Source organism: Amblyomma americanum, chromosome 2 (genome assembly GCF_052857255.1).
Source record: "Amblyomma americanum isolate KBUSLIRL-KWMA chromosome 2, ASM5285725v1, whole genome shotgun sequence".
NCBI classification, from domain to species: domain Eukaryota; kingdom Metazoa; phylum Arthropoda; class Arachnida; order Ixodida; family Ixodidae; genus Amblyomma; species Amblyomma americanum.
The window spans coordinates 215470659-215759016 of NC_135498.1; the positions used below are offsets into that span (position 1 = coordinate 215470659).

General features: G+C 43.8%; 5 protein-coding genes and 1 long non-coding RNA gene across 11 annotated transcripts; 3 read left to right on the forward strand and 3 right to left on the reverse strand.

Annotated features, from left to right (window-relative positions):
• The first annotated feature begins 4247 nt into the window (after positions 1 to 4247).
• On the forward strand, positions 4248 to 14122 carry mRpL18 (mitochondrial ribosomal protein L18). Its single transcript, XM_077655707.1, has 3 exons — positions 4248 to 5319; positions 11254 to 11488; positions 11701 to 14122. The coding sequence occupies exons 1-3, from the start codon at positions 5072 to 5074 to the stop codon at positions 11788 to 11790; spliced, it is 573 nt and encodes a 190-aa protein (XP_077511833.1). The 5' UTR covers positions 4248 to 5071; the 3' UTR covers positions 11791 to 14122.
• Positions 14123 to 18519: 4397 nt separating this feature from the next.
• On the reverse strand, positions 18520 to 159457 carry Exn (Ephexin). Of its 5 annotated transcripts, none has more exons than XM_077655702.1 (16): positions 159208 to 159457; positions 148231 to 148437; positions 128428 to 128757; positions 128303 to 128360; positions 105114 to 105174; positions 103937 to 104017; positions 93767 to 93838; positions 90589 to 90700; positions 84978 to 85091; positions 80448 to 80490; positions 69883 to 70027; positions 52027 to 52593; positions 49985 to 50418; positions 44443 to 44522; positions 21049 to 21153; positions 18520 to 19064 (listed from the first exon to the last, which is right to left on the reverse strand). In XM_077655702.1, exons 2-16 carry the CDS (start codon positions 148424 to 148426, stop codon positions 18673 to 18675), a joined length of 2790 nt encoding a protein of 929 aa, XP_077511828.1. In that variant the 5' UTR covers positions 148427 to 148437; positions 159208 to 159457; the 3' UTR covers positions 18520 to 18672. The 5 variants fall into 5 exon arrangements, with proteins under 5 accessions (XP_077511828.1, XP_077511829.1, XP_077511830.1 ...); XM_077655703.1 differs by lacking the exon at positions 159208 to 159457 and adding an exon at positions 159138 to 159183; XM_077655704.1 differs by lacking the exon at positions 84978 to 85091.
• Positions 159458 to 171688: 12231 nt separating this feature from the next.
• Positions 171689 to 172453, reverse strand: LOC144120361 (uncharacterized). Its single transcript, XM_077652724.1, has one exon. The coding sequence runs from the start codon at positions 172451 to 172453 to the stop codon at positions 171689 to 171691; it is 765 nt and encodes a 254-aa protein (XP_077508850.1).
• Positions 172454 to 177096: 4643 nt separating this feature from the next.
• LOC144120362 (uncharacterized) lies at positions 177097 to 177861 on the forward strand. The gene has a single exon (XM_077652725.1). The coding sequence runs from the start codon at positions 177097 to 177099 to the stop codon at positions 177859 to 177861; it is 765 nt and encodes a 254-aa protein (XP_077508851.1).
• A 1631-nt stretch (positions 177862 to 179492) lies between these two features.
• Positions 179493 to 199349, forward strand: LOC144120363 (uncharacterized). Its single transcript, XM_077652726.1, has 3 exons — positions 179493 to 179864; positions 180010 to 180879; positions 198966 to 199349. Exons 1-3 carry the CDS (start codon positions 179493 to 179495, stop codon positions 199347 to 199349), a joined length of 1626 nt encoding a protein of 541 aa, XP_077508852.1.
• A 4683-nt stretch (positions 199350 to 204032) lies between these two features.
• LOC144119455 (uncharacterized) lies at positions 204033 to 207738 on the reverse strand. 2 transcript variants are annotated; one of them, XR_013312373.1, is made up of 3 exons: positions 207598 to 207738; positions 207237 to 207360; positions 204033 to 206077 (listed from the first exon to the last, which is right to left on the reverse strand). It is a non-coding gene; the product is annotated as an uncharacterized LOC144119455 (long non-coding RNA). The 2 variants fall into 2 exon arrangements; XR_013312372.1 differs by lacking the exon at positions 204033 to 206077 and having other exon boundaries at positions 207143 to 207360.
• Between the last annotated feature and the right edge of the window lie 80620 nt (positions 207739 to 288358).

The following is a 288358-nucleotide window of genomic DNA, read 5'->3' on the forward strand; positions in this document are numbered from 1 at the left end:
CAGTTTGGACGGACCGAGCAGAAAAACCTGTGCAAAGCAGAACAACGAAGCGTAAGGCAACATGCCTATGTGCGGTCCGCTGTGCCCACTGAAGTTGAAGCCTGGCTGTCGGTCTTTTAAACGAAGGTCCGGGCAGGTCACATGGAACGGGGGCGGTGCTTGAAGAAGGTAATCATTCCGCCAGGAAATGAAATCTCCCGCATCTGTTGTCAAATAATCTTGAAGGCACGTGTCGACTGTAGCGGTATCCTGATGAAGAAGCAGTTTGGACGGACCGAGCAGAAAAACCTGTGCAAAGCAGAACAACGAAGCGTAAGGCAACATGCCTATGTGCGGTCCGCTGTGCCCACTGAAGTTGAAGCCTGGCTGTCGGTCTTTTAAACGAAGGTCCGGGCAGGTCACATGGAACGGGGGCGGTGCTTGAAGAAGGTAATCATTCCGCCAGGAAATGAAATCTCCCGCATCTGTTGTCAAATAATCTTGAAGGCACGTGTCGACTGTAGCGTATCCTGATGAAGAAGCAGTTTGGACGGACCGAGCAGAAAAACCTGTGCAAAGCAGAACAACGAAGCGTAAGGCAACATGCCTATGTGCGGTCCGCTGTGCCCACTGAAGTTGAAGCCTGGCTGTCGGTCTTTTAAACGAAGGTCCGGGCAGGTCACATGGAACGGGGGCGGTGCTTGAAGAAGGTAATCATTCCGCCAGGAAATGAAATCTCCCGCATCTGTTGTCAAATAATCTTGAAGGCACGTGTCGACTGTAGCGGTATCCTGATGAAGAAGCAGTTTGGACGGACCGAGCAGAAAAACCTGTGCAAAGCAGAACAACGAAGCGTAAGGCAACATGCCTATGTGCGGTCCGCTGTGCCCACTTCGCATTCTAGCGGTTCCTAGTTCGAATCCGCGTCAACGAGAATTTTTTTTCGTTATTATTTTAGCCTTAAATAATCTCTCCCGTCCTGTTTAGCCGCGAGCGACTGGATTTTTTTTTTTTCGAGCCATGACTTTCTGACCCAGAAATAAGTGCCGCTCAGTACTGGGCTGCCCTCAGCCTAGGTTCATAATCACGATTGTTAAAGAGTGTTTTACTGGTGGGATTTATTTAAAAGAGTTAAAAATGAAGCGTCCCGGCCCATGAATTTCGCATAGCAGGAAATGACAAAAGAGTGAGAACGAGAAAGGGTCAAGTCGGCGGGAGGTCTCGCACGCTGTCTCGCTAGTGTGACATGGGAGTTGGCGGACCATCGGCCAACTGCCGTCTTGTGGGAGACATGGCGCCGACGCCGACAGTCGGCCGACTGTTATAGTCGGCGCAGTGTGACATAGAGCCAGACATGACGACGACATGGTTTTGGCAGACCAAGTCGGCCGACTGTTGGCCTAGTGTGACAGGCCCTGAAGCAGTCTACATGTCCATGTATTGGAATGGATGGATGGATGGATGGATACGGCTGAACCCTTTACATCGGGCGGTGGCTCAAGCCACCTAGCCATGTCTTGTGAAATTTTACTCCTGTCTTGCTTTTAGCCACCAATCAGATAACCTTCGCTTGGTTACTTCTAACCTCTTAAAATCCACTTTCCCTTCACTATCCCTAAACCCCAATGCCTTGGGTAAGTCAGCCCCGCTGCCTTCCACTGTAGGGTGAAGCCCTTTACAGAAAAGTATCAAGTGTTCAGCCGTTTCCTCCTCCTCTCCGCACGCAATGCACAAAGTGTCTATCTCCTGGTACCTGACTCTATACGTCTTAGTCCGCAAAACTCCAGTCCTGGCCTCAAACAGCAAAGAACTTCCCCTACAATTATCATAGATATTTTCTTTGACAATTTCCTGTTTAAAGGTCCGGTATGTTTCCAGTGCCGATTTCGTCAGCATCGCTGTTTTCCACAACGCTCTCTCTGTTCCCTTAACCTTTTTCTTAACCGATAAATGCTGATTTGCCCCCTTACTGCTGTCCAGATATTTGCTTGTCAATTTTCTAGTTCGCTTTCTCCATTTCGTGTCAACATTCTTTATATACAGGTATCTGAAAACTTTCCTAGCCCACCGCTTTTCCTCCATCCTTCTCAATCGTTCCTCAAATGCTATCTTACTGCTAGCATCTCTGCTCTCGAAAGACGCCCATCCCATATCCCCCTGTACCCCCTGATTTGGTGTATTGCCATGTGCTCCCAAAGCTAACCTCCTTACTCCCCGTTGCCTAATTTCCAGCCTTGCTTGAACATCTGGCCTCATACACAGGACCGCATTCCCGAAGGTCAGGCTAGGGACCATCACCCCTTTCCAGATCCCTCTTACCACCTCATACCTATTGTAATTCCACAGTGCCCTATTTTTCATGACAGCTGCATTCCTACTAGCTTTATTCATTACATATTTTTCATGCTCTGTCAGATACTCAACACTGTTATTTATCCACACCCCAAGATACTTGTACTCATTCACTACTTTTAGCACGAACTCCTGTATTCTATGCTCGCCGCCCTCTTCATTAAATATCATGACTGCAGATTTTTCCTTACTATACTTGAAGCCTAATCTGTCTCCCTCTGTACTGCATATGTCTAACAACTTCTGCAGGTCTTCCTTGTTGTCAGCCATTATCACTATATCGTCCGCGTATGTTAGTCCCGGTAATGTCTGTTTAATCAATTCCCCTTGCTTGAAAAAAGATAGGTTGAAGCCTAGTCCACTCCCCTCTAGCTTGGCTTCCAAACCTTGCAGGTACAACATGAACAACAAAGGGGACAGAGGACATCCTTGTCTAAGCCCCCGCTGTATCTCTACAGGCCCTGATAATTTTTTTCCCATTTTATGAGCACTCTGTTACCTCTATATATATATATATATATATATATATATATATATATATATATATATATATATCTTTTAAAAGATTAATTACTCCATTTTCCACATCCAATGTGCCCAATATGTCCCACAAATGCTCCTGAGTAACGTTGTCATAGGCTCCCCTAATATCCAGAAATGCTAGCAATAAGGGCCTATGTTCCTTTTCCGCAATTTCTATACACTGTGTCAATGAAAATAGATTGTCCTCCAACCTCCTTTGTTTCCGGAACCCATTCTGTAGTTCCCCTAACACCCCCTCGTTCTCCACCCAAGCCTGCAGTCTATCCTTTATAATTTGCATCACCACCCTGTAAACCACAGATGTCACTGTTATGGGGCGATAGTTACTTACGTCTGCTTTGTCCCCCTTTCCCTTATATATCATGTTCATTCTACTTAATCGCCATTCATCGGGGACTTTCTCATCCACTATCATTTTGTTCACTACCTGTATTAATGTTTGCTTGGATTTTGGTCCTAACTTCTTTATCAGCATAATCGGGATACCATCTGGTCCTGTTGATGTGCCACTAGGAACCTTCTTCTCTGCCCTTTCCCACTCTCCTTGCTCAAGTGAAGCTATTGCTGTAACCGGTCTATCCTCCTTCGATAAACTATGTACCACGTGCTTTGCTGAAAATTTTTCCGTCATCCTTGTTCCTATGTGTTTTATTGCTTCACCCCCTTCTAGTCAAATACCCTCATCTGTAACAATAAACCTTTGTTCTAGCCTAGTTTTATTACTCATTGCATTTAGATGTTTCCAGAATTTTTGGGCTGCTTTTCTATCCTTTTTATCTACTGCTCACGCCGCCTCGCGGCATAATAATGTAACTAAAGCTTATGAACAGTTGTACTACTATTTTTCACAAACTGAGCAATAACGATAATTAAAAACGTGTTTTCAACAAGTTTACACATTTCTTCTGCAATGACTTTGCGCGTAAACCGGACTGGTGGATGTGCCTATCGGCAAGGGTGTGACATTCCCGTAGAGCCAATGGGGACGATTTTGAAATGCGACGGTGGCGGTGCCTGGGAGTTGGCGGTAAAAACATAAATTGCTCAAAACTTTGCTCGCTATGCTTGCGCCGGTCGCTGTCGTCTGCTGCCACTGCGCTGCAGCGTTGCCCGCGGCGGCACTGGCGGCGCAGACGCGTTGTGTCATTGACTCCAGCCGCGTTTGCTGCCAGATACCAGGATCGCTGCAATCGTTCCGACCGTGGCGACACTTATGGCGCGGACGCGCAACTTGCAACATGCCACAGCACTGCTATCGGTCAGTCTACTTGTAGCAGACGGGGCCGCTCTCAGAAGACGACGCTAAAGAGATATGCGATTATTCTTTTATTATTGATGCTAAACTGTACATGCTCCTCGAACGTGCTCGTCCAGACGGTCCTGTAAACATAAGAAAGAATACGAAAGACTGTAATCAATATGCGCGAAATGCCATACGGCTAATATACACTGCAACAGGAAAACACATACGTGACATTAAACCTGCTGTCTGCCGTACGTGGCACTCGGAGACAGCGAGAGACCTAAATACAGCAGCGATCTTTAATCCTGCAAAGACTAATATCAATTCGCAACATGCCGGTGTATTTGTTCTGAGAGTAAAGAAAAAAAAGAATGCACGCGAAAGAGTTGGTGCAACTAATACAGCAACAGAAGAACACATTTTTTAACCGTCACGCCAGCCGTCCTAACGCCCGGCGAGGAAACCAACGACAGCGACGAGTATTCTCTAAAATCAAGGTGCTAATTAAGATCCGGCATCGTCAGATGCCGGATCACGTAAACAGACCTACAGCGTCCGCTGCTGTAGCAAAGCTCTCAACTGCACGATTTTCTCCTGCGTGATTCACTGCTAGGAATCGCACGTCCACGAAGATTAATTAGCCACTAGTTTGCGTACCAAATAACATAATGGAATGACTCACATTTTTCCTTTCCTATACTCCGTGTACAGTCCGACGCCCGCAAGAGCACGACTCGCTCATCCGCGTACATCAGCTCCGCCATCTTTAGACAGCAAGTTAGCCTGCATCGATGTGGACTTCGGCGATGAGACTGCTCCCAAGATGGCGGCTGTCCGGCTAGACGTCTACTAGCCGTAGCCGTCTACTTGGGACTATTGGAACGCAGCCCCGGTTGTAGCAGTCACTGCCAATATTTAGAAACTCCCGTAGATCAATCCGCAGCCGCAGCAAGGATGATGGCGGCAACCATGGCGGCGACGACGCTGGGCAGCGTGCGCGTTGCGTTAGTTTCGTGCACGTTGGGACGCAGCGGCGGCGCCGTCGCAGCGGGCAGGCGCCTGCACGGCGGGCCGCTCAGTGAGAACGATGTGGTATCGAGTGAGTTCACGAACCGCAACCCGCGTAACCTGGAGCAGATGCTGCTGGCACACAAGCATGGGGGCTTCGAGCTGGACAAGCCCAGCCGCAACTACTGGCACAAGTGAGTGCTGCCGCTGTGAAAGGAGGGCGCGTACACTCTTCCTGTAGCGGAGGAGGAGTGAACCAGGGGAGCACGTAAGATGGTTGGTTATTGAGGGTCCTTTCGATTGTTGTCGGCCGCTAGTATTGCCTCAAGGGCGCCGCCTGTTTAAAAACGGCTACATATAAAGCGTTCAAGGGCTGAACGGCAAGGACCTCACAACGAAGAGCTTGTAGCAACGAAAATAAGCATGCATGCGACATTGAATTGAACAGAGTATTTTGTTTACATTTGCTTATTTGCACGCTTTGTGTCTGTAGCCTCCATAGATCGATCTGTGTGACATTTACCTTAAGATATTGAAAGCGACATGGAGTTGAAGCAATGCCAATTGCTGCTTGTTGTGGTATCTTTTGTTACAGCATATGTAGAGTTTCCTCGTAATTTCGTCCTGTAATTTCACATCATGTTTGTTATTTAAGTTAGCTGCTCGCAGTGCGCAACAACGCCGTGAAGGCCAGAGGCAGGCAATTGCAGCTGGAGACATGATTGCTTTGATGATGGTAACCGCTGGTTGGAAGTAGCGTGCTTCGTTATTAAGCTTGAGTGGACGTCTTGAACCAGTGTGGGGCAAACCGGCGGGTAAGCAAGCACTCAGCGATAAACCAATTACCCAGAGAGCTCTTTGAAGATACCATGCATATGCTTTTGTTTAACAATCCAACGTGCAACCGGCCACCGAGAGGCACTCTAGAATCTTACCTGCTATGACACAGCCACGTGCCACCTCTCTGTGCTGCGTTTATGTCGTGCCTACGATTGGCTTGACATTAAAAAGTAGTCTCTGACCACTCACTGCACAACCTAACACCCACTGCAAGTGTGTTTGCAAAACCATATGCGATTAAAGTTTACTGTATAAATGTGATAGAGGAAGTTGAACGCCTACACTGTAGCAGGCCAACCTTTGTATTATTGCTTAATGACCAGTTATCCCTTTTCTGGATTTCATCATCATCAGCCTGACTACACCCACTGCAGGCTAAGGCCTTTCCCATGTCTCTCCGATTATCCCTGTCCTGGATTTAGCAACGAGCAATGCCTTTCATTGACGGAAAAGCAGATTAATTCTCGTTGTGTCTTGTGCTGAATCGTATTTAGTCCCTTCAAAGCTGTGTGCGAACACAAGGCAAAGAGTAAAAAGTTGCCACCAGGAAAGCACGCATAGCCGCAATTCACATCCACCGTCAGCACATTCATTGTAATCACAGCCTCACCGTCGTTGTGCTTGGCCGTGCACCCTCACTCCACGCACTGCTACTGCCGCTACCTCCCCACACCACATGACTGGTTACTATGCTGGCTTATTCTAACATTTTAAGTAAAGCGCATGCTTTAGCCGTACTAGTGCGCTAATGTGAGTATATCTGCACGAACATGCCGCAGATGCTCATTCCTCCATCGAATCACTAGACGCTCAGACAGGCAAAAGCAGTTCTCGCCAACTCAGCCATTACTGAAAGTCGCATGTACAGAAGGGTAAACATGGTAAACGTGTAGCGATGGCGTAGAGGTAGAGCGTCCGCCTCGCGTGCGAGAGGTCCGGGGTTCGAATCCTGGTGCCGCGCAATTCTCCACCGGCTAAAAAAAAAAATCCGCGTGTCGATGGAATTGCACAACCAGGCTCGGGGTGCGGCCTGATCTCAGTGACTAGAACCGAAAACGCACTCCCTCACCAGAACAGGATTTGGCCACCCTGGTGTAGCACTTGGCCACCCTGGTGTAGCACTTGGCCACAACCTTATATGAACAAACCAATTAACCGTCGGCCCTCAGTCCCCAGCGGCTGAGGAGCAACTGACCAAGGCAGTGGTCAGACCTGCGACGCAGCGGAGGGTGCTAAGAATCTCTGGCTCTGGACGGGCCGCCATTGGAATCTGAAACTGGCAACGTTTAACGCTAGAACCTTATCTAGTGAAGCTAGCCTAGCAGTGCTGCTTGAGGAACTAGAGGGCATTAAATGGTATGTCATAGGGCTTAGTGAAGTTAGGAGGACAGGTGAGGCGTATACAGCACTAAAGCACGGGCACATACTGTGCTATCGCGGATAGGCGAGAACTAGGTGTGGGATTCCTCATTAATCAGGATATAGCTGGAAATGTAGAGGAGCTCTATAGTATTAATGAGAGGGTAGCAGCTATTGTGATTAGGCTCAATAGGAGGTACAAGCTGAAGGTGGTGCAGGCCTACGCGCCTACATCCAGCCATGATGACCAGACTGTTGAAAGTTTTTATGAAGATGTGGAATCAGCAATGAATAAAGTAAAATCGTAGTACACTGTACTGATGGGCGACTTCAGCGCGAAGGTTGGCAAGAAGCAGGCTGGCAATCGCGTGGTAGGCGACTATGGGAAAGGCTCTAGGAAAAGCAGGGGAAAGCTATTAGTCGAATTCGCAGATGGGGGGGGGGGGGGGGGGGGGGGGGGGAATAATTTATGGATCATGAATACTTTCTTCCACAAACGAGAGAACAGGAAGTGGACCTGGAAGAGCCCCAATGGTGAGACTAAAAATGAAATCGACTTCATACTATGCGCTCAACCCGGCATCGTTCAGGATGTGGACGTCTTCGGAAAGGTGCGCTGTAGCGACCACAGAATGGTAAGGTCTCGAATTAGCTTAGATTTGAAGAGGGAATGGAAGAAGCTAGTGAAGAAGTCCATTAACGAGTTAGCGGTAAGAGGGAAAATACAGGAATTCAGGATATCGCTGCAGAACAGATATTCGGCTTTAACTGAGGAAGACGATCTTGATGCTCATACAATGAACGATGATCTTACAGCTATCATTACAAAATGCGCAGTAGAAGTAGGTGGTAGGATGGTTCGACAGGATGCCGGCGAGCTATCTGAGGAGACAAAAGATCTGATTTAGAAATGCAAAAGCATGAGGGCGTCTAACCCTACCGACAGAATAGAACTAGCAGAGCTATCGAAGTTAATAAATAAGCCTAAGGTTGCTGACATAAGGAAGTTTAATATGGAGAGAATCGAGCATGCTCTTCAGAACGGAAGTAGCCTAAACGCGGTGAAGAGGAAACTAGGCATAGGTAAAAACCAGATATATGTGTTAAGAGACAAAGAGGGCAATGCCATTAGCAATATGGATAAGATAGTTAAAGTAGCCGAAGAGTTCTACAGAAATTTATACAGTAGCTAATGTAATCAGAACGTTAATGAGAGAGAAACGAGCGCACAGCAATGCGTCATCCCTCCAGTAATGAAAGAGGAAGTAAAGAAAGCCTTAGGAGCAATGGAAAGGGGAAAAGTAGCTGGTGAGGATCAGGTAACAGCAGATCTGTTGAAGGACGGAGGGGAGATTGTGCTATAAAAACTAGCCTCCCTGTATACGCAATGCCTTACATGACCTCGACCGTACCAGAAGCTTGGAAGAACGCAAACATTATCTTAATCCATAAGAAAGGAGGCGCCAAGGACTTGAAAAATTACAGACCGATCAGCTTACTATCCGTTGCCTACTAGGTATTTGTTAAGGTAATCGCTAATAGAATCAAGGCATTCTTAGACTTTAATCAACCAGATGATCAGGCAGGCTTTCGTAAAGGATATTCCACAATAGATCATATTCACACTCTCAATCAAGTGATAGAGAAATATGCAGAATATAACCAACCCCTATATATAGCCTTCATTGATTACGAGAAAGCATTCGACTCAGTAGTCATATAGGCATTGCGCAATCAGGGTGTAGAAGAGCCTTAAGTCAAATACTGGAAGATATATATAGCAACTGCACAGCTACCATAGTCCTCCGTAACGCCAGCAATAAAATTCCAATAAGGAAGGGCGTCAGGTAAGGAGACAAGATCTCAACAAATCTATTCACCGCCTGTTTACAGGAGGTATTCTGAGGCCTAAATGGCCAGCAGTTGGGAATAAGAGTAAATAGAAAATACCTGAATAATCTGCGATTCGCTGATGACATTGCCTTGCTTGAGTCACTCAGGAGGTGAACTGCAAATCACGATCGAGTTAGATAGGCAGAGCAGAACGCTGGGTCTAAAAATTAACATGCAGAAAACCAAAGTAATGTTCAACAGTCTAGCAAGAGAACAGCAGTTCACAATTGGCAGTGAGGGGCTGGAAGTGGTAAAGGAATACTTAGGACAGGTAGTGACAGCTGCATAGTGGTGGTTCAACAGCGCAAACACACGCGGACCAAGTAAGGGACGAGACACACAAACCAGCGCTGAACCACCACTATGCCACTATGAACCACCACTATGCATCAATACCAACTAGCCCAATCTGCAGTTCTTCTATAGTGACAGCTGATCCGGATCATGAGAGGGAAATAACTAGAAGGGTAAGAATGGGGTGGAGCGCATATGGCAGGTTCTCCCAGATCATGAATGGCAGTTTACCAATATCCCTCAAGAGAAAAATTGCTGATGGCCTAGCTCTGTTAGGCCAAGATATACGTAGTGAAAGTGCGGCGATTTCTGGATCGGAAGCGTTGATTTTTGAAACCTGTGCATTCACTAGATGTGTTTTTATTCATGATTAAACCTTGAACCGTCGTGGCACAGTGGTAGCGTCTCCGCCTCAAATGCCAAAGGCCCTCGTTAGATTCCCAGCGTCGACGTTTTTTCTTGAGGTCTGTCTCTGCCTCCTCGGAGCACCGCCACAGTGAAATTGCAAGTTCGTGGCCAGTGTTGCTTTCGCCACGAAAGTGTACTACAGCTGTATCTTATCAGTACTCACCTACGGGGCAGAAACATGGAAGCTAACGAAAAAGGTTCAGCTTAAGTTCAGGACGACGCAGCGAGCCATGGAAAGCAAAATGATAGGTGTAACGTTAAGAGACCGGAAGTGGGCAGAGTGGGTGAGGGAACAAACGCGGACCGCTGGTCCTTAAGGGTAACAGAGTGGATTCCAAGAAAAAGTAAGTGTAGCAGGGGGCGGCAGAAGGTTAGGTGGGCGGATGAGATTAAGAAGTTTGAAGGCATAGGGTGGATGCGGCTGGCAAAGAACCGGGTTAATTGGAGAGACATGGGAGAGGCCTTTGCCCTGCAGTGGGTGTAGTCAGGCTGCTGCTGACGATGATGGTGAAACACGTAAACGTCCGGCAAAGTTTCCCATGGTCTTGACAGGAAGCAGTCTTTTCTTGCCTGAGTCTTCTCTACGATTGTGGCAGTCTGTTGTGTAGCAGTGCTGGCGCTTCTTCTTCTGCATCGTATCTGCGGCAGTTGAAGTGTCACTGGGGCCCAAAGGGACCAGTTAAGGTGAGGAAGTTCTGTCTGATTTGAGGCAAATGCTCATTTTCTAAGCAAAACGGAGGCAGCAACTAAAAGTACGAACACTTGGCTGACTCGGCATTGACAGGTGTAACGTTAAGAGACAAGGAAGCGGGCATATTGGATGAGGGAACAAGCGCGTGTTAATGACATCAGTCGAAATCAAGACGAAAAAATGGGCTTGGACAGGGCATGTAGTGTGAAGGCAAGATAGCTGCTTGTCTTTAAGGGTAGCGGAGTGGATTCCAAGAGAATGCAAGCGTTAGGTAATGCAAAGTTAGGTAGGCGGATGAGATTAAGAAGTTTGCGGGGATATGGTGGCTGCAGCTGGCACAGGACAGTAAATTGAGATATAGGAGAGGCTTTTGCTCTGCAGTGGGCATAGTCAAGCTGTTGGTGATGATGATGATCTTACCTCGGGGTTGATTAACCTTTAATGAACAGCCTTTGCCTAAAGCAGAACTCAAGGGGTTTGCTTTCAAGTCATGCAGCATGGCTCAAAGTGACACTGGCAAGAGTGTGGCAGTTCGGACCTATTTTTCTCTTTTCTGTTGGTATTCCTTCATTATTTTATCGTGTTGTGGTTGGATAGGTTCAGTGTGTGTGTGTGCCCAGCATTAAAAGAGAGGTGGTTGCAGGTTGGTGTTTGAGGCCGGGCGGCAGCACCTGGGCGGTTCGGTGGTGCATGCTGATGGCCACGTGGTGGTGCGAGCATCAAGCAGCGAGTGGGGCGTGCGGCAGCAGTTAGTGAGCGCCACAGACCGCAGTGCGGCTGCAGCCGTGGCCTGCGTGCTGGCCAAGCGCTGCCTTGAGGCGGGCCTGCTGTGCGTGCAGGCGCCACCGAACACAGGTGGTGGAACCTCCTCCCTGCGGGTGAGTCCTTCCCTCTTTGGAATGGCTCGAGTCTGGCTTTGTTTCAGAGAAATGCTGGCATGTGACAAACTCTGCGGGCACCCTCAGCTGCCATTGCGCTTCGCTGGCCTTCCTGCTTCTTGATCTCATTCATTGTCTTTTTTTGAAATAGCTGCTGTTTCATGCTGCTAGCTTTGTAAGTGCTGTTTGTTTCTCACGGCTAAATGTTGCAGCTACAAGCCTTCTTGGATGGCATGAAGGAAGGTGGTGTCCTGCTCTCAGAATCCTGGAGTCCTCACGACGACAGCGCAAGGCTGTCATAGCAACTTGGAGTTGCACGGCACAGCTGCTTTGTACTAGCTTGTGGGTAGATTTGATGAACCCTGTCACTACAAACAGTACTCGTTGAATGAGAAGGCACTCTGTCACAAAGCAAGACATCAATTCAGTTGAAGACTTTGTTGCAAACTGTTTGCAAGATCCCCTGGACTAGTGATTACAACAGTCTCTGCTGAGGCAAGCACCAAGTCTGCAGTGCTTAATTTTCGAGCTGGATGGCCAAAGTATCAAAGCTGCTTCTCATGGAGGCAACGCCTGTGTTAAGCTGCGCCGTATAGCAGCAGAAGAGAAAGATGTATCGGCTCAACAACTATGTGACTAGAGCTGTGCTTAGAACTGATAGCAATCGCATTGTTCTAGTGTGTTTGCCTATGTTGTAATAAAGCAGGCGTTGTACACTGTTTTCATAATCCAGCCTGCATGGTCATGTTCTTCAGCTTAGTATAAATGGGGGATGTGGTTTCAGCGAAAGATTTAAAATTTCGTGATCAGTTTGAACAAACATTTTTGAGCTTGTTAGAAATAGCATTTTGACTTTTCTTATAGAATTTCATTGTTATAACATTTTTTTCTAGTGTATTTCTCTCCATTTTTGTGAAAAGCCTGCAAAGTTAAAATGTGGCAGAATGCTGTTTTAACATTAGTTGAATTTCTACTGGCATGCTACCGCTCAAGACATGTTTAGATTTTTCTCTGTGAAACAAAATTTTCAGTTCTGAATTTTTGCAGTGCAGCTGCCGTAGACATGTCTAGACTTGAGAAAAAAATTTCGAGAAAAAATTGTGTATTTCATAAAATTGGAAAATTAGGAATGTCTTGACCTGCAGTGTGGTCAGTTCTAAGAGTACAACTAAATAAACATGGTCAAAGTAAATGAAACAGTCTCAGAGAAATTGGCTTCACAAAATTAGTTACAAGCAATTCACTGAAAAGTTACAAGCAATTCACTGAAAAACTAATTTGTCCCCCAGAGGATGGAGCCCTTAGTTCAGGGTAATTTGTTTACCTGGTCAATCAGGTCTGTGCTGGTGAGAGTGGCTTCCCATTGGGAGGGGTTGGGTATGGGAGGCTGAGTAGGGGGCATCCCCACGTGGAATGATGGAGTTTTGGGTGTCCTCCACCGGAGGCGCATCTCTGGGTAAGGCAGAAGCGTGAGGCTGTAGAAGGTGTTAGTTTGAAGATGGTGGCTTCTTCACAGGTTAGTTTCGCGTGTGGTGGGAGGAATGTTCCACGGGACAGCCTTGTCTATGTACGTCAGTGGGATCCTTTCTGCCCAATTTGTATTGAGTTGGCCTTGCGCTGGCGACCAGAGGGTTTGGTCTCGGGCTGTCGCATGGACACTCTCATTACCAGGGAGATAGCATGCCCAGGTGTCCAGACAAGGTAGACTGGCGGGATGTATTGGTTTCTGCATGAAATTTCATGTGCAATCGGGGAAACACATCCTTGCATGTAGTTTCTTGTAAATCTGATATTGTTATTTGGTCACCAAATTGGGGGCGAGTGCCGATGGCTAGGGCTGTGCGCACTCTTCCACTTCCATGCTGTTGTCGGTGCACTTCGCCCCTCCATGGCTATTAGTACCTTAGCCGTTCTGCAGCATCCGTATAGAGGGTGTTGTGGTCATTGTCGTGCGTTCTGTGCAAGCGTGCAGGGCTTTGCCTTACACCTACTGATGTGGTGTTTGGGGTGCATATTTCACTGTATGGGTGCAGGTTCTCATTTTTGGTTTTATCGGTTTAGGTTAGCATGCGGAAAATTCTGACATTGGGCATCCTAGTTGCCCGAGGACAAGCCTCCGTGCAGGGGTGTGTTTGAGTTTTTGGGCTTCGATTAGTTCAGTCGCCGTGTTATGTAGGCATAACTGTAATAGTCAGGTCGTTGAGGCATAGATATAGAGACGCCTGTTGCCATTTTTACGGCTGTGCAAAGTAGGGTGTCTAGCTGCGTTGTTTCTGCCTATGTGAGGCTGTGATATAGTGTATGTGATGCAGCTTATGATTAGAGCCTGTACGGTGCAGAGAGCGTCGGTAGTGTGCCCTCCTGCCACTGGTAGTTAAAGAAGTCAGCAGTGGATGCTGTCCGCCTCTGTTGTGGTGTTACAGTGCGATGGAGCTGTGCTCAGATTTCCTGCTCTTTTATGCCTGCCTAGGTTCGTTATTTCTACAAGTGGATATTCTTTGATCTTTGTAGGTGCCTATGTGTACACCGTATTTACACGAATGTAAGTCGAACCCCCACATCACATCTCTGAAAAAAGAAAACTTGGAGGTCGTTTACCCTTGGCTTTTAATAATAAAACGCAATAGCACTATACTGTGGCCTCTGCTTATTGCCAGCCACTATCGGCTGCCACGCGCGGGCGCGCCCGTGGGCACATTCCAAAACAAAAATGTATTCATTCATTCATTTCCTCAAAGGTCTCTGAGATATTACATGAGGGAGTGGGTGGTTTTGGCAAACAAAGATTATAAATTATGATGGGGTTTTCGATGAGCTGCTTGAATGCTTGTGGGTTGATGATAGTGGCAACTTCGGTGGGCAGGTCATTCGTAGGAAAAATGATTGCTGAAAAGTCACAGTATGGGCTTGTGGGGGATACATTTTATTTTGATGGCAAAAGCGGGCGATGCGATGGGCTCTTTTTATGTAGAGGTTATCAAAATGCAAGGAATGGAAAAATTTTATTACAAAGGTTAAGACGTGCTATTCTGCGGAGTGCAGCTAGGGGGGTAGCTTTATTTGCGGTTTTAGTGCGGAGATGCTAGCAATGTGGAATAATTAGAATGAAGCGTGCTGTGCGATTCTGAACCGATTCGAGGGCGTTAGTAAGATTATTGACGGGTCAAAGGTAGCATTAGCATACTCCAGCTTGGGTTGCATAAAAGTCTGAAAAGCAAGCTGTTTAATAGGAGGCGGGGCAAGCAAAAGGTTACGACGTGAATAGCCGAACGCACGAGTAGTCACTGGACTACTCGCCCACACTTGCGCCATCGTCCAACTTGTGCTGCCGTTGTGATCGCTGCTGTGGTCCCACAGCTTGTCGTTCTAACATCGTCGTGCAGCGAAATCCTGCACTTCGCAAAGAGCCACATCACGACATCACGTGGAACAGCTGAAAACTTTGCCTCACTGCAGCTGCCACACCTGTATCACCTGTTGCGAACGCCGAACTTGCGGCCTGGCGTGCAGTTGTTCGTTTCTTGGGCGTAAAGAATGACAGCCATCTCGAGTGCAGCCATGAATGAGCGCTGGTCGCATACTTTACCCGGAGCACAAGTGATGGAGCACTACATTAAAAAACTTGTAAAACGCGGCCGGTAGTAGTCAAATGCATCAGAGCCAAAGAGAAACTTCGCGTGAGCAGTATCGGCTCTTCCGTCGGCTACCGACACTCCCCGGCGCTGCTGCGGTTCCAAGTGGATCGTGGAACAACGGCCCTTCTATCAACTATCGATGCTCCCTTGAGCACGGAGTGCGTGGTTGAAAGTAAACAAAAAAAACTTGGATGACGCCTATTAAGTGTAGAACGCGAATGCATTATCAGGCAGGGGCTGCTTATCAGCAGAGCAATCTGCCACCACGTGTTGGGGAGTGGGCTAGTGCCGGTTTGCTGCTTACCAACAGCCACCATCGGCCGCTGTGCGTGGGGTGGGGATGCCGGTTCTGTGCGTTGACATAGCAGCTGCTCAAGGCCGGCACCAAGAGCGATGGGGTGGAAGCCCCGCAGCAAAAACGCAACCACGCTGTGGCATGCCTGATATCTTGTTTGTCTCACCAGTATTTATGGTGCCATGCTTTGGTTTTGATTTTAAGTTGACCCCCCCCCCCCCCCCCCCCCCCCCCCCCACTCCAGATCTTCAAAATTCGGAAAGATAGGTCGACATAAATCGTGTAGATACGGTAGTTGCTTTTAACTCTTCGATTGTGGCTGCTTCATCCCCAGGTATCTATCTTGGGATCTTTTGAGAAATTTTGTTGCTCTTGCAATGCTCAGGACCCTTATTGACCCCAGTCAAGCAGGCGAGAAAAACAAATTGAGAAAAGGGCATTCAGAGTTGACATTTACTTCTCCTGAAGGCACCATGGTTGTAGTCCTTGGCATCCTTTTCAAATAGAGTGTTTCTTGGCTGCCCCTTTCTGCGCATGGCATGCTTTTCAGCTGGTTGTAATCAGCTGTTGCGTGCGTGTTGCTGAAATTTTGTTGACCAAATTTAGTATCAACCTCGTAGTTGCGGTTTCCATTTCAGGACTCCATTGGTCGAAGCTGCTGTGGTGGCCCTGAGCTATTTCTGGCCTCCGCGATTGAGCAGGGCGGCCTCCGACTAGTTAGGGGTTGGGGAAGAGATGGGGGATGTGGCATTTTTTTGGCAGGCCTGTAGCACGTGGTAAAGATCCGAAATTTCCCCACAGTGCCGACATTCTGGATGATGAAGTTCTGGGTACCAGGTATGTAGTGATTTGAGGATGTGAAAGGTGTTGGCTTGTATCCTCTTGATGTTATTTTTATATTCTTTGTCCTTGCTTAATTCTTTCGAGGCTTGGGAAATTCTGATCTTTCTAGCCTGTAGTTCCATAGCATTTCAGCAAAGGTGCAGGTGTGGCACATCATAGTTATGGTCGGATATGTTGTGTGCTAGCACAGTGCTCGAAGTACTTGGCTGCACATCCACAGCATCCAGTGAGCAATCCACTTTCTACACGCGCTACCAGTGGAGCCTGAAGAGCTAGGATGTGCGTTCATGATGTCCGACACAATAAATTCACTCGCAGCAGCGTGCAGAAAAGTCTTCCTACCATTCTTGGCCGTTGGAAACTTTCGCTTCCAGCTGCCGTAACAGTGGGCCGTTTTGTATTTTTTAAAGGAGCGTCTGTCTGTGATGGCTGAAGCCCGAACCTAAAACCAGCACCTCTGTTTTATGGCGCTCCCCAGCGATTGAGCACGCATGTTCAACTGATTGCAAGGGTAGATGCTGCTTCATAGGCTCCATTGTAGAGTCAGCCGGTTGCTAGGGGCAACAGTGGAGGAGACCAGTGCCAATGCATGGTATTCACATGGCAAGGCCTTGAAACACTGCGCTCTTTGTATAGTTGCTTCTGGAGGTAGTGTTGAGCTGGGCGCACATTTGAAGGTGATGAAACAAGCTTTGCGCAGAGCCCAAGACAGCATAGCCTATTCATTTGGTTGATTGTAGTCTTTGAAAGATTGTTTCGAATTTATTGGCATTGACCTTTGAAACCACCACGTAAGCACAGGACAGTAGTCAGTTTTATACACAATCTTTTTTAATGAACTAACATGGTGTTGGCTGTCTTTCATGCTTCCAGTGCAATTTACGCTAAAAGGTGTTGCATACAGGGTGGCAAATTACTCCACCACCCTTCAACTGATCTGCATGTACTCGAGTATCGCTGGTTTGACCCTTTCACTTTTGGGCTTCCCCTACTCCTTCCTTCGTTACTGCTGGAATTACCGTAAAAACTGGACTATAGGTCGGACCGGAATATAGGTCGACCCCCTAACTAACCAATTCTAAAAATGAAAAAGATCTTTTTCAGTGGGAAAAGTACCGAAAGACATCCTTACTTTGAAACAAATGCGACTCGAGAGGTTGCACAATGGTGACAGTATTTAATTTCATTTAAATGCTGCTTGTATGTACACCCGGCAATTTTTTTAACAATATCGCGCACCAATCGGCCCGCGTGTTTGTTTCTGGCACAGGCAAGTACGGCGCCGTAGAGCACTCCTCTTCATGAATCGCCGCAACCAGGATGGCGAGCCTTTGAATTGCGCCCTCGCGAGTCTAGAGGCACGCGCGATCTCTGCCGCTTTCACGCGGATGCATTCGGCAGTCACAGGCAGCGATCTTGCTCGCAGAGCAACGTTTCCTTCCTATTCTCGATACACTACGGTCTGCCCACGAAATGTTTTCTTATGGTTGCTGCAAGTTGTAATACGCAGCTTCTGCCTCTGCCAGTACTGAATGCTCTTTTCGGATACTCCAAATTCGCGCTGTGCCGCCAGGTTCCCGTGAGCTTCCTCGTACTCAATCGTGTTTTTCTTGAAGGCGACGGTAAATTGCCGTCAGCATCTACTTTGCATCTACTGAAACGCTGGTGGCTGTTGACTTCAGCCACCCATTGTTGCAAGACTTCCGTATTTTTTCCGCCAATGACCGGTATACAAGACGAGGGTCGACTTTTCACCATGTTTTTTTGAAAAAAAGTTCGACCTATATTCCGGTTTTTACGGTAATATCACAATTACTATGGCTACCATACAAATTCGTATGGAATTTCTCAGCCACCATTGTACCCATCTTTCACTTGGACACTCAAATGAGCCCGAGCTGCTTATGCGCCACTGAACCCAACACAAAAAAAAAGCACTCAAATGAGATGCACTGAGAGTACTTATTTCGGTGCTTTTTTGGCATACGCAGCCTTGTTGGAGCAGTGTTTGATGAACACAGCTTAATAGAAGCGTTGATTTTTATAAGCTGGTAAAGGTTAGCAGAAGCTACAGCATCACATATAAGAGAAGAGGTGCTCAGAACGAAAGCCTCACACACCAGGCGTGCCAAGCTGAATTTTTCCATTTTGCTCCAGCTTTGTTCAGTGGAAAAATCACCAAGTAGCCTATTCCAGACGAATGTGACAGTGTTAGATGAGTCATTGTGAATAAACGAGAGAAAGTGCTCAAGATACAATTTCTGTGGCAGAAGAATGGCAGCTTTATTGGGAATGCATTCATAATTCTAGTTAAGCATACGCTGGCAGTTGGACAGATCATGCCTCTTAGATCTGTCTTTCAGACCACAAATACATAGATCTCTGCAGTGTAAATTGCTATAAAGTGGCCACTAACAGCCGCAACCATTGACGTACCCTGCAGTAGCGGTGTGGGGGGTGCAGCTAAGGCTTGTTTCATCCCACCTTCTGAGCACAACAGGGTCCATGTGAACGGTGTGTTCCACACAGGGCTGTGCCAGCGGACGCCTGTATATATTATATGGCCATGTACAAAGGCACTTTTGCTGTCCACGAATGTCTCTTCTCTCAGAGCGGTGGCGTTGCACTGTGGCTCCCCTGCCCAGTTGCTGCTGTTTCTCGAGCAGAGTCTGGGAGGCCATGAGGAGGCGGTAGCGGAGGCGCAGGTTGCGCGAGCGCACGTGCAGGTTGACCAACTCCACTGTGTGAGAAGCCGGGAACCAGCCCCGTGCCCCGTCTCGCAGCCGCTCCCCCTCGTACCAGCCTGGAACACATACGCTTCCTTGAAGTGCCTTAGTTGCAATGCATGAAACGCATTATACAGTACGTCTGTGTATCACATGTGGACACCGCTCCTGGATATCAATGAATAACCATACACCATGCCTAATAACAATACAATAATAACCATGCCTTTAACCATACACTGCACACCACAACAGACAGGCTATTCATGGCACAAATACACGAGACGGTAGCCCCAATGCAACGTGTGGGAGCTCACTGGAGGTGGACAACAAAATGGCTGTGCGCAGCACACGCGGCAGCGTAGGTAATAGCATTGCTTATCCTTATTGTCGGGGTGAGCTTGGAAGAAGCAGCGATAGCTACATTGTGTGCATTGATCTGTGCAGTGCACATTAGTGCACGCATTACTGACTGCACGGAACGGTGATTTAATTCACACACAGTTTTCATGACCTTCAAAAGTTCATATACTGTAGGTGCACCATGGAATGCAGTTACAAATGCCTGGTGAGGCATGCTGCCCTGTGTGCATCTGGGATTGTTCTGCCTGAACAGCCTCTCATCAGAGCACGCTGCCATTGGGTTCAATGTGACAAAATAGCTGCAAAATAATTCCGTGCATGCATGAAATGAGAGTGGCTCAACTGTGTCTTGAAAATGTAATTCACCCTGTCAGTAACTAAAAATACAAGAGTGCATTAAGCCTGTGCCACGAGGAGGCTGTAGCGTAGGCGCAGGTTGCGCTCCTCTTCATACCAGCCTGGATCAGTCTACACATTCGCTTCCTTAAAGTGCCACGCAATAGTAGAACAAAGAACATGCCCTGACATCAGAATTTTTGAAGCTGGACATGGGGGGCTCCGCCATGCCACTCTGCCGTATCAAGTGCGTATGCGCCGCAAAGGAAGAGCAGACAATCTTGCTTTGCACCAGACTGCCGGCAGCTGTCGCGTGCTTGCGGAGCAAAACTTTGACATCCATTACAAACGAAGGCATTGCAATGCCCAGCTGTTGTGTGCCTGGGTGCTGGTCGCGCGCACAAAGAAAAGAGCGAAGTGCCACTTTCCGCACATATGTATACTTTGGCTGTTTTACATATTGCACGGCCACAACATTCGCAAGGTATCCATCCTACCCTGGTCTTCCTTCATGGTCCTTTATCTGGGCGCCGTGATTATAAACTTATTTTCACTGATGTGCTATTTTAAAACAGCTTTGCAGTGCTGATGGTAATGACCGCACAACGCAATAAGCACACCAAAAGCAAATTGCAGAGCTGCAGCGCCAAGCCTGATTGTCAAAAGCAGTCGCAGGCTTTTGAAACAATGCTGTAAACGCGGCATGACTAGACACGTAACATTGATAACTGTGATGGAAGGCTTCCCAAAATTTGTAGCACCTGCGAAATACAACGGTTATGTAAGACAGCAAATTAAACCTGAGCACAGCTCTCGACATATGCGATGCAGGCACCATTTCCATGACGATGCTTTGTTGTGCCCATGAATCCTATGCTAACATTCACAGCACAAGACGAACACGGACACGAGGGGAGACACCACAAACGGCGCTTTGTGGTGTCTCCCCTCGTGTCCGTGTTCGTCTTGCGCTGTGAATGTTAGCATGAAGTACCAACTCGCCCAGCAATTGATTTTAAGCATGAATCCTATGCTTCCTTGCTCAAAACCACGAGACTTCCGGCAAACTTTTTGAAAATGTAGCTTGTAGAGCTGGGGACTATTCTGTCTGTTCCTCCATAGTATGTGCCCTAACAATAGCATCCGGTGGCCAGTTCTCTGCACTGTTATTTCATGCTGGTTGTGGTCATACTAGGACCTGCGTACTGCAGTTGAAAGCTGCCCTGCATCATTCACCCAGAGGACAGCCATGCAGCTATACAGAAAGGCTGTGCAGCTTCTTCAGCTGTGAAGATTTTGAATGGTGCTCTCACACTCCAGTGGAGACACGAGCCTGCAATGATGACATGACAGCGGACTAACCGTCGGACATCTTGCGGAACACGTTGACCACGTCTGCCTCCTCCAGGGCCAGCTCGTCGGGCTGCTGAGGTGTGTATGCGTAGCGGCACTGAACCTGCGGGCAGTCTGCACAAACACACACACAACAGGCACTCAGGTGCATGCGAACACACACACATACTGGGGATGTACGAATATCTGAAAATTTTGATTACTGAATTGAACATCTCGTATTCGATTATTTGAATGAATTAAATAGCGTATGTTCAGAACTATTCGAAACAAATTGAATACGTTCTCAACCTTTTAAATACTTTTCAAATAAAGGGCATCAGGCTCGAATCAGGCCTGCTAGTGTTTTAAGAACGTTAACTCCTGCTAGTATTCCAACGTTTCATGTCCGTCCGAGATTTCAAGATGGCAGCCGGAAATCTCGGGTCAGCAAAATGTGACCTCCCAACACGTGACCACGTGCGCGCAGTCGTCGGGCTGGCACGGTGGTTGGTTTACCCCCTATGCTGGCATTCCGCTATATATGCACCGTCTGAGCGAGTGCCGAGACTAGTGCCACTTGGGGTCACCATTGGTGACAAAATTGTGGCCCACCCGTTTGGCACAGAGGGTTCGGAGTAGCGGCAAGCAAATCGGCACGATTCAGCGCACAAATTTGTTAGTCGATTTGAAGCCTGGTTTGTGTGAGGGATTTGTACCGACGAGCCTTGGTCCTAGAAACCGTAATCGGGGGCGACCTTCGGAGGGCTCTTGGCGGGGGAACCAGTGGTCGCAGAGGGATGCGGGTGGCCCCAACCAAATCGTCGTTTCCTGATGTACACGTTGGTACCTGAATTTGTCGAAAGCATAAGTGAAAACAACTTAGCTAACGCTCTTCTTTTGATTTTGCATTCGCGAATCATTTTTAAATTTTTTCATCGCCAACTGTTTAAAGAAACGGCACACATCAACGCCGCATACTATCCTCCTGCGATCAGTATGCACGGAATGAAGGGTTCAGTGCTGCAACGTCGTCAATTTGTGTGGCAACGTTCATAATCCATAACTGAATGGCGTTAGAAGGGCTCGGGCAAGTTTAGCAAACCATGCCTTGATAACTAGTTCATTAACGCATTTCATTTAATGCTCCGTGGTGTGTGTATCCTTTTCTTGTATACCAAAAGGTAAAAACAGCGCTGCATTTAACAAGAATAACACAGAAAGATGGACAGGACAGGCGCTGAATAAACACCGCCCACCCTGTCTGTCTTTCTGTGTGGCTTGTATTAAATTTAGTGCTGCTTTTACCTTTTGTTAGACAATGCTCCACCAACTAGCCCAGCAAGATGTACTGTTAAACCAACATCCTTGTATGCAGCCCCAAAATGTAAGGATGATACACCAACTAGACCCAGTAGTAGCTCTTCTAGCATTGGAAGGGTCAGTGCAACTAGAAATGGCAAGCGCGGCCTGTCAGTAGTCAGTGGCCCTGCCCACTGGGCTACGCAGGAACTTGGCGTATTACTGTGGATATAACGAACCTTAATTAGTATGCCACCTTGGATATTATGACATTTCGTGTGTTAACCTCAGGCATTTCGAACTTTTCTGTGTTGCCTCGGATATAGCGAATCTAAGTATGCCACCTCAGATATAATGAACTTTCATGTCTGGACCTCGGATGTAACGAACTTAGTGTGTTGATCCAGAAAGGAAAACAGTAGCGCTGAAAAACACCGAATATTATTATTATTAGTGATTCTTTATTAATAAAAAAAACAATGTAAGGAGAAAATGTTGCTAGCAGCAGTATCTGTCATCGAAACCTGAAGCAGCTGGCGTGAGTAAAAGGACAGGGAGAGGGAAAGAAAGGAGGGGAGCAGTAGTTTTTAGTGCAAAAGCACTCATACGGTCGTCAGAGTAAAGCAGAAATCTTGCTTGTGCATCGCTTATTGCCATAGCAACTGTGACACTAAGCAGCAAGAATTTGGCCCGGGCCACCTCCAAAATATGACCTTGGCCAATTTGGGCCAAAACCGATGTCCAAAGACAAGATGGTGACCTCCAAATTTGGCCCCACCCAGCCCCGAAATCTTACTTAGGCCATTTGGACCTAAATCGATGTCCAACCATAATTTACCCTGCCTGACACGATGGAGGCTTCCAAATTTGGCCTGGATCATTGCCAAAATTTGACATTGGCCGATTTGGATCAAAATCGATGTCCAACCATAACTGACCATGCCCGGCACGATGGCGACCTCCAAATTTGACCCGGATCATTTCTAAAAATATTGCAACGGATATTCTGGTGAAGACGAGGTGAACGAAGTGTCTCGGAGGTGGGCATGCTCCGGGCTTGGGTGCTCTGTGCTGTGCTCTGTGTGGGCCCTGTGCTCTTCACCTGTCTGCTGTGCCCAGGGCGTTCTTGCGTCGTTCCCGTCTTGGACCATGTAACATCTTTGGTGGAGGTGCAGATTTTACGCTGAGCACACCACGCAGCTTCGTAGTGGTCGTCAGGCCGGGACTACCACCATGGCTCCACCCGGCGAGTCAAGGAGCCCCACTAAACCCACTACCGCACCTTTTGTGATCATGGCTCCTCGTGACCACGGCACCTTTTCCGGCACTGATGCCACGGATGTCGAAGACTGGATTAACCTCTACGAACGTGTCAGCACCTATAACAGGTGGGACCCTACGTTAATGTTCGCAAATGTCATCTTTTACCTCAATGGCACGGCACGAGTGTGGTACCGAGACCCACGAGGAAGACCTAACAAGCTGGGACACCTTTAAGAAGTTGAGGACGCTATTCGTTAGGCGTGACGGCCACCAGCTCGCCACCAAGAAACAGCTTGCATCTCGAGCACAATCTCTGACAGAAAGCTATGTGGCCTACATTCAGGACATCTTGGCACAAGGTCGACGCTGCCATGAGTGAGACCGATAAGGTGGGCCACGTGCTCAAAGGCATTGCAGACGATGCTTTCAACTTGCTTGTTTATAAAGACTGTGCCACAATTGACTCCATCATTAGAGCGCCGTAGATTTGAGCAAGTGAAAGGCCGCTGCATTCCGCAATCGTTTTCTCGCCTTCCTAACACGGCCGCGACATCTTCCTGTGAGGACCAGCAATCGCCATCCCACGCGCCCTCGGACGCCCCTGTCGTCACCGATTCAGTCACCCGGATCGTCCGACGTGAACTGGAGGCCCTCGCACCTGTCATATCCCCACCATCCGTCCCTGATACTACCCTGCCCGTCGTGGTGCTTATTCAGGCTGTCGTCAAGCAAGAACTGGCAAACCTGGATCTTTGCCCCAGGTGTGTTCCATTGGCCGCCCACCCGTCCGCCAGCCTCCTTCCCCTGCTTTCCGCCCCACCTACTTCTCCATGTCCCGTTACCGCAATCCGGCGCAATGGCGCACGGCTGACGACCGACCCATCTGCTTTCTCTGCTCCCGCGTTGGACATATCTCTCGACATTGCCGCAGCCCTTGGTCGTTGCCTCCCCACGGTGGCTTCTCGAACTACCGACTTGACCCTCAGCACCGCTTCTCGCCCCCCTCCCAGCCCGATCAGTCTGCTCCCCTCCTTTCGGAATTCGCGCTCACCGCAGTTGCCCCGTCTTTTGGCCACTGCCCCCTACGTCTGCTCCACTCTGGAAAACTAGCTGATGCAGCTCCCGGAGGTGACGCTGCATCAATGACCCAGACCGGAAATCCTCTACTGACCACCCGACCGAACTTACTGTACGTCAAAGTTGACGGTTTTCCTGTGCGAGCCCTCACTGACACCGGTGCACATGTATCTGTGATGAGTTCTGCCCTTCGCCATCGCCTCCGCAAAGTGCTCACTTCTTCAACGTCCCTCGCGCGTGTGGCGGATGGAGGCACCCCTGCTGTGGACGGACACCGGGATTTCTCTCCTATCCGTCGTCGACCGTACCGAGTCTTCCACGCTGAGCGTCAGGTCATTAATGCCGAGGTTACGAAGATGCTTGATAAGAACATTATCAAACCCTCCTACAGCCCCTGGGCCTCGCCAGTAGTCCTTGTGAAGAAAAAGGATGGCTCATGGCATTTTTGTGTTGATTATCGCCACCTGAACAAGATAACCAAAAAGGACGTGTACCCCCCCCGCACATCGACGACGCCCTTGATTGCCTATGGGCCGTTGTACGATCGTTTCGGAGCGCCTTCCGCCTCGTCCGCTTCGCGAGCGGGCCTGGCGGATCCGCCTCGTTCGGCGAACGGATGGAAAGTTGGTCAACTTCAACTTTCTGGCGGACGAGCGCATCCGACCGGGGACCGGATTGCAGCTATTGGCTGCTTTTCCCGTGACGTCAGTGACGTCTCGAGCCCCTCCGCCCTCCTCCTCGGTTCTGCCCTGCCAGGGCAAGATGGCCATCCGTCAACTGAACTGGGGAGCGCGGCCTGGGCAGTGGCAGCGATGTCGCGAAGCATATTATATTGTACACATCTTGATATTACCAGTGTTCAGAGCGACTGCAAACTTCGCCGCGGTCAGCAGTGGCGAGCGATAGTTCCACTAGTTGAATTCTGTAATCATCTACGCTGACGGAGTTGACAGAGCGCCGCTTCAAACCGATGCAAGGCCTGTGCAGTGGCGGTGTCACGAAGTGTTTATTTCGAGCTGTTTGTGGTTGTTGTAAGCGTTTGTAATTCCTGCGAGGATCATCACGGACAGCGGCGAGTCACGGTGAATTTCTTGTGCGTGCATGAGCTGCATAGCACAATGACAAGTGTCCGCGTAGTGAACGTGATTGCGATCGGAGCGAGTGCTTTTACGTCAAGGCAGAGAAATGTGTGCCTGCGAAAGCTCACGACGGACGCTGTGCTTTTCGAATGCTGAAATGATCGTGGCGTTGCGCAGCTAGTCGCATTCGTTGCGATGGTTGCAGTGATCGTTACCACACTACGTTATTTCTGCTACGTATCCATTACCATTTTGATCGCGATTCGTGCGGGCGCTGTGCTCGAGTACTGCCGTGTGTGCGACGTGACACGATCTTTGCTGCACGGCCGTCGGACTGTTTTCCGCGGCGACAAAAGCACCGCTGCCATCCTTTTGCGTCTTGGCGCTCCATTCAATACGTTTTGTGATTATGGGTGCTCGGGTTACGAGTGGCCGGCGGCACTGTGTGACTTGTGCGAAAACATTGGTGTGCAGTGCAGATGTACCTTCGGGGGCGTCATTTCTTTTTATTTCCTGCCGGCTGTGCAGATATTTGTCTGCAATAAATATTTGCGCGATGAATGGGTGACTGAACACTTCCTCTAGCCATTTCGGTTTAGGTTGTGACATGGTATTACGCGATTACGAACAAGAATCATTGCCGCATTTAAATCACGGCTAGTTCACAGTGTAGAATCTCTCATATGTGTTAACTCATGAGTCTACTTTTCAATGAGCATTCTACTCTGTTATGCAAAAAAAAAAAAAATAACTGGCAGCAACTTATGGGGTAAAAATTGTCCTCAGAACAAGTTGTGCATAACAAGTCTTGAAAAAAAAAATATATATATTAAGAAAATATTTCCCCATTGCTTTTTTTTTACCTTTTTGCTTTGACAATTTCTTGGCAATGTGAAGTTGAAGTGGGATCTTGGTTTCCACTGTAATCAGAAAAATTCGGTGACCTTGAAGCGCCTCATGAACCGTGACACTGTTTGTTGTTGATTTTACTCACGGTCCCTTTCGATCAGGAGATCAGCGGTACGAAAGTGGATGTGTGCACAATGCTATTGTTGCAGAGCAGCTCGTGAACTCTGCTTTGCTGGTGTTAAGTGGTTATTCACCAGCACTCCCTGGGACAGCCGCACCAGTTTGTTTAACAACACAGTTTCGAAGCCTTGAGAAGGTGATGTCAGAATGCACATGCACCTTGCTACCTTCATTTGCCTGTGACTGCGTGCTACGGACATGATTACTTGTCTGCAGAGTGACGGCGATGGCGAGCACAATCAGCTGTGTATCGACAGTGTAGAATGCTTCCAAGATTTCCTTAATCCTCCTTACATTTTACACTAACAAAAGTTTATTTGCTGACATATAGACGCATATTTGCACCTTCCCCAGTGATCGGCTGGGTTGTCTGGCCCACTTATCCTTTCACATTTGTGTGGTCACGACAGTACCATTCCTGCACAGCTTCAAAGCGACAATAACAAAGCTTATTTCAGTTCTTTGAAATGTGCTAAGCATTGTTGCATGGTGGTTGGTTCTGCAATACCGATGTTGCCCTGTTTCTGAGAGTCCTGTAGTATCAATGGAACCACTGACCTGCCAAGGCAAAGACCACATTTAATTTGAACCCATTCCTTTACTTGAATGAAATAGCTGTTGCTGCTTGCATTAGCAGATTCCCTGCTTTGCACCGGTGCCTAGTTCTGTTTTTGCCCGCTGCGCATGCCTGAATCAGGAGTGTTGCATTTTTCTTTTCTTCTGCGGTGTACTCAGTATAAAAAGTGCTAACCTAGAATTGCGGGCTGCGGGTAGGCATACGTGAGATTATAATATAAGCAAGCGATTCTGTTGTTTTAATTTTAAGCAGGTTATTTCATTTTGTGCAATGAGGAATCCAAGCCAGGATGTGATTCGCCGAGTCCTGACAGTGATTTTTACACTAGAAAGAGAAGCTCTTTGGCAACCAGAAAGTGTGTGAGCTGGTTAAAAGTCAGTGTGCCTGGCAGTCCACGGGTTAGCATAACAGTCTGTGCAGACAGTGGGGCAAGCATTGTGATGGCAATTCCAGTGTGCAAGATAGGTATATGATTCAGGCAGCGTTCAATTTATCTGCTCAAATCCAAAATTTTAAGTCTTTCCCCTCTGCACATTAATGGGACAAGAACATATGCAACAATGGGCCGTACGCATTTTCACTCTGTCCACTATGATCAGCAAGTTTCTATGTTAGCAAAGCGTAAGTGCACTGAAAAAAGTTTTTTCCCCAGAAACACTGCTAATAGTATGAGTCCATATTAACGAGGACTGCACTAATGAGGAATGGCTGTATATGTGAAAGCATGGTTAATTTTTTTAGTTCTGATGATGACACAAGCAATTAATCTGTGTTATTTTGAATATGAGACTAAAGAAGTACATTTATCTTGCAACTTATGAAGATGATTAGAAGGATGTGTTGTATGGCACAGCAGTTTGTTGGTTGAAGAATAGCGATTGGCTTTACCTGACACCACTTAAAACAGCAGACTGCAAAATGAGCCTTGTAGAGATGGTAAAGGTATGTTAGGAACAAAGTCGACGGAAAACAGCACCACTACACATAGTAACAATTCTTGCTCTGTTGTCCTCCTCCCTTAGCGCAGTTTCAATATGCAAACTTACTGCCGGTTCACCCGACAGTACACCCGTACCAAGTTTTGTGAAATTTGTAGCAAACATCAACGGGACAGGAAGCATGGTGTACGCATATCTAGTGCATACTGTGCAGATAGCTTCCTGCCTCATCATAGCTTGGCCCCTCTATGTTTCTTACCCATCATTACCCAGCACCTATGGCCCTATTTATGCCATTGTCATGTGCTGCAAATCACCAAACACATTTTGTACTCTTGCCCTGCTAGATTGTTTTGGCCCATTAAGTTGTTTCATCCAAATTGGCAAGCTTTTAGAAAACATTCCTGCAATAGCCAACTTGCTCTTGTTCTTCATGACATGCACTTTGACTGCAATATCCCCTTCGATGCTTTTCTTCTTGGCTTTGAAAAAGCATGTGATTCCCTTATTTATGTATGGCTTTTTTTGTCGTGCTTTAACCTGTATCCAATAGCTCTAAACTAGATCCAAGCCAGCCGTCGGCAGATTTCCCTTGCCAATTCTTAAGCATCCTGCCTTTTCCTGCAGTCTTGGATATCCTCCAAGGCATTGCCCTTGAGCCTCAGCTGCCTACATTATGGCTTTCCCTTCAGTGTTTTGTTACATGCCTTCACTGATGGCTATATGAAGGGGTCTGCCATCTTGCAATAAATGCCCATGTTTTAGTTCTCCAAAACAACATTTTGCATGCTCTGGAATGGCCTGTTTGCTAATGTTACTAAGAATGTGCTCACGTCTTTTTTTATTGTCAGCAAAACTACATTTTGCCTACTTATAAGGGCTTACCGAGAAAGGTATTTTCACTGGATACTGGTTGAAATACTCAGCCGTTCACATGGCTCGCAATGTAGCATGGTCTCACCTCATAATGCTTGTACGCCCTCCCACAGCCTAGGATATTTACACCATAACATGTACTTAGCATCGCCGTCTTCCAAGTTACTTGCGTTCAGATCCCCTGTGTGGCACCATCTGGCACATGGCACAAACCGAACTTAACTAAAATCCTAGAATGAGTTCAGACCTGAGCCTTTGTTTTATTTGCACAGACTATTGTTGAAGCTCCAGTTTCACAGCACCAAAGGTGTATCTTCAAATTTCTTCATGTCGGGCAGAAACTGCAGGTTTTTTTTTAACTCTTTACCATCACATAACCAACTAATCTGTTCTGACTCATCTTTCCTTCTGCACTAGCCGCACAAGTACTGTTGTGCCTCAGTTAGCTCATGCCACTGCATTTCAAGATTGATTTTTGTTTTTGCCTCTAAAGGCTGGAATGGCCTTCCACCTCACAAGGCTTACTAGCCTCTTGTCCTTTGAGCTGGTCACTGCAGAAATCCACCCAGCAAATGATGATGTCCATCCACTGATCAAAGTGATTTCCCCAAGGCAGAGAATATTTGCAATAGGGGAGTAAATATTCATTAACGTCCACCAAAGTTCAGCCATAAGGCCACAAAGAAGAGCTACAAAGCTTTCTTTTGTAGCCGTATGGCTGTGCTTGGATTCTAATGGTTGATTACTTCTACACAAAGCTGACCACTCAAGTATTGTCATTTAGTACTATTTAGGTATAATAAATGTTAAAATAAATTGTTCTAATGAAGTGCTTAGTCGCTTGCTCAGCTCGGCAAGCCAATGCAATGTTCTCTTACGCGTAAGAACTTTCCTCACAATCTATTTCAAGTAATATTGGGGCACATTTACACAATACTTTTGTTGGACGGCATACAGTTGCATTTGCGCTTACTTGCACACTGTTCAAAAGCTAGGTCTAGCCAACTGAACGTGTGCATTCAAAAGCTAAGCATGCATTATTGTGCCTGTCTAGGTCAGATTTTTCTTGGTTTCTCTCTTATAGTCACTTCAGCTAAGCAACACACCGCCTTCATAACATGGCTCAGTGAGAATGCTACGAATGCATGTTTATGCATGTGACTTTTATATATTCAGGATAGTGTTAACAGGGCTGTTGGTTCATCTTGAACACAAAAGCCGTCAACTTCAATTTGCAGCAAAGAGACACCAGTAAAGAAAAAGTCATCACTGCTTTTCTGTTTTTTTTTCGGCTTTCTTCGGCCTAACTTCAAATTGGTCTTTTCCAAGTTTCTGATGCCTATCGATGCCTCAATTAATTTCTTTCTTTGAAAACCAGACTTGCAGTGAAATAGATATATTTTGCTGAAAATGTTGACAGTCAGCAACTAATCGCGCACTCTTTTTAAAATTCAACACATGTTGAGTGGTATAAACATCAGTTAACAGTGAGCAATGCTCACTTTTGCTAGCTAGATTGTGAACTGATCACCTTTACATTCAATCAGTCTACATTTTACTAATGAGTGAAAATAACTCTTAAACATTGCTTAAAAGTTGTATCAGAGAACATACGCATATATGCCTGTCACATACTTAAATGGCTCAATTTTTATTTCATTTTATTGTGCAACATCATAGACCTCATCCTGGAAATCCAAGTTTACAAATTCTTCTTGAGAAGTTGGTGTTTGCGCGAGATAAGCAGATTATAGGGTCATTGTATCCTGTTTCCCTGACTGTACAAAGTATTCTTTCCCAGCCTAAGCCAGGAGCCATTGCAATGTAAGCCCTCCAAATTGGTTCTTGCATTTCCTCTACCTGTAATCCACTTTACTGGCTCCCACATCTCATTATGTTTATAGTAATAGAAAGACATGTGTAGACTTTTATGCAATACAAAGGCACCCATATTGTTTTCCACTCACAGCGACATTTGAGAATGCTTTGGAGATTGTTTTCCACTCACAGCGACATTTGAGAATGCTTTGGAGTTGAACAAAGTATATGCCAGCTTATTTTGTACATGGCAACAATGACATGGCCTTCAGCAGAACTTCCCATACTTGTTTTCAATTCTGTAGTCTGACTTGTGCAACGGCAATATCAGCTCATGAAGATGTGCTAAAGGACTACCTGATGGCCCGCTGTCTCTGTGGAGAACAAAGCGCCTTGCACTACAACCAAGTGATGCATGTCTAAGCCCCTTTGCAGCCACACAGTGCTATTTCTATTTTGGCTTTAATAATGGACTGAAAAACAACAAAAATAAGTCACTATTGTTACATTGTCACTGTTCTGTAAAATGTAGAACTGCTTTAATTAGAACTGATTTTACCTGTTCCAAACAACTGGAAAAGTCATAATTTCTTATGTGCATTTGTGTTTGACTGCAGTGTGCTAAAATGTGAATTTTTAATGCATACACAATTCAGACACACACAACTTATATATTGAATAGATAAGCATGTCTTTTGCATTAGCAGTGAGCTGGCTGTATACGTAGTTGGGGGTGGGGGGGTTTGTTTACACATTAAAATGACAACTGTGCAAAAGACAGGCCAACAGCCGGCCGATTCGGTCTGCCAAAACCATGCCGTCGTGATGTCTGGCTCTATGTCACACTGCGCCGACGAAAACAGTCGGCCGACTGTCGGCGCCGGCGCCAGGTCTCCCACAGGACGGCAGTTGGCCGATGGTCCGCCAACTCCCATGTCACACTAGCGAGACAGCATGCGAGACCTCCCGCCGACTTGGCCCTTTCTCGTTCTCACTTTTTCTTTTGTCATTTCCTGCTATGCGAAATTCATGGGCCTGGACGCTTCATTTTTAACTGTTTTAAATAAATCTCACCATAGTAAAACAAACTCTTAACACTCGTGATTATATGAACCTATATTGAGTGCAGCCCAGTACTGAGCGGCACTTATTGCTGGGTCAGAAAGGCATGGCTCGAAAAATAAATCCAGTCGCTTGCGGGTAAACAAGACAGGAGAGATTATTTAAAACTAAAATAATAAAAAGAAGAAAAAATTCCCGACCAAGCGGATTCGAACTAGGAACCTCTGGAATGCGAAACTACTGCTATACCCACGACACCATGGAGAACAGAGCAATCCGCGGTTTTCAGAGGTGCTGATAAGAAACACTCAGCAGTGTGACGATAGAACTAAAAAGCAGGCGACCCATGTGCGAAAACTCGGCCGGCGCGATGCACCGGTCGCTGCTTGCGCATTGCAGCCCCACTGCAAGCAGGGACACACGGAGCAGCAAGCATCGCTGCGCCGCTCGACTCAAGCACTCGAGCTCAAAGCGTACGCTTTGCCACTCGCAGCGGTCTGATTACTGCTTGGCTTGGTGTTGAAGTTCGCACCATAAAAGACAAAATAGAAATATTATCAGAAAGACCGCCTGCTATACACGAGCAGCGACAAAGCATGCTTGCGCTAGTAGCGAGATTTCGGCAACGGCACCGCCTGCGGTCGCGCCAGGCGACGAACTGCGCTGCTGCCTGGCGCAGCACACGCCGCTTTGCGAGTAGCCTGCGCTATAATATCTCTTAATACCGCTTTCCTGTTAGCAGTATAATCTTACCATAAACTAAAGTTATGGTCAATTTCCGTGACACCTTCGGCTGCGGAGCCAGCGGACCGCTGCGGGCGAAAGGCAAGCCGGACCGCAACGGCGGGCCAGCGGCAGCTTGCGAGGCGATTCTGGCGAGAAATTTTGCTCCTATCAGAGTTGTTGCTTTTACCAGCAACTCGGTGTTGATCAACGATCCTCAGGAATGATACATTTGGCACATTTCTCTGTCTGAGCGTTTATTGCTTACGTCAAAAACAATCTTAAGCTGATTTTTATTACGGCGGCGTACGGTATCCAGGCTGGCCTGCCGGCGAGCAGGCTCGGTTTACTTCACGTTCGCACCAAAAAAGACAAAACAGCCATGCTATCAGAAAGGCCGCCTGCTATATTCGAGCAACGACAGCATGCCTGCAAAACAGCCGCGCTTTCGTCAACGACGCCGCCTGCGGCAGCTCCAGTGCGACGAACTGCGCTGCTTCCCGGCTGCCGTGCTCGTCGCTAAGCCTAGCTGGTTTCGCATCGATGCCGCAGCTCAGGGCGCTTTGGAACTAGCCAGCGCCGTAATAAAGAAACTTCTCTAGTCACCCCTTTACTGCCAACCTGTCCCATAATAAAAAAAGTTATGCTCGATTTCCGCGACGCCTTCAGCAGCGGATCTAGCACACGTCAGGCGAGCCACACGAAGCAGCAGCAGCAGCTGGCGGCTGAAATTTGCTTGTATCGTAGTTATCACATCAACCAGCACCTTCGCATTGGCCAACGATCCTCAGTAATGATACTTTTTGAACATTCATCTATCCCAGAGCTTGTTATGAACAGAGCGGAATCGTGTTCGTGTCTGGTGAACGTTTTAGCTCGGCGACCGATCTCGCGTCGACACGGTCGGCAGTCCGGGTTTGTCGGCGTCGCGGGCGTCAAAGCACGTCACACTACGAAGACATCTGGTCGTCGGACGCGTTGGTGTCGTTGTCGGCCTAGTGTGACAGGTTGGTCTGCCACAGACACGGTGTGCCGACCCGGTCGGCCGATCATCGTTGTCGTGTCTGCATCGGCGTCGTGTCGAACTAGTGTGACAGGCCCCTTAGGAAAGGCTGCAAGTGCCATTATTTTTTTCTCTGTCAGCAGTGCATTAACACTGCAGTGTGCAATTTTGAATAACTGACTAAAATATTAAGTATGTAATCTGAACTATTTGAAAAACGTGATTATCCCGGTTATAATTACGGTCGGTTGATAGCAGCCTGTACTGTGGCCTGACCATATATATGGAGAATTCGCAATAAGAATTGCGTCGTTGTTCTGAAATCCTGAGGGTTGCCTAGCTTTCAGAGGGGGCAGCCTTCTGTTATTTTCGCAAATCGTCCACCGTTGTGAAAACATCGCGATCAAACGAGGAAGAGTTCGCGATCACGATATTTTTTGGTGGCTTGGATATAAATGGTCTACATGTCGTTTCCCACACATATCACAGCCGACCACGATTGTACGTTCGACGAAAATCCTGCGGCAAAAAAAAAAAGCGTTGACGGAACGGATGTCTCGATTACGCCGCGGGCTATCCCTGCGTGTTTTTCTACAAGCATGCATGCCTGTACCGCCGCACGTGATTAGACGACAGGCACTGCCGGGCGCGCCAATCGGAAAGTTGGGACCATCCGCCTCGCTCGCAAGCGCCAAAGTGATCGTACAACATGGATGGATGGATGGATGGATACGGCTGAACCCTTTACATCGTGCGGTGGCTCAAGCCACCTAGCCATGTCTTGTGAAATTTTACTCCTGTCTTGCTTTTAGCCACCAATCAGATAACCTTCGCTTGGTTACTTCTAACCTTTTAAAATCCACTTTCCCTTCACTATCCCTAAACCCCAATGCCTTCGGTAAGTCAGCCCCGCTGCCTTCCACTGTAGGGTGAAGCCCTTTACAGAAAAGTATCAAGTGTTCAGCTGTTTCCTCCTCCTCTCCGCACGCAATGCACAAAGTATCTATCTCCTGGTACCTGACTCTATACGTCTTAGTCCGCAAAACTCCAGTCCTGGCCTCAAACAACAAAGAACTTCCCCTACAATTATCATAGATATTTTCTTTGACAATTTCCTGTTTAAAGGTCCGGTATGTTTCTAGTGCCGATTTCGTCAGCATCTCTGTTTTCCACAAAGCTCTCTCTGTTCCTTTAACCTTTTTCTTAACCGATAATTGCTGATTTGTCCCCTTACTGCTGTCCAGATATTTGCTTGTCAATTTTCTAGTTCGCTTTCTCCATTTCGTGTCAACATTCTTTATATACAGGTATCTGAAAACTTTCCTAGCCCACCGCTTTTCCTCCATCCTTCTCAATCGTTCCTCAAATGCTATCTTACTGCTAGCCTCTCTGCTCTCGAAAGACGCCCATCCCATATCACCCTGTACCCCCTGATTTGGTGTATTGCCACCTTTCCGCCTCACGTCCGCCTGGCGGCCGAAAACTGGCGGACCGCTCGCGAAGCGGACGAGGCGGAAGGCGCTCCGAAACGATCGTACAACGGCCCTATACGGTGCCAAATTCTTCTCCGCCATAGACCTTTGCTCCGGCTATTGGCAGATAGCAGTGGATGACCAGGACCGTGAGAAGACTGCGTCTGTGACACCTGATGGGCTGTATCAGTTCAAAGTTATGCCTTTTGGCTTATGCAACGTGCCGGCCACCTTCGAGCGTATGATGGGCGGATGCCGTTCTGCACGGATTGAAATGGTCCACGTGCCTCTGCTATTTCGATGACGTCATTATCGCCTCCCCCAGCTTTTCATCTCACCTCGATGACCTTTCCAAGATTCTTTCCCTGTTCCGTCATGCCGGCCTGCAGCTCAACTCCTCCAAATGCCGTTTCGCGCGTCGCCAGATCATAATCTTGAACCATGTCGTCGATGCCACGGGTGTTCACCCTGACACAGCTAAGATCCGAGCTGTGAAAGACTTCCCGGTGCCGCGTTCCTGCAACGACATATGGAGCTTCTTGGTGCTGTGCTCTTACTTCCGCCGATTCATGCCCCGCTTTGCTGACATCGCCTGCCCCCTCAGTGATCTATTAAAAAAGGATATGACTTTCAACTGGGGACCCCTACAAGAAAACGCCTTTGCCGCTCTAATCTCGAAGCTGACCACCTCGCCCGTCTTAGCCCACTTCGATGTGGCCGCTCCCACTGAAGTCCGCGCTGACGCCAGCGGTCACGGAATCGGCCATGGTGTGGGCCGTTGGAAAATTTCGCTCGTATTTGTACGGCCGCCCTTTTACGGTTGTCACCGACCACTATGCGCTCTGCTGGCTCTCCTCACTGAAAGATACTACTGACCGGCTAGGTTGCTGGGCTTTACGCCTACAAGACTACGACCACACCGTGGTCTATAAGTCCAGTCAGCTACACACCAATGCTGATTGCCTCTCCCGATATCCCGTTGACTCTTCTGACCATTCTGGCAGTGACTGCACCGCTGACCTGCTCTCGCTCTCTGCTATTACTCACTTTGGCAATGAGCAGCGACGGGATATCGAGCTCCGCTCTATTATTGACCGCCTCAACTCCTCCCCATCTGACCCTGCTCTGCACCAGTTTGTGCTGCATCATGGCACTCTATACCGCAGAGGCCTGAACCCCGCCGGCCCTGACTTCCTGCTCGTTGTGCCAAAGCACCTGCGCACCGATGTCCTCCACGAGCTCCATGACCTCCCCACTGCTGGACATCTGGGTGTCTCGTGTACTTACGCCCGTGTGCATTGTCGCTTCTTTTGGCCTTGCCTCTGCCAGTATGTACGCCGCTATGTTCATGCCTGCGACCAGTGCCAGCGCCGGAAATGTCCTGCCACTCTCTCAGCGGGTATGCTCCAACCTGCTGATGTGCCTTCTGAACCTTTCTATCTTGTTGGCTGGGATCTTTTGGGTCCGTTTCCTGAGTCCACCTCTGGAAACAAATGGATTGACGTCGCCACCGATTATGCCACTCGCTATGCAATCACGCAGGCCCTCCCCACCAGTACTGCTACTGACGTTGCCGACTTTCTCCTGTACGACCTCATCCTCCGTCATGGTGCACCCCGCCAACTTCTCACTGACCGCGGCCGTTGCTTTCTCTCTAAAGTTGTCGACGACATTCTCCGTTCCTGCACAACTAAACATAAGTTGACCACCGCCTATCATCCCCAAACCAACGGCCTCACAGAGCGCCTCAACCGCACTCTCACGGATATGCTCGCAATGTACGTTTCCCCGGACCATCGGGACTGGGACATTGCCCTTCCATATGTGACTTTCGCCTACAATTCTTCCCATCATGACACTGCCAGTTACTCACCGTTCTATCTTTTGTACGGCTGTGAGCCCCAATTACCATTGGACACGCTGCTTCCGACTTCTCCTTCACCGCCTTCTGAATATGGACACGACGCAATTGCCCGGGCCGACCACGCCCGCCAGCTGGCTAGATCGCAGGCCTCACAGCAGGACTACTATGACTGCCGCTATCGCATGGTAACTTTCTACCCTGGAGCCCTCGTCTTGCTTTGGTCGCCATCACGCCGCGTTGGGCTTTGCGAAAAACTTCTGTCCCGGTATGCTGGCCCTTACCATGTGCTCCGCCAGGTCACTGCTGTCACCTACGAGACCACCCCCTGTGCACCTCAGCGTGACGTTCACGTCTCTCGCCTCAAGCCCTACCTCTCGCCATCCGTTGCCACGCCCTAATCTACACCGAGACGGTGTTTTTGCGACCGGGGGCCGTGCAACGGATATTCTGGTGAAGACGAGGTGAACGAAGTGTCTCGGAGGTGCGCGTGCTCCGGGCTTGGGTGCTCTGTGCTGTGCTCTGTGCGGGCCCTGTGCTCTTGACCTGTCTGCTGTGCCCGGGGCGTTCTTGCGTTGTTCCCGCCTTGGACCACGTAACAATATGGTCCAGGCCACCCCCGAAAAAGTAGTTTTACAGCTTTGAGGTTTGTGCCATCTCGTTGCTATGGTGTTGCTTGTGGCATCACCATCTACTTCACAGTACTTTCGCACGTCACACATCGGTTTAAGAGGAGTTAAACCCCGACCAATTTTTTTTGCTTTTATCATCAACAGCAAAAGGTATTTTTCCTATACAAATAACTTGATGGTCATAGAGTTAATATACTGAATTCGTGTTGCGACGCTTAAGTGTAGATTAGTGTTGCGTCTTCTGCAATTACTATTTCGCACAAATGGACAAACAGTTTCGCACAAAACTGTTCCGTACTAATGTCGAACATTAGTACGACAAATACGATTTATATTTGATTCAGTTTCGAAAAAGTACCGTTCACACAGCCCGAACACATAAACGCTCAGCCTACTATTCGCTGGTATGTCTACCTCACTGATAGCAAAACCTCGCTGATATGTTTTTCAAAAAATGCGGAGGAAAAATGCATTATCCGGGAAAATGTACCATCCAAATTGCCTGACTCTGAAAATGGTAACTGGTGAGTGAGTTGCACCTTTGAATGGACACAATAAAAATTCTAATTAGCATTTCTCGGCACAAGGCCTCAGCAGCTCTTATTCTAGTGCTCACAGAGTTCAGTCCACCTTAGTGCTGCCTTTAGCATTATAGGGGCGCGAGATGCATCACTATAAACCTCCTTCACCCCACGACGTCACGAAGATGCGGTGGCGCTGATGTCAGCAGCGACTTTTGCATGGTAGGCAAAACAGGTTCTGCCTACCTGTGCCTACTGCAGCTGCCGCAGCTACCGGCGGCTGCACCATGCCTGCGCACTGCAGAAGCAGCATGTATTGACCAGCTGCGTCACTGTTGGATCCGTCTATAGTAGCATAAAAGGAAATTTAAATTAGCCCCAATAGGTTTCTCGCAGATAAATACCGCATCAGGAAACTGGCTAGCAGGGAATGGGCAGCGGTAGTAAAGCGCGAAGTCTGGGAGTCGATCGGAACTGCCACTCAATGTACTTAAAGTAGCATGCAAGTTACTGCGTCCATTCACCTGCAAATCAGCATAGTACGCTTATAACTGCGCAAGGAAAAAAAAAAAGCACATGTGTAGCTGCACATGTATTTATCACCTTGAGCTGGTGTGCACGGGAAGCGCTGGCAGGTTCACTCGCCCCCAAGGAATGCGCTCTTTTGTTAACAGCACAGCATGTTCTAATGATGCGTTTTATGGCATTTAATATTTAATTGGAACTGTTTCTTAATATGACCGACGTAATTATTCGATTCGAGTAGAAAGAAGTCTGTTAAGTTGTGTCAATCCTGCGCGGTCACGTTGGCGTGCTTATAATAGCGTACCTTAAGTGTGCTAAAAGCCGCATGCTTTTTCATTGCATCATGAGGTTGTACATGATAGTGAAGCTTGTTTGGAAAGAAGCAGCCGCAGGCCTGCTACTAACAGACACGTGGCAAGTTTGACAGGGGACGCGGTAATGATTGGTTTGGTTTATGGGGTTTAACGTCCCAAAGCGACTCAGGCTATGAGGGACGCCGTAGTGAAGGGCTCCGGAAATTTCGACCAACTGGGGTTCTTTTACGTGCACTGACATCGCACAGCACACGAGCCTCTAGAATTTCGCCTCCATCGAAATTCGACTGCCGCGGCCGGGATCGGACGCGGCAATGAAAAGTTTTCGTTATTTATGCATGCAATATGTAACTAAATTTAGTGCAAATATGAATTGCTACGCTAGTTTCAGTAATGCCTTTTATTTTTGGCTATACCTGGTGCAGTTCTTGGGTAATTATAATTAACACCCTCGTCATGCCACCCCAAGGTCTTAAATAATTGAGTAGAAAGTGCAAATTTGAAAGTGTGCAACACACGAGTCGGCCATGTACGCAGGTTTCATACGGTCGATTGCAACCACGTTATCACAGCCGTTTACAGACACAGTGAAGGTCTTTTCGACGCGCTGTAGCACCTCGAACAAGCCGTCGTATGGTGCAGTGAGGGTGGGCAGGTTGCCTTCGCGGTGCACGAAAGCATGAGTCTAGGAGGGTAAGTCCTTGCTCATGAAAACGTTGAGGCTGTCGACTTGGAGTAGGTAGCAAGCACTCAGAGAGCAAGCGAAGTTGCTCAACATAGGCAGGAGGCGTGAGGTTGGGGGCTGCAGGTGGGGCGAAGAATTCTCCGGGTAGGCGTAGAGTTGTCCCGTAGACCATTTCAGCAGTAGTGCACCATAGGTCCTCTTTTATTGCCGAACGAATACCCAACAGGACTAGGGGAAGTTCGTTGACCCATGAAGTTCGAGCGCCGCAAGCTATGAGGGTGGCCTTCAAGTGACGGTGAAGCCTTTCAACCGTTCCATTCGGTGACGGATGGTATGCAGTTGTGTGTATGTGGCGGATGCCGAGGATGCTTGTTAGCGCTTTGAACAGATCACTTTCAAATTGTTGTCCGCGATCGATTGTTACCACACTGGGACAGCCGAAACGAGTGATCCAACCGACAACGAAAACGGATGCCACGGTGGGCGCCGTTTACCGGGAATGCCTACAGTATACCGGGAACGCCTCAGGCCTCAGAATCGTATACAGGGAACGCCTCAGGCCAGTGCGTGTAGCGGTCAACGCAGGTGAGGATGTAGTGTTTACCACGTGATGAAGGTAACGGGCCGACAATGTCAATGTGTACATGGTCAAAGCGTGACTCGGGCAGGCGGAAGGGCTGGAGTGGCGACTTGGTGTGGCGGGTCGTCTTTGCATGTTGGCAGCACTGAGCCCAGCGGCGGACATCAGCGTTGATGCCGAGCCATACAAAGCGGGAAGCGATGAGGCACTGAGTTGCACAAACGCCGGGATGGCTCGAGTCGTGGAGCTTGTCAAAGACTTGACGACGGTGCGAGGACGGCACAAACGGTTGACATGTCGCAGACGATCGTGTCAGAGGAGAATGGCAGTGGCACGTCAGGAAACGATAGAGATGTGGACCCTGCATGCAGGTCATGAAGCTCGCTGTCGTTATGCTGTGCCTCTGCGATTACCTTGAAGTCCACAGCACGAGCAGAAAGCGCATCGACACGTGATAGTGCATCGGCGGCCGCATTGGCGGGTCCTTCGATGTACCATAGGTCAGCGATGAATTCGGAGGTAAAATGCAGATGCCGAACTTGCCAAGGATTGTGCGTGCTGTGGTTGCAATGGAAAGTGAATGTCAGTGGCTTGTCATCCGTAAGCACGTGGAACATGGTGCCTTCGAGAAGATGGCGGAAGTGACGAATGCCAAGGTAGACAGCCAGGAGTTCATGGTCGAATGTGCTGTACCCAGTTTCTGCCGGCTTCAACTTCTGCAAACCGAGTGGGCACCACGCATTTTGCTGGAATTGTTGCAGAACTGTGCCAATGGCATGAGAGGAGGTGTCAGTGATCACTGCATGGGTGTGTCGGTTAGAGGGTGCACAAGGAGGGTGGTGTGCGCCAGGGCATTCTTGGCCTCTTGGAAGGCGGAGTCTGCTTCGGGTGTCCAGTCCGAGGATGCAGATGAGGTCTTTAGAGACTTCAGCATGTCAGTCCGAGGAAGAATAATGCAGGCTATATTAGGCAGGAAGCGACGGTGAAAGTTCAGGAGCCCGAGAAATTCACGGAGCTTGCGAAGTGATGTGGGGAGCGGAAAATCGCGCAAGGCTTGAACTTTCCTGTCTAGTGGTTGGATTCCCTCAGAGGTGACAAGGTGCCCAAGAAATTCGACGCTGGCAACAACAGACACACCTTGCTGTGTTGATGGCCAAGCCATGCTCCTGGAGTCATAAATACACCAACCGCAGATGATCATCGTGCTGCTCGGGTGAACTGGCTACTATCAGGTCATCAAGATAGGCAATAGCGAAGTGTAGTACACGGGTGACTTCATTTATAAAGCGCTAAAAAGTTTGGCCAGCATTCCGTAAGCTAAAAGGCATGCGGACGTACTCGAAAAGGCTGAAAGAGGTGGTGATAGCAGTGTTCGGTATGTCCGTTGGTTCAACAGGAATTTGATGATATGCTTTGACTAGAACAATCATGCTAAAAATGGTACTTCCAGCAAGAGTGGCAGCAAAGTCGCGAATGTGGGGAAGCAGGTACCGGTCGGCGACTGTGCGGGCGTTCAACGTACGGTAGTCTCTACAAGGGCGCCAGTCTCCAGGGTCACGCTTGGGCACCATGTGCAGTGCAGATGACCAGCTGCTTGACGAAGGGTGGATGATGCCTAACTGCAGCATGTGGTCAAATTCCCTGCGAGCTGTGGCGAGGCAGTCTTCAGCAAGGCGTCATGGCTTACAGGACGCAGGAGATCCCGTGGTGACGATGTGGTGTGTCACAGTGTGTCGCACTGGGAGTTCCAGATTGCTGGGTTTCTTAAGTTCCGGAAATTCAGAGAGGATCCAGGCAAACGCTGATGTTGGCGAATACAGAGCTGCTTGCGTTGGGCCGGACACAGGTGCGACAATACCTTGTACATACAGGTTGGTCGCACAGTCCACAAGTTGACACGAGCAGAGATTCACGTTCAAACCAAAGCTGGTAAGAAAGTCCGCACCTAGTATGGCGAAGCGCACGTCAGCGACGACAAAAATCCACCGAAATGTGCGGCGCAGGCCTAAGTCAATGGTGAGAGAGCGCTGGCCAAAAGTTGCGATTGTGGATGTAGTCACAGCCTGCAAAGGCGCAGTTCTCGGGCAATGTTGTCGGTTGAGGCAGGAGGCAGACGATGTCCACTAGAAAGCAATGTCCTGCGATCCTGTCTGTGATGTAGAAGAGGTCGCTTACCGTAGCTGTTGAGCCGCGCGCCGCCATTAGTGACTTCGTGTTTCCCTGCCAGCGACAGGGCTGCCGACATTTCGCAGCGTTGTCACCAAACTTGGTGTGAGACCAGCAGTAGCCATCCGAGCTGGGTCTTGAGCGGGAATGGGATCGTGAGCTTGAGCCACTGCGACCTGGTCGAGAGTTGTGAAGCGTGGAAGTCTGCATTGCTGCCATGGAGTCGATCAGTCGGTCAATTTTCTCCTCGAGCAGAGACTGCCGGGGCTCGAGTTCCGATGTCAGCGTAGCCGAAGACGCCATGGAGCTTGCGCTGGAGTAGTCGTTAACGCGGTCCGTGAGCTCTGCCAGTTTGTCGCGAGGCATATCGTCCGCAGCGGCCAAAACCACGACAAATGTCTGAGGCAAGCATTGCAGAAATAGCTCACGCAGCAGTGGGCTCTCCGCGTCTTGAGTATGGGTGCCGAGTAGCTGTCGCATCTGATGTAATAGCTGCGACGGATGGCGATCGCCAAGTTCCCCCGCATTAAGGAGTTGCTGCAGGCGGCTTCTCTCCGACACTGTTTTTTACTGTTTTGCACGTCAGCACCGTGGCCTTGAAATGGCCGGGTGTGGAGCTCTCATGACGTCGTCGAATTCATCGGCTACCTCCGAAGAAAGTGCTGAGACAACGTGGAGGTACATCGCGCGTTGCGATGTGATGCGTCGCAGATCGAAGAGGGTTTCGACCTGCGTAAACCACACGGTGAGGTTCTTCGGCCACAATGGCGGCAGCCGCACCTGGACGTTCGAAATGGCTGCACTGGGGGCTGGAACTTTGGCTGTGATGGTTGGCTGAGGCTGTGGAGCCGGGGAGTCATTGCTGGACGCTGCAATGTTCACTTCGTCTTCCATCGCGTATTTTTTAACGTCCGGGTCACCAAGCTATAGGGGCACGAGATGCGTCACTATAGACAGACACGCATAAATGCCAAGAGCGAAGCATTACGGCCACCGCCGAGAAGCGTAGCAGCGGTGAAACTGATCCTTCATTTCATGTGCCTGCCGCACCAAGGAGGCCGGCACTACAATCATAAAAATCCGGTGGCTGCGGTGAGGAGAGGTTCACAGCGGCGCCGGAATCGGATCCTCTACAAGCATGGAAGAAACTTTGCAATGCATCCGATCCGTAGGCGCCAGTGGCGAAAGTAGCTGGGATCTCATCCATGTTTTCAGATGCTTTGCCTCCTTTCATTCATGCACTGCCAGGAAATCACCTTGGCGGCCAATTGTCGCAGCACCATTGCTCAGATCCTGTTCACTCGTATGCAAGCACATCATTGTAGTTCTTGGATGCTTTGCCGCCTTGCCGTTAGGCACTGCGAAGAGGTCGCTGCGTTTCTCCTCTTCATGTCGCGTCCCTTTCATTTGTTTTCAGATGCCTTCCCCTTTTTGCACTTGTGTAATGCAGAGAAACCACCACAGCTGATCCTAGCTCTTTTGTATCGTGTGCACCCAGATTCGGCCTACTTGTGTATGTTTACACATGCGTGTTTTGTTGCTGTACTTAAATGACCAGCATTTGCCAGAATTCTGAACTTAGTGGCCGGGAAATTGAGTTATCCAGGAACGCATTAACCGGAGGAAAAATTGTGTAGCTCTATGGGACATTTTTATTTCCTGCAAATTTGAGCGTATGAACCGAGAAAGTATCGGTAAGGTTCTGCTATTCATTGGTGTTGTGTGATAAATAAAAATTAACTTTGAGAAAACAGTTTTTATGAGAATTACAAAAAAAAAAAAAAGCACATGGCACCAGTGCAAGGCTCTGGCTAAGTTCAGCTGCATGTCACCGTCTGACATGGCATGAGGACAGCACTGCTGCTACAAGCGTCTAGCCTGGAAGAGCCAGTGTGCACAAGCCAGGGTGTTTCCCACTTACCCCATTCTTCGTAGATGCGTTCATCGGGGTCACTGGACACCATGGGTGTCAGCACGTCCATCCACCGGGCCTTGTCACTCCTGCCAACACAGCAAGAAGGAGCCCCCCTCAAACTCTGCTTTACAAGAGTGGTCCTCATGCACAGCGCTCGAGAGGGCTGACTGCTGCTCTCTTGCAGCCTGTGTATCTATCAAGCTACCCAGCTGAACTATGCCACAATCTCTACACGTCGCTCTGGCATGCAGGCAGGTGGTGGCACAACACGATTGTTCTTCCACAAAGCACTGCAGCCTCCAAGTCAGTTGCACAAATAAGAGGACCATCAAAAGAAGTCCCTAACAAGACACTGTACAAAACGACGCTCCTGCCCCGTCACACAAGCAGACTTGCAGACGTGAGCACAGCAGTGCATGCAATGAATGACAAGGCACCGCACGGGAGAGTGATATTCGCGGACCAAGAAAACACCAGTGGAAACCCCTTCTTGATGCTGTGACCAGGTAATGGCACACAAAGGCACCGGCAGCAAACGAGGTCCGAGTGCATTACATGCTGGAAGAGCACACAGTGCAAAAACAGAGACAAGGGAGCTACACACCACACAAGCACTGAATTCCAACTGAGAGACTCTTTTTAAAAGGTGTAACATACAGTACCTCCCCTTACATCAACAACGAAACCTAGTTTTTCTACAAAGTGTTTAAAGGCAACTGCAACGAAATTTTTTGCCCTGTAAAAAGATATTTTTCTACTAGTATGTCAGGAGAGAGTCACAAACACAAGAGAAGCCAGTCGTGAAAGAAGTGAGTGCGTCATTTTTTTTAAAGCGGAACTTGAAGAACAACCAGTACCAAGTGCCAGAAATGATGTAGAAATGGGAATACTCAGAGCCACAAACTGTGCAGTTTTGGCGATTCGCTGCTGCCCATAAAAACCACAGTGAATGGGTACACATTTCAAGCATGTGCTGTGAGTGACGTGAATGCCAGCTGCATGAACTGATGGCACTGCGGTCGAATGCCTGCTAACAGGAGCCAATTCTTGTTGCGCTGCATCGGTTTTCATCCTTTGGCCACTGCTGAGAGATTGAGCTGGTAATGCAGCTTTTACAAAAACTTTGCTTTAGTGCACTGGCACTCAGTGGGTCACTGGCGAAAAAGCTATTATGTGTTGTGGCGTAGTTTCAAGTAAGACCAATTATTAAATTAACTGCCACTTGCCATGGTTGTGATGAAGTCACAAAGTCATGTGACCTAGGTGGCAGATGGGCTAGCTGCTTTTCCTACGTACACTCTTCACCATGTGTCTGCATGTAACGCAAGTGGAAAATCACAACTGCCAAGAATAAGATAAATAAAGTTAAATAATGTAAGTAAAATCAAGACAAAGGTAAGCAAGAATAAACAAAGAAAAACAAAGAGCTAAACAAGGGCAAATGTGCTAGCAACCTAGGCCGCATTTCTCTGAACTGGGTAAATCAGGGGCCAATTTGTTTTGGCTGGAATCGCCCCAGATGGTGTGGGCTCTCAACTAACTCTGACCAAGCCAGACAAGGGCCCCGCCAGAATGGCACACAAAGGAAAATGAATCTACAATACTCTCAACAATGCACACTGTTTGCCATATTTTGGAAAAACGCTTGTGGTGTGTATATCTGTGTGTGTCATGTGCGCTGAGCCCCCGAAGGCTACACAGCATTCTGGTAACCGGGCCTGAAATTTCGAAAAACTTTACCACACTCACTTCATGCCATCCATATTAAGTCCACTCCTCATGTGCCCGGCTTGCAGCGGGCTCTCTGTTTACCATAGCTACATCGTGCCCGGTGAGTTGCCCGACTACAGCTGTGGTTCACTGCATTGCCTGCACCAGTTCATGGTGCGCTGCACTGAACTCAAAGCGCCCCCTGCACTGCCACCGTCGATTGAGCAGCAAGTGCAGTTATGGTGCCACCGTGACACACTGTGATGCACGGAACCCCGAAACTAGCTAGCAAGGAGGTGCAAAGTTGTGCACATGCAGACGGCACTGCTGATGCGTTGCACCTGCACCACAAAACTGGGTCTGCACCGTGCTTGCACCAGCAGTAAATCGTATGCAGCTTATGTGGTATGCCACTGGGTGCATGCACTGTCTGCTACAGAGCTTTATAAATACTTTTAACAACAGCAATAGTTAGTTAACAAGCTTGGAACTTTGTCACAATTAGTTTTATGACATACCCCGCAAAAGTCCCGACAAAGATAAGCCCTTTAGTCAAAATGTTGGCTAGCGGACAGAGGCTTCATCTTGTTCACTTTGTTTTGTGTTGCAATTTTAGCCAAAGTAAAATTTTGATGCAGTAGGCCTTTAACAAAGCTTTTACGTGTGTGCAAGGATATTTATATTTAAACACATGTCTGTTTTTGAGATGAAAAAAAAAATCTCGTTTCTTTAAAAGAATCATTGGTTGCTTAGAAGCTTTGCTGTTTTCAAAAATATAAAAGTACACGAAGAGACAACAAGTACATTTTCTTCAAAAAGCAAGCTAGGGTGGAAAGTAGGGGTGTGCAGGTATTTAAAGGAGTAGAGACATCAAATTTCTGGATGCACATCTTTTTTCTTTGGAGTGATGCGCTGGACAATGGTGTACACAGGTCGCGTAGAATTCACCTACAGCAGCTGAATAATATGTAACTGAATTTTTTTCTCGTGTGATTTCAGTTTCAAAACCCAACGGTGGCTGCGATGTACATGACATGTGCAGATCACGTGAGGCATGGAAAAGCTGCACGATAATCGCTGCTTGTAGATTATTTGGTACTCCCCAACTTTTGAGCAGGTTTGCGTTAAGAGTTGATGTGAATTGAAACGAAGAAAGCAGCAACTTTACTGAAGTTTTTGAATGCCTTGTGTGGCCTGAATGCGTCTTGTATGTCAAAGCAGTTGTTTGGCTGTCAAAACCGAAACCAAAGCAGCGCGAGAGAAAAGAATTCAATTATAAATTATTTACCGCTCGTTGGCAAAGACCACGTGGCTTCCTATGTTTTCAAATGCGTTGTGCATCATTCTGAAGGAGGAAACACACCTAAAATTTGCTGTCTCTCCTCCTTTAGATTTTCAAATATGATATGAAGGAAAAATGCCTCCGAATATCGAAATGAATGTCGAATATCTGTTCAGTATTAAAGAAATTTCAGAAAAAGATACAGTAGACCCCCCCTGTTACGTTCCTCACTGCTGCATTTTCCCGGCTGTTACGTCGTTTTCGTCCGGTCCTGGCATAGCTCCCATAGGATCCAATGTATTGGGTTACCCCGCTGTTACGTTGTAGCTGTGAAAACGTTCCCGCATGATACGTCGCAACCTGGCACCCCGAACCCGGCCGGGCAACGCGCGCCAACCGCCATTTTGACGAGTCTTGGCCAGGCTTGGCTACGGAATTGGCTACAACACCATGGCCTCCGAGATCACCCCCTTGCACGCGCGTGGGTAATCTCGGAGGCCATAAAAAGCCGCAGGCGAGTTGGAGAGATTGCCACTAGATGGCCACTGCCTCGTCAGCCGAAGCGAGTAAAACCCGCGGGCCCGCAGCAATCCAGTCTTTGTTTGTGCGGTTCAACCCATCCGCGTCGTCCGTGTCCTTCCGTCAACAGCTACGCTGCCCACGCCTCGTCAGGCCTCGCTAATCCAGTCTTATTTGTTTGTGCGGTTCAACCCATCCGAGTCGTCCGTGTCCTCCCGTCAACACCTACGCTGCCTACGCCTCGTCGGGCCTCGCTAACACCGCGAGCGATTTGTCGTCCTTTGATGGCGTCGCGCAAGCGCAAGGCGCTTTCCTTTGAGGAAAAGCTGGATGTTCTCAACGCAGTCAACAGGCAGCCAGCGCGGAAAAGAGTCGACATCGCCAAGGATCTTGGTCTGCCACCCTCGACGCTTAACAGCATCGTCTCGAAGCGTGCCGAGATACAAGGGAATGCCGCTTCAGCGTGGACTGCAGTGAGCGCGTCAACTGCACAGCACTGCTTCGCGCGGTGTGGCTTTCGCATGGACGGCGGAGAGGAAACTGCCACGGAAGCTGAAGAGACGGAAGCAGCCTCTCATGATCAAGAGCTGAGTGAAGCTTTGAATGCGCTGGGTGCCACGGGAGTCACGTATGACGGCTACGTCGCCGTGGATGCTGCTGTCGTGACGTCCGAGTGTCAGAGTATCGCCGAGATCGTTGCAGACTCGGTTGTGAGTGGAGCCTCAGACTGTGATGACGACGAGGAGCACGAGCCGCATGATTCCGGGGAGTTGGCGGACCCGAGCTTTGGAGAAGCCGTCGCGGCTCTGGACCTCCTCCGCAGGTACGTCACACCTCAAAGAGACGCTGAGAGCAATGCGGCTTTCCAGGCCATCGAGAAACGTGTGGTGTTTTCCAGCGAGCGGAAAAAACGGCAATCTACCATTCTCGATTTTTTTAAGGCCTAAGCTCACTTGATGTCGAAATAAATTGTTTCAAGGCAAAGCTGCACTGTTTTCATTAATTTTCGGACCTTTCCTCACTGTTGCGTTTTTTTTTCGTGGTCCGGTGAAAAACGTATTAACGGGGTTCCACTGTATATGGTCCAATAGGGTAGCAATTTGGGCCTGTTGGTAGGCCATGATGAAGTGTTGGTAGCGCGAAGACACAAGGACGCAGCAGAGAAGTGGACGGGACGAGCGCGCGAAGACACAAGGACGCAGCAGTGAAGTGGACGGGACGAGCGCTCGTCCACTTCACTGCTGTGTCCTTATGTCTTCGTGTTACCAACACTTCATCAGAAAAAGATATTTGGCAAATGCTGGCATCTTTTTTTTTTATATAGAGCATGGTATTTGCAGCTGAAATTAAACAAAACTAGACCGACACAGTACCATAAAAAAATAATTTAGGGACTGATGAGGAGGAAATGTGACATTATTTTTCTTTCACTTGCCAATCTATTTCAATTCCTATTTTTTTCTTCTTGCATTTCCAGCAGATATGGCTTCTTTTATTCATTTCTGCTGGGTCATCCTTAGTCTGGTTTCCTCTTCCTTACAAGTGGAGAGGGGGATTTCCCTCTCCACCTACCAGGGTTGGCAGGTGGAGGCTTCACAAGGACAGGGGCTGGCACTGGACAGTTTTTGCCTTCATGACCCTCCCAATTCTGTCGCATTAAAACAAATGACATGCACAAAAATGCATGCTTCTCGACTGCACTGAATAACAGTGTGCAACCTGCAGTGTGGTGGTGCAAAACGAAGAGCAAAATGAAATCCATAAACCAAGGTGACTGGCAACTAAAAATCACATGACTGGTAATAAGACCTCATTAATTTGGATTTCAAGGGACTGGAAGAAATGCCCGAACCATCCAAAGGTCAAGTTATTAAATGCCTTCCGCGCACTGTTTCAGAAAAATATGCAAAAATATGGTGAAGTCTTCTAAAGAGGCTTCATTACACAAACAGCAAAAAGCCCATGACGAGTGCGTCCTGTCAGAAAACACTGCACAATGCACATTCCCCTCGCTTTATATCCACCCAGCACACTCACTCAGATTCGGCCGCGAGCAGCATCTCGATGGTGCGGCCTGCGCTGTTCTGCAGCAAGGTCAGCTGGAACAGGTGGTGACAGCAGTCAGGCAGACGCGGCGGCAACGCAGGTGGCTCCGCGCATGCCTGCACCATGTTGCGGGGGCAGTGGTCGAGCACCACGTAGTAGTCGTCTCCTTTGCGGCGCGTCACCAGCAGCAAGTCCGTGAAGAGGAACAAGTGCAGCGAGTGGCGCGCACAGCGCACCAGGCGGCCCCAGGTTCGCCGGCGGCTGTCCAGCGACACCCGAACCAGGGGGCCCCGCTTGACCAGCCAGCGGCTGGATGAGATGAGGGGCACGGCCCGGCACTCACGGAACTCAAGCGCACGGGACAGGTGCAGCATCTCCTCCATGCGAGCCATCTTGCGTGCACCCTCATTGCAGTCGGCTACCACCTGCAAGGGAAAGCTTTGTCACTACGAGGGCACTGTGCTGCAGAAAAAGGTGCAAAGCTCTGCAAAGCCGTGCGTGTAAAAACACTGTCTGTGACAACGCAGGTTGTACAAGATTACATCAGTGCAAGTGACACAGGGCAGAGGCGAGAACTCCACAGTCAAAAAGACGCATGGATGCTAGCAGAGATAACAACGCAACACAGTCCATTCCTGGAGTATTCCGATACCAACTGCACTACAAGCACTAATCAAGGCGCAGGCATGCCTGTAGAAGACTTCATGGTCAACTGCACAGAGTTATAGCTGCAAACTGACACAACTGTCATGGAGCATATTGACAAGGTGAGCTCTTCGTCTCTGTGCTGTTCTCGAGCACGCATCTCCTCGAGGCGAGGGAGCTGAAATAAACGGCTGAGCAGCCAACATTCAGTCGTTTGCCTCACCGAGCTGTGTGGTTCTGCTTCGTGTGGGTCTTCTGGTCCTTCCGTGACAATATCAAAACGTCTCACTCGCTTCTAGCTCGGCCAACACTGACACAAGTGACCAGAGAATCCATTATTATCAGAATTGCTGCACAACCAACACCTGGCAAGTAGCCATTCAAAATTTATTTAACGTGAAGCGTCCAGTTATTTGAGAGAAGTGAACTCGCGTTATTTTTAACTCGCTTAGTGCAGTGCAGCACACTGTTGGCAAAACACAACAAAGCAGCTTAGAATTAAAACAGCCCAAGAGCTGTGGAGCCTAGCCTTGACCCAGTGTTCATGATGAAACGTGGCCAGCCATTAGCTCACATGTATCAGTTTCTGGTGGATGTAGTGTTCACCTGAATATCATCCAAAGAGTTGTATTTTTTACTGTGCCAGCACTAGCGCTTCCACTCTGCCAAAAAGCTGTTTTCTGTTTGTCTTTTAATTAATGATTTGTTGCGAGAGTTTCTTTGGGAAGAACAACCTAGGTCTCACTAGCCCTACCAACGGCAGCACCTGCGATTACAGGGCAGTGGCGCATCATGTAATTGCTGCACCACTGCACCAGGAGTGGTACGAGGACTCCCAGGGATCTCTGAATGTAGATATTGGCCAATTCTATGGCAGTACAAGTCTAAAATGATGCAATACCACACAAACTTACATCACACGATATATTAACCAAGGTAAGCCAGTTCAAATTAAGCGAAACCATAGAGGGTCAAGCTGAGCCATTCAAAACCAGGCCCAACTGTGCTAGCACACGATAATTCGTGATTAGCCCCAAGCTAAACTATTCGTTGTTGTTTTTTTTCGAAGAAAATAACTCGCAACACAAACACAAATCTGGGGACACTTTTCGAGAGAAAACTTGGGGGGGGGGTCCTGGTATGGATGTCTGAAGCCCAAGTGGAGCTGTGCCACAGATATGGCTTACCTTCAAAAATATAGCGCAACTCAAGATGAGGACAGCAGATGAAGACAGAGCACAGAATTGCCAACTTTCAGTAATTAATTTGCAGGATTAAAGAGATGCAGGTGACAGATAAAGGTGGGAGCTGATGGATAACACGTGCATGTCAAAGACTTGAATGCCCCCTCTGTCCTAAAGAGCTCCAATATTTTCTTGCAACTGCACCTGGTTGAGTGCGCCGAGGGCGTCTCTTGCAGCAGCGCTGTTGGGCACGTGCCGTAGCAGGGCGTCCACCAGCAGGGGCAGCCTGGTGACACGCTGCATGGGCAGCAGCAGGAATGAGTGCAGCCGCAGGCCCTGGCACTGCAAGGCAGCCTCGAGCTCGCGCAGCTGCGTTGCCACGTCGGGCCGCGACACGCTCAGCTCCTGGAGTAGCTTCTCCTGGTGGCCCTGGTGTGAGCAGTAGCGCACATAGGCTGCGCCATGCCGCGACACGTGCTCGCGCAGCACGCTGCACACCCTCAGCTCGCTCAGCAGCGGGACCTCATTGTCCCAGGCCCCCTCGAGGCGCGCCAGGAGGCCCTCACTGGCCTCCCGCAGTGGGGGGAGCCCTCCAAACAGAGCGTCCCACTCGCGTGGCACAAGCACGCCACGCAGCCCCGGGGCAAAGTGGTCGCACAGGAGGCGCAGGCTGCGCTGGTATGACGCCTCAGAGGTGAGCACCTCGTAAAGGGCTTCTTGGTGGCGCTGCTCAGCATCCGTTAGCCGCTCCAGCACGCCGCTCTCTCGGACCTGCATGGGGGAGACCACATCATTTGCACCGACAACAAAAGGGGTGCTACCTTGCCACCCCTTGGGGCTGCAAGTTGGGTTCCAATGCTGGACCCCCTGCACAACAGCCACAGTCCTTGCACAACCAGTTTCCAAAAAAGTAGCACATGCATCAGCCTTTGAAAATCAATGAAAATTGATATTCACACGAATTTTTGCAGCTGCCACAACAAAACTGCCTGCTTATGACAAATGGCTCTCGTTTCTCATTGGCTGCTATGCCCCACTGACTGCCTTCACTAAACAAGCTTGCATTCCCACCGAGTTCGCACATAGCTCAGGTTACCTTACAGTTGTCACCATTGACGTTTCTCATTTCCTGCTTACCTACTGGTGACATGCTGCGACAGTAAGCTTCAAGTCTGCGCTCCATATCCGGATCATTGTCTTGCTTCTATTGTGTACAGCAGGCTGGCATTTACCAACAACCAGTGTCAGGGCAATTAGTGCCCCTTAATTGCACGCAGCTCAGCTTCTGTCACATTGGAACACAAGGGTGTAGTGGTTGATGCAGACAGGCTTCAAATGCGTCCACACAGGCATATTTTCACCACCTCCACATCACACACATGCTCTGGTGTCGCTTAGCTCTGTTTTTCTCCTGAATTTTTGTCCCAGTTGACCCAAAAGACGCAGGTTTGACGCCGGGCAGTCCCTGCCGCAGCGGTCACATTTGCATGGAGGCAAAATGCTGGCGTATGTACTATGCGATGTCAGTGCATGTGGTTAAAATTTCCAGAGCTCTCCACTATGGCGTCCCTTTAGGACGTTAAACCAACTACCCCCCCCCCCCCCCCCCCAACCTAAAATTTCCCTCTCCTATTCGATCCTTGCCTACCCCAAAATAGTCACATGGTGCAAAATCAGCTTATATTTGTTGCAAGTGTGCAAAATAACTGTCAAATGCCTTCCCTGGTTAACCTAGAAAGGTGTCTTATGCTCCTGTAATCGCAAGTTTACACACCCTGTTCGGCTAGTGTACAGTAGTGGTGCAAAACAATGTGATCAAGCTGCCTGCTCATTAATGCTGACTGTACTGTTCACACCGGTTACTCTCCTGAGCTACTTGTGCACAGTGAGAAACACTATAACACCACTTGTGTGGTCCGAGTACCATTTTTAGACGGAAGGACTCAAGTGCCTGGCAGTGCAGTTGCCAAACTAATTTTTTAATTCAGTGGAGGGAACTGCCACCCATGAAAAATTGTGCCGAAAAAAAAAAATACTGACTTTGTTTGTCTAACTCCTAATAGCTCATGATCCTAAAGGCCACAGCAGGTTTTTGTACATCCTGCCACTTGTGTGCAAACGAATCACTCTGAACCTCCACATGTGCTGTGCCATCATCAAACAAGGTCAGTGCTTTTGTGAGCCCAGCATTGGATAGGTGCCAGAGATGGGCAAATCTGAAAGAAAGCATGCTGCACGCATGTTGACAAACGACAATATGCCTCGAGAACAAAGTGAGCGAGGTGTACACACATTGCAAGTGCCGAGAATACGTGTGAAATCAGTAAGGAAAAACACGACCAAGAAAGAGACCTGATGGCAAAAAGCCATCTCTCTGGTGACAAAGGCATGGATGGCACTAAATGCTGGCTTTTGACTGATACTTGTACAGTGAAGGCTGGCTGCATGGCCCACACTCTTGGAGTTGCATGTTCAGCGTCTGGATACAAAACCACAGCTCCCCCTAGCAACCACTCAGGAAGGATGACGGCACACTGCATAGTGCTGTTTGTTTGGTCATGCTCAAAACCACCAGCACACGGCTCTGTCATTTTGTTTGTGACGTAAGACGTGACCAGATTTATCTCAAATGATCACAGCTGCGTGCAACTGAGTTGCTTCCACATTGTGATTGTTGTAGTTGCTTGTGGCACGCTAACTCAAATGTTCCTTGCCAGCTTTAAACTTAGCGTGGTTGATAGTGGCAGGGATTCTGTCCTTGGACAAATGCCAGCTTTAAACTCAGCGTGGTTGATAGTGGCGGGGATTCTGTCCTTGGACGACTGCTGAGCACGCTTGTTGCCATCGCCGGGTTGTTGTCTGAGTGCAAGCAAGTGCAATAAAGTTCATTTCAGTGCTACATCAGTCTACTCATCTGTTATTCGTTGCTGTCACTGTCATGTGACAACAGCACCAGTTGAACCACTGTCGCTGCTGGATGCAGACGGAAGAGTCAGAGTAGAAGGAACCAAAGAACAGATGCTAAGACATGTGGCACAGTCACTATACATGTGGAAGCAATGACTGACTGCATCCTCCTTTCCCCAACCCTTCTCTCTGGAAGCACTCAATGCATCTCACGTGCCATTTAAGTGAGGTGTGACGGCACTCCCATTTGAACGTTAGTGCACAATGTTCTCCTTTCCCAGCCACAAGTTTCCCGTGGCAATCTGGCAACAGCTATGCCCCTTTCAAATCCCGGCCGCGGCAGTCGAATTTTGATGGAGGCGAAATTCTAGAGGCCCATGTACTATGCAATGTCAGTGCACGCTGTAAAGAATCCCAGGCAGTCGAAATTTCCGGAGCCCTTCACTTCCCTCATAGCCTGAGTTGCTTTGGGACGTTAAACCCTCATAAGCCAAACCAAACCCTCCAAATCTGGCAGTCTCATTGTGGATATGAGGCACACATTTCTAGAGGCTGCAGGGTGGAGGGAAATGGTGCAGGAGTGCAGTCCACATGAGAGCTTCTTTTGTTCTCCCTCACAAGGGAGGTTCCACACCTGTTGCCAAAGTGGGCCAACAGAGTTCCCAGAGCAACTGCTGCAGGTCATCCCACGTATCAACTAGGGGGCCTTTAGACAGAACACAATGCTTCCATCAAGACCAAGCTCTCCAAGGACATCGTGAGCTACCGAAATAGCAGAGACCAGCTTAGTTTGGGGGAAAGCCAAAAACCATAAACAACAACACTTTAGTTGGAAAAGTGCAGTGCACCCCTAAAAAGAAGGGTGGCGCAAGGAACCAGACAGGTTAATTCTGCACAAGATGCATTGTACTGATGAGACAATAAATGTAAGGGGTGGCTGCAGAAGGTAATACGGCCTAAAATGCCCTGCACACCACAGGAATGCACCAACACACGGAAGGCCAAGGAAAAAAATGCTTTTGCAAACACCCACGAAGGTAAAGCACTGCACTACTCAGGATGAGCCAGCACTGCCTAACATAAAAAGCCTCCAGCACACTTGTTCCCTCGTGACCACCCAGCTTGATGTTTCAGCCGCCTCCACACAAACACTTGTACAACCACTCGTTTAGGCTTGTGTGCTCAAGCTGTCATAGCTCGCGCTTTGGAGCTCCAGCTCTCTTGATTTCTCCACCGTGCAGTGTACCTGTGGCAATGCAGACTACAGCATAGGGCTCAGTGGCACAACAAATGGGATCTCATTTACGGAGCAATGACAAAGCCAGGAGCACATGCTGTTGAAGCTTGACGAGTTAAAACCACTGATAGAAGAAAGCCTGCCTCAACTTGTTGTATAGTCATTATACTTCTCCCGACCTGGTATCCAACCTGAAAACTTGATCGCCAGATTCTATACGAGCCTCACGTTATAAGCATAGCTTTAGCCTTAAACCTATTTTTGCACGCACCAATATGAGTAGTTTTCATTTTTTCCAAGGACAGTTTCCGAATGAACCACTCTACCTAACCATTCTCGCTTTTCTCATCCTCCTCGATGGATGCGTTGTTAGCTCGGCAGCTGTTTGCTGTAGTCTCACTGCATTCTTCAATCTTATTATTGTAGTACGAATCTGTCATACTACTCTACTGTCCAATGCCATGACCAGTGGCATTCCCCTACGCATTTTCGCTCTCCTGCCTTGACAGACAACACTCCTGCAGTATCTCATAAATAAATAAAAATAAATCAGCCTTCCGATTCCAGTGAAGCAGTTTAGAGAGGCAGCCCCTGTGTTCCCTGTCGGGTAGCCAGAAGCTGAGAACTTGAAAATGCAGGGGGAACAAAAGATCCCACTACCACGACAGGAAAGTTGCACTGCTTTTGGACTGCTACAGATTGGGCAGTGTGTGCTCCACTGTGCACAGGTGTTGAGAAAAAAAGGACATTAATAATTATAAATAAATCAGGCACTCAGCACGTCATTAGATTTATTCCACGAGTGACACAAGCTGCGCATTTACTGCCACTGCCATGCAAGCTCGTACATGTTGGGCAGACAGGACAATGAGTAAACACATGGCTGAAAGAAAACGAGTTCAGTGTGTTCCGTGAACATTGGTCCGGGTTGTAAAAAGTTTTCAAGCTCAAACTACTGGCCTGTAGTGCTTAAACACTGACCTTGAGGTAGCTTATGAGGAAAAATTGAAACTTGGTTTTTGAGGAAAGGAAATGGTGCAGTATCTGTCTCGCATATCTCAAGGACACCTGAACCCCACTACAAGCACAGCAGCACTCAGCACCACCATAAGGGAATGGATAAAGAAGGGACTGAGAGAAGAAAGGAAGAAATAGGTGCCATAGTGGAGGGCTCCTGAATAATTGCGACCACCTGGGGATCTTTAAAGTGCACTGACATTGCACAGCACACACTTTCGCCTCCACGCGGCCGCCGTGGCTTGGTTCAAACCTGGGAACTCCGGCTCACTAGCTGAGTGCCCTAACCACTCTGTCTCCACAGTGGGTAGGTTATGAGGGTCTATGTTTTTTTTAAATAATTTATCATTGGCACTTGTCTAGATTGTTCAGAATCAACAAAAAACTGCGTTTGGCTGCAGCAGAATTTTCGTTGAGGTGAGTAATGCAGTCGATTTGAGAGGCTGCGCCATCTGGGAAACTGCAAGACGTACCCCCACTCAGAACAGGGACACCGATTGCCTTGCAGTTCGCCAGATGATGCAGCCTCCCAAATCGACTGGATTGCTCGCCTGAATAAAAATTCTGCTGCAGATGACAGCAGTTCACCGCAAATACTGGACAGTCCAGACAAGTTTTGATGTTAAATTACTTATAAAGAAACATGGACCTCATAGGCTACCTTGAGGTTGGTGCTGAAGCCGAAATTGGCCTGTGGTTTGATTTAGGACGGTAAATTTTTTAAAAACTGGACCGGTATATGCAGAGCACACTCTACTCCCTCAAGAGCCTCCTGCAATCGCAACTAGATATACTCTGCATTGACTGTGGGTGTGCTGTACACCGGAAAGGATCGTCTGTGCTGTCTGGTCTAAGCATGACGACCTCAAGCAGCAGATGCTTCCATGGTACAGGAGAGAAAGGCATTGCAGGGGAACAGCGCAACAGTGGTGGGACGTCGACAGGACAAGCGCCTGCCACTGCTACACTGTTCCTCTACAATGAATGCATACCATTTTGCCCAAATTTCAGCTTTATTCAAGGTGTCAGCCAGCCTTCTCTTACAGAGCAGAATTAGACAGCTGAAGCCACTGTAGGCAAGCTTTCTTTTGTTGTTTTCTTCCATTGTCATTTCACTGAGTCCACAGGTGTACATGTGCCAAGCACTGATGCATGTGCATGGCTGCATTCAGGTGAAAACAGTCACAGCAGCCCCATGGCCATTTTGGTTTCCAATTATACTTTTATAAGTGATAGGCAAATGTTTCAACGCAAAAGAATGAACCTCAGTTTAGCAAGAAGCCTTACAGTTTTGTGGAAACTTCAATTGATATCTCACAAGAGGTCACAAATGTCCATTTTGCATTTGTGCAAAGTTGCAAGGTTAAAGCTGTTCGGAACATGTCAACTTTCCTTAAACATCTAGTAAACACATGCAAACTTTTCCATCTGGTTTGGCAGAAACCATTTTTTTTGTGCCTGTGAGGAAATAATTGCGAGCATTGCTGGAAAATCTACGGTGGAGTGATATGGTTACAGCTCTCTGGGGCACAGCGGCCATGGCCGGTGCATGACAGGGATACTTGCAGGAATCAACTGGGATGCTATTGCCACTCTCGAAGCATCACTGCAAAGCACAGTCTTCCACAAGTTCCTCTACACAAGACTGATGCTGACGGAACAAATAACAGTACGTCTAAGTCTTCAATCATACATTGCGAATAACACACTTGCTTTGTCTATGACTGCATTGCTCGCACATGAGCAAGTATATGTGTTTGCCACATGTGCTTGGTTTTACGATGCCACCATGCCCCGTGTGCAAATGTCAGGACAGTATCATTTTATGCATCTTTTTTGCATCAGACGCCCATATAAGTCTATGGCATCAGGCCATCACTATTTCGGATGCTACGGGTATCGCAATGGTCAATTTGAACGGGCTCCCGAACCAAGGCCATGTGCAGGTATGCAGACTACGGGAAGCGATCGTGAAAAGAGTCCTCATGAATCCAGAAGTACAGCTGCAGAGTACTGCACACCTCTGGTGTGCACATAGCTACAGGCGTGATAAAAAACTGGTGACCCCATTTCCAAGAACAGTCTGATCATATAATGATATAATTTCAGTATGCCACCATACTTTCTGTTTCGCTTTTCTGAGCTTCGCGCCTGCCCACACTGACGGCTGCGGTAGCTGCAGCTATGGGCCGCGCATCAGTTAGCCAACCGAGCACAACTGCACGTGGTTTGGACGCCGACTCGCGCCGCTGCATGGTCCCCTCACTTCCGTGCACGTGATTCTTCGATGTAAGTGCTAGCGCCAAAACTGCACATTTGTCGCGTGCCGTCCGTCCACCGTTTGTGCAGTGAAGTCGACTCATACGCGACGCGTGCTTGTCGGAGGGCTCCACCGCTACCGCGTCGTACTGTGAAGGGTGCCATGGGGGCCCTATCGTTTTGGAGCTGTTCGGCTTCGACGCTCCCGGCAGTATGCACGCAATAAAGCACTGATGTAAATGTGGAAAACAGCCACTGTCGCGCTGGGCCCATCTCAATAGCAGATGACCACTGTGCAGTCTTTCATCAAAAAAAATTTATCACAATGAAAGCGGTTTTTGTCAGTTTTTCTGGGGTCTTTCAATAATTCGAACTTCGGATAATTTGAACTTTTTTTCCAGTCCCTTGAAGTTTGAATTAACGAGCTTTTACTTTATAATGACATGAAAAGATCAAAGCAGGCCACACTATAATAATTTAAAATGTTGGTACCATTATGTACTTAAAGGAGTATAGACGCCTAATTTTGGTGGCATGTTTTCTTCTCTACAATGATGCGGAAGACACTACTACATAGGAATCACCATGTGACATTTGACTACGACTACTAAATAATTTATAATCTAATTTTTTCTGTCATGCTGTTTCGGTTTCAACAGCCGAACAATGGCTGTGACGTCAAAGTGTGCTTTTGTGCCATGTGAGTCATGGAAAAACGTCCATATAATCGCTGCTTCACTGTTTTAATTTACTGCAGTGCAGAAGGCAGCCTTCCTCAAGAACCGGAATGACAACGAATGTGGAAGCAGTGATTATATTGCAGTTTTTTCATGTTTCATGTGACCTGTAAGCACACGTTGACGTCACAGTCCTCAGTCGACTGTTGAAACCGAAACAGCACGACAAAGAAATGTTATTATAAATTATTTAGCGGTCGTAAGAGAATGCCAGGTGGTAATCCATGTATACTAATGCCTTACGCATCATTACAAGCAAGAAAAAACGCACCCAAAAGTTAGATGTCTATACTCCTTTAAGGCACTGCTTCCCGTAGCCTGATGCCGATGTCAGTACTAACTAGTCCTCAAAGTGTCTTGTGATGTTATTTGGAGCTTTCGCAGTGACCAACTAAAAGCCCGTGCAATACCTTTCATGGCACTCGTCAGCGGAAGCAGGCACAAGATATGCTGTGTCCTTTATGTGTGAGCACTGGCTGTTGAACAACTAGCTCTCATAAAGCACGGATAATGCCCCACATGTTGCAAGCCAATCCTGCTTCATTGGCACTCTTAAGGCAAGCCAAGTGAATGTGCCTACTTTTTCAAGGATCACTATACTCCATCTCACAAGCTGTTTGCAGCACTGTGAAAGGTAGAGCTCTCTTGTCCAATCAGGGCCAAGGAAGACAACAAATAGTCCCCCAAATATTTGAGCAGTGCTGCAACTATTTTTCAAACAATTATTGCAGTAATTGAAAAGGTAGTTCAGGATGATATGAAAGTGAAGGCAGTATTTCATTCACTGCTTAAATTAGCACAGAAAGTCCGAATGACACAGCAGTGTGGAGGCCTGCTGCAAAGTGGTGCATTGCCATTCATAAACATGGCATCTTTCGAGTCGGCCAAATCTCCTGCACGCATGAGCTGGAGATGGTGCTTCTTCCTTCCAAAGGATGGAGCCACCAGTCGCAGGGTGAGGGGCATGGTGGAACACATTTTGCAGTGCATGCTGTTCTGACTGATTCACATTACCGCAGCACTGCAAATGACTTGTGAGATGGATTATAAGTTATTCATAACTTATTCCAATACACAAAACAGGAAACAAGACTGCTGTTACTAACCAGACCCGTCTCCATCACCTGTGCGGCGTATAAAGTCCTCGAACACATCATCCTAAAACACATAACAGTGTTTCTTGAAAATGAAAGCATATTATCCCCATTTCAGCATGGCTTCTGCCAAGGCCCTTCTACAGTATAGCACTTATTAGAATTAGTCAACAACTTATCATCCCACAGCATAGACACACAAAAACAAACCCATTTAACACTAGTAGATTTTTCGAAGGCATTTGACCGTGTTACGCACATTAAACTAATTAATAAACTAGAATCGACTCTACGTCATGGCTGCATAGTTAATTATATTAGCAACTACTTATCAGAGAGAACACAATTGTTGAAGTTAATTATCAAACCTCTCATATAGTAAATGTTGTGCCAGGTGTACTCCAGGGTTGCGGCGTGGCGCCTGTTCTTTTCCTAATTTTGATAAATGATCTAGCGACTAATATGAACATTAATATACAACTGTTTGCAGGTGACTGCATAATTTATCGAGAAATTAATACAACAGAGGATCATGAAGCCCAGAACAATGCACTAAAAACTAACAAAATGGTGCACCGAATGGCAGATGACACTTAATGCTACTAAATCTGCTATGACAGTTTTTAGGAAGAAGCATAACTCCTACTTTCAGTACTCTATAAATGACGCACCACTTACTGCAGTAACTGAACATAATAGGTATCTTGGCGTACTAATAGCCCATGACCTCAGGTGGAGTGGTCATATGGATGGAATCGCCTCAACAGCTCCAAAACGACTCTTTTTTTACTAGGCAACGTGTCGGATTAGCCCCTTTTCAAACTAAACTATTAGCCTACAATGCTTTAGTTAGATCTCTGCTTGAATATGTTAATGTCGTTTCGTTTCCTTATACAAATCAAGATATAACCAAACTTGAAGCAGTTCAGAGAAAAGTAGTCAGATTAATATTTAACAAATACAAAATAACTGATTCGCCTACTGAAATAATGAGAGCAGTACGAATCAACTCATTGCAGACTGGTGCTAAACTCGTGCGGCTTAAACTTATGTTTCAACTAATTAATCCACATCTAGAACTGGACACTACTAAATACTTATCCCTGTCCGAAGAAATATCAACACATCATAAACATGCATTAACACATCACAAACATGTTATATAATTAAGTGAGTACCATTTTCATACCGACTGCTTCAAATACTCATTTTTCTCACTAGCAATTAGAGAATGGAACAGCCTTAATCCATCCATTACTAACAGCTCATCACTGAAAAAATTTAGTACTGCTGTTGACACCATGTGGCAGTATTAACATCCTATTGCTTCTGTTCTGTTGTTATACCCATGGTTACATAGTTTTTTTTTCTTATGTTGAAACTTCTTATTTCACCTATGCAGTGTTACAAAAACAACTACATATACTATGTCAACGCCTTTGCAGTGTACGTTCATAATATTTCTTGTTTACTTCTTGTCTGTATACTCTAAAAGGTCTAAAAGCTAAACAAAAACGCTAACATCGCATGGGAAATGTAGCTAATAAGTGGCAACACTCGTCAATGTTTGTTGCTACAAACAGAGAAGAAAGCAGAACACAATATGAAACCGCAGAAAACACACAACAATATAACTGGAAACTTGCAAATTAAAGGAGTTAGTTAGAAGAAAGAAACTTCTATGTGTTATAACGCAAGCATAGGTTTTTCTTGAATACTTCGATATTGTTTGTAAGCACTAGCGTGGCAGGCAGACGATTCCACTCTGTTGCTGTTTTAGAAATGAATGAATATTGATAGGATGTAGTGCAGAAGTGGGGGATGCCTACTTTGCATGGATTATCGATGCGCAACGATACATATGTGGGTGATGTGATCAGTGCAATTCTTAGAATTGGATTGGTGCGGTAAATTTTAAAGAAAAGGCACAAACGGGAAATTTTTCTGTGCAGCGACAAGGGTGCAATGGATAAAGTTTCTTTCATGAGTGTTACGCTTTGTAAACAACCACAGTCACCAAGAACATAACGTGCGGAGCGATTTTGGACTGCTTTAAGGGCATTGGTTAACCCATCGGTATGTGGGTCCCATACTGATGAGGCGTATTTGAGTTCAGAGCGAACAAGTGTTTTATAAAGAATTAGTTTCACAGATGATGGTGCCATAGAAAAATTGCGTTTAATATAGCCTAGCATGCGGTTAGCGTTTGCAATAATAGAAATAATGTGTTCATTCCAGGTCCGGTTTGATGTCAGAATAACGCCGAGGTACTTATATGATCTTACTGATGTTAGTGGAGCATGATTAAGGCAGTAAGAGGGAGGGCATATAATTTCGCGGTGCAAAAAACACATTAGTTTACATTTTGTCATGTTAAGTGCCATATTCCACGTCAAGCACCAATCGGAAATAACATTAAGATCACCTTGAAGTACAGCTATATCGTTAGTAGTCCTTATTGCCCGGTTGATGACACAATCATCTGCAAAAAGTCTGACTGAAGATTGTTTGGTAGATCGTTGATGTAGATGAGAAATAAAGGAGGGCCGAGCACGGACCCCTGTGGGACACCTGAGGTTACAGACGTGATGACGACATATAACCATTAGTGCGCACGAACTGGGAGCGGTTAGTTAAAAAATATTCAATCCAGGCTAGTACACTCTGGTAAATATTTAGTTTACTCAATTTATAAAGAAGTCTGTGGGACACTTTATTAAAAGCTCGCCGAAAATCCAAATATATGCAATCAATTTTGAACCCCTCATCAAGTAAATAATGAATCTTGGTTGTAAATGCAACTAATCGAGTTACGCAAGAGAAATGTTGTCTAAAACCTTGCTGAGAGGAAGAAAAAAATGACTGATTCTAGAAAGCTTGCTAAGTGAGAGCAGATGACGTGTTCCATGATTTTGCATGATATAGAAGTTAAAGATATTGGTCGATAGTTGCCATGTGTTTATCACCGGATTTATGGAGTGGAACAATGCTCCCAATCTTCCAGTCATCAGGCAACATCCCAAGCAGAAGTGACTGTTCAAATATCTTGGATAATGCACTTTGCTACTGATATTGTCTGGGCCACAGGAAGAAGAAAATTTTAAGCGGTCTATTACATTCAACAAACCATCAGAGTCAAATATTATTGCAACCATCAGAAATTTAGAAGCACTGTTGTTGTAGATGGGAAAAGGGGAACTAGGGTCATAAGAAAAGGCTTCGGCGAAGGTCTCATTTAGAATGTTGGCGCACTCATTGGTAGACACAGTTTTGGACTGTGAGTCGAGGAGTGACATTGCCGTGTTGTGTGGTTCCTTGATAATGCTCCAGAATAATTTTTTTGGGATTGTTTGACAGAGTCGATGGCAGTGTTACGTTAAATAATTTTTGTTTTGCCTCCTTCAGTGCTTTCTTATAAGTACAGGTGGCTGTCTTTAGAGCCGACCAGAGCTCCTGCCTTTTGGAATATTTTGCTTTTGAGAAGAGTCTTCTCTTTCTGTTTGCGAGACGTTTCAATGTCTGGTTGTACCATGGGGCGTGCCGGTTAGTCACTATAGTTCTACGAGGAATGTGTAGGTTTACTAGCTCAAGAAGCTTATTTTTTAACATCATCCAGTTCTCATAAATCGATCGCTCTTCAAATTTGTCAATAAAAGGGCCAAGAAAAACTTTGAGAGCATGGTTAATTGCAGAAAAATTAGCCTAGAATAATTGTAGATTGTCTTCTTTTTGTTTCGCGATGTAGCTGCTGGGAGGTTTAAAGGGACACTGAGGAGAAATTGAAGTTGGCTTGTATCGATAGAATACCAGCTCCTGATCACAAAACGCCGCTCTTACTGAAAACAAAGCTCTTGTAAGGTAGAAAATAGCAAGAACCAAAATACAGGTATCGCCGCCACAGGTCAAACTCGCAAGTACAAGCGTGGTGACGTCGTAGGACAAGAGACGCCACCTTGGAGGAATTTTCCTTCCTACATGTGGCGGGAATCTCTGAGGCTGACAAAGGAAGATTGCGCGGTTCAATATTGAAGTAAATTTTGTTTTAAAACCGATAGTGCACTTTTATCACATAAAGAAGGCAGACAAAAGGCAACCTGAATGTTGGAAGCAAAGAAAACCGATGCTTGGCGGCACCACAGGCGGCCAGTAGAGTTTTGTTTTGTTGAAGCGCTTCGCGTATATAAGCTTTGCGTGCCCCGTGGTTTTGTTTTTGACGCTCCTCGATTTACAAGCGCCGAACAACAAGAGGAACTCGAAGTGCCGGTTCAAGTGCTAGTTAACCTTTGAAGGAGCCTGTTAAGGCTTGTCAGATGATCGCCATGGTCGATGAAAAACTATGATGGCACGATGGTCGGTAATCGTACAAGGCAGCACTTGTGTCATCGCATGCTCGCCAGGCGAAACATTCCCGGCTGTGCCGGTCAACTTCAAACTACTTAACGGAAATCGTTTATTAGGGACGGGAGACAAGGTACAAGGCAGTTCAGAAAAATTGCTGATGGCCTAGCTCTGTTAGGCCAGGATATACGTAGCGAAAGCACGGAGATTTCTGCATAAGAGTGCATTCACTAGATGCGCCTTTATTGTTAATTGCTGCTTGAGCCGTTGTGGCGGAGTGGTAGCGTATCCGCCTCAAACATCACAGGCCCTGGTTCGATTCCAAACCTCGGCATAGGATTTTTTTTTTATTTAGTGTGTGGGCGGGGGGGGGGGGGTTTCAGTGGCTCCCATAGATGCCGCCACTGAATACGTTGGTTAGCGGTTAAGCGCAGGCTCTGTTAAGGCGCGTTTATGCTCCGGCGTAACACGCGCGCTGCACGGCGCCGTCACGTCGGCCAAAGCGCGACCCTACACTGCGCTTGACCGCCGACGCGTTCGGCAGCTTCGGCGCACTCTGACCGCACTGGCAGGGATACTTTGAGCATGTCTATATTTCGCGCTGAGTGCGCCAGCCGCCGCCGGCCCGGCCAGACTGATTCGGCTCCGTGGCGAGGTGCGTGTTGTGACGTAATTCAATAACTTCGGCAGTTGGGCGGAACTGTTCTTTTCGAGCTCTCGGCTAATTTGATCCATTCACGGTACACATCTGAAGGTACATGCAAGTGGGCGAGAGAGGCCGATCCAGTGGACCCGTTGGATCTAGCGGAAGCCGTTGAAGCGTCGTGCGTCGGCTTTAGTTTCAAGACGCTCACTTTAAACGCGACCGCCCTTGAGCACCTATCCGTTTTTTGTGGCAATAAAATAATTAAATAACTTGGCCCTTGCAACCGTGGGCCTCGACGCCGCCTGCTGCCCCGTGCAACCGCGCCGTTCAAGGAATCCCAATCCGTTGGCCCCAAAGCCCCGGCCAGCCTCCGATGGGCGCAACGCGCCGACCTTGTCCCGGCGCCTCGCGACTCCCCGCACTGGGATTATGATATTTAGTTTGCAACGGCTGCTCACTGAGGAAGGGGGAAACGACCCGCCGGCGCCTAACCTAGCCATGCTCCCTCAAAAGCATCGCACGCTCTGTGGGGCTGAGGTCGCTGAAATGCAGTCCGGAGATTTTGCGAGAACTACGTCGTCGGGTTCGAGAACGGGATCCATCGCAACGCTGGCAAGACGCCGGTGCAAACGTAAACAGAGCGACGGTAGCGACCCCCGATAGATGCCTTCAACGTGCGGCGGCGGTAGCTTTCATTTCGGCAGCTGCTAGACCGCACCGCTAGCCGCCAGAAATCATGGAGTCTCCGTTTACGTCACGTTTCACATCACTCCATCCTGTGACGTCATAAGAGTTCTCCGTGTCGTCATAAGAGTTGTCGAGTTTGAATCGGAGCGGCGGGAAAAACTTTTGCAACTTCGAATCCAAATTTCTTTGAAATAAATGCATCTTTCGCTGCCGGACAAGCGGCAACAAAGCCACGAAATGCCGAACTATCAGATTTTGCTAACGAAAAAAATTTGATAGGGTTCTCCTCAGTTTCCCTTTAATGTAACGTGCAACAACATATGGTCACTTATTCCAGGCATATACCTTATACTAGAAACTAGACCGGGAGCAGTGGTTAGCAACAGATCCAATATGTTGGAGCTGGAGCATGTCACCCTGGTTGATTCTGTAACTACTTGGACCAATGAAAAATTTGAACAAAGCATTGCAAAATTTGATGACTCGGATGACCCATTACTTTCAGTACTAGAACAGGACCTGTCAATATCAGAAAAATTGAAATCACCAAATACAAAAATTGGTAGATTAGGAAACGCGGTATAAATAGCATGTAAAATGTCATGAAGATCGTGGCAGAATCAAATGGGTGTATAGGGTGCGTGGTAGCAGGCGCAGATTATAAACTTTTGATGGTTGATTGATATCTGCATGCAAACAAATTCTAAAGAGGTGGCAACATTCACGTGAAAAGATTCTATGCATTCAGACACTGCTGGCTTCAGACACAGATACGCCACCACCACGACCTGAAGCGCGATCACAGCGAAATATCATGTGGTTTTTCTGTGGTGAAAAGAGCTCGTTGTCGTGTACAGAACTGTGCAGCCAATTTTCCGTCAGCACGATTATATCAGATTATGTAGTGTCAGATACACAAGACAAAGAAACACAATGTTAGTAAAAAGAATTGAGATATCTTTGGGCATTCGGTCAGCTATGCGGAAAGGCTAAATTGGGAACTGTTGATGACAACACATGCTCTATCTCCCGGACACAATCAGTGGTCGAGCAGTACACATAGCACTTACTGTTCAAAATAAGTTTATTATATCCTTTAGCTGATCCTTTAGCAAACTTGATAAGCTCCTTATGCGCATGCCTGGTAGATGGACAGAAATTTTCAGTAACTGAGATCTCTACCGAAATTCATTCAATTTTGACCCAGCATTGAAAACATATTCTTTCGTTTTATAACTTTCATATTATTTTCTTTTTGTTTTATTCTGAAGGTCAATACTTAAAGTTGGGCTAGTTGGTTAAGATCCATGCTAGCAGTGCACTAAGGACAAGGCACAAGAACAAGAGTCATGACAGGAACTTCTTGTTCTTGTGCCTCGTCCATAGCGCGCTGCTAGCATGGGTATTCTAAAGGTGTTGTTTCGATTGTTACAAATAAGAAGCGTCCACTGATTTTTGGCTACTGGATCCACAGATGGAAACCAACTCCTTCATATTTCTGAATGCAAGTATCTAGGTCTTCACAAACCTATCTGCGTTGGGACTATCATATTACCCACACTGCTAATAATGGCATGAAAAAATTACATTATTTGAAGCGATGTCTTCGTAACTCATTAAAGGATGTTAAGCTTATAGCATACAAGTCTCTCGTTTCGCCTCTTCTAGAATATGGTAACAAAATATGGGGTCCATTCACTTCTGTCAACATCAAGTGGAAAGGGTGCAAAAAAAAGTAAAGAATGATTCGCGAATGCGAAATCAAATGAAGAGCGTTAGCTAAGTTGTTTTCACCTACGCTTTCAACTATGCTTTACATAATTATTAACGATGATTATTAATGTGCACCTTCGTTATAGCCGAGGCTCAAATTCGTTACAACTGAATTTCACTCCCAGGTCCCAAATTCGAATACCAACGTGTACATCACGAAACGAGGATTTCTTTGCTACCACCCGCATCTCTCCGCACCACTGGTTCGCCCGCCACAGCCCTCCAAAGGCCACCCCCATTACGGTTTCGAGAAGCAAAGGTTGTCGGTACGAATCCTTTACACACACCAAGCTTCAACTCGACTAACAGCTTTGTGCGCCGAATCCAGCCGATTCGTTTGCCACCGCTCTGAACCCTCTGCACCAAACGGGTGGGCCACAATTTTATCATCACCAATGACAACTCAAAACGGCACCAGGCTCGGCACCTGCTCAGACAGTATATATAGCGGAATGGCAGCATTGGGGTTAAGCTGGCTGCCGTGCTGGCCCGACAAATGCGGACGCGGTCATGTGATGGGTCCATGATGCTGCAGCAATCTGATCACATGACCGGCCGCCATCTTGAAATCTCGGACGGAAAAGAAAAACTCCACTGCGAGTAGTAAGAGCTAATGCTTTTAGAAAGCCGTCAGGTTTATCTTTAATCAATATGGCATTATGTCAGTTACTAAACCCAGGAACACAGCAGGCTTGAAGTGAGATTGCACGCTTGCATTTCCTCTTTAAAGTTGTGAAAGGTAAACTAAAAAGCAACACTCATGAATATGTCAGTTTCTTCTGGCTATGCTACGAGATGCAGAAATCCTTTTATTTTGCTGCCTTTTCAACAAAAAAATGTTTTCAAATACTCGTTCTTTCCACGCTCGATAGTCGAGTGGAATGACCTGGACAGTATGTGGGTTGAAGTGGATGACATGGATAAATTTCAGGTGTTGATCGAACTTAGTATGTGAAGTCTGTTTCTTATCGTTTAATGTGTTTGAATGCTTTGTACTTCTACTGCTTAATATTTCATGTATAGTATCTTTTAAAATGTTGTAGTGTTTTTTTTTTTTCTCAACTGTGCACTATCTCGGTGTTTACTATGTTCACTAAGGTGGCAGACTGAGCATGTTGGTGATTCATAATGGAAATGTACAGCGCAAATACAGACGAGGACACAAGAAAGAATGACATGGAATACACGAGCGCTGTGTGTTCCATGTCATTCTTTCTTGTGTCCTTGTCTGTATTTGCGCTGTACATTTCCGTTTACTGATGTATTTCCCATCCTGCCACTGTGGTCCCTCCTTGGGACTACCAGTATTGGAAATAGATAAATAAATAAATAAGCAGCCACTCTCTCTCTCTCTCTTGTGCCCACCTGTGGCAGGTCCCGCCAGAGGGTGCGCAGTCCACTGGGCTCCTCCTCCCTGCCCTCTGCTGAGCCCCACTGACAAGACCGCTGCACCACAGCACGCTGGTAGAACTGGTACAGGGGCTCCTCCTCCAGCAGTCGCTCGCCCTCACTGCAAGCGGGGGATCCCCTCCCATGCAGGGTTCCTTTCTTTTTATTCAATGCCCTCTCAAAAGACTTGAAAGAAGAGAGGGAGCCCAGAACAGCACAGCTGTGCCAGGACAAATAAAAGTTGGCCGTATCAACAATGCGACGCGTTACGATCACAGAGAGACTGCTTGCACTGAAAACGGAGCTTTTATAAGAACTTAAAAGAACGTCTTCTTGGGCGAGTTGGTCACAATTCATCTTTGGTACAAGGCGCGAACTTCCTTGTGTTCTGTGTTCGCGCCTTGTACCAAAGATGTTTTATAAGAACAATAAACAAAATATGGGTGTCGCCATCAGTGGCCGATTTCGTACATAAAACGCCAGCATTAATACCGATTTTTAGGCAGATACCGCAGAGGCTACGGTACACTGCCATTACTTCTAAATGCTGGCAACCCACCCTTTTCGGTAAGCATGTGAGGAGCTTGAACTGACTGCTAGTTTAAAACCCTATTTTCTCGGTGATAAGTGGGTCTTTTGCTGCTAGACAAACGCCAACATAGCCACAAAAGGCCAACGAATAAATTTTTACCGACAACAACGATTGAATAGAATTGTCCGCCGTGCCAATTCAAGATAAAAGAAAAGGAGCCAAGTGCTAAAAAAAAATTGCTTCCCCTGGAATGTACTCTTGCCCAAACAGACCACTAGCTGCGTGTCCTTTATGACACGTCCTAAATAAGAATCAGCCATAATACCTTGTTTCTTGCATGTCAAAACTTTCCACTGGTTTCTCTGTGTCCACTGCAGGGGAAAGAAAGGCTCCTCCACTGACGGCTGTATGCCGGGTCAGCTGCTGTCACCCTGTGCACATTAGTCTCCAAACCTAACTCGCGCTCAGCCGCCCACTCCCTACATACCCCTTCTGTTGAAATCCACTTTGCTGCCCTAAGGCACCATCATTTACCTGTTACAAACATCATGCACCGTGCCCAAGTATACTTCATGCTTCAGCTTTGTTCCAGCCTGCTGCACTTTCCTCGCTTGAGTGCCAAACCCTTTCATCAGCCTCCAAGTTCTCACCACTTAGGTGAGTGGTGACCAGATACAAACATAATAATGAGTACCTGCATAGAAAGCTAGCGGACTCAAAGCTTAAGAAAGCCCAAACAATGGCAACATCAAACAGTCTGTGGGGCCACATGCTGCATTTCCTCCACAAGCCAACAAGTGTCACAGTGCCGCACAGGAACAATGGCAACCACTTGGGGGGGGGGGCACAAATACAATCCCTCTGGAAACCAAACTGATTGCCAAAGGGTAATTATGTGAGGGAATAAGTAAGAAACTTGTACAGGAAAACATCCTCTCGCATCCTTAGACTAACTCAGCCCCAGCACAGTTAGCACACTCAACTACCGAGCTGGAGGAGCTAGGCTCAATGTCGGCCAAGGTGACCACGCATTTTGATGGAGGCAAAGCACAAAAGTTGCCCATGTGTTGGCAAGGTCAGCGCATGTTTAAGAACCCCAGGTGGTCTAAATTAATCCACAGCCCCCCACTGTGGCATTGCCCATAGCCATGCGTTGCACTGGGATGTTAGAACCCACAATTTACAATTACAATTACCACTTACCTTTGTTCACCAGCCCGTGCCTGGACTCATCCAATCACTGAGGCATGGCAAGCTTCCTGTCGATATCCATAACCGGACTGAATAACAACTGGCAACTGAAGCTGTGTGCATACTCTTAATCTCGCCCATTCAACCACTGCGGTGGGACGATGAACAACCGCCTGGTCAATGCTGCCATGATACTGCCGCGAATATTTGCAGTGTTTGTTCGTTTTTCAAATCTGCCTCCACACCACCTTATCGCTTTCTTTGCGACGCAAGACGCGACTAGATTTATCTCGATTGATCGCAGCCAGGCAGAGCTGATTCTACGTTGTTCCGGAATGTTCTAGTAACTTTGCACGCTTTATCTCGAAAGTTTGCTATCAGCTTTAAATTGAGCACGGCCGACAGCGGCGGGCATTCTGTTCGACGACCGCCGAGCACGCTTGTCGCTTCGCCGCCGCCGAGTGATTGAGTCCATTTTGGGTGCAAGTCAGCCCAATAAACAGTTTTCTTTTAGAAGACCCTTTCGTCCGTCTTCATCGCTGCTTCGACTGCCGTCACCACGTGACATCTGGTGGAGGTGCGGGGTAGCCTTCCAGCCTTCGCTGCACAGACGCCGCACACAATGAGAACCTCGACGCAAACTGCCTTGAAAAAGACGCCGCCACCCAGAAGAGCTTCGACCACACGCCCCACCCGCGACTCGCTTACGCGACGAAGCCGTGACCCGACGCCGAGAGCGACATGCAATGCAAGAGCCAGGACCTCCGATTTAGAAGTGACTATCCACGGCCGGAAAGTTACCGCTCTAGTCGACACAGGAGCCGATTACTCAGTGATGAATGGAACATTCGCTGCGCAGCTGAGAAAAGTTACAACGGCTTGGGACGGCCCACAAATTCGCACTGCAGGGGGCCACCTCATTACGCCATCAGGACGATGCACAGCGCGAGTGACTGTCAAAGGACATACCTATCCTGCGACCTTTGTTGTGCTACCGCAATGCTCCAGCGAAGTGATCTTGGGTATGAATTTCCTTAATGAGCATAAGGTGGTCATCGACCTCCGATCCAATCAGATCACGCTTTCGACGGACAAAGCCATCGCTTCGATGAAAACAGGGGAAAATCACGTTGCCCTGAGTGTCCAGGAGGAAGAAGTGAGCGTCCCACCCCGATCAAGCGTTGTCGTGACCGTAGGCGCCACGAAAGCCATTAACGCTGAAGCCATCATTGAGGAGAACATGCAGTTGCTTCTAGACCGAGGAATCAGCATCGCAAGAGGCATCGCACATTTCCGCAATGGCCATGCCGAAGTACTGCTGACTAACTTCAGTGAAGAATACCGGCACATTAACAGAGGAACGACGATTGCTTTTTTCGACGAAATATCTGACGTATGAGACTCCTTCGCCCTCTCCCGACCCCTCCGCAGAAGATTCGCCTGACCAAGAGAACTCGCCCACTTTCGACATCAACCCAGCCCTGCACCGGAACAGACAAGACCAGATCCGCAATCTGCTTCAAAGCTACAGTGAGTGTTTTTCGACATCCCCGAAGGTGCGACAGACGCGAATTGCCAAACATCGCATTATAACGGATCAACACGTCCAACCTCTCTGTCAAAGCCCCTACCGTGTGTCACCGCGAGAACGACAAGCCATCCGGGACCAAGTCGAAGAAATACTTCGCGACGACGTCATCCAGCCTTCAAACAGCCCATGGGCGGCACCGGTTGTTCTAGTGAGAAAGAAAGACAGCGCACTTCGATTTTGCGTGGATTACCGCCGCTTGAACAACATAACAAAGAAGGACGTCTACCCCCTCCCCCGCATCGACGACACACTGGACCGCCTCTGCAACGCTAAATATTTCTCATCGATGGACCTCAAGAGCGGCTACTGGCAAATTGAGGTCGACGAAAGAGATCGCGAGAAGACAGCATTCATCACTCCAGATGGGCTGTTTGAGTTCAAGGTGATGCCATTTGGTCTCTGTTCCGCACCAGCGACGTTTCAGCGAGTAATGGATACAGTGCTCGCAGGCCTGAAGTGGCAAATTTGTCTGGTATATTTAGATGACGTCGTTGTCTTCGCCTCGAACTTTGAAAGAGCACCTCAAAGGACTTCGAACAGTACTAGACGCAATCAAGTCGTCTGGCCTAACCTTGAAAGCAGAGAAATGCCACTTTGCCTACGAAGAGCTGCTGTTTCTAGGCCACATCGTTAGCAAGGAAGGAGTACGCCCAGACCCGCAGTAAACAGTTGCTATTGAACAGTTTCCACCGCCGGCCGATAAGAAAGCAGTGCGCAGATTTCTCGGACTGTGCGCACATTACCGACGATTTGTGAAAAACTTTTCGCGCATCGCCTGACCTAACTGACGAAGGCAGACGTGCCGCTTAAATGGGAAGCGCTGCAAGCAGAAGCCTTCAAGGAACTTCAGCGTCGTTTACAGTCCCCACCGATCCTTGCGCACTTTGATGAAAACGCCGATACTGAAGTTCATACCGACGCAAGCAGCGTGGGACTAGGCGCCGTCCTCGTTCAAAAAAGTGACAGGCTGGAAAAAGTCATCGCATACGCTAGCCGTTCCCTTTCCAAGGACGAGGCTAACTATTCGACAACTGAGAAGGAGTGCCTTGCCATCATCTAGGCTACGTCGAAATTCCGCCCCTACCTTTACGGACGACCGTTCAAGGTGGTCAGTTACCACCACGCGCTCTGCTTGCTTGCCAATTTGAAGGCCCCTCTGGCCGACTCGCTCGATGGAGTCTGCGTCTCCAGGAGTTTGACGTCACCGTCGTTTACAAGTCTGGACGCAAGCACTCTGATGCCGATTGCCTCTCACGAGCCCCTGTAGATGCACCGCCGCCAGACGACGATGAGGACGCCTTCCTGGGACCCATCATCCCCAGCTCTTTTGCTCAGCAGCAACGCTCGGACCCCGACCTAAAAGGCCTCATCGAGTACCTGGAAGGCAAGGTTTCCTCACCCCCCGCCTCATTCAAGCGAGGACTGTCTTCCTTCTGTGTGCAGAATGAGGTCCTTGTGAAGAAGAACTTTACAGCGAACAAAACAGCCTACCTCCTAGTTGTACCTACTTGTCTCCGCGAAGAAGTTCTACAGGCTTCACACGACGAGCCGAAAGCTGGACATCTCGGGTTTACTCGCACGCTCCGCCGCATTCAAGACAAGTATTACTGGCCCCGACTGTCTGCCGATGTCTCACACTATGTGAAAACCTGCCGAGATATTCAGCGACGAAAGTCTCCTCCCACACGACCAGCAGGATTTCTGAACCCCATTGAACCTCCCCCAAGGCCCTTTCAGCAGATCGGCATGGACTTGCTTGGCCCTTTTCCAACGTCAACATCTGGAAATAAGTGGATCATCATAGCGACCGACTACCTGACCCGCTACGCCGAGGCAAAAGCCCTATTGAACGGAACAGCAGCAGAAGTCGCCAAATTTTTCGTGGAGTGCATTCTTCTTCGACACAGCGCCCCCGATGTGCTCATCATGGACAGAGGAACAGCATTCACTGCGGAACTAACGCAAGCCATCTTACACTACAGCCAAACCAGCCACCGGAAGACAACTGCATACCATCCGCAGACCAACGGACTGACCGAGCGCCTGAACAAAACCATCGCTGATATGCTCGCCATGTATGTAGATGCCGAACACAAAACCTGGGATGTCATCCTGCCTTACGTTGTCTTCGCCTACAACACCTCAGTGCAGGAGACCACCCTGATGACGCCTTTTAGGCTCGTCCATGGCAGGGAGGCCACGACCACGCTAGACGCCATGCTTTCCAACGTTACAGAAGAAGAGAACGTCGACGTTGCCGCCTACCTTCAACGCGCAGAAGATGCTCGAAGGCTTGCCCGAATACGGGTCAAAGATCAGCAGCGGTCCGTCGCCAGACGCTACAACCTACGAAGACGCAACGCGGAATACAAGCCAGGAGACCAAGTCTGGGTGTGGACGCCCATTCGCCGCCGTGGATTGAGTGAAAAGCTTTTGCGCCGTTATTTCGGCCCGTACAAGGTTCTTCGTCGGCTAGGTGAACTGGATTATGAAGTCATCCCTGACGCAATGACTGCATCCCAGCGACGTCGCGTACGACCAGAAGTTGTCCATGTAGTCCGTCTAATCAAGGACCACAGTGGCCGGAAGGATGGTGATGATACGAGCATGCGCATGGAGCGCATTGTGCCAGCTACAGTGTCGTCTGCTCGGCTCTTCCCGCTCAAGTGACACAACCCCTGCTGCCTATCCATTCGCAAGCAGGCAGCCCTCTCTTTGTCCTATCAGAAAATGTTTTGTGTGGTTCCCCGGGAAAAGGCCGTACCAACTACTGCCGTTCAAGAAGGTTTGAAGGAGGCTTCTTAGAAGGCAAGGCTTCCCACATCACTGACAATAGTTTTCTCACGTCCTTCCCCATTTCTAGCCCCGTTCACCTTGCTCTGTATTGGCTGACTCCCGAACAATGGAATTTGAGAAAACAGGTCGACCCATATGCGAGTGAATATGGTAATGACTGCAGCTCATAAACAAAATCAAGAAACATTACGGCCTCTGTTCAAGGCCGCTCTTTTAGCCAACTACGGCCTGTTCTGCAATTTAACACATGCCATAGAATGCTCTTCACAGCTAAACCGGTTAATTGTTCGAGCTCAAATTTCGCGCTGAAATGGCATTTGGTCGGCAGAATTGTTTTCACCACATTTCTTTAGGGTACTTGCCTGAATCAATAAGAAGTCTCATGTTCGCATCGTCTGTGACGTCGATGAAACGAAACGGGCCCCGCTCTCAGCGGTTGCACCAGTGGTGCCATCTCGTTAGTAGACCGTCGAGATTATGCGAAGGACAGAGGTCTTTTGTGGGAGGCTTGAAGACTTTTCAGCAACTGCTTTATCAGTGATCACAAAAAGCTTAGTTTGGCCAAAACTGTACCAGTTTGAAGACTTTCACGGTAGGGCATTGTCAAACCTCCTGCAAAACACTACCCAACCTCCTTTGCTGAATCTTCACGGCCAACAAACGAGATGGCGCCACTGGTGCAATCGCTGAGAAAGTGGCTCATTTCGTTTCATTGTCGTCGCTGCAGACAATGTGAATATCTGACTTTTCTTTATTGATTCAGGCAAGTACCCCAAACAAGTTGGGTATAAAACAATTCTGCAAACCAAATGCCATTTCTGTGCAAAATTTGAGCTTGAACAATTCACTGGTTCAGCTGTGAGGTGCACTCTATGGTGTGCATTTAAATGCGGAACACGCTATACATTGGTTCCATGAGGCACCCAATATGCACTCAGATTGTTCAGGCGAGAGTAGTCTCGAAGGTCATGGAACAAGCGGCTAACATGTCATGTCCCATGATCAGCAAAGCTTTAGCGCAGCTGCCCCATAATCTGAAAATGGGGCGTTGCAGAGTTCTCAAAAGCTTTCCAAGGTTACAAGCTATAATCACCAGCATGAGAGCCATTGTGACAGTAAGTGCAGTGAACGGAGCAAGCCTTCATTGCACGCTGCACACACAAAGGCGCCGTCTGCACCATGGAAATTGGGCAGCATCCTTGTGTATGCTGCAAACACAGCTTTAAAGCACATCCCAAGATGGAAACAGAACTACCGAGTCTATCAACAGCACCCCACAAGGTTGAGGAAGCACGAAGAAAGTGTTTCAAAGCAGCACTACAGGTGCACACTTCAGTTTGGAAATTCACTCATTTAGGTGAACACAGAGAGAATATAAATATTTTCGAAAGAATTTTGAAGTCATCCATTCCTTTTTAAAGAAAAAAATTTCTGGCTTCTCCGTCACAAAATTCCCTGATTGGCTGAGAGAGGTCACATGACCTTGTAACGCCATCACAACCTGCCCACTGCATTAGGTGGCAGTTAAATTAATGACTGGCTGTGAGAGGTAGAACAGCCTTGGACTCACAAGCACACCGGTGGCTGTGTTTGAAACAGCCACATGCCATGGCAGTGGCGCAGCTCTTAATTGCCGCACCACTGCACCAGGAGGGGTACGAGGCCTCCCTGCGATCTATAATTTTGGCTGAGAGGGTTGTGACGTCATCAACACCACGTGACCACCAGCAGATCAATGATAGGACACTGCCAAAGTTGAAAATCTGAGGAAGTTGGTCCATCTCAGAAAATGGATTAACGTGGATTAGTGGGTCGGATTATTATAATCCTATATGACAATCCCATAGAAGGTGCTCGAACATTCAAGAAGGTCATTACTTATGCATATGATATAAAGGCAATGGAACCAGAACCAGTTCCAACTGAAGTTTTGGCTGGAAAATCACAAGAACAATATCAGACACTCACAGTGAACACCATAGCAGACAACCTAAATGCTGTCACATTTTCTTCTTTAAGAATGTGGTTAGGAAGGCCCCCATGTTTTTTCTTCTTTCACGCGTTTTGCTGTGCAATGTGTGACTGGTGAATGCGTGCAAAGGCCAGCCTGACGTCTGCACCTCTGCTGCTCCTTCTTGTTGTGTCGCACAAACAGGCTGTTCTCTCTGCAATACTCACATTTGAGATGGAACCGCGCAAAATGCCGGGACAAGAGACAAGCGCTGTCTATTGCCCTGTTCCATCACAAATGAGTAACAAACATGCCCAAGCTGCTGTCCTGGCAATATTCACAGTTTGCTCAGTAAAATGGGTGTCGTGTGCAAACTCTCGAGCCAGCACAGCCCATCTTTTTCGTTGTGAGTGAACTGACTACGAACCAAACTGGCAGGCTTCTCTTCTCTTCTGCTGCAAACACAGTGTTGCCATCATTGTGACAGAGAATACTGCCAGCTGCACGAGGTGGGCACGCGGGGAGCATCATCAGCAGCCTGACTACACCCACTGCAGGGCAAAGGCCTCTCCCGTGTGTCTCCAATTGACCCCGCCCATCCAACCTTCTGCCGCCCCCTGCTACGCTCGCCTTCTCTTGGAATCCACTCCGTTACCCTTAAGGACCAGCAGTTATCTTACCTTTGCAGTGCATGCTCTGCCCAAGCCCATTTCTTCCTCTTGATTTCGACTAGGATGTCATTAAGACGTGTTTGTTCCCTCACCCACTCTGCCCGCTTCCGGTCTCTTAACGTTACACCGATAATTTCCCTTTCCATGGCTCGCTGTGTTTTTCTTAACTTAAGCTGAACCCTTTTCGTTAGTCTCCATGTTTCTGCCCCGTAGGTGAGTACCGGTAGGATACAGCTGTTTTACACTTTTCCCTTGAGAGATATAAGTAACCTGCTATTCATGATCTGAGAGAACCTGCAATATGTGCTCCACCCCATTCTTATCCTTCTAGTTATCTCCCTCTCATGGTCCGGATCAGCTGTCACTACCTGCCTTAAGTAGACGTATTCCTTCACAACTTCCAGGCTCTCGCTGCCAATTGTGAACTGTTGTTCCCTTGCTAGGCTGTTGAACATTACCTTGGTTTTCTGCATGTTAATTTGTAGACCCATCGATCTGCTCTGCCTGTCTAACTCATTGATCATGATTTCCAGTTCATCTCCTGAGTGACTCAGCAAGGCAATGTCATCAGTGAATCGCAGATTATTTATGTATTCTCCATTTGCTCTTATTCCCAACAGTTCCCAATTCAGGCCTCGGAATACCTCCTGTAAACAGGCGGTGAATAGCATTGGCGAGATCGTGTCTCCTTGCCTGACGCCCTTCCTGATTGGAATTTTATTGCTGACTTTATGGAGGACTATGGTAGCTATGCAGTTGCTATAGTACATATCTTCCAGTATTTTGACATAAGGTTCTTCTACACCCTTATTTACGCAATACCTGTATGACTGCTGAGGTTTCTACTGAGTCGAATGCTTTCTCGTAATCAATGAAGGCTATATATAGGGGTTGGTTATATTGTTTGCATTTCTCTATCACTTGACTGATAGTGTGAATATGATCTACTGAGGAATATCCTTTACGAAAGCCTGCTTGATCATTTGGTTGATTAAAGTCTAAGGTTGCCCTTGCTCTATTAGCGATTACCTTTGTAAATACCTTGTAGGCAACGGAGGTGAGAGGAGCACCTCGTGCCATATTGACATCATGTACCACTGCGGTGTGCCGCTGACCTACGATGTAACATCTTAATAATGGGTTATTAGCAGAGGGCTTCGGATAAATTTTGACCACCTGGGATTCCTAACCATGCAACAAAATTTCAAAAGACAACTTCTACCACTGTGCCCTATCAACACGGGGCTGCACAGCTGGGTTTGAACCCATGATGTGATCACTACATAACTAGCACAGTCACTGAGCCAGTGCAGCAGGTCCGTGTGCTGGTTAGACTACTCTCCAATGCTGGCCAGCATCCGAGAGCATGCAACTCTAGCCATTGCAGTCTTTGTCAAAGATACGCAGTCTATTTTGTCACTGGCCCGCACAGGCCGACCACTAAGGAGAGCTCTGTTTTTTTTTCTGCTCACCGAAAGAGGCATTGCGGTGGTCTTAGAGCAAGATGTGGGCACTGCATGGGCCAGCTACAACGTGGGCTGCACATCTTTGCCAAAATACGGCCACGGCTATGACAGGCAATACAGGGCACTGGAAAAGAATCATCTACTCTGCTGGACGACAACAAGGACCAAGGGTGACAGCAGAGCATTCCAGAATAGAAGTGTGGCAAAGAAGCCTACTCCTTCACCCTTGCCATTTCAGGCACACATTTTCCAAGCCATCAGTGGACAGCTGCGTCCTCCTCTCCTGAGGAAACATTATTGCATGCAGGGGAGAGGGAGCCAGGTGTACTCTGGCAACACGCACCTGGGCTCGGGAGGACAGGGGGTCTCTGGTGGGGGGGAGGAGCCTGCAAGGCACCACACTTGGCTGTCACACTTGTGCCCAGACAATCACGGCACAAAAGGTGCCTCCATACTGCCCCTTTCACGAGAGCACCACACAAGTACATCTTGCGCCAAACCTTTACAGCCCAGCTGGGGCAGGAATAGCAAAAAACAGCAGAGGCAAGTCGTTCCGATACCCCGAGACAGTCAAAGCTATTCGTTAGCACCGAAATCTGGCTGCACAGCCGTACAGCCCAATACAGCAGCCCTGCGCCTAACTTCGTGCCAAGTGTAGTTGCAAGTAGACGCATGGCTCACGCCTATATTGCAAGGTGCAAAACTTCACAGTGTAATGACAAACCATATATAACTTGCCCAGGTTTTCGTTTTACTGATGCACGCCTTTTCCTCACAAATGCAAAAACAAAGGGTGTGCAAATATTCAAAATTTGGTATAGTCTGTCAACAGCATTGGCTATTCGAACCTCCTTAACATTCAGAAATTACGAAACGCATACCCATTTTAAATTGCGGCAAAACAACACTGTGTTTCTAAACGGCACTCACTAGTTTCAGCATCTCGCTCTTGTCATGTCAATTAACTTGCCTTGTAGAATAGGCTACCAGCAAGTGGCAAAAGTGCATGCATGGCAATGCTTGATGTTCATTTAAACTAATGTGCTGAAGGCCACTGAAATCTGCTGCATGCTTGTTGATCGCAAAGCACATACTAAGTGGTATGTCAAGACATTGCACAAGGACTGGTCATTAGAGGTGTGTGAACATCAAATTTTTAATTGCAAAGTGAACATGGATAATAAAAATTGAGTGCAAATAAAATATTTTCAAATAATTTTCATGCGACACACAACTCATTGGATTTACTAACGACATATTTTCCGCAGTAGACGCTGGCTTACAGGTTGACGCAGTATTTTTAGACTATTCTAAAGCTTTTGATCGCGTTCCCCATCACAGGCTCCTAACCAAATTGACAAACTTAAATCTCCATCCCAGCGTTATTTCATGGATAAAACAATTCCTCGATAACAGAAAACAATTCACCTCTGTCAACGGCTTTAACTCGTCTTCTGTCCCCGTAACATCTGGAGTCCCCCAGGGAAGTGTACTTGGCCCTCTGCTCTTTTTAATTTTTATTAACGATCTACCCAAGTGTGTATCGTCTCAAATTAGGTTATTCGCGGATGATTGTGTAATATATCGTAATATTACTAATGAAACCGACCGCCAATCACTTCAAACTGATCTTGACGCTGTAACGGCTTGGTGTTCTTCCTGGCTAATGTCTCTAAATGCATCTAAAACAAAGTTAATGTCGTTTACTAACCGTTCCACTCGAATTGCTACAACATACTTCCTCAATAACGATAAAGTTGAACTTACAACAACTTACAAGTACCTAGGAGTTCACTTTCAGTCTGACCTAACTTGGCATTACCATATTAACACAATCTTAGCATCAGCAAATCGCGCACTCGGCCTTCTTAGGCGTAATCTCAAACACGCGCCTTCACACTTAAAAAAACTTGCTTACATCACGCTAATCCGCCCGAAAGTTGAGTATGCGTCTGCCATATGGGACCCTCATCAAGCTTACATCATAAACAACCTTGAATCCCTGCAAAACCGTGCTGTTCGCTTCATCTTTTCAGATTATTCACGCTTCACCAGTGTCACAGCATTAAAACAACGTGCCGAGTTGGAACCACTATCATGTTGACGCCATTTCGCTCGCCTAACCTTGCTTCACAAACTGTATCACCATCCCACCCTCCACGACGACTTCTTTTTGCCACACCCTGCAGTCTTTCCTCGCCGCGACCACGTTAACAAAATAAAACGCGTCACATGCCGTTCTTTGCTCTACTCGAAATCATTCATTCCTCGCACTATAATAGATTGGAATAACTTGCCATCACACATAGCTACTGAGGTTAACCCACAATCGTTTCAGCATTCGTTAAAACAAACCATGGACTAACAGATTTGGTATTTTTGTTGTATTATGTGCATTTACTGAGTATTTTCTTCTGCGTTGTTTGTTGTTGTTATTTGTGTACATTACTAGTTTTTAATTAATTATTACGTGTATTTTGTTTCTAATGCCTGTGCCATATTTTTATGCTTGTATCGCCCCCCCCCCTATGTAATACCCTCGCACGAGGGCCCTTAGGGGTATTGTAAATAAAAAAAAAAATCAGCACAGCCACTAGACAACACTACAGATAAACATTTTTCCACAAAACACTGCTAAACAAAGATATTGCAAGGAAATTTTGTTTTTGCCTAATCATGAACATGCCTTTAAAACCATGGAGACAAAAATGGAGACAAAATTCTGCATTTCTAGCTGGAGTGGCTGGAAATTGCATTTTCATTTCCAGTTTTCATTTCTAGCTGGAGCTAGCTGGAAGAAGAAATTTTCCAGCTGGAAGCAAGCAACATTTCAGGTGAATGAGATTCCCTGTTCCATAAGCCAGCTGGAGACAGCAACATTTTCATCTGGCCACCAGGCATTAAATAAGGGAGGGTAAGCCATGCAGTAGTAGCAATAAACTTCATTGTGTATACTAATACCATGTTTACAATTCTTGGGATAAATGCAATGAAAAAAAGTCTAATGAAAACAGTTTGACGTAATGCTCATATGACAAAGAAACCTCCTAAATGCTGTCCTGAAAGTCTAAGTCTAAGAGAGGCCAGGAAAATGAGTACCTCAACACAAAGCCAACAAGGTTGGTTAGGTTTATGGGGTTTAATGTCCCAAAGCGACTCAGGCTATGAGGGACAGTGTAGTGAAGGGCTTCAGAAATTTCGACCACCTGGACGTGCACTGACATCGACAAAGTCAACAAGGGTTGAGGGGGGAGCCGCAGGGTGCTTAACCAACTTTTCAACATAGTCTTCATCTCTGGTTTTAAACGGGGCCTTCACTCTTGCCCTCGAACCTGCCAATGACGAACGCTTTGCACAGACAAAGACAAGCTGAAAAGTTGGCTAAAACACCCCGAGGCTCCCTCCTCCCTCGTTCACCTTGCTTGTGTTATGAGGCATTGTGAGGTCGCCAGATACTTCCTTACTGGAGAAACGACTTCAGCGATCGATTATCAGAGGGGCACGTGGCACTGCTGGCAAAACACTTTAAGACAGAAATATCCCGGACAGCATGCTGCTTCTCGTGGCATAGTTCCATTTAGGCAGATTCACACACGGACCGAACTGCACATCACATGCCTTGAAGTCACGGATTCAGTCTGACCAACTCATATCCGTAGGCTTTAGAAAAAGGAGGGTGCCTTGGGATCTGCTGTTTTCATCATTTTCACTATGCGGACGCTGCACTGAGTTGACATGATGTCACAGACTCGTTTGTGACCTCATCTGTCATGTGAACATCTGTCTGGTGGCACCATTTCAGACTATCGCAGGGCTCACAGTGCGATGAAAGCGATAAGCGAGGGCTCGTCAAGAACATTGCGTTTGCTGCGTCATTTCACAACCAGCGCCATGTACTCTGGCATCATGAGGGAGCACGTACGAGATGGTCCTGGCAACACTGTAGCTAAAGTTAGCTGTCTCGGTCCATTTCATGAGCTATTTTCTTGTGTGCTCCGCCATGTAAGCCATGCACCGCATCGTGTTCCCCTCAACCTCTGAGGACACTTTATCGAATATCTGGCCACAACATTTAGCACTTTCGTTTGGGTGAGTTGGTTCAATTTGCATAAAGCAAGAAAGCAACATTAAGCAAAACTGTCACATTGACTTTTTCAGTGAGCACAATTAGTTACTTAGATTTAACAAAATAAAGTTTACTGCATTTACGGAACAGTTTGTTTTCAATTCAGTTATGCTACCTCTATTCATATTTGCAGCTACTCCAAATCAGTTTGAACCAGACCTTACTATCAGTCTTCGCTTTGCAGCCAAGAATTTGATGTGTGCACACCCCTAGCAAATACATAACTACTGTGCACCTCACAGAGAACAGAGCTGCCACCAGCAGACAGGGCACAAAAAGAGCAGAGTGGAGGGAAAACACGTGGTTTTCTGCCAGAACAAACAGCGTGCAGACAGCCAGACCTCCCAGGCTTACACCTTAGCACACATCACAATGCATGCCACAACATGCCATAAGCTGTGAATGACTTCTGGTGGCCACACTTTTTGCTGGGACCCCTTGGCTCCTGTGCCTCCAAGGCTTCACACAAGCTTACTGCTACTATAAAGGCGGGCTCTGAAAGACCACATATGATAGACAGTTCAATGTGGCTCTCCCGGCTGCCCCAAAGAATTTGGAGGCACATTTAAGGCTGGCCTTTATGAGCCAATCTGTGCGAGACCCAACACCGATGCTTGTGAAAGGGGCTGTCTAGCAATGTGGAGTACTAGACAATGGTAGTCAGCCACGTAGGCACTCTCTTGACAGATTTTGTGCAGGCAAGCTTGATGCACCTTTGTCGCTGCTGGTGAGTCACAGGCTACGCACCTGTGGGCCGGGTGGATGCCGCCACCGGTGGCAGTGGTGGGGGCGACTGGGGGCGCCTGGGCACGGCCGACGTGCGGTGCAGGCGCCGTCGTCGTTGCCGTTGCGGCCGAGGCCCTGCGGGCGATCGCGACAATCGTACTGAGGCCTGCCAGGCGTGGGCTGCTTGTGCGTTAAGGGAAGGCAGAAACTCCACTTGGCCAGAACTCGTGCCTCGTAAAAAGCAGTACTAAGGTCTACGGAAGTATGCAGAGTCCAAATCAAGCCAAGCACTTCAAGGGGAAGTGGGAAGGTGCAGGAATTGCATCATTATAGGCGTAGTCAATATCAGGAAGAAATGGGCTTCGGCAGGGCAAGTAATGCAAAGGCAAGATAACCGACGGTCGTTAAGGGTAACAGACTGGATTCCAAGAGAAGGCAGGTGTAGCAGGGGTGGCAGAAAGTTAGGAGGGCGGATGAGATTAAAAAGTTCACAAGGATGATGTGGCTGCAGCTGGCACAGCACAGAATTAATTGGAGAGATATGGGAGCAGCCTTTGCCCTGCATTGGGCGTATTCAGGCTGATGACAACAACGTGTATACAGCTAAACGTTGGTGTAACAGTTTCAGAGGTGGCCGTTGCTTCATTATGGCTGTCGACAACCCCGGCCGCACCTTTCGCACATCACTGGGTTTCCTATCGATCGAGAACAATATAAGTGGTCTGAAGTGTGCCACTGATCTGTGTTGAGGGAGCCTTCAACATGCACACTGACTGCCCCGACACGGCTGTATATTGGCACACCAACCGAGTCTGCCAGCCGAGGCAACATGCGAAATTTTTTTTTAAAGCCAGTTTTACATGCTCTGAATTTTGCATGCTGACGCTGTGATTTCTGTCGGTCTGCAACAAGAGAGAGAGAGCGTAGATCTAGCCGAGGCAGCTTGTGACGGGTTTCCATCTGGATGGAATGCAATCACAGCGTCGATGTGCTCGATATGTACTCGCTCAGCAACAGACCAATGCGGAGCGCCGTTGCATTGTGTGTCGTGCGGTCACATGGAATTTCTGCGGCGGAAGGAAAACTATTTGTTCTAATGAAAACAAATGACATATTGCCTTTCATCCAAAAGTAAGCTGATTATAACAACATCAACACATTCCGTGTTGCGCCACTGCAGCAGCTGCCTATGCAAACATCAAGCAACACTGTGTGTCATTCCAACCCAGTTCACTGAGTACACATTGCATGTGAATGCACAGACCGAAAACTGCACTGCGGCATCAACGACTTGTCAAATATTTTCGTTCCAGTCGCAGCCTGTGAAACATGACAAAAGAGCCCTTCATGGCAGATTCAGAATGTAGACCATCAACATGCGGCCATGTGATGTGATCGTTGAGGTAGACCAGATTTCCCCCAAGTCTGTAGGTCTCAGACTTCACTGCAGATCTTAGGAATTAGCAAAAGACATGCAGCAGCATGGCTGAGCACAAGAACTAAGCAATTTTTGTTATCCACAGTGCCTCAAAAACGAGTCTTGGAGAAATAATGCTAGATAGGACAGCGCTGAAGCCGATACCAACCATGGTGAAAGAGGACATGCGATGGCGATTCCGTAGTAAATATCCATTTCGGTTTGCTTCCCCGCACGATGCATAAGCACACTGACTACATGACCTCACCGCATGACACCGGTGTTCTGTGGACAATGAGTATGCCAGACGGGAGGCTTGGTGACTTGATAAGGGTTCCTTCAATTGCTTCGATTCCAGCTTCTTTCTTGTTCCTTTCATATTGCAATTGATGGCTTTAATAGTTCCTTCTGTTGCCGAAGAGTCAGACAGCGTGCTTTAAGTTTCTTTGCTACCTGACTCTTCTTTGCACCCCATGCAAACGCAGTGATAACAGTTTTCTTGGGGTCAGTGGAGCTGCCTTGCTCATTCGTTTTTAACCGCTGTCACTAATCTTGGCCTTATGAAACCAGAGGCATGTCGGCACCATCAGGTACACCGAACATCCACGCAGGCAAGCCACACCGCCAAAACCAAAACTAAACACCACCTGTGATGCAGAGATGGCCCACAGCTTGCAGCAAGGAGGTACCTAAATTAAGCTGAGTTCTGGAAAAGACTGGCACACCAGTGTCAAAACTTGGTCACGTCGAGGCAGGTAAAGTTTTGCGCACGTTTTGTGTGGAGCTCGACATGATGATCCATGTCGTCCTTCTACTTGTCCGCTGTATTTTTCCACTGGTTCATCAAATATCATGACGAAGCAAGGAAGGCAGCGGCCATGTTTATTCAACCATTGTGCTTCTCTTGCCTTCACCTGGCAAGAACAGCCAAGTGCATGGCATCAGTGTGCGTTGCGAGCTGGGCTCGAGCACCCGTTTTTGTCGTTGATGTTGTGATGCCACGGTTTTGCTGCTGTAGGGTTATGCACGGTAACATCAGTATGCCACATCGAATTGAAACTGGCATGCTGGGCACCGTGACAATTAAAATGATATACTCAATGCGAAATTGCCAGTGGGGTTAATTTCCTGGTTGGTTAAGCAGAATGCAGTCTGATGGCATGGCTTCGAGGTGCACAGCAGTGTCACTCCTCAAGTATATATGATAGATGGTCAACAAGAGATCCTCAGCTAGTGGTCAGCCAAGAGAACAAAGACACATGAGAAAAGCTCTCGTGCACTTTTTATATGTCTCGAAAGCACAATGCCTGTGCATTGTGAGACAGCGTCTGCTGGGCAGAAGCCAGTTTGCATGCCTTTTGCCTCCACCAAGCCATGAGGATATGGTAGAAAACAATTGTGATGGCAGTGGTCTGGAAGGCCCCGGTCATAATTGTCCCAGGGGTGCCTGTATATAATGAGACTGACCAGCTGCAGCCATCAGCTTGAGGCCCAGCCGACCAGTGCGTGCTGGGAGACTGTGCAAAGGAAACACGGACAGCATAAGAGCAGCTAGGCAGGCCGCAGTACAAAAAAATGCACACACAAAAGCACTGCATTTCAAATTACTATTTCACGAACAAACACACATAAGTATAGATGCAAAAATCAATAAAAAAAAGACAGGACGAAGGACCAACACATGTAGCACACAAAAAAGCACATATGTAGATATTGTTTAGAAATTCGCGCTGAAGAACATTAGCACAAGCAACCCCTATAAGCAGGAGCACTTTCTCTTTCAGTCAGCATGATCAATGCATGGCCAGTACACCCACACCCCCTTTTTGCAAAGTGACCAACTCCCTGGTAAGCTTATCCTGATGCCTAAACACAACACCTGTTTCCTTAAACCTTGCTGGGAAATGCCGGGTGCTGCAGTGCAAGGCCATGAACGACCACAGTAGCACTTTTTAAAGGATGATTGGTGATCGCAGATCCAAAGATTAATACACCTCCCCATATGCCCTTACCGCAGGAAAGTAGTATGCTGCAGACCACCTCCTCTTTTCCACGGTATAACCTTCATGGCATCCTTGGTGCTACAACCATTTCCTTTGCCCCCATCTTTGGTGAACATAATCTGTGAGCAGAAGGACAGCTGCCCCTTAGCTTCCTGGGAGCAGAACGCAGGTCTTCTTTACCACAACGCCTGCCCAGGTTTTTTTAGCCCATGTGAAAAACTGTGTAGATGGGTACCACTGTGCGGCCAGCAACTAGACCCATTTGTTCAGGCTCACACACACCTGCACAATATGAGGATCACCAAATGGCCAGCTATTTTAAGGTTAAGAATCTGGTCTGAAAGGCTTGCTCCAATTGCTCTGACAACGCTAATTGCAAGCATGACACTGCAGTAACACGCCTGATATCTTAGAGTGGCCAAACTTATAGTTCAATAGCTTCTTGTCCGACCTTGGACAATTCAACAAGCAAATATGACTGGCCTTAAAATGTAGATGTAAATCCACAAACTGTAGTCTTGTCTTTCTGTAGCGCTTCAAAGGTTAACTTCAGGTCATGACCGCCTTCTCTGAATACTTTTAAGGATTCTACCAGGATTCTACCAGGGTTCTGCACTAACAGAAACCAAATTGTCGTTCATGTGTCTAAATATTTTCTCAGCTATTCCTTCTGGATTATGAAGTAGCATATAGTCAATTGAACTAAGGGAACTACAGCAGAATAGTTACAGGACAAACTCGGTTGGGACGAATTCGTGGATAAGATGAACAATGTGAGTGCATTTGGTTGGTTTCCCAAAGCATTCAATGTAAAAAAAAACCTGCTAAAGACGAACTTTTGGAGTGACCACAAAACACGACGACCTCATGCAATGGTACTCACGAGGCATCCATGCGGCTGTGTTGAGGAAAGAGAAACTACAAAATGCTTCTACACACAAAAAAAGCAAATCCCGACAAGATAGCTTCTGTGCACTTTCACGCAAATGTGCAGGGAAGCTGACTTTTGTAGGAGTGCACTTTTTTGCCGGTGCGGAAAGAGCAGGGAACCTTCGTGCTGGCCTGCCAGATCTCTGTACTGCACGCATGTTAGGTGTGTGCCAAGTGTTGCCCCTAGCGGAATAAAAGGCAAATATGCAAGGAGGAGTGCACCCGCTCTTGACTGGGGCTTAAAATTTGGGCTCCGAATTTTCAAATGACATGATGCCACGGTGCGCATTATAGCAGTGCATAAATTCCAGATGGCGGCGCCGCGTCAGCATTACTGGTGAACCGGCTCATGGAGATGGTAACAGCCGTGCTGTGGAAGCTAAACTGGGCACTAGGGGAAAACAACAATCAGAAGAAAAAAAAAAACGAATATTGGCTGCTAGGCAAGAGTGAGAGAACGAAATAAGCAACAAAAAATAAACTTCCTAGGATGATGCCATTTTCAAGCAGGACAAGGTGAGGTTGTTTCATGCTCTCTCTTCATGCACAGTGCAATTAATGCTCTATTTGCAACTGTTCTCTTGCGGAGAGGTCATTTTATTCACTGTTTCCATGCAGCTTATATTTCAGCACACCTAGCACGCCAAGCATTTGAGGGGAGGGAAGAGCGGCATTTTTGTTAAAATGAATGTCTGATAAGACGAGCACATTTTCATGATCTTAAAGGGAGTCTACTGCATCACTGGAGCCACCTGCAAACACCCAAACTTTTTTTCCAATAAAAGCTTTCCCTCCTCTCTCTCTCTCCACAAACACTTCAATATTCCGAATAACAAACACTGATCGAAGGACAACAGTTAGAGAACGCTTTCCACCGATGGTACCCTATACCAGCTAGTCAATCAAGACTGTTTCATCAATGTTTCCCGTTATGCAGTCTTTACACACATCAAGCTGCAGAGAATAAAAAAGATCTTCTGCATCAACACTTAATGGCCCAGGGTATCCACTGCCCTTTGGTTTCAGGTAATCAACCACAGATACTAAATTGGTAACCGAAAAGGGGGTACCCACCCAACATTACCGAGGCCAAGTACTTTCTACCACATCCTGACACAACCTGTTACCAGATTTCCTTTTCTGACATTACTGCCTGGAAAAGCAGCTCCGGCTTACGAGTCTTGACTCCTTGCTCTTTTTGCAGCAGAAGACAGTTTCAACAACTCCTGCGCTTTGCTTCAGTCTTTACACAGAGGCTAAACCAGACCAGTTCCTAACGTACCTGTGCTGCCAGGTGCTGCACTGGTCCCATCGAGTGACAGCTTCACGTAGAAAGTGGCCAGGGGCCTCCGCCGGCTACCATCACTTGCCGCCTTCTCTGAGGAGGGTGCCTCCTGCACTGACCACCAGCACCCATCATCCACATGACAACTGTGCTCAACTGCAAGCCTTGCTATAGCCAAGCCAAGTCAAGGGGCTTCAACTAGGCTTGTGCGAGAATACCATGATTCTGAAAATATTCAGTCAAATAGTGAAGTATTCGATATGATCTAAATGTTTCATATTCGAAATCTCTAAGCACCTGTCTCAAGTGCATCAAGTTTCTGAAATGCTTGCTTGGTGCAGTTTCATTTTTGAGTACCCTAAATTCACAAGTATAAGCAGACTCCGTAAGCCGATTCCCCCCCCCCCCTTCCCAATTGCAGCCCTTGCTGGCCAGGAAAAACAAAAATTGGATCCTCCAAATATGAACTGATGCACCCTGCATATCTGGCTAGTGTATGCCTCCTCTTTGATAAGCGGTTGTTTGCAACTACACACTTGCCCACTGCCCCTTTGTTGACTTCTTGCACACTACTCCTAGTGCACCAGGGCAATGCGTTTTCCTGGAGGATGGCACCGTGCCTTCCACTCGTGCGCAGCCAGCTGGCCAAGCAGCGAACTGAACTCATCCTGTGGTTCCCGGCACAACACACACTCCGGAAGTTAGTAGAAATCATCACGATGATGGTGCTGACTTTCGTGCTACCTACTGCTGGTCCAGGAAAGAGATTGCCAAAGCAAGCAAGCATGGCGTGCAGAAACAATTTTTGTTAGTGGAAATGATTTGTATATGAACTGATGATTTTTTTTTTTAAGCACAAAGCTCCATGCATCAGGGCAGGAATAGACACCGGCACGAGGCACATAACATCCAAGGCTTGGCCAAATGTAGCTTAAACTCTGCAAATAGGTTGGCTCCACATCAACAATATGCCATCATGCTTTTGCTGCAATGCTTTCATGAGGCAGGCCATACCAGCAAGCAGTCTTGTGTTAGTGAACCATTTCCTCAAAGTGTTTCTATAAAACAAACATTAAACTGTTTCTTGCTAACAATTCCTGGTTAGTTCCAGCAAGGAATCACACCTCTAACCCACTAATGCAGATTTGAGGTGCAGCAGTCAGTGCACTGTCCCGTTAACCCACATACGCCTAGTATCCTACATGTAGGACACTACTTTTTTTGCACAGTAACTAAAACTATTTATTGTGTAAAAGCTTGAGGCCACTAGTGTAGGTTCAAGAGGGTGTAAACTTTCCCTGCACAAGTGTTGTGGTATATGCGTTCATTTCTGTGCACTGTGCGCATTCAAAAAAGATCGGCCAGCCTTCCCTGGATACTATTTACAGATTCGACACGGTTGACCACACGTTGGCAACAAAGCCAATAAATGTTGCGCACTGTCACAAGAAAACCAGTGTGTGATAGAAAATGTGATAATGAAATTGATGTGAAATGTCTGAAGCTTTGCCGTACATAACAAGTAGCAAAAAGATGACTCGAAAGTTGCTGTTGAAAAATATTTTCACCCATAAAAAGATTATTCTGAAGTGAAATAAACAATTTTATTCAGAAAATATTTCAGTCTTGCCAAATTTCTGAAGTTTCGGCACACATGGGTTGAAGGCGCCAGAAGAGTCACCTCTGACCTGATGAGCGGCCCAGACACACTGCCAATACATTTGCTACCTCATTTAATTGTCGTATGGTTCTATAAATTCATGCTGTTGCACCACAGTCGCTGCCTGGAACTTCAACCATGATTATTCGTGAACAGCACAATGCTCAGGTCAACGCACTCCTCCTCGTCTTCACTGACAGATGCAAAGCCCTGTTGAGCCAACACTGGCAGGTTAATGGAATACCAACCACAACTGCATTTGAGCATGTTTCTGCCAGCATCCGTTTTTCTTGCTTCAATAACACTCAATGCGTGCACAGCAAAGCTGGGCAAACTTGAGAAGAGCAGAAAATGCAATGGGTATGCCATGCATTCTCACAACCTCTACTGCATGTTGGTGGCCTTGTACATATTATATGGAAATACTTGATCACCATCATCATCAGCCTGACTGCGCCCAGTGCCCCATGCCTTCCCATATATTTGGTCCTGGCTTTTTGAACCAGGGCTTCAGTGCCTGATGTGAGAACTACACAGGACAACTGTTCAACTTGCCCATTAAAACATACGGGTGAGGTACGGTGGCACCCCTTCATGAGAGCTGACTGAAGGCTGTTTCAACCATTTCCAAGTGAGAGAGCACTTCCTTCTGTGCCTGTGGTGAATAGTGTCAGCAGACATGGCCGCCTTCAATTAGCTGGCGCTTCTCTGTGCTTTCCTTTTTTTTTTTGTGCATTTGTATGCCAATGCGCTTTTACTATTTCTTCACCGACTAGCTTCCAAAGCTATCAGACTGATGGCCATGGGAAGGAAGCAGGCCCATATTACCAAGCCTGTTGAAACGAATACCTATCGTTGTTAATTCAGCCATCCCAAGATCATATGCTACGAGAAATTGTGGGATGGATGTTGGATACCTTTCTGACAGATAGCAGCAGGGGTTCCACTCTTTTCGAATGCTCTTGCTTCATTCCTTGATATTTTATTTTGCTCCTCTCTGGCGTACCAGACAGCCTTTGCAAAGTGCAAATGTGGGAGGCCTTTCTAACGAAAACTAGCAGATACTCTAACAGTTATGACAACATTAACCGCAGCACTGAAAATGACTTTTCATGACATTCTTCAAATTACGTAAGCGACAGCTGCAACGAGAATGACAGCGGTGATGTAGAGGCACCAAAAATCAGCTTGTCACAAGCACTAGTGCAACACAGCATTGACCAAATTTGAGGATATTGCTTTCAGAGAGTAAATAAACATCTTTTGTCCCTCACCATCAACAGCTTCTTTCCTATACGCCTATTAGAGCAAGACAAGCATTCACCGAGCACCCACGCTGAGGGCAGGAAATTAAATGAGTACGAAAGCCCAACAGGACTGAAAGGAGTTCCAAGTAAACAAGCTAAACCACATGTGTTGCCCCAAGCCACTTTTGACGCCCCACCTTCCTTCCTATCAAGGCGAGTGCAGCATGTGCAGTGTGGTGCCCAGCATGTACCACGACAGAGCACCCACCTTGGGGAGGCCAGTCGTGCAGTGTGAGGAGATCTCCACCCGTATGTCCCCACCACGCTCCTCGGGGTTGCCCTGAAGATGTAACAAGCAATGATTCACTTTCGTTTTCCTCCAAACCATTTTATTAAAACTTCTCTTAAGCGAAATGGTGCATATTGATCTTGTAAAAAAATGTAGCACAAACAGACAAAGGCCACGAGAAATCACCCATGTCTGTGTCAACTTTCTCGTGGTCTATGTCTGTTTGTGCTAGAACTTTTTACAAAAAAACATTTCAGCAGCTGCTGCTACGACAACAGCTTGCACTGGCTCACCATCACTGCTGGCTGCCAGAATCACGGTTCTGCTAATCTCAAAACCTAAATAGCATGTATGTGCACTTCTGCTCATGCTCAAAGCTTGCCATAAAGCTCGCACCATAGTGGTGCAGTTTGCAGTTCTGGCCATGGTGCTACATTTCAGCTGGGCACGCCTTCATGCAGAGAAATCAAAGCTTTCCACTGAACACAGCACACTAAGCGAGAGACAAGGAACAGTTTGCGACCAGTCCTTCACTCCAAGGCCACAACTTATAGCAACACAAACCAGCAAACACAAAAAGCTGCACAATCATACACTATGCTTGGCGCATGCACCCCCGGTTGGTCACTGGCTTGCAGGAAACACAGTCAAACCCACTTATAACAATATTGAAGTGCCATGGAAATACAACTGTTATAACCGATAATTGTTATAAATGGGTTGAGTCAAAAAAAGAAAACATGACAAATTTTACAGCATTTAATGACAGGAAAGACCACCCGGAGAGGCTCGTTAATGCCTGCAAAAGCTTATTAATTCGAACTTCATGGGACCACAAAAAATGTTCAAATCAATGAATGATCGCAAAAACTAAGAACCACTTGCATCATGGTCTATTTATTTGATGAAAGATAGGAAAATGGTTGCTTGCTTTTGAGATTAGAATGGCACGACAATGGCTATTTCTCCCTTTAGTAAAAGAAGCTTTTGGGCAAGTTCGTTGCTTAGCTTCGCCACAACTGCAGCGCAAAAAAAAAAAACGACAATCACAAGAGAAGAAAACACTTAAGACAAGGACAAACACTGCACTCACAACTGATTTATTTTACCAATGCATGGGAAATATAATGCTTCGCTGCACATGCGCACAGAATACAGAAGGAAGCAAAAAAAGGAAAGACACGTGCCAACGACAACTTTGTGAGGTGCACACCAAATCATCGATTTTTGAGTGTGATGTGTCGATAGTGGAGCGCTGCGCGTGCCAGCTCAGCGCTGCACGTGTGCGCATGCGAATAGTTTGGGCGAGGCGACGACGACGAAGAGCGTGGCGAGCACGAGGAGCGGGAAGCTGACATGTCAGAAAACTGAGGCGCTTGAATGACCCGATCTCCGCTGCGCTGTCTCCAAAGGGAGACAGCGCAGCGGAGATCGGGTCATTCAAGCGTGGAGATTGCAGCCGTCGGACATTGGGTCCGTGCTGGCCTTGGATCACTGACACAAGCCTCCTGCCTTCCTTTCAAGTTTGGAGGTGGCGGCCGATGGATTTAGGGTCCGTGCTGCCGAGAGGCTCCCTTGGATAGCCTGCATTAAGCCTACGGCGCTTCGGGACACTGCCGATGGGACCCGGCTATGCTATTCCTGCTGCTGCTGCCAAGTTCTTGGGGCGGCTGACTGGAGTCCATCGGAGTCTTCCCGAGTTCCTCCCCGCTCCTACTACCACCTGGCTCCCTTCCCCCGCTTCCTTCGACGAAGCATCCCACTACAACCACTCGCGTTCGCCCTGTCTGCAAGGGATCCCCACTTCACCTGGGACCTCAGTACCTGGTGAACTCTTTCCTTTATTCTGCAGTGTTCTACGCGAGTTGAGTGTGTTTTTCTTGTTTTCGTTTTGTATTGGCTCTTTTCCTTTAAATTATGAATACGGCTTCATTTTGTTTTGTCTGGTCTGCTTGTTGTCTTGTTCGAACCTGGACGTGAGTAGGGGACTTGTTACGAATTTGCGACAAACTTACACTTTTACATCATGTGACACATCTTATCTTTTGGCGTTTGTCCGTGTCTTAAGTGTTTTCTTCCCTTGAGTTGTTTTTTTGCGCTCCGGTTATGTTCAAGGTTAGTTTTCACATTCTCATAAATGCTTTATTGCATGCACACTGTCGGGAGATTCAAAACAGAGCTGCTGAGAAGTGGTAAGGGTCTACCCGGCAACCCTCATGGTGTGACGCGGTAGCACTAGAGCTCCACCGCTACTGTGTCCCACCCCTCATAAGCGGCAGCATCGCATGTAAGGAGGCTTCACTGCACAAACAGCGAATGGCAAGTCATGAGCACGCAGTTTCTACGCACTGGAAGTACCGAAGAGAAAGAACCACACAGACGAAACCACTCGCGCCAATCAGTGCCCGAAATGATGCGCAGCTGGGCGCAGTTATCTAGTTGATACGAGTTTACGCGAAGCTCAGCAAAATGAAACCGAAACTCTGCAGTCTAACTGATTTCGTGATGGGGTCGCACGTTTGTCGTCATGCCTGCCGCTGCACGCACATTTGAGGTGCATGGATGACTTCGCAGCATGGAACTCAGGTTTGAGCAGGGCTATTTGGACGATTGCTTGCGCCACACCCGTCATATAGTACGCAGCCTCCCTTTAGGAACCCATTCGAACTAACTGGCGCGAGACCCGTAGTATCTGAATTAGTGAGTGTACAATGTCAGACTTGAATTGGCATTGCCCATGACGGTGCTGGCAGCTCAAATTATCAGGATTTCCGAATTAATGTAGGTCGAATTAATTATCTTTTACTATATACCACAACTTGCATAGGTTCCTCTTAATTGCTGTCCACACCAGTGACAGCTAGCTGCCATGATCGCCTCGTCGGTGAGGTCTTCATTTGTCATGATTGCATTGTCAGCATGCAAGAATTCTTCGGCTCTAAATGCCGCAATCCTCAGCGTTCACCGATGACCAAAGCACAACCATTACGTACTGCACCGGCAGGAGCTTCTGAGCTCACTGGCATCAAGCCCTTTATTTTTGGTTTTTGAGGAAAGGAAATGGTGCAAATTGTCTGGGTGGACACCGGAACCGCACCATTAGGGAAGGGAGGAAGGCGGGAATGAAAGAGAAAAAGAGGTACCGTAGTGGAGGACAATAGAATAATTTTGACCACCTGGGGCTCTTTTAACATGCACTGGCATTAGGCAGCACACGGGCACCTTTGCACATTGCCTCTATGGAAAGGTGGCTACTGCGGCCGTGTTTGAACCTGGGGACTCCACGACTCAGTAGCCGTGCGCCCTAGCCACTGAGCCACTGCGGTGGGTGATGCCCCGCTTTCTGGAAGCAATTCTTGATGGGAAATCCAAGAACTTTGCAGAACCAAGGAAACAGTGATAGCTGCCAAGAGAAAAACTACACTGGCAATGCGTGTGGTCGGTGCAACATAGCAGCTCGACTGACGCGGTAATGCCTGCCCTCAGGACAAGTGCAATCCGCAAAGCTGGGCACGTGGCAAAGTTAGCGAAGAACAGGGGAAGATGGGTCAATGCACGTGGTCTCACTGCCAGCCGTCGCGCAGAATGAAAAAAAAAAAAAGAAAGCGTTTTCAGCAAGCGACGCCCCCTTAGAAGCGCTAATAATGGACTGCTCCACCAAGGCTCCCTACTTGCTTCTCTGCCTGGGCACAGGGGAACGCATCCATTGTTTCTCCTCCCTGCGTCGCTGCACCAAGAAAGGATCCTCGGCGTGCCCGGTCTCCGAGTGCATTACACACATGGAGGAAAGAAAGAACTGTTGTCACAGATTCTTTCACTTCGCTGCTTTGCTGTGCTGGCTCGGTCCATCAATTGGCTCCACACGTGCGCGCTTTTGTGCAGTAACCGTGGTTTGGCTGGTGCGGTTGTAGTGTTTCCATGTTCTTTTTCTTTTAATGCTGGCTCTCACTGACTAGATATGATAGTTATAATCGACAATGTGCTAAGACAGCACTGCTAAAGTGGTTTATTTAACCATAAAACACGTGGTAAAGCTGATGGTGCCGTGACTGACCATTGTTATATCCAACACATTGTTATAACCGGTATTGTTATAAGTGGGTTTGACTGTACACGGTATGGTGACATTCTCAGTGACAACTTGCAGTGCCAGTGGCAGCCATCTCAAGCAAGGTCACCTCGCAGCTATTGCTATAAAGCTAAAATTGCTCACGAGCAACACGCATTGGTAGAAAGGAAACGAATAGCGTTCGCTGCATAAGCAACAAAACCAGTTTTTTTCTATCCCATGGAGACGAGCTCCTCCAATGCCTTCTAGCTTCACCACCATGTCTGTGACCCTAACCTTTTCATTTTTGCCCACTGGCATTATTGGTGTGTGTGTTCAATCTGCTCTGCATACTCAACTTGTTGAAATGTGAGTGTGATTGCGGGTGCTACACCTGTGGCCCTATCCAATCCTCCGAATTCAACGACACACTCTGCCCTGCAAAGGTGTCTGTATGGCATTGCCCTCCCCTAGTAGCCCATTCGCGGCTGAAGGTATGGGAGGTTTTCATTTATTTAAACAGGGTCACAACACTACACACCCACATACGACGAACACCAGCTTTTCTTCAAGATGTGGCTTTTAACACTGACACATTAAAAAAATACACCTGGCTTCATCTGAATGTTCCCTATCCCGAAAAATCGTATGTTGCATACTTTAATTGCATGAGTACCAAGAAATTATCATGCCACATTTCTAGAGAACATGCCTTTTTCGATGAATCAGAAAGCGATTCTTTATGTGGACATGGCAGATTAGAGCAGTACAGTAGTGGTCATAATCATACAGAGCAGAATTCATCTAATGCCTAACCTAGTGAAAATTAGGTGAGATAGACTACCTGTGCTGGTATACGTCAGTGGTGTGCTTGTGCCTAACACCTGCAGATTTCCCCTATGGAAGACAAGAGAAAAGTTCAAACATGAAGTGCGAGTGCTGTATTATTGTGGCTGCACCTGTATTTGTCTCCAGCAAGAGAATTCGGAAGAGTGATGTACAGATTTGAATCTTGCTGATGAGCAGTATTTGCCAGCAGGTGATTCGTTTGTCACTTTCCCATACGTATTCAGTGAAAGGAGAAATAGACAGAATTTCAAAATATTGGTACGTGGCGGCCAGCCAAAGAAAGAGACGCGATGACTGATGGAAATGAAGTGATTTAATGGCCGCTGGCCTAGCGTGAGCGCTCCTGCCCGTGCCACTGCACAGTTGGTCGTTGTCTTTGTTACAATATTACCTAGAGAAAAAGCTGGCGCCACCATCAATGCAAGTTTCTTAAAGGGCTCTTCACCCACTGTGGGAATGCCAGCAAGACAGCGTATCGTGCATGGCTTGGCCCTAAAACATAACTACAACTGCAGAAATACCAATTTTTGCAGACTATATGTTGCAAGGAAGCATTGCTTTACAATCGATATGTCTTGTAATAAAATAAGCTTACTGTACATTGCAGCAAATGAGCAGAAAAGGAGATAGGCGTAAACGAGCACAGATTTGCCCATGGAAAGAAAGGACTTTCTCTCTATGCCACCAAATATAGCTAATAGGAAAATAATTTTTTCCACGTGACAGACACACTATTCAGAGCTAATATTCCTTTAAAAAAATTGTTAACACTTAAAATAACACACTATAGAAGCTGTAATTTTCGCATTGTGAGAAACAGAAATATTCTACTCGTACAGTCTGCTATTGCAGGTGGGCGCCCTATGTCCGTACATAGGCTATGGTTTGTGCCATGAGAAACTTGCCCGATCCCCCCCTTTTCTACGAGAAACTAGTTTGCATGCACAAAGTGTCGGCTGTCATCATATCCTGGCTCTGCACTGAGACTTTGCTCAGAAAAACATGAATTAGGAAGCGCAAACCTCTCCTCCCACACGCAAGTGTCGGCCGTGTACATGCTGACAAGTGCAACGTGCGGGCATTTGCGAGAATTCATTCATGAAGTGGAAGTCACTCCTACTGCATGCAATGCACGGCCACTGCCAGCCCTTGTAATGAAGCAAGCGCAATCCTCGGCGAGTGCGGTTAGCGCAAGTTGTACTTGTCGAAGGGCTTCCCGCTTTTAAAAGATGAGTGTCTCCTACGAGAACGTGCAGAGTGGTCACAGCAGCACACGGCTGAGTTCTCAGTTCACAAAAAGCTTTATTCCCTTCTTTCACCTTTTAATGCATAGGTAGTGCAGGCTTCTGCTGGAAAATGCCAGCTTGCTGCGTAAACGGCTCCAAGCGATGGGGCAAATGGGCTGGAGGCCTAGCTTGCACCAGACACTGTGCTTAGCTCACTTCGAGCGCCTTCGGGTGCTTTGCATCTCAAATGAACTGTGTGCATATAGCTGGATAACTACACCACCGCAAAGCGCACAAAACATCAGTGAAAGCTACAGTGGTGAAAGCAAAACTGAAAAACCAAAAAAATCCAATCCGCAGCACGGTCAACAAGCCCCCAGATGTCAATCCAAAACCGCTGTTTTCCCAGCATGCCGCAGGTGTCCACGGTGGATGAAGTGCAGAGCCGCCAGCTTTCCCTCTAGTGAACAGCAAGAAACTCAATGCTTCAACACTTTCAAGCGCCATTTTAGCTCTCCATTAAAACAATTTTTTTTCACCTAACTAGTATATTCAGACCAGAGTAAAGGCAATTTGTTAGATTTCCAGCGCAAAATACCAACAGTAAATTTTTTATAGAGGTCAACAAAATTGCATACAAAGTGGTTAGAAAGAGAAACATCGAAATGCCATGATTCTTCAGGTAAACACCTCAGGGACCGTGGAATCACTGTGTGTTTTCAAGATGCGCACTGATGCCAAAATTGAGCAAAAGTAACTAATTTTGTTACTGATGGCAAAGTATGTGCGCACAAAATTGGCGGATGACGTGCAAGGCTGCTCACTGTTTTGCAAAGTACTATTTACTGCATTCACTATATGGCATAAAAAAAAACCAACCTTCTGCAACATGAGCGATGCCCAATTCATCGAAAACAAAGAGATCCCTGCTAGGGAAGCCCATTCTGATAAAAAAGCTCAGAGTTATATGTATACGCAATTGTCTAAAAGGCAGCTTGAAGGGTTAACAACCAGCTGTGTGAAGATTAGATGTTGCAATGAAAAATTGTGCATGAGTGTTATCAAGTGTACAGATAGCATTTTTTTGCATATATTTCATATTGGAAGATTAATAGCTTTAGCACAAAACAACTAAGAAAGGATGAGGACAAAACACAAGACAGGAAAGAGCACTTAACTAATTGTTAATGGCAGAAGAAACAGTAATTTTATACATTGATTCCATGCACACAAACTGCACATGCCAAAGACTGCGTACAAGCGCAATGCCAGGGAGGCTGTTGATAACACCCTCGTCAGATAAGACGAGTACAGCTTCACCGAAGGGCTACTGACACAATCAGACCCCTTCTTCCGGATGTGGAATGCCTCAATCAACACCCGCGTTAACTAGTCATTGCCTCTTCCGATTACCAGTGTGTGTTTTAGTAACGGAACGCATGTCCCCGGCTGATCACAAAACCTACAATGAACAACCAAGTTCGTTCCAGTCCCCTCCTCAAGGCATCTTTCATGTTCCCATAAGCGCTTATTTAAACAACGTCCAGATTGCCCTACCTCGTCCTTGTCCTCATCCTTTCTTAGTTGTTTTGCGCTAAAAGTACTCCTTTTCCACGATGAACCAACTCACCCAACAGAACGTGTTATTGAACTTCACATCCCATACTGCTGATTGTATATCCACTGCACATCGGATTCAAGGCTGTCCCTAGCAGCCCCTAGCTTCGTAGCCGTGTTCTTTACAATGAGCACATGCTGCTTGTTTGATGCACATTTGGCGCAAGCACTCTGGGCCAACGACAGCAGTACAAGATAAAAGGTGGCGCAACTGTGAGAACCATGTCAGGCCAATGTTTTCCTTAAAAAAGCCGCCACCCAGGAAATGCTCAAAACAACCTGAGCTCCTCTTTGTTGGGCCAAACAGAGCTGTGGCTGGCCACACAAGCCAGCATGACAGTCATGCCCAGGCCAGTAACCAGATGGAACTACTTCTCCAACAAAAGGCACCCTTGAAAATATGCTGCATAAAGGGTAGGGACAAATCCTTACGTCCACCCACCCACACTCAACACTGCTTGCCTTATGTATCACCCGCTTGAGGTTTCTGAGCACATGCCTTCACCGCCTCTTCTTTATAACCCGTCTCATGCATAGCATGCAACATTGCCAACACTACAGCACCTCTGGCAAGCATCTCTGGCTCTGAAAAAGTACCATGACTGGCAGCGTCCTGTACTTTGCTTTACCTCTCACCACTATTTCATCCTGCCAATCACTTTAGACCTCGATAACCACTGCGCCGGTCTAGACACCGGAAGTGCTTTGTCAGGCGGCACCCCTACAGAGTGGCACGGATTGTAACTTGGATGGGGGGCGCTGTTAGTCTTGCCCACGATGGTACTTATCGGTCACCTTTGTCACCTGTTACAGCGACGGCCGGCAATGCCATGTCCAGGTTATGTGGAATCAGCGCTGTTACATAAAGAAGTTCACGGAGGAAAGAGGACAGGGAGAGAGACAACAAGTGCAGCGCACCATGCTGACTGGTTCTCCCCACTGCTTGTATCTCTGACTATATATGCATCATGCCCGATTTCTACTCAACATGGACGTATGAGCAACGAAGCATGGCAGTGCGAGACAAGCGGTTGCATGCGGGTGCACAGCCATACGTCGCACATGCCTACCCCTCACACAACAACCCCCTTACTCAGAGTTAGTGAACACTCTGAATAAGCCTACCATCTCTCGCATTACCACTAGGGTAAACAGCTGATTTACGCTCCTTCATCCCATACAGAGCAACCACCAGTTCGAGCTCTGAGATACCACGAACTGCATTCAGCTGCAACACAAGTGGGATTTTATTCTGCGGAATGATGTCATTGGAAAGGTGTGGTCTGGCACACCGCCCCCATTACTCCTGCTCCCTGAACATTTGCAGTTGCAGCAACGTGATGCAGGCCAGAACAGAGGCCAGAACAAAGTGCAGTGCCCATATCTGTGTTTGCATGCCTGAGGCAAAGTGAAGCAGCATCCTGCCACACCACTTGAATCCAGCATGGACCGCTGCCAAGGTGCAAAAACTCTGCGGCATTCCTGACCACAGTTTTTCAAAGAAGAAAATGTAATAGCATTAAGTTTCTCTCCTATGGTGTCACAATGAGTGTTTAATGTTGTTCTTGTAATTTTCCCACCAAAACTCTGGTTGGAATCAGTTCCATTGACCTTATATGGTATGCATGAGTCACTACCTTCTGAATGTTCAAGTACCTTCCATTTCATTATCATACAAGATTATACGAGCCATGGAAAGAAAAACGATAGGTGTAACGTTAAGAGATCGGAAGCGGGCAGAGTGGGTGAGGGAACAAACACGGGTTAATGACATCCTAGTCGAAATCAAGAGAAAGAAATGGGCTTGGGCAGGGCATGTAATGCGAAGGCAAGATAACCGCTGGTCTTTAAGGGTAACGGAGTGGGTTCCAAGAGAAAGTAAGCGTAGCAGGGGGCGGTAGAAGGTTAGATGGGCGGATGAGATTAAGAAGTTTGCAGGCAAAGGGTGGATGCAGCTGGCAAAGGATAGGGTTAATTGGAGAGACATGGGAGAGGCCTTTGCCCTGCAGTGGGTGTAGTAAGGCTGATGATGATTATACTAGTTCACCCGTCAATCCCCACTAATCCACCTTAATTCATTTTCTGGGGCAGGTCTACTTTCAAAATTTTGGGGTCCTTTGGAATTTTTGGAGCCCTAAGATTTTCAAATTTGGCGGTCCCCTATGATTTTTCCACTAGTGGTCACATGGTGTTGATGACAACCTAAATGCTATATCAATAAAACATAATGAAATCAAACCTCAAAATCAGGCAAGCAGCCACAAGGAACCATTCATTTATTTCCATTTCCATGGCAGCTTTATAAGAGCCACTGGGTAAAAAGCTCTGTGCTCTCAACGTCTTGGGACAAGTGGTCAGCTGGCTGAGCACACCACAACCATGCATGCTTTAACGAGAGGTGCACCTCACCTGGAGTGGGTGGTCAATTACGTCGTATATGGGCTCGTACAGGTGCTCGTACGTGGTGGACGATGAACTGCTGTCATCCACCTGCAGCAGTGGTCACTCTTTATGTCCCCACCCTCCCTCTCAGACAGAGACAGGCATTTTCCCCAAGGCTCGGCCACAAACCCCAATGGCAACAAGGCAGTAAGCGTCGCTGATTGGTGTCAGTTGTAATAACAAAGAAAAGGCAGTGACCAATATACATGCAAAGGGGAGCTTAACACCATTAGCCCACCTATATTCAATCTCAGTAATACCTTGCAGCACTACCAAGGCTGCGATGAGTTCAGAAACGACGCTCTGACACTGCGGAATGTAGTGCGAGTATAAAATGGGCATATGGGATAACGAGCTTTAAAGTGCACATGCACCGAGCGCTATTTCAAATTGGGCCATAACGTACACTCGCGTTACATACCCTATTTCCTGACTTTAGTGCACACAACTCTCGCGTATGATAAAGCAGCTTTTCCATCATGGCAGGGTGCTTCAAAGCAGGACCTCTCTCTCTTAGGAGAGAATTCGTCACTGTTACTTGGTTTTTTCAGTATGTTCACTGGCCATAAATACAGCATCAGGCTTTCATATGTCTCATCTCACCTACAGCAAAATACATGAGCGATAAATTTGGTTTACTTTTTATTTTGAGCTCCAATTCTGCCCCTCCTAGGCCCACAGAGGAGCGGCAGTTTGTTGACAAAAATGGTTTCCGTTCTAAAATATGATGGCGCCACCAGGCTGAAGTTATCGTATCTCTTGTTGTACATGTGACAAACATCCCACATACACCTGCGTTAAGCATACATAAGCGTGCATAAATTGCTATCCTAAAACTGCATAGTGTTCCTTCAGTGTTCGATACAGGGGCAGCATCTATTTATATTCTTTTTCAACCACATCTTCAAATGCTGTGAGTAGGCGACAAGGTAGGTACGAAGGAACACGTTTAATGCATTCTACTGATTGGCTCAAGAGGTCTCTAGCCTCCATAGTGCTGCAAGAGACTTATGAGATGGAGCATAGGTGCACTTGACAGGTTTTATAAAGCCCAGCACACAATGTTGCTTTTTTTCCTACAGCTAACCACAAGCCACAGAGGACCTGATGTGCCAAGGCCAGAAACAAGAATTGAGCGACTGACCATCTCCCAGGTGATGTCCTCGTAGGGCTTCTCACCCGCTGCCAAGCTCCACTGCAGGTCACTGCAAAAAGGTGAGACAGAATGCAAGTATGCCTCCCTTCATGGCTCATTCGCAATACACACATGCTTTCCCTCTTTGGGGGAGATGCAGGTGTTGAAATGGCCAAAATTGTGAAAATTTCAATTTTTCAAAAATGGCATTCAATATACTCTATAGTACCTACAAAGTATCAAGGTCTAATTCAACCTCCAACTAGTAAAAAAAATCGATATATTTAACGCCTCCAAAGCACCAAAATGTGGCAGCCCTTCGTGCCCATGACTTCCCGCAACCGTGTCCTGGATGGCTCCCATCTTGGTCTTGTTCGAAAGCTGGTGCTCATCCCTATATGCTGGAATTACTTACTATTGTGAAATCCTCTTGGAACATTGACATGCTATCCTTTTCTGATGCCTCGACAATGACTTCAGAATGGCTGGCGTGTACACTTCACACGCAATGTTCTCCATCCGCGTTTTTTGCCAACATGACTAGCCTTGCGGAAGTTTTCGCGATGTTTTTATGGTGCAATTCAAATTAATTATATACTGTTGAATTAAGAAAGAACTAAAATATAGAGCTATGCTATTTTTTTTATGGGTGGACCAAACCTATTAAATTTTGTGAACAATAATGTCACCTAATTATATTTCATAATTATGCCACTTCAACATAACTGAATATTTTTATATAAAATCTATACCTCAATAACAATATAAATAGCATAGCTCCCCATGGCAGGTCTTTGGTTACAGCTCCACTTTAATTGGAATAAAAAAATATTGAGGGAAGCTGTTTTAACAGCCCGTAAAGAATTACCTCTTTATGCTTGAATTATTTTTCGATAATATGAACACTAATTGAAATATACTGATACTAATTACGTTTTTGAATAGAGGAAGAAGAAATACACATCTAAATTCACTATGTGACTCTAATAATAAAAATTTTAATTTTTAAAAACCATTCTTCTCGTAACCACTGAGCAGATCCATCTCCTGCATCGAATGCTGCCACACTCCAGCAGTGGTGCCCAAAGTGCCGAGCCGTTACGCCTCTGTTATACAAAACAAATCAAAGCATGGTGTCACCAGTGGTCATGCCGCATCAAAACAACAGAACTTGCCAGCCGAAACACGAAGGACCCTTCCAACACCACGTCCCTGTAAACATCTTGATCTCATCAGCCCACATATCTTTCTGCCGCCCCCTTCTCTTGGAATTCAGTCTGTTACCCTTGATGACCACTGTATGTAAAAATACTAGAAGATATCTAAAGCGGCTGCATAGCCATCATAGTCCTCCGTAAAGTCAGCAATAAAATTCCAATAAGGAAGGGCGTCAGGCAGGAAGACATGGATCTCGCTATTGCTATTCACCGCCTGTTTACAGGAGGCATTCCGAGGCCTGAATGGGCAGCAGTTGGGAATAAGAGTAAATGGAGAATACCTAAATAATTTGCAATTCGCTGATGACATTGCCTTGCTGAGTCACTCAGGAGATGAACTGAAAAGCATGGTCGATGAGTAGACAGGCAGAGCAGACCGGTCGGTCTAAAAATTAACATGCAGAAAACCAAAGTAATGTTCCACAGTATAGCAAGGGAACAGCAAATCACAACTGGCAGCGAGGTACTGGAAGTGGTAAAGGAATCCGTCTACTTTGGGCAGGTAGTGACAGCTGATCTGGATCACGAGAGGGAAGTAACTAGAAGGATAAGAATGGCGTGGAGCGCATATGGCATGTTCTCTCAGATCATGAATGGTAGTTTACCAATATCCCTCAAGAGAAAAGTATATAAAAGCTGTATCTTACCGGTTAGAAAGCTTAGTCGGGATGGTTGGTGCATGTTGATGAAAACGACTGAGCAGCACTGACAGACAGGATGGAAGAGAAAAAAGAGAAAAACAGACACATGCGCTGGCTAGCAACGAAATATTTCATTGCAACAGGGAAGCAATATAAAGGAGGCATGGCAAGCAAAACATCTAACATATCAGGGAACATCCACAATAAGGTACTATCAAATGGTGTCACTGACTAAGATAAGCAAGCTCTTTTATCAGAGTCTGGGATTTATATTTGGCAATGTAATGGTCTTATTAACAGTCTTTGCAGGCTGTAAGCTGTATGACCATGTTATTTTTGCATGACTGGTTTTCTATATCCCTTGCATGCTGACATAGATGGTCATTGATACAGTGGCCTATCTCACAGCCTCATGACAAAGGAATCTTATGTACAGCACCACAACTCCAGCCAACAAACAAAACCAGTCCCAGTCACGCAAAAATAACATGGCCATACAGTGTACGCATTGCAAAGACTGTTAATAAGAACATTATCATTGCCAAACATAAAGCCCAGGCCTCAGGGCTCATCTGCGAGGTACACAACATATATAACTGCAATGACACCTGTCAGCCAGCCATCCGTGGCTCTGATAACACAAGAGCTTGCTTATCTTAGTGACATCACTTGGTAGTACCTGATTTTGGACTTTCCCCGATAAATTATATTGTGTTTTGCTTGCCACGCCTCCTTCATAATGCTGCCTTCCTTGTTGCAATAAATGTTCTCTTCCTTGCTGTCGGGCATGTCGGCTGGCTCGCCCCGGACGCGAGTGAAACAAGCGGTGGTTTTTGTGGAGGTTCGCGCGGCTCGGACGATGGATGAGAGACACCCCAGAGCGGCGTGAAGGGGGGTTGGAAACCGGCGCCTGGCGGAGGCCCGAAAATGAACGGCAGCCACAGGGACGCCGCGGTCATGTGCGTGTACGTGCGGGTGATCCAGCGCGCCCAAGAAACGGCCACATGCACTGACCGAGGTGGCGGCAGTTGGCGCCGGGTACGCGGTTGACGGCCGGGGCGAGATGCTGGCCCCTGCGAAATACGCCGGAGAAGGGTGTTTCCCGATAAGACCAAGGTCTGCGCGCCGCCTCCGTAACGACCGTGGGAATAAGGGAACCACCTCAAGATGCCTTCCCAGCGAGCCGACCGAGGGAGCAGTGGGGAAGCAAGGACGAGGGAGAGCAAGCTGGAAAGGAGGACCGGGAAGAGAGGAGAGACGACCAAGAAGGACAGGAGAGACGGGTTGTGGATGCCATGACGAGAGGCCGCATCCCGACGGCAGAAAAGGGCCCAAATATGTAAATAATGTAAATATATTTTCCCGTATTGTTCATTCCGTGGTGGTCCGACTTCGTCGGGAGGAGCGAGGAAGAGTTAGGAAGAACCTGTCTGACTGGCGCAGTCGACACGACCCTGACGTGAAGCGGACCCTGACTGGATGCTGGAAGAGACGACGTGAGCCCAGAGTTGAACGAACACCTCGAGCGTCGACCAAGTGACCAAGCCTTCCCCTGCTGCACGGGACCAGACAGGTGGGTGCCTGGTTGATCCTTGTTTCGTAGGCGCCATGGAAACTGTGGGGTATAACTTGCGTAGTCGTGAGGGTGAAGGAGGGGCCCAAAGCGAAGGGGATACGCAGATGGAGCTGGCGGGGACTGCAGAGGTAGAAAGCGTCAGCGAAGGGTCAGCAGTGTCCGTCGCTGACCAGATGACGTTGTTGCAGATGAAGCTCAAAATTTCTGAAAACAAATTGAAGACGGAAAGAATGCGCAGCAATCGCAATGCTGATGCCACTCATGCTATGCGCGCGCCGCCACTGGGTGCGAAGGAGGACAGGAGCACACAGCACAGTACACAGGAGTACGCGTGTGCGTACATTGATGATGTGGCGGTGCATTCAAAAACATGGGAAGAGCACTTAGAGCACCTGTCGAGGGTGTTGTCGGCTATATCGGCAGCAGGGCTCAAGGCCAAAGCGGGGAAATGCAAGTTTGCGCAGCATGAGGTGAAGTACTTGGGGCACATTGTAGGCTCTGGCAGACACGCCCCTGATCCCGAGCAAGTAGCAGCAGTCTGGGAATGCCCCAGACCAAGCACTAAGAGAGAGTTGCGCAGTTTCTTGGGGTTGGCCAATCACTACCGAGATTACGTACCGAACTACTCCTCGATAGTTTTGGCCCTCGCCGATATGACAAATCACCGGGTGCCCAGTTCAATACCTTGGACTGAAGCGGCGGATAGAGCATTTGAACAGGTGAAACAGTGCCTTGCGAAGGCACCAGTATTATTCGCTCCGGATTCCAGTAAAGCGTACATGATCGCTACAGACGCTTCAGAGTTCGCTGTGGGCGCTTGTCTGTCGCGAACCGATGCAGAGAGTCGGGAGCACCCCGAAGCATTCCTGAGCAAAAAGTTAAGCCCAACTCAGCGTCGCTGGGCAACAATCGAACGCGAGGCCTAAGCGATCATCTGGGCTCTCCAGCGCCTGGAAATGTGGTTGTTCGGGACCACAATCAAGGTGGTCACCGACCACAACCCGCTGAAGTTCCTGACTCTGACTTCGCCTCAGACTGCCCGCCTGACGAGATGGGCACTGGCATTGCAGAGATTCAATTTGATGATCGTTCATAACACGGGGTCTCTCAACACCAACACTGACGCACTATCGCAGTGCGTAGCACCAGCTCCATAGCTCCTGGCGATCAGAAGGGGGGCAGAGGGCTCTTTTAATTTGTTTTGTGTGTTCGCTTGTTGTGGTTTGCCATGGTGCCTTGGATACGGGGTCGCTAAGGCATCGACCCTAGCTGAGTACTGTGAGAAAGGGTGCTTAAATATGTAAAGTGTGCTGCGTTCCAAGATGTCACGCATCACATTGGTGGTGGAGGTGTCGGGCATGTCTGCTGGCTCGCCTCGGACGCGAGTGAAACAAGCGGTAGTTTTTATGGAAGTTCGCGCGGCTCGGACGAAGGATGAGAGACGCCCCAGAGCAGTGTGAAGGGGGGCCAGAAGCCAGCGCCTGGCGGACGGCGAAGGCCCGAAGATGAACGGCAGCCACAAGGACGCCGCGGTTATGTGCGTGTACGCACGGGTGATCCGGCGCGCCCGAGAAACGGCCGCGTGCACTGACCTAGGTGGCGGCAGTTGGCGCCGGGTACACGGTTGACGGGCGGGGCGAGATGCTGGCCCCTGCAAACTACGCCGGAGAAGGGTGCTGCCTGATAAGACCAAGGTCTCCACGCCGCCTCCGTATTGACCATGGGATTAAGGGAACCAGCTCAAGATGCCTTCCCAGCGGGCCGACCGAAGGGAGCAGTGGGGAAGCAAGGACGAGGGAGAGCAAGCTGGAAAGGAGGACCGGGAAGAGAGGAGAGACGACCAAGAAGGGCAGGAGACACGGGCTGTGGATGCCGTGACGAGAGGCCGCATCCCGATGGCAGAAAAGGGCCCAAATATGTAAATAATATAAATAAATTCTCCCGTATTGTTCATTCCATGGTGGTCCGGCTTCGTCGAGAGGAGCGAGGAAGAGTTAGGAAGAACCTGTCTGACTCTTGCTGTCTGTTAGTGCTGTTCAGTTGTTTCCATCTCAACAGTACTCACCTATGGGACAGAAACGCAGGGGCTAACGAAAAGGGTTCAACTTAAATTGAGGACAACGCAGCAAGCTGTGGAAAGGAAAATGAAAAGTGTAATGCTAAGGGCCAGGAAGAGGGCAGAAGAGGGCAGAGTAACAACTAGACAGTGAAAATCTTGATCAGGTCCCAGTTGGTTCCATTCCATTTGGAATCAACTGGGACCTAATTCAAATTGCAAGTATATTTGCAATTAGAAACGTTTCAGTGGTGTATGTGCAAGCAATTGCAAGCTCCAAATGGAATAGCAAGTGAGCCAATTGGAAGGTCCAATAGGGTGTTAATTCCAATTGGTTCCAGATACACAACTGGATATGTTCCAATTGGAAAATCAAGCCGATGATTGCCTTGACTGGGACCTGCATATTGCTCTCTGTTAATACAGAACAGTGAACTAATTAGGCGTTTGCAAAAAGGGTATAAGTGGCTTTATCTGCTGCAATTGTTTTCATCCTTTTATTCCACGAGTGTGAATAAAAAAAAACTTCACTGAACTAACAAGTGCCACTGGCTCCAGCAGGAAGGTCCTTTGCATGGAGTACACCAGGTGTCTCAGAGAAGACATTCAAAAATTTTCAGAAATAGGCTCTTTGAGGTAAAAAATACAGCTTTTGCGGCATAGTATTACCTCTGTTGGCGGACACCGGAAAGCTGGTGAACTGTCTAAAGTAGTAAGCTTGTTAACCAATTTTTAATAGTTAACATTTTAACTATAAAGGACGAACACAAAACGGATCCAAACAGAATATGAAGAAATCGGACTACACATGACTCACGAGTGACAGCAGAACCATCTCCATTGTGAAAAGAATCAAAGTCCTAGGAATGACGATCATATCCAACGGCGTAAGCAGCAAGACGGTCAACAAGCTCATGCACAAGACTGCATGAGTCTGCTCCATGCATGACTGCATGAGACAGCACAAGACTGCAAGACTGTTCGATGAGTGCTCCCATGCTGGGAGCACTCATGGAGCACGTGGCCAATCCAGCAACGCAGCTTGCCTGACGCAGTGACGCCTGCCCTTAAGACGCGTGAAATCTGCGAAGCGGGGATTGTGGCCAATTAAGTGAAGAACAGGGAAAGATGAGACAACCATAGCGCAGAATGCCAAAACAAAGAAAAACATGCCTGCGCGTTTTCTTTCTGCGAGCAGCGCACCCCTCAGAAACGTTAATAATGGACTGCTCCGCAGCCAAGGCTCCCTGCTTTTTTCTCTGCATGGGCCTTTGGCACAGCGGAACGCATGCGTCGTTTGTTCTGCTTGCGTCGCCGTGACGCTGACGCATCCTCGGCGCACCCAGTCTTGGCGGTTCTTTCAGTTCCGCTGGGGATTCTTCTGCTGACTTTCGAAGGGAACGGACCTCTCGTTCACAGTTTCTCGGACCTCCTCCCGAGCGCTTGCTCCTCGCTTGCCAGCTCTGTGCAATTATCAACTCTCGATTTGATAGCACCTAGTAGGTCGGACGTGAACACATCAACGCATACAACGCAATAGAGGCGGAAAATTTTTTCAGCCAGCATAGGCCTGTGTTGTTCAAGCATGTAGCCCAGTCGCACAGAAGCGTGTTTATTAATTTGCTGGCAAATCGTGGCCATTGGCACTAATTGCGCTTCATCTACAAACCCCAATCGCTCGAGCTTTGGCGAACTAAGTGCACTCAAGGAGCCCTATATGCCGCTCATTGCTTAGTTTTCTACATGTTCAGTTCAGTTTTTTTGTGTTCAATTACTTTAGAAGGATTAGAAGACTCTCGACCATGGAAATTTTGCAATGTCCCACGCACTGTTTTCCGTTGATTTCGTGTGATCGAGCCTGCATGTCATGCACGTTAATGCGTCTTTGCAATTACGCACTATGTATAAAGGACCAGGACGCAGGAGGACCGGGGTTCAAATCCTGGTGCCGCGCAATTCTCCACCGGGTTAAAAAAAAAAAAAAAAACCCGCGTGTCGATGGAATTGCATAACCAGGCCTGGAGTGCGGCCTTATCTCGGTGACCAGAACCGACAACGCACTCTCTCACCAGAACAGGATTTGGCCACCCTGGTGTAGTACATGGCCACAACCTTCTATGATCAAACCAATTAACCCTCGGCCCTCAGTCCCCAGCGGCTGCAAAGCAACTGACCATGGCGGCGGTCAGACCTGTGACGCAGCGGAGGGTGCTAAGAATCTCTGGCTCCGGACAGGCCGCCATTGGAATCTGAACCTGGCAACGTTTAACGCTACAACTTTAGCTAGTGAGGCTAGCCTAGCAGTGCTGTTCGAGGAACTAGCGGGAATTAAATGGGATGTGATAGGGCTTAGCGGAGTTAGGAGGACAGGTGAGGCGTATACAGTACTAAAGGACGGACACATACTGTGCTATCGCGGGTTAGAGGATAGACGAGAACTAGGTGTGGGTTTCCTCATTAATAAGGATATAGCTGGCAACGTAGAGGAGTTCTACAGTATTAACGAGAGGGTAGCAGCTATAGTAATTAGGCTGAATAGGAGGTACAAGCTGAAAGTGGTGCAGGCCTACGCACCCACATCCAGCCATGATGACCAGGCCGTTGAAAGCTTCTATGAGGACGTAGAATCAGCAATGAATAAAGTAAAATCGCAGTACACTGTACTGATGGGTGACTTCAATGCGAAGGTGGGCAAGAAGCAGGCTGACGACCACGCGGTAGGTGACTATGGGATAGGCTCTAGAAATAGCAGGGGAGAGTTATTGGTCGAATTCGCGGATAGAAATAATTTACGGATCATGAATACCTTCTTCCGCAAACGAGAAAACAGGAAGTGGACCTGGAAGAGCCCCAATGGTGAGATTAAAAATGAAATCGACTTCATACTATGCACTAAACCTGGCATCATTAAGGATGTGGCCGTCCTCGGAAGGGTGCGTTGCAGCGACCATAGAATGGTAAGGTCTAGAATTAGCTTAGACTTGAAGAGGGAACGGAAGAAGCTAGCGAAGAAGAAGACCATTAACGAGTTAGCCGTAAGAGGGAAAGCACAGGAGTTTAGGATAGCGCTGCAAAACAGATACTCGGCTTTAACTGAGGAAGATGATCTTGATGTTCATTCAATGCACGATAACCTGACATCAATAATTACGGAGTGCGCAGTAGAAGTAGGCGGTAGGACAGTTCGAAAAGATACCGGGAAGCTATCTCAGGTGACGAAAGATCTGATTAAGAAGCGCCAAAACATGAAGGCATCTAACACTACCGATAGAATAGAACTAACGGAGCTATCAAAGTTAATAAATAAGCGCAAGGTAGCCGACATAAGGAAGTTTAATATGGAGAGAATCGAGCATGCTATAAAGAACGGAGGTAGCCTAAAAACAGTGAAGAGGAAACTAGGCATAGGTAAAAACCAGATGTATGCATTAAGAGACAAGCAGGGCAATGTCATTAGCAATATGGATAAGATAGTTAACGTAGCCGAAGAGTTCTACACAGACCTGTACAGTAGCCAATGTAATCAGAGCGCTAATGAGAAAGACAGCAGTGCACAGCAATACGTCATCCCGCCAGTTACGAAAGATGAAGTAAAGAAAGCCTTAGAAGCAATGAAAAGGGGAAAAGCAGCTGGGGAGGATCAGGTAACAGCAGATCTGTTGAAGGATGGAGGGGACATCGTGCTAGAGAAACTAGCCACCCTGTATACGCAATGCCTTATGACCTCGACTGTACCAGAAGCTTGGAAGAATGCAAACATTATCTTAATTCATAAGAAGGGAGACGCCAAGGACTTGAAAAATTACAGGCCGATCAGCTTACTATCCGTTGCCTACAAAGTATTTACTAAGGTGATCGCTAATAGAGTCAGGGCAACGTTAGACTTTAATCAACCAAATGATCAGGCAGGCTTTCGTAAAGGATATTCTACAATAGATCATATTCACACTATCAATCAGGTGATAGAGAAATGCGCAGAATATAACCAACCTCTATATATAGCTTTCATTGATTACGAGAAAGCATTCGACTCAGTGGAAACCTCAGCAGTCATACAGGCATTGCGTAATCAGGGGGTAGAAGAGCCTTATGTCAAAATACTGGAAGATATATATAGCAACTGCACAGCTACTATAGTCCTCCATAAAGTCAGCAATAAAATTCCAATAAGGAAGGGCGTCAGGCAAGGAAAGGAGACACGATCTCGCCAATGCTGTTCACCGCATGTTTGCAGGAGGTATTTCGAGGCCTGAATTGGGAAGAGTTGGGAATAAGAATAAATGGAGAATACCTAAATAATCTGAGATTTGCTGATGACATTGCCTTGCTGAGTCACTCAGGAGGTGAACTGCAAATCATGATCAACGAGTTAGACAGGCAGAGCAGATCGATGGGTCTAAAAATTAACATGCAGAAAACCAAGGTAATATTCAACAGCCTAGCAAGGGAACAACAGTTCACAATTGGCAGCGAGAGCCTAGAAATGGTGCCGGAATACGTCTACTTAGGGCAGGTAGTGACAGCTGATCCGGATCATGAGAGGGAGATAACTAGAAGGATAAGAATGGGGTGGAGCGCATATGGCAAATTCTCGCAGATCATGAGTGGCAGTTTACCAATTTCCCTCAAGAGGAAAGTGTACAACAGCATAATCTTACCGGTACTCACCTACGGGGCAGAAACGTGGAGGCTAACGAAAAGAGTTCAGCTTAAGTTAAGGACAACGCAGCGAGCCATGGAAAGAAAAATGATAGGTGTAACGTTAAGAGATCGGAAGCGGGCAGAGTGGGTGAGGGAACAAACACGGGTTAATGACATCCTAGTCGAAATCAAGAGAAAGAAATGGGCTTGGGCAGGGCATGTAATGCGAAGGCAAGATAACCGCTGGTCTTTAAGGGTAACGGAGTGGGTTCCAAGAGAAAGTAAGCGTAGCAGGGGGCGGCAGAAGGTTAGATGGGCGGATGAGATTAAGAAGTTTGCAGGCAAAGGGTGGATGCAGCTGGCAAAGGATAGGGTTAATTGGAGAGACATGGGAGAGGCCTTTGCCCTGCAGTGGGTGTAGTAGGGCTGATGATGATGATGATGATGACTATGTATAAAAACTGAGGTGTGAATGTTTTATTTGTTCAGGACCTGTGCAATCGATATCTGCGGTGACCAAAGTTTGTTTAAAAAGTGGGTAACGTATCTATCTTACTGTGAAGGAAGGATGCATTTCTAAGTTAGAAAGTATACATACAGGAGTGTGCAGAAACCGCTTCAGGCAGTCTGATTTTATTGTTGTGGCAAGCAACAGCTTGCTCCGCGACAGAGTGATTTGTCCAGCTTTGGGAGCAAACCAGCTGGAACTAACCAAACATGCAAATTTCACACCTGTAAACACAGCTTCGCCAGCGCATCGAGTCCATGCATGCACCTAGTGGGCTCTTTCTCTGATCAAGCGCGTCCTTCATGCAGGAGGGAAGGATCCATGCTACCGTCAATGCTGTTGTGTCAAGAGGAATTCAGGATCTTTCACCCTATTTATACAACTTTTTTTCCTGGCTTTCCACGCAACGACATGCTGCAAAATAAACATGCAATTCAATTTAATATCGCACATAGGAAATATGAAAAAAAAACCGAGTTCTTGCTTGCAATAATTTTGAATTATATATGTCTTCTTTCTTCTTGTTAATACAACAGGATAGATAAGCGGGCGAGTTGGTGATACATAATGCAAAAAAAAACAGCGCGAACAAACGAGGACTAGACGAAGAATACACAGGAACAAGCGCTGACTCTCAACTAAAGTTTAATCACAGGAAGCACACTTATAAAAGGAAACAGAAAACGAAAAAAACACAAAATCAGAACGCATGTGTTACTATGTGATGTCCAGATATGCAACCTCACAGTCACGCAGGAGCAGGGATGGTTGGCTGACACATAATCTTGGTTTCTTTGTCATGTTATACGCCTCGATAATTTCCCTGGTCAACTGGTCGGGGTGTTTGTACAAAATGTCAGTAAAATGCAAGGACGGAAAACATGATTGACACTCTCGGCAATGATCAACTAGATTAGTGGAGCGATTAGATTCTGAAGAATTGAGATGTTCTCCGAGTCGTGTGTTAATACAACGTCCCGTTTGCCCAATGTATATCTGACCACAGGATAGGGGGATTTTATAAACTACCCCTTTGGAGCACGGCACAAAACTTTTAGCGTGCTTAACACCACAGGACGCTACAGATTTCTTGGGGTTGCGGGACTTATTTTCTACTGCTGAACAAATTTTACTGAGCTTATTCGGGGCCGAAAAAACCACATCAACTTTATACCTATGGGCCACATTTTTAAGACCATGAGACAGGCGATGTACATAGGGAAGGACTGCGAACTTTTTCCGTTTCTGTTCTTTCTGTGAAGACGGCAGCAATGTCGGCGCTTTAAGCTTTTTAATTATTTTATTGCAACCCAAAGTGATAAGCTCAGCTGGATATCCTGCTTCCTTTAGTCTCTTAGCCTGATTATCAAAGCTTTCTTGCATAGCATGGTGACAAGATTTTGACAACGCAGATGACAAGGATGAAACAACAATTCCACATTTCACTACCTTAGAATGATGTGACTTATAGTTCAGCAGCGGTTTGTTGGCACGTGGCGCGTAATTCCAACACATGTGTCCCTTCCCCTCAGTCAAACATAAATCTAAAAATTGTATCTGGTTATCGACCGGTACCTCAGTGGTGAACTGTAAACCCCGTGCATTAGCTTTAAATGCTTCTAACACTGTAGACATGTGCTTAGCATAGTCCGTTTTTTCAATGAGGATTAAAAAATCATCGACGTATCTGAAAATTCGGTACGGCATTCCACACAAATCTTTCTGGATAGCTCTATCCACGAATGACAGAAAAATATCACTAAGCGCAGGCGCTACTTTAGACCCAATACAAACACCCGCTTTCTGGGTATAGAGTGTGCCTTCCCATTCAACAAAGGTAGATTTAACATAAAAAGACAACAGCTCAAGGAACCCAGATACAGCAATACCACAAACACTTATAAACTGTTCTTCATCATTGTCCGAAGTGATGCAATCAGAAACAGCAGTCATCATTTCCTTCATCAGCCCTTCTTCAGATGGGCCCAAAATTCTGTGTTGAGCCACACCTGCGAGGGGAAGAAAAGGTGACCATGGCGCGATCGATTTCTCGCCTGGCACCGGATGAGTCTCGACCCAGGTGCGTAGAGGAATGTACAGCGGTTTTAGCCAGGACCTCTACGGCGGTCAAGCATGGAAAGGGATTCGGATCACTGATTAACTTCCTTGTCTCGAATAACTTGCGACTGGTAACTGCGGATAAAGAAGGGTGTTTTGTAGTCATACCTGAATCATTATTTTCGGATAAAGCATTAGTAGCCATCGAGAAGAACTTTCAGCCGGTCTCGGCGAAGTTACAGAAGGTAAAAAGCAGAGCGGTGCAACTGCTTGAACAATTGAATCTGGATCGACTTAAAGGGAGTGTAGTTAAGGCAAAAAGCAGCTGTTTAAAGATTTTCTTCTCTGCTAAGACACATAAAACGGGATTACCATTTAGGGCCATAGTGACGGAAAAGAGCACCTGGCAACACGAAATTTCTGGATATTTGCAGAAACATTTGGCAGCTTTATCTATTAATGATCCTTTTAAGGTACCAAACTCTGAGTGTGTCGTCAAGTTTTTACAGGTGCATAACCCAGGTTCATGCTCGGCTTTCAGCATTGATGTGGTAGATTTATACTACTCCCTGCCGCACAAGGAAATGATGACTGCTGTTTCTGATTGCATCACTTCGGACAATGATGAAGAACAGTTTATAAGTGTTTGTGGTATTGCTGTATCTGGGTTCCTTGAGCTGTTGTCTTTTTATGTTAAATCTACCTTTGTTGAATGGGAAGGCACACTCTATACCCAGAAAGCGGGTGTTTGTATTGGGTCTAAAGTAGCGCCTGCGCTTAGTGATATTTTTCTGTCATTCGTGGATAGAGCTATCCAGAAAGATTTGTGTGGAATGCCGTACCGAATTTTCAGATACGTCGATGATTTTTTAATCCTCATTGAAAAAACGGACTATGCTAAGCACATGTCTACAGTGTTAGAAGCATTTAAAGCTAATGCACGGGGTTTACAGTTCACCACTGAGGTACCGGTCGATAACCAGATACAATTTTTAGATTTATGTTTGACTGAGGGGAAGGGACACATGTGTTGGAATTACGCGCCACGTGCCAACAAACCGCTGCTGAACTATAAGTCACATCATTCTAAGGTAGTGAAATGTGGAATTGTTGTTTCATCCTTGTCATCTGCGTTGTCAAAATCTTGTCACCATGCTATGCAAGAAAGCTTTGATAATCAGGCTAAGAGACTAAAGGAAGCAGGATATCCAGCTGAGCTTATCACTTTGGGTTGCAATAAAATAATTAAAAAGCTTAAAGCGCCGACATTGCTGCCGTCTTCACAGAAAGAACAGAAACGGAAAAAGTTCGCAGTCCTTCCCTATGTACATCGCCTGTCTCATGGTCTTAAAAATGTGGCCCATAGGTATAAAGTTGATGTGGTTTTTTCGGCCCCGAATAAGCTCAGTAAAATTTGTTCAGCAGTAGAAAATAAGTCCCGCAACCCCAAGAAATCTGTAGCGTCCTGTGGTGTTAAGCACGCTAAAAGTTTTGTGCCGTGCTCCAAAGGGGTAGTTTATAAAATCCCCCTATCCTGTGGTCAGATATACATTGGGCAAACGGGACGTTGTATTAACACACGACTCGGAGAACATCTCAATTCTTTAGAATCTAATCGCTCCACTAATCTAGTCGATCATTGCCGAGAGTGTCAATCATGTTTTCCGTCCTTGCATTTTACTGACATTTTGTACAAACACCCCGACCAGTTGACCAGGGAAATTATCGAGGCGTATAACATGACAAAGAAACCAAGATTATGTGTCAGCCAACCATCCCTGCTCCTGCGTGACTGTGAGGTTGCATATCTGGACATCACATAGTAACACATGCGTTCTGATTTTGTGTTTTTTTCGTTTTCTGTTTCCTTTTATAAGTGTGCTTCCTGTGATTAAACTTTAGTTGAGAGTCAGCGCTTGTTCCTGTGTATTCTTCGTCTAGTCCTCGTTTGTTCGCGCTGTTTTTTTTGCATTGTTAATACAGACTGTTAAAAGTGCAATATTCACTGCAACTGCATCTAACGTAAGACGCAGTTTCAAATAAGGGTACGCCGGCCTCGTTGACTCAACACTAGCAATGGCGTGCGGGCTTTGAGACGATGACGTTGAAAAATACGGATGGCATTGCATGCTGCATTTAAAGGAATGGCATTACGCAGCTGGCCGAGGGTCTTTTGTGATTATATTTCAATGCACGCAGTTGTTACCGTCAGCGCTCACGATAGTTTGCACTGGTAGAGAAGGTGGTGAACACATTTGTGCGTTCAGCACAAAACAACCATTCGCAACCCTACCAGGTGAATTTGCGTCCACTTGAAAATAAAATAGCGATGATAATGCGTGATACTTAAAGCGGCCCATTAAAACGACAATGGCATAGTTCGACTTTCCAACCCATTTTGCAGTGACGATTGTTGCCATCATCAGCGCCAAACTTCAAGCGAAGCTGAGGACACAGTAGGAGAATGCTGGCGCTGCCTGAAAGGACCTACATTTGGTAAAAAGATAAGCAGTGCAAGCAGCGCAGCTGCTGAAGCTTGGCTTCTGAAATTCCAGTCGTGAAATTCATGACAGCTACACTGGTGCCTAGAAAGCACGCACAGCAAATGATGCACCAGCTCGACCAAACCAAGATGGAAACCGGAAGCTACGTGCGCGGTGTTGCCAGACTGCCAACCAGTTTCGCGTATTGTCTGTCTATTGCACTCTAGTTGGAATGCTCCTTATAAATTAAGGCACGACAACTACAGAATTCCATTTGTGCAGACTAGCTATGGAACAAAGATACTTTCTATCCCGGGTCATTCCACGCCAAACGTCCCAGACGTTGCGCTCGACCATCTCCAATTTGTTCAAAAGAATCCACGATAACTTATCCTAATCTGCGTAATCAAAGCCCGAAATATTTTTTTCCGAAAAAAACTTATTCGTGAGGTGAGGGCAGTTTGAACATTTAGAAAAGGCGAGAAACCATGCACTGCTCAATAATTAATAAAAAATTCAGATTTTTAGAAAACACTTCACCAGTTTTTTCATTGACGTTTGCAGAGATAATGTCTTTCGATATAATTTGGAGCATGCAGCTTTATAGGGCATAAATATTTGAAAAAAAAAAATCGAAAAAGAAAGTATGAAAATGTACCATTTTTGCCGTTTTTTGTTTTAAATATCAACTTGCTCTCGGAAATAACCGTTTCTTTTCCTGAATGTTTACTACCTGTAAGAAATGTTACAGATCATGAAACTGCATACATCGAAGTAAAAAAAACACTAAAGTTGCAAAAAGTGCATTTTGAGCCATAAACACTCGTTAATTTCATCCTGAGGTGGTCCAAGTAAAAATACAAGCAATAACGGGTTACGTAGAACAGTTTATTGCCTTTCATGTCTGAAATTTTTGTCGAGGTAATTTTTGTTTAAAGTGAGAAAAAAATTTTTGAAGTTGAGCCCTCGCGCCGCAAGTTTTGTCGTCTCCTAACGCCACTTCACCGCAGAGGACGACACTGCCGACACTGTGGCCGGATGAAATCTATAGTTCTTGTCCTTAAGTAAGGTTTGTGCTGCCAGCAAGCATGGGAATGTTGAGTAGTCGAACAGGTATTCTTGGGAAAAGATTTTCTTAACGCTGCAAGGGCGGCACATGCTTAAGTGAGCTAGTTCGGTGTGCTTCTGTCGCAGTCAGTCATTCTTGTCAGCACCATGACAGGCGTAAGCACCAGCATAAAAGCTTGTAAGGCGCAGATCTGGAAATGACCAGAACGATCCTGTGTTGAAACAATCCCCGATGCAGCAGCACCACGTGGTACCTGACCCTTGTGGCCGTCAGAGGCTCATGTCCGGTTGTTTCCGATGTGATGTCTTGGTTGAATCTCATTCAATCAGCGCAATTTCTGCATTTACTCCAGTGACAACTGTAGATGAGCCACTATGCTGGTGAAGCACCTTCATGCAAGCGACGCACCTACGGGCGAGTGAGCCGCGTCACCGCCAGCGCATCTCGTGTTACTCGCCGCAGCGGTGTGCACTTCGCACCTTCACGTGCGCTCCGAGGTGAGCGCTCTCTGCAATATTATTCAGATATAAATAAAGAACTTGTGATACGCCTGCCATGCCGGCTGGTCATCCCTCCTCGTGGTCCATGCATCCTTGTTTCATTGCCTGCATTTGTCCCCTGTCCCTAAATAAACTACTACTAGCCATGTCCTTTTACCGGCAATTGTACCTGATACCCAGACATGTTCGTTGCAAGTTGACTTTATTCTTTGCCAATCTGCTCATTAATGTATCAACATACCTACTCCTCCGTCCTTCCTCTCCGTTGTTGTTCTGTTGCTCCCTGCCCAGACGTAGCCATCAATAAACGGTGGATCTTCTAGATCCCTGAGATGTGTCTCGCACAGAGCGTATACACCTGTTTCTTCGTCCTTTGACTAGATGTTCTATTTCTAACCACTTTGCTCTCTTTCTACCGCCTTGCATGTTTATGTGCATGATCCTGGTGCTAAATTTTTTTTTTGTAGTTTTCTTCCTGGACCTCCTTGTGGCCATTTCGTTACGGTCAGCCACCATTGTTACACTTTCTACTTTGCTTCTACCTAACCCTACGCCCCGAGCCGCAGTGGACACCCAAAAAAAGCTACTGCCCGGCCTGCCAGGCGCCACCCGATCTCAGCTCCTAGCCTTTCATTAAAATGGATGCCATCTTGTGTAAAGAGAAGGGACACACACACAGCGCTGCGTTCGTATCTTTTTCGCTGTTTAGAAGAAGTATGAACGACCAACTAGCCCGTACATCTACCCTTTTTACCCTCTATGCTGGCTTTCCGCTTTATACGTACTGTGAGCGGGTGCCGAGACTGGTGCCACTTGGTGGTCGCCATTGGCGACACAATTGTGGCCTACCCGTTTGGTACAGAGGGTTTGGAGTGGTGGCAAGCGAATCGGCAGGATTCGGCACACAAAGCGGTTAGTCAAGTTGGAGCCTGGGGCCATATTCCGGGTTTGTGCCATAATCTGCCACAGAGGCTATAGCTGATTGGTCAAAACGCTGAAAGCGAATGTGGTGATTCAAAGTAAGTGAAAAGGGTCGAAGAAACCGTAGGGTGACGTCAATCACATAGCGTACGCAGCAGATGCTCAAGGATAGTCAACCAGAGAGTTTCTTACTACTAACTAGAGAAAAAGCTGGCGGTGCTGCACCTCGGCCCCCATTAGGGTGCCTCGATGCGCACGCCACCCTCCGCCGCTCCGTGCAGGGTGGGGACATCCTTTGAAATGGTCAGTGTCGACTCGGCATGGGCGCGCGTCATATTTGTGCCCACTCCCTGTACCGCCTGCGTCAGTTGCATGTGCAGCGGCCTGTTTCCCGTCTACTGCAATTTTTATTGGCCGCAAGACAGGTAAAACATGCCGGAATGTTGCATGCCTGCGTGCAAAGAAGTCAACGGACGTGGAAGCAAAACGTGTGCTGGAGTCAACTTAAAGTGACACCACAGTTTTGGTAGTGCACATCAAGCTTGTGTGTACTGTACTTAATTTGTTCTGGAGCATTTGCATATTTTCCGCATATTGTAATAAATTGGTGGAGTGGTGTCGCAAAGCTTTTTTCTCTCTACACTATGCTTTTTGTGTATTCTTTAGGTGACTGCTACATAAATGGTTTGCTGTAATAGAAAAATAAACATTCACTTAATGCGACGCGAACTTTTTGCCAAAGTAAGCAAAATAGGTTGGAATTGTTCATTTCACTGGGAGTTTCTAACGGCTGCGCTTCGAGCAAACTTCTTTGGCAGGCTAAGAAAATGCTGTTCAACGCAGTCCCGCTGCAGTGGCTCAGTAGTTAAGGTGCTCGACTACTAAACCGGAGTAGCCGGGTTCGAACCCGACTGCGGCGGCAACGTTTCGATGGAGGCAAAACGCAAAATGTGGCTGTGTGCTGTGCGGTCTCCGAAACCATTCACTATGGCACTTCTCTCTCTCCCTACCCTACTGCTTCGCCTACGGCACGGTTGAGATGTCCTCCTAAAAGAGAGTGATACGTTACTCCGTGTTCGTTTCCTATAGACCGTTTACAGAGAGCAGTTCGCCTAGTCGACACTCGCGGCGCCACCGCCATCGCGACATCAGTGGCCTTCTGGATAGCAGGCGACTGCAGGTGGTGCCTACGGGCTGCTGACTTCGCTGCTGTATCCTCTGTGTTCTGCGGCCAAAATGTGGAAAAGCAGAGGCAAAACGTGTTCCGTGTTCGATTGTAAGAACTGCGACGCAGATTTGAAGGTTTGGAATGTATCTGTTTGCGAAACGCACGGGCCTCAATTTCACGAAGATTGTCCGTGCACTAGGCCTTTTGCAATGCATAGATTTCCGCAAGGAGAGAAGAACAAGTTGGTACGACAGCACTGGATTGCGAATCTACAGAGGAAAGACTTCAACCCCGGCTCATCGGCTAGGGTGAGTCATGCTGCGACCCGCCGCATATGTTTACGATGGTTGAACGGCTGGTATTAGCTCCTGATGTTCGACTTTGCAAAACCAAAATAAAAGGACTGCTTATTAAATGTCTCCACAGTTCCAACCTTTTTTGATCTAACATGAGTGGCGCAGAAGCATGCAGTGAGGAATATTGTCACTTGTGCTGATAGTTTTACGTTGCATTTTACTAGCGGCTGCCAGTTTTGGCTTACTGTCCACGCTGGAAACTTTGCTTATCGTACGCAAGGCTACCGCAGTAGATCGCGCGATGCCATGCAGCAGCTGTAGGTTAAACGCAAAAGAGCTTTTCTCAAGTGTTAACTTGTGTGCAAACGAGTGCACGTTGAATCTCGCGCTCCTTGCGGCAGGCTACAAAAACCATAAATTCGGAAACCCTTTCCGCAAGCGAGTAAAAGTTCGATTTCATGCAAAGTCGAACATCAGGAGCTAATACCAGCCGTTCAGCCATCGTAAACATATGCGGCGGGTCGCAGCATGACTGACGCGGCCGATCAGACACAAATAATTAGTTTTCATTATTTGTCAGCAACTGGTACGCAGGTGTTGGGGATTTTTTGCAGAATGAGGCCGTTACGAGCCAGCTGCACAAAAAGTACAACTTTGCGCAACTAACTTGTGCTGCAATCAAATCTGGGAAGTTCTCGCTTTAAACTCACGCACGAAAACAGTCATAAGCACACCAGGACAGAAATCCAAGCAGTGTTTTTGGCTTTAGAAAAGCGGGAAAAGACAGACAGCGAGCATAGCATCGTCACCAAGCAAAGCGATGTGGCGTGAAGGCTCACAGAAAAACAAGAGCAAAGAGTCCTAAAATACAAAAAAAAACAGCGCACTTACACGGCCGCTGAAGCTTCGGCCAAAGCTTGGTGTCATCCACCCATCCTGCATCCATTTTGCGAGCAAAAATAAGTACTATCGCAGTAAAACGCGCTTGGAGATGAGGCTTCCGCACAGGCAGGCAGCGGAGTCAGAAGGCCAGCAATGGAAGAGTGGTCACGTGACCAAATATGGCGGCGCCCATGCTTCCGCGCTGTAAAGCGTCTATAACCACAATTATTATTTTTAAGGCCCGATAAAATGTCGACTTTACATGAACAAGTTTCGCAAAATATGGTATAATACTGGATGTCGCAAATACCGCACTTTCGCATCGTTTGTGTGTGTGCACACCCGACGAATAACTTCCTTATAAATGGCAGCCACAGAGGTCCTTGGCTTCGCCAAAAGTATGATACTTTATTGTTTGAGTCATTCACCATCCATTTATATTGACACGTGTCGCTCCGTGAACAAAACAGCTAACTTTAAAGGAAGCGCATTCAGCCCCAGTGCGCGCTCCTGACGTGCGCATCAAGGCACCCTAGCCACCATGGGCGCTCAAAGCATCATGGGGCAATAAGCTACTTGGTGCGGGACAGTCGGTTTTTTTCAGGAACACAGAGTGGCGTTACTAAGATGCCCCATTCCGCCCATGGCACGCCCCACGCGCAGACGACTTTGGCGCAAACGTAGTGCACAAGAGCCATAGAAGCGAAAACGCAACAGCAACAACAGCACACGACGCCGATAAAAGGTTTTTGGTTTCCCAAGTACCATTAACATGTTCAATAACATTTTTTTGCAAACATATTTCTCTTTAAAAATGCATCTGTTAAGCACGAAATGTTGGGTTTTGTGGTGTACAATAGTTGGCCAACAGGGGAGCAAGCCATCGCTTATTTTGGGCAAACTTTACATTTACATGCTTTCCTGCTCGTTTGTTGAAATTTAAAGACAGGATATTGAGCATTAGGACATTCTTGATTATCGAACAACGTTTGTTTTTCCTTACTTCTGGCCAAAAGTTGTGGTTCTGCAGTTGGTTGCTCTCCGCCTCATGATGCTTGGAGCACCCATGGTGGCTGAGGTGCTCTCGAGGAAGCTCCATGCAAACTCCCATAGGCTGGGGCGCCAGCTTTCCCTCTAATTAATAGCAAGGCGGCGTGCTCTGAAGCGAAGCCTATCTCCTCGAGGTGAACTCGTCTGTGTTGCTACGCTTTTTGGCACGTGAACTGGCTATAGACTGGGTACGGGGCTTTCGCTTCGTCTTATCTTGCCTATAACAAATTCGATGGACTATAAATTTGGCCTGTTTTTTATTTCTTTGGATGATTCAGTAGCTCTTAGGCCTAACGTGCACCGGTTTGTTGTAGAAATTGTTCTCTTCATTCATACCGGATGGCGCCATCACTATCACCGAAGTCACTTGTCTGCGTACGTTCAATGATGTAACATAAACCATAATGTCCAGCAAAATGCTTGCATTTACTGCACGCAAACGTGCATTTCCTATTCTAGAACTCTCTATTAGCTGTCGAAGCATCCTGCATCATGATCGTGTGTAATGCCTGGCAGCGTGAAAGCGCTCATGTGCATTGATGGTCATTCGCCGGCCACGCGCTACTACGCTCACGCGTTTCACATGCCAGAGGTGGTTTTTCAGCGTCCTTTACGGTTCTCGATAGCCGCGGTGGTGTGGCTCAACATTGAGCTCGCGAGTTAGCTTGAAAGTTAGTTTTCAGGCGTCAGTGTGAGCATGCGTACGCTTCGTACCATGGCGAACCTATGAAAACTTCGTCTGCGAAGTCTCCCAACGCATATGTAAAGAGAAATACAGCAAGAAGATTTGTTAGCTCATCCCTTTTATTCATCTGCTGCAGAAAAATTAAAACCCTAACAGCGGAATCTCGCGGTTCTTGCAGTGCCTGCATAAAAGGAATGAAAAGCGTAAATTACCGTCTGCACAACCTTCCGATAACAGCGCCAACTTACGTTCAGTGATGTTGTTGATGGCAATTCGTCACGGCGTCTTGGTTCAGCATGGCACGGAACGCGCATTGTGCAGCGAGTGAGTGCATGCCACAAATTTTCCTCTCCGTTCCCTTTTCCCCTCAAAATAAATGTAAAACGCCGTGTTGTGCGAACAAGCGAGCTACCTTTTATTTACCAACGGCGAGTGACGACTGTAGCGGCCGCCTTCTGCCACTGCAAAGCCATGCGTAGTTGCGTACAATGTTTTCTTCTTGAAATACATCTCTGGCCTTTAGGTGCAGAAAAGAGTATCTGAACTATTGTTCCTATTTGTTGAAGTCCATTTGGTCAGTAAAGGAGCTTTGATATTACCCCTTTACGGTGGAATCCGATGCACAACTAAACTTGTGGCTGAATTTTTCTTGTCGCATTGGTCGTGTTCCAATTCTTGGCAAAGTGCAATAGCGCCGCTGGATGTTTTACTGCAGCAACCGCAGTGCAGTGACATCCTGCTGCCGCTCACAGTCGCAACCAAACTGACATCCGTTATTGGCATTTCGACCAATCAGGTATGGCTGCTGTGGCAGATTATGACGCTTTTTATTATGACACAAACTAGGAATACGGCCCCTGGTCTGTGTGTGAGGGACGACGACTTTTGGTCCTCGAAACCGTAATGGGGGCAACCTTTAGAAGGCCGTGGCGGGCGAATCACTGGTCGCAGAGGAATGCAGGTGGCACCAAATGAATTGTGATGTACACTAAATATCCGAATTTTGGACCTGGGAGTGAAATTCGGATATAATGAATTTGAGCCTCGGATATAACGAAGGTGCACGTTAATAATCATTGTTGATACTAATGTAAGGCATAGTGAAAGCATAGGTGAAAACAACTTAGCTAACGCTCTTCATTTGATTTCGCATTCGCGAATCATTCCTTATTTTTTTTTAGAATATAAATACGGGTAATAAATTTGGGGTGCATAAATTACGCAAGTAAATCGGGTAAATCTGCATTTCTTGTGTAGCCCCAGAGATTTTGTGCTGCGCACTGAGTGGGGAGCACCCCAGTTCTGATTGGGCCCGCATGGCGAGGCGGCAGCTCCCTTCGTGGACGTAAGCGCCATGCAGCTAACGACTAACAGCCACATGCCGACTGGTTTGTCACCACAGATCCAAGCAGCAAACAGAAAAATGAGAGCGGCAAAGAAATCTCACTGCTTGCCAGGACTGGCTTCACTCTCAGTGCTGCTGACTGACCCGCCGTAGGGAGGCTCTGCAAAAAGCAAACACATCAGCGCTCAGCTGCTGCAGCCTCAAGAGCAATGGGTGGCACCACGCACCCTGCTTGTCGCGCATCCAGAGGAAGGAGTGGTTTGCCCGGGCAGGGCTGGCGTTAGCCGCCTTGGTGGCAACAACAGGGGCAGTGGTGCAGCGCGCCTCCAGGTTGCGCACAGCTACTTGCACGGCCGTCAGCGGCCTCTGCTGCACTGACACGGAGTGTGTACGCCGCACAGAAGCCACGGGTGGTCGATTGACGCCGGACGCAGCACGGAAGGACCGCCGGTTGGTGACGCCAGGCGCTGCCCTCCTCACCACAGTAGTGGGCTCGGTAACGCTCAGCTGCTCGAAACTCTTTGCCAGGGACGCCACCCGCGAACCGGGCCTTGGAACTGCGCCACAATGCATTGCACAGCTTGTAACACTATTCGCGCAGCAGCAATTTCATGATCCCACTGATGTCAAGTGTTCCCATTCATGCCGGCTCATACTCAACCTATGAGCCGGAGGGGGCCAGCCGCTCCCATCTTGACCGCAGTCTACTTTGTTATCCGACTGAGGGAGTATTAAGAACCCCACCCGAAGGATGAGAGGTGGCTCTAAACTGCCTTTTCGTAGGGCTCCTGCCACACTAGAAGCAGCTTTGCCGCAGAGCTTGGAACAAAATGGCAGACCTTCGCGCAACTCTCCTCTCTGCGGGAGCATAAGACCAAGACCAGCTTTCATAAGGTCTATTCACCACCTTAGGTTGCAGCGATTGCGTAGAGGTAGAGCGTCTGCCTCGCATGCAAGATGTCCGGGGTTCGAACCTTGGTGCCACGCAATTCTCTACCAGGTTTGAAAAAACCGACAATGCACGCACTCACCACAACAGGATTTGGCCACCCTGGTGTAGCACTTGGCCACGAGCTTCTATGAATAAACCAAGTAACCCTCGGCCCTCGTTCCACAGCGACTGCAGAGCAACTGACCAAGGCGGCGGTCAGACCTGTGACACAGCGGAAGGTGCCAAGAATCTCTGGCTCTGGACAGGCCGCCATTGGAATCTGAACCTGGCAATGTTTAACGCTAGAACCCTGTCTAGTGAAGGTAGCCTAGCAGTGCTGTTCGATGAACTAGTGGGCATTAAATGGGATGTCATAGGGCTTAGTGAAGTTAGAAGGACAGAGTAGACAAGAACTAGGTGTGGGATTCTTCATTAATCAGGATATAGCTGGCAATGCAGGGGAGTTCTATAGTATTAATGAGAGGGTGGCAGCTATCGTAATTATTTATTTATTTGAAATACCTTACAGGCCCATAGGGCATTGTGTAAGGGGGGCGGCAAAACATCAACATCAAATTTAAAAGGCGACAAGCTAAAACAGGGAAACAAGGCACTATACATGATCAGTAAAAATTTGAAACACCTCAATATAATACAGAACAGTTGACACAGGAACACAGAAATAGGAACGCATGATAAGTAAAGGTAAAGTTGACATAGGAATACTGAAATAAATCCAAAAAAAGGGACACAGGGTACGTCACATAAAAAATAAAATTAAAAAGCACAGAAATAAATACAAACAAAAAGAGAGAAAAAAGTAAACGAAATGCGTAACAGAAAACGTAAAAGAGATTGCATCAACATGTTAAGATGGCTTTAGTGAAATGTGCAATGAGTTGGTGATGGAAGGTATCAGGATTAGACAGTGAGGCGATGTTGTCTGGGAGGTTATTCTATAATCTGATGGCTTGCGGAAGTGCTGATGAATTGAAAGCTAATGTGTCACCATAGATGCGTGTAAAACTGAGATGATTGCGCAATCTTTTGGATGTGCGAGATGGGACATCTAGGTGAAATGAGCATGATCTACTGGAGTGCACGTACTTGTGAAATAATGTTAGTAAAGCGATGTCACGGCGTATGCCTAAAGATTGCAAAGAAAGGTCGGTTTTAATCTGAGTGACGCTTGAATGGTAGTTATAGTTTTTAGAGATGAATCAGGCTGCCCTATTTTGAATGGTTTCTAATGTGGTGACCATGTTGTTGTGATAAGGAGACCAAATGGAGGAAGCGAACTCAAGCTGTGGTCGAACAAATGTTAGGTATGCTAGTTTCCGAATATTAGCAGGAGAAGTTCGTAAGTTACGGTGTATGTACCATTATGACTTTGAGGCCACAGCGCATATGGATGTGATATGAAAAGACCATGAAAGATCGGACGAAAGGTTAACACCAAGGGATACATGGGAGAGTAACTCTTTTTGAATATGGTATGTACAGTTAGAATTGTTATGTTTCCGGCTGAATGAGATGATTTTACATTTTGATATGGTAAGGGTCATTAACCATTTATTGCACCACTCATTAATAAGATGAAGATCTGGTTGGAGTACCAGATGGTCGTTAGCAGATTTAATAGGGCGGTAGATAATACAATCATCTGTGAATATTTACATAGAGGAAGTTACGTTATTAGGCAAGTCGTTTATATATATAAGAAAGAACAATGCGCTCACACCCGTTCGTTTTCCAGGTCAGTTACATGAAATCTTCATTAGGCATTAGAAGCAGCAATTACTGTCTGTTCGCGGTGTCTTGCCCACCAGAGCTCCTAACTTTATTTATTTATTTATTACAGATACCTCAAGGGCTCTTGGGTGAGGGCTTTACATGAAGTATATGAGGTCATGGTAAACGCTGCATTCTTTTCTAGATACTCTTTTCGTACATTAGATTTTTTACAGAGACACAACAACGCGCTGACTTATTTAAGCAGTGCATATAGACAACACTGAATCATTTTAAGTGCAGGGCACATGTATTCATGCAGTGCATGCCAGACGTAAAGGCACAGTGATATTTTGGGGCTCAACTCGTGACAGTCTCGGTTTTGTCTCCCGTATTAGCTCAATCAACAAACACACATGCACACACACTATATGAGCATCTAACTTCTCTTCCAGTAGTGCCTCGAGGGCTTGTCTTGTATGTTTATTTCTCAGTAATATTGCCAGAAGTTGCCGACTACAAAAAATAACTCTAGTTTTAAAATGACTGTTAGTGAGGGTGAGGGAGGGCCAGCAAAATTTTCGAAGTGAGGGTGAGGAGGAATTAAAAGGTGAGGGTGAGGGAGGAAAAGTAAAAATGAGGGCATTTGCCTACCTCTGGTCCCAAGTGGCATGCGTGGGAACTACAAAGGCGCTGCTGTCAAGTCCTGATCAGACAGACTAAGTTTCAGTGCATGGGTGCACTCTGACCTTAGAAGGAAACGTAGTGAATGTCATGTTTGCTGCGGTGCTGCGCATATTGCCTGCACTGCATGCAGAAAGCTAGCTTGAGCAGACTTGAACAGAAATTGGCGGAAAGGGATGTACACACAGCGAAAGGAAATGAGAGAGAGAGCACAAGTCTCTCTCAAAAAAAATAATAAATGTACGTAATCACAGGAAGTTGTACTTCATTTGTGCTATGTCCTTGAGTGATGCCACCTGCCTCCCCCCGCTCCCCGATCTTGCCTTGAAAAAAAAAAAAAAAGGACACATTTACTGATAGGGGAAATTAACAGAACCGGAAACTAGAGTGCTGGATTGCAAAGTTAGACATACGATAATGAAGGGATATCCAAGCGTTCAAAGAGAATTAGCTAAGAGGAGTCAGCTGCATGAACGGAAAGAACCCACCAACACAACAACGAAAAAAGAGGAAAAATGCATTATTGTCAACACTTGTGGAATATACACAAATTAATGAAATGTAGCAACGAACTTCGAGAACTTTGTAAACGTAAACAAAAAATTGCAAGATCATCAGCCGATGAAAACGTTGCTTCTTCTTTGGTAAATAACTCGACTCTCGTTAATACGAAGTTCATGGGAACCGCAGTAAAACTTCGAATTAAACGAAGTTCCAATTAAGCACAAAGCACAAAAACAGCATATTTATTAGTGACGAGGTCAAATTTCTTATAACACTTTGCTCTTTTTCTTGCCTAATTGCGCTGCTGAAAGCAAGTCCTGCAAGCTGTAAATGTGCCCTAATGCTTCTTCTGCGTTACCTTCAGCGGGAAATGCCTGGGTTGGACAATATTTGTGGAGCTCCACAAATTTCCTATTGACGCCTGAACGTTTCAAGCTATATTTTAAAGGTTATTTAATTTATCTCAAATAATTATTCAAGTAGGACGATAAAAAAAATTGTACTGTAACTTTAAATAAACCTTAACAACATCCACGTGATTTCATTTCTGAAGAACGCTTAGGTTTTTTTGAAATCTTGGTCCAAGTTAGCTGAGACACCCTGTATATCTTTTAAAAAATTAATTAGTCCATCTTCCACTTCCAATGTGCCCAATATGTCCCACAAGTCCTCTTGAATAACATTGTCGTAGGCTCCCTTAGTATCCAGGAATGCTAGCCACAGGGGCCTGTGTTTCTTTTCAGCAGTCTCTATACACTGCGTCAATGAAAACAGATGGTCCTCTCCAACCTCCTTTGTTTCCGGAACCCATTTTGTAGCTTCCCTAGAGTAACAGCTATCCACGACAGCTTCAAATGTGAAAAGGTTCGCACCAAAATTAACATTTTTTAGCAGAACTTAATAAATACAATTTCTAACCTTGGCAGTGCGCACCTATTTTTTTCGTGTCGCTTATTTCTGCTGCGCATCTGGTGTCCAGAGTACACATCCGGTTCGACATTGAACGCGAATGAGTTCCCCAAACTCATTCAATGGCGAATGTCATTCGAACCTAATGGCATTAAACATTCCCTATTAGCAGCTGATTAATGGCATTAGGTACTTATGTCATTTGATCAGAGTGACATAAGATGTGCTAGTGTGACAGGGGTATAAGTCCTGTGTTAACATTAGCCCTAAATATTTATATAATGTGTAACCTTGTAGATTAAATGATTTAGCAGGCTCTAAGAGAAAGGAATAAATGTTTTTTACGTGAAATTCGCAAGAGGACAGCATTATCAAGGTTTAATTGCATATCCCATTTTACACACCACTGATGAACAGCTGAAAGTGCATCTTGCAAGATGTAGTGATCATTCTGTTCATTTATGGTGTTAAAAAGTATGCATTCATCGGCAAAAAGCTTTAACAAGGCATTCTCGGGGACAGAAACAGACAGATCATTTATACAGATTAGGAAAAGACACTCCCTTGGGGTGCACCTGAAGTAACTGGAAGCTCTTTAGATGTGCAGCCATTAACCTCAGTGTATTGTTTCCTGTGTTTAAGATAAGCAGAAATCCAATTAACAAGGTAAGTAGGGACACCAATACTATTCAATTTATAAATGAGTTTACTATGACAAACTGTGTCAAAAGCCTTGTGGAAGTCTAAAAAAGAACATCAACCTGCCCTGATTTATCAAGAACAACTTGGAATTCATTAACCGTAGTAACCAACTGCGTCACAGTGGACATACGCTTTCTGAAGCTGTGTTGCAAAGGAGATAAAACGTTATTTTCAGTTAGAAACGAATTAAGGTAACCAGAGACTATGTGCTCTATTAACTTACTACAAGAAGTAATTGAAATTGGTCGGTAGTTAGAAATAGTTAGCTTATCTCCTTTTTTATGCTTTGCTACAACGCGGGCCATTTTCCAGTCCTGCGTTACTTCACAAGAAAGTAAAGAAACTTGAAATATCTGCGTTAAAGACTCGGATAATTGTGCTGCAAAACGTTTAAGAAACGCATTTGCAAGCCCATCAGAACCAGAAAATTTTTTATCATCAAGTTTACGCACCATGGACAAAACACCATTCACAGAAATAGCTGGTACGTTACCAGGATCTTCATTTCGAATTCTAGATGTGGTTGCCTCCTCCGTCAGAAACACACTTTGAGAGTACAAGTTAAAATCTTCTATCATTGTGCAGTCGGTCACAACGTCATCATTAATTAGAACTTTACTCCAACTGCTCATTCTTTCGACCTAAAAAGTTCCAAAATTTTTCCAGAAATAACGAAACTTAGCTGATTTTAGCTTTAAGGCAAGTTTCTGTTTCAGCAGTTGGAACTGTTGTAAGGAAGATATCTTTTTCTTCCTACATCGCTTCACTTTGCGTTTCAGTTGAACGATTTCTCGACTTATCCAAGGATTGCGACGGTTGACATGAACTTTTCTAAGTGGAATAAAATGTTCAGTACCGTACTGCACTGCATTCTTAAAGTGATGCCATAAACTATGAACGTCATTCATGCAAGAGTAACTAACAGTGATTGTAAGGCGTCGATAACTGCATTATCATCAGCACGAACATAGTCCTCATTTAACTGGACGCACCCCGGAAGCAGCAGGCGAAGCACAGCAACAGTATAAAATTAGGAGGTCACTTTGAAAATTCTAAAGTGTGTTCGGCAAAAGCCTGGGCCGCTTGGGAGCCATCCAACTCACTCATTCGACTGCAATGACATGTCTGGCAAAGGAGCGCCGTTGCAGCGCGTACTCTCTCTGCCTGCCCGTGCAGGTGAAGCCACTGTTGCTGTGCACAGCTGCGCATGCGCTTCGGCACCGCCACCTGTCGCCGAAGGGCGAGGAGGGTGCACGCCAGTGTGGGGGGCTTTGGATGTAACGAGCGGACGGTCACCGCGAGTATAAGCCATTATAATGCTTTTGCCTTAAAGGACGATCTGAGATTCCTGATTCAACGTCAAGCACTCCATCGAAAAAAGCTTGGCTAACAAAGAATAGGTCTAGAACAGATGACTCTCTGGCGTGTTCACGAACAACTTGCCTAAGGTTCAACAAAACTTCAGGTCTAAAATAACGTCACTAGAGGCAGATAGGCCACACAACGGTTTGTCCCAATCGATGGCAGGGAGATTGAAATCACCGGTAACGATTAAATTCCGATTCTGGTAATGTATTAAATGCTCGAAAAGACTAGACATTAAATAATCCGTTGCATCAGGTGGACGATACACACCACAAAACTAAAAGGTGAAGCCATGCATTATTAGGCGTAAAAACAAGCTTTCATGCTGATCAATTTGATCTAGGAGCATTCCGTTCACTTCACGCTTGGCAATCACAGCAGCCCCTCTACCACGTGAACCGCGATCACATCCGTATATGACGTAGCCCCCGGTGGCACAATTTCTTCAAAAATACCCCTGTGTAACCACGTCTAGGTTACCACCAGTAGATGGGGATCATAAGAAAAGAGCAGTACATCAAGGCTGTCTATTTTATTCACCATGCTTCTGGCGTTCAAAGGTATGACATGTAGTTGGTGAATTTCAGGTGGTGGTTTTGTCTGACTGCCAAAAGAATTTCTAACGATATTCTCTGCCGATGACGGAATATGTTTAATTTGATGATAAGTACTAAGGACGTTGAAAGAAGACAAAACTGAACTGGCGGCTTGTCAAGTAGAACAAGCATGAGCACATTTCCTTTGTGGACGCCCGGCATCTTTCCCCGATTCAGAGGTTGTTGCTACGTTACTCGGAGAGTTATGACCAACATCATGTGAAACGGCACCACTTACTCTACACCTTTGCTTCTTCTTTTCGTCCCACGCGTACACCTCTTGATTGACAACTAATTTCTCATACCTGAAGTGCACTTTATCTTCAGGATTCTTAACATCACTAACAGTAGCCCTGAGTAGCTTTCTCGATTTCCGTAGCCTAGGGAGAAGTCCTCTTTGCATAAGCAAGACTCTCTACATTCACAAGGCTCTCTAGATGCTCTCCTGAGCTCTTTTTGAGCTTTTCAACTGTGATCTTTGTTCTTTTCGGAGCAATAGCGCAAACAGGACAAGGGACCAAGAACGAGTAGACACGCACACTGTGTGTGTCTACTCGTTCTTGGTCCCTTGTCCTGTTTGCGCTATTGCTCCGAAGTATGAACCAACAAGACCGAATTGAAGATATTTTCTTTTTTCTGATTCTCTTACTGAATTTGTCTGTGTGGCCTCCAGCAATGGAGACAAACTTGTTGCGACATTAACACAGAGCAGTTCTTGTGATGTCTCCTATTTCCGCATAGGCTTTGAGCAGTGGCTTTCTCGCAAAATTTCATTTCACTGACTTGCTTCAGAAATGCTTCTACATCACTAGTCCTTTTAACGTGATATGAGAACTTGTTGTGCAGCTTGCTGTACTCGTTCATTGTACATGATAGCCACTCATCAGTCACAATGGTCTTCTCGACAAGGAAATTTCCCTTCACTTGACGAGTGCAAAATATCCTGCATCTTTCGTCTGTTTCCTCATCGCGAAAATACTCAAATTTCCACTGCATTGTCAGTAATGGCCTCCAGATAATTGAAATTAAAAACCATTTGTGCACAGATATGCTCTCGGATTCATGCAAGTCCTTTTCCGCACTGCTGTCGCCACACATAGGGCAGCACGATCCACTGAAGGCTTTCTCTTCAGTGTAGTGCATTTGGGTTTTGAAATATGTGCCGGCAATGAAGGAAACAGCTTCGAGAGTGTGCCTGGCACTATCTATTTCCCTCTCTCCAAAAGTACTTTCTTACCTTGAACAAGATGATGACAGTGCTTTAGCAGGTCTTCTTCGAAACGCAGATTAGAAACTGTGCACTTCAAAGTCAGTCTTCAATCTTTTCTGTAAGGAGCACACTCCCACCTTTTAAACTCAACTGGGTTTTTAGGCGGTTCGAAGAAGTGACAGCCCTGAGTGTCATCAATGCAATACTCGCTGTTGCACCCTGGTGCAAAGCAGGTCAATATAGAGAAGCTCGATGTCACAAAATGCGAAAAAAAAATTAAACTGAGAAGCAGACGATGTGCAGCGGTGGTGAGGTAGCAAGACTCGGCTGCAGCACCACTAGTTCGCGCGACCGCCACACAGGACACCTCTCCGGGTGGTGCTGTGAAACCGAATTTGTTCTAGTAACACTGGGGTGCATGAAACATGAATTTCGGCATAACAATATGACTCCTCTGGCGGCGAACCTCGATGGAATACCGTGAAAGTTTCCATACCAGCCAAATACTTTTGCTAGATTCACTGAAGTGAAAAAAGCACTATTAAAATTATTTCAACACGCAGAGGATAGTGTAGTGGCGCAGCTGCTGATTCGAGGCAGGTTCCACGTTTTCGTCCCGACACTAACCAAGCCAAAAAAGAAACCTCATCTTCCCAGTATTCCCGCAGTAGATGAAAGCTCTTTAAGGAACTTGCACAGGTAGTGCCGCCAGCATTCCCTCTAGTTCAGGGATCCCGAAACTGGGTCCTGGATTCCACGGGCTGCTTCTGTGGGTTCTGCGAGCACTCACACTGGCCTGTCCCCACTTTCCGGCACACTTCTGGTGGGCGTGCACGAAGCAAACACAGTACCTGACTTAATAAAACTAATTTCAGAGCGTTGGTGCTTCCTCAGTTTCATGCCGTCAGCGTCTGTGCCATCCGCAGCACAGACCCTGGCAGCACGCCAAGACGCTGAGCACAGGTAACGGCTGCACGCAGCCCGTGACTATGCAGCTGTCCACGTAGTCATTGTGGGGACCTGTCCTGCAGTCCCCTGTGTTTGCTGTCCCACGAGACACCGTGCAGCAGCAGCCTCGCCTCGAGGAGGAACACATTTCCTTGTCAGTTACATCAACTAGCAAGATAGGGCGCCAGCGTCGCAGCGCGAGAGACTGCTTGCACGCGGGAGAGGGCAGAAGGGGGTTCGGCTGGGATCGTCAGCGTGAGCGGACGTGTCGCTCGCGGCTCCGCTCTTCGCCAGCGGGGCGAGGAAAGCGGCGCGAAGACTGGCTCCCGTATCTCATCCCGTCCGGCCTCAGAGTATATCCCTTGCCCTAGCGTGGGCGAACATTCGCTGGGAACCTTGCTGGTGAGTCGGATGACCTCAATTCATTAGCATATCTTGTTGCTAGCTGGCGTTATTGTTGCTGTAGCAATAAATGCCTGTTTGTGTCAGCCAATGTATTGTTCCTTTGTGCCGCCACAGCAAGGCCCGCTGTGGTTGGTGTGCGCTCGGTAGCGTACGCGATCACGGGGTGGGGTCCGGCGGCTTTGAACCATGTCAGCCCCGGTTAATGGGGGAGAACGTATTTAATCTCCCCAATTAAAACCCCACATCGTGTGCGGCTGCGAAAAGGTGTGAGTGTGTAGGCAATGAACTGCGCGCTGTTTACCTGGCTCGCTCACACTGGCAGTCATTGGCGGTCGATTTCTCGGAAGAACAGTTGCACTGTGCGCGCCGGAATCCGAAACTACCAAACCGTTTCCCGTTCGGTTTGCCACCAGTCAGCCAGGCCGCACGCGAAGGAGCTGTTTTATAGCCGTTATCCCCATTTGCTCTGACTGCTGGCTTTGCAGTTGTATTGTTTATTGCAGTTGCGCGTTTATTGCTTTGAGCTGCGTACGTGCCATCATTCCATCCCGCGGGGAACTAGGTAACGTGGGGCAGGGCGAGAGGGGGGTATGTGTCTTACATATGAGTCAACTTTCTTGTTGGCCAAGGAAGGGTGCGAGATGCAAGGCCCATGTATAGACTGCAATATTCAGTATATAGGTATTCCATGTTATGACCTTTGAAGAGTTCTTTAGGACGTGTCGAGAAAATTTTCGCGTAATTTGCGTGCCCCCTTTTTGGAAGCTTGAATTTAAAGAGAAAAGTGTGCAAATTACGAGAGTAAACAACGGTACTTACGAAAGTGAATGAAACAGCAAGAAAAGGGCATGTATGGTCCATTCACAAGCAACGTAAACCAACTGTGCCACTTGTGGCATCCGATTGTTGGGGGGGGGGGGGGGGGGGGGGGGGGGTTCCGAGGCTGTTGGGGTTTCTTGGGGCAAAAAAGTTTGAGAACCCCTGCTCCAGGTAATATTGAGAAACTCTGTGTCCATGTAAGCAGGTCATGTTAGTGAAATGCAGATTGCGCTATACTAAAAAATATTGTCACTGTGCGCGCTCACAGTGCCCAGAGGGCGCCAGATGGTGCTAGGTGCCAGCCAGCTTCGTGCATGCCTGCCGTGTCGGGGCAAGTTAGCGCATGTACAGTGGCAGCCTCCGGAAGCGGATCACACTATGCTAAATCTCTTTATCACCATTCACACGCGCCATTTCCGCGTGGTGGCAGTTGATGCTATGAAAAAAAGAGCAAGCCAACTAATGTGACAAGTGGGTCATTTCACACCAAACTCACCACACTTTGCACCTGATTCTCCCCGATTTCTTCTAGAAAATTTATGGCTCTATAATTCTTTAAAGATCCCCATTCTGGGGGTATTACATAAGGGGTGGGGTTAACATAGACACTAACATTTTTTTCATGATGACAGGTGCGATATGACTTTATCCATGAAGTTTGATTAGCATGTAGGCTTAACACCTCAGGAGCGAAGGAACAAGACCACTGCTGCGAACCGACACCAGAACAGAACTGCAAGCCGTGGCTGCACGAGCCACGGCCAGGTGCCATCTTTATTTTCTTTTCCGGGTGGCGCGCGCTATCTGGGTTCCTGGCGCCACCCAAGAGAAGGCGCTACAGGGCCCCCCCGCCTAGACTGGAAATCGAAACGGACAGAGGGCCGGTGATGGCACTGGAGCACTAGGTCAGGCAGCGACGAGAGACTTTCCAGTGCGGTCTCCATGTAAGCCGGCTTAAGGTGGTTAGGCAGATGGTCTCTTCACAGCCGTTCTGTAGGAGGGTGGCAGTTTTCGGGGTGCAGTGGAGAACGCGGAAAGGTCCGTCGTAGGCCGGTGTTAGTGGTGCTCGGACAGCCTCGTGGCGCACAAAAACGTGGGTTGAACTGGCCAGGTCAGGGTGCACGAAAATGGTATGGTGGCGGGAAGGACGCGGTGGAGTAGGCCGAAGGTCTTTAACGCAGTCCTGCAGGCGTTGAAGGAATTCTTGGGGCTGGGCTGGGATCTGCTGGGATGTAAAGAAGTTGCCTGGAAGACACAGAGCACTACCATACACCAGCTCTGCAGCTGAGCACTGTAAGTCTTCCTGGATGTCGGCCCTTACAACAAGGAGCACAAGGGGCAAGGAGTCGACCTAGGTGGCGCAATTGAGGCGGGCAGCTAGGGCGGCCTTCAATTGGCGGTGAAGGCTTTCCATATGCTGTTGGTACACGGGTGATATGCAGTGGTACGGCAATGCGTGGCGCCGAGAATATGATTAAGGGAAGCAAACAGGGAGGACTCAAACTGGCGTCCACGGTCGGTTGTCACGGTGCCAGGACAACCAAATCGAGATACCCATGCAGAAATGAAGGCGCGGGAAACAGCCTCTGCGGTGATGTCACGAATAGGGACTGCCTCCGGCCAGCGAGTGAAGCGGTCAACCATGGTCAGGATATAACGGTAGCCTCGAGACACAGGTAGAGGGCCCACGATGTCGAGATGTACATGGTCGAAACGACGGCCAGGTGGTAGGAAGGCTTGGGAAGGCGTCTTGGTACGACGGCAGACCTTGGTTGTCTGGCAGGGCAGACACAGGCACGTCCAAGCGCGCACATCAGCATTGATTCCGGGCCAAACATAGCGCTGGGTGAGAAGACGCTGTGTAGCCTGAATGCCTGGGTGGCATATGTCATGTACAGAATGGAAGATGAGGTGATGTAGTGAAGCTGGAACAAAGGGGCAGGGATGGTCTGTTGACACAATGGACCACAAGGGCTCAGCCGAGCAGGGATGGGGCACAAGCCGTAGTCGGAGAGAACAGGGGTTTTCTCTGAGCTCACGGTGAGCTCACGGTCATTCTGCTGTGCAGACGAGAATGCAGCCCAGTCGACGGTGGGAGATGGAGTGTCTACTGCGGCTATATGAGAGGGCATCAGCGGCGGTGTTGGCGGCACCTTTCACATGGCGGATGTCGGTAGTAAACTTCGAAACATAAGCGAGCTGACAGAGTTCGCGTGACACGTACTTCACTGAGTTGGTGCGGAACACATATGCCAGTGGCTTATGATTGGTCAGCACATGGAACTGGCATCCTTCTACAAAATGCCGAAAGTGTTGTATCGCGGAGTAGATGGCTAGTAGCTCTTGGCCGAAGACGCTGTAGCGGGTCTCAGCAGGAAGTAGCTTCCGAGAGTAAAAAGACAATAGTCTCCACTCGGAGTTAATGTACTGCTGTAAGTCAGCTCCGACGACCACGCTGGAGGCATCCACCATCAATCTTGTAGGGGCGTTGCTGCGCGGATACGAGAAGAAGCACGGCGTTCGCGAATGCTCGCTTTGCGGCAGTAAAGGCAGCCCGGGCTTCTGATGACCAAGAAATGGCGGAGGACGGGCCAGCGGTTGACTGGAGAAGGTCAGTGAGCGGGCGAAGCAGCTCTGCACAGTGCGAGATAAAGCGCATGGAAAAATTCACCAGCCCCAGGAATTGTCGTCAGTGGTGCAGTTTTGTAGGCTGGGGATAATTCTCAATGGTGTGGACGTGGGAAGCGAGAGGGCGCATACCCTCTGAGGATATGTGATGACCCAAAAACTCGAGCTCAGATGCACCAAAAACACACTTAGAGGTGTTCACAACCTGGCCGTATTGCTGTAGATGCTTGAACAAAGCACGTAGGTGTTGCTCATGATCATCAGGCGTAGAGCCGGCGATGAGGACATCATCAAAGGTACGCGAATACAGTCGGTAGGCCCTGCATGACCTCAGCCATGAACCGCTGGGAAGTTCAAGCCAAATTGCGCAGTCCAAAAGGCATCCGCACGTACTCAATCAAACCAAAGGGTGTCGCGATGGCAGTCTTAGGTATGTCAGCAGGTTCGATGGGAATTTGGTGATACGCCTTAGCCAGGTCAACTTTGCTACAAATGGTGCAGCCAGCGAGGCCTAACGTAAAGTCCTGTATGTGGGGCAGTGGATAGCTGTTGTGGACAGTGTTGACATTCAACGCCCGATAGTCGCCACAGGGATGCCAGTCAACGGCATAACCCTTGGGCACTAGATGCAGCGGATACACCCACGCACTGGACGACGGGCAGATAATGCCAAGCTGCAGCAAGTGGTCAAACTCATGTTTGGCGATAGCTAGACGGTCTCCAAACAAGTGGCATGGTCGAGCAGTTGCGGGTGGACTACGAGGAACGATGTGGTGTGTCACCATATGTTTAGGCGCCTGAGTGAGGTTGCATGGCTTGGCGAACTCCGGGAAATCCGCCAACACTTCTTCGAACTTAAGAGGAAGGTACCAGCGTGTGGATGCCCATGGGAGCAAGGTCGGAGAAGACTCCCGAGATGGAGAGGTGAGTCAGACCGTCAGTAAGACGACGACGCCGCACGCTGACGTCCAAGTTGAAGTATGTGAGGAAGTACGAGCTGATGATCGGGTGAACCACGTCTGCGATGACGAAGAGCCATAGAAAAGTGCGGCGAAGCCCGAAGTCAAGGGTGAGCGATTGTAGTTCGTACGTGACTATAGACGAGGCGTTGGCAGCACGAAGCAACTGCCCTGAAGACTTGGAACCATCAGCCTTATTCGGTGAAACCGCGCTGACTTCCGCGCCCGTGTCTATAGGAAACCGAGTGCCGGAGAACTTGTCAGTTACCATAAACAGGCGACTCGGACGACTGGCGGGACCACACGCTGCCGTTAGTGATCCTAGCCACGAACAGGGCGGTGTACACTTCGTGGCCCGGTGTTGAAAATGCCGGTGGTACCAGCAGAGAGATGGAAGGCTGGGGGTCTGAGCTTGTTGTGTGCGCGAAAGGGTGCGATGATCGAGACGAGGTGGCCGGGTCTCCTGGCGTGGGCTGCGGAGTGCGGCGACTGAGGCAGCAAGCTCATCGAGACGGGCCTCAAGGCGAGAAATCACCGAGTCTGTAGGCGGCAAAACAGCAGTAACGGACGGGGAGGTCGCCTCATGAACATTATCGGCGAGCTCAGCCAGGCGGTTGAGGGTGACGTCACCGGCCGCCGCAAGGACGAGGCGAATGGGCTGGAGAAGGCGCTGGAGGAAAAGCTCTCGAAGCAACGCTGAGTGGTTGGGGACATCGCGCTCCCCAAGAAGCTGCTGCATCCGGCATCCGGACTCACGTCCTGCTCTGTGGACTCAGTCCTGTTCCGTGGATGCTGCGGGATCGGTCATTGCTCGTCCTAGGTCACCAGTTATAGACTTAATGCCTCAGGAGCGAAGGAACAAGACTGCTGCTGCGAACCGACACCAGAACAGCACTGCGAGCCGTGGCTGCACGAGCCATGGCCAGGTACCGTCTTTATTTTCTTTGTCGGGTGGTGCGCGCTATACGGGTTCCCGGTGCAACACAAGAGAGGGCGCTACAAGCAGGTGATGGCTTTGATTTCATCAGGACAGATGTTCCGGTGAGTTAACTATTTGGAGGAAAAAAAAAATTTGAAAAAAGTAGTCGCATGGCCAAGTTGGCGCGAAATTTTCAATGGATTACCGATGCGGTGAAACATGAGATGAAGGTGCACATGTGGATGCTTGCTGTCTGAGCTGGGAATAATAAAATTTGTGAAATAGACACAGGCTAGCAATGCAGTGATAGAGGGAAAGAGTGGATAATTGGGACTGAGAACACTAATTTCATACGAGTATAAGCGATCAATGGAACAAACAGCTCTGTTTTGCATGGCTTCTAATGAAAAATGAAAGTAATTTCCACAATATCTGAGAAAAAAATTCATGCGACACCCCTCGAATTTTCCAGATGAGTGAACAAGTCTCATTTAAAAATTTATAAAATACTTAGTTCTCATTTTTCTACACTCAAGATTTTTCCTGAACAATGTAGAAGCATTGTACTTTATTATCAGCCATGAATAAACTGCCATTAGTAAGTAGTTATATGTTTTAAGTCTTTATTTTTGCACACAATCTATCATTTATACAATTTTTTAAGAAAACACATGTGGAACTTGTGAGTGTTATAAAACGTTTCTTTGGCTGTCTGGGACATGTACTATTTGGTAGAAATGTTCACACTTGAACACAATAAGTTAATGAAAAAAATTCAGAAGTAGCAAAAGAGTTCAATTTGCCATGTATTCACTAGCCTAAACTTCAATAGTGAGGTGAACCAAGAAAAAATAGAGAATGTCGCTGGTTACATAACTAATATGATTGTGATTATGCTCAGCGATTTTTATTGGAGCAATATTTGGTTTAGGCTAGAAAAAGTTTCGAGAAATTGGTGTGCCTAAAAAAAAAAGAAGTTTTAGACGCACCATTGCTCGTGCAAACACAGCTGTGAGAAGCACTGGCGCCAGCTATGATCAGGGTGTGACAGCACGAACACATGAATGTGCGAGTACATGGCAGATTTAGGATATTGAGCAGCACCGCTGCAGTGGTGTGCTGTGCAAGGGCATTACGGGACAGCAATCACCAGCGGCGATCCCATTCAACTTCAAAAATTACATCACTTCAATAAAAAATAGCAGAGTGTAATTACAATCATGTCAGTTATGTAATCAGCCACAATTTGTATTTTTACTCTGATCACAGCAGTATAGAAGTTAAAACTATTTAAAACGTGGGAAATGGCATTTTTTAACAATTTCTTAATTTTTTCCATAACCTTATTTTGTTCTATTCCAGTACAAACATTTTTTACCAAATACATGTTCCAGACAACTGAAGAAGTATTCTATATTGCTCACAAATGTGTGCATTTTGTGAAAAAATTGTAAAAATTATGTACTTTAGGCTAAAATAAAGACCTGAAAATGTATTTCACTTCATTTAGTATTATGGGCCTCAGGGGCAAAGGCATTACTGGGGGAGTGGTAAAAACATAAAAAAATTAGGAAAATATAGTAGTTACATAAATAATTAAATAGCACCGGTGCTAACAACGTTAGCATTTGCATCATGGAACTATTCACAATTATTGGTGCCAACATTTATACAGCATTTTCTGATGGCAGTTTATTCTTGGCTGATATTGAAGTACATTGCTTCTACATTGTAAAAAAAAAAAGCCTACAGTAGAAAAGAAAGAAACAATTTATTGCAAGTTTTTTAATGAGACCTAGTTTTAATGATGATGATGATTGTAGATTTTTATGGCGCAAGGGCATCTGTGGCCAAAGAGTGCTATCGCACAAGGTATTTTTGACTTCTCAAGGTGGGGTCAAACACCCATTTCCCAAGCATTTCAGCCTAAATAAGCCGAGCACCAGACCAGGGGAAAGCTTGTACCCATTATATCACCAGTGGGTACCCGGCAGCACTGGGGATCGAACCCCGCACCTCCCGCAAGCGAGGTGGATGCTCAGTCACTTGGCCACCACTGCGGTGGGACCTAGTTATCCACTAGCGTGGAAAAATAAAAAAGGCGCCATACGGCCGGAATTTTTTTTTTATTACAATGGACAGAGCGATAAAGAGCCAAAAATTTTCTGGAAGAAATCGAGAAGTATCGAGCGCAATTTCTGATGCGTTTGGCATGGAATGACCAAAGCGCAAGACGCTGCCACCTAGAGATGCTGCAAGTTTTGGCAACAAATTCAGATGAATAGGAAATTTTGCAATTTATGAGTGTCCCACAAGTTCAAAAATTGAAGGTTCAACATCCCATCAACAAAGTCATGTGCAATCCCAACAAATCAATCACCGAATAACCTCACCTAAGCTCATGTTGAATGTTTGTTAGTACCCTGTGTTTTTCAAAGTAAAACTGATTATATGTTTGTAAATTACATGTTAAAATATTTTACATATTGTTGAGATTACAGAGGCTGGTTATTCTGAACACGTCTTGTCCCCAGTTTTTTGAACAGGTTTAACTCTGACCGTCTTCCGGTTGCCTAGCACAACAACTTCAATACAGGCCCTGCAAAAAGAATACACAAACACTTGAAGCACCATTTTCCACAATGTATTCAGAAAGCATTTCGAATATCATCTGGCCCTGCAGATCTTTTAAAGTCAGGGTTCAGGCGCAAGTTCAGGATGCTATTTCCAGACAATTCCTACTCCTAGCCATTTCAGGTAAGCTATCACACTCTCCTGCCTTTTTCGGAACTGCGAGAGGATTAATTTCAAAAATGATTTATCAGGTGCTACTTGAAGCACTGCTGCTGCTCATATGTTACAGCCTTCGTCAACTGAATTGATAACAAAACCCACCTTCCTGCAAGCAGAGGCAAGGCCTTGGGTTGATTGAGAGAGTGGGCTGAATATATGGCATTGCGTTCTTCATAAATAAGCAATAAAAGATGCACACAATCTTAAGCAAAGCTGCAAACAGGGCTAGTTGCAGAGTACCAGGTGTTTCAGCGAAGATAAACCAAAATTATTTAAAATAGGCTTTCTCAGGTATGAAGGCAGCTTCAGCGGCACAGTAATACGTTCACGGACATCAGAAAACATGTAAAAAATGTTAGCTAGTTAGCCGCTTAACTAATTTCTGATAATTGACTTTTTAACTACAACAGACTACTGGATGCAATTAGAGAATTGTAGCCAGTTGTTAGTAATAGCCACATCAGTTTTTAGAATTTCGAAAAAACGATTACCCTCAGCACAGTGGCTCGACAAACTTTGGCTATTTCGACTAATTATGTGCATTCGAGGGGTTCTGCCCGCATGCTTTGCAAAAGCGCATCTATTTTGGCACGATGTTAGCACAACTTGTTGGGTCACAACGCCAAGGGTTATTGTGTTTTTGAAATTCTAAAAACTGATATGGCTATTACTAACAACTGGCTACAACTCTCTAATTCCAACTAGGCGCACAACTCTACTAGTTAAAAAATTAATCATTAAAAACTTGTTAAGCAGTTTACGGTTCACTGGTTTTCTGGTGTCCGCCAACACTGGTAATACTATGCCGCAAAAGCCATATTTTTACCCCAGAAAGCCTGTTTATAAAAATTCTGGCTCACCTTCACTGAAACACCTGCCATTATATATATCATGACTGCATCGCTTGCTGTTGCAGTGGACTGTTCTCGATGCACTCAGAAGGAATGGCACGCTTCTGGAAGTTATAAACAGATCGCTTCTTTCTTTTGTCAACTTGTGCCTCGTGGCGAACTTCCCCGTTGGATCGGACATCGTTGCACACGTGTCCCAAGGAATGAAGAGACGCGTCGTCGTGTCACTTGCAGAGTGGAGCAGACAATGGGAGCCTTGCGCGGCCAATCGCAGCACTGTGTATATAACAGTGCATTTTTCTGTCACATGCGCTAACTCGACGAATAGGGCCACGCGTTGGGACTTTCTTTGTGTGTGTGGATTTAGACGTCACCAGTGAACCGGCGTAGGCATTTGTGCTGGGAAATTGAAGAAAAGCCGCTCTTTCCAACGAGACCAAGGTGGCTGCGATCGCGCGCGTGGAAGAGCTACGCATCGCGATAGAGTTGTTATTGCGTACAATTCAGCTCAGAGGGATGTTATAAATTGATACTGCAGCGAAAATACTGAACCACGGAACTGGAAACCTGGTGAATTTAAGGAATATTAGCTGTAGATTTTGAAAATGTAACTTTTAAAAATTGATTTTTTCATGTTTCGTCCCCATTAAGAAAAGCTGCAAACAGGGCTAGTTAAACAAAAAAAGTTGCATTTTTCTAGAGAGATGCGTTTTTTGTAGGCAAGTAATTCAGCACTGCTTTTTTTCAGCTGAGCACACAGAGAAATGACAGGGCGGGCACTATAATGTCTATCTGTGTGTTTTCCTGAAAAAAAGGGTACCATCACTGAAATGTGTTTCCAGAAATAGGGCCAGATGACATCGTTCAAGCACTAGGCAGGTATTATAGGATTGCAAAATTGCTCAAAGGAAAAATACACAATGGCCTTTGAATGCTTTTACAATCATATAATGCGCAACCAACTAGCCCGAACTCTGCTGCTATTAAGCATGTAACAGCTTCAAGAACACAGTGAAGTGCATATTTTGAGCTGAGTCACGCTGCAATGCTTTGGTGCTCAAAGTGGCTCAACGTACCCCTGGGCCTTGCCATGTCCCCTCCCACAGGTGGGACCTGGAGTCGGCTCAGGACAGGTGGGGTCTCATGCTGGAAAGGCTGCCGTGGCATGGGCAGCACGGCAGCCTCTGGTTTGGCACTGCCTGGTGCTACCCGGTGGGCTGCTGACGCCGGCATTGCATGGGGCACATGGACTGCCTCCTTCTCCGCACTCATGGCCACGAATCCTGTAGGTGACCATGGCACAGCTGAACGTCCTAGGCACACTGACAGGGCTAGCATCTGACTAGAGCATGGCTGCCCAAAGGCTGCATATGGGCTTTGAAAGGTGCCATAGTGGAGGGAGGGCTTCCGTTGTAACCTGGGGCTTTTGACGCGCAGAATTCAATCTTGCAACCTTCAGCTCAGCACCTGGATGCCTAACCACTAAACCACCACGGCAGGTCTATTTGAATAAGAAGCAAGCACACCGTGGTGGTGCAGTGGCAAAATGTAGGCCATGCACTGAGCTGTCTAGGCTGGTCAAACCGCCACTCAAAGTGCACAACAGCAACACAACACCCATAGCCTAGCTACAACTGGCCATCACTAAACAGGTAGCAAAAGAAATAGTTTTTTTTTAATCTGCACAGATTTTTCTTTAAAATGCTGGGAAAGATACGACAATGTGGCCTGCGTAGGTGGATTGTATGGCATAGTGAACATCATGTCTGTGGTACCAGATAGAAGACGATCAGTTAATTACTATTAACTAATCAACTTTTTAATTCTGCCTTTGGGGCACAATATTCTAAGCTTTAATCGGAGGCATTCAGGATCGTAAGAGAAGCCAGTTTTTCAATATTCTAAACTGCATTGTGGTTTGAGATATCGAATGAGGAATTAGTCTTGCAAAACGAGCCCACACCACGACCATTGTGCAAGATGTGAAAGAAGCATAGGCACATTAATGGCACCTTTCACCTCTGCTTTGCCAGAGGCAACTTGTCAAGCTAAAGCAGCAGATGACCTCCGAGCGCAAAGCCCTGATGCAAAGAAACAATGCTGCGTTCTGGCAACAAATTATGAGACTGACACAGTGGTCAGCATGGAAGTGCAGTGGTAGAAACTGCATCAGCGTGGCTTACTAGGTAAAGCGACAAGCAAGACTGGCAGCTGTTACTGCCTTCTCCGCATTAATGCCACCAGGAACAGAGCAAGAGCCTTACTTAGCATGCGTCTGCATGACTATAGTCAGATACAACTCAAGAATGAAGGGGCAGATACCCCTCAAAGGAGACCCTCTAGCCAATGGCACCAACAAATTTTCATGACGTCATGTTTAATCCGATTAAGCCATGGTTAATCTCTTTTCATCTGCCGCCCTGTGATTTCACACTAGCAAGTCAAAGGAGATTAACCATTATGTCATGAGAATTGTTAGGCGCTATTGGCTGGACGGCCCCTTTTTAGGGTCATTTGCCACTTTGTTCTTGAGTTGTATCTGCCTATAGACCACGTCAAGAGGCTGAGTCGCGAGCACCCAACAACGAACACTACGGGTCAGGTGCGCATCTCGTAATTTAGAATGTGAGCATGCTCTCATTGTGCCCTAGAATTCCCTGGCTTGGACGAGGGCTATACAACTTCCGGCGCATGTCATATGTTCGTTTTGGTATCAGGTCATTTTGCGTGCATAATTCCATGTTCTATATCTCTAACCACAATGCTGGATTTAGTGAGTTTAAAAACTGGGTTTGCCTATGACAGTGAAGGCCTTCTAGTTCGCAGTATAGCTGTAAAAAGTTAATTAAAAAGGCACAGTACAGTCAAACGCAGATATATTGAACTTGTAGCTAGGGTATGGTGACATAAAATTCTGCATGCTACTATCTTAATATCCGGCGATTTTAAATTCCCTGCAATGAATTGGTCTTGCCCTTCTGACATCACATCAAATTCCACAGAGTGCCATTTTGTGAACACATGTCAAACCTTACCCGTCGCGGAAGCTCAGTGGTTAGTGCGCTCGGCTACAGATCCGGAGTTCCTGGGTTCGAGCCAGACCGCGGCGGCTGCGTTTTGATGGAGGCGAAACGCTAAGGCGCCTAGGTGCTGTGCGATATCGGTGCATGTTAAAGATCCCCAGGCGGTCCAAAATTAAATCCGGAGCCCTCCACTACGGCACCTCTTTCTTCTTTTCTTCTCTTAGTCTCTTCTTAATCGCTTCCCTTACCATGCGGTTCAGGTGTCCCCCAATATGTAAGACAGATACTGTGCCATTTCCTTTGCCCAAAAACCAATTTTCATTTTCATGTCGAACCTTTGCTTTAGCCCAACTAGTACCTTTCATAACAAGGCAAACTGCACAATCATCTAGCATACTTGATCTGATACTAATGTCCCATTCAGAGAACCTGTTATCCCTTTCATATCTTCCAGGATTTAGTGATCATTCAATAATCCACGTCACGTTTCTCAACCACCTACCGAAACCAAAAAAAATGTAGCCAAAACACTTATTCTTTGTGATAAAGGCGCTTATAGGAACATTAACCGCGATTCTGACGACTTCTGTTCGTGCTTCCTTATTGACTTTGAAGAAACCTCTACAAAGACTAACTGGCTACACTTTAAAAATAAAATGAATAAACCCATCCAACGATACATTCCTACAATTACGCTGCGCGAGCGCATTTCTATCCCTTGGTTAAATGATACGTTAAAATGTCTCAATAACAAGAAGAAAAGAATAACACTTTTTGATGATAATGAAACTGCAGTTGCAGAACAGAACGTTGCAGAGGTGCTCAACCAGACCTTTAGTTCTGTATTCACTTGCGAGCCTGGTGGATACCTGCCTCATTTTTCACCCTTTGGTTTCCCTGCTATGCCCTATATATTAATTGAACACCACGGTATTGTTAAAATACAACCTTTGTCCGTAAAGTTCCCAGACTGAGTCCACTAAAAAAAATGCGTTTAACATTGAAATCATTTCTGCAGCACCCTTTCGAAATAGTCTCCCTTGCAGTCTATACACAGCTTCCAACGCTTCTTGAGGTCTTGGAAACAGTTGGAAAATGCTTCTTTTGGCAGGGCTGTCAGCTTCTTTGTCGTGGCGTCTTGAATGGCCTCCACGCTCCCCATCCAGCGACCTTTTAGGGCTCTCTTCACACGAGGAAACAGGAAAAAATCGCATGGGGAGATGTCAGGCGAGTATGGCGGATGGGGAAGTACAATAATGCTGTGCTTAGCAAGAAATTTTGTCATGCTGAGAGCAGTGTGCGGCCTTGCGTTATCGTGGAGAAGGCTCCATTGTCCAGATGCCCATAAGACAGGGCAACGGCGTCGCACTACATCACGCATGTGTTGGAGCACGCGGATATCAAACTCCTGATTCACCACCTGCCCTTGTGGGACGAACTTGTGGTGTATGACACCTCTGGCATCAAAAAAAACTATCAGCATAGTCTTTGTTTTGGTCTTCTGTCGCCGCACCTTTCTCGCCGGAAAGCTTGTGGACCGCCATTCGGCGCTCTGCCTCTTTGTTTGAGGATCGTATTGAAAACACCCCGCTTCGTCTTCAGCAATGATGCTGTCGATGAATGCAGCATCCTTCTCTGCCTCGGAGAGCAAATCAGCGCTCAATGATGCCCGCGTGTCCTTCTGGTCCTGTGTGAGGGAGTGCGGCACAAGTCTGGCATTCACTTTTGTTTCCCTAAGTTCTCAAGCAAAATTTGGTGGCATGTTGTCTTACTAATATCGAGAGCATCTGATAGCATGCAGACTGTAATGGTGCGGTCTTGCTGTACGATTTCCCTGATCCGAGCCATGCTGTTTTAATTCCGTGAGGTTGATGGCCCCTGCCTTGTGTAGTCTCCCACCGACGTTCTCCCCGAAACGAACCTCTTGTGCCACTCGAAAACTCGCGCCCACGATAATGTCTCATTGCCGTAAGCGTCACTAAGGAGCTCATACGTCTATGTGGCTGTCTTGCCAAGCTTCACACAGAATTTTATGTTTACACGCTGTGCGAGGTGGACGTCCATCTCTCCACATTCACTCACAGTAGAATGCACAGACGACTAGTGGCAAAGTATTTTCCTAGATGTAGTGCCATCTAGCAGCTGCCACAGCAATTAACACCTCCTGGAGTTGTGCCTATCAAACACATACTTCTCGTCAAACGGGGAATTTTACCGACAAGTTAAAGGAGCGCCAATGGGAGCATCCATCTCTGTCGTCATGGTCAGTTTAACCATGGAACACATCGAACAACTAGCCCTCAACTCATTCCACCCGCTACCAAAGATTTTCCTCAGGTATGTCGACGACTGCTTAGCCGTCATCAAAAGATCTGAGACTCAAAATTTCCTTCGTCATTTAAACTCTGTAGAACCTGACATTCAGTTCACGCTAGAGGTGGAACAAGAAAACTCCCTGCCGTTTTTGGACGTCCTCGCGTCCCAAAACCACAATACCCTTCAATTCTCCGTATGCCGCAAACCAACCCACTCAGGCCGGTACCTCCATTTCTCTTCGAACCACACGACAGTCCATAAAGCATCAGTGATGAAGAAGCTGTTCAGACGAGTTGAGACACACTGCAGCACAGAACTTGACAAAACAAAGAAAAATGCACGGTATTCAAAGAACTCATCATAAATGGCTACCCAAAAGACTTTATTCAAAAAACCATTCGACGTCAAAAACACAACATTCGTCAAGAAATCAACGCACAAAGACCAACGCCACCACCAAAATATGTCACTTGACCTTATGTCGGAGGTGTCAGCGAAACCATCGCCCGAATCCTGAAAAAATCGTGTCTCCAGGTTGCGCACAAGCCCACAAACACTGTTGCGCTTTGCATACCTGTTCCCAAAGACCGGCCGCCGAGAGAAAGAGCCCAAGGCATTCTCTACAAAATTCCATGCGCCGACTGCGACGCAAGCTACATTGGCAAAACCAAAAATTTCAAAGAAATAATTCGGCAACATAAAAACGACGTCCGCAAATTCGCAAGAGAGCGCAATCCAGTAGCCGAACATTCCGAGGACTCCAACCATAGAATCAACTTCGAAGAAACCGGCATCCTGGGAACTGAAACAAATTACCAAAAAAGGCTCCTTCTGGAATCCTGGCATATCCAAACCACCCCGAACAATATCAACCGCACAAAAGGAAACCTGCACTGTTGTTCCTTTCACCCCCCCCCCCCATACTTAAAAGACGCTAGCTACTGCCCTTCGGTTACTGTTAAAAATTTCTGGTTGGAGATGTGCAGTTTATTATAATGTCTCAAAGTTGCACTGTTTTTTTTTTTAGCTATAATGAATTACCAACTAGCCCAATCAGCCACCCTTGCACATCAATATTAGAACAGTTCAAAAATTCAGAAATAAGTTTGAAGCCAATATAAAGAAATCTCCAATGCACTACTATACTGATAAATTTGCTAGTATTCACTTTGATCGGCAAAAAACATGACACACAATAAAGAACTTACTAAGTCAACCTGCTAGTGGTGTACAAATGAAATGAAGGTAGGTGAACGGTTTTTTAGCAGCAAAGCCTTGCCAATGAGTTTAATCTGTATTTCCCAGCCTTTGGATCAGCAGATTCAACAATGTCTCTGCATCTACCCCATATATAAAACAGTGTTCAAAATACGATGTTTCCAAACCTACCACTTCTGCACAAAGTGTTAATGTAATCAATGATTTGAAAAATAGCTCTTCGTCTGGCTTTGACAGGATCAGTGCAAGACCAATCAAGATTGTATCAGATCTCATACGCATCGTGCTCTGCTATTTAATGAGGTGTTTGCAACAGGAATTTTCCTGATGAAATGAAAATAGCAAAAGTCAGTTTTTTTTACACCAAGGAGGTGCTGTGAATGATATAAGTATTTTACGCCCAATCAATCCTGCCACAGTTCTAAAAAACAGTGCAAAACTCTATTAGCAACAGGTTAATTATCATCTAAATAATCAACATTTAATATTTGAGTACTAATACGAGTTCTAAAAAGGTAAATCAACCAAGCTTTGCATTGCTAAAAATTTGAGAAAAAATTGTCAATAATATTGACCAACTATATGCATATGTATCTTTTTAGATGTTAAAAAGACATTTGACTCTATAAAGCACAATAGTTTCTTCACCAAGTTACCTTATTATGGAATAAGAGGCCTGCCACTTAACTATTATACAGTTATTTATCAAATGGTAAGCAGTTTGTAAAAATTGATAACAGCAATTCGTTGTACAGCAAGGGGTCCATTGTAAGTCCCATAACATTTCTTCTTTTGTAGCGATAGCTACATTATGGTAGCATTTAGAGCCTTCAGCGTGGTGGCGCTACCACCCTGTGGCTGTGCCACCACGCTGTCACGTGGTGCGGAGCAACTGCCGGCGGCGCGGTGCCGTGGCTGATCACGTGGTTGGTCACGTAACCAGCCACGTGGTGCAGAGCAGCTGCTGCTGCTGGCGGCGCTGCATGCCGGCGAAACCGAGCTGCAACAGCCGTGCGCATGTGTCGTGTCAAGTGGGGCGAAGATGAAGAAGGAACGCCCAGCAAAACGGAGCGGCGAAAGACTGACTTTGCAATTCAACTAAGCAAGTTCCACCCGGCCAGCTGTAGCTATCGCGTCACTCCAGTATTAACCAGAGCTAAACCACTGCCAATTTTTTATAAATGACATTGTCTCTCTTCCCAACACTAAAACATTATCCTGTATGATGGTGACATGAATTTTTTTTTCCTCCGATAAATGATCACTTCTCTTAGAAATCTGTGGCTCCACAGCCAAACTCAGTGGCTTGATGCTTATCGACTTAGTTTAAATGTGTAGAACACAAAATACACAATATTTGCTCCCATCAATAAGCACTTCAATCTTGCGTGCCCACTTGGATATAACATGCAGACCTTAAAGAGAGTACAGCGGAAAAAAATAATGTGCACACCAGCTACGTTAAAAGTTTTATTCATTCAGTTCTGCCAAAAAAATGTGAATAAAAGATGTGGATAGCCACCACTCTCGGTTTTAGCAGCGGCCAACGGCAGCGGCTGAGCGTGAAGCACGGCCCTGCTCAAGACTGTGAATCATTCTGGGTTCTTGTTTGTTGGCGTTCCACATAGGTTGAGCTTCGAAGTGCTCTTTTTTTTTTAATTGCATGAATTTGCCCTTCGGCATAAAAGAGTGATATGTCCATATGCAGGCCTGTGTTGGCTATAAATGCCAACAAGGCCCGGTGTTGGGGCCCATGATTAGAATACTTAAAGCTTCAACTGAGCTACACCTTTAGCCTTATCAGCCTTATTGTATGTTTACACTTATTGGATATGTGGTTGACGTTATACTTGGCTTGATGGCTAAGGTAGCATGGCTTGATAGCATGGTCAGAAATAATAGTTGAAGCCTATAATATTACACAGAAATGTTTTCACCCACTTCAAAATTACTACACAACAATTTCGAGCACCTTTTATGCACATTGATATTCCTTAATTGTACTGTTTATTTTTTACTTATCGCCACTGCTATCATTTGCCAATTACTTCTTTTTACTGTGTACCACTGAAGCAAACCGAACGACAATTGATGCATTGAATGCCATTCGATTTGAATGACATGAAATCTTCACATGTGACAGGGGTATTAGGCTTGGTGAATAAAGTTCAAGCTTACTTCCTAAAGAACACGAAAGGGCAGTTATATTTCGCTCTTATTCACTCCAGGTTCCTTTACCGACTACTGGTATGAGGTACTCACAGTAAACCACATTTTAATTTCGTGTAAAAAAACTTGAAGAACTAAGAAAAAAATCATTTTACAATGAATACATCCCATCACATCCTATGTTTCTTTTTAGGTGATCAAACGCTTGTTGATTTTTAATGTGTTTTCAAGTTTCTCAAAGAAGCCAGCGTTTTAAACAACCTATAGGTATCAAAAGCTTCGCCTTTAACACAAGAGATTCGAACTCTGTGCTTGGCGCATCATAGCCATAGTTGTTTTTGTGCCATAAAGCTCCATATGGCTAACTAACTACTTGTATAAGGTGTTACTTCAAAATTTAACTTGAAAAACTTTTATGCAGTGCAAAGGAAAAGCTTAAATTTCATTCATGGTTCATCCAGTAAATGGATATTTTAAAAAGGATGGTATACTGAGTATTGAAGCCTTGTATCACGAACAGCTTTTCGAAATTATCTACTCAGAGATCAAAACAAACCCTGAATTGTTCTTATCTGTCTATACTAAAGATACACGCATTACAAGTTCAGATATCAGTCTTCCTTGCAGCCTTTAATGAGGACGAATTATGGTATGCAGCTACCTCTGACAAATTCCTTACTGTATGCACCTTTTCTTTGCTTTATTTCAAATTATCGAGTGTTCTCCACCCCTGCTTTGTTTTAGAAAAAAAGACTAAACCTTATTTTCTGCACAACTTGTAAACATTACTACAAATTTTGTTTAATGCCGGCACATATCACTTAGTGCATGTTAAGACATTGTCGTCTCATCAGTTTCTTTATGAGTTTTTAACATTCCCAGTCCGTGAAATGTTCCACATGATTTCTTTCATCTGCTATTTTCAAGGTCATATCGTTAATCATTACTGAATACGAGTTGTTACAATTGTAGTTTAATTAACTCAGGATATGCACCACGCTCCTGTCTATTTTTTTTTTTACAGTAAATGGTAATGATTTGCCCTTCCTTCCATGTGAATTTTCACTTTACATTCAGTGTTTGTTATTTTGATGGATCGTAGTTAATTTCAGAAATATGTTCATAGTTCTATGTATAAATTCTATAGGTTTATGAATAGCAATTGCATACAGTTTTTGTAGCTTTGTTAAATGTGTGCTGCTACCCTGCTTGTGCTCCCTGACAATACTTATGTAATGTCAAAAGCAAAATAAACAAAACTGACAGTTTACATGCCACATGTCCTGCCTCTCTTTTAGTTGAGCTCAAACATTCTGAACTAACATCTCTTTACCTTGCCTCAACAGCGCTGGAGTGACAAAAGTATGCATTCACAGTTTAAAACCTAATTTTACTTGCAACATCAATAATCTTGAGGAACGAAACAGTGCAACTGAGCCAGTAGGCAGGCCCGTGCACTTTCCTGTTCTTTTTTTCGTACCACCAACAGCAGCAGCAGCAGCAGCATCTTACACTGGAAAAATTTTTGCAAGATACAATTGCACCAGATATTTGTTGATTTTTTCATTTAAATAAATGGTAGAAGCACATAAATATCCATTACCAACAAAACAGGTGCTGTGTAGCCGTGTCACGTCCCTGTCTTTTGCACCGTTTCCTTCACTTAATTTCATGCACCAACTTGACCACCAAAGAGCCCTACTAGATGTGTTGGTGCTGTAATGGTGATCACATATGTTCTTTGATAAAGTTACTGTCGTAAACATGCAATTTTCACTACTCACAATGTTTCTATCACTCTCTATTTTCTTATTCCACTGAGAAGGCAATGCGTGTAAAACAACATATATAAACAACTTACACATGTAAAACAAGCAATTGATATCTAAGGCCCTATTCGGGTCATAAGATGCTGTGTATGTAGGGTTGAAAGCTTTCAGAGCAGTAGATCATAGTCTTTGAGAAGGTCTGCAGTAGCTTGTAACCCAGCACTATTCCTTCTTTATTGCTTATAAGGCTTTAATTACAACTCCTTTAATCATAACAAGAGTTTTGATATTTTCTGACTGGTATTACTATAGGGATAGCGTTGCTGCTGGTTTGGAATCCAGTGAAAAATTTGTGTTGCTTTATTAGCCTTGTTCATAATACTGTTATCATCTATTGTTAAAACAATGATATCTGAATGGTGATCAAGCAACACAGTTTCGTGCTCTACAAAGCAGGCTTGCCACACAGTATAAACATAATCAAGATCAACAATTAATTATGCAGCAAGAAATGTAGTAATAAATGAAAACAAGCAACAGTGGATGCCGCTCTTTGGCAGGTGGAAAAGTGCCAGGCAGCAGCAGAAACAGTACATGCTCGGAGCACACTGCTCCCAAGAGGGCATACACATGGACATATGCGTCTTCCGAACATCTCCGTGCCTGAAGGAGGCGGCCTATCGTCGTGATAAGCAATCTTTAGTGCTGGCATTGAGAACCTCTCGGCGTGTGCTACATACATGCAGGCGAGTGCTCTTACGACTGCATAAACACCTTGACTGTCGTCAGTACTACCTTGCTTCAGCTATTTTAGCGTTGTGCAATAGGCCAACTGAGCAACAATGCATAATAGGCACATTTTAAAATCCTGCTGAAGGTGCAACTGGATTCTTTTAACCACCCTCAAACAGCAATGCACCCACCCTACTCTGCTACGTGTAAGAGCCGTTGTCATTTCTTGTTTGTTTGAGCTAGCCTTCTGAATGCGCGCTCAAACACTAAAATACTACACCGGGAGATGGTCAGCTCTCAGTGCTCAGGAAACAAGACACCCAGCAAAAGAATCGCCTCTTGCGGCGTGGGCACAGAATTGCAGAACAAAACGGATACACGGTTTTATCGAAATGCAAAGCCTGAAAAGCTTTGAAAAGCTTGAGTCTATATTATTTCACAGCACATCTTGAACCACACTAACTAGCCCAGCTAGCCACAGGACTGGCTGCAGCGTCTATTCTCTAAATATGAGCTCCGCATGCGTCTCCACCTCTGGTGAGCACGCAGACACGCCCGTGCGAGCCGCTTCTCTAGAGAACGGGCGCCGCGGCCAGTCAGCAGCGGCCGCCCGTTCTTAGCTGTCAAACGCGCAGCCACTACTCTCAAGCGGCTGTCATCGCCGATTGCCGCCTGACGAAAAGCGAAAGCTCTGACCGCCGGGCGTCTTGCCCCACACACTTATGTCGCTGGCCAAAGCGCCGGCCGATGACTCACCGCTGTCGATCGACCAGCGCCACGCCGACCTCGCAGCCCGTCAAGAAAGCGGTCAAGCGGCCGGACTTACCTCTGTGCGCCTCAGGACGGCTGCCATCGGCCTACGCCGATTCGTCTGCTGCCATGCCAACTAATACAAACACGTCCGCGCAGTCAGCCGGCTTGTCACTACACCACCGCTAGCTTTGCCCATGTGCGATAACTCAGCGTTTGCATAGGTCATAGCACCACCTGCGCATCTCCTGTCATTGGTGAACGTTGAAAAAAACTTCTGAATACCTACTACAGTAAGAGCCCCGTCAATGTTTCTTCTCTCTTCTGTTCTCTCTCTCTCTCTCTCTCTCTCTCTCTCTTGCAAGTTGATTTTAACGGTGGCGCCACCTGGATTGCTGCATTTTGTGATTTTAGCAGACGACAGTCATCACTCCTAGAATATGAGCAGTGATCACCGCTGAGGGAAGCACAAAATAGAGCCACTCCCCACATACAGTGTTGTGCGTTTTTATCGTGAACACTTCAAAAAATTTCCCCGCCTCAAGCGCTGGCTCATTTGCCGTGAAACTGCACACAGAGCATGCGTATTATGTTAACTTTTGTATCGTAGCAAGTTTCACAACGGTGCCTACTTAGTTGAGCCGTGCATGATGCGAAAACGTAATCGTCTACGTAGAGATCGGCAACCAAATCCCGCAGACGACGCTTTTTCGCTGGATGGATGGATGGATGGATACGGCTGAACCCTTTACATCGGGCGGTGGCTCAAGCCACCTAGCCATGGCTTGTGAAATTTTACTCCTGTCTTGCTTTTAGCCACCAATCAGATAACCTTCGCTTGGTTACTTCTAACCTCTTAAAATCCACTTTCCCTTCACTATCCCTAAACCCCAATGCCTTGGGTAAGTCAGCCCCGCTGCCTTCCACTGTAGGGTTAAGCCCTTTACAGAAAAGTATCAAGTGTTGAGCCGTTTCCTCCTCCTCTCCGCACGCAATGCACAAAGTGCCTATCTCCTAATACCTGACTCTATACGTCTTAGTCCGCAAAACTCCAGTCCTGGCCTCAAACAACAAAGAACTTCCCCTACAATTATCATAGATATTTTCTTTGACAATTTCCTGTTTAAAGGTCCGGTATGTTTCCAGTACCGATTTCGTCAGCATCCCTGTTTTCCACAAAGCTCTCTCTGTTCCTTTAACCTTTTTCTTTAACGATAATTGCTGATTTGCCCCCTTACTGCTGTCCAGATATTTGCTTGTCAATTTTCTAGTTCGCTTTCTCCATTTCGTGTCAACATTCTTTATATACAGGTATCTGAAAACTTTCCTAGCCCACCGCTGTTCCTCCATCCTTCTCAATCGTTCCTCAAATGCTATCTTACTGCTAGCCTCTCTGCTCTCGAAAGACGCCCATCCCATATATCACCCTGTACCCCCTGATTTGGTGTATTGCCATGTGCTCCCAAAGCTAACCTCCCTACTCACCGTTGCCTAATTTCCAGCCTTGCTTGAACATCTGGCCTCATACACAGGACCGCATTCCCGAAGGTCAGGCTAGGGACCATCACCCATTTCCAGATCCCCCTTACCACCTCATTCCTATTGTAATTCCACAGTGCCCTATTTTTCATGACAGCTGCATTCCTACTAGCTTTATTCATTACATATTTTTCATGCTCTGTCAGATACTCAACACTGTTATTTATCCACACCCCAAGATACTTGTACTCATTCACTACTTTTAGCACGAACTCCTGTATTCTATGCTCGCCGCCCTCTTCATATGGGCCAGCTGTGGGCAGCAGAGTGTCGAGGGGCAGTAAGGGGTCTCGTCCAAAGAGAAGATAGAAGGGCGAGTAACCTGCGGTATCATGGCGCGAAGAGTTGTAGGCGAAGGTGACAAAAGGCAAGCTTATGTCCCAGTCCCGGTGGTCGTCGGATACGTACATGGCGAGCATGTCTGTCAGCGTGCGGTTGAGACGCTCCGTAAGGCCGTTCGTCTGAGGATGATAAGCAGTGGTGAACTTGTGACGAACGGAGCACGAACGAAGGATTTCGTCAACAACTCGGGAAAGGAAGCAGCGGCCACGGTCGGCAAGGAGTTGACGGGGAGCGCCATGGTGTAATATGACGTCGTGCAGAAGGAAGTCAGCGACGTCAGTGGCGCAGCTTGTTGGAATGGCGCGAGTAATCACGTACCGCGTGGCATAATCGGTGGCGACGGCAATCCACTTGATCCCCGTGGAGGACTCCAGGAAGGGCCCAAGTAAATCTAGCCCAACACGAGAAAGCGGGTCGGTTGGGATGGGGATCGGCTGCAGGTGTCCAGACGGCAGGACAGCGGGCTTCTTTCGGCGCTGACAGACGTCGCAAGCGGCGACGTAGCGTTGGACGGAGCGGTACAGACCAGGCCAGAAGAAACGTCGGCGCACGCGGTCGTACGTACGGGAGACACCAAGATGACCAGCCGTAGGTGCGTCATGCAGTTGTTCGAGGATAGTGGACCGTAGGTGGCGGGGAACAACGAGCAAGTGCTCAGCGCCATCAGGTCGCATGTTGCGGCGGTACAGCGTGTTCCCGTCCAGCAAAAACCGGGCCAGAGAAGTGTCGCGGCGGTCGGTGCTGAGGCGGTCGATGAGAGAGGTGAGGGTGGGAGAGGTCGGAGATGGAGAGGACACAGGCATCCGACTCACAGTCTGTAGAAGGAGGATCGACGGGATAGCGGGACAGGCAGTCTGCATCTTGATGGAGGCGACCGGACTTGTGAACCACGGAAAAGGTGTATTCTTGCAATCGCAATGCCCACCGGCCAAGACGGCCAGTATGGTCCTTGAGAGATGAGAGCCAACACAGGGCGTGGTGGTCGGTTATAACAGTGAATGGGCGGCCGAACAAGTATGTGCGGAATTTTCCAATGGCCCAAACAAGAGCCAGGCACTCGCGTTCTGTGATGGAGTAATTCTTCTCGGCGGAAGAAAGAAGACGGCTGGCGTACGCAATCACGCAGTGCTGGCCGCGTTGTCGCTGAGCAAGGATGGCGCCAATTCCGTGACCACTGGCATCGGTGCGAAGTTCAGTCGGGGCAGACGGGTTGAAATGGGCCAATACAGGAGGGTTGGTGAGGACGGCGATAAGGCTGGAGAATGCAGTAGCCTGTTCTGGGCCCCAGGAAAAAGGAACGACTTTCTGCAACAGATTGGTGAGAGGGCGAGCGACGGCTGCGAAGTTCGGGATGAACCGGCGAAAGTAGGAACAGAGACCGATGAAGCTGCGGACATCACTGGGCGAGCGGGGACAGGGAAAAGCACTGACGGCACGAACTTTATCAGGGTCAGGTTGTATGCCACTCGCATTCACCAAATGGCCGGGGACTTTGAGTTCGCGGCGGCCGAAAGTACATTTTTTTTAGTTGAGTTGAAGACCTGCGCGGCGGAAAAGTGCCAAGATGGACGAAAGGCGAAGCAGGTGGGTTTCAAAAGAGGGCGAGAAAACAATTACATCATCTAAGTAAGAAAGGCAGGTCGTCCACTTGAAGCCCCGGAGTAACGAGTCCATCATCCGTTCAAATGTGGCAGGGGCGTTACAAAGGCCGAAGGGCATGACCTTAAAATGGTAAAGGCCATCAGGGGTGACGAAAGCTGTTTTCTCGCGGTCTCTTGCGTCAACAGAGATTTGCCAATACCCGCTACGAAGGTCGATGGAAGAAAAGTAGCGGGCACCATGTAAACAGTCCAGGGCATCATCTATGCGCGGAAGGGGATAGACGTCTTTCTTCGTGACCTTGTTGAGAGGACGATAGTCGACGCAAAACCGCCAAGTTTGGTCTTTCTTTTTCACGAGCACGACAGGAGATGCCCAAGGGCTGTTTGAAGGCTCGATTATATCGTTGGCCACCATCTTGTCCACCTCCCGCTAGATGATCTGGCGCTCTGGTAGCGACACACGATAAGGCCTCCGGTGTATAGGTCTGGCATCGCCGGTGTCAATGCGATGAGTCACTACCGATGTTTGACCCAGAGGAGCAGAAGCGAAGTCAAAAATGTCGGAGTAGGACACCAAAAGGTTGTGAAGATCCTGTGCATGCTCGGGGCTCAGGTCAGAAGCAATCATCGCAGAAATGGATTGCGGAACGTTGGCCGGGATGTCGGCCGCTTGAGAGACAGTAGAAGGCGGTCCAGATGAGAGAGCAGTGACGGTACAGTCGGTGAGAGAAGACAAAGTAGCAAGCGATATGCCTGCAGGAAGAACTTGTGGTGACAAGCTGAAGTTGGACAGGAAGGGAGGTGCTATTCTTGGTGACGGTCACGATGAGGTGCGGAAGAACAACATTGCGGGAGAGAACGACATCGGCGAGTGGACAGGCAAGATAATCCCCATCAGGAACCGCAGGAAATGGGGACATAGGCAGATAAACGGCAGAGTCGGGGGGCAGGCGAGCGTACTCGGTGGAGCGAAGGCGGGGCGTGGAGCTTGAGGGTGTGTCGGCTGAGCTGAGAGGCAGGTCCAATCGTAGAAGGCCGCTGGAGCAGTCGATAAGGGCAGAGTGAGCGGTTAGAAAGTCTAGACCAAGGATCACATTGTGAGGGCAGTGTTCGAGGACGGTGAACAAAACTGGGATGTGACGATCGGCAAGAGTGACGCGGGCAGTGCACAGACCAGTGACGGCAGCAGTGCTGACATCGGCAACGCGAACGGTGGGCGAAGCGGCAGGGGTCTGAACTTTTTGGAGGCGACGGCAAAAGGATGAGCTAAGAACCGAGACTTGGGCACCAGTGTCAATGAGGGAAGAAACAGGAACACCGTCCACAAAAACGTCGAGCAGATTACAGGGCGAAGGCTGGGTCAGTAGAGGATTTTCAGGTCGGAGCACCAATGCAGCATCACCTCCGGGAGCTGCACTGGCTAGTTTCCCGCGAAGCGGCCTGCAGAGGATGGTGAGTAACTGCGGTGCGGAAGAGGTGAGCGGGAACGGTGGGCTGTCGGGGAGGGAGAGCGGCTGGTTCTACGAGGAGGCGGTGTGGACTCGGCGCTGGGTGGGTCATTCCGAGGCGTGAAGCGACGGGGTCCATAGTCATAAAGGTGGTCGACGTAGGGCAAAGGTCGGGGAGGTGCGGACCAACGGCTGCGGCAGTGGCGGGAGATGTGGCCTACGCGCGAGCACGTAAAGCAGATCGGCCGGTCGTCAGGGGTACGCCACTCATCCGGATTGCGATACCTTGTGTAACTTGGGACGAAGGCGTTGCGGGCCGTAGCAGTAGCGACCACGGGAGAGATGGGGCTCGCACTCCGAGGTTCGACGGGACGATGGCTGGAGGGCATGCCCAAGTTTGCGACCTCCTGGCGGACGACAGCTTGAATAAGGGATATTGTGGCCAGGGTGTTGTCCGACAAGGGCGCGTTGGGCGTAACAGGAGCCAGCGCCTCCAGTTCACGGCGCACGATGCGAGTCACGTTGTCGGGGTTGGAAGGCTGCCTTAGTGTCGGCAGATCCTCGCACGTGGAACTGGCAGCTGTGTTAGGCAGGCGGTCGAAGCGGTGTGCAATGCTCCGGTGCTTGGCCTGCTCGAAGCGTCGACACACCTGCAGAACGGAGTCAACCGTAGAGCAGTCCCGGCATAGAAGAAGGTGGAAGGCATCGTCGGCAATGCCTTTAAGAATGTGGCCTACCTTATCGTCTTCGGTCATGTTGGTCGACCTTTCGGCACAGTGCCAAGACGTCTTGAATGTATGTAATATATGATTCAGTGGCCGTTTGGGCGCGAGCTGCAAGTTCTTTTTTGGCAGCAAGCTGACGGCCAACTGGTTTCCCAAACAGGCCGCGGAGCTTTTGCTTGCAGGCATCCCACGTGGATTTCTCTTCTTCGTGGGTTTCGAACCAGACGCGTGCGGTGCCGGCGAGATAAAATATTACATTGGCCAGCATCAGCGTGGCGTCCCACCTGTTGTGCTGGCTAACACGCTCATAAAGCGAGAGCCAGTCCTCGACGTCCACGCCATCTGTACCGCAGAATGTGCCCGGGTCGCGAGGGTGGGCTACGACGACAGTTGGCGTGGCAGGCGCAGACGGAGGGGCCGGATCGGTAGTCATCTCGCCGGTTCGGCCCGTCGTCTCGTCGGCTCGCCGGCATGTCGGCTCGAACCCGCGACCTCCACCAAAAGATGTTACGGGGATGTTACGGCGGTAAGTCTATATTGGCGGCTGCTCTGAGATGGCCAGCACTCAGCTCAGAACCGAGCGCCCAGCTGTTGTTGTTGTTGTTAGCCTATCAAAAGATGGCACATACCCACACTGGGGGATCGGCCAAGAATCGGGTGGCTATTCAACTGAACTCAGTTAACAAAAAGGAAAAGCACGTGGGAGCATAACACCGGTGAATTTTTCGTCATGAACAGAAAAGGGATGAGTGTTTTGAGTGTCGTCGTCGTTCAGCGCACCGCCACTTCTTCGTTCATGATTCGTCCACTTGTAACACTATCATGACTGCAGATTTTTCCTTACTATACTTGAAGCCTAATCTATCTCCCTCTGTACTGCATATGTCTAACAACTTCTGCAGGTCTTCCTTGTTGTCAGCCATTATCACTATATCGTCCGCGTATATTAGTCCCGGTAATGTCTGTTTAATCCATTCCCCTTGCTTGAAAAAAGATAGGTTGAAGCCTAGTCCGCTCCCCTCTAGCTTGGCCTCCAAACCTTGCAGGTACAACATGAACAACAAAGGGGACAGAGGACATCCTTGTCTAAGCCCCCGCTGTATCTCTACAGGCCCTGATACATTTTTTTTCCCATTTTATGAGCACTCAGTTACCTCTATATATATCTTTTAAAAGATTAATTATTCCATTTTCCAGATCCAATGTGCCCAATATGTCCCACAAATGCTCCTGAGTAACGTTGTCATAGAATCCCCTAATATCCAGAAATGCTAGCAATAAGGGCCTATGTTCCTTTTCCGAAATTTCTATACACTGTGTCAATGAAAATAGATTGTCCTCCAACCTCCTTTGTTTCCGGAACCCATTCTGTAGTTCCCCTAACACTCCCTCGTTCTCCACCCAAGCCTGCAGTCTATCCTTTATGATTTGCATCACCACCCTGTAAACCACAGATGTCACTGTTATGGGGCGATAGTTACTTACGTCTGCTTTGTCCCCCTTTCCCTTATATATCATGTTCATTCTACTTAATCGCCATTCATCGGGGACTTTCTCATCCACTATCATTTTGTTCACTACCTGTATTAATGTTTGCTTGGATTTTGGTCCTAACTTCTTTATCAACATAATCGGGATACCATCTGGTCCTGTTGATGTGCCACTAGGAACCTTCTTCTCTGCCCTTTCCCACTCTCCTTGCTCAAGTGAAGCTATTGCTGTAACCGGTCTATCTTCGTTCGATAAATTATGTACCACGTGCTTTGCTGAAAATTTTTCCGTCATCCTTGTTCCTATGTGTTTTATTGCTTCATCCCCTTCTAGTCGAATACCCTCATCTGTAACAATAAACCTTTGTTCTAGCCTAGTTTTATTACTCATTGCATTTAGATGTTTCCAGAATTTTTGGGCTGCTTTTCTATCCTTTTTATTTACTTTTGACATCCATTGGGCACCCTTTCTTCTAATTTTCTCATTAATCAAATAGGATGCGTCCCTTCTACACTTTATGAAGGTATCCCGTTTTCTGTCTACTTAGGGTTTTGGTTCCCCCCTCTTCTTGGAATATCTGTGTTCCCTGGATGCTTCCTTAAGCCGTGGTAAAAACAGCGCAGCGACGACAGACACAGAGAAGACAGAAGAAGACGGACAAGCGCTGACCAACTAGCTCAGTTGTCGGTTCTTCTGGATGCTTCCTTGCGCTTTTCTATTGCCCTCTTGACCTCCTCATCCCACCAAGTCTTGGGTTTGCATCTTTTCCCTTTTAGCTTTACTCACACCTTAGCTAGCTCTAGCTCCAGTAATCGAGTTAATTTGGTATAAGTCCATTCTGTTTCACTATCCTCAAAAATTACTTTCTCGATTTGTTTGGCTGCTACTTCCAATTGCTTTTCTGAGTAAAAATTTCCCCCTGATTGTTCATCTTGCTTCAGCCCTACATTGCTTTTTCTTCTGAAGCTCAACTTGATACGCTTGTGGTCACTACCTAGACTTCTGGAACCATCTTCATCTATGCTCATTACCCCTAATCTGTTATACATCCTCTGTGACATTAGTGCATAATCTATCGTCGAGTGCAGACTCCCCGCCTCCCATGTTATGAGCCCTTCACACTTCTCGGTGCTGTTGCATACAACTAAATCATGCCTGTCACACATGTCCTGCAGCATGCTTCCTGTCGAATCCGTGTACCCATCCAGGTCATCTATGTGTGCATTCATGTCGCCTAATATAATTATCTCGCCCTGTCCTTCTAGCTCATCAATGTCGCTTGCAATACATTCTAACATTTTCCTGTTTTCCTCTTTGGCATTAACCCCTGTCCACAGAAATACAAAGCCAAGGAGTGTTTACTTGCCTGCCACTGTTCCTTTTAACCATAAATGTTCCCTGCATCCCAGTCTAACCCTTTGAAAATTCATACTTTTATGAATGAATGCCCCAATTCCACTTCCCTTTCTGCTGCCCTCTGTTCTATTGCAATATTCCCATGCGTAGTCTGGGTTACAGGGTGGTTGCTCCATAAGATGTGTTTCCGCTAAACCATATACCATTAATTCCTCCTGTCTTAACTGTTCTTCTATTTCCTCCCATTTCAGTCTATTCCTGCCACCTTGCATGTTAATGAAACCTATATCTGAAATAACTTGGCCCTGGCGCTTGCGTCTTTCTTCCCCTATGGTCCCATTGTCCGTTTGATCTTAATTCTTCCTTCTCTACACTGGTTCCTTCAGAGCTCTGGGTCCCCCCAAAAATGTTGTTGCCTGGCGACCTATCCTACTACCCACCTTCTTGCCAGTGGCACCATCGTAGTGGATGCCATCCTGTGCAAAAGGGTGGGGCCTAACCTCGTACACTTCCTTGTTGACTTCCATCACCTCGTATCTTAGTCGTCGACTCAATAGCCTAATTACCCGATTAGTCTCCACGACCCGTTTCGCGAGCCTGCCTCTGGACCTCTGGGATTGTGCATATGGTCACATGCACACTCTCGGAGGCCTCTCTAAGCCTATTGGCACGCGCGAGGAAAGCAGAGACGAGGCGTGGGGCTTGGAGTCTCGGTGCCAACTAGTTTTATTCTTTCTTTGTGCGCCGGCCCTCTCTCGGCGGCCGGCTGGCTACGGTCGACTACGGTCGGCTACGTTCCGCATTGGCAGCACCGCGGCTTATCCGCGGCATATTTGTGTTCACCACAGTACTCCCCCCCTAGTGAGAACACGAACGGAACCAACACGAGAAAATCGTGCGATTAAAGGTTGAGGCGACTTGGCGTATTTAGAACGTCTGCCACTGCGCGTGTGGTGGGTGCGAGTATCAGGCGTGGATGCATTTTCCTCCCTGGTGGAAACCGCTGCCCTGGGACGAGGCACTCTTGTATGGGTTACAGGCGACAGGATGGAGGTGGGTGTCATGGACTGCGTTTCCATGTACGCAGGTTTAAGTCTGTCCAACGAGACAACTTCCCACCGCCCCCGCATTTCGATAGCGAACGTCTTCCACGCACGGCGGAGAACCTTGAATGGCCCATCGTACGGTGCTTGTAGTGGTCGTCGTACAGCATCGTTCCGCAGAAAGACGTGACTACATGACTCAATCTCGTTGCTCACATGTGTCCTCCTCTCTGCGGGCTGTCGCGGAGGTGTAGCTCGGAGCTTGTTCATGATGTCGCGAAGGCGAGATGCGTAGTCGCTGGCGGAAATGCGAGCTCGCTGTTGGTCAGATGCAAAGAAATCACCAGGCAGACGTAGCGTCGTGCCGTAGACAAGTTCCGCAGCGCTGCAGCCGATATCTGCCTTGTACGCTGTGCGTATGCCCAAGAGCACAACAGGCAACGCTTCCACCCAAGAGTCGTGTTCACTTGCCATGAGTGCTGCTTTCAGCTGCCAGTGAAATCTCTCGACCATTCCATTGCTCATCGGGTGGTAGGCCGTAGTCCTGATGCGCGAGGCGCCGATGAGTTTCGTCAGGCTGGCGAACAACGCAGACTCAAACTGGCTTCCTCTGTCCGCTGTAATGGAGGAAGGCGCACCAAAACGACATAGCCAGTGGTTGACAAAAGCGCGAGCAACAGTTTCGGCTGTAATGTCGGGAATCGGGATTGCTTCTGCCCACCGCGTGAAACGGTCGACCAAAGTGAGCAAGTACATTTGGCCCTGACAAGGTGTCAATGGTCCAACTATGTCCATATGGATGTGGTCGAATCGAGCTTCTGGTCCTGGGAAAGTCTCCAACGGTGTCACCGTGTGACGCTGAACCTTGGACCGTTGACAGACACGCAAGATACTCGCGAGTCCACTGTCGGGAATCGCGGTTGATGCCAGGCCATACGAAACGCGCCGTGAGCAGCTTCTGGGTCGCCCGGATTCCTGGGTGTGAAAGCTCGTGTAACGAAGCGTATACCTCACGACGGAGGCAAGCAGGCACGTATGGTCGAGGACTACTTGTAGATGTATCGCAACAAATGTCTCCTGCTCCGGGCAAAGGAAACCACTGTAGGATGAGTGACGTCGATGTTTCCTGCAAACGGCGCAGTTCGTCATCGTCGCGTTGAGCTGCCGCCACTTTTGCGAGGTCTATTCCCGTGTGAGTGAGGGCATTTACTGGGCTGCGCGACAGAGCATCGGCGACAGCGTTGTCTACTCCCTTTATGTGGCGAATGTCCGTGGTGAATTCCGATATGTAGGACATCTGCCGCAGCTCGCGGGCTGTGTGCGTGCCGCCATCAGATTTGAGGGAGCGTAAGGCGCAGGTGAAAGGCTTGTGATCAGTCATTATAAAGAATTCCGTCCCTTCTAAGTAATGACGAAAGTGCCGGATTGCTGCGTAGACGGCCAACAGCTCGCGTCCGAAAGTGCTGTAACGCTGCTCGGTGGGTGTCAATTTTCGAGAAAAGAAAGCGATCGGTTGCCATACTCCTTTGTTAAGCTGTTGAAGGACAGCCCCCGCAGCTGCGTCCGAGGCGTCGACCGTGACGCACTGTGGGACTCCCGGTTGCGGGTAGGCGAGAAGTGTGGCGTCGGCGAGGTGTCTCTTGATCTCTTGAAAAGCCGCTTCGGCGTGTCCGTCCAGAGCAGCTCCCTAGCAGCACCTTCGTGTGTAGACAGCAGAAGGTGGAGAGGGTGCAGAACGGCCGCGCACCGAGGTACGAAACGTCGGTAGTAATTTACAAGGCCAAGGAACTCGCGCAGCTGGCGCTTAGTGGTGGGTCGTGGAAACTTCTCGACAGCTTTAACCTTGTCTGGATGAGGCTGAATGCCAGAGCTTGAAACAACATGGCCAAGAAAAGTCAGCTTCTCGGCACCCAGCTCGCACTTGTCCGTGTTAACCAGGATGCCATGCTCCGCCAGGTGCTGAAACACTGATCGCAGATGCGCCTCATGCTCGTCCGGTGAAGTGCTTGCGATGAGTAGGTCGTCGAGGTATGCATGGCAGAAGTCGAGGCCATGCAAAACGCCGTTGATAAAACGCTCGAATGTCTGTCCGGAGTTTCGCAGGCCGAACGGCATGCGCAGAAACTCGAACAGGCCGAAGGGCGTGGTTATCGCCGTCTTCGATACGTCCTCTGGAGCCACGGGGATCTGATGGTACGCCCGCACGAGGTCGATCTTGGGAGAAAATCGCCACACCATGTAGGCTGGACGTCACATCATGAATGTGAGGTACCGGATAGCGGTCTGGCACGGTTTCTCGATTGAGGGCTCGATAGTCGCCGCAGGGTCGCCAGTCTCCTGGTGTTGACTTCGGCACCATGTGCAGTGGAGACGCCCATGGGCTAGCGGACGGGCGGATTATGCCGAGCTCGAGCATGTGGTCGAATTCCTGTCGAGCTGCTTGCAGCTTTTGCGGGGACAAGCGGCGTGGGCGTGCGTAAACTGGTGGGCCTGTGGTGACAATGTGGTGGCATACATTGTGTTTGACGGCCGCGCTGGCCTGTGGTGGCCGCGTCAGTTCGGGGAATTCGCCGAGGATGCCGGTGAATCGTGTAGCGCCCGGCGGTGCTACGAGCGTGGGGCTGAGGGGAGGATGCCTGGATGGCTTCCCGCGCACTTCTGCGTGTGACAGGGGGTCCTGTAAACGCCGGTTGCGGACATCGACAAGCAGTCCGAAGTTGCGCAAAGAGTCCGCTCCCAGGATGGCAAATTTTAAGTCAGCCAGGACGAAAATCCACCGAAATGTCCTCTTGAGGCCCAGGTCCAGCGAGAGAGAGCGTTGCCCGTACGTCGGTATCGTATTGTTGACAGCTTGCAACGGTGCTGCGCACGGTCGTTTGCGATCGGCTGGCGACGCTGGCACGACACTAACTTCCGCCCCTGTGTCGACTAGGAAACGAGCACCTCTTTCGCGATCGGTCAGGAAGAATACCGATGGGCGACTGTCCGGCAGGGCGGGGGCACTGGTCACCCTCAGCGCTGGCCCGGGGCGTTTCCCGAATTTTCACAGGGCGGCACACAGTTCCGTGCAGCGTTGCCGAATTTGCGGTGGTACCAGCACACCCTGCGTTGTTGTGGTTGTGATGCGGTACGCTGTCGTGGTCGCTGGTTGCCGCTCGAGTGCAGCGCTGCGACGGTGTCTGCGAGGCGAGAAATTTCCTCTCGCATCTCTTGCAGGGAATTGGCGGACGGTGCGTCTGCGTGCACCGACGCGACTGTGGGCACGGCGACAGCCACGAGTTTGTCGGCGAGCTCGGCCATCTTGGCAAGGTCTGCCTCGCACGACGCCGTGAGGCCTATCCGTACGCTTGTGGGAAGCCTTTGCAGGAACAGTTCCCGCACCAAACGGCCGTCGCTTGCTGTCGTGCCGCCGGCCAGTTGTTGCATGTGGCGTAGCAACTGGCTGGGCCGGCGGTCGCCAAGTTCGGCCTCCCGCAGTAGCTGCTGGAGACGCTCCGGCTCTGTAGGTGTGACACGGCGAATCAGTGTCTCTTTTAGCGTCTGGTAGGCGTTCTCTGCGGGTGGTGTTAGCAGTAGGTCCCGCACCTCGCTGGCTGTCGCAGGCGGAAGGCTGCCCACCACGTGGTGGTATTTAGTGCTGTCAGCAGTGATGCGGCGTGCAGCGAACTGCGACTCAACTTGCACGAACCAAAGTTCCGGGTCGCCAGTCCAAAACGGAGGTAGCTTCACGTCAAGTACGGCTACCGTGGGACTGCCGGCGTCGCTTGGCTGGTTCATGGCTATCACGTCAGGGTCACCAATTATTGGCACGCGCGAGGAAAGCAGAGACGAGGCGTGGAGCTTGGAGTCTCGGTGCCAACTACTTTTATTCTTTCTTTGTGCGCCGGCCCTCTCTCGGCGGCCGGCTGGCTACGGTCGACTACGGTCGGCTACGTTCCGCGCTGGCAGCACCGCGGCTTATCCGCGGCATATTTGTGTCCACCACAAGCCTACGCATCCCCACCTCCAACTGCGTCTCAAGATTTTGGCTCCTCCCCTGCAGTGCATCATTGAGACCAGCATGGATGACCACAAGGTGTTCGCCATCCATGCTGCCCACCACCACCTCCCGGGCTCTGGCCATTGCATCCACCATGCACTTTCCCGACTGAGCCTCCACCTGCACTCGCCTGTCTGCCTTCACTGCCGTCAGAACGCCTCCCTAAACCCTCGCTACATTCGAGTCCCCGACCACCAGAACTCTCCTGCGCCCCAAACGTTCGCTTCCTAATTCCATCTGTTGGCCTCCGGATCGCTCTAGCTGACTCTCCTGCCGCTGTACGCTATTGTCGCGAGTTTCCATGGCCGCTTTAACCTTTTTCATTTCGTTCTCATTTTTCTCACTCAATGCTCGCTGCACTACAGCACTGTATGCTGATGGGCGGCAGTGGAAACCGTCACGCCATCTGTTTTGGGCAGTGGAAACCGTCACGACAAGGCCGCCGAGGCGAGCATTGCAAACAATATTCTTTAAATGGTAAAGCCTCGTTAAATCATTTGTTCTGATATTTTTCCGCTTAATTAGTCGAAAATGTTGTAAGCGCTTCAGTAGAAGCAGACGAAACGACAGGAACGGCATATTCAAACGGCCCGCGCTCCTTGCAACGCTCTCCTCGACGGCCTTGACGTGACGCTTTGCGCTACCGCAAACAGATGGCGCCACTGCCGCCCTTCAGCGAAAAAGCGTCGTCTGCGGGTTTTGGTTGTCGGTCTCTACGTAGGCGATTATGTTTTCGCATCATGCACGGCTCAGCTAAGTAAGTACCGTTGTCAAACTTCCTACGATACAAAAGTTACCATAATACGCAAGCTCTGTGTGCAGTTTCATCGCAAATGAGCCAGCGGTTGAGGCGGGGAAACTTTTGAAAGTCTTCACGATAAAAACGCACAATACTGTACATTGAAGCTGGCGGCTAATGCTGGCGTTTTGCTCTGTATATCTCACGCTTTTATGAATATCAAATCAAATAGGCATGATCCGCAGAACATAACCGTGCTCCCACTTATACAGTGTTCCGCATTTATCTGTCTGGCTTGGAAAAAATTCTCCTGCGTAAACTACTGCATCCATAGAGTTTCTTACTATTAACTAGAGAGAAGGCTGGCGCCCCGCCTAAGGGAGTTTGCATGGAGCTTCCTCGAGACTATAGAGTTTTTTGTGCTTTTTTATCATGAAGACTTTCGAAAATTTCCCCGCCTCAATCGCTGACTCATTTACGGTGAAACTGCACACAGAGCTTGCGTGTTATGGTAAGTTTTTTATCGTAGCTAGTTTTAGAATGGTACTTACTTAGTTGAGCCGCGCATGATGTAAAAACGTAATCACCTGCGTCGAGATCGGCGAACCGAAACACGCAAGCGCCGTTTTTTCGCTGAAGGGCGGCAGTGGCGCCATCAGTCTTCTGCAGTTGAAAGCGTCGCGACAAGGCTATTTCGCTGTAACAAGGCGCCGAGGCGAGCGTTGCAAGAAGCGCGGGCCCTTTGATTACACGTACAGTTCCGGCCATTTCGTCTGCTTCAACTTAAGCGCTTCCAACATTTTCGGCTGGGCGGAAAAAATATCAAAACAACTGATTTAACGAGGCTTTATCTTTCAAAGAATACTGCCTGATCTCTTTTTTTTTTTTACGGAGTGACTTTATCCAATTCAGCTCTTATCGTCTGCTTTCGTGACTCTCCGAAAGCATGGGAGGGTGACAGCAGAAAACAGATGGCGCCACTGCCACCCTTCTGCGAAGAAACGCCGTTTGCGGGTTTGGGATCGCTGCTTCATCATGAACTAATCAGGCGCGCAACCTCTACTCATTGCTCATTGTGTAAATAGTTTGTGTATATTACCTCTCCCCCATCCTCTCTTCCCCTCACCTGCTATCCTTTATTTCCGCTGCCCCAGCTCAGGTGCTTCAGTATCGATGGCAGATGCCGGGGCTAGCAAAAACGTGATCCTTCCTTTTTATTATTACTTTACAAACCACTACTACTTCCGGTTCGCTGGTCTAGACGCAGGCAATTCAGTTTTTGCATCATGCACGGCTCAACTAAGTAAGTACCGTTGTGAAACTTGCTACGATACTAAAGTGACCATAATACGCAAGAGAGCTTGCGTATTATTGCCTGCGTCTAGACCAGCGAACCAGAAGTAGTAGTGGTTTGTAAAGTAATAATAAAAAGGAAGGATCACGTTTTTGCTAGCCCCGGCATCTGCCATCGATACTGAAGCACCTGAGCTGGGGCAGCGGAAATAAAGGATAGCAGGTGAGGGGAAGAGAGGATGGGGGAGAGGTAATATACACAAACTATTTACACAATGAGCAATGAGTAGAGGTTGCGCGCCTGATTAGTTCATGATGAAGCAGCGATCCCAAACCCGCAAACGGCGTTTCTTCGCAGAAGGGTGGCAGTGGCGCCATCTGTTTTCTGCTGTCACCCTCCCATGCTTTCGGAGAGTCACGAAAGCAGACGATAAGAGCTGAATTGGATAAAGTCACTCCGTAAAAAAAAAAAAGAGATCAGGCAGTATTCTTTGAAAGATAAAGCCTCGTTAAATCAGTTGTTTTGATATTTTTTCCGCCCAGCCGAAAATGTTGGAAGCGCTTAAGTTGAAGCAGACGAAATGGCCGGAACTGTACGTGTAATCAAAGGGCCCGCGCTTCTTGCAACGCTCGCCTCGGCGCCTTGTTACAGCGAAATAGCCTTGTCGCGACGCTTTCAACTGCAGAAGACTGATGGCGCCACTGCCGCCCTTCAGCGAAAAAACGGCGCTTGCGTGTTTCGGTTCGCCGATCTCGACGCAGGTGATTACGTTTTTACATCATGCGCGGCTCAACTAAGTAAGTACCATTCTAAAACTAGCTACGATAAAAAACTTACCATAACACGCAAGCTCTGTGTGCAGTTTCACCGTAAATGAGTCAGCGATTGAGGCGGGGAAATTTTCGAAAGTCTTCATGATAAAAAGCACAAAAAACTCTATAGTCTCGAGGAAGCTCCATGCAAACTCCCTTAGGCGGGGCGCCAGCCTTCTCTCTAGTTAATAGTAAGAAACTCTATGGATGCAGTAGTTTACGCAGGAGAATTTTTTCCAAGCCAGACAGATAAATGCGGAACACTGTATAAGTGGGAGCACGGTTATGTTCTGCGGATCATGCCTATTTGATTTGATATTCATAAAAGCGTGAGATATACAGAGCAAAACGCCAGCATTAGCCGCCAGCTTCAATGTACAGTATTGTGCGTTTTTATCGTGAAGACTTTCAAAAGTTTCCCCGCCTCAACCGCTGGCTCATTTGCGATGAAACTGCACACAGAGCTTGCGTATTATGGTAACTTTTGTATCGTAGGAAGTTTGACAACGGTACTTACTTAGCTGAGCCGTGCATGATGCGAAAACATAATCGCCTACGTAGAGACCGACAACCAAAACCCGCAGACGACGCTTTTTCGCTGAAGGGCGGCAGTGGCGCCATCTGTTTGCGGTAGCGCAAAGCGTCACGTCAAGGCCGTCGAGGAGAGCGTTGCAAGGAGCGCGGGCCGTTTGAATATGCCGTTCCTGTCGTTTCGTCTGCTTCTACTGAAGCGCTTACAACATTTTCGACTAATTAAGCGGAAAAATATCAGAACAAATGATTTAACGAGGCTTTACCATTTAAAGAATATTGTTTGCAATGCTCGCCTCGGCGGCCTTGTCGTGACGGTTTCCACTGCCCAAAACAGATGGCGTGACGGTTTCCACTGCCGCCCATCAGCATACAGTGCTGTAGTGCAGCGAGCATTGAGTGAGAAAAATGAGAACGAAATGAAAAAGGTTAAAGCGGCCATGGAAACTCGCGACAATAGCGTACAGCGGCAGGAGAGTCAGCTAGAGCGATCCGGAGGCCAACAGATGGAATTAGGAAGCGAACGTTTGGGGCGCAGGAGAGTTCTGGTGGTCGGGGACTCGAATGTAGCGAGGGTTGAGGGAGGCGTTCTGACGGCAGGGAAGGCAGACAGGCGAGTGCAGGTGGAGGCTCAGTCGGGAAAGTGCATGGTGGATGCAATGGCCAGAGCCCGGGAGGTGGTGGTGGGCAGCATGGATGGCGAACACCTTGTGGTCATCCATGCTGGTCTCAATGATGCACTGCAGGGGAGGAGCCAAAATCTTGAGACGCAGTTGGAGGTGGGGATGCGTAGGCTTGTGGTGGACACAAATATGCCGCGGATAAGCCGCGGTGCTGCCAGCGCGGAACGTAGCCGACCGTAGTCGACCGTAGCCAGCCGGCCGCCGAGAGAGGGCCGGCGCACAAAGAAAGAATAAAAGTAGTTGGCACCGAGACTCCAAGCTCCACGCCTCGTCTCTGCTTTCCTCGCGCGTGCCAATAATTGGTGACCCTGACGTGATAGCCATGAACCAGCCAAGCGACGCCGGCAGTCCCACGGTAGCCGTACTTGACGTGAAGCTACCTCCGTTTTGGACTGGCGACCCGGAACTTTGGTTCGTGCAAGTTGAGTCGCAGTTCGCTGCACGCCGCATCACTGCTGACAGCACTAAATACCACCACGTGGTGGGCAGCCTTCCGCCTGCGACAGCCAGCGAGGTGCGGGACCTACTGCTAACACCACCCGCAGAGAACGCCTACCAGACGCTAAAAGAGACACTGATTCGCCGTGTCACACCTACAGAGCCGGAGCGTCTCCAGCAGCTACTGCGGGAGGCCGAACTTGGCGACCGCCGGCCCAGCCAGTTGCTACGCCACATGCAACAACTGGCCGGCGGCACGACAGCAAGCGACGGCCGTTTGGTGCGGGAACTGTTCCTGCAAAGGCTTCCCACAAGCGTACGGATAGGCCTCACGGCGTCGGGCGAGGCAGACCTTGCCAAGATGGCCGAGCTCGCCGACAAACTCGTGGCTGTCGCCGTGCCCACAGTCGCGTCGGTGCACGCAGACGCACCGTCCGCCAATTCCCTGCAAGAGATGCGAGAGGAAATTTCTCGCCTCGCAGACACCGTCGCAGCGCTGCACTCGAGCGGCAACCAGCGACCACGACAGCGTACCGCATCACAACCACAACAACGCAGGGTGTGCTGGTACCACCGCAAATTCGGCAACGCTGCACGGAACTGTGTGCCGCCCTGTGAAAATTCGGGAAACGCCCCGGGCCAGCGCTGAGGGTGACCAGTGCCCCCGCCCTGCCGGACAGTCGCCCATCGGTATTCTTCCTGACCGATCGCGAAAGAGGTGCTCGTTTCCTAGTCGACACAGGGGCGGAAGTTAGTGTCGTGCCAGCGTCGCCAGCCGATCGCAAACGACCGTGCGCAGCACCGTTGCAAGCTGTCAACAATACGATACCGACGTACGGGCAACGCTCTCTCTCGCTGGACCTGGGCCTCAAGAGGACATTTCGGTGGATTTTCGTCCTGGCTGACTTAAAATTTGCCATCCTGGGAGCGGACTCTTTGCGCAACTTCGGACTGCTTGTCGATGTCCGAAACCGGCGTTTACAGGACCCCCTGTCACACGCAGAAGTGCGCGGGAAGCCATCCAGGCATCCTCCCCTCAGCCCCACGCTCGTAGCACCGCCGGGCGCTACACGATTCACCGGCATCCTCGGCGAATTCCCCGAACTGACGCGGCCACCACAGGCCAGCGCGGCCGTCAAACACAATGTATGCCACCACATTGTCACCACAGGCCCACCAGTTTACGCACGCCCACGCCGCTTGTCCCCGCAAAAGCTGCAAGCAGCTCGACAGGAATTCGACCACATGCTCGAGCTCGGCATAATCCGCCCGTCCGCTAGCCCATGGGCGTCTCCACTGCACATGGTGCCGAAGTCAACACCAGGAGACTGGCGACCCTGCGGCGACTATCGAGCCCTCAATCGAGAAACCGTGCCAGACCGCTATCCGGTACCTCACATTCATGATGTGACGTCCAGCCTACATGGTGTGGCGATTTTCTCCCAAGATCGACCTCGTGCGGGCGTACCATCAGATCCCCGTGGCTCCAGAGGACGTATCGAAGACGGCGATAACCACGCCCTTCGGCCTGTTCGAGTTTCTGCGCATGCCGTTCGGCCTGCGAAACTCCGGACAGACATTCGAGCGTTTTATCAACGGCGTTTTGCATGGCCTCGACTTCTGCCATGCATACCTCGACGACCTACTCATCGCAAGCACTTCACCGGACGAGCATGAGGCGCATCTGCGATCAGTGTTTCAGCACCTGGCGGAGCATGGCATCCTGGTTAACACGGACAAGTGCGAGCTGGGTGCCGAGAAGCTGACTTTTCTTGGCCATGTTGTTTCAAGCTCTGGCATTCAGCCTCATCCAGACAAGGTTAAAGCTGTCGAGAAGTTTCCACGACCCACCACTAAGCGCCAGCTGCGCGAGTTCCTTGGCCTTGTAAATTACTACCGACGTTTCGTACCTCGGTGCGCGGCCGTTCTGCACCCTCTCCACCTTCTGCTGTCTACACACGAAGGTGCTGCTAGGGAGCTGCTCTGGACGGACACGCCGAAGCGGCTTTTCAAGAGATCAAGAGACACCTTGCCGACGCCACACTTCTCGCCTACCCGCAACCGGGAGTCCCACAGTGCGTCACGGTCGACGCCTCGGACGCAGCTGCGGGGGCTGTCCTTCAACAGCTTAACAAAGGAGTATGGCAACCGATCGCTTTCTTTTCTCGAAAATTGACACCCACCGAGCAGCGTTACAGCACTTTCGGACGCGAGCTGTTGGCCGTCTACGCAGCAATCCGGCACTTTCGTCATTACTTAGAAGGGACGGAATTCTTTATAATGACTGATCACAAGCCTTTCACCTACGCCTTACGCTCCCTCAAATCTGATGGCGGCACGCACACAGCCCGCGAGCTGCGGCAGATGTCCTACATATCGGAATTCACCACGGACATTCGCCACATAAAGGGAGTAGACAACGCTGTCGCCGATGCTCTGTCGCGCAGCCCAGTAAATGCCCTCACTCACACGGGAATAGACCTCGCAAAAGTGGCGGCAGCTCAACGCGACGATGACGAACTGCGCCGTTTGCAGGAAACATCGACGTCACTCATCCTACAGTGGTTTCCTTTGCCCGGAGCAGGAGACATTTGTTGCGATACATCTACAAGTAGTCCTCGACCATACGTGCCTGCTTGCCTCCGTCGTGAGGTATACGCTTCGTTACACGAGCTTTCACACCCAGGAATCCGGGCGACCCAGAAGCTGCTCACGGCGCGTTTCGTATGGCCTGGCATCAACCGCGATTCCCGACAGTGGACTCGCGAGTATCTTGCGTGTCTGTCAACGGTCCAAGGTTCAGCGTCACACGGTGACACCGTTGGAGACTTTCCCAGGACCAGAAGCTCGATTCGACCACATCCATATGGACATAGTTGGACCATTGACACCTTGTCAGGGCCAAATGTACTTGCTCACATTGGTCGACCGTTTCACGCGGTGGGCAGAAGCTATCCCGATTCCCGACATTACAGCCGAAACTGTTGCTCGCGCTTTTGTCAACCACTGGCTATGTCGTTTTGGTGCGCCTTCCTCCATTACAACGGACAAAGGAAGCCAGTTTGAGTCTGCGTTGTTCGCCAGCCTGACGAAACTCATCGGCGCCTCGCGCATCAGGACTACGGCCTACCACCCGATGAGCAGTGGAATGGTCGAGAGATTTCACCGGCAGCTGAAAGCAGCACTCATGGCAAGTGAACACGACTCTTGGGTGGAAGCGTTGCCTGTTGTGCTCTTGGGCATACGCACAGCGTACAAGGCAGATATCGGCTGCAGCGCTGCGGAACTTGTCTACGGCACGACGCTACGTCTGCCTGGTGATTTCTTTGCATCTGACCAACAGCGAGCTCGCATTTCCGCCAGCGACTACGCATCTCGCCTTCGCGACATCATGAACAAGCTCCGAGCTACACCTCCGCGACAGCCCGCAGAGAGGAGGACACATGTGAGCAACGAGCTTGAGTCATGTAGTCACGTCTTTCTGCGGAACGACGCTGTACGACGACCACTACAAGCACCGTACGATGGGCCATTCAAGGTTCTCCGCCGTGCGCGGAAGACGTTCGCTATCGAAATGCGGGGGCGGTGGGAAGTTGTCTCGTTGGACAGACTTAAACCTGCGTACATGGAAACGCAGTCCATGACACCCACCTCCATCCTGTCGCCTGTAACCCATACAAGAGTGCCTCGTCCCAGGGCAGCGGTTTCCACCAGGGAGGAAAATACATCCACGCCTGATACTCGCACCTACCACACGCGCAGTGGCAGACGTCTAAATACGCCAAGTCGCCTCAACCTTTAATCGCACGATTTTCTCGTGTTGGTTCCGTTCGTGTTCTCACTAGGGGGGGGGGGGGGGGGGAGTGCTGTGGTGAACACAAATATGCCGCGGATAAGCCGCGGTGCTGCCAATGCGGAACGTAGCCGACCGTAGTCGACCGTAGCCAGCCGGCCGCCGAGAGAGGGCCGGCGCACAAAGAAAGAATAAAACTAGTTGGCACCGAGACTCCAAGCCCCACGCCTCGTCTCTGCTTTCCTCGCGCGTGCCAATAGGCTTAGAGAGGCCTCTGAGAGTGTGCATGTGACCATATGCACAATCCCAGAGGTCCAGAGGCAGGCTCGCGAAACGGGTCGTGGAGACTAATCGGGTAATTAGGCTATTGAGTCGACGACTAAGATACGAGGTGATGGAAGTCAACAAGGAAGTGTACGAGGTTAGGCCGCACCCTTTTGCACAGGATGGCATCCACTACGGTGGTGCCACTGGCAAGAAGGTGGGTAGTAGGATAGGTCGCCAGGCAACAGCATTTTTGGGGGGACCCAGAGCTCTGAAGGAACCAGTGTAGAGAAGGAAGAATTAAGATCAAACGGACAATGGGACCATAGGGGAAGAAAGACGCAAGCGCCAGGGCCAAGATATTTCAGATATAGGTTTCATTAACATGCAAGGTGGCAGGAATAGACTGAAATGGGAGGAAATAGAAGAACAGTTAAGACTGGAGGAATTAATGGTATATGGTTTAGCGGAAACACATCTTAGAGACATGGAGCAACCACCCTGTAACCCAGACTACGCATGGGAATATTGCAATAGAACAGAGGGCAGCAGAAAGGGAGGTGGAATTGGGGCATCCATTCATAAAAGTATGAATTTTCAAAGGGTTAGACTGGGATGCAGGGAACATTTATGGTTAAAAGGAACAGTGGCAGGCAAGCAAACACTCCTTGGCTTTGTATTTCTGTGGACAGGGGTTAATGCCAAAGAGGAAAACAGGAAAATGTTAGAATGTATTGCAAGCGACATTGATGAGCTAGGAGGACAGGGCGAGATAATTATATTAGGCGACATGAATGCACACATAGAAGACCTGGATGGGTACACGGATTCGACAGGAAGCATGCTGCAGGACATGTGTGACAGGCATGATTTAGTTGTATGCAACAGCACCGAGAAGTGTGAAGGGCTCATAACATGGGAGGCGGGGAGTCTGCACTCGACGATAGATTATGCACTAATGTCACAGAGGATGTAAAACAGATTAGGGGTAATGAGCATAGATGAAGATGGTTCCAGAAGTCTAGGTAGTGACCACAAGCGTATCAAGTTGAGCTTCAGAAGAAAAAGCAATGTAGGGCTGAAGCAAGATGAACAATCAGGGGGAAATTTTTACTCAGAAAAGCAATTGGAAGTAGCAGCCAAACAAATCGAGAAAGTAATTTTTGAGGATAGTGAAACAGAATGGACTTATACCAAATTAACTCGATTACTGGAGCTAGAGCTAGCTAAGGTGTGAGTAAAGCTAAAAGGGAAAAGATGCAAACCCAAGACTTGGTGGGATGAGGAGGTCAAGAGGGCAATAGAAAAGCGCAAGGAAGCATCCAGGGAACACAGATATTCCAAGAAGAGGGGGGAACCAAAACCCTAAGTAGACAGAAAATGGGATACCTTCATAAAGTGTAGAAGGGACGCATCCTATTTGATTAATGAGAAAATTAGAAGAAAGGGTGCCCAATGGATGTCAAAAGTAAATAAAAAGGATAGAAAAGCAGCCCAAAAATTCTGGAAACATCTAAATGCAATGAGTAATAAAACTAGGCTAGAACAAAGGTTTATTGTTACAGATGAGGGTATTCGACTAGAAGGGGATGAAGCAATAAAACACATAGGAACAAGGATGACGGAAAAATTTTCAGCAAAGCACGTGGTACATAATTTATCGAACGAAGATAGACCGGTTACAGCAATAGCTTCACTTGAGCAAGGAGAGTGGGAAAGGGCAGAGAAGAAGGTTCCTAGTGGCACATCAACAGGACCAGATGGTATCCCGATTATGTTGATAAAGAAGTTAGGACCAAAATCCAAGCAAACATTAATACAGGTAGTGAACAAAATGATAGTGGATGAGAAAGTCCCCGATGAATGGCGATTAAGTAGAATGAACATGATATATAAGGGAAAGGGGGACAAAGCAGACGTAAGTAACTATCGCCCCATAACAGTGACATCTGTGGTTTACAGGGTGGTGATGCAAATCATAAAGGATAGACTGCAGGCTTGGGTGGAGAACGAGGGAGTGTTAGGGGAACTACAGAATGGGTTCCGGAAACAAAGGAGGTTGGAGGACAATCTATTTTCATTGACACAGTGTATAGAAATTTCGGAAAAGGAACATAGGCCCTTATTGCTAGCATTTCTGGATATTAGGGGATTCTATGACAACGTTACTCAGGAGCATTTGTGGGACATATTGGGCACATTGGATCTGGAAAATGGAATAATTAATCTTTTAAAAGATATATATAGAGGTAACTGAGTGCTCATAAAATGGGAAAAAAATGTATCAGGGCCTGTAGAGATACAGCGGGGGCTTAGACAAGGATGTCCTCTGTCCCCTTTGTTGTTCATGTTGTACCTGCAAGGTTTGGAGGCCAAGCTAGAGGGGAGCGGACTAGGCTTCAACCTATCTTTTTTCAAGCAAGGGGAATGGATTAAACAGACATTACCGGGACTAATATACGCGGACGATATAGTGATAATGGCTGACAACAAGGAAGACCTGCAGAAGTTGTTAGACATATGCAGTACAGAGGGAGATAGATTAGGCTTCAAGTATAGTAAGGAAAAATCTGCAGTCATGATAGTGTTACAAGTGGACGAATCATGAACGAAGAAGTGGCGGTGCGCTGAACGACGACGACACTCAAAACACTCATCCCTTTTCTGTTCATGACGAAAAATTCACCGGTGTTATGCTCCCACGTGCTTTTCCTTTTTGTTAACTGAGTTCAGTTGAATAGCCACCCGATTCTTGGCCGATCCCCCAGTGTGGGTATGTGCCATCTTTTGATAGGCTAACAACAACAACAACAGCTGGGCGCTCGGTTCTGAGCTGAGTGCTGGCCATCTCAGAGCAGCCGCCAATATAGACTTACCGCCGTAACATCCCCGTAACATCTTTTGGTGGAGGTCGCGGGTTCGAGCCGACATGCCGGCGAGCCGACGAGACGACGGGCCGAACCGGCGAGATGACTACCGATCCGGCCCCTCCGTCTGCGCCTGCCACGCCAACTGTCGTCGTAGCCCACCCTCGCGACCCGGGCACATTCTGCGGTACAGATGGCGTGGACGTCGAGGACTGGCTCTCGCTTTATGAGCGTGTTAGCCAGCACAACAGGTGGGACGCCACGCTGATGCTGGCCAATGTAATATTTTATCTCGCCGGCACCGCACGCGTCTGGTTCGAAACCCACGAAGAAGAGAAATCCACGTGGGATGCCTGCAAGCAAAAGCTCCGCGGCCTGTTTGGGAAACCAGTTGGCCGTCAGCTTGCTGCCAAAAAAGAACTTGCAGCTCGCGCCCAAACGGCCACTGAATCATATATTACATACATTCAAGACGTCTTGGCACTGTGCCGAAAGGTCGACCAACATGACCGAAGACGATAAGGTAGGCCACATTCTTAAAGGCATTGCCGACGATGCCTTCCACCTTCTTCTATGCCGGGACTGCTCTACGGTTGACTCCGTTCTGCAGGTGTGTCGACGCTTCGAGCAGGCCAAGCACCGGAGCATTGCACACCGCTTCGACCGCCTGCCTAACACAGCTGCCAGTTCCACGTGCGAGGATCTGCCGACACTAAGGCAGCCTTCCAACCCCGACAACGTGACTCGCATCGTGCGCCGTGAACTGGAGGCGCTGGCTCCTGTTACGCCCAACGCGCCCTTGTCGGACAACACCCTGGCCACAATATCCCTTATTCAAGCTGTCGTCCGCCAGGAGGTCGCAAACTTGGGCATGCCCTCCAGCCATCGTCCCGTCGAACCTCGGAGTGCGAGCCCCATCTCTCCCGTGGTCGCTACTGCTACGGCCCGCAACGCCTTCGTCCCAAGTTACACAAGGTATCGTAATCCGGATGAGTGGCGTACCCCTGACGACCGGCCGATCTGCTTTACGTGCTCGCGCGTAGGCCACATCTCCCGCCACTGCCGCAGCCGTTGGTCCGCACCTCCCCGACCTTTGCCCTACGTCGACCACCTTTATGACTATGGACCCCGTCGCTTCACGCCTCGGAATGACCCACCCAGCGCCGAGTCCACACCGCCTCCTCGTAGAACCAGCCGCTCTCCCTCCCCGACAGCCCACCGTTCCCGCTCACCTCTTCCGCACCGCAGTTACTCACCATCCTCTGCAGGCCGCTTCGCGGGAAACTAGCCAGTGCAGCTCCCGGAGGTGATGCTGCATTGGTGCTCCGACCTGAAAATCCTCTACTGACCCAGCCTTCGCCCTGTAATCTGGTCGACGTTTTTGTGGACGGTGTTCCTGTTTCTTCCCTCATTGACACTGGTGCCCAAGTCTCGGTTCTTAGCTCATCCTTTTGCCGTCGCCTCAAAAAAGTTCAGACCCCTGCCGCTTCGCCCACCGTTCGCGTTGCCGATGGCAGCACTGCTGCCGTCACTGGTCTGTGCACTGCCCGCGTCACTCTTGCCGATCGTCACATCCCAGTTTTTTCACCGTCCTCGAACACTGCCCTCCCAATGTGATCCTTGGTCTAGACTTTCTAACCGCTCACTCTGCCCTTATCGACTGCTCCAGCGGCCTTCTACGATTGGACCTGCCTCTCAGCTCAGCCGACACACCCTCAAGCTCCACTCCCCGCCTTCGCTCCACCGAGTACAAATTTATAAATTACGCTTTTTAGAAGTGTGGTCGTCAAAAATTGTGAGGTAATTTCATTGATTTCAGTGCCGCATTTCTTTCACCAAAGCGAAAGCGAAGATGCCATAAACGAGGGAATAAACTTTAAGGTTCGTTTTCTGACCTCTCACATTTTCTGCGACTGGATCACTCACCTTCGTAATTTGCATGAAAATCAAATGATTCCATTTGTCGCAAACTATTCCTGAGACGTTGAGGAGCGTAATAAATCTCTCGATTTTTTTTCCCTACACGTGCACTATTGTGTTAGTTATTTTTTGTAAGAAACGTTTTCATGTAACTATGCATGCATAAGTACTGATCATATAGAAAAAGAACTAATCGCGTCATCATACAGAACAGGGCTTTATGTACATGCTGGCATAAAAAAACTGCGCACTATCTACTCAATTATTTGAGACCTAGCTTGGGGGACTTGACGACGGTGTTAATTATAATTACCCAGAACTGCACCAGGTATAGCTATAAATAAAAGGAATTACTGAAACTAGCGTAGGAATTTCATATTTGCACCAAGTTTAGTTACATATCGCATGCATGAATAACGAAAACACTTTTCATGCCGCGTCACCTCTCAATCTCGCCACGTGTCTGTTAATAGCACACCTGCGGCTGCTTCTTTCCAAACAAGCTTCGCGATCATGTATTACCTCATGAAACATGACACATGCATGATGCAATGAAAAAGCATATGGTGTTTAGCACACTTAAGGTACGCTATTCTAAGCACACCAACGCGACCGCGCAAGATTGACACAACTCACCAGACTTCTTTCTACTCTAATGAAATAATTACGTCGTCATATCAAGAAACAGTTTCAAGAAAATATTAAATGTCACAAAACGCGCCATTAAAACATGGTGTGCTATTAACAAAAAAACGCATTCCTTGGGGGCGAGTGAACCTGTCGGCGCCCCGTGCACTCCGGCTCAAGGTGATAAGTACGTGTGCAGCTGCATATGTCTTTTTTTTCCTTCAGCAATTATCAGCCTACTATCCTGAAGTTCAGGTGAATGAACGCAGTAACTTGCATGCTATTAAGTGCATTGAGTGGCAGTGCCTATCGACTCCCAGACTTCGCGCTTTACTACCGTAGCCCAATGCCTGTTAGCCAGTTTCCGAATGCGGCATTTATGCGCGAGAAACCTATCGAGGCTAATTTAATATTGTTACGAGGTGGCAAGCCAAGGAAAGCACGACATGATGACTGAATGAAGATATGATTTAATGGCTCAGGGCCTAGCGCGAGCACTCCGTCCCGCGCCACTGCCCTCTTCTTCGTCTTCATAACATGACCCCGGTCCTCCGAGCGATCGTCCCGATCGATTGCTTGAGTTACGAGTGATGAGGTGACGATGAGGATGATCAGGAAAGATAGAAGAAGATGAAAGGCTTGCCACCAAGATGAAGGAGATGATCTGGTGGACGGTTGCCCCCGGAGCTTCAGGTCCAGCGGTCGGTCACCCACAGCCGAAGGTCAAGGGTTGAGGGATCGCCGCACAGCCTGGGCGGGGGTGCCGTCTTGGTTCGGGTCGTAGTCGGGTCATCGTACGTCAGGCCCTGGTCGTCGTGTCTTGTGGTCCGGGCTGGGGACGGGGCGGGGGGAAAGCGGCTGGTCGGTTCTGGTCAGTTCGAGCTGAGGTTGGGCTGGGCGGCGGAGCCCAGGTCCCCTCGGCCGACGACGAAGGCGAGCAGAAGGCGGCGATGCTCCGGGGACTAGGATGACGATGAGCACCCAGCACCTCCACCAAATGTTACGAGGTGGCAAGCCAAGGAAAGCACGAAATGATGACTGAATGAAGATATGATTTAATGGCTCAGGGCCTAGCGCGAGCACTCCGTCCCGCGCCACTGCCCTCTTCTTCGTCTTCATAACAATATTTTTTATGCTACTACGCGGATCCAGCAGTGACGCAGCTGGTCAATATATGCTGCTTCTGCAGTGCACAGGCTTGAAGCAGCCGCCGGTAACTGCGGCAGCTGCGGTAGGCACGGGCAAGCGGAACCTGTTTTGCCTACCATGCGAAAGTCGCATGCTAACATCAGCGCCACCGCATCTTCGTGACGTCGCGGGGTGAAGGAGGTCCATACAAAGAAAGTTCTCGGCCCTACTTTGTTCGCGGAAGAACTACTACTTCCGTGAAGCGGTCAAGGGGGTGTCGCGGTAGAATTTACACACCTGGAGGGGTAATAGAACCAGCAAAGCTATTACAGGGGCTAGTTGGTTGATCATACTGGGAACAAATGCGCTACAAGCGACACAAAAAAAGACACGTACACACGGCACAAGCGCAATGTGCGCTTGTGCCGTGTGTATGTGTCTTTGTTTGTGTCGCTTGTAGCGCATTTGTTCCCAGTAGGGGAAATAGAAGTTCCCTCCTTTTTGTGGTAGTTAAGTGCTGCCATCTATCGGCCGAAAAAGTTCAAATCTGAGTTGCCTCGTAGCTGGTGAGCCCTCTTAAGTTCTAATATCAGTTTAAGTAAGGTGGCCAGTGTACCACCGTCCACTATCTTTTCAATGCGAGCTTCATTGTAGACGGCCACAACTGCCCGGATACCATCTGCATGCGGAATGTTCGTATAGAGTGAAGTGACGTCGAGGGTGACAAGCAAAGAACCCTGAGGAATGACAGGATCAACGATATCGGACAGGAAGTTAGTAGTGTCCTTTATGTCGGACGGAAATGTGGGTGGAATTCTATTAATTAGCGTATCGACGTAGCGGGACAGATTTTCCGTAACAGTGCCGACACCAGAAACGATGGGTCGACCCGGAATGTTTACTTTATGTTGAGTAAAGGTACTGCGCAAAATAATACAAACATGGACGAGAAGGGCACAAGGACGGGCGCAGACTCGCGACTGGGTTTTATTCAGAACAACACATACTTATAACTTCCACACCACCATGTCAGTCACTGAGCGCAAGCCAGAAATCTGCATTCTGTCTGGTAAAGTCTTATCGAGGTATCACTCACGCAATCATCTCTTTTCATTTCATTTCATTTATTTTACCCTCAAGGCCCGAGGGTATTGAAGAGGGGAGTGGTTGTATACATGGGTTTAGTACAAGGCGTTTGATTTCTAATTACACAATGATAGCTAAGGCGGAACAAAAACGCTGATGGTCGATGATGGAGGCTGTACTTCCGGGAAGGTGGTTCCAGTCCTTTGCTGTTCGTGGAAGGAAAGACTCAGCTGCGCATTTTGTTTTAAAGAAAGGAATGCCGATTTTATGCGCATGATCAACTCGTGATGAAACTTATGATGGAGGAAGTATAAGATCGCGGTGCAGTCTGGGGTTACGATACAATATTTTATGCATTAGGCAAAGGCGAGCGTGCTTTCGACGGCTAGCAAGAGATGGTAACTGTAATGTATTCTTAGAGGTTACGCTAGCGGTACGGTTATAGTTCTGAAGGATGAAACGTGCCGAGTTATTCTGAATTAATTCGAGGGAACTGATCAAGTTTTCCGTGAAGGGATCCCAAATGGACGCAGCATATTCCAACTTACTACGAACGACAGATTTATAGAGGAGAAGTTTCAAGGAAGTGGGGGCAGAGAGAAAGTTACGGCGAAGGTAGCCGAGGGCACGGTTGGCGTTGTTAATCATTAAATTGATGTGAAAAGACCAAGTTAGATCACTTGCTATGTGAACGCCTAAATAGCGGTATGAAGACACTTATTCTAATTCGATGTTATCTAGATGATAAGAGGTGGGGGGTATAGAAATGCGTGACACATGTAGTACTTCACATTTGGTTTTGTTTAGTTCCATTGACCACGTATTACACCACTCAAGAATTTCATTAATGTCTTTTTGCAAAAGAAGAGAGTCGTTAGGGTCGTTAATTTCACGAAATATTACACAGTCATCTGCAGATAAATGAATGTGGGAGGTAACGGAAATACGAAGGTCATTAATATATATCAGGAACAAAAGGGGCCCAAGGACAGTCCCCTGTGGGACCCCTGAATGCACGGAAGTGAATGGAGAACAAATGTTATTAGCCATTACAAACTGTGTTCTATTACAAAGGAAATATTCTAACCATGCTAAAACATTTGGAAGAAGATTTAGCTTGCTAAGCTTGCGCTATTTCTGTTCCTTTGGCCTTTCCTGTGGTTGTCTTTTTATGCGCAACATGGTTTCTTCAAAAGCAATGTACCAACTTGCCCAACAAGAAGTTCTTCTAAAAAAGAAATAGTTTGTGACTAACCTTCTCGAAAGCCTTGGAGAAGTCTAGAAAGATACAGTCCGCGCATGAACGATGATTCAGAATAGCGTGAAGTTTGTGCGTGAAGGTAAGTAACTGCGTCTCGCACGAGAATGATTTGCGAAAGCCGTGTTGAGCGTCAGTGAAGAAGGAGTTAGATTCGAGAAAGGTAACTAAGTTAGTGTATAGGATGTGCTCAAAAATTTTGCATGGTATGCTGGTTAGTTATATTGGGCGGTAATTAAGAGGGGAATTAGTACTACCTGACTTGTGCAACGGAACCGCCTTCCCGATCGTCCAGTCCGCTGGAAGCACTGACGTCTCAAGTGACTGCTGGAAAATTTTGGAAAAGATGATTGAGGAATAAAGTTTAGTACTCTTCAAGAACTTCGCGTTCTACTGGCCAACGCTAGAAGCATTCTTAATAAACGCTAATCGTTTCACTCCGCTGTCGACACGTGCGAGGCTGATATCATCGCAATAACAGAAACCTGGCTTCATCCCAACGTACACGATAGTGAGATATTTGACGATTCATCCCGCTTTTCAGTTTACAGACGCGATCGCACTCAGCGACCAGGCGGTGGTGTCTTGCTTGCTATATCGCAAACAATAAAGTCCTATCACATTCCTGTACAAACTAATCTAGAATCCATTTGGGCCTGCGTAGAACTAAAACATCACAAATCCGTTTTTGGTGTATGTTATCGACCTCCCAATTATCCTCCCACGTTCACATCAGAATTGCATGATGTGCTCGACCTTGTTGTTACGCGGCACCCTGCAGCGCCCATTACTTTGTTAGGCGATTTTAACTTTCCTGAGCTGACATGGTCTTCGGAAATAACTCCTAAATCATCCCCATCGTCGCAAGGCAATGAGTTCTTGAACCTTTGTTCACTCTTTTCCCTCTCTCAGCTAGTATCCCAACCAACCCGTCCATCAGACACCACTGCTAACATATTAGACTTAGTGTTGACATCCCATTCTGACCTCGTTTCAGACTTGACCTGCATGCCCGGCATAAGTGACCACTTCCTAGTCTCGTTTAATTTCTGCATTCCTTCCAATAACGCTGACAAGAAAGTCAAGCGTATCCGTGATTATAGCAGAGCTGACTTTCAGGCTGTCAACGAAGAACTATTTTCATTTCTCGATGCATTTTTTACAGATTTTGATAGCAGGGAGGCGCAGGTGAACTGGAACATTTTCGTTGCTAAGGTTAAAGGGGCACTGAGGAGAAATTGAAGTTGGCTTGTATCGATAGAATACCAGCTCCTGATCACAAAAACGCCACTCTTACTGAAAACAAAGCTCTTGTAATGTAGAAAATAGCAAGAACCAAAATACAGGTATCGCCGCCACAGGCCAATCTCGCAAGTACAAGCGTGATGACTTCCTAGGACAAGAGGCGCCACCTTGGAGGAATATGCCTTACTTCATGGACGTCGCGAATCTCTGAGGCAGGCAAAGGAAGGTTGCGCACCGCACCGCTAGCTTTCAGAAATCACGGAGTCTGCGTTTATTCTGAGACGTCATAAGAGTTGCCGTGGCGTCATAAGAGTTCGCCGAGTTTGAATCAAAGCGGCGGGAAAAACTTTTTCATCTTCGAATCCAAATTTCATTGAAATAAATGCATCTTTCGCGCCCGGACAAGTGGCAACGAAGCCATGAAATGCCGAACTATCAGATTTTGCTAACAAAATAAAATTGATAGAGCTCTCCTCAGTGTCCCTTTAACGAACTAACGGAAATATATATCCCCCTACGCACCATTACCACTCATAGAAATGCACTGTGGTACAACGCTCACATAAGAAGGCTTTGTAACAGGAAAAAACGGTTTTACCGAAACGCAAAAAAATGTAACTCCGTTTCTAAATGCGAAGCTTATCATGCGGCAAATAGCGTGTATGTATCGGCAATGAAAAACGCCAAAGATCATTTTCTACAGCACACACTGCCCAACATGCTCACAAATGATCGAAAAAAAATTTGGCGTGCCATTTTTCCCAATAGAAATCATTCAATTAAATTGTTAGATGAAAACGGTTCAACTATCGCTGATACTGATTGTCCTAAAATTCTAAATGAAACATATTGTCGCAATTTTGTTCTTTCTTCCAACGTCACGTTTCCTACAGTGGAGGACTGCCAATTCTCAATCATGGATGCAATATCCACCGAGCCCCTAGAAATAGAAAAATTAATAGAAAATCTTAAGACCTATACAAGCCCTGGAACAGGTTTAATTAACGCGAAGTTCTTGAAGAGTACTAAACTTTATTCCTCAATCATCTTTTCCAAAATTTTCCAGCAGTCACTTGAGACGTCAGTGCTTCCAGCGGACTGGACGATCGGGAAGGCGGTTCCGTTGCACAAGTCAGGTAGTACTAATTCCCCTCTTAATTACCGCCCAATATCACTAACCAGCATACCATGCAAAATTTTTGAGCACATCCTATACACTAACTTAGTTACCTTTCTCGAATCTAACTCCTTCTTCACTGACGCTCAACACGGCTTTCGCAAATCCTTCTCGTGCGAGACGCAGTTACTTACCTTCACGCACAAACTTCACGCTATTCTGAATCGTCGTTCATGCGCGGACTGTATCTTTCTAGACTTCTCCAAGGCTTTCGAGAAGGTTAGTCACAAACTACTTCTTTTTTAGAAGAACTTCTTGTTGGGCAAGTTGGTACATTGCTTTTGAAGAAACCATGTTGCGCATAAAAAGACAACCACAGGAAAGGCCAAAGGAACAGAAAGAGCGCAAGCTTAGCAAGCTAAATCTTCTCCCAAATGTTTTAGCATGGTTAGAATATTTCCTTTGTAATAGAACACAGTTTGTAATGGCTAATAACATTTGTTCTCCATTCACTTCCGTGCATTCTGGGGTCCCACAGGGGTCTGTCCTTGGGCCCCTTTTGTTCCTGATATATATTAATGACCTTCGTATTTCCGTTACCTCCCACATTCATTTATCTGCAGATGACTGTGTAATATTTCGTGAAATTAACGACCCTAACGACTCTCTTCTTTTGCAAAAAGACATTAATGAAATTCTTGAGTGGTGTAATACGTGGTCAATGGAACTAAACAAAACCAAATGTGAAGTACTATGTGTGTCACGCATTTCTATACCCCCCACCTCTTATCATCTAGATAACATCGAATTAGAATAAGTGTCTTCATACCGCTATTTAGGCGTTCACATAGCAAGTGATCTAACTTGGTCTTTTCACATCAATTTAATGATTAACAACGCCAACCGTGCCCTCGGCTACCTTCGCCGTAACTTTCTCTCTGCCCCCACTTCCTTGAAACTTCTCCTCTATAAATCTGTCGTTCGTAGTAAGTTGGAATATGCTGCGTCCATTTGGGATCCCTTCACGGAAAACTTGATCAGTTCCCTCGAATTAATTCAGAATAACTCGGCACGTTTCATCCTTCAGAACTATAACCGTACCGCTAGCGTAACCTCTAAGAATACATTACAGTTACCATCTCTTGCTAGCCGTCGAAAGCACGCTCGCCTTTGCCTAATGCATAAAATAATGTATCGTAACCCCAGACTGCACCGCGATCTTATACTTCCTCCATCATAAGTTTCATCACGAGTTGATCATGCGCATAAAATCGGCATTCCTTTCTTTAAAACAAAATGCGCAGCTGAGTCTTTCCTTCCACGAACAGCAAAGGACTGGAACCACCTTCCCGGAAGTACAGCCTCCATCATCGACCATCAGCGTTTTTGTTCCGCCTTAGCTATCATTGTATAATTAGAAATCAAACGCCTTGTACTAAACCCCTGTATACAACCACTCCCCTCTTCAATACCCTCGGGCCTTGAGGGTGAAATAAATGAAATGAAATGAAAAGAGATGATTGCGTGAGTGATACCTCGATAAGACTTTACCAGACAGAATGCAGATTTCTGGCTTGCGCTCAGTGACTGACATGGTGGTGTGGAAGTTATAAGTATGTGTTGTTCTGAATAAAACCCAGTCGCGAGTCTGCGCCCGTCCTTGTGCCCTTCTCGTCCATGTTTGTATTATTTTGCGCAGTACCTTTACTCAACATAAAGTAAACATTCCGGGTCGACCCATCGTTTCTGGTGTCGGCACTGTTACGGAAAATCTGTCCCGCTACGTCGATACGCTAATTAATAGAATTCCACCCACATTTCCGTCCGACATAAAGGACACTACTAACTTCCTGTCCGATATCGTTGATCCTGTCATTCCTCAGGGTTCTTTGCTTGTCACCCTCGACGTCACTTCACTCTATACGAACATTCCGCATGCAGATGGTATCCGGGCAGTTGTGGCCGTCTACAATGAAGCTCGCATTGAAAAGATAGTGGACGGTGGTACACTGGCCACCTTACTTAAACTGATATTAGAACATAAGAGGGCTCACCAGCTACGAGGCAACACAGATTTGAACTTTTTCGGCCGATAGATGGCAGCACTTAACTACCACAAAAAGGAGGGAACTTCTATTTCCCCTACTGGGAACAAATGCGCTACAAGCGACACAAACAAAGACACATACACACGGCACAAGCGCACATTGCGCTTGTGCCGTGTGTACGTGTCTTTTTTTGTGTCGCTTGTAGCGCATTTGTTCCCAGTATGATCAACCAACTAGCCCCTGTAATAGCTTTGCTGGTTCTATTACCCCTCCAGGTGTGTAAATTCTACCGCGACACCCCCTTGACCGCTTCACGGAAGTAGTAGTTCTTCCGCGAACAAAGTAGGGCCGAGAACTTTCTTTGTATGGACCTCCTTCACCCCGCGACGTCACGAAGATGCGGTGGCGCTGATGTTAGCATGCGACTTTCGCATGGTAGGCAAAACAGGTTCCGCTTGCCCGTGCCTACCGCAGCTGCCGCAGTTACCGGCGGCTGCTTCAAGCCTGTGCACTGCAGAAGCAGCATATATTGACCAGCTGCGTCACTGCTGGATCCGCGTAGTAGCATAAAAAATATTGTTATGAAGACGAAGAAGAGGGCAGTGGCGCGGGACGGAGTGCTCGCGCTAGGCCCTGAGCCATTAAATCATATCTTCATTCAGTCATCATTTCGTGCTTTCCTTGGCTTGCCACGTCGTAACATTTGGTGGAGGTGCTGGGGCTTCATCGTCATCCTAGTCCCCGGAGCATCGCCGCCTTCTGCTCGCCTTCGTCGTCGGCCGAGGGGACCTGGGCTCCGCCGCCCGGCCCAACCCCAGCTCGAACTGACCAGAACCGACCAGCCGCTTTCCCCCCGCCCCGTCCCCAGCCCCGACCACAAGACACGACGACCAGGGCCTGACGTACGATGACCCGACTACGACCCGAACCAAGACGGCACCCCCGCCCAGGCTGTGCGGCGATCCCTCAACCCTTGACCTTCGGCTGTGGGTGACCGACCGCTGGACCTGAAGCTCCGGGGGCAACCGTCCACTAGATCATCTCCTTCATCTTGGTGGCAAGCCTTTCATCTTCTTCTATCTTTCCTGATCATCCTCATCGTCACCTCATCACTCGTAACTCAAGCAATCGATCGGGACGATCGCTCGGAGGACCGGGGTCATGTTATGAAGACGAAGAAGAGGGCAGTGGCGCGGGACGGAGTGCTCGCGCTAGGCCCTGAGCCATTAAATCATATCTTCATTCAGTCATCATGTCGTGCTTTCCTTGGCTTGCCACCTCGTAACAATATTAAGTTAGCCTCGATAGGTTTCTCGCGCATAAATGCCGCATTCGAAAACTGGCTAACAGGCATTGGGCTACGGTAGTAAAGCGCGAAGTCTGGGAGTCGATAGGCACTGCCACTCAATGCACTTAATAGCATGCAAGTTACTGCGTTCATTCACCTGAACTTCAGGATAGTAGGCTGATAATTGCTGAAGGAAAAAAAAGACATATGCAGCTGCACACGTACTTATCACCTTGAGCCGGAGTGCACGGGGCGCCGACAGGTTCACTCGCCCCCAAGGAATGCGTTTTTTTGTTAATAGCACACCATGTTTTAATGGCACGTTTTGTGACATTTAATATTTTCTTGAAACTGTTTCTTGATATGACGACGTAATTATTTCATTAGAGTAGAAAGAAGTCTGGTGAGTTGTGTCAATCTTGCGCGGTCGCGTTGGTGTGCTTAGAATAGCGTACCTTAAGTGTGCTAAACACCATATGCTTTTTCATTGCATCATGCATGTGTCATGTTTCATGAGGTAATACATGATCGCGAAGCTTGTTTGGAAAGAAGCAGCCGCAGGCGTGCTATTAACAGACACGTGGCGAGATTGAGAGGTGACGCGGCATGAAAAGTGTTTTCGTTATTCATGCATGCGATATGTCACTAAACTTGGTGCAAATATGAAATTCCTACGCTAGTTTCAGTAATTCCTTTTATTTATAGCTATACCTGGTGCAGTTCTGGGTAATTATAATTAACACCGTCGTCAAGTTCCCCAAGCTAGGTCTCAAATAATTGAGTAGATAGTGCGCAGTTTTTTTATGCCAGCATGTACATAAAGCCCTGTTCTGTATGAGGACGCGATTAGTTCTTTTTCTATATGATCAGTACTTATGCATGCATAGTTACATGAAAACGTTTCTTACAAAAAATAACTAACACAATACTGCACGTGTAGGGAAAAAAAATCGAGAGATTTATTACGCTCCTCAACGTCTCAGGAATAGTTTGCGACAAATGGAATCATTTGATTTTCATGCAAATTACGAAGGTGAGTGATCCAGTCGCAGAAAATGTGAGAGGTCAGAAAACGAACCTTAAAGTTTATTCCCTCGTTTATGGCATCTTCGCTTTCGCTTTGGTGAAAGAAATGCGGCACTGAAATCAATGAAATTACCTCACAATTTTTGACGACCACACTTCTAAAAAGCGTAATTTATAAATTTGTACTCAATATTTTGCTATAATTTTTCGTCACGAAACTAGACTTCAGGCCTAGGAAAGAAAATAATTCTAGAAATCAAAAATTTTCACTAAATCGACCAGTCCAACAAGAGGACAAGTCGGCCTGGCTGGTGCGTGGTCATGCGGCCAAAAACAGTTCTAAGCGAGACAGTTGATCGGGGACACGACGCTGTCCCCACTTTTCGCGCAGCACGACACGTTCGTATGTCAGCAGACGATGAGCGCATGTCTGCTCCGACGAAACAACGCCAGCACCTCCCCTCACTACTGTCCCGAAGTAAATTCATTCCGGCTAGTGCAGAGTGTCAAAACTTGTTTTATTCAATGCCTAGCGCATAAATAAACGGCAGGAACGCTTTCTACATGTTTACTACTAACCATATATACAATACACAGTGGCAAACTATTTCTCTTTATAGGCCGCACGTGGACAACGCGAGCTCGTGTAGTTCGACAAATTACTAAGTTGGAAGCATCGACCATTGCTAACTGGAAACGCGCCTGCAAGCCTTGAAAACCCGCGCTCAACACCTATCCGCGACGCCACTCCCCGACCTTTTGCCTACCACGAGCTCGCTAGCGACTGCAGCGCCACCTCGTTTCTTTACAAACATGCAGGAGGTCCATATCCTGCCAAAGCTGGAAATAAGAATAACGCCTCTCAAGGGGTGGTGGTCAGAGAATGGACCTTTTTCCAGTAACCCACCACACAGCTGACGCAACGAAAAATACGTTTTTGAGTTTGGGTCTCCCTAAGCTCCCTCGAATCTTTTCTGAGAAAATTCACTTACAATGACAGGTGACAGCCAGGATGGGGTATACAGCCTATGCTGGTTTCCCATAGCCAGAACAGATAAGTGTGAGTCATCTTTTGACACACCTTGGGAACACCTCCCCTTCGGCACTTCTGCCGGCTATTCCGTATTCCGCGTATTCCTCCGTCCCCACACACAATGCAAGCCTAGTGGCCGTGTACGAGTGTGGACGCCGATTCGGCGCGCGGCCTCAGTGAAAAGCTTTTTGCGCTCTCATTGTTTGCGCTGCCAGTGTTTATTTCGCATTGTCTTTGCTGTTGTTGCCCTTACTTTTCGTTTAACAAGACAACTCTGATTTGAACTTTTTCTGTCGATAGATGGTAGCACTTAAGCACCCCCAGAAAAAGGTGGTAAGTTCTATCCCCCCTCCAGGTATGTAAACTACACAGCGACACGAAAGCATTCGTTCTTGCGCGTTCAAAGAGTAGAGCCCAGAACTTTCTGTAGGTACGCGGGGAAATTTCGGGGGACGGAAGCACAAAAATGTTAACCCCTCTGAAGCCATTCAGCAAAGAAGGATGTAGGCGTCAGACAATGGGCCATTTCGCAGTAACCCACCAATTTAGCGTTTCTGGTTTGGGCCGCCCAAGCTCCCTCGACTTTTCTGAGAAAATTATTTTACAGTGGTAGGGTGGGGTTTCTGGTTTCGCTTGAGCAGACAGGTGTGCTCGATTAAAATGGCGGAAGAGACTTGGCGCATCCTCAGGACATTACTGGAAAAAGGTCCATTGGGTTGATCACCTATGTAGCCAGCTCCAAATAAAAGGAAAGTAAGGAGCGCCTAGCACAAGGCCTCATGGCTGGTCTTCTTCCATTTCCCGCGTAGCCTTCCTTATATAGCTACAGATGGATGTCCTCGAGTGCAGTGATAGCGTGTAGCTTACTTTTCCTAGTCTCGTACGGGCGTTCCCAGCGCCGAACACCCATGTTCCGCTTCTCAGCACCAACAAGGCTTGAGTGTTTGGCTTGTTCTAACGGTGGTCATCATCTTGTGGCACTTTTGTGCGCCATACTTTTGATCCCTGTCTTGACAGCAGTAGATTTGTCTCAAAGGGCTTGAATACCAGCAGGCAACAAGTCAGCAGAAAATGCCATCAAAGAATTTCAGGCACGGGAAGCGTAAGCGTGCAGGTGCACTGATTGCGAACACCAGAAAGCGGCCAGCTCTCGAAAACGAAGCTCCTACGAGCAAAAGACACTCTTCTCGCTATCGTGGTGACCTTGGCCACCCTGCTGAAGGTTATTCGACGCCTGAAGTCAACGAGCACAACCCAAGGCCGGCAGACGTTGAAGCCCTCATCAGAGGTGCCAGGAAGTGCCCTGTCATCTTCATCATCTTCAGTGATGAGCGCAACAGGGTCGTGCGACGAAGATATTGCTATTGGAGGTTCCGCGACCACCCCAGTAAAGAACGGCAGTGCAAGTGCTGGAATTCAAGGGCGGCGCATTGTTAGCCTTCAGTACCTGTTGAGCAGCTTGCAAAAGACCGCCCTCCATGCTCCCTTCAACTGCACTTTAGCGGATATGGACTGTGAGTCTGAAAGAAAGCAAGGTCTTCGAAGCACGTTGACTCTCGTATGCAGGATGTGCCGAAGGAAGGATGTCATCCACACGGACCCGCCACCTGACGCACAAGCTTCTATCGGCTGCTGTGATGTAAACACATCAGCGGTATGTAGAATAATGTCACTTGGCTGTGGCTTCTCAAACCTTAACGAACTGCTTGCGTCTATGAACATCCCAAGAATGTCATCAGACACTTACACAAAAATAGAGTACAACGCTGGCCACATTATCAATCAAGCCGCCTGGGAGGAAATGAAAAGAGCGGGCGCAGAAGAGGCAAGGCTGGCAAGAGAATGTGGCAACATTGACAGTGACGGTACACCCACGATAGCAGTCATCGCAGATGGTGCGTGGTCAAAGAGATCCTACAAGAACAAATATGACGCTTCGTCAGGCGTGGTAAGTGTAAAAATTTATTTAATTGCCAAAGTGGTAAAAATGCTGCATTTTGTACTTGAAATATTTTACACTTGCTCCTTCGGCTAATTGAAGAGATATGGAAGAGGCCCGCGCTTTCATAACAAAGCACTGAAACTAGTTTCACTGCTAGCGTCAACGTAGAGAGAGAGCGTGAAGGGATTAGAACTGTGAATACAAAAATGCTGTCAGCGATGTTATGTGTGTTTGAGTTGGTCCTTGTATACGTGCAAACGCACAGTTTTAATAATTATAATTTTTTCCTGTTGTTCAGTGATTAATATCTTGTGAAAAACAGAGTATTTACATCACACTACGAGCAGGAAGAAAGACTATAGAATAAGCATGAAAGCGGGGCTATGTACCGCTGTGATCGAAAGGCATCAATTTGCCTGGAGGTAGTTACAAAGCAGCACTTGAATCACAAGCATGAGAATACCTATATGTTCTAGCGATTAGCAGTGCAGCCAGTATGGCAGCTTCGTGACTAATATTGGTCTTACTCTTTCAGGCTGCCATCGTTGGTCACAGAACTGGAAAAGTCCTGTACCTTGGCGTGAAAAACAAGGTATGCGCAATGTGTCGTCGGACTCCACAAGGTGCCACCCCGAAAGAGCATCAGTGCCATAAGAACTGGCAGGGAAGCTCAACAAGCATGGAGCAAGCTATTGTTGTTGAAGGCTTCAAGAAAAGCGTTGAGCTACATGGCATCAAATATACAAAGCTTATAGCTGATGGTGATTCCAGCACTTACCGATCTATCGTCGCAGCAGCACCGTATGGCAACCAGCGGGTTGAAAAAATTGAGTGCAGGAACCACCTACTTCGAAACTATGCAGCAAAAATAAAAGATCGCTCAGAAGCGGCTGGAAAAAATTCCTCCTAAATTAAAAAGCTCTATTCTCCAAGCAGCTGTGCCCCTACGGCATGGAGTTGCAACAGCAATAAAAGTTAGAAGCAGTGAAGATGCATCGTTTTCTGAAAAAATAGACCGTCTTGCTCATGACATAAAGAACGGCCCAAATCATGTGTTTGGAGACCACGCCAACTGCGCTGATTACTTCTGTTTCGGAAGCAAAGCGGGAGAAGAAAATATATTTCCTGAAATGGTTCAGAAAGGCATCTTTGAAGAAATTTGTGTTGCCATGAGCAGAGTGGTTGCAAACGCGGCGAGCCTAATAATGGACGTCGATAACAATGCTGCCGAGCATTACAATTCCGTTGTGGCAAAATTTGTAGGTGGAAAGAGGATAAACTATTCCTTGAAAGCATCTTACGAGACAAGGTGTTTTGCAGCCTCCTTATCGCTCAACCGCCGAGGAACGTACCAGGAAAAAATCGCGCGCAGGATATCGGGAGGGCAGCTTGGAGGATGCACAGCATCATTTATGAAGGCATTAATATCTAGGAGAGATTCGAAGCGAAAGCTACCGAAAAAAAAGATATCAATCACTCCACGCTGCCAGCATCGAGAAAAAGAGCGACATATTGGTGCCGATGCTGATTACGGCGTACCAGACATGGAGCCTGATGCTTTTCAATCTGCTTCCGAGAACTTCCTGAAATCGCTCTCGCTATCAGCAACCAACATAGAAGACCTGCAGCGAGCAACGTCAAAGCAGAGTGGATCCACTGTGTGGAAACAAGAAAGGCGAAAAAGATTGACGGCTTCATTGTTTGGTGCTATTTGTAAAATGAAGCCAACGACGGGATGTGGGCGGACAGTTGGTGACATCCTGTACAAAGAAATAACTTCCGATGCGATTCGGTATGGAAAGGACCACGAGTGCTTCGCACTCAAGCAAATCGAGAATGAGTGCAACGTCGTGGTGAAGGAGTGCGGCCTGATTGTTGACCAGGAGACCGTGTTTCATCCACAGATGAGCGGCCTCACGCAGCGCTTGAACAAAACCACTGCAGACAAGCTCGCCATGGTCGCCGACGCTGAACCTGGGATGTCTTCCTTCCGTACATCATGTTCGTCTACTACACCGCAGTTGAGAGGACCAGTCATATATGACACATTTTAGGCTCATTTACGGCGAAGAAGCAACGACAACGCTTGACGCCATGCTGCCAAACGTCACCAGTGAGGACAACCTTGACGTCACCGCCTGCTTGCAGCGTGCGGGAGCTCTACGAGTCGCTCGGCTACGCATTACACACCAAGAGCGAACCTACGCCCGACGCTACAATCTCCGCCGTCGCCACGCACAATACAAGCCAAGTGACCGCGTATGGGTGTAGACGCCTATTCTGCAACAGCCCAATAAAGAGCTTGTTTCAGTACCACGTTAATCTGCTCGTCTGTTTTTTCATGGCATTTTCACCGCCTCGTGACAATATTTATTACAAATTGTAGTAGATTTACTTCCTTTCACACCTCCTTCATTGCTTATAATTTCACAACGAAATAAGTCAAAGTTGGATAAAACTTAAAAGGGCGGGAAGCGAGTTTTTGGTTAGCCCTGTTTACATGAACCAATAACGTCTGGTTGAGTAGGGGGTCGAGCTGAGCGAGGTCCACCCAACTCGACCAGTGCGTGTTTAGATGAACTTGATTTTAGGGAGTCGAGACCGGTTCAACTGCAGCGACACCAAGCGTCGAGCGAGCAAGCTGTGGCAGCCTCCGAAATTGGGGCCGCCATCGCTGTATACACGATTTTACCGAGGGCTGCTGGGAGAGGGAGAAAATACTCTCGAACCGCGCGCTTCTCCAGCCTGCCACGGTGGCCAACTGGCTGCGGGCTGTTACATCGCCGGCTCTTACCTTCTAGGCGTAGCTTGTTTACAGACATCCGTACCTTATCGTGATTTTCTCGCCCTTCGCAACTAATGCCGCGATGCCGTACTCGGCGCGAACTTCATCTGGTCAGCACTGCGTAGTCGTCGGCTGTGGCAACAACCAGCGTAAAAGGAAAAACATCGCCGATAGCACTTGCGCCAAGCATGCTGTGTCCAGGTCTCGGTGCGGGTGTGACATGTTCATGTTGCACCGCTTTCCCGTCGACCCCGAGTTGAATCGTCAGTGGACGTCGCTAGTTAACAGAAAGGACTTTGCCCCGACTACAAACTCGCGCGTCTGTTCTCTGCATTTTGTCGATGGCAAGCGAACGGAGCAAAACCCACTGCCCATGCTGAATCTCGGCTACGAGCGAAATGCAAGTACAATTATTGTCGTTTTACGTATAGTAAACATGCAATTTGCTTGCTGCAGAGCTTAAATGTTTATTATGCTGCATTTTGCGTGCGTAAAAGCACGGACAGCATTTGTCACTTTTTTTTCCATTGCTTGCTCCATCACCGGGCACGTTTAGCGACAGCGGTGCGATATGCGCTGGTTGGCCGCAGATTGAACTTAAAGCGTTGTCGATAACGTAAAAGTGCAGCTTCACAACTTCACCACCGCCATATGTGATGTACAGGAGCGTTTTTTATTTCCGTTAACAGAAATAATAATCGTTTCAGGTCATTTACGGCCGCAGACGCCTGATGCGCGATGACCGTGGTCCAACACCTGTCAAACGAAAGGTCAGATTGTTGAGTCTGTACATGGAAATGCTGGAACTCACGTTACATTTGATGGGAATAACGCGCTGCACAAGAAAAAACAACAACTGAAACGACGGCGCTTGAACAAGCGCCCTCGTTTCAGTTGTCGTTTTTCCTCGTGTAGCGGGTTATTCCCATAAAAGTCCAAGCGCCGTCGTTTCAGTTGTTGTTTTTCCTTGTGTAGCGCGTTATTCCCATCAAATATACAACCAACTAGCCCACATTGCTACCTTGCTAGCTGTTGCTCACGTTACACTTGTTTCGCATTTTAGAGACAAGAAAGCCCATGTGATGAGTCCGAAGCATCTGATGCAGTTCATCAGACGCCACCGCACAATGTAAGAAATGCGCATTTATTATTTCACAACACTGTTAGCATTTATCGGGCTTCTACAGGAGCGGGCTGAAGTACAGACAGGTGCCAAGGTGTTTCAAAGCAATAAAAACACAGCAGTCTCAATTATTCAGTTCAGACGCATGCACAGCTGTGAAATTTGAGCAAGAAATGAGACTCGTGTACAAAAAATATACAGAACAGCAATTTCACAAACGCGAGTCTTCTAGAAAGATCATACAGTGCAACAAAGGCATCAAGTACCATATCTAGTTATACATTAGCAGGCAGATGGCTTTACGCACGTATCTATGCTGATGCCACCATGTAAAGCAGAGAAAAGAAATTGTGCAGTGCACTGGCTTTCAGAGCTCATGATTTTGAGTATTGTGCAATTTGTTGCCTAAACAGAGTGTAGCACTGTGAGGGAAATTTTCCCAAAATATTTGAGCATGCAAGAGGTCCTATGCAGAGTGACGTCTGGAGCAACACACTCACGTATGGCACACAAAAGGTGTAGGCATTTGTCATGTCATTTGCACTGAACCTGTCTCGACAAGCTATGACTGTTCTAGTGAAGCCAGAGTTATTGTACGGAGAAGCTTGTTAAGCATCATCACATGCTAGATAATTTGAGATCAGGGTTATTTGCACTGTTTCATAACATGTCTCATCCAACACAGAAGATTCCATAGCAAGCCTGTCCTCAATCAGCAAACACAGTGTTAGTGTGCATTCACTATTTGATGCTTTGCAATGTGCTGAGAAGGTAGACTCACAGCTAATGTACTTCTCTGTTGGCAGGTTGTTTGTATCGGACATCACTCGGTCAGCCTGCCTTTCAGGCACGGAGTGTAAGTATGCATACTCTCATCATTCCTTTGTTGCTGAAGCTAAATTGCAGCCATCTGTTGCACTTTCTTTTACAGGTTATCAGTAATGTTCAAGATGCCTTTGCAACCAGCAACAAACTAGATGTAAGCATGCATGCACATACAGGTCCACTACATACTGAAATAGGCCATTTTTGCCATTCTTGTGTTTTTCTGCCAGTAAGTTGTTAGACTCTCACGGCTATAACTATCAAATCCGTATTAATTTCCAAAAATGAGCTTGCTATGCAGCAGTAAACTGGATATAAGCTTGCATGCTGTCCGAGCTTCCAGACGGTCGTTTCTGATGTTGCCTCTTTTTTTCTAGCAGGTCTCATTGAAAACTGATGCTGCTTCGTCTCGCCTAGACGCTAGCTTTGAAGAAACAACTGTGAGTGCTCATACGAAATTCACTTTTCCAACCAAGACAACCTGCATTGCCTTCATGTTTTTCTTTTCCTGTATTTTTCCGATAGATGGCCGCTGACAACAAAACAGCAGTTTGTCAAGAGAGGAAACAGAAATGAAGTTAATTTATAAGAAAATGGATTCTCAAAACAAGATACAAGATTGTTTATTATTTCAGGTGGAGAAGAAAGACAACTCTACACAGTGGGAATTGGAGGAACCAGTCCCAGACCACACATATGCAGACACAAAAGACAGTTCAAACACTCCTCTTACAATGAGAAGCATTCACTTTCAGTAATTAATGCCACAAGACGTACACTTCTACACTGGCCTCCCGTTTGATGCTTTTAATAGGCTCATTCTTTTACTGAGGGCCAATGGCACAAAAGTAGGGGGAATATTGGGTTTAGAACAACAGCTGTTGTCACACTTATGAGACTAAGACTTGGGCTCCTCTGTGGGAACCTTGCAAGAAGATTCAGCATTTCAATTGCGACAGTGTCAACAATATTCTCAAGTATGATGTCCACCTTGGCTAAAGTAATGGAAGACATAGTGGTGTGGCTGCCTCGGCCAGTAGTTTATGACAGTATGCCGTACACCTTTGTGAAGAATGGCTACGACCGCACAACATGCATATTTGACTGCACAGAGGCGTTGTTGCAAAGACCCAAGAAATTAATGGCAAGGGCACAGAGCTACAGCGCATACAAAGGGTCAAATACTATCAAGTTTTTGACAGTCATAGCGCCCAACGGGCTAATCATGTTTGTATCAGATGTATATGGTGGAAGGGCCTCCGATAAATACATAGTTCGGACATGTGGTGTGGAGGACTATTTACTCCCAGGCGACGAAATTATGGCAGATCGTGGATTCAAGCTTGAGCCACATCTTGAAGCACAAGGAATATGCATGAATGTGCCGGCCTTCACCAGAGATATGTACACTGTCTCTACATTGCAAGCTTTCATGCACCTCTGGGTTTGAAATGCTCATATTTGTTGTCTTTTAGGAAAGAGTCAACTGTCTGAAAAAGAAGTGACAAAAACCAGGTGAATTGCCTCACTGCGCATCCATGTGGAACGCGCTATCAATCGGATAAAGACTTATCGAATTTTTAAGCAGGCTTTGCCTATCAAGTCAAGGAAGCATATCAACACGATTGTTTTCGTTTGTGCTGGCCTATGCAATCTGAAGGGCCCTCTGATCAAAGAGCAGCAAGAACAATAAAGGTTCAGCTTCAATCCCAGTACTGTTAGGGCTTGACTCATTTATTTCAAATGCTAACGTGCGATTAACACGCTAAGAAAGCAAAAATGCAGAACACAGGCATCACTAACAGTGCACTCTATGGCCGCTGCGTCTTCAGGAGACAGCTGTGCAAGGAGGAGGAAGTTCCTGCTGTGCGTCATCAGCCTTGGTTATATCCACTGCACCATAAAGGCATCGTCCAGCTGAGACTTGTTATCCTCGTAAATTTACCAACCAACTCCCTTCACAGCCTAGGCAATATTATGCTCTCAAAAAAGCTTTCAAGATTATTAATGTGGGTTTCCATGAATCCTTCATCTCTCTTGACTGGAATCAATGCTCCCCCTTGGTCTACATGCAAGTACAGGTAGCAAACAGTGCTCCCTACCAGGTTCAGGTGCAGCTGTGCTGAACTTGGTAGTAGTATTTATGTGATGCCTTTAGTACACCTGCAGAATCTAAGCAAAAATCTGCCTTGCACTGCCCCTCCTTAATTCGTCCGGATGTACATGCCGCAAGCTATATAGGCATTTAACCTCTAAAAGTGCTGGGGGGTGGCAATCGCAGACAAGCAAACCGTCCGGACTACACCCAAGATACGGATACCGTGGATGAATCATCAAGCCGCAATCTTCGAGTCTGCAATTTGTATGCTTTGTTTGAAAATCAGCAAGAGCACGCTGTTTCGCTAACTGCTCAAAATTTATGCCATACTGCATGGCAAGGCTGGTAATGCAGTTGTCATTAAGTATTCTCTTCATTACTGACTCGTAATTCAACCGTTTGGAACGGCAAACATTTTTGAACAATGAAGCAGTTATCCTGCCCTTGCGGTGGGAAAACCACTCGGCACAGTTCCTTTGCTCCCTTGTGGCAGCTTCAATTTTTTTTTGCAGAGGTCATGGTAAGGCTGAGCTTATCCACTGCTCGCTCACTTCCAAGCAGCTTTCCGAAGTTGAGGTTGCACAGAGGTCTTTCGAGAGTAATCTCGAAGTCGTCCACTGGTGGCTCCACTTTGTTCAGCCGCCTTTCTTTGCACTTCGGTGACTGGAAGGCAACCTGAAAAAAATGTCTTCATTAGTCTAGTTATAAATTTTTATTAAGGGCAAATATGTTAAGAAGTCTGACTATAACAGTTTAAGCAACAATAAAAGGGCAGCAACGCTGCCTTGTCAGCAAGATTACATTGAGCATGGCTGTGGGTTCAGGTCATTCCTAAAACTTGCACTCCAATTCAAGATAAATAAGTCAAGTTATGTTCATGCATGACAAAGGCTTGTGCATTTTTGTCGCTACCTTCTCTGAGTGATGTGTCGCTTGTTGCCTCTGGACACTTGCTGGTGCCTGAGAAGGTTGCTGGATCTCCCTTCTCGTCGTCATCAATGTGTTGTGGAGAAGGGTGCCTGCAAATGAAAAGCATCACCACAATGCCTAACAGCCAATTTCATTCCAAGAAAGGCACTCAAACTCGCACCTACATATAATAGTCAATGTACTACCTTCATTTTCAAAAATATGAGTGCAATCAGGACAAGAGTGAATAAATGGATGGATCAGCCCAGTGTTCACTTGCAACTGCGTTCATCAAAAAAGTAGAAAATATGTTCTACAATGAAAATTTTTCATATGTGGCTAGCACATGTGCTCCGAGGACTTGTCAATGCTTGGCAAAATCTTTCCTCAAACTAACACTCAAAGATATTTATCCCTTTTACACTTACACTCTATTTTGCTCCTTACAGTGTTCCATTTCAGTTTATCCTCACAGCACATAACTGCACTGAATATGCAGCTCTAAGAAAGAAATCATCTCTTTCATAAGGAACACTGCCAAATTGGACTAAACACATACAGCGGTGAAGGAGAGAGAGAGAGAGAAATAACATTTATTAGCACCCGTCAAAAGGATGATGGGTATCCGAGGCGCCGCTCGGTCCCAGCCATGTCCTCCCCCTCAGCCGTCGACCGGGATCTCTTGGATCTCAGCAGCGGCAAGGGCGAGACGGATGACTTCACGTTGTTTAGTTTCGTCCTCGTTGTGAAGCAGTGCCTCCCAGGACTCATCTGTTCGGTCAAGTTGTCCAAAGCTCGGACATGTCCATACCATATGGATCATGTCCGCTATGCCGTCGCAACGTTTGCACCTGGGGCTGAAAATCTCAGGGTGCCACTTGCTATAAAGCTGAGGGTTAGGGAATACTCCGGTTTGGAGCTTGCGCCACGCAACCTCTTCGTTTTTGGTTAGCTGATTACTTGCTTTTGGAAGTACCGCTCGGCCTAATTTGTAATGGTTTAGGATTTCCTGATACGTGTTAAGGTCGTCTTCGAACTGTAGGAGCTCCTCATCGCGCGAGGGGGAAGGGGTTGTGCACAAGACGCCACTGGGATCCCGGAAAGTAGCTAATCCTCGGGCCAGTGCGTGCGCTTTCTCGTTTCCCCTCAACCCTTGGTGCGCGGGTGTCCAGATGAGCGCTACCAGTTCTGCCGGTGGTGGACTGCCGGCCAACACTCGTGCTGCTGTAGCTGAAATGCAGCCCGCGTCAAAGTTTCTAATTGCTGATTTTGAGTCACTCACGATAATTTTAACCTGTTGTTGAGTTAGAGCCAGCGCAATGGCCAACTCTTCCGCCTCCGTTACTGTCGAGTGTCTGGTGCTGCAGCACGCTACCGGGCCTCCGTTTTCCCTAGTGGCTACCGAAATGTGCCCCGAACTGTTTGTGCATTGTGCGGCATCCGTATACAAGACATCCTGTCTGCCCTGAAAGCGGGCTTGCAACGCTACTGCTCTTTCCTTCCTCCGGCTCTCATGGTAGATGGGATGCATGTTTTTGGGGAGTGGGGGTATCTTTAATTTGTCCCTAACCTGTCTAGGAACCAGGTCCGTACGTCTCGAGCACGCTCGAGGCTCGTGCCCCAGCTTCTCCAGAATGCTGCGACCAGTACGACTGCGTAAAAGTCTCTGATACTGCGAGGTCCTTGCAGCCTCAATGAGCTCTTCGAGGGTATTCGAAACCCCTAGACTCAAAATCTTTTTTGTTGGCGCACAGGGTGGTAAACCTAGTGCTGTTTTTATCCCTTTACGGATTAAAACATCCAGTTTGTCCTTTTCCGCCTGGTAAAGCCGCAAATAAGGTGCCACGTAGACTATCCTGCTGATTATAAAAGATTGCACTAGCCTAAGGAGGTTAGCTTCTTTCATACCCGCATGTTTGTTAGCGATTCGTTTTAGGAGTCGGCAAGTTTGACTGGTGCTAGCCTCTAGTCTCTGAATCGTTTCCGAGTTCCTGCCGTTCGCCTGAATTCGTAATCCTAGAACCCTAATGCTTTCCACCGCTGGAATTACATTACCGTTGACCCTGAGTGTGATTCCCGCGTTATACGGTCCGTCCTGCTTTATGCGCCGACGCTGTGGCGACCGCATGGGCGCGAGAAATAGCGCTTCCGATTTCTCGGCCGAGCACCTGAGACCGATTGGTTCTAAGTATTTTTCTGTTACATCTATAGCTCTTTGAAGCGTCAGTTCAATTTGGCTATCACTGCCCCTGCACATCCACAGAGTCAGGTCATCTGCGTACAACGTATGGTTCAGCCCCGGAATTTTGTCCAGTTGTGCGGGGAGGCCAAGCATGGCGATATTAAACAGGGTCGGGGACAACACCGATCCCTGCGGTGTGCCCTTGTTGCCCAGTTGAATACCCGTCAGTGTGTTACCCCCCATGCTTATAGATGCCGTTCTGTTTGTAAGGAAATCGCGTATGTAGTTGTAGGTACGAACACCCACGTCTAACGCAGCCAGACCCTCCAGAATGGCCGAGTGCTTTACGTTGTCGAAAGCTTTCGACACGTCTAGACCAACGATCACCCTGGTGTCTAGCGTTGGATTTTCTATTATCTGTTCTTTTAGCTGCAGCATGACATCACATGCCGACAAATGCGGTCTAAATCCAATCATGGTATTTGGATATAAACACTTGTCCTCAAAAAATCGGTTCAGCCGGGTCTGAATCACATGTTCCATCAGTTTGCCCACGCACGACGTGAGCGAAATGGGACGCAGGTGCTCGAAACCCGGCTGTTTTCCCGGCTTCGGGAGGAACACAAGTTTCGCGTCCTTCCATGCTGTCGGCAGTCGACCGGCTTCCCAACACTCCTGCATAAAGGCAGCGAGATGTCGGATCGACGTGTCGTCCAAATTTCTTAGAATTCGGTTGCTGACCTTGTCCGGACCCACGGCAGTCCTGGTCCTCAATCTGTTTATTTCTGCCCGGACTTCGGCAACCGTTATCGGTTTATCTAAGTCCGGGTTTTCCTGCCCCCCGTAATCTGGTAGCGGTTCAGCTGTACCCGTCGCGCAGCTCAAGTACCGGTCCCGGACTTGGGATATGAGCGTATCCGTGGTCCCGTCAAATGTATGTACTAGCCGGTGAAGTTGTTGCCTGGCCTCCAGTTTGGACTTGTCCGGATCTAGAAGATGCCGAAGCAAGTGCCACGTACCTGCCTTCCCGATGTTTCGGTCCAGTTGGTCGCAAATGTTGTTCCAGTTTTGCCTTGTTAAAACGAGCGCGTACTCTTCGATTTCCTTGTTAAGCAAGGCCAATTGTCTTCGCAAGTTCCTGTTCCCCCTCTTGTCCGCAATCCGCGTTTCAAGGTCCTTCTTCTTGCGCCAGAGACGGACCATGTGACGATCTACTCCCTGGACTTCTTCGTCAACCTCTACCTCCTCGGTTGCCTCGCGGACCGACTGAAGGACATTTTTACTCCAGTCATCAATGTTGCTTATGCCTTCCTCCTGCCCCGTGCGGCCATTTCGGAAAGCCTCCCAGTTCACCGAAGCCACCTTCTTGGTGCGGGCAACCGGTGGTCCGTTGTCGACTACAATTTCGATAATTTTATGATCGCTACCCAAGTTTTCGTCCGTGTTGCACCAGGTGGCAGAGATGCGGCCTCCGGTTAGAGTTAAGTCCGGGGACGTGTCTGTCGAAACACTGTTGCCCTGACGGGTAGGTCTTAGGGGATCCGTCAGAAGCACTAGGCCATTCTGCTGAATACTAGTCCATAGTTCGCGTCCCTTTACCTGCGTGTACTTATACCCCCATGCCGGGTGATGCGCGTTAAAGTCCCCGACTATCAAAAGGGGCCCTCCCTTCGAGATCACGCGCGCTTTCGCGAAGAGCTCATCGAAGCCGCAAGGACTTTTTTGGCGTGGCGGGCTATACACATTTAGAATGAACAGACTATTGAGTTTCCTCTTTTGCGAGATTATCTCAATCAGAATATGGTCCAGATTTGTAGTCCCGGTATCATGCTGCAACACCGTTATATTCCTTTTGACGAGAGTGGCTACTCGCGTGTTGTCACCTCGTCCTACGTACGATTTGTAACTCGCCAGCTTGGCGTGCTTACCGCACTCCTGCAACGCGATTACTTCGGGTTTGTCACTGCTCATCAAAAAAGTCTGGAGTACCGCGCGTTTGCGACCGAAGCCCCTACAGTTCCACTGCCAAATGGTATGTCTACGGTGACGCAGAGCCATTTTGAAGGTTAATAATTTCCTGATATACCCACTGAATTCTCTCGTCTCTGCTTGCCATATCGGCGCGCAGCTGTTCCATAGCAGCCCTCAGGTGCTCCAAAGCGGCCATAACTTGCTGTTGAAAAATCTGATCATCCTGTTCCTTTTTATTGAGTCGTCTTTCTAATCCTTGTATACGGGTTTCAAGATCCTCCTCTGAACCTCTCTTCTTTTTTGTTGCTGGAGGACTTTCCCTAGGGAGCTCTGCCTGCTCCTTCCGCGGCAGCTGCCCCGGCTGCGTTACATCATTCATCGGCTGCGAAGTCCTGCCTATCGCCATAACCTGTTCCTGCAGCGCCTTAACTTTCGCTTGTAATAATCGGTTCTGGTCTTTGAGAGCCTTGACTTCATCTGAGTCCTGAGAGACACTACTTACACAATCCACTTTTGACGCCTGCTGCTGTTTCTGCTGCTGCTGCTGCCGCTGCTGCTGCTGCTGCTGCTGGTGCTGCTGCTGCTGCTGCCGCTGCTGGTGCTGCCGCTGCTGGTGCTGCTGCTGGTGCTGGTGCTGCTGCTGCTGCTGCTGTTGCTTCAATCGAGAGCCCTCCGTCGTCGTCTTGGACGAAGGCGGCTGCAGGCGAGGAAACGAAGCGGAACGGTACCTCGGATGGCTCGAGGGTCGCTCGTGGGACGCACTGCGGCCATCTCTACGACTGAAACGGACTTGCTGCTGCTTCTTGGCCTCCTCCTCGGCCGCTAACTTTGCTTCCCACTGTTTCTTCTTGATTACGTATGGCGTACGGAAGAGTTCCTTGCAATGCTTGTCACCCGTCAGATGGCCTTTTCCACATAGGCGACACTTGGGAACGCATTGATGATCTTCGGCCGGCGACACCACCGCACAGCCACGACACTTTGGGTTTTCACTGTCGCACACATCGGAGCGATGACCAAGTTCTCCACACCTGAAGCAGACTTCATATCTCTTTTTGAACAACCAGCAGGGCATGAGCATGCCTTCAATCCTGACAAACCTTGGAACGTCCGCTTCCAGAAAGGTGATAATAATAGTAGAAGTCTTGCCCATCCGACGCACTCCAGCGACGTCTGGATTCTTCGGATCCTTTCTCAGTGCTTTCAGCAACTGTTCTTCCGTGAACCTCTCAGAGATCCCGTGGACTACCCCTCGCCCGCAATCCTCCGGTGCGATCATATTGGCCACAACTTCGTGCTCGTTGTCGTCGAGTTTAAAGCAACGGATTGCAGCTACCTTCACGCCTCGGTTAAAGTCCAAGGAATGAAAGAGCACCGTACCTTGCTTTCCGTTTACACACCATGAGTCCTGCTCCGACCAGCCGAGTCCGGCAGCCTTGGCGAGGGCCTGACTGATCAGCGGGCCCGACGTGCGTTTAATCACGCCCAGACCTTCACGAGGCCTAAGAATCACCTTGATGCCTTCATCCGGGAATCTCGGAAGATTCATAGCGATCGATCGTTCAGCCGCTTTCCTCCGGACCGCTTTGGTAGGGCTTAAAACGGCCCCACCTGCAATTTTGTATCCGGCTTCCCCGCGTCCGACACGGCGCGTCTCCACCTTGGCGTTCTCCTTGGAACCTTCGAGAAGCTTCCGTTGGTGTTTCGCTTCAACCTTTCGTTGGAGCACTTTGACCCAGCTGCTGTCATAATGTTCCGGATCCAGGTCCGTACCTTCGACGGTCACCTCCATCGACATGGTGGGTCCACAGAATCGGCGGTTGACCGGCGGCGCAGGGGCCTCCGGGCCGGCGTCTCCGGCCGAAGATGGGCTAGGCCTAACGGACGCCTAGCGCGTCCCAGGCGGTCCGCACAAAATCGATAGCAACAGACAAACGGTTGCACTCACAGTAACAAATTTGGTATCCACGTGGTCCTGACGTGTTCCCATGCACAAGGTATCATTGAATCCAACATCCGATAAACGTTTCTGGCACAACGAGACAGAATTTCCGGAGCCGACGTGAATCACATCCGCGCTCCTCGGCCCCCATACAGCGGTGAACTTTTTTTTACATTAAAAGCAGCATTCATTCTCTCCCAGATACACATGTGTCAATGAGCAAATTTTTTTCTTATGAGCCGGAGTTCTCAAAAATGGCTTCTCTTCCCTTGGAAAGAAATGAAGATTTCATTATTCATGTTCTGTATTACCGACAATACGAAAATTTGTCGTCCAGCCAGCCATTCGACAGAATTCAAACAGGTTCATGATTTTTCTCATTCACATATGCTTGCAAACAGATTTTCCTTGGAATGTGAAATATCTTCAAGATGTGACAATTGGTTTCTCCTCTGTCTGCGAAAATGACTGGCTTCCAAAATGAGCTGCATGTGTATTCCATATAAAGTACATAAGCTCTATATCTTAGATCAGTTTTCACTCATTAGTGTCCATGGTCCTCATTGTGCTACTGAACTTCTAGAAACTAATGACTTTGATCACTTGCCACTTCCTTGTTGTAGAGCCGTACTCGTACTATACACGATTTCAGTTTCGATACCTAGGGGCTGCCATGGATGGATGGATGGATGGATACGGCTGAACCCTTTACATCGGGCGGTGGCTCAAGCCACCTAGCCATGTCTTGTGAAATTTTACTCCTGTCTTGCTTTTAGCCACCAATCAGATAACCTTCGCTTGGTTACTTCTAACCTCTTAAAATCCACTTTCTCTTCACTATCCCTAAACCCCAATGCCTTGGTAAGTCAGCCCCGCTGCCTTCCACTGTAGGGTGAAGCCCTTTACAGAAAAGTATCAAGTGTTCAGCTGTTTCCTCCTCCTCTCCGCACGCAATGCACAAAGTGTCTATCTCCTGGTACCTGACTCTATACGTCTTAGTCCGCAAAACTCCAGTCCTGGCCTCAAACAACAAAGAACTTCTCCTACAATTATCATAGATATTTTCTTTGACAATTTCCTGTTTAAAGGTCCGGTATGTTTCTAGTGCCGATTTCGTCAGCATCCCTGTTTTCCACAAAGCTCTCTCTGTTCCTTAACCGATATATGCTGATTTGCCCCCTTACTGCTGTCCAGATATTTGCTTGTCAATTTTCTAGTTCGCTTTCGCCATTTCGTGTCAACATTCTTTATATACAGGTATCTGAAAACTTTCCTAGCCCACCGCTGTTCCTCCATCCTTCTCAATCGTTCCTCAAATGCTATCTTACTGCTAGCCTCTCTGCTCTCGAAAGACGCCCATCGCATATCACCCTGTACCCCCTGATTTGGTGTATTGCCATGTGCTCCCAAAGCTAACCTCCCTACTCCCCGTTGCCTAATTTCCAGCCTTGCTTGAACATCTGGCCTCATACACAGGACCGCATTCCCGAAGGTCAGGCTAGGGACCATCACCCCTTTCCAGATCCCTCTTACCACCTCATACCTATTGTAATTCCACAGTGCCCTATTTTTCATGACAGCTGCATTCCTACTAGCTTTATTCATTACATATTTTTCATGCTCTGTCAGATACTCAACACTGTTATTTATCCACACCCGAAGATACTTCTACTCATTCACTACTTTTAGCACGAACTCCTGTATTATATGCTCGCCGCCCTCTTCATTAAATGTCATGACTGCAGATTTTTCCTTACTATACTTGAAGCCTAATCTATCTCCCTGTGTACTGCATATGTCTAACAACTTCTGCAGGTCTTCCTTGTTGTCAGCCATTATCACTATATCGTCCGCATATATTAGTCCCGGTAATGTCTGTTTAATCAATTCCCCTTGCTTGAAAAAAGATAGGTTGAAGCCTAGTCCGCTCCCCTCTAGCTTGGCCTCCAAACCTTGCAGGTACAACATGAACAACAAAGGGGACAGAGGACATCCTTGTCTAAGCCCCCGCTGTATCTCTACAGGCCCTGATACATTTTTTCCCATTTTATGAGCACTCTGTTACCTCTATATATATCTTTTAAAAGATTAATTACTCCATTTTCCACATCCAATGTGCCAATATGTTCTACAAATGCTCCTGAGTAACGTTGTCATAGGCTCCCCTAATATCCAGAAATGCTAGCAATAAGGGCCTATGTTCCTTTTCCGCAATTTCTATACACTGTGTCAATGAAAATAGATTGTCCTCCAACCTCCTTTGTTTCCGGAACCCATTCTGTAGTTCCCTTAACACCCCCTCGTTCTCCACCCAAGCCTGCAGTCTATCCTTTATAATTTGCATCACCACCCTGTAAACCACAGATGTCACTGTTATGGGGTGATACTTACTTACGTCTGCTTTGTCCCCCTTTCTCTTATATATCATGTTCATTCTACTTAATCGCCATTCATCGGGAACTTTCTCATCCACTATCATTTTGTTCACTACCTGTATAATTGTTTGCTTGGATTTTGGTCCTAACTTCTTTATCAACATAATCGGGATACCATCTGGTCCTGTTGATGTGCCACTAGGAACCTTCTTCTCTGCCCTTTCCCACTCTACTTGCTCAAGTGAAGCTATTGCTGTAACCGGTCTATCCTCCTTCGATAAATTATGCACCACGTGCTTTGCTGAAAATTTTTCCGTCATCCTTGTTCCTATGTGTTTTATTGATTCATCCCCTTCTAGTCGAATACCTTCATCTGTAACAATAAACCTTTGTTCTAGCCTAGTTTTATTACTCATTGCATTTAGATGTTTCCAGAATTTTTGGGCTGCTTTTCTATCCTTTTTATTTACTTTTGACATCCATTGGGCACCCTTTCTTCTAATTTTCTCATTAATCAAATAGGATGCGTCCCTTCTACACTTTATGAAGGTATCCCATTTTCTGTCTACTTCGGGTTTTGGTTCCCCCCTCTTCTTGGAATATCTGTGTTCCCTGGATGCTTCCTTGCGCTTTTCTATTGCCCTCTTGACCTCCTCATCCCACCAACTCTTGAGTTTGCATCTTTTCCCTTTTAGCTTTACTCGCACCTTAGCTAGCTCTAGCTCCAGTAATCGAGTTAATTTGGTATAAGTCCACTCTGTTTCACTATCCTCAAAAATTACTTTCTCGATTTGTTTGGCTGCTACTTCCAATCGCTTTTCTGAGTAAAAATTTCCCCCTGATTGTTTATCTTGATTCAGTCCTACATTGCTTTTTCTTCTGAAGCTCAACTTGATACGCTTGTGGTCAATACCTAGACTTCTGGAACCATCTTCATCTATGCTCATTACCCCTAATCTGTAACACATCCTCTGTGACATTAGTGCATAATCTATCGTCGAGTGCAGACTCCCCGCCTCCCATGTTATGAGCCCTTCACACTTCTCGGTGCTGTTGCATACAACTAAATCATGCCTGTCACACATGTCCTGCAGCATGCTTCCTGTCGAATCCGTGTACCCATCCAGGTCTTCAATGTGTGCATTCATGTCGCCTAATATAATTATCTCGCCCTGTCCTCCTAGCTCATCAATGTCGCTTGCAATACATTCTAACATTTTCCTGTTTTCCTCTTTGGCATTAACCCCTGTCCAAAGGTATACAAAGCCAAGGAGTGTTTGCTTGCCTGCCACTGTTCCTTTTAGCCATAAATGTTCCCTGCATCCCAGTCTAACCCTTTGAAAATTCATACTTTTATGAATGAATGCCCCAATTCCACCTCCCTCTCTGCTGCCCTCTGTTCTATTGCAATATTCCCATGCGTAGTCTGGGTTACAGGGTGGTTGCTCCATGTCTCTAAGATGTGTTTCCGCTAAACCATATACCATTAATTCCTCCTGTCTTAACTGTTCTTCTATTTCCTCCCATTTCAGTCTATTCCTGCCACCTTGCATGTTAATGAAACCTATATCTGAATTAACTTGGCCCTGGCGCTTGCGTCTCTTTCTTTCCCTATGGTTCCATTGTCCGTTTGATCTTAATTCTTCCTTCTCTACACTGGTTCCTTCAGAGCTCTGGGTCCCCCCAAAAAAGCTGTTGCCTGGCGACCTATCCTACTACCCACCTTCTTGCCAGTGGCACCACCGTAGTGGATGCCATCCTGTGCAAAAGGGTGGGGCCTAACCTCGTACACTTCCCTGTTGACCTCCATCACCTCGTACCTTAGTCGTCGACTCAATAGCCTAATTACCCGATTAGTCTCCACGACCCTTCTTTCCGTTTCGCGAGCCTGCCTCTGGACCTCAAGCCCCAAAAGCTAGACCCCAGCGCCGCGTAGCGGCGCTTCCGTTACGGGCTGTTACTTTTGGCTTGGACTGCTCGAGCTGCGTTGCGTCTCAGCGTGTTTTGGAGTGCAGCTCGTCGTTCTGCCGGCACCCGCTCGCAAAATAAATCTGCCGAAACGTAGCAGTGGTGAGCTTGAAGCCGTATACGTGTGCATTTTGAATGGTGCAAGCGGCTGGAAGCGCTGATGGTCAAGGCAACCAACCGGCCGTTATTGCATTGACGGAGCAAACGATCACGATCGGTGAGTGTCTGTGCTTGCTACTTACTACTAATATAATGAATAACCGTAGTAAACAAATAAATATTGTTTTTTAACGGCTGCGTAGCGTGTTACAGTCTTTGTAAGTTACCGCGGGTCACCTGACATTCAGCGGAATGAAGGACCGGCAGTCCGCTGACAGCGGCGTCGTCGGAGATCCGCGCTGCCTTCTGCCACCGATGGGCTGGCGTTCCGAACTTGCTCGCGAGGGCTCCGGCAATACCGCACAGTTCGTCTTTGGCCGCATCTGACGTGTACCGTACGTTCTACTACATGTAAATCCTTCGAATTAGCTTCGTCAGTACGCGTGCTCTTTCCCGTTGTCGGCCGCGTCCCACATAGCCACACCACTGCAATGTGGAACTCGCTCGATGCGTCACGAAACAGAAAGTTGGAAAGAACGAGATTGGTAGACCCTTCACGCCTCGTACGTAGGCTGCACGAGCGCACGCAGCCGTGAGAGCGCAATTTGATTATGTGCGAGGCATTGTTAGTTGATAGTCTGCCCAGTTGCCGAAATATGTGTAAGGTCGCCAACTCCTGTGGCGTCAGAGTATTTTGCGCAACTATATGTGCTTTGCGATCGGACTTGTGTGCCTTGTATTCGGGCAGTTAACCAGCATTATCGCGTCTGTTTTGCACTGCTCAAATTTCAAGAAGGCAGAAGCAACTGTGGGATCCATATTATGGCAGCACTACAGTGAACTCATGATCGTACATATCTCCTTAAGAGCTGTAGCGCCCAATGCACTTTTGCCGGCCTTTGGAGGTATCTTTATTTTAATGTCCTTTGCATGCCGTCTTTTTTTTCAGATGGTGACACCCATGCTCATCCCCTGCTCGTGCAGCAGTGGACAGATGACACCAAACTCTGGCCAAGCATAACAAGTGCTCATATTGTATGCTACTTGATTAGGTCAAAGGCCTGTGATCTTAAAGAGGCAGAGGCGTACAAAAGCCTGGACTCTTATAACCAGCTGCAGTGCGGTTGGGTGGGCCGGGTGCTGAGTCACGAAGCAGCTGCTGATATTGTGTATGTGAAGGCCGATGTGCGAACCTCTCAGGCAGTAAACAAAAAACCATGGTCGCCATGGGCCTGTGTGCGGAAGAATGATCAAGTGGTGACTGCTGGTTGTTCTTGCATGGCCGGAAAAGCACGTGTTTGTAGCCATATTGGTGCCCTGTTGTGGAAGCTAGAAATGGGCGTCCAGCTAGGCATCACTGGCATCTCATGTACCGACAAGGCGGCAGCTTGGAATCGGGGTACAAAGAGAAATGTTGAGCCGGCCCTTCTCAATTCCATGTCCTTCAATCTTAAGAGTTCAACGGTGGACCCCGCAAGCACGCGGCACCCAAGGCCGACCCGAAAGGTCAAGCATTTTTCAAGCAAAGAACTCGCAGACCACATCAAGAAGTCACCTTATGGTGAGCTCTTCAATATTCCTGGTGAGTATTACTGAGATGACACACATCTATTTAACAAGCTGGTTGCCGGTGTAGTAATATGAGTGTGATTTGCTGGTATTCACTGTCAGATAACATTGTCTCTGCGCAGTAGGAGTAGGCGGTAATATGGCTCGACAGATACCGGCAAGCTATCTCAGGAGACGAAAGATCCGTTTCAAAAGCGCCAAAGCATGTAAGCCTCTAACCAGACAGACATAATATACCTGCTAGAGCTATCAAAGCTACCCAAAGAGCGCCAGGCAGCCGCACGTGATAAGCAAGTGATAACCAAAAGAGCAAACGACGCACTGGGTGTACAACTGTTGCCAGATTATCTTAAAGCGTTTGGCAACGCTGGTCAAACAGGTGTTTCCTCCCGACCCATGACTGTGTGATTGAATGGTGCAGGTGCGGCCCTTTGTTCAATTCCTCAAAGGCGTGGGCCGTCTTGCTAACCCCCGTCGATCGCTTTGTCATGGTAGGGAACGCTGTGCAGCTTGTCAAAACAGCGCGCCAGCTCAACGTCACGCACCATAACCTCGAGCAAAAAAGGAAAGCAGAAATCCTTTCAGAAAACAGCCCAAACAAGAAAAAAGGGAAGAAAGAGCTCAAGTCCGTCCAAGTTCTGAGTAAAAACCTGCGCTCACGAACACAGACAACCAAGAGGTTGGTTGTAGAGTGTAGTAGAGACAAAAATATGCTGATGCCAGGTGGCGCCACGTCGCAGTGGTTACATATAGCGCGAATTTCAAATCCCCGCAGAAAATACATACACAACTTTCAGAGCCTGTAAAACGCAAACACTAGGCTCGATATGGATGAAAATTTCGGCTTAACAACCAAGAGAGAAAAAGGAAGGAAATGTTGCGGACGAAATTTTGATATCTGGCTTAGTTTTTTCACAAGGTGACATGAAAGACCGACATATCTAAAAGTGCAATTTTTTCTGGATATTTACCTCTGAATTGTAAAAAATTAAACATAAAAAATAAAATCTGTCCGCAAAAGTTCCTCTGTTCACTAAAAAGAAAACGCTGCCACAAACCTCATGAAAATCTGCCCAATTTTAGACACGATACAGCTTCTGAAAGTTCCCATGTATTTCCTATGGACACCGTCACTGGTGAACCCTCTTAATATATGTGACACCTTCTTTTACTTCGTGCAGGGATTCTTTCTCTGGCTTTCTCGAACGCCGATGCGATGGTCCTGCGCCGGTGACCCATCGTGATGATATCAACCAACTGCCTTCCACGTGCCAACAATGCAGCTTAACAGTTGTGCGGTCGCCAACGATTCAAAGTTTCTTCAGCTTCATCACACCAACCATGGAACCGTGACGTTGCCGACCGCTCCTCACGTGGGATTCATGGCGTCACCGACCAGCCTTTACTTAAAGGACTGTCTCCACCGCTTCACCTTCAGTGGGCACGGTGGGCCTGGCGAGAGCATGACGTTACTCAAGCCCTTCTTTTACTTCGTGCAGGGATTCTTTCTCTGGCTTTCTAGAACGGCGATGCCATGGTCCTGCGCCGGTGACCCATCGTGCTTATATCAACCAACTGCCTTCCACGTGCCATCAATGCAGCTTAACAGTTGTGCGGTCGCCAACGATTCAAAGTTTCTTCAGCTTCATCACACCAACCATGGAACCGTGACGTTGCCGACCGCTCCTCACGTGGGATTCATGGCGTCACCGACCAGCCTTTACTTAAAGGACTGTCTCCACCGCTTCACCTTCAGTGGGCACGGTGGGCCTGGCGAGAGCATGACGTTACTCAAGCCCTTCTTTTACTTCGTGCAGGGATTCTTTCTCTGGCTTTCTAGAACGGCGATGCCATGGTCCTGCGCCGGTGACCCATCGTGCTTATATCAACCAACTGCCTTCCACGTGCCATCAATGCAGCTTAACAGTTGTGCGGTCGCCAACGATTCAAAGTTTCTTCAGCTTCATCACACCAACCATGGAACCGTGACGTTGCCGACCGCTCCTCACGTGGGATTCATGGCGTCACCGACCAGCCTTTACTTAAAGGACTGTCTCCACCGCTTCACCTTCAGTGGGCACGGTGGGCCTGGCGAGAGCATGACGTTACTCAAGCCCTTCTTTTACTTCGTGCAGGGATTCTTTCTCTGGCTTTCTAGAACGGCGATGCCATGGTCCTGCGCCGGTGACCCATCGTGCTTATATCAACCAACTGCCTTCCACGTGCCATCAATGCAGCTTAACAGTTGTGCGGTCGCCAACGATTCAAAGTTTCTTCAGCTTCATCACACCAACCATGGAACCGTGACGTTGCCGACCGCTCCTCACGTGGGATTCATGGCGTCACCGACCAGCCTTTACTTAAAGGACTGTCTCCACCGCTTCACCTTCAGTGGGCACGGTGGGCCTCGAGAGAGCATGGCGCTACTCAAGCCCTTCTTTTACTTCGTGCAGGTTGGTTCGTTTTCTAGTTCTGTTAGAAGTGACTGCCGTTTTTTGCTTGTCCTGCCGTGCCCACTACGGTGTCTGAAAGTTGCATATGAGTGCTGCCATGTTCTCGAGCTCCTTCTATGTGGGGACGTTGAACGAAACCCCGGTCCCATTTCAAACAACGAATTACTGCGAAGGGTACAAGAAGGTCAAAATACGCTGCGCGAAGAGATACTTGACCTAAAATCAAAAACAGATGGCATGATTACGGGCATTCAAGCTCAGTTTACCACTATTGAAGCCCACATCTCCGAACTTAAAGCTAGGACCCTGAAATTTGAAGGTCTTGAAAACGCACCCCGCACATGCCAAGCTTCTGTAGGCAATCAAGCTCGTAAGCTCACAGATCTAGAAGACAGAAGAAGGCGCTCTAACCTTATCGTTTATAACATAACCGAAGAACCAACGAAACTGAGTCCGATCTTAGGCGCAAAGTCATCACAGAATCATTTGAGGAAAAACTTCGCGGGACATGTGTGTCAATTGGTCGCATTCACAGGCTGGGAAAGGGGACGTCAGCAAGACCAGTTATCGTTTTTTTCCAGGATTTCAACGAAAAAGCATCTCTCTTAAAAAATTGCACCAAACTTAAAGGCTCTAATATCTCTATCCAGAACGATTACTCGCAGCCTATCCGAGTAATTGCAAGGCTGGAATGTGTTTCTTGTTCATGACAAGTTGCACATCGACAGCCATGTATTTATCTGGGACGAGAAAAAACAAGAACGGCAGATAATTTCACCCCCCCCCCCCCCCCAAGCACCTTCCACATGACCCGTTAAGGATAAGCATGTTAGGCTTCTTAACATATAAACGCCAGGAGCGTTGTAAATAAGGCTAGCCAACTTGAAGGATTTCTTTTATCCTATAACCCGCACATCACCGTCATTACTGAAATTTGGTTGCACAGTGCAGTCAGCAACGACAATCTTCTTCCTCCAGCGTTCAAAGTTTATCATAAACACAGGCCCACCAGGGGCGTTGAAGTAGCTGTAGTAATGAAATCGGACATAGAAACCGTTCGTCTTCTTGACCTAGATGACGTAGAATGTTTATGCTTAAAGGTGAAGCTATTTGGACATGTCCTCTTATTGTATACAGTATATAGACCACCAGAGTCGACGCCTGATCTAATAAAACTAAGGGATCATATGGCGCATTATAGCAAATATAAGATGATAGTGGTTGGGGACTTCAACTTTCCATGCATTGACTGGGACATTTACTTTCCAGTGCCGACTCTGCAATTCATTCCAATACTATGTTTGATATCATGTTTGAGCATAATTTCGTTCAAATTGTCAGTAGGCCTACAGGTGTAGGCAATTCGTCTAGTTCCATGCTTGATTTAGTTTTTATTCATCCCGCTTTTGATGATTATCAAGTGTCAGTGGATTCCGGCTTATCCGATCATAAAATGATATCTGTTTGAATAGCCAAATCTGTAAAAAATGATCCAGTGGTTAAAACAGTGAAAGATTTTGAGCGTGCTGACGATGATGCCATTTTATATTACTTAGATTCTCAGTTTGCTGACCTCTCTGATGATGATGTTGATGCTGCTGTTGTTTGGGACAAATTTAAGAATTTATGCCAGTTTTGTTTGAGTAATTTTGTACCTGACAAAATAAAAAAAGCGGCCAAACATACGTACGCCATGGATGACGAGGCACATAATACATTGAAAACGGAAGGCCAAACGCCTACGCAAGAGAAGAACAGCATCTCATGCTTTCAGCGAAGCTCGCGCAGGTCTTTCCGACGCCATTATACGTGCAAAGTATTCTTATTTTAACACTACTCTCCCGAACTTCATTTCTGAGGATCCTCAAGGCTTCTGGAACTTCATGAAGGAAATCAAAAGGCATGCGCAACAAATATCTCATAACGGTGCAGTAATCACTAATTCCAAGATTATTGCACAACACTTTAACCAATATTTTCAGTGTTTTCTCCACGCCCACTGAACCTTCATTTTCAACATTCCCGTCACATTTCCTGAACGTCACTGATTTGATTTCGCACGGAGGAGGGCTGAACATGCTTAATCTTCACCGGGACCTGATGGCACACCAGGCGCATTCCTTCGCCGTTTCGCTGAAACACTGAGCAAATGTCTCGTAGTTATATTTCCTGCTTGCATTAGAACTGCGTCCATACCTGGCGATTGGAAGACTGCGCGTGTGGTGCCCGTCCTGAAGAAGGGTGACCCACCTTCTTTATCCAATTACCGCCCCATATATGTATTATGTTCTTCTTGCAAGTTCATGGAGCACATCGTGGCTAACCTCATTTCAAAATTTATTCAAGAAAATAACATTCTGCCGCAACACCAGCATAGCTTTAGGAAAGGGTTTTCTACGATTACTCAGTCACCATAATTCACTTCCTTGCTTCCGACGTGGATATGGCCTGCCAGGTAGACTTAATTTTCATGGATTTCAGCAAGGCTTTCGACCTAGTACCCCATAATAAATTAATTGAGAAACTTCAAGTGATAGGGCTGCCAGATTTTATTATTGCTTGGGTACCAATGTATTTAACACAACGCAAACAGTACGTAACTATTAACAGAGATTATTCTTGTGCTCTTCCGGTCCAACAGGGCAGTGTGCTTGGGCCGCTTCTGTTTTTGATATATTGCAACGATATTGTAGATCTGGTTGATGAACCTGTACAGACTCGCATGTATGCTGATGACTGTATTATTTTCAATGAGATCCGGTCAGCTAACGATCAGGCAATACTAAACACGTCCCTTAATAATATCCATGCATGTTGTAATCGATGGGGCATGAAACTTAACTTTGAAAAGACTGTCCTATTACGTACGGGTTACAAGAAAACTTAATCTATTTATGTGCTCTTTTTTTCTGGGTTCAGGAGAAATTACTCAAATAAACGAATATAAATATCTCGGTGTTACATTAACAAAAAACTTAAGCAGAAACACTCACATTTCTAACACTTGCTCGTCTGCCTTACGAAAACTTTGTTGCTCGACAAACTAAAAGATACACCACTTCACGTTAAGAGACTAGCATACGAAACCTTTATAAGGACTAAATTGGAATATGCATGCATTGTATGGGACCCGTATACTGCCAAAACATAAAAGCGCTCGAGCGGATTCAAAGGAAAGCTGTGCGATTCATGTTTTCGCAATACAATCGAACTGCTACAGTCTCTGCATTAATGCAGTCGAATTTAATACCATCCCTTCAATCCCGGCGCAAGTTTCTTCGGTTGAAATTCTTATTTTTGTTATTTAACCATAAACTTGGAATAAAGTCCTCATCGTATCTTATACTACAGAACACCAGACGAACTCGACACTCCCACCCCCTTTCTCTGACGCCATACTTTGCAAAGACTAGCTTTTTTCAGCACTATTTCTTTCTGGAAACCAACAGTGATGGGAACACTTATCAGATTCGTACGTGTGTACGGTCTCTTGACCTGGTAAGTGAACATTGTTAGCTTGTTTTTTGCATTCCCATGTCATTTCCCCTGCTCGCGTTCCGTTTGCATTTTGGTATTATTGCTCAATTTGTGATCTGTTTCTGTAATCCACTACTGCTTGGGCCTCACGGCCTGCAGTATGTCATAACAAATAAAATAATAAATAAACATCAGGCGCAAGCGTTTGGCTAGCACTTGAATATATAAATTTCATGGAAATGTCTTGTCAGATGTCATCCCAAGATACTTGAGACTCGATTTAAGTTCCAAAGGTGCGTATGCGCAGCATGTGCAGTTCCTGTCATGAGGTATATATTAGAACATGTTCGAAGCAGTTGGTATGGGCTATGAAAACAACGAAGGCAGGTTTTTGAGATAGTAAAAAAAACCGATTAGCATTGAACCATTCTATCAAAAACGCACATCCCTTTGCATCCTACCCGATGCTTCTTCATACGTTTCCCTTGGTATCACCAGAGCAGTATCATCTGCATATTAAAAACTTGCGAATTTAAAGAAAGATTGGCCATATCATTGCCGTAATTATTAAATAACAAGGGTCCTAAAACTGGACCCTGAGGAACACCCGTTGAAACGTGTAACATTATGATCCGCCTATTCGAACACATTTTGCTCGATCAGTAAAACAGCTCTTAAAAGTTGCGTTAACACGTTTTGGCGGGCTAGTTGGTTAAGCATCTTGAATAAACAGCGCGAACAAAGACGAGCACAAAAGACAAGAAAGCGAACGACACGGCGCTGACTAACAACTGAGGGTTTATTGCTGATCACACAAGTATAAATACATACATGTCGGCAATGAGGGAAAGGTTTACAAAGTGCAAAACCAAAAACAAAACATAAATGTGACAACAGCAACATAAGCACGCTAGAAATCAGCAGAGATTATCAACCCCCAGGAGTGACAGCTCTTTTTGCAGAAGTGTTAGCGAAGGGGTACTTATACATGCATTTCCCTGCTTGAATATGTTGTATGCCTCGATAATTTCCCTCGCAGTTTTTTCCCGATTTTTGGCAATGACCTTGGTTTCATGATATAGCGGTACGCACTGTTTTTCTCTTTCTTTGCCCATTCACAATCCCGGCAATGAATGCCGAGATGACCTGAAACTACTTTTGACACCTTATAGCTGTGTTCGCTCAGCCTTTTATTTATGCAACGTCCCGTCTGTCCAACGTACTGCCCTCCACAGGGCAGAGGGATGTTATAAACAACCCCCTTATCACAAGGGACGAAGCGTGACAGGTGCTTAGTTGTGCACTTCGCCACTTTTCCTTTGAAGTCATTAACAGATCGGCACAAACCGGCTAGACGATCAGGCGCGGAAAACACAACATCGACACCTGCTTTTTTCCCCACTTTTTTCAGGGAGTGTGAAATTCCATGTAGATATGGAATCACAGCGACACGTTTGCGGTTGTTGTCCGATCCCTGGCCGTCTCGTGTAGCTGGTTCTGACTTGCTCTTCTTTAGGGCCGACTCAGCTACTGACGTGATAAGTTCTAGTGGGTACCCTGCCGAAAGCAATATTTTTACCTGGTGTGAAACGCTGGAATGCATTCTGTGGTGACAGGATTTTGTTAATGAGCTGTTCAAACAGGATCCTATGATACCCCTCTTAATGAGCTTGGAATGGCAAGAACCATAGGGAAGAAGGGGCTTGTTACCTCGGGGTTCGAAAGCCCAGCAAACGTGGCTAGGAGTGAAGTACAGGCCAAGGTCTAGAAACTTGATGTGGTTGTGAACAGGGGTTTCATAAGTGATCTCAAGGGGGGAGAGAGTGTCAGAAAAAATGGACAGACTACGAGACACCTCCGTTTTAAACTCCAGTCCAGAGCACTTGACAGTAACAAGGTAGTCGTCAACAAATCTAAATGTTTTTACGACCTTGGTTTTCCCAAGGCGTTCGTTGAGAGCGCGGTCGCATCTGGCGAGATAAATGTCACTGAGTATGGGAGCGATACAGGAGCCTATGCATATGCCGTTTTTTTGAATGAAGATGGAATAGTTCCACTCAGTGAAAGTTGATTGCAGGTACAAGGAAAGCAGATGCAGAAATCTTGCTACAGAGATACCGGACGCGTTTTGAAAGGCAACCACGCCGTGTCGGTCAATGCATTCACTGACACTAGTTAACAGTTCGTCATGGGGAATCGAATAGTACAAGTCTTTCACGTCAATAGAAAAAGCTAAAAGTTCATCAGCGTTGTGCGTCGTCAGGAAGTCAGTTACTTGGTTCGAATTTTTTTACCTGGAAAGGATCAAATAGCGATAAACGAAGTCTTAATATGTTCTTTTCCGCCAAAACGCACAAGCCTGAATGCCCGCTCCGTGTGATAGTCTCAGAGAGGGGTACTTGGCAGAAGTGCCTCGCTGAATTCATTAAGCGGCAACTCGCCGTAATCTCTGTTGACGATCCTTTCCAGGTAAAAAATTCGAACCAAGTAACTGACTTCCTGACGACGCACAACGCTGATGAACTTTTAGCTTTTTCTATTGACGTGAAAGACTTGTACTATTCGATTCCCCATGACGAACTGTTAACTAGTGTCAGTGAATGCATTGACCGACACGGCGTGGTTGCCTTTCAAAACGCGTCCGGTATCTCTGTAGCAAGATTTCTGCATCTGCTTTCCTTGTACCTGCAATCAACTTTCACTGAGTGAAACTCTTCCATCTTCATTGAAAAAAACGGCATATGCATAGGCTCCTGTATCGCTCCCATACTCAGTGACATTGATCTCGCCAGACGCGACCGCGCTCTCAACGAACGCCTTGGGAAAACCAAGGTCGTAAAAACATTTAGATTTGTTGACGACTACCTTGTTATTGTCAAGTGCTCTGGACTGGAGTTTAAAACGGAGGTGTTTCGTAGTCTGTCCATTTTTTCTGACACTCTCTTCCCCCTTGAGATCACTTATGAAACCCCTGTTCACAACCACATCAAGTTTCTAGACCTTGGCCTGTACTTCACTCCTAGCCACGTTTGCTGGGCTTTCGAACCCCGAGGTAACAAGCCCCTTCTTCCCTATGGTTCTTGCCATTCCAAGCTCATTAAGAGGGGTATCATAGGATCCTGTTTGAACAGCTCATTAACAAAAATCCTGTCACCACAGAATGCATTCCAGCGTTTCACACCAGGTAAAAATATTGCTTTCGGCAGGGTACCCACTAGAACTTATCACGTCAGTAGCTGAGTCGGCCCTAAAGAAGAGCAAGTCAGAACCAGCTACACGAGACGGCCAGGGATCGGACAACAACCGCAAACGTGTCGGTGTGATTCCATATCTACATGGAATTTCACACTCCCTGAAAAAAGTGGGGAAAAAAGCAGGTGTCGATGTTGTGTTTTCCGCGCCTGATCGTCTAGCCGGTTTGTGCCGATCTGTTAATGAGTTCAAAGGAAAAGTGGCGAAGTGCACAACTAAGCACCTGTCACGCTTCGTCCCTTATCCCTCTGCCCTGTGGAGGGCAGTACGTTGGACAGACGGGACGTTGCATAAATAAAAGGCTGAGCGAACACAGCTATAAGGTGTCAAAAATAGTTTCAGGTCATCTCGGCATTCATTGCCGGGATTGTGAATGGGCAAAGAAAGAGAAAAACAGTGCGTACCGCTATATCATGAAACCAAGGTCATTGCCAAAAATCGGGAAAAAACTGCGAGGGAAATTATCGAGGCATACAACATATTCAAGCAGGGAAATGCATGTATAAGTACCCCTTCGCTAACACTTCTGCAAAAAGAGCTGTCACTCCTGGGGGTTGATAATCTCTGCTGATTTCTAGCGTGCTTATGTTGCTGTTGTCACATTTATGTTTTGTTTTTGGTTTTGCACTTTGTAAACCTTTCCCTCATTGCCGACATGTATGTATTTATACTTGTGTGATCAGCAATAAACCCTCAGTTGTTAGTCAGCGCCGTGTCGTTCGCTTTCTTGTCTTTTGTGCTCGTCTTTGTTCGCGCTGTTTATTCAAGAAGCTCTTAAAAAACGACATAGGACCTCTGAAACTAAAATAATCGAGTTTCGCAAATAATAAATTTTGGTTAATAGTATCAAAAGCTTTTTGCGAATCAATAAAAAGTGTAAGGACAATGCTCTTTTGGGTTTTGGGGGACACGAAAGAACACACCACAAAAGAGTATGCGACAAAGCAGCAGTTGAGTTTCCCCCTTCAGGTGGTAATGAGAGGAAACACCTTGTTGATGATGAGATCGGGGTTTCTTGATGACCCGGTGGTTCTAACTCGCAAACATTCACGTTACTCGAGGAAAGGAGAAGGTTAACTATTTATTTACAGCATAAATAAGACAAGAGGAAACAAAGCAAGGAGAAAACTATTTACATGACTAAACCGTTGATCAGACGAATTCAGCACTCGTTCAATCCAGACCGCTTGTTTTTAAACCCTCTGTCTCCGCCCTTAGCAGGGACAGCCACCAATAAGATTACAAGCGACACACCTCCCCACTCAGTGGTTAGGGAAAGGAAAATAAGGTTTCCGCCAACTAATCACAGATCGGGGAAAGAGTGCTGATTAAACATTTGGGAAAGGAGAGGTTGCAATCAAATACACAAACAGCACATACGCGACCACCCTCTCTCACGGCACCCACGGCCCAGCCGTTACCACTTTCCTCTCTCTGTCGCACACGCGACAAACATATGTCGACTAAACGATCCCTAAAGTGTTTACAGAACACACCGCACGAGACGAACACAGTCGTTACGGGAATAGTGGGTTTCCGGTCACTAGGCGAATACCAGCTATATCTCGGGCATTCCCGAAGCCTCAGCAACCCCTCGACAACGCACACATGTCGACACCTGTACATGGTTAGGATTCTTAAAACGGGCTATGCCCGTGACGGCGCGGAGTAAACGAGGACGTCCGTCGCAAGCAGGGGAGGCCGAGAAGGGGACGGGCCCCTTTGTTGGCGACTTCCGACCCCACTGGAGCGGCCCTCCTTGCGAACACAAGACCAACGAGTTCGCGGAAAGGTCAGTGAACTCCACAGCAGCGCACAAAAAGCAGCGCAGTGACAAAATAGCGCAGGGAAACACAGCATGGCGACAAAACAGCGCAGGGAAAAACAGCACGCGTCAAAACGGAACGCGCCGGACAAAACGGCAAAGGGACAGAACGGCACAGAGACAAAACAGCACAGCGACAGAAGAGCGCGGGGAAAAAAACAGCACGACGACAAAACAGCGCAGCCCAGTAAGGTGCAGCGCTGCAGAGGCTGCTGCAGTGGTTGAGTGCTCCAAGGCAGCGGGAAGCGTAGCTGTTTGTTTGTAGACTGTTTGTAGCTTTTTATCTTAAACGAAAAAATAATAAAACGAAGCGGAAAATGCTGTTTGTAGCTTTTTATTTTAAGCGAAAAATAGTAAAACGAAGCGGAAAATGCATTTGTAGCTTTTTATTTTAAGCGAAAAATTAATAACACAAAGCGGAAAATGCGTTTGTAGCTTTTTATTTTAAGCGAAAAAATAAAACGAATCGGAAAATGCTGTTTGTAGCTTTTTATTTTAAGCGAAAAAATAATAAAACGAAGCAGAAATTACTGTTTGCAGCTTTTTATTTTAAGCGAGAAAATAATAGAACGAAGCGGAAAATGCTGTTTGTAGCTTTTTATTTTAAGCAAAAATAATAAAACGAAGCGGGAAACGCTGTTTGTAGTTTTTTATTTTAAGCGAAAAAATAAAACGAGGCAGGAAATGCTGTTTGTAGCTTTTTATTTTAAGCGAAAAAATAATAAAACGAAGCACAAAATGCTGTTTGTAGCTTTTTATTTTAAGCGAAAAATAATAAAGTGAAGCAGAAAATGCTGTTTGTAGCTATTTATTTTAAGCAAAAAATATAAGAACGAAGCAGGAAATGCTGTTTGTAGCTTTTTATTTTAAGCGAAAAAATAATAAAACGAAGCGGAAAATGCGTTTGTAGCTTTATTTTAAGCGAAAAAATAATAAAACGAATCGAAAAATGCTGTTTGTAGCCTTTTATTTTAAGCGAAAAAATAATAAAACAAAGCAGAAAATGCTGGATGTAGCTTTTTATTTTAAGGGAAAAATAATAAAACGAATCGGAAAATTCTGTTTTTAGCTTTTTATTTTAAGCGAGAAAATAAAACGAAGCGGGAAATCGTGTTTGTAGCGTTTTTTAAGCGAGAAAATAATAAAACGAATCGGAAAATGCTTTTTGTAGCGTTTTATTTTAAGCGAAAAAATAATAAAACGAAGCCGAAAATGCTGTTTGTAGCTTTATATTTTAAGGGAAAAAATAATAAAACGAAGCGGAAAATGCGTTTGTAGCTTATTCTTAGCGAAAAATTAATAAAACGAAGCGGCAAAGGCGTTTGTACCTTTTTATTTTAAGCGAAAAAATAATAAAACGAATCGGAAAATGCTCTTTGTAGCATTTTATTTTAAGCGAAAAAATAATAAAATGAAGTGGAAAATGCGTTTGTAGATTTTTATTTTAAGCGAAAAAATAATAATAAGAAGCAGAGAATGCTGTTTGTAAATTTTTATTTTAAGCGAAAGAATAATAAAACGAATCGGAAAATGCTGTTTGTAGCGTTTTATTTTAAGCGAAAAAATAATAAAACGAAGCGGAAAATGCTGTTTGTAGCTTTTTATTTTAAGGGAAAAAATAATAAAACGAAGCGGAAAATGCGTTTGTAGCTTATTCTTAGCGAAAAATTAATAAAACGAAGCGAAAAATGCGTTTGTAGCTTATTCTTAGCGAAAAATTAATAAAACGAAGCGGCAAAGGCGTTTGTACCTTTTTATTTTAAGCGAAAAAATAATAAAACGAATCGGAAAATGCTCTTTGTAGCATTTTATTTTAAGCGAAAAAATAATAAAATGAAGTGGAAAATGCGTTTGTAGTTTTTTATTTTAAGCGAAAAACTAAAACGAAGCAGAAAATGCTGTTTGTAGCTTTTTATTTTAAGCAAAAAAATAATAAAAGGAAGCAGAGACTGCTGTTTGTAGATTTTTATTTTAAGCGAAAAAATAATAATAAGAAGCAGAGAATGCTGTTTGTAAATTTTTATTTTAAGCGAAAGAATAATAAAACGAATCGGAAAATGCTGTTTGTAGCGTTTTATTTTAAGCGAAAAAATAATAAAACGAAGCGGAAAATGCTGTTTGTAGCTTTTTATTTTAAGCGAAAAAATAATAAAACGAATCGGAAAATGCTCTCTGTAGCATTTTATTTTACGCGAAAAAATAACAAAATGAAGTGGAAAATGCGTTTGTAGCTTTTTATTTTATGCGAAAAAATAATAAAACGAATCGGAAAATGCTGTTTGTAGCTGTTTATTTTAAGCGAAAAAATAACAAAACGAAGCAGAAAATACTGTTTGTAGCTTTTTATTTTAACCGAGAAAATAATAAAACGAAGCATAGAATGCTGTTTGTAGTTTTTCATTTTAAGCGAAAAAATACTAAAAAAAGCAGGAAATGCTGTTTGTAGCTTTTTATTTTAAGCGAAAAAATAATAAATGAATCAAAAAATGCTGTTTGAAGCTTTTTATTTTAAGCGAGAAAATAATAAAACGAATCGGAAAATGCTGTTTGTAGCTTTTTATTTTAAGCGAGAAAATAATAGAACGAAGCAGAAAATGCTGTTTGTAGCTTTTTATTTTAAGCGAAAAAATAATAAAACAAAGCAGAAAATGCTGTTTGTGGCTTTTTATTTTAAGCGAAAAAATAAAACGAAGCAGAAAATGCTGTTTGTTGCTTTTTATTTTAAGTGGAAAAATAATAAAACGAAGCAGAAAATGCTGTTTGTAGCCCTTTATTTTAAGCGAAAAAATAATAAAACGAAGCGGAAAATGCGTTTGTAGCTTTTTATTTTAAGCGAAAAAATAATAAAACGAGCGGAAAATGCGTTTGTAGCTTTTTATTTTAAGCGAAAAGATAATAAAACGAATCGAAAAATGCTGTTTGTAGCCTTTTATTTTATGCGAAAAAATAATAAAACAAGGCAGAAAATGCTGGATGTAGCTTTTTATTTTTAAGCGAAAAATAATAAAACGAATCGGAAAATGCTGTTTGTAGCTTTTTATTTAAGGCGAGAAAATAATAAAACGAAGCGGAAAATGCTGTTTGTAGCTTTTTATTTTTTGCGAGAAAATAATAAAACGAAGCGGGAAATGGTGTTTGTAGCTTTTTGTTTTAAGCGAGAAAATAATAAAACGAATCGGAAAATGCTGTTTGTAGCGTTTTATTTTAAGCGAAAACATAATAAAACGAAGCAGAAAATGCTGTTTGTAGCTTTATATTTTAAGGGAAAAAATAATAAAACGAAGCGGAAAATGCGTTTGTAGCTTATTCTAAGCAAAAAATTAATAAAACGAAGCGGGAAAAGCGTTTGTAGCTTTTTTTTTAAGCGAAAAAGTAATAAAACGAATCGGAAAATGCTCTTTGTAGCATTTTATTTTAAGCGAAAAAATAAAATGAAGCGGAAAATGCGTTTGTAGCTTTTTATTTTAAGCGAAAAAATAAAACGAAGCAGAAAATGCTGTTTGTAGCTTTTTATTTTAAGCGAAAAATAATAAATGGAAGCAGAGACTGCTGTTTGTAGATTTTTATTTTAGGCGAAAAAATAATAAAAAGAAGCAGAGAATGCTGTTTGTAGATTTTTATTTTAAGCGAAAAAATAATAAAACGAATCGGAAAGTGCTGTTTGTAGCGTTTATTTTAAGCGAAAACATAATAAAACGAAGCGGAAAATGCTCTTTGTAGCATTTTATTTTAAGCGAAAAAATAATAAAATGAAGTGGAAAATGCGTTTGTAGCTTTTTATTTTAAGCGAAAAAATAAAACGAAGCAGAAAATGCTGTTTGCAGCTTTTTATTTTAAGCGAGAAAATAATAAAAAGAAGCAGAGAATGCTGTTTGTAGAATTTTATTTTAAGCGAAAAAATAATAAAACGAATCGGAAAATGCTGTTTGTAGCGTTTATTTTAAGCGAAAAAATAATAAAACGAATCAGAAAATGCTCTTTGTAGCATTTTATTTTATGCGAAAAAATAATAAAATGAAGTGGAAAATGCGTTTGTAGCTTTTTATTTTAAGCGAAAAAATAAAACGAAGCAGAAAATGCTGTTTGTAGCTTTTTATTTTAAGCGAAAAAATTATAAAAGGAAGCTGAGACTGCTGTTTGTAGATTTTTATTTTAAGCGAAAAAATAATAAAAAGAAGCAGAGAATGCTGTTTGTAGCGTTTATTTTAAGCGAAAAAATAATAAAACGAAGCGGAAAATGCTGTTTGTAGCTTTTTATTTTAAGAGAAAAAATAATAAAACGAAGCGGAAAATGCGTTTGTCGCTTATTCTTAGGGAAAATAGAATGAAACGAAGCGAAAAATGCGTTTGTAGTTTTTTATTTTAAGCGGAAAAATATTTAAACGAATCGAAAAATGCTCTCTGTAGCATTTTATTTTAAGCGAAAAAATAACAAAATGAAGTGGACAATGCGTTTGTAGCTTTTTATTTTAAGCGAAAAAATAATAAAAGGAATCGGAAAATGCTGTTTGTAGCTGTTTATTTTAAGCGAAAAAATAGTAAAACGAAGCAGAAAATACTGTTTGTAGCTTTTTATTTTAACCGAGAAAATAATAAAAGGAAGCATAAAATGCTGTTTGTAGCTTTACATTTTAAGAAAAAAAATAATAAAACGAAGCGGAAAATGCGTTTGTAGCTTATTCTTAGCGAAACATTAATAAAACGAAGCGAAAAATGCGTTTGTAGCTTTTTATTTTAAGCGAAAAATAATAAAACGAATCGGAAAATGCTCTCTGTAGCATTTTATTTTAAGCGAAAAAATAACAAAATGAAGTGGAAAATGCGTTTGTAGCTTTTTATTTTAAGCGAAAAAATAATAAAACGAATCGGAAAATGCTGTTTGTAGCTGTTTATTTTCATTCATTCATTCATTCATTTGCATTTATTTCAGTCATGTACAATGGCTGAGGAGAAAGGAAAAAAAGCCGCGCACGCGGCTTGACAAAGCTCCCATCTCCCGTAGCGGCTTGGCACGGCGATGACAGGCAGCAGTAAAACAATAACAAGAGAATGCATGAAATAACAAATATGTACAATATCTTCATAACAGATCACCAGAATAGTCTCGGTACTGTTACACACACGCAAATGATAGTTCAATCACAGCACATGGATACATAGTTTATTTTAACGTTGGATATGATTCATTGTTTTGTAAGAACATATTTCTGACAGCGTTATATGAAACGGAAAGAATGGATTGATTAGTGAAAGCATTTCTATTAAGGAAAGATGGCAACACATACCTGAGTGTTTGAAAACCGTAATTTGTGCGTGGACAAGGTACATACCAATATTCGTAGTGTCTTGTGTTGTGAACAGCGGTATTTTCCCGTAGATTCGCAAGGTCAGAAAAAAATGTGCTGTCACTATGTACCTGAGATTTGTACTGCTGAATTACACGGTACTGATGAATAACCCTTGCATCCATAATGCGGTATTTTGCAAATAGAGCACTCGTATGTGCTAAGTATGTGGCACCCGCAATTGCTCTGACTGCATTTTTTTGTAATGTCAAAACCTTTTGAATATTAGTTTGCGTCGTTGTACCCCAAACCAAATGACAATATTTAACATGAGAGTCAAAGAGGGCATGGTAAATAACAAGTTTTGTCCTAGTAGGTATCATGCACTTTAACCTTCTGAGTATGCCGACAACGCGAGCTAGCTTACTCTCTATTTGCTCGATGTGGTAGTCCCATAACATAAATTCATTGAAGTGAACGCCAAGTGTTTTTACAACATTAGTTATTTCTATTATATTACCACCCAACACTAAATCTGTATGTACAGCCCATTTGACATTTGTAGCTCTAAAAAATATCGCCTTCGTTTTCCGTGTGTTTATTAGTAGGGAATTTTTTTCAGACCATGAGTTAAGTTTTCCCAACACGCTATTAGCCTTTTCTACTATATCATTCGCGTTGGTGCCGGTCAGAAATAAAGTAGTGTCGTCAGCGTAAATTGCGTATTCTGTTTCGGAGTCAATCTGTACTAAATCATTAATATATACATTAAATAATAAGGGACCAAGGATACTACCTTGAGGTACACCATGCTTTATTTTATTGTAAGTAGAGCGATGATTATCTATAGAAACGTACTGATATCGGTCAGTTAAATAGCTGGTGATAAGAGATAGTGCTTTGTTCCGGACACCGTATGCAGAAAGTTTAAGAAGAAGAGTTTCGTGATGAATCCTATCCAAGGCTTTGGAGAAATCTATGTATATTCCAAGGGTTATTTGTTTACATTCAATGTTATTTAAGATTATTTCTTTTTGCTTCAAGAGAGCCATTTCAGTAGAGGACTTAGGTCTAAATCCAAACTGTCTTGGAGTTATCACGTTGTATTTTTCAAGAAAATTGGAAAGTCGTAAATGTATTGTTTTTTCCAAGCCCTTAGAAAAAATAGGCAATATAGACACTGGTCTATAATTACCAAGATCGTTTTTCGAACCACCTTTATAAAGAACAACTACTTTTGCTATTTTCATGTCCGAAGGGAAAATGCCGGTAGTCAAAGACAAGTTATAAATGTAAGTTAAAATTGGGCAGATAATGTCCAAGACGTACATAACAGGTTTCATTTTCAGTCCAAAAGCATCTTCACTGTTTGTATTGTTCATGCCTTTATATATATTAAGCACCTCATTTTCGTCTCAACATGTTATAAAAATACTGTTGTATGATTCGTAATGTAATCCAATGCCATATTGTTGTGTTCACTATCAACAAGTCCACTGAAATAGCATTTAAATTATTTGCGAGTGCGAGTCCACTATAACTAATGCCTTCCATTGTAATACTGTCAATTGTATTTGTAGAGTTAGGGTTCAAGACTTGATTCAACCTATTCCAAACTTTCTTTTGATCGGTCAGACCAGCGAACATGTTAAGGTGATATGCATTCCTCGCTTTTCTTAAAGTTAAGTTCAGTTTGTTTCGGTACCTCTTGAACGTTGCCCACGATTCTGGACTGCGACTTTGTAAGAATTTCTGATAGAGGGAATTTTTCCTGGCAATCATTCGAAGAATATGCGAGGTAATCCAGGGTTTACGAGCTCGTTTTGGTTTCTTTACATCTTTGTACGGAAAACTGTTATGATATATACAAGCGAATATCTTCAGAAAACAACTAAACGCTATGTCAGCAGTCAATGCAGCAAAAACTGGTTCCCAGTTGACGTTCATTATTTTGCGTCGAAATGTTTCTAACGTGGTTGGGGTGATCTGCTGTATTTTTACATTTGTTTGTTTACAGGTTGATTTTAATACAGGCACACTATTACATACGATGTAAACAGGCAGGTGGTCTCTAATAGCATAATTAATAACCCCGGTTGAGAGCACATTTGTTGCGTTATTTGTAATCAGCAAATCAAGAAGTGTTGCCATAGTGGGTGTTATGCGTGTAGGTAATGCCACAACGTTTACAAGACAATATGATTCCGTTAGTAATAATAGTCGTGACTTTCTGGGTGTATTTTCATGCATATCGACATTGAAATCACCACCTATATATACAGTGTAATTATCTTCAGTGGCAAATTGAAAAACATGCTCCATATAGTGAAAAAAGTTCTCAACACAACCATTCGGGGGGCGATACACAACAGTGAAGAGGTTCTTATTGCTACAAACTGAGAGCACCTCATAATCAGGTGTAACCGAAGTAATCTCATCAACCCTTTCACACTGAACACTATCAAGCACAAAGAAAAATAATAAAACGAAGCAGAAAATACTGTTTGTAGCTTTTTATTTTAACCGAGAAAATAATAAAACGAAGCATAAAATGCTGTTTGTAGTTTTTTATTTTAAGCGAAAAAATACTAAAACGAAGCATAAAATGTGTTTGTAGTTTTTTATTTTAAGCGAAAAAATACTAAAAAAAGCAGGAAATGCTGTTCATAGCTTTTTATTTTGAGCGAAAAAATAATAAATGAATCGGAAAATGCTGTTTGAAGCTTTTTATTTTAAGCGAGAAAACAATAAAACGAAGCGGAAAATGCTGTTTGTAGCTTTTTATTTTAAGCGAGAAAATTATAAAACGAAGCAGAAAATGCTGTTTGTAGCTTTTTATTTTAATCAAAAAATAAAAGAACGAAGCAGAAAATGCTGTTTGTAGCTTTTTATTTTAAGCGAAAAATTAATAAACAAATCGTAAAATGCCATTTGAAACTTATTATTTTAGGCGAAAAAAAAGAACCAGAAAATGCTGTTTGTAGCTTTTTATTTTAAGCGAAAAAATAATAAAACGAAGCGGAAAATGCGTTTGTAGCTTTTTATTTTAAGCGAAAAAATAATAAGACAAATCGAAAATTGCTTTTTGTAGGTTTTTAATTTTAAGCGAAAAAATAATAAAACGAAGCGGAAAATGCTGTTTGTAGCTTTTTATTTTAAGCGAGAAAATAATACAACGAAGCGGAAAATGCTGCTTGTAGCTTTTTATTTTCAGCGAAAAAATATTAAAACGAAGCAGAAAATGCTGTTTGTAGCTTTTTGTTTTAAGCGAGAAAATAATAAAACGAATCGGAAAATGCTGTTTGTAGCGTTTTATTTTAAGCGAAAAAATAATAAAACGAAGCGGAAAATGCTGTTTGTAGCTTTATATTTTAAGGGAAAAATTAATAAAACTTAGCGAAAAATGCGTTTGTAGCTTTTTATTTTAAGCGAAAAAATAATAAAACGAATCGGGAAATGCTGTTTGTAGCGTTTTATTTTAAGCGAAAACATAATAAAACGAAGCAGAAAATGCTGTTTGTAGCTTTATATTTTAAGGGAAAAAATAATAAAACGAAGCGGAAAATGCGTGTGTAGCTTATTCTAAGCGAAAAATTAATAAAACGAAGCGGGAAAAGCGTTTGTAGCTTTTTTTTTAAGCGAAAAAATAATAAAACGAATCGGAAAATGCTCTTTGTAGCATTTTATTTTAAGCGAAAAAATAAAATAAAGCGGAAAATGCGTTTGTAGCTTTTTATTTTAAGCGAAAAAATAAAACGAAGCAGAAAATGCTGTTTGTAGCTTTTTATTTTAAGCGAAAAATAATAAATGGAAGCAGAGACTGCTGTTTGTAGATTTTTATTTTAGGCGAAAAAATAATAAAAAGAAGCAGAGAATGCTGTTTGTAGATTTTTATTTTAAGCGAAAAAATAATAAAACGAATCGGAAAATGCTGTTTGTAGCGTTTATTTTAAGCGAAAACATAATAAAACGAAGCGGAAAATGCTCTTTGTAGCATTTTATTTTAAGCGAAAAAATATTAAAATGAAGTGGAAAATGCGTTTGTAGCTTTTTATTTTAAGCGAAAAAATAAAACGAAGCAGAAAATGCTGTTTGCAGCTTTTTATTTTAAGCGAGAAAATAATAAAAAGAAGCAGAGAATGCTGTTTGTAGAATTTTATTTTAAGCGAAAAAATAATAAAACGAATCGGAAAATGCTGTTTGTAGCGTTTATTTTAAGCGAAAAAATAATAAAACGAATCAGAAAATGCTCTTTGTAGCATTTTATTTTATGCGAAAAAATAATAAAATGAAGTGGAAAATGCGTTTGTAGCTTTTTATTTTAAGCGAAAAAATAAAACGAAGCAGAAAATGCTGTTTGTAGCTTTTTATTTTAAGCGAAAAAATTATAAAAGGAAGCTGAGACTGCTGTTTGTAGATTTTTATTTTAAGCGAAAAAATAATAAAAAGAAGCAGAGAATGCTGTTTGTAGCGTTTATTTTAAGCAAAAAAATAATAAAACGAAGCGGAAAATGCTGTTTGTAGCTTTTTATTTTAAGAGAAAAAATAATAAAACGAAGCGGAAAATGCGTTTGTCGCTTATTCTTAGGGAAAATAGAATGAAACGAAGCGAAAAATGCGTTTGTAGTTTTTTATTTTAAGCGGAAAAATATTTAAACGAATCGAAAAATGCTCTCTGTAGCATTTTATTTTAAGCGAAAAAATAACAAAATGAAGTGGACAATGCGTTTGTAGCTTTTTATTTTAAGCGAAAAAATAATAAAAGGAATCGGAAAATGCTGTTTGTAGCTGTTTATTTTAAGCGAAAAAATAATAAAACGAAGCAGAAAATACTGTTTGTAGCTTTTTATTTTAACCGAGAAAATAATAAAAGGAAGCATAAAATGCTGTTTGTAGCTTTACATTTTAAGAAAAAAAATAATAAAACGAAGCGGAAAATGCGTTTGTAGCTTATTCTTAGCGAAACATTAATAAAACGAAGCGAAAAATGCGTTTGTAGCTTTTTATTTTAAGCGAAAAATAATAAAACGAATCGGAAAATGCTCTCTGTAGCATTTTATTTTAAGCGAAAAAATAACAAAATGAAGTGGAAAATGCGTTTGTAGCTTTTTATTTTAAGCGAAAAAATAATAAAACGAATCGGAAAATGCTGTTTGTAGCTGTTTATTTTCATTCATTCATTCATTCATTTGCATTTATTTCAGTCATGTACAATGGCTGAGGAGAAAGGAAAAAAAGCCGCGCACGCGGCTTGACAAAGCTCCCATCTCCCGTAGCGGCTTGGCACGGCGATGACAGGCAGCAGTAAAACAATAACAAGAGAATGCATGAAATAACAAATATGTACAATATCTTCATAACAGATCACCAGAATAGTCTCGGTACTGTTACACACACGCAAATGATAGTTCAATCACAGCACATGGATACATAGTTTATTTTAACGTTGGATATGATTCATTGTTTTGTAAGAACATATTTCTGACAGCGTTATATGAAACGGAAAGAATGGATTGATTAGTGAAAGCATTTCTATTAAGGAAAGATGGCAACACATACCTGAGTGTTTGAAAACCGTAATTTGTGCGTGGACAAGGTACATACCAATATTCGTAGTGTCTTGTGTTGTGAACAGCGGTATTTTCCCGTAGATTCGCAAGGTCAGAAAAAAATGTGCTGTCACTATGTACCTGAGATTTGTACTGCTGCATTACACGGTACTGATGAATAACCCTTGCATCCATAATGCGGTATTTTGCAAATAGAGCACTCGTATGTGCTAAGTATGTGGCACCCGCAATTGCTCTGACTGCATTTTTTTGTAATGTCAAAACCTTTTGAATATTAGTTTGCGTCGTTGTACCCCAAACCAAATGACAATATTTAACATGAGAGTCAAAGAGGGCATGGTAAATAACAAGTTTTGTCCTAGTAGGTATCATGCACTTTAACCTTCTGAGTATGCCGACAACGCGAGCTAGCTTACTCTCTATTTGCTCGATGTGGTAGTCCCATAACATAAATTCATTGAAGTGAACGCCAAGTGTTTTTACAACATTAGTTATTTCTATTATATTACCACCCAACACTAAATCTGTATGTACAGCCCATTTGACATTTGTAGCTCTAAAAAATATCGCCTTCGTTTTCCGTGTGTTTATTAGTAGGGAATTTTTTTCAGACCATGAGTTAAGTTTTCCCAACACGCTATTAGCCTTTTCTACTATATCATTCGCGTTGGTGCCGGTCAGAAATAAAGTAGTGTCGTCAGCGTAAATTGCGTATTCTGTTTCGGAGTCAATCTGTACTAAATCATTAATATATACATTAAATAATAAGGGACCAAGGATACTACCTTGAGGTACACCATGCTTTCTTTTATTGTAAGTAGAGCGATGATTATCTATAGAAACGTACTGATATCGGTCAGTTAAATAGCTGGTGATAAGAGATAGTGCTTTGTTCCGGACACCGTATGCAGAAAGTTTAAGAAGAAGAGTTTCGTGATGAATCCTATCCAAGGCTTTGGAGAAATCTATGTATATTCCAAGGGTTATTTGTTTACATTCAATGTTATTTAAGATTATTTCTTTTTGCTTCAAGAGAGCCATTTCAGTAGAGGACTTAGGTCTAAATCCAAACTGTCTTGGAGTTATCACGTTGTATTTTTCAAGAAAATTGGAAAGTCGTAAATGTATTGTTTTTTCCAAGCCCTTAGAAAAAATAGGCAATATAGACACTGGTCTATAATTACCAAGATCGTTTTTCGAACCACCTTTATAAAGAACAACTACTTTTGCTATTTTCATGTCCGAAGGGAAAATGCCGGTAGTCAAAGACAAGTTATAAATGTAAGTTAAAATTGGGCAGATAATGTCCAAGACGTACATAACAGGTTTCATTTTCAGTCCAAAAGCATCTTCACTGTTTGTATTGTTCATGCCTTTATATATATTAAGCACCTCATTTTCGTCTCAACATGTTATAAAAATACTGTTGTATGATTCGTAATGTAATCCAATGCCATATTGTTGTGTTCACTATCAACAAGTCCACTGAAATAGCATTTAAATTATTTGCGAGTGCGAGTCCACTATAACTAATGCCTTCCATTGTAATACTGTCAATTGTATTTGTACAGTTAGGGTTCAAGACTTGATTCAACCTATTCCAAACTTTCTTTTGATCGGTCAGACCAGCGAACATGTTAAGGTGATATGCATTCCTCGCTTTTCTTAAAGTTAAGTTCAGTTTGTTTCGGTACCTCTTGAACGTTGCCCACGATTCTGGACTGCGACTTTGTAAGAATTTCTGATAGAGGGAATTTTTCCTGGCAATCATTCGAAGAATATGCGAGGTAATCCAGGGTTTACGAGCTCGTTTTGGTTTCTTTACATCTTTGTACGGAAAACTGTTATGATATATACAAGCGAATATCTTCAGAAAACAACTAAACGCTATGTCAGCAGTCAATGCAGCAAAAACTGGTTCCCAGTTGACGTTCATTATTTTGCGTCGAAATGTTTCTAACGTGGTTGGGGTGATCTGCTGTATTTTTACATTTGTTTGTTTACAGGTTGATTTTAATACAGGCACACTATTACATACGATGTAAACAGGCAGGTGGTCTCTAATAGCATAATTAATAACCCCGGTTGAGAGCACATTTGTTGCGTTATTTGTAATCAGCAAATCAAGAAGTGTTGCCATAGTGGGTGTTATGCGTGTAGGTAATGCCACAACGTTTACAAGACAATATGATTCCGTTAGTAATAATAGTCGTGACTTTCTGGGTGTATTTTCATGCATATCGACATTGAAATCACCACCTATATATACAGTGTAATTATCTTCAGTGGCAAATTGAAAAACATGCTCCATATAGTGAAAAAAGTTCTCAACACAACCATTCGGGGGGCGATACACAACAGTGAAGAGGTTCTTATTGCTACAAACTGAGAGCACCTCATAATCAGGTGTAACCGAAGTAATCTCATCAACCCTTTCACACTGAACACTATCAAGCACAAAGAAAAATAATAAAACGAAGCAGAAAATACTGTTTGTAGCTTTTTATTTTAACCGAGAAAATAATAAAACGAAGCATAAAATGCTGTTTGTAGTTTTTTATTTTAAGCGAAAAAATACTAAAACGAAGCATAAAATGTGTTTGTAGTTTTTTATTTTAAGCGAAAAAATACTAAAAAAAGCAGGAAATGCTGTTCATAGCTTTTTATTTTGAGCGAAAAAATAATAAATGAATCGGAAAATGCTGTTTGAAGCTTTTTATTTTAAGCGAGAAAACAATAAAACGAAGCGGAAAATGCTGTTTGTAGCTTTTTATTTTAAGCGAGAAAATTATAAAACGAAGCAGAAAATGCTGTTTGTAGCTTTTTATTTTAATCAAAAAATAAAAGAACGAAGCAGAAAATGCTGTTTGTAGCTTTTTATTTTAAGCGAAAAATTAATAAACAAATCGTAAAATGCTATTTGAAACTTATTATTTTAGGCGAAAAAAAAGAACCAGAAAATGCTGTTTGTAGCTTTTTATTTTAAGCGAAAAAATAATAAAACGAAGCGGAAAATGCGTTTGTAGCTTTTTATTTTAAGCGAAAAAATAATAAGACGAATCGAAAATTGCTTTTTGTAGGTTTTTAATTTTAAGCGAAAAAATAATAAAACGAAGCGGAAAATGCTGTTTGTAGCTTTTTATTTTAAGCGAGAAAATAATACAACGAAGCGGAAAATGCTGCTTGTAGCTTTTTATTTTCAGCGAAAAAATATTAAAACGAAGCAGAAAATGCTGTTTGTAGCTTTTTGTTTTAAGCGAGAAAATAATAAAACGAATCGGAAAATGCTGTTTGTAGCGTTTTATTTTAAGCGAAAAAATAATAAAACGAAGCGGAAAATGCTGTTTGTAGCTTTATATTTTAAGGGAAAAATTAATAAAACTTAGCGAAAAATGCGTTTGTAGCTTTTTATTTTAAGCGAAAAAATAATAAAACGAATCGGAAAATGCTGTTTGTAGCTGTTTATTTTAAGCGAAAAAATAATAAAACGAAGCAGAAAATACTGTTTGTAGCTTTTTATTTTAACCGAGAAAATAATAAAACGAAGCATAAAATGCTGTTTGTAGTTTTTTATTTTAAGCGAAAAAATACTAAAACGAAGCATAAAATGCTCTTTGTAGTTTTTTATTTTAAGCGAAAAAATACTAAAAAAAGCAGGAAATGCTGTTTGTAGCTTTTTATTTTAAGCGAAAAAATAATAAATGAATCGGCAAATGCTGTTTGTTGCTTTTTATTTTAAGTGCAAAAATAATAAAACGAAGCAGAAAATGCTGTTTGTAGCCTTTTATTTTAAGCGAAAAAATAATAAAACGAAGCGGAAAATGCGTTTGTAGCTTTTTATTTTAAGCGGAAAAATAATAAAACGAGCGGAAAATGCGTTTGTAGCTTTTTATTTTAAGCGAAAAAATAATAAAACAAAGCACGAAATGCTGGATGTAGCTTTTTATTTAAGGCGAGAAAATAATAAAACGAAGCGGAAAATGCTGTTTGTAGCTTTTTATTTTAAGCGGGAAAATAATAAAACGAAGCGGGAAATGGTGCTTGTAGCTTTTTGTTTTAAGCGAGAAAATAATAAAACGAATCAGAAAATGCTGTTTGTAGCGTTTTATTTTAAGCGAAAAAATAAAAAAACGAAACGGAAAATGCTGTTTGTAGCTTTATATTTTAAGGGGAAAAATAATAAAACGAAGCGGAAAATGCGTTTGTAGCTTATTATTAGCGAAAAATTAAGAAAACGAAGCGGGAAAAGCGTTTGTAGCTTTTTATTTTAAGCGAAAAAAATAATAAAACGAATCGAAAAATGCTCTCTGTAGCATTTTATTTTAAGTGAAAAAATAATAAAATGAAGTGGAAAATGCGTTTGTAGCTTTTTATTTTAAGCGAAAAAATAAAACGAAGCAGAAAATGCTGTTCGTAGCTTTTTATTTTAAGCGAAAAAATAATAAAAGGAAGCAGAGACTGCTGTTTGTAGATTTTTATTTTAAGCGAAAAAATAATAAAATGAAGTGGAAAATGCGTTTGTAGCTTTTTATTTTAAGCGAAAAAATAAAACGAATCGGAAAATGCTGTTTTTAGCGTTTATTTTAAGCGAAAAAATAATAAAACGAAGCGAAAAATGCTGTTTGTAGCTTTTTATTTTAAGGAAAAAAATAATAAAACGAAGCGGAAAATGCGTTTGTAGCTTATTCTTAGCGAAAAATGAATGAAACGAAGCGAAAAATGCGTTTGTAGCTTTTTATTTTAAGCGGAAAAATAATAAAACGAATCGGAAAATGCTCTCTGTAGCATTTTATTTTAAGCGAAAAAATAACAAAATGAAGTGGAAAATGCGTTTGTAGCTTTTTATTTTAAGCGAAAAAATAATAAAACGAAGCAGAAAATACTGTTTGTAGCTTTTTATTTTAACCGAGAAAATAATAAAGCGAAGCATAAAATGCTGTTTGTAGTTTTTTATTTTAAGCGAAAAAATACTAAAAAGCAGGAAATGCTGTTTGTAGCTGTTTATTTTAAGCGAAAAAATAATAAATGAACCAGAAAATGCTGTTTGAAGTTTTTTATTTTAAGCGAGAAAATAATAACACGAAGCGGAAAATGCTGTTTGTAGCTTTTTATTTTAAGCGAGAAAATAATTGAACGAAGCAGAAAATGCTGTTTGTAGCTTTTTATCTTAAGCGAGAAAATAATAACAAGAAGCAGAAAATGCAGTTTGTAGCTTTTTATTTTAATCAAAAAATAAAAGAACGAAGCAGAAAATGCTGTTTGTAGCTTTTTATTTTAAGCGAAATTAATAAAACAAATCGTAAAAATGCTATTTGTAACTTTTTATTTTAGGCGAAAAAAAAGAACCAGAAAATGCTGTTTGTAGCTTTTTATTTTAAGCGAAAAAATAAAACGAAGCATAAAATGCTGTTTGTAGCTTTTTATTTTAAGCGAAAAAATAATAAAACGAACCGGAAGATGCGTTTGTAGCTTTATATTTTAAGTAAAAAATTAATAAAACGAATCGAAAATTGCTGCTTGTAGCTTTTTATTTTAAGCGAAAAAATAATAAAACGAAGCGGAAAATGCTGTTTGTAGCTTTTTATTTTAAGCGAAAAAATATTAGAACGAAGCAGAAAATGCTGTTTGTAGCAGTCTGTTTTAAGCGAGAAAATAATAAAACGAATCGAAAAATGCTGTTTGTAGTTTTTACTTTAAGCGAAAAAATACTAGAAAGAAGCAGGAAATGCTGTTTGTAGCTTTTTATTTTAAGCGAAAAAATAATAAATGAACCGGAAAATGCTGTTTGAAGCTTTTTATTTTAAGCGAGAAAATAATTAAACGAAGCGGAAAATGCTCATTGTAGCTTTTTATTTTAAGCGAGAAAATAATAGAACGAAGCAGAAAATGCTGTTTGTAGCTTTTTATTTTAAGCGAGAAAATAATAAGAAGCAGAAATTCAGTTTGTACCTTTTAATTTTAAGCGAAAAAATAATAAAAAAGGCCGGAAGTGCTGTTTTTGTAGCTTTTTATTTTATGCGGAAAAAATAATAAATGAATCGGAAAATGCTGTTTGAAGCTGTTCCTTTTAAGCGAAAAAAATAATAAAACAAAGCAGAAAATACTGTTTGTAGCTTTTTATTTTAAGCGAGAAAATAATAAAACGAAGCATAAAATGCTGTTTGTTGTTTTTTATTTTAAGCGGAAAAATATTAAAAAGAGGCAGAAAATGCTGTTTGTAGCTTTTTATTTTAAGCGAAAAATAATAAATGAATCGGAAAATGCTGTTTGAAGCTTTTTATTTTAAGCCAGAAAACAATAAAACGAAGCGGAAAATGCTGTTTGTAGCTTTTTATTTTAAGCGAGAAAATTATAAAACGAAGCAGAAAATGCTGTTTGTAGCTTTTTATTTTAATCAAAAAATAAAAGAAGGAAGCAGAAAATGCTGTTTGTAGCTTTTTATTTTAAGCGAAAAAGTAATAAAACAAATCGTAAAATGCTATTTGTAACCTATTATTTTAGGCGAAAAATAATAAAACGAATCGGAAAATGCTGTTTGTAGCTTTTTACTTAAGGCAAGAAAATAATAAAACGAAGCGGAAAATGCTGTTCGTAGCTTTTTATTTTAAGCGGGAAAATAAAACGAAGCGGGAAATGGTGCTTGTAGCTTTTTGTTTTAAGCGAGAAAATAATAAAACGAATCGGAAAATGCTGTTTGTAGCGTTTTATTTTAAGCGAAAAAATAATAAAACGAAACGGAAAATGCTGTTTGTAGCTTTATATTTTAAAAGGAAAAATAATAAAACGAAGCGGAAAATGCGTTTTTAGCTTTTTATTTTAAGCGAAAAATAATAAAACAAATCGGAAAATGCTCTCTATAGCATTTTATTTTAAGCAAAAAATAACAAAATGAAGTGGAAAATGAGTTTGTAGCTTTTTATTTTAAGCGAAAAAATAAAAGAACGAATCGGAAAATGCTGTTTGTAGCTTTTTATTTTAAGCGAAAAAATAAAAACCAAACAGAAAATACTGTTTGTAGCTTTTTATTTTAACCGAGAAAAGAATAAAACGAAGCATAAAATGATGTTTGTAGTTTTTTATTTTAAGCGAAAAAATACTAAATCGAAGCATAAAATGCTGTTTGTAGTTTTTAATTTTAAGCGAAAAATACTAAAAAAAGCAGGAAATGCTGTTTGTAGCTTTTTATTTTAAGCGAAAAAATAATAAATGAATCGGAAAATGCTGTTTGAAGCTTTTTATTTTAAGCGAGAAAACAATAAAACGAAGCGGAAAATGCTGTTTGTAGCTTTTTATTTTAAGCGAAAACATAATAAAACGAAGCAAAAAATGCTGTTTGTAGCTTTATATTTTAAGGGAAAAAATAATAAAACGAAGCGGAAAATGCGTTTGTAGCTTATTCTAAGCGAAAAATTAATAAAACGAAGCGGGAAAAGCGTTTGTAGCTTTTTATTTTAAGCGAAAAAATAATAAAACGAATCTGAAAATGCTCTTTGTAGCATTTTATTTTAGGCGAAAAAATAATAAAATGAAGTGGAAAATGCGTTTGTAGCTTTTTATTTTAAGCGAAAAAATAAAACGAAGCAGAAAATGCTGTTTGCAGCTTTTTATTTTAAGCGAGAAAATAATAAAAAGAAGCAGAGAATGCTGTTTGTAGAATTTTATTTTAAGCGAAAAAATAATAAAACGAATCGGAAAATGCTGTTTGTAGCGTTTATTTTAAGCGAAAAAATAATAAAACGAATCAGAAAATGCTCTTTGTAGCATTTTATTTTATGCGAAAAAATAATAAAATGAAGTGGAAAATGCGTTTGTAGCTTTTTATTTTAAGCGAAAAAATAAAACGAAGCAGAAAATGCTGTTTGTAGCTTTTTATTTTAAGCGAAAAAATTATAAAAGGAAGCTGAGACTGCTGTTTGTAGATTTTTATTTTAAGCGAAAAAATAATAAAAAGAAGCAGAGAATGCTGTTTGTAGCGTTTATTTTAAGCAAAAAAATAATAAAACGAAGCGGAAAATGCTGTTTGTAGCTTTTTATTTTAAGAGAAAAAATAATAAAACGAAGCGGAAAATGCGTTTGTCGCTTATTCTTAGGGAAAATAGAATGAAACGAAGCGAAAAATGCGTTTGTAGTTTTTTATTTTAAGAGGAAAAATATTTAAACGAATCGAAAAATGCTCTCTGTAGCATTTTATTTTAAGCGAAAAAATAACAAAATGAAGTGGACAATGCGTTTGTAGCTTTTTATTTTAAGCGAAAAAATAATAAAAGGAATCGGAAAATGCTGTTTGTAGCTGTTTATTTTAAGCGAAAAAATAATAAAACGAAGCAGAAAATACTGTTTGTAGCTTTTTATTTTAACCGAGAAAATAATAAAAGGAAGCATAAAATGCTGTTTGTAGCTTTACATTTTAAGAAAAAAAATAATAAAACGAAGCGGAAAATGCGTTTGTAGCTTATTCTTAGCGAAACATTAATAAAACGAAGCGAAAAATGCGTTTGTAGCTTTTTATTTTAAGCGAAAAATAATAAAACGAATCGGAAAATGCTCTCTGTAGCATTTTATTTTAAGCGAAAAAATAACAAAATGAAGTGGAAAATGCGTTTGTAGCTTTTTATTTTAAGCGAAAAAATAATAAAACGAATCGGAAAATGCTGTTTGTAGCTGTTTATTTTCATTCATTCATTCATTCATTTGCATTTATTTCAGTCATGTACAATGGCTGAGGAGAAAGGAAAAAAAGCCGCGCACGCGGCTTGACAAAGCTCCCATCTCCCGTAGCGGCTTGGCACGGCGATGACAGGCAGCAGTAAAACAATAACAAGAGAATGCATGAAATAACAAATATGTACAATATCTTCATAACAGATCACCAGAATAGTCTCGGTACTGTTACACACACGCAAATGATAGTTCAATCACAGCACATGGATACATAGTTTATTTTAACGTTGGATATGATTCATTGTTTTGTAAGAACATATTTCTGACAGCGTTATATGAAACGGAAAGAATGGATTGATTAGTGAAAGCATTTCTATTAAGGAAAGATGGCAACACATACCTGAGTGTTTGAAAACCGTAATTTGTGCGTGGACAAGGTACATACCAATATTCGTAGTGTCTTGTGTTGTGAACAGCGGTATTTTCCCGTAGATTCGCAAGGTCAGAAAAAAATGTGCTGTCACTATGTACCTGAGATTTGTACTGCTGAATTACACGGTACTGATGAATAACCCTTGCATCCATAATGCGGTATTTTGCAAATAGAGCACTCGTATGTGCTAAGTATGTGGCACCCGCAATTGCTCTGACTGCATTTTTTTGTAATGTCAAAACCTTTTGAATATTAGTTTGCGTCGTTGTACCCCAAACCAAATGACAATATTTAACATGAGAGTCAAAGAGGGCATGGTAAATAACAAGTTTTGTCCTAGTAGGTATCATGCACTTTAACCTTCTGAGTATGCCGACAACGCGAGCTAGCTTACTCTCTATTTGCTCGATGTGGTAGTCCCATAACATAAATTCATTGAAGTGAACGCCAAGTGTTTTTACAACATTAGTTATTTCTATTATATTACCACCCAACACTAAATCTGTATGTACAGCCCATTTGACATTTGTAGCTCTAAAAAATATCGCCTTCGTTTTCCGTGTGTTTATTAGTAGGGAATTTTTTTCAGACCATGAGTTAAGTTTTCCCAACACGCTATTAGCCTTTTCTACTATATCATTCGCGTTGGTGCCGGTCAGAAATAAAGTAGTGTCGTCAGCGTAAATTGCGTATTCTGTTTCGGAGTCAATCTGTACTAAATCATTAATATATACATTAAATAATAAGGGACCAAGGATCCTACCTTGAGGTACACCATGCTTTATTTTATTGTAAGTAGAGCGATGATTATCTATAGAAACGTACTGATATCGGTCAGTTAAATAGCTGGTGATAAGAGATAGTGCTTTGTTCCGGACACCGTATGCAGAAAGTTTAAGAAGAAGAGTTTCGTGATGAATCCTATCCAAGGCTTTGGAGAAATCTATGTATATTCCAAGGGTTATTTGTTTACATTCAATGTTATTTAAGATTATTTCTTTTTGCTTCAAGAGAGCCATTTCAGTAGAGGACTTAGGTCTAAATCCAAACTGTCTTGGAGTTATCACGTTGTATTTTTCAAGAAAATTGGAAAGTCGTAAATGTATTGTTTTTTCCAAGCCCTTAGAAAAAATAGGCAATATAGACACTGGTCTATAATTACCAAGATCGTTTTTCGAACCACCTTTATAAAGAACAACTACTTTTGCTATTTTCATGTCCGAAGGGAAAATGCCGGTAGTCAAAGACAAGTTATAAATGTAAGTTAAAATTGGGCAGATAATGTCCAAGACGTACATAACAGGTTTCATTTTCAGTCCAAAAGCATCTTCACTGTTTGTATTGTTCATGCCTTTATATATATTAAGCACCTCATTTTCGTCTCAACATGTTATAAAAATACTGTTGTATGATTCGTAATGTAATCCAATGCCATATTGTTGTGTTCACTATCAACAAGTTCACTGAAATAGCATTTAAATTATTTGCGAGTGCGAGTCCACTATAACTAATGCCTTCCATTGTAATACTGTCAATTGTATTTGTACAGTTAGGGTTCAAGACTTGATTCAACCTATTCCAAACTTTCTTTTGATCGGTCAGACCAGCGAACATGTTAAGGTGATATGCATTCCTCGCTTTTCTTAAAGTTAAGTTCAGTTTGTTTCGGTACCTCTTGAACGTTGCCCACGATTCTGGACTGCGACTTTGTAAGAATTTCTGATAGAGGGAATTTTTCCTGGCAATCATTCGAAGAATATGCGAGGTAATCCAGGGTTTACGAGCTCGTTTTGGTTTCTTTACATCTTTGTACGGAAAACTGTTATGATATATACAAGCGAATATCTTCAGAAAACAACTAAACGCTATGTCAGCAGTCAATGCAGCAAAAACTGGTTCCCAGTTGACGTTCATTATTTTGCGTCGAAATGTTTCTAACGTGGTTGGGGTGATCTGCTGTATTTTTACATTTGTTTGTTTACAGGTTGATTTTAATACAGGCACACTATTACATACGATGTAAACAGGCAGGTGGTCTCTAATAGCATAATTAATAACCCCGGTTGAGAGCACATTTGTTGCGTTATTTGTAATCAGCAAATCAAGAAGTGTTGCCATAGTGGGTGTTATGCGTGTAGGTAATGCCACAACGTTTACAAGACAATATGATTCCGTTAGTAATAATAGTCGTGACTTTCTGGGTGTATTTTCATGCATATCGACATTGAAATCACCACCTATATATACAGTGTAATTATCTTCAGTGGCAAATTGAAAAACATGCTCCATATAGTGAAAAAAGTTCTCAACACAACCATTCGGGGGGCGATACACAACAGTGAAGAGGTTCTTATTGCTACAAACTGAGAGCACCTCATAATCAGGTGTAACCGAAGTAATCTCATCAACCCTTTCACACTGAACACTATCAAGCACAAAGAAAAATAATAAAACGAAGCAGAAAATACTGTTTGTAGCTTTTTATTTTAACCGAGAAAATAATAAAACGAAGCATAAAATGCTGTTTGTAGTTTTTTATTTTAAGCGAAAAAATACTAAAACGAAGCATAAAATGTGTTTGTAGTTTTTTATTTTAAGCGAAAAAATACTAAAAAAAGCAGGAAATGCTGTTCATAGCTTTTTATTTTGAGCGAAAAAATAATAAATGAATCGGAAAATGCTGTTTGAAGCTTTTTATTTTAAGCGAGAAAACAATAAAACGAAGCGGAAAATGCTGTTTGTAGCTTTTTATTTTAAGCGAGAAAATTATAAAACGAAGCAGAAAATGCTGTTTGTAGCTTTTTATTTTAATCAAAAAATAAAAGAACGAAGCAGAAAATGCTGTTTGTAGCTTTTTATTTTAAGCGAAAAATTAATAAACAAATCGTAAAATGCTATTTGAAACTTATTATTTTAGGCGAAAAAAAAGAACCAGAAAATGCTGTTTGTAGCTTTTTATTTTAAGCGAAAAAATAATAAAACGAAGCGGAAAATGCGTTTGTAGCTTTTTATTTTAAGCGAAAAAATAATAAGACGAATCGAAAATTGCTTTTTGTAGGTTTTTAATTTTAAGCGAAAAAATAATAAAACGAAGCGGAAAATGCTGTTTGTAGCTTTTTATTTTAAGCGAGAAAATAATACAACGAAGCGGAAAATGCTGCTTGTAGCTTTTTATTTTCAGCGAAAAAATATTAAAACGAAGCAGAAAATGCTGTTTGTAGCTTTTTGTTTTAAGCGAGAAAATAATAAAACGAATCGGAAAATGCTGTTTGTAGCGTTTTATTTTAAGCGAAAAAATAATAAAACGAAGCGGAAAATGCTGTTTGTAGCTTTATATTTTAAGGGAAAAATTAATAAAACTTAGCGAAAAATGCGTTTGTAGCTTTTTATTTTAAGCGAAAAAATAATAAAACGAATCGGAAAATGCTGTTTGTAGCTGTTTATTTTAAGCGAAAAAATAATAAAACGAAGCAGAAAATACTGTTTGTAGCTTTTTATTTTAACCGAGAAAATAATAAAACGAAGCATAAAATGCTGTTTGTAGTTTTTTATTTTAAGCGAAAAAATACTAAAACGAAGCATAAAATGCTCTTTGTAGTTTTTTATTTTAAGCGAAAAAATACTAAAAAAAGCAGGAAATGCTGTTTGTAGCTTTTTATTTTAAGCGAAAAAATAATAAATGAATCGGCAAATGCTGTTTGTTGCTTTTTATTTTAAGTGCAAAAATAATAAAACGAAGCAGAAAATGCTGTTTGTAGCCTTTTATTTTAAGCGAAAAAATAATAAAACGAAGCGGAAAATGCGTTTGTAGCTTTTTATTTTAAGCGAAAAAATAATAAAACGAGCGGAAAATGCGTTTGTAGCTTTTTATTTTAAGCGAAAAAATAATAAAACAAAGCACGAAATGCTGGATGTAGCTTTTTATTTAAGGCGAGAAAATAATAAAACGAAGCGGAAAATGCTGTTTGTAGCTTTTTATTTTAAGCGGGAAAATAATAAAACGAAGCGGGAAATGGTGCTTGTAGCTTTTTGTTTTAAGCGAGAAAATAATAAAACGAATCAGAAAATGCTGTTTGTAGCGTTTTATTTTAAGCGAAAAAATAAAAAAACGAAACGGAAAATGCTGTTTGTAGCTTTATATTTTAAGGGGAAAAATAATAAAACGAAGCGGAAAATGCGTTTGTAGCTTATTATTAGCGAAAAATTAAGAAAACGAAGCGGGAAAAGCGTTTGTAGCTTTTTATTTTAAGCGAAAAAAATAATAAAACGAATCGAAAAATGCTCTCTGTAGCATTTTATTTTAAGTGAAAAAATAATAAAATGAAGTGGAAAATGCGTTTGTAGCTTTTTATTTTAAGCGAAAAAATAAAACGAAGCAGAAAATGCTGTTCGTAGCTTTTTATTTTAAGCGAAAAAATAATAAAAGGAAGCAGAGACTGCTGTTTGTAGATTTTTATTTTAAGCGAAAAAATAATAAAATGAAGTGGAAAATGCGTTTGTAGCTTTTTATTTTAAGCGAAAAAATAAAACGAATCGGAAAATGCTGTTTTTAGCGTTTATTTTAAGCGAAAAAATAATAAAACGAAGCGAAAAATGCTGTTTGTAGCTTTTTATTTTAAGGAAAAAAATAATAAAACGAAGCGGAAAATGCGTTTGTAGCTTATTCTTAGCGAAAAATGAATGAAACGAAGCGAAAAATGCGTTTGTAGCTTTTTATTTTAAGCGGAAAAATAATAAAACGAATCGGAAAATGCTCTCTGTAGCATTTTATTTTAAGCGAAAAAATAACAAAATGAAGTGGAAAATGCGTTTGTAGCTTTTTATTTTAAGCGAAAAAATAATAAAACGAAGCAGAAAATACTGTTTGTAGCTTTTTATTTTAACCGAGAAAATAATAAAGCGAAGCATAAAATGCTGTTTGTAGTTTTTTATTTTAAGCGAAAAAATACTAAAAAGCAGGAAATGCTGTTTGTAGCTGTTTATTTTAAGCGAAAAAATAATAAATGAACCAGAAAATGCTGTTTGAAGTTTTTTATTTTAAGCGAGAAAATAATAACACGAAGCGGAAAATGCTGTTTGTAGCTTTTTATTTTAAGCGAGAAAATAATTGAACGAAGCAGAAAATGCTGTTTGTAGCTTTTTATCTTAAGCGAGAAAATAATAACAAGAAGCAGAAAATGCAGTTTGTAGCTTTTTATTTTAATCAAAAAATAAAAGAACGAAGCAGAAAATGCTGTTTGTAGCTTTTTATTTTAAGCGAAATTAATAAAACAAATCGTAAAAATGCTATTTGTAACTTTTTATTTTAGGCGAAAAAAAAGAACCAGAAAATGCTGTTTGTAGCTTTTTATTTTAAGCGAAAAAATAAAACGAAGCATAAAATGCTGTTTGTAGCTTTTTATTTTAAGCGAAAAAATAATAAAACGAACCGGAAGATGCGTTTGTAGCTTTATATTTTAAGTAAAAAATTAATAAAACGAATCGAAAATTGCTGCTTGTAGCTTTTTATTTTAAGCGAAAAAATAATAAAACGAAGCGGAAAATGCTGTTTGTAGCTTTTTATTTTAAGCGAAAAAATATTAGAACGAAGCAGAAAATGCTGTTTGTAGCAGTCTGTTTTAAGCGAGAAAATAATAAAACGAATCGAAAAATGCTGTTTGTAGTTTTTACTTTAAGCGAAAAAATACTAGAAAGAAGCAGGAAATGCTGTTTGTAGCTTTTTATTTTAAGCGAAAAAATAATAAATGAACCGGAAAATGCTGTTTGAAGCTTTTTATTTTAAGCGAGAAAATAATTAAACGAAGCGGAAAATGCTCATTGTAGCTTTTTATTTTAAGCGAGAAAATAATAGAACGAAGCAGAAAATGCTGTTTGTAGCTTTTTATTTTAAGCGAGAAAATAATAAGAAGCAGAAATTCAGTTTGTACCTTTTAATTTTAAGCGAAAAAATAATAAAAAAGGCCGGAAGTGCTGTTTTTGTAGCTTTTTATTTTATGCGGAAAAAATAATAAATGAATCGGAAAATGCTGTTTGAAGCTGTTCCTTTTAAGCGAAAAAAATAATAAAACAAAGCAGAAAATACTGTTTGTAGCTTTTTATTTTAAGCGAGAAAATAATAAAACGAAGCATAAAATGCTGTTTGTTGTTTTTTATTTTAAGCGGAAAAATATTAAAAAGAGGCAGAAAATGCTGTTTGTAGCTTTTTATTTTAAGCGAAAAATAATAAATGAATCGGAAAATGCTGTTTGAAGCTTTTTATTTTAAGCCAGAAAACAATAAAACGAAGCGGAAAATGCTGTTCGTAGCTTTTTATTTTAAGCGAGAAAATTATAAAACGAAGCAGAAAATGCTGTTTGTAGCTTTTTATTTTAATCAAAAAATAAAAGAAGGAAGCAGAAAATGCTGTTTGTAGCTTTTTATTTTAAGCGAAAAAGTAATAAAACAAATCGTAAAATGCTATTTGTAACCTATTATTTTAGGCGAAAAATAATAAAACGAATCGGAAAATGCTGTTTGTAGCTTTTTACTTAAGGCAAGAAAATAATAAAACGAAGCGGAAAATGCTGTTCGTAGCTTTTTATTTTAAGCGGGAAAATAAAACGAAGCGGGAAATGGTGCTTGTAGCTTTTTGTTTTAAGCGAGAAAATAATAAAACGAATCGGAAAATGCTGTTTGTAGCGTTTTATTTTAAGCGAAAAAATAATAAAACGAAACGGAAAATGCTGTTTGTAGCTTTATATTTTAAAAGGAAAAATAATAAAACGAAGCGGAAAATGCGTTTTTAGCTTTTTATTTTAAGCGAAAAATAATAAAACAAATCGGAAAATGCTCTCTATAGCATTTTATTTTAAGCAAAAAATAACAAAATGAAGTGGAAAATGAGTTTGTAGCTTTTTATTTTAAGCGAAAAAAAAGAACGAATCGGAAAATGCTGTTTGTAGCTTTTTATTTTAAGCGAAAAAATAAAAACCAAACAGAAAATACTGTTTGTAGCTTTTTATTTTAACCGAGAAAAGAATAAAACGAAGCATAAAATGATGTTTGTAGTTTTTTATTTTAAGCGAAAAAATACTAAATCGAAGCATAAAATGCTGTTTGTAGTTTTTAATTTTAAGCGAAAAATACTAAAAAAAGCAGGAAATGCTGTTTGTAGCTTTTTATTTTAAGCGAAAAAATAATAAATGAATCGGAAAATGCTGTTTGAAGCTTTTTATTTTAAGCGAGAAAACAATAAAACGAAGCGGAAAATGCTGTTTGTAGCTTTTTATTTTAAGCGAAAACATAATAAAACGAAGCAAAAAATGCTGTTTGTAGCTTTATATTTTAAGGGAAAAAATAATAAAACGAAGCGGAAAATGCGTTTGTAGCTTATTCTAAGCGAAAAATTAATAAAACGAAGCGGGAAAAGCGTTTGTAGCTTTTTATTTTAAGCGAAAAAATAATAAAACGAATCTGAAAATGCTCTTTGTAGCATTTTATTTTAGGCGAAAAAATAATAAAATGAAGTGGAAAATGCGTTTGTAGCTTTTTATTTTAAGCGAAAAAATAAAACGAAGCAGAAAATGTTGTTTGTAGCTTTTTATTTTAAGCGAAAAAATAATAAAAGGAAGCAGAGACTGCTGTTTGTAGATTTTTATTTTAAGCGAAAAAATAATAAAAAAAAGAAGCAGAGAATGCTGTTTGTAGATTTTTATTTTAAGCGAAAAAATAATAAAACGAATCGGAAAATGCTGTTTGTAGCGTTTATTTTAAGCGAAAACATAATAAAACGAAGCGGAAAATGCTCTTTGTAGCATTTTATTTTAAGCGAAAAATAATAAAATGAAGTGGAAAATGCGTTTGTAGCTTTTGATTTTAAGCGAAAAAATAATAAAAGGAAGCAGAGACTGCTGTTTGTAGATTTTTATTTTAAGCGAAAAAATAATAAAAAGAAGCAGAGAATGCTGTTCGTAGTTTTTTCTTTTAAGCGAAAAAATATTAAAAAGAGGCAGAGAATGCTGTTTGTAGCATTTCTTTTAAGCGAAAACATAATAAAACGAAGCGGAAAATGCTCTTTGTAGCATTTTATTTTAAGCGAAAAATAATAAAATGAAGTGGAAAATGCGTTTGTAGCTTTTGATTTTAAGCGAAAAAATAATAAAACAAAGCAGAAAATATTGTTTGTAGCTTTTTTTTTAAGCGAGAAAATAATAAAACGAAGCATAAAATGCTGTTCGTAGTTTTTTCTTTTAAGCGAAAAAATATTAAAAAGAGGCAGAGAATGCTGTTTGTAGCATTTCTTTTAAGCAAAAAAATAATAAAACGAAGCGGAAAATGCGTTTGTCGCTTATTCTTAGGGAAAATAGAATGAAACGAAGCGAAAAATGCGTTTGTAGCTTTTTATTTTAAGCGGAAAAATATTTAAACGAATCGGAAAATGCTCTGTGTAGCATTTTATTTTAAGCGAAAAAATAACAAAATGAAGTTGACAATGCGTTTGTAGCTTTTTATTTTAAGCGAAAAAATAATAAAAGGAATCGGAAAATGCTGTTTGTAGCTGTTTATTTTAAGCGAAAAAATAATAAAACGAAGCAGAAAATACTGTTTGTAGCTTTTTATTTTAACCGAGAAAATAATAGAACGAACCAGAAAATGCTGTTTGTAGCTTTTTATTTTAAGCGAGAAAATAATAAGAAGCAGAAATTCAGTTTGTAGCTTTTAATTTTAAGCGAAAAAATAATAAAAAGAGGCAGGAAGTGCTGTTTTTGTATCTTTTTATTTTATGCGAAAAAATAATAAATGAGTCGGAAAATGCTGTTTGAAGCTGTTTCTTTTAAGCGAAAAAAATAATAAAACAAAGCAGAAAATATTGTTTGTAGCTTTTTTTTTAGGCGAGAAAATAATAAAACGAAGCATAAAATGCTGTTTGTAGTTTTTTCTTTTAAGCGAAAAAATATTAAAAAGAGGCAGAAAATGCTGTTGGTAGCTTTTTATTTTAAGCGAAAAATAATAAATGAATCGAAAAATGCTGTTTGAAGCTTTTTATTTTAAGCGAGAAAACAATAAAACGAAGCGGAAAATGCTGTTTGTAGCTTTTTATTTTAAGCGAGAAAATTATAAACCAAGCAGAAAATGCTGTTTGTAGATTTTTATTTTAATCAAAAAATAAAAGAACGAAGCAGAAAATGCTGTTTGTAGCTTTTTATTTTAAGCGAAAAAGTAATAAAACAAATCGTAAAATGCATTTTGTAACTTTTTATTTTAGGCGAAAAAAAAGAACCAGAAAATGCTGTTTGTAGCTTTTTATTTTAAGCGAAAAAATAAAACGGAGCAAAAAATGCTGTTTGTTGCTTTTTATTTTAAGTGGAAAAATAAAACGAAGCGGAAAATGTATTTGTAGCTTTTTATTTTAAGCGAAAAAATAATAAAACGAAGCGGAAAATGCGTTTGTTGCTTTTTATTTTAAGCGAAAAAATAACAAAACGAATCGAAAATTGCTGTTTGTAGCTTTTTATTTTAAGCGAAAAAATAATAAAACGAAGCAGAAAATGCTGTTTGTAGGTTTTTGTTTTAAGCGAGAAAATAATAAAACGAATCGGAAAATGCTGTTTGTAGCGTTTTATTTTAAGCGAAAAAATAATAAAACGAAGCGGAAATTGCTGTTTGTAGCTTTAAATTTTAAGGGAAAAAATAATAAAACGATGCGGAAAATGCGTTTGTAGCTTATTCTTAGCGAAACATTAATAAAACGAAGCGAAAAATGCGTTTGTAGCTTTTTATTTTAAGCGAAAAATAATAAAACGAATCGGAAAATGCTCTCTGTAGCATTTTATTTTAAGCGAAAAAATAATAAAACGAAGCAGAAAATACTGTTTGTAGCTTTTTATTTTAACCGAGAAAATAAAATAACGAAGCATAAAATGCTGTTTGTAGTTTTTTATTTTAAGCGAAAAAATACTAAAACGAAGCATAAAATGCTGTTTGTAGTTTTTTATTTTAAGCAAAAAAATACTAAAAAAAGCAGGAAATGCTGTTCGTAGCTTTTTATTTTGAGCGAAAAAAGAATAAATGAATCGGAAAATGCTGTTTGAAGCTTTTTATTTTAAGCGAGAAAACAATAAAACGAAGCGGAAAATGCTGTTTGTAGCTTTTTATTTTAAGCGAGAAAATGATAAAACGAAGCAGAAAATGCTGTTTGTAGCTTTTTATTTTAATCAAAAAATAAAAGAACGAAGCAGAAAATGCTGTTTGTAGCTTTTTATTTTAAGCGAAAAAGTAATAAACAAATCGTAAAATGCTATTTGAAACTTATTATTTTAGGCGAAAAAAAAGAACCAGAAAATGCTGTTTGTAGCTTTTTATTTTAAGCGAAAAAATAATAAAACGAAGCGGAAAATGCGTTTGTAGCTTTTTATTTTAAGCGAAAAAATAATAAGACGAATCGAAAATTGCTGTTTGTAGGTTTTTAATTTTAAGCGAAAAAATAATAAAACGAAGCGGAAAATGCTGTTTGTAGCTTTTTATTTTAAGGGAGAAAATAATACAACGAAGCGGAAAATGCTGCTTGCAGCTTTTTATTTTCAGCGAAAAAATATTAGAACGAAGCAGAAAATGCTGTTTGTAGCTTTTTGTTTTAAGCGAGAAAATAATAAAACGAATCGGAAAATGCTGTTTGTAGCGTTTTATTTTAAGCGAAAAAATAATAAAACGAAGCGGAAAATGCTGTTTGTAGCTTTATATTTTAAGGGAAAAATTAATAAATCTTAGCGAAAAATGCGTTTGTAGCTTTTTATTTTAAGCGAAAAAATAATAAAACGAATCGGAAAATGCTGTTTGTAGCTGTTTATTTTAAGCGAACAAATAATAAAACGAAGCAGAAAATACTGTTTGTAGCTTTTTATTTTAACCGAGAAATTAATAAAACGAAGCATAAAATGCTGTTTGTAGTTTTTTATTTTAAGCGAAAAAATACTAAAACGAAGCATAAAATGCTGTTTGTAGTTTTTTATTTTAAGCGAAAAAATACTAAAAAAAGCAGGAAATGCTGTTTGCAGCTTTTTATTTTAAGGGAAAAAATAATAAATGAATCGGCAAATGCTGTTTGTTGCTTTTTATTTTAAGTGCAAAAATAATAAAACGAAGCAGAAAATGCTGTTTGTAGCCTTTTATTTTAAGCGAAAAAATAATAAAACGAAGCGGAAAATGCGTTTGTAGCTTTTTATTTTAAGCGAAAAAATAATAAAACGAGCGGAAAATGCGTTTGTAGCTTTTTATTTTAAGCGAAAAAATAATAAAACGAAGCGGAAAATGCTGTTTGTAGTTTTATATTTTAAGGGAAAAATTATTAAATCTTAGCGAAAAATGCGTTTGTAGCTTTTTATTTTAAGCGAAAAAATAATAAAACGAATCGGAAAATGCAGTTTGTAGCTGTTTATTTTAAGCGAACAAATAATAAAACGAAGCAGAAAATACTGTTTGTAGCTTTTTATTTTAACCGAGAAATTAATAAAACGAAGCAAAAAATGCTGTTTGTAGGTTTTTGTTTTAAGCGAGAAAATAATAAAATGAATCGGAAAATGCTGTTTGTAGCGTTTTATTTTAAGCGAAAAAATAATAAAACGAAGCGGAAATTGCTGTTTGTAGCTTTAAATTTTAAGGGAAAAAATAATAAAACGAAGCGGAAAATGCGTTTGTAGCTTATTCTTAGCGAAACATTAATAAAACGAAGCGAAAAATGCGCTTGTAGCTTTTTATTTTAAGCGAAAAATAATAAAACGAATCGGAAAATGCTCTCTGTAGCATTTTATTTTAAGCGAAAAAATAATAAAACGAAGCAGAAAATACTGTTTGTAGCTTTTTATTTTAACCGAGAAAATAAAATAACGAAGCATAAAATGCTGTTTGTAGTTTTTTATTTTAAGCGAAAAAATACTAAAACGAAGCATAAAACGCTGTTTGTAGTTTTTTATTTTAAGCGAAAAAATACTAAAAAAAGCAGGAAATGCTGTTCGTAGCTTTTTATTTTGAGCGAAAAAAGAATAAATGAATCGGAAAATGCTGTTTGAAGCTTTTTATTTTAAGCGAGAAAACAATAAAACGAAGCGGAAAATGCTGTTTGTAGCTTTTTATTTTAAGCGAGAAAATTATAAAACGAAGCAGAAAATGCTGTTTGTAGCTTTTTATTTTAATCAAAAAATAAAAGAACGAAGCAGAAAATGCTGTTTGTAGCTTTTTATTTTAAGCGAAAAAGTAATAAACAAATCGTAAAATGCTATTTGAAACTTATTATTTTAGGCGAAAAAAAAGAACCAGAAAATGCTGTTTGTAGCTTTTTATTTTAAGCGAAAAAATAATAAAACGAAGCGGAAAATGCGTTTGTAGCTTTTTATTTTAAGCGAAAAAATAATAAGACGAATCGAAAATTGCTGTTTGTAGGTTTTTAATTTTAAGCGAAAAAATAATAAAACGAAGCGGAAAATGCTGTTTGTAGCTTTTTATTTTAAGGGAGAAAATAATACAACGAAGCGGAAAATGCTGCTTGTAGCTTTTTATTTTCAGCGAAAAAATATTAGAACGAAGCAGAAAATGCTGTTTGTAGCTTTTTGTTTTAAGCGAGAAAATAATAAAACGAATCGGAAAATGCTGTTTGTAGCGTTTTATTTTAAGCGAAAAAATAATAAAACGAAGCGGAAAATGCTGTTTGTAGCTTTATATTTTAAGGAAAAAATTATTAAATCTTAGCGAAAAATGCGTTTGTAGCTTTTTATTTTAAGCGAAAAAATAATAAAACGAATCGGAAAATGCTGTTTGTAGCTGTTTATTTTAAGCGAACAAATAATAAAACGAAGCAGAAAATACTGTTTGTAGCTTTTTATTTTAACCGAGAAATTAATAAAACGAAGCATAAAATGCTGTTTGTAGTTTTTTATTTTAAGCGAAAAAATACTAAAAAAAGCAGGAAATGCTGTTTGCAGCTTTTTATTTTAAGGGAAAAAATAATTAATGAATCGGCAAATGCTGTTTGTTGCTTTTTATTTTAAGTGCAAAAATAATAAAAGGAAGCAGAAAATGCTGTTTGTAGCCTTTTATTTTAAGCGAAAAATAATAAAACGAAGCAGAAAATGCGTTTGTAGCTTTTTATTTTAAGCGAAAAAATAATAAAACGAGCGGAAAATGCGTTTGTAGCTTTTTATTTTAAGCGAAAAAGTAATAAAACGAATCGAAAAATGCTGTTTGTAGCCTTTTATTTTAAGCGAAAAAATAATAAAACAAAGCAGAAAATGCTGGATGTAGCTTTTTATTTTAAGCGAAAAATATTAAAACGAATCAGAAAATGCTGTTTGTAGCTTTTTATTTAGGGCGAGAAAATAATAAAACGAAGCGGAAAATGCTGTTTGTAGCTTTTTATTTTAAGCGGGAAAATAATAAAGCGAAGCGGGAAATGGTGCTTGTAGCTTTTTGTTTTAAGCGAGAAAATAATAAAACGAATCAGAAAATGCTGTTTGTAGCGTTTTATTTTAAGCGAAAAAATAAAAAAACGAAACGGAAAATGCTGTTTGTAGCTTTATATTTTAAGGGGAAAAATAATAAAACGAAGCGGAAAATGCGTCTGTAGCTTATTCTTAGCGAAAAATTAAGAAAACGAAGCGGGAAAAGCGTTTGTAGCTTTTTATTTTAAGCGAAAAATTAATAAAACGAAGCAAAAAATGCTGTTTGTTGCTTTTTATTTTAAGTGGAAAAATAAAACGAAGCGGAAAATGTATTTGTAGCTTTTTATTTTAAGCGAAAAAATAATAAAACGAAGTGGAAAATGCGTTTGTTGCTTTTTATTTTAAGCGAAAAAATAATAAAACGAATCGAAAATTGCTGTTTGTAGCTTTTTATTTTAAGCGAAAAAATATTAAATCGAAGCAGAAAATGCTGTTTGTAGGTTTTTGTTTTAAGCGAGAAAATAATAAAACGAATCGGAAAATGCTGTTTGTAGCGTTTTATTTTAGGCGAAAAAATAATAAAATGAAGTGGAAAATGCGTTTGTAGCTTTTTATTTTAAGCGAAAAAATAAAACGAAGCAGAAAATGTTGTTTGTAGCTTTTTATTTTAAGCGAAAAAATAATAAAAGGAAGCAGAGACTGCTGTTTGTAGATTTTTATTTTAAGCGAAAAAATAATAAAAAGAAGCAGAGAATGCTGCTTGTATATTTTTATTTTAAGCGAAAAAATAATAAAACGAATCGGAAAATGCTGTTTGTAGCGTTTATTTTAAGCGAAAACATAATAAAACGAAGCGGAAAATGCTCTTTGTAGCATTTTATTTTAAGCGAAAAAATAATAAAATGAAGTGGAAAATGCGTTTGTAGGTTTTTATTTTAAGCGAAAAAATAATAAAACAAAGCAGAAAATATTGTTTGTAGCTTTTTTTTTAAGCGAGAAAATAATAAAACGAAGCATAAAATGCTGTTGGTAGTTTTTTCTTTTAAGCGAAAAAATATTAAAAAGAGGAAGAGAATGCTGTTTGTAGCGTTTATTTTAAACGAAAAAATATTAAAACGAAGCGGAAAATGCGTTTGTCACTTATTCTTAGGGAAAATAGAATGAAACGAAGCGAAAAATGCGTTTGTAGCTTTTTATTTTAAGCGGAAAAATATTTAAACGAATCGGAAAATGCTCTGTGTAGCATTTTATTTTAAGCGAAAAAATAACAAAATGAAGTTGACAATGCGTTTGTAGCTTTTTATTTTAAGCGAAAAATAATAAAAGGAATCGGAAAATGCTGTTTGTAGCTGTTTATTTTAAGCGAAAAAATAATAAAACGAAGCAGAAAATACTGTTTGTAGCTTTTTATTTTAACCGAGAAAATAATAGAACGAAGCAGAAAATGCTGTTTGTAGCTTTTTATTTTAAGCGAGAAAATAATAAAAAGAGGCAGGAAGTGCTGTTTTTGTAGCTTTTTATTTTATGCGAAAAAATAATAAATGAGTCGGAAAATGCTGTTTGAAGCTGTTTCTTTTAAGCGAAAAAAATAATAAAACAAAGCAGAAAATATTGTTTGTAGCTTTTTTTTAAGCGAGAAAAAATAATAAAACGAAGCATAAAATGCTGTTTGTAGTTTTTTCTTTTAAGCGAAAAAATATTAAAAAGAGGCAGAAAATGCTGTTTGTAGCTTTTTATTTTAAGCGAAAAATAATAAATGAATCGGAAAATGCTGTTTGAAGCTTTTTATTTTAAGCGAGAAAACAATAAAACGAAGCGGAAAATGCTGTTTCTAGCTTTTTATTTTAAGCGAAAAAATAATAAAAGGAAGCAGAGACTGCTGTTTGTAGATTTTTATTTTAAGCGAAAAAATAATAAAAAAGAAGCAGAGAATGCTGCTTGTATATTTTTATTTTAAGCGAAAAAATAATAAATGAATCGGAAAATGCTGTTTGAAGCTTTTTATTTTAAGCGAGAAAACAATAAAACGAAGCGGAAAATGCTGTTTGTAGCGTTTTATTTTAGGCGAAAAAATAATAAAATGAAGTGGAAAATGCGTTTGTAGCTTTTTATTTTAAGCGAAAAAATAAAACGAAGCAGAAAATGTTGTTTGTAGCTTTTTATTTTAAGCGAAAAAATAATAAAAGAAAGCAGAGACTGCTGTTTGTAGATTTTTATTTTAAGCGAAAAGATAATAAAATGAAGCAGAGAATGCTGCTTGTATATTTTTATTTTAAGCGAAAAAATAATAAAACGAATCGGAAAATGCTGTTTGTAGCGTTTATTTTAAGCGAAAACATAATAAAACGAAGCGGAAAATGCTCTTTGTAGCATTTTATTTTAAGCGAAAAAATAATAAAATGAAGTGGAAAATGCGTTTGTAGGTTTTTATTTTAAGCGAAAAAATAATAAAACAAAGCAGAAAATATTGTTTGTAGCTTTTTTTTAAGCGAGAAAATAATAAAACGAAGCATAAAATGCTGTTGGTAGTTTTTTCTTTTAAGCGAAAAAATATTAAAAAGAGGCAGAGAATGCTGTTTGTAGCGTTTATTTTAAACGAAAAAATAATAAAACGAAGCGGAAAATGCGTTTGTCGCTTATTCTTAGGGAAAATAGAATGAAACGAAGCGAAAAATGCGTTTGTAGCTTTTTATTTTAAGCGGAAAAATATTTAAACGAATCGGAAAATGCTCTGTGTAGCATTTTATTTTAAGCGAAAAAATAACAAAATGAAGTTGACAATGCGTTTGTAGCTTTTTATTTTAAGCGAAAAATAATAAAAGGAATCGGAAAATGCTGTTTGTAGCTGTTTATTTTAAGCGAAAAAATAATAAAACGAAGCAGAAAATACTGTTTGTAGCTTTTTATTTTAACCGAGAAAATAATAGAACGAAGCAGAAAATGCTGTTTGTAGCTTTTTATTTTAAGCGAGAAAATAATAAAAAGAGGCAGGAAGTGCTGTTTTTGTAGCTTTTTATTTTATGCGAAAAAATAATAAATGAGTCGGAAAATGCTGTTTGAAGCTGTTTCTTTTAAGCGAAAAAAAATAATAAAACAAAGCAGAAAATATTGTTTGTAGCTTTTTTTTAAGCGAGAAAAAATAATAAAACGAAGCATAAAATGCTGTTTGTAGTTTTTTCTTTTAAGCGAAAAAATATTAAAAAGAGGCAGAAAATGCTGTTTGTAGCTTTTTATTTTAAGCGAAAAATAATAAATGAATCGGAAAATGCTGTTTGAAGCTTTTTATTTTAAGCGAGAAAACAATAAAACGAAGCGGAAAATGCTGTTTGTAGCTTTTTATTTTAAGCGAGAAAATTATAAAACGAAGCAGAAAATGCTGTTTGTTGATTTTTATTTTAATCAAAAAATAAAAGAACGAAGCAGAAAATGCTGTTTGTAGCTTTTTATTTTAAGCGAAAAAGTAATAAAACAAATCGTAAAATGCATTTTGTAACTTTTTATTTTAGGCGAAAAAAAAGAACCAGAAAATGCTGTTTGTAGCTTTTTATTTTAAGCGAAAAAATAAAACGAAGCAAAAAATGCTGTTTGTTGCTTTTTATTTTAAGTGGAAAAATAAAACGAAGCGGAAAATGTATTTGTAGCTTTTTATTTTAAGCGAAAAAATAATAAAACGAAGCGGAAAATGCGTTTGTTGCTTTTTATTTTAAGCGAAAAAATAATAAAACGAAGCGGAAAATGCGTTTGTAGCTTTTTATTTTAAGCGAAAAAATGATAAAACGAGCGGAAAATGCCTTTGTAGCTTTTTATTTTAAGCGAAAAAGTAATAAAACAAATCGTAAAATGCTATTTGTAACCTATTATTTTAGGCGAAAAATAATAAAACGAATCGGAAAATGCTGTTTGTAGCTTTTTACTTAAGGCCAGAAAATAATAAAACGAAGCGGAAAATGCTGTTCGTAGCTTTTTATTTTAAGCGGGAAAATAAAACGAAGCGGGAAATGGTGCTTGTAGCTTTTTGTTTTAAGCGAGAAAATAATAAAACGAATCGGAAAATGCTGTTTGTAGCGTTTTATTTTAAGCGAAAAAATAATAAAACGAAACGGAAAATGCTGTTTGTAGCTTTGTATTTTGAAAAGGAAAAATAATAAAACGAAGCGGAAAATGCGTTTGTAGCTTTTTATTTTAAGCGAAAAATAATAAAACAAATCGGAAAATGCTCTCTATAGCATTTTATTTTAAGCAAAAAATAACAAAATGAAGTGGAAAATGAGTTTGTAGCTTTTTATTTTAAGCGAAAAAATAAAAGAACGAATCGGAAAATGCTGTTTGTAGCTTTTTATTTTAAGCGAAAAAATAATAACCAAACAGAAAATACTGTTTGTAGCTTTTTATTTTAACCGAGAAAAGAATAAAACGAAGCATAAAATGATGTTTGTAGTTTTTTATTTTAAGCGAAAAAATACTAAATCGAAGCATAAAATGCTGTTTGTAGTTTTTAATTTTAAGCGAAAAATACTAAAAAAAGCAGGAAATGCTGTTTGTAGCTTTTTATTTTAAGCGAAAAAATATTAAATGAATCGGAAAATGCTGTTTGAAGCTTTTTATTTTAAGCGAGAAAACAATAAAACGAAGCGGAAAATGCTGTTTGTAGCTTTTTATTTTAAGCGAAAACATAATAAAACGAAGCAAAAAATGCTGTTTGTAGCTTTATATTTTAAGGGAAAAAATAATAAAACGAAGCGGAAAATGCGTTTGTAGCTTATTCTAAGCGAAAAATTAATAAAACGAAGCGGGAAAAGCGTTTGTAGCTTTTTATTTTAAGCGAAAAAATAATAAAACGAATCTGAAAATGCTCTTTGTAGCATTTTATATTAGGCGAAAAAATAATAAAACGAAGCGGAAAATGCGTTTGTTGCTTTTTATTTTAAGCGAAAAAATAACAAAACGAATCGAAAATTGCTGTTTGTAGCTTTTTATTTTAAGCGAAAAAATAATAAAACGAAGCAGAAAATGCTGTTTGTAGGTTTTTGTTTTAAGCGAGAAAATAATAAAACGAATCGGAAAATGCTGTTTGTAGCGTTTTATTTTAAGCGAAAAAATAATAAAACGAAGCGGAAATTGCTGTTTGTAGCTTTAAATTTTAAGGGAAAAAATAATAAAACGAAGCGGAAAATGCGTTTGTAGCTTATTCTTAGCGAAACATTAATAAAACGAAGCGAAAAATGCGTTTGTAGCTTTTTATTTTAAGCGAAAAATAATAAAACGAATCGGAAAATGCTCTCTGTAGCACTTTATTTTAAGCGAAAAAATAATAAAACGAAGCAGAAAATACTGTTTGTAGCTTTTTATTTTAACCGAGAAAATAAAATAACGAAGCATAAAATGCTGTTTGTAGTTTTTTATTTTAAGCGAAAAAATACTAAAACGAAGCATAAAATGCTGTTTGTAGTTTTTTATTTTAAGCGAAAAAATACTAAAAAAAGCAGGAAATGCTGTTCGTAGCTTTTTATTTTGAGCGAAAAAGAATAAATGAATCGGAAAATGCTGTTTGAAGCTTTTTATTTTAAGCGAGAAAACAATAAAACGAAGCGGAAAATGCTGTTTGTAGCTTTTTATTTTAAGCGAGAAAATGATAAAACGAAGCAGAAAATGCTGTTTGTAGCTTTTTATTTTAATCAAAAAATAAAAGAACGAAGCAGAAAATGCTGTTTGTAGCTTTTTATTTTAAGCGAAAAAGTAATAAACAAATCGTAAAATGCTATTTGAAACTTATTATTTTAGGCGAAAAAAAAGAACCAGAAAATGCTGTTTGTAGCTTTTTATTTTAAGCGAAAAAATAATAAAACGAAGCGGAAAATGCGTTTGTAGCTTTTTATTTTAAGCGAAAAAATAATAAGACGAATCGAAAATTGCTGTTTGTAGGTTTTTAATTTTAAGCGAAAAAATAATAAAACGAAGCGGAAAATGCTGTTTGTAGCTTTTTATTTTAAGGGAGAAAATAATACAACGAAGCGGAAAATGCTGCTTGCAGCTTTTTATTTTCAGCGAAAAAATATTAGAACGAAGCAGAAAATGCTGTTTGTAGCTTTTTGTTTTAAGCGAGAAAATAATAAAACGAATCGGAAAATGCTGTTTGTAGCGTTTTATTTTAAGCGAAAAAATAATAAAACGAAGCGGAAAATGCTGTTTGTAGCTTTATATTTTAAGGGAAAAATTAATAAATCTTAGCGAAAAATGCGTTTGTAGCTTTTTATTTTAAGCGAAAAAATAATAAAACGAATCGGAAAATGCTGTTTGTAGCTGTTTATTTTAAGCGAACAAATAATAAAACGAAGCAGAAAATACTGTTTGTAGCTTTTTATTTTAACCGAGAAATTAATAAAACGAAGCATAAAATGCTGTTTGTAGTTTTTTATTTTAAGCGAAAAAATACTAAAACGAAGCATAAAATGCTGTTTGTAGTTTTTTATTTTAAGCGAAAAAATACTAAAAAAAGCAGGAAATGCTGTTTGCAGCTTTTTATTTTAAGGGAAAAAATAATAAATGAATCGGCAAATGCTGTTTGTTGCTTTTTATTTTAAGTGCAAAAATAATAAAACGAAGCAGAAAATGCTGTTTGTAGCCTTTTATTTTCAGCGAAAAAATATTAGAACGAAGCAGAAAATGCTGTTTGTAGCTTTTTGTTTTAAGCGAGAAAATAATAAAACGAATCGGAAAATGCTGTTTGTAGCGTTTTATTTTAAGCGAAAAAATAATAAAACGAAGCGGAAAATGCTGTTTGTAGCTTTATATTTTAAGGAAAAAATTATTAAATCTTAGCGAAAAATGCGTTTGTAGCTTTTTATTTTAAGCGAAAAAATAATAAAACGAATCGGAAAATGCTGTTTGTAGCTGTTTATTTTAAGCGAACAAATAATAAAACGAAGCAGAAAATACTGTTTGTAGCTTTTTATTTTAACCGAGAAATTAATAAAACGAAGCATAAAATGCTGTTTGTAGTTTTTTATTTTAAGCGAAAAAATATTAAAAAAAGCAGGAAATGCTGTTTGCAGCTTTTTATTTTAAGGGAAAAAATAATTAATGAATCGGCAAATGCTGTTTGTTGCTTTTTATTTTAAGTGCAAAAATAATAAAAGGAAGCAGAAAATGCTGTTTGTAGCCTTTTATTTTAAGCGAAAAATAATAAAACGAAGCAGAAAATGCGTTTGTAGCTTTTTATTTTAAGCGAAAAAATAATAAAACGAGCGGAAAATGCGTTTGTAGCTTTTTATTTTAAGCGAAAAAGTAATAAAACGAATCGAAAAATGCTGTTTGTAGCCTTTTATTTTAAGCGAAAAAATAATAAAACAAAGCAGAAAATGCTGGATGTAGCTTTTTATTTTAAGCGAAAAATATTAAAACGAATCAGAAAATGCTGTTTGTAGCTTTTTATTTAGGGCGAGAAAATAATAAAACGAAGCGGAAAATGCTGTTTGTAGCTTTTTATTTTAAGCGGGAAAATAATAAAGCGAAGCGGGAAATGGTGCTTGTAGCTTTTTGTTTTAAGCGAGAAAATAATAAAACGAATCAGAAAATGCTGTTTGTAGCGTTTTATTTTAAGCGAAAAAATAAAAAAACGAAACGGAAAATGCTGTTTGTAGGTTTTTGTTTTAAGCGAGAAAATAATAAAACGAATCGGAAAATGCTGTTTGTAGCGTTTTATTTTAAGCGAAAAAATAATAAAACGAAGCAGAAAATGCTGTTTGTAGATTTTTATTTTAATCAAAAAATAAAAGAACGAAGCAGAAAATGCTGTTTGTAGCTTTTTATTTTAAGCGAAAAAGTAATAAAACAAATCGTAAAATGCATTTTGTAACTTTTTATTTTAGGCGAAAAAAAAGAACCAGAAAATGCTGTTTGTAGCTTTTTATTTTAAGCGAAAAAATAAAACGAAGCAAAAAATGCTGTTTGTTGCTTTTTATTTTAAGTGGAAAAATAAAACGAAGCGGAAAATGTATTTGTAGCGTTTTATTTTAAGCGAAAAAATAATAAAACGAAACGGAAAATGCTGTTTGTAGCTTTGTATTTGTAAAAGGAAAGATAATAAAACGAAGCGGAAAATGCGTTTGTAGCTTTTTATTTTAAGCGAAAAATAATAAAACAAATCGGAAAATGCTCTCTATAGCATTTTATTTTAAGCAAAAAATAACAAAATGAAATGGAAAATGAGTTTGTAGCTTTTTATTTTAAGCGAAAAAATAAAAGAACGAATCGGAAAATGCTGTTTGTAGCTTTTTATTTTAAGCGAAAAAATAAAAACCAAACAGAAAATACTGTTTGTAGCTTTTTATTTTAACCGAGAAAAGAATAAAACGAAGCATAAAATGATGTTTGTAGTTTTTTATTTTAAGCGAAAAAATACTAAATCGAAGCATAAAATGCTGTTTGTAGTTTTTAATTTTAAGCGAAAAATACTAAAAAAGCAGGAAATGCTGTTTGTAGCTTTTTATTTTAAGCGAAAAAATATTAAATGAATCGGAAAATGCTGTTTGAAGCTTTTTATTTTAAGCGAGAAAACAATAAAACGAAGCGGAAAATGCTGTTTGTAGCTTTTTATTTTAAGCGAAAACATAATAAAACGAAGCAAAAAATGCTGTTTGTAGCTTTATATTTTAAGGGAAAAAATAATAAAACGAAGCGGAAAATGCGTTTGTAGCTTATTCTAAGCGAAAAATTAATAAAACGAAGCGGGAAAAGCGTTTGTAGCTTTTTATTTTAAGCGAAAAAATAATAAAACGAATCTGAAAATGCTCTTTGTAGCATTTTATATTAGGCGAAAAATAATAAAACGAAGCGGAAAATGCGTTTGTTGCTTTTTATTTTAAGCAAAAAATAACAAAACGAATCGAAAATTGCTGTTTGTAGCTTTTTATTTTAAGCGAAAAAATAATAAAACGAAGCAGAAAATGCTGTTTGTAGGTTTTTGTTTTAAGCGAGAAAATAATAAAACGAATCGGAAAATGCTGTTTGTAGCGTTTTATTTTAAGCGAAAAAATAATAAAACGAAGCGGAAATTGCTGTTTGTAGCTTTAAATTTTAAGGGAAAAAATAATAAAACGAAGCGGAAAATGCGTTTGTAGCTTATTCTTAGCGAAACATTAATAAAACGAAGCGAAAAATGCGTTTGTAGCTTTTTATTTTAAGCGAAAAATAATAAAACGAATCGGAAAATGCTCTCTGTAGCATTTTATTTTAAGCGAAAAAATAATAAAACGAAGCAGAAAATACTGTTTGTAGCTTTTTATTTTAACCGAGAAAATAAAATAACGAAGCATAAAATGCTGTTTGTAGTTTTTTATTTTAAGCGAAAAAATACTAAAACGAAGCATAAAATGCTGTTTGTAGTTTTTTATTTTAAGCGAAAAAATACTAAAAAAAGCAGGAAATGCTGTTCGTAGCTTTTTATTTTGAGCGAAAAAAGAATAAATGAATCGGAAAATGCTGTTTGAAGCTTTTTATTTTAAGCGAGAAAACAATAAAACGAAGCGGAAAATGCTGTTTGTAGCTTTTTATTTTAAGCGAGAAAATTATAAAACGAAGCAGAAAATGCTGTTTGTAGCTTTTTATTTTAATCAAAAAATAAAAGAACGAAGCAGAAAATGCTGTTTGTAGCTTTTTATTTTAAGCGAAAAAGTAATAAACAAATCGTAAAATGCTATTTGAAACTTAATATTTTAGGCGAAAAAAAAGAACCAGAAAATGCTGTTTGTAGCTTTTTATTTTAAGCGAAAAAATAATAAAACGAAGCGGAAAATGCGTTTGTAGCTTTTTATTTTAAGCGAAAAAATAATAAGACGAATCGAAAATTGCTGTTTGTAGGTTTTTAATTTTAAGCGAAAAAATAATAAAACGAAGCGGAAAATGCTGTTTGTAGCTTTTTATTTTAAGGGAGAAAATAATACAACGAAGCGGAAAATGCTGCTTGCAGCTTTTTATTTTCAGCGAAAAAATATTAGAACGAAGCAGAAAATGCTGTTTGTAGCTTTTTGTTTTAAGCGAGAAAATAATAAAACGAATCGGAAAATGCTGTTTGTAGCGTTTTATTTTAAGCGAAAAAATAATAAAACGAAGCGGAAAATGCTGTTTGTAGCTTTATATTTTAAGGGAAAAATTAATAAATCTTAGCGAAAAATGCGTTTGTAGCTTTTTATTTTAAGCGAAAAAATAATAAAACGAATCGGAAAATGCTGTTTGTAGCTGTTTATTTTAAGCGAACAAATAATAAAACGAAGCAGAAAATACTGTTTGTAGCTTTTTATTTTAACCGAGAAATTAATAAAACGAAGCATAAAATGCTGTTTGTAGTTTTTTATTTTAAGCGAAAAAATACTAAAACGAAGCATAAAATGCTGTTTGTAGTTTTTTATTTTAAGCGAAAAAATACTAAAAAAAGCAGGAAATGCTGTTTGCAGCTTTTTATTTTAAGGGAAAAAATAATAAATGAATCGGCAAATGCTGTTTGTTGCTTTTTATTTTAAGTGCAAAAATAATAAAACGAAGCAGAAAATGCTGTTTGTAGCCTTTTATTTTCAGCGAAAAAATATTAGAACGAAGCAGAAAATGCTGTTTGTAGCTTTTTGTTTTAAGCGAGAAAATAATAAAACGAATCGGAAAATGCTGTTTGTAGCGTTTTATTTTAAGCGAAAAAATAATAAAACGAAGCGGAAAATGCTGTTTGTAGCTTTATATTTTAAGGAAAAAATTATTAAATCTTAGCGAAAAATGCGTTTGTAGCTTTTTATTTTAAGCGAAAAAATAATAAAACGAATCGGAAAATGCTGTTTGTAGCTGTTTATTTTAAGCGAACAAATAATAAAACGAAGCAGAAAATACTGTTTGTAGCTTTTTATTTTAACCGAGAAATTAATAAAACGAAGCATAAAATGCTGTTTGTAGTTTTTTATTTTAAGCGAAAAAATATTAAAAAAAGCAGGAAATGCTGTTTGCAGCTTTTTATTTTAAGGGAAAAAATAATTAATGAATCGGCAAATGCTGTTTGTTGCTTTTTATTTTAAGTGCAAAAATAATAAAAGGAAGCAGAAAATGCTGTTTGTAGCCTTTTATTTTAAGCGAAAAATAATAAAACGAAGCAGAAAATGCGTTTGTAGCTTTTTATTTTAAGCGAAAAAATAATAAAACGAGCGGAAAATGCGTTTGTAGCTTTTTATTTTAAGCGAAAAAGTAATAAAACGAATCGAAAAATGCTGTTTGTAGCCTTTTATTTTAAGCGAAAAAATAATAAAACAAAGCAGAAAATGCTGGATGTAGCTTTTTATTTTAAGCGAAAAATATTAAAACGAATCAGAAAATGCTGTTTGTAGCTTTTTATTTAGGGCGAGAAAATAATAAAACGAAGCGGAAAATGCTGTTTGTAGCTTTTTATTTTAAGCGGGAAAATAATAAAGCGAAGCGGGAAATGGTGCTTGTAGCTTTTTGTTTTAAGCGAGAAAATAATAAAACGAATCAGAAAATGCTGTTTGTAGCGTTTTATTTTAAGCGAAAAAATAAAAAAACGAAACGGAAAATGCTGTTTGTAGGTTTTTGTTTTAAGCGAGAAAATAATAAAACGAATCGGAAAATGCTGTTTGTAGCGTTTTATTTTAAGCGAAAAAATAATAAAACGAAGCAGAAAATGCTGTTTGTAGATTTTTATTTTAATCAAAAAATAAAAGAACGAAGCAGAAAATGCTGTTTGTAGCTTTTTATTTTAAGCGAAAAAGTAATAAAACAAATCGTAAAATGCATTTTGTAACTTTTTATTTTAGGCGAAAAAAAAGAACCAGAAAATGCTGTTTGTAGCTTTTTATTTTAAGCGAAAAAATAAAACGAAGCAAAAAATGCTGTTTGTTGCTTTTTATTTTAAGTGGAAAAATAAAACGAAGCGGAAAATGTATTTGTAGCGTTTTATTTTAAGCGAAAAAATAATAAAACGAAACGGAAAATGCTGTTTGTAGCTTTGTATTTGTAAAAGGAAAGATAATAAAACGAAGCGGAAAATGCGTTTGTAGCTTTTTATTTTAAGCGAAAAATAATAAAACAAATCGGAAAATGCTCTCTATAGCATTTTATTTTAAGCAAAAAATAACAAAATGAAATGGAAAATGAGTTTGTAGCTTTTTATTTTAAGCGAAAAAATAAAAGAACGAATCGGAAAATGCTGTTTGTAGCTTTTTATTTTAAGCGAAAAAATAAAAACCAAACAGAAAATACTGTTTGTAGCTTTTTATTTTAACCGAGAAAAGAATAAAACGAAGCATAAAATGATGTTTGTAGTTTTTTATTTTAAGCGAAAAAATACTAAATCGAAGCATAAAATGCTGTTTGTAGTTTTTAATTTTAAGCGAAAAATACTAAAAAAGCAGGAAATGCTGTTTGTAGCTTTTTATTTTAAGCGAAAAAATATTAAATGAATCGGAAAATGCTGTTTGAAGCTTTTTATTTTAAGCGAGAAAACAATAAAACGAAGCGGAAAATGCTGTTTGTAGCTTTTTATTTTAAGCGAAAACATAATAAAACGAAGCAAAAAATGCTGTTTGTAGCTTTATATTTTAAGGGAAAAAATAATAAAACGAAGCGGAAAATGCGTTTGTAGCTTATTCTAAGCGAAAAATTAATAAAACGAAGCGGGAAAAGCGTTTGTAGCTTTTTATTTTAAGCGAAAAAATAATAAAACGAATCTGAAAATGCTCTTTGTAGCATTTTATATTAGGCGAAAAAATAATAAAACGAAGCGGAAAATGCGTTTGTTGCTTTTTATTTTAAGCAAAAAATAACAAAACGAATCGAAAATTGCTGTTTGTAGCTTTTTATTTTAAGCGAAAAAATAATAAAACGAAGCAGAAAATGCTGTTTGTAGGTTTTTGTTTTAAGCGAGAAAATAATAAAACGAATCGGAAAATGCTGTTTGTAGCGTTTTATTTTAAGCGAAAAAATAATAAAACGAAGCGGAAATTGCTGTTTGTAGCTTTAAATTTTAAGGGAAAAAATAATAAAACGAAGCGGAAAATGCGTTTGTAGCTTATTCTTAGCGAAACATTAATAAAACGAAGCGAAAAATGCGTTTGTAGCTTTTTATTTTAAGCGAAAAATAATAAAACGAATCGGAAAATGCTCTCTGTAGCATTTTATTTTAAGCGAAAAAATAATAAAACGAAGCAGAAAATACTGTTTGTAGCTTTTTATTTTAACCGAGAAAATAAAATAACGAAGCATAAAATGCTGTTTGTAGTTTTTTATTTTAAGCGAAAAAATACTAAAACGAAGCATAAAATGCTGTTTGTAGTTTTTTATTTTAAGCGAAAAAATACTAAAAAAAGCAGGAAATGCTGTTCGTAGCTTTTTATTTTGAGCGAAAAAAGAATAAATGAATCGGAAAATGCTGTTTGAAGCTTTTTATTTTAAGCGAGAAAACAATAAAACGAAGCGGAAAATGCTGTTTGTAGCTTTTTATTTTAAGCGAGAAAATTATAAAACGAAGCAGAAAATGCTGTTTGTAGCTTTTTATTTTAATCAAAAAATAAAAGAACGAAGCAGAAAATGCTGTTTGTAGCTTTTTATTTTAAGCGAAAAAGTAATAAACAAATCGTAAAATGCTATTTGAAACTTAATATTTTAGGCGAAAAAAAAGAACCAGAAAATGCTGTTTGTAGCTTTTTATTTTAAGCGAAAAAATAATAAAACGAAGCGGAAAATGCGTTTGTAGCTTTTTATTTGAAGCGAAAAAATAATAAGACGGAAATTGCTGTTTGTAGCTTTAAATTTTAAGGGAAAAAATAATAAAACGAAGCGGAAAATGCGTTTGTAGCTTATTCTTAGCGAAACATTAATAAAACGAAGCGAAAAATGCGTTTGTAGCTTTTTATTTTAAGCGAAAAATAATAAAACGAATCGGAAAATGCTCTCTGTAGCATTTTATTTTAAGCGAAAAAATAATAAAACGAAGCAGAAAATACTGTTTGTAGCTTTTTATTTTAACCGAGAAAATAAAATAACGAAGCATAAAATGCTGTTTGTAGTTTTTTATTTTAAGCGAAAAAATACTAAAACGAAGCATAAAATGCTGTTTGTAGTTTTTTATTTTAAGCGAAAAAATACTAAAAAAAGCAGGAAATGCTGTTCGTAGCTTTTTATTTTGAGCGAAAAAAGAATAAATGAATCGGAAAATGCTGTTTGAAGCTTTTTATTTTAATCGAGAAAACAATAAAACGAAGCGGAAAATGCTGTTTGTAGCTTTTTATTTTAAGCGAGAAAATTATAAAACGAAGCAGAAAATGCTGTTTGTAGCTTTTTATTTTAATCAAAAAATAAAAGAACGAAGCAGAAAATGCTGTTTGTAGCTTTTTATTTTAAGCGAAAAAGTAATAAACAAATCGTAAAATGCTATTTGAAACTTATTATTTTAGGCGAAAAAAAAGAACCAGAAAATGCTGTTTGTAGGTTTTTAATTTTAAGAGAAAAAATAATAAAACGAAGCGGAAAATGCTGTTTGTAGCTTTTTATTTTAAGGGAGAAAATAATACAACGAAGCGGAAAATGCTGCTTGCAGCTTTTTATTTTCAGCGAAAAAATATTAGAACGAAGCAGAAAATGCTGTTTGTAGCTTTTTGTTTTAAGCGAGAAAATAATAAAACGAATCGGAAAATGCTGTTTGTAGCGTTTTATTTTAAGCGAAAAACTAATAAAACGAAGCGGAAAATGCTGTTTGTAGCTTTATATTTTAAGGGAAAAATTAATAAATCTTAGCGAAAAATGCGTTTGTAGCTTTTTATTTTAAGCGAAAAAATAATAAAACGAATCGGAAAATGCTGTTTGTAGCTGTTTATTTTAAGCGAACAAATAATAAAACGAAGCAGAAAATACTGTTTGTAGCTTTTTATTTTAACCGAGAAATTAATAAAACGAAGCATAAAATGCTGTTTGTAGTTTTTTATTTTAAGCGAAAAAATACTAAAACGAAGCATAAAATGCTGTTTGTAGTTTTTTATTTTAAGCGAAAAAATACTAAAAAAAGCAGGAAATGCTGTTTGCAGGTTTTTATTTTAAGGGAAAAATAATAAATGAATAGGCAAATGCTGTTTGTTGCTTTTTATTTTAAGTGCAAAAATAATAAAACGAAGCAGAAAATGCTGTTTGTAGCCTTTTATTTTAAGCGAAAAAATAATAAAACGAAGCGGAAAATGCGTTTGTAGCTTTTTATTTTAAGCGAAAAAATAATAAAACGAGCGGAAAATGCGTTTGTAGCTTTTTATTTTAAGCGAAAAAATAATAAAACGAAGCGGAAAATGCTGTTTGTAGTTTTATATTTTAAGGGAAAAATTATTAAATCTTAGCGAAAAATGCGTTTGTAGCTTTTTATTTTAAGCGAAAAAATAATAAAACGAATCGGAAAATGCAGTTTGTAGCTGTTTATTTTAAGCGAACAAATAATAAAACGAAGCAGAAAATACTGTTTGTAGCTTTTTATTTTAACCGAGAAATTAATAAAACGAAGCAAAAAATGCTGTTTGTAGGTTTTTGTTTTAAGCGAGAAAATAATAAAACGAATCGGAAAATGCTGTTTGTAGCGTTTTATTTTAAGCGAAAAAATAATAAAACGAAGCGGAAATTGCTGTTTGTAGCTTTAAATTTTAAGGGAAAAAATAATAAAACGAAGCGGAAAATGCGTTTGTAGCTTATTCTTAGCGAAACATTAATAAAACGAAGCGAAAAATGCGTTTGTAGCTTTTTATTTTAAGCGAAAAATAATAAAACGAATCGGAAAATGCTCTCTGTAGCATTTTATTTTAAGCGAAAAAATAATAAAACGAAGCAGAAAATACTGTTTGTAGCTTTTTATTTTAACCGAGAAAATAAAATAACGAAGCATAAAATGCTGTTTGTAGTTTTTTATTTTAAGCGAAAAAATACTAAAACGAAGCATAAAATGCTGTTTGTAGTTTTTTATTTTAAGCGAAAAAATACTAAAAAAAGCAGGAAATGCTGTTCGTAGCTTTTTATTTTGAGCGAAAAAAGAATAAATGAATCGGAAAATGCTGTTTGAAGCTTTTTATTTTAAGCGAGAAAACAATAAAACGAAGCGGAAAATGCTGTTTGTAGCTTTTTATTTTAAGCGAGAAAATTATAAAACGAAGCAGAAAATGCTGTTTGTAGCTTTTTATTTTAATCAAAAAATAAAAGAACGAAGCAGAAAATGCTGTTTGTAGCTTTTTATTTTAAGCGAAAAAGTAATAAACAAATCGTAAAATGCTATTTGAAACTTATTATTTTAGGCGAAAAAAAAGAACCAGAAAATGCTGTTTGTAGCTTTTTATTTTAAGCGAAAAAATAATAAAACGAAGCGGAAAATGCGTTTGTAGCTTTTTATTTTAAGCGAAAAAATAATAAGACGAATCGAAAATTGCTGTTTGTAGGTTTTTAATTTTAAGCGAAAAAATAATAAAACGAAGCGGAAAATGCTGTTTGTAGCTTTTTATTTTAAGGGAGAAAATAATACAACGAAGCGGAAAATGCTGCTTGTAGCTTTTTATTTTCAGCGAAAAAATATTAGAACGAAGCAGAAAATGCTGTTTGTAGCTTTTTGTTTTAAGCGAGAAAATAATAAAACGAATCGGAAAATGCTGTTTGTAGCGTTTTATTTTAAGCGAAAAAATAATAAAACGAAGCGGAAAATGCTGTTTGTAGCTTTATATTTTAAGGAAAAAATTATTAAATCTTAGCGAAAAATGCGTTTGTAGCTTTTTATTTTAAGCGAAAAAATAATAAAACGAATCGGAAAATGCTGTTTGTAGCTGTTTATTTTAAGCGAACAAATAATAAAACGAAGCAGAAAATACTGTTTGTAGCTTTTTATTTGAACCGAGAAATTAATAAAACGAAGCATAAAATGCTGTTTGTAGTTTTTATTTTAAGCGAAAAAATACTAAAAAAAGCAGGAAATGCTGTTTGCAGCTTTTTATTTTAAGGGAAAAAATAATTAATGAATCGGCAAATGCTGTTTGTTGCTTTTTATTTTAAGTGCAAAAATAATAAAAGGAAGCAGAAAATGCTGTTTGTAGCCTTTTATTTTAAGCGAAAAATAATAAAACGAAGCAGAAAATGCGTTTGTAGCTTTTTATTTTAAGCGAAAAAATAATAAAACGAGCGGAAAATGCGTTTGTAGCTTTTTATTTTAAGCGAAAAAGTAATAAAACGAATCGAAAAATGCTGTTTGTAGCCTTTTATTTTAAGCGAAAAAATAATAAAACAAAGCAGAAAATGCTGGATGTAGCTTTTTATTTTAAGCGAAAAATATTAAAACGAATCAGAAAATGCTGTTTGTAGCTTTTTATTTAGGGCGAGAAAATAATAAAACGAAGCGGAAAATGCTGTTTGTAGCTTTTTATTTTAAGCGGGAAAATAATAAAGCGAAGCGGGAAATGGTGCTTGTAGCTTTTTGTTTTAAGCGAGAAAATAATAAAACGAATCAGAAAATGCTGTTTGTAGCGTTTTATTTTAAGCGAAAAAATAAAAAAACGAAACGGAAAATGCTGTTTGTAGGTTTTTGTTTTAAGCGAGAAAATAATAAAACGAATCGGAAAATGCTGTTTGTAGCGTTTTATTTTAAGCGAAAAAATAATAAAACGAAGCAGAAAATGCTGTTTGTAGATTTTTATTTTAATCAAAAAATAAAAGAACGAAGCAGAAAATGCTGTTTGTAGCTTTTTATTTTAAGCGAAAAAGTAATAAAACAAATCGTAAAATGCATTTTGTAACTTTTTATTTTAGGCGAAAGAAAAGAACCAGAAATTGCTGTTTGTAGCTTTTTATTTTAAGCGAAAAAATAAAACGAAGCAAAAAATGCTGTTTGTTGCTTTTTATTTTAAGTGGAAAAATAAAACGAAGCGGAAAATGTATTTGTAGCGTTTTATTTTAAGCGAAAAAATAATAAAACGAAACGGAAAATGCTGTTTGTAGCTTTGTATTTGTAAAAGGAAAAATAATAAAACGAAGCGGAAAATGCGTTTGTAGCTTTTTATTTTAAGCGAAAAATAATAAAACAAATCGGAAAATGCTCTCTATAGCATTTTATTTTAAGCAAAAAATAACAAAATGAAATGGAAAATGAGTTTGTAGCTTTTTATTTTAAGCGAAAAAATAAAAGAACGAATCGGAAAATGCTGTTTGTAGCTTTTTATTTTAAGCGAAAAAATAAAAACCAAACAGAAAATACTGTTTGTAGCTTTTTATTTTAACCGAGAAAAGAATAAAACGAAGCATAAAATGATGTTTGTAGTTTTTTATTTTAAGCGAAAAAATACTAAATCGAAGCATAAAATGCTGTTTGTAGTTTTTAATTTTAAGCGAAAAATACTAAAAAAGCAGGAAATGCTGTTTGTAGCTTTTTATTTTAAGCGAAAAAATATTAAATGAATCGGAAAATGCTGTTTGAAGCTTTTTATTTTAAGCGAGAAAACAATAAAACGAAGCGGAAAATGCTGTTTGTAGCTTTTTATTTTAAGCGAAAACATAATAAAACGAAGCAAAAAATGCTGTTTGTAGCTTTATATTTTAAGGGAAAAAATAATAAAACGAAGCGGAAAATGCGTTTGTAGCTTATTCTAAGCGAAAAATTAATAAAACGAAGCGGGAAAAGCGTTTGTAGCTTTTTATTTTAAGCGAAAAAATAATAAAACGAATCTGAAAATGCTCTTTGTAGCATTTTATATTAGGCGAAAAAATAATAAAACGAAGCGGAAAATGCGTTTGTTGCTTTTTATTTTAAGCGAAAAAATAACAAAACGAATCGAAAATTGCTGTTTGTAGCTTTTTATTTTAAGCGAAAAAATAATAAAACGAAGCAGAAAATGCTGTTTGTAGGTTTTTGTTTTAAGCGAGAAAATAATAAAACGAATCGGAAAATGCTGTTTGTAGCGTTTTATTTTAAGCGAAAAAATAATAAAACGAAGCGGAAATTGCTGTTTGTAGCTTTAAATTTTAAGGGAAAAAATAATAAAACGAAGCGGAAAATGCGTTTGTAGCTTATTCTTAGCGAAACATTAATAAAACGAAGCGAAAAATGCGTTTGTAGCTTTTTATTTTAAGCGAAAAATAATAAAACGAATCGGAAAATGCTCTCTGTAGCATTTTATTTTAAGCGAAAAATAATAAAACGAAGCAGAAAATACTGTTTGTAGCTTTTTATTTTAACCGAGAAAATAAAATAACGAAGCATAAAATGCTGTTTGTAGTTTTTTATTTTAAGCGAAAAAATACTAAAACGAAGCATAAAATGCTGTTTGTAGTTTTTTATTTTAAGCGAAAAAATACTAAAAAAAGCAGGAAATGCTGTTCGTAGCTTTTTATTTTGAGCGAAAAAAGAATAAATGAATCGGAAAATGCTGTTTGAAGCTTTTTATTTTAAGCGAGAAAACAATAAAACGAAGCGGAAAATGCTGTTTGTAGCTTTTTATTTTAAGCGAGAAAATTATAAAACGAAGCAGAAAATGCTGTTTGTAGCTTTTTATTTTAATCAAAAAATAAAAGAACGAAGCAGAAAATGCTGTTTGTAGCTTTTTATTTTAAGCGAAAAAGTAATAAACAAATCGTAAAATGCTATTTGAAACTTATTATTTTAGGCGAAAAAAAAGAACCAGAAAATGCTGTTTGTAGCTTTTTATTTTAAGCGAAAAAATAATAAAACGAAGCGGAAAATGCGTTTGTAGCTTTTTATTTTAAGCGAAAAAATAATAAGACGAATCGAAAATTGCTGTTTGTAGGTTTTTAATTTTAAGCGAAAAAATAATAAAACGAAGCGGAAAATGCTGTTTGTAGCTTTTTATTTTAAGGGAGAAAATAATACAACGAAGCGGAAAATGCTGCTTGCAGCTTTTTATTTTCAGCGAAAAAATATTAGAACGAAGCAGAAAATGCTGTTTGTAGCTTTTTGTTTTAAGCGAGAAAATAATAAAACGAATCGGAAAATGCTGTTTGTAGCGTTTTATTTTAAGCGAAAAAATAATAAAACGAAGCGGAAAATGCTGTTTGTAGCTTTATATTTTAAGGGAAAAATTAATAAATCTTAGCGAAAAATGCGTTTGTAGCTTTTTATTTTAAGCGAAAAAATAATAAAACGAATCGGAAAATGTTGTTTGTAGCTGTTTATTTTAAGCGAACAAATAATAAAACGAAGCAGAAAATACTGTTTGTAGCTTTTTATTTTAACCGAGAAATTAATAAAACGAAGCATAAAATGCTGTTTGTAGTTTTTTATTTTAAGCGAAAAAATAATAAAACGAATCTGAAAATGCTCTTTGTAGCATTTTATATTAGGCGAAAAAATAATAAAATGAAGTGGAAAATGCGTTTGTAGCTTTTTATTTTAAGCGAAAAAATAAAACGAAGCAGAAAATGTTGTTTGTAGCTTTTTATTTTAAGCGAAAAAATAATAAAAGGAAGCAGAGACTGCTGTTTGTAGATTTTTATTTTAAGCGAAAAAATAATAAAAAGAAGCAGAGAATGCTGTTTGTAGATTTTTATTTTAAGCGAAAAAATAATAAAACGAATCGGAAAATGCTGTTTGTAGCGTTTATTTTAAGCGAAAACATAATAAAACTAAGCGGAAAATGCTCTTTGTAGCATTTTATTTTAAGCGAAAAAATAATAAAACGAAGTGGAAAATGCGTTTGTAGCTTTTTATTTTAAGCGAAAAAATAATAAAACAAAGCAGAAAATATTGTTTGTAGCTTTTTTTTTAAGCGAGAAAATAATAAAACGAAGCATAAAATGCTGTTCGTAGTTTTTTCTTTTAAGCGAAAAAATATTAAAAAGAGGCAGAGAATGCTGTTTGTAGCGTTTATTTTAAGCGAAAAAATAATAAAACGAAGCGGAAAATGCGTTTGTCGCTTATTCTTAGGGAAAATAGAATGAAACGAAGCGAAAAATGCGTTTGTAGCTTTTTATTTTAAGCGGAAAAATATTTAAACGAATCGGAAAATGCTCTGTGTAGCATTTTATTTTAAGCGAAAAAATAACAAAATGAAGTTGACAATGCGTTTGTAGCTTTTTATTTTAAGCGAAAAAATAATAAAAGGAATCGGAAAATGCTGTTTGTAGCTGTTTATTTTAAGCGAAAAAATAATAAAACGAAGCAGAAAATACTGTTTGTAGCTTTTTATTTTAACCGAGAAAATAATAGAACGAAGCAGAAAATGCTGTTTGTAGCTTTTTATTTTAAGCGAGAAAATAATAAGAAGCAGAAATTCAGTTTGTAGCTTTTAATTTTAAGCGAAAAAATAATAAAAAGAGGCAGGAAGTGCTGTTTTTGTAGCTTTTTATTTTATGCGAAAAAATAATAAATGAGTCGGAAAATGCTGTTTGAAGCTGTTTCTTTTAAGCGAAAAAAATAATAAAACAAAGCAGAAAATATTGTTTGTAGCTTTTTTTAAGCGAAAAAATATTAAAAAGAGGCAGAAAATGCTGTTTGTAGTTTTTTCTTTTAAGCGAAAAAATATTAAAAAGAGGCAGGAAATGCTGTTTGTAGCTTTTTATTTTAAGCGAAAAATAATAAATGAATCGGAAAATGCTGTTTGAAGCTTTTTATTTTAAGCGAGAAAACAATAAAACGAAGCGGAAAATGCTGTTTGTAGCTTTTTATTTTAAGCGAGAAAATTATAAAACGAAGCAGAAAATGCTGTTTGTTGATTTTTATTTTAATCAAAAAATAAAAGAACGAAGCAGAAAATGCTGTTTGTAGCTTTTTATTTTAAGCGAAAAAGTAATAAAACAAATCGTAAAATGCATTTTGTAACTTTTTATTTTAGGCGAAAAAAAAGAACCAGAAAATGCTGTTTGTAGCTTTTTATTTTAAGCGAAAAAATAAAACGAAGCAAAAAATGCTGTTTGTTGCTTTTTATTTTAAGTGGAAAAATAAAACGAAGCGGAAAATGTATTTGTAGCTTTTTATTTTAAGCGAAAAAATAATAAAACGAAGCGGAAAATGCGTTTGTTGCTTTTTATTTTAAGCGAAAAGATAATAAAACGAAGCGGAAAATGCGTTTGTAGCTTTTTATTTTAAGCGAAAAAATGATAAAACGAGCGGAAAATGCGTTTGTAGCTTTTTATTTTAAGCGAAAAAGTAATAAAACAAATCGTAAAATGCTATTTGTAACCTATTATTTTAGGCGAAAAATAATAAAACGAATCGGAAAATGCTGTTTGTAGCTTTTTACTTAAGGCCAGAAAATAATAAAACGAAGCGGAAAATGCTGTTCGTAGCTTTTTATTTTAAGCGGGAAAATAAAACGAAGCGGGAAATGGTGCTTGTAGCTTTTTGTTTTAAGCGAGAAAATAATAAAACGAATCGGAAAATGCTGTTTGTAGCGTTTTATTTTAAGCGAAAAAATAATAAAACGAAACGGAAAATGCTGTTTGTAGCTTTGTATTTTAAAAGGAAAAATAATAAAACGAAGCGGAAAATGCGTTTGTAGCTTTTTATTTTAAGCGAAAAATAATAAAACAAATCGGAAAATGCTCTCTATAGCATTTTATTTTAAGCAAAAAATAACAAAATGAAGTGGAAAATGAGTTTGTAGCTTTTTATTTTAAGCGAAAAAATAAAAGAACGAATCGGAAAATGCTGTTTGTAGCTTTTTATTTTAAGCGAAAAAATAAAAACCAAACGGAAAATACTGTTTGTAGCTATTTATTTTAACCGAGAAAAGAATAAAACGGAACATAAAATGATGTTTGTAGTTTTTTATTTTAAGCGAAATAATACTAAATCGAAGCATAAAATGCTGTTTGTAGTTTTTAATTTTAAGCGAAAAATACTAAAAAAAGCAGGAAATGCTGTTTGTAGCTTTTTATTTTAAGCGAAAAAATAATAAATGAATCGGAAAATGCTGTTTGAAGCTTTTTATTTTAAGCGAGAAAACAATAAAACGAAGCGGAAAATGCTGTTTGTAGCTTTTTATTTTAAGCGAAAACATAATAAAACGAAGCAAAAAATGCTGTTTGTAGCTTTATATTTTAAGGGAAAAAATAATAAAACGAAGCGGAAAATGCGTTTGTAGCTTATTCTAAGCGAAAAATTAATAAAACGAAGCGGGAAAAGCGTTTGTAGCTTTTTATTTTAAGCGAAAAAATAATAAAACGAATCTGAAAATGCTCTTTGTAGCATTTTATATTAGGCGAAAAAATAATAAAATGAAGTGGAAAATGCGTTTGTAGCTTTTTATTTTAAGCGAAAAAATAAAACGAAGCAGAAAATGTTGTTTGTAGCTTTTTATTTTAAGCGAAAAAATAATAAAAGGAAGCAGAGACTGCTGTTTGTAGATTTTTATTTTAAGCGAAAAAATAATAAAAAGAAGCAGAGAATGCTGTTTGTAGATTTTTATTTTAAGCGAAAAAATAATAAAACGAATCGGAAAATGCTGTTTGTAGCGTTTATTTTAAGCGAAAACATAATAAAACTAAGCGGAAAATGCTCTTTGTAGCATTTTATTTTAAGCGAAAAAATAATAAAACGAAGTGGAAAATGCGTTTGTAGCTTTTTATTTTAAGCGAAAAAATAATAAAACAAAGCAGAAAATATTGTTTGTAGCTTTTTTTTTAAGCGAGAAAATAATAAAACGAAGCATAAAATGCTGTTCGTAGTTTTTTCTTTTAAGCGAAAAAATATTAAAAAGAGGCAGAGAATGCTGTTTGTAGCGTTTATTTTAAGCGAAAAAATAATAAAACGAAGCGGAAAATGCGTTTGTCGCTTATTCTTAGGGAAAATAGAATGAAACGAAGCGAAAAATGCGATTGTAGCTTTTTATTTTAAGTGGAAAAATATTTAAACGAATCGGAAAATGCTCTGTGTAGCATTTTATTTTAAGCGAAAAAATAACAAAATGAAGTTGACAATGCGTTTGTAGCTTTTTATTTTAAGCGAAAAAATAATAAAAGGAATCGGAAAATGCTGTTTGTAGCTGTTTATTTTAAGCGAAAAAATAATAAAACGAAGCAGAAAATACTGTTTGTAGCTTTTTATTTTAACCGAGAAAATAATAGAACGAAGCAGAAATTGCTGTTTGTAGCTTTTTATTTTAAGCGAGAAAATAATAAGAAGCAGAAATTCAGTTTGTAGCTTTTAATTTTAAGCGAAAAAATAATAAAAAGAGGCAGGAAGTGCTGTTTTTGTAGCTTTTTATTTTATGCGAAAAAATAATAAATGAGTCGGAAAATGCTGTTTGAAGCTGTTTCTTTTAAGCGAAAAAAATAATAAAACAAAGCAG

Excerpts from the sequence above, each read along its gene's own strand:
- mRpL18 (XM_077655707.1), top strand. The coding sequence starts at position 5,072 with ATGATGGCGGCAACCATGGCGGCGACGACGCTGGGCAGCGTGCGCGTT. Across the intron at positions 5,320-11,253 it reads AGCCGCAACTACTGGCACAA|GTTGGTGTTTGAGGCCGGGC; the intron begins GTGAGTGCTGCC and ends AGGTGGTTGCAG. Across the intron at positions 11,489-11,700 it reads GTGGAACCTCCTCCCTGCGG|CTACAAGCCTTCTTGGATGG; the intron begins GTGAGTCCTTCC and ends TAAATGTTGCAG.
- Exn (XM_077655702.1), bottom strand. The coding sequence starts at position 148,426 with ATGAGTGCGGAGAAGGAGGCAGTCCATGTGCCCCATGCAATGCCGGCG. Across the intron at positions 80,491-84,977 it reads GGCATCCACCCGGCCCACAG|GCTCCTCCCCCCCACCAGAG; the intron begins GTGCGTAGCCTG and ends GGTGCCTTGCAG. Across the intron at positions 70,028-80,447 it reads CCCTGTCCTCCCGAGCCCAG|TGAGGGCGAGCGACTGCTGG; the intron begins GTGCGTGTTGCC and ends CCCCGCTTGCAG.
- LOC144120361 (XM_077652724.1), bottom strand. The coding sequence starts at position 172,453 with ATGAACCAGCCAAGCGACGCCGGCAGTCCCACGGTAGCCGTACTTGAC.
- LOC144120362 (XM_077652725.1), top strand. The coding sequence starts at position 177,097 with ATGAACCAGCCAAGCGACGCCGGCAGTCCCACGGTAGCCGTACTTGAC.
- LOC144120363 (XM_077652726.1), top strand. The coding sequence starts at position 179,493 with ATGACTGATCACAAGCCTTTCACCTACGCCTTACGCTCCCTCAAATCT. Across the intron at positions 179,865-180,009 it reads CTGCTTGCCTCCGTCGTGAG|GTTCAGCGTCACACGGTGAC; the intron begins GTATACGCTTCG and ends CAACGGTCCAAG. Across the intron at positions 180,880-198,965 it reads CCACCTCCATCCTGTCGCCT|GCAACAAGTCAGCAGAAAAT; the intron begins GTAACCCATACA and ends GAATACCAGCAG.